At 40.8% G+C, this 255,366-nt stretch overlaps 6 protein-coding genes, 1 long non-coding RNA gene and 1 other non-coding gene across 14 annotated transcripts; 4 read left to right on the top strand and 4 right to left on the bottom strand.

Moving 5' to 3' along the window:
* Positions 1–5,104: 5,104 nt before the first annotated feature.
* Positions 5,105–31,280, bottom strand: XPOT (exportin for tRNA). Of its 2 annotated transcripts, none has more exons than XM_031589523.2 (25): positions 31,155–31,280; positions 28,085–28,221; positions 26,150–26,232; positions 25,408–25,464; positions 23,810–23,879; positions 22,406–22,624; positions 21,625–21,809; positions 21,118–21,286; positions 19,796–20,032; positions 19,438–19,476; positions 18,103–18,165; positions 16,491–16,615; positions 15,459–15,603; positions 15,184–15,303; positions 14,928–15,022; positions 14,057–14,126; positions 13,375–13,613; positions 12,637–12,922; positions 10,608–10,797; positions 9,239–9,355; positions 9,038–9,153; positions 8,467–8,514; positions 7,724–7,795; positions 6,188–6,244; positions 5,105–5,678 (listed from the first exon to the last, which is right to left on the bottom strand). In XM_031589523.2, the coding sequence occupies exons 2-25, from the start codon at positions 28,142–28,144 to the stop codon at positions 5,652–5,654; spliced, it is 2,889 nt and encodes a 962-aa protein (XP_031445383.1). In that variant the 5' UTR covers positions 28,145–28,221; positions 31,155–31,280; the 3' UTR covers positions 5,105–5,651. The 2 variants fall into 2 exon arrangements, with proteins under 2 accessions (XP_031445383.1, XP_031445382.1); XM_031589522.2 differs by lacking the exon at positions 31,155–31,280 and adding an exon at positions 30,543–31,127 and having other exon boundaries at positions 5,106–5,678.
* RPL18A (ribosomal protein L18a) lies at positions 31,261–34,070 on the top strand. The gene is made up of 5 exons (XM_031589526.2): positions 31,261–31,397; positions 31,786–31,965; positions 32,535–32,664; positions 33,506–33,615; positions 33,925–34,070. Exons 1-5 carry the CDS (start codon positions 31,380–31,382, stop codon positions 34,015–34,017), a joined length of 531 nt encoding a protein of 176 aa, XP_031445386.1. The 5' UTR covers positions 31,261–31,379; the 3' UTR covers positions 34,018–34,070.
* LOC116226758 (small nucleolar RNA SNORA68) lies at positions 33,098–33,229 on the top strand. Its single transcript, XR_004166405.1, has one exon. It is a non-coding gene; the product is annotated as a small nucleolar RNA SNORA68 (small nucleolar RNA).
* Positions 34,071–34,714: 644 nt separating the features above from the next.
* KICS2 (KICSTOR subunit 2) lies at positions 34,715–46,497 on the top strand. The gene is made up of 3 exons (XM_031589524.2): positions 34,715–35,173; positions 37,123–37,411; positions 41,118–46,497. The coding sequence occupies exons 1-3, from the start codon at positions 34,939–34,941 to the stop codon at positions 41,932–41,934; spliced, it is 1,341 nt and encodes a 446-aa protein (XP_031445384.1). The 5' UTR covers positions 34,715–34,938; the 3' UTR covers positions 41,935–46,497.
* An 8,760-nt stretch (positions 46,498–55,257) lies between these two features.
* SRGAP1 (SLIT-ROBO Rho GTPase activating protein 1) lies at positions 55,258–194,375 on the bottom strand. Of its 3 annotated transcripts, XM_090138322.1 has the most exons (23): positions 194,096–194,131; positions 132,235–132,393; positions 126,667–126,862; positions 123,952–124,114; positions 115,309–115,371; positions 107,336–107,518; positions 106,870–106,998; positions 97,642–97,863; positions 96,777–96,878; positions 94,163–94,360; positions 93,958–94,042; positions 89,537–89,564; positions 87,841–87,943; positions 84,308–84,368; positions 84,082–84,159; positions 82,490–82,624; positions 73,230–73,335; positions 69,564–69,788; positions 68,810–68,889; positions 61,465–61,645; positions 60,760–60,894; positions 60,300–60,645; positions 55,258–58,263 (listed from the first exon to the last, which is right to left on the bottom strand). In XM_090138322.1, exons 3-23 carry the CDS (start codon positions 126,807–126,809, stop codon positions 57,886–57,888), a joined length of 3,144 nt encoding a protein of 1,047 aa, XP_089994448.1. In that variant the 5' UTR covers positions 126,810–126,862; positions 132,235–132,393; positions 194,096–194,131; the 3' UTR covers positions 55,258–57,885. The 3 variants fall into 3 exon arrangements, with proteins under 3 accessions (XP_089994448.1, XP_031445387.2, XP_031445388.1); XM_031589527.2 differs by lacking the exon at positions 132,235–132,393 and having other exon boundaries at positions 194,096–194,375; XM_031589528.2 differs by lacking the exons at positions 87,841–87,943; positions 132,235–132,393 and adding an exon at positions 87,297–87,330 and having other exon boundaries at positions 194,096–194,374.
* A 474-nt stretch (positions 194,376–194,849) lies between these two features.
* LOC149919492 (uncharacterized) lies at positions 194,850–209,742 on the top strand. 3 transcript variants are annotated; one of them, XR_016465420.1, is made up of 4 exons: positions 194,850–196,018; positions 207,038–207,262; positions 207,698–207,843; positions 208,930–209,742. It is a non-coding gene; the product is annotated as an uncharacterized LOC149919492 (long non-coding RNA). The 3 variants fall into 3 exon arrangements; XR_016465433.1 differs by having other exon boundaries at positions 207,035–207,262; XR_016465428.1 differs by lacking the exon at positions 194,850–196,018 and adding an exon at positions 203,265–205,267 and having other exon boundaries at positions 207,035–207,262.
* Positions 209,743–213,361: 3,619 nt separating this feature from the next.
* On the bottom strand, positions 213,362–220,833 carry LOC149919491 (uncharacterized). 2 transcript variants are annotated; one of them, XR_016465413.1, is made up of 2 exons: positions 220,185–220,833; positions 213,362–213,595 (listed from the first exon to the last, which is right to left on the bottom strand). XR_016465413.1 is itself a non-coding variant. In XM_090138314.1 (2 exons), exons 1-2 carry the CDS (start codon positions 220,776–220,778, stop codon positions 218,422–218,424), a joined length of 693 nt encoding a protein of 230 aa, XP_089994440.1. In that variant the 5' UTR covers positions 220,779–220,833; the 3' UTR covers positions 216,529–218,421. The 2 variants fall into 2 exon arrangements, 1 of the variants encoding a protein (XP_089994440.1); XM_090138314.1 differs by lacking the exon at positions 213,362–213,595 and adding an exon at positions 216,529–218,520.
* A 1,098-nt stretch (positions 220,834–221,931) lies between these two features.
* Positions 221,932–239,767, bottom strand: RXYLT1 (ribitol xylosyltransferase 1). The gene is made up of 6 exons (XM_031589531.2): positions 239,221–239,767; positions 238,694–238,870; positions 237,160–237,262; positions 230,645–230,959; positions 228,438–228,608; positions 221,932–227,523 (listed from the first exon to the last, which is right to left on the bottom strand). The coding sequence occupies exons 1-6, from the start codon at positions 239,363–239,365 to the stop codon at positions 227,106–227,108; spliced, it is 1,329 nt and encodes a 442-aa protein (XP_031445391.1). The 5' UTR covers positions 239,366–239,767; the 3' UTR covers positions 221,932–227,105.
* Between the last annotated feature and the right edge of the window lie 15,599 nt (positions 239,768–255,366).

Below are 255,366 nucleotides of genomic sequence, written 5' to 3'. Positions count from 1 at the left end.
GCCAGTGTTCTCTCTAAACCATGTCCCTCAACGCAACGTCCATCGATTCATTGCCGCCTTTATTTTCTTGAACAACTGGCTCAAAGGAGACAGTCACCTTCTGCTTACAGGCTATGTTTCCTGTTATTACCTTAGCTTGGGCGTCATGATTCTGACTTCCGCTAGTTCTGTTGTTACAGGCACTAAGCACGTTCCAAAATACCACTTAGTGAAACTGATAAATCAAGTCAGTGAGAACTGAGAGCAGTGAAATCTCCTCAGCATCTCCTCGGCTCGTTGGGATCCTCTGGACAACCGAGCAATGAGAGAATAACAGGAGAGTGGAAACCCAACTGCTGCAGATGCAGGAAAACAACAACGAAGATTGGTTTATTTGACTTTTAAGAGTTCAGGTGAAGAGTTGCAGATTACCCCAGAGAAATCTTACAAAAAGCAAAACCGCTAACTTTACCAGTGCATCATCTGAGAACAGCAATGAGGGAAATTTCTAAGACAGTTAAATATTGTTTTTCTTGTATCATGAAAGAATTAGAGTCTGGCAGCCCCGGTCTTCCTCTCAGTGTTCCCTCAGCCAAACATGAGGAGAACTGATGGCCTTTCTGACTCAGTCATGCCTACCTACCCATTCTTCAGAAAAGAAGAGACTGCGTCTTGGAAACTGGCCACTGCTTTTTGTTTCTCATGCACTGGTTCACTTGGCCAGGTTTTCTTCAGTACATTGTTCTTCAAGGCCTGTCAGCTCCTATGACCCTGAAAACATGAGGCAGCTCCTGCATAACTTGCCCCAAACACATGAAGAATTTCATTCCCAAAACCAAGGCCCCAGAAGAGGACCAGAAGGGCTCCAAGGAAGCAACTGAAGAAGTGCAGCCCTCTTGCATGGGCTGAACTGGTAGCAGACCACACTGGGGATTCTTCTTGACAGAACCACACCAGAATTCATGCAAAAGTACCCATGCTGCTTCTATTTGACTCCCACATGACTCCCAGCTCACCAGTTACTCGGAGCCCAAAGGGCAGGTAGAGTATCAAGCACAGCTCAGGAAATGAAACCTGGAACACCTCTGGGAGCTACTGGGGAGAGTAAACAACTGTGATGGTTTCATACTGATAGCTCACTAAGCTCCATTACACTTCTCTCCCCATTCCCCTCCTGAAAAGGAGGAGAAAATGTGATGCAAAAAAGTTCATGAATTAAGATAAGGATAGGAAGATCATAATTACTCACTCACTACCTTCTGCCTCAGCCACAAGATGGATCCAAAAGGTAGGAAGAATCTGGTAAGCATGCACAATGCCCCAACAGTAGTCCCTGATCTGAATTCAAACTAAGACAGGGGAAGTTTAGTTTAGATATTAGGAGGAAGTTTTTCACTCAGAGGATGGCGACACACTGGAACAGGTTGCCCAAGGAGGTTGTGGATGCCCCATCCCTGGAGGCATTCAAGGCCAGGCTGGATGTGGCTCTGGGCAGCCTGGTCTGGTGGTTGGTGACCCTGCACATAGGTTGAAACTAGATGGTCACTGTGGTCCTTTTCAACCCACGCCATTTTATGATTCTGTGAATGAAATTGTGCTTCAAGCGTCCTCAGAGAAAAGGGCCACAGGTGCATGCTTCATCTCAGAGACATTTGTAACTGATTTTCAGTCAGAGCTAGGGCAGGCAGAGAAGTGCTAACTGCCTGCGTAGGAAGAGCGCGTGGGTAAGCCTTCCAAAATGGGTTTCCTTTGTCTGTACCAGCTAGGTGCAAAGAACTTCAGTTTTGTGGAGCCTGGATTTTAGTTTGTTACTTTCTCACAGCATTCTAGAGAAACTGGCTGCTTATGGCCTGGACAGCTAAAAAATTCAGTAGGTGAAAAACTGGCTAAATGTTGGGATCAGAACAAAAAAGAAAAACGTCTTATCTTTCCATAGGCAGGGTTGTGTCCTAGGCACCAGCATTTGACCTACTCATTGAGGAAACTTGAGAAAGTTCTAGACTCTGCTAAGGCTTTCATGACTCTCTGTACAGCAGAATTGAATACACCAGTGATGGCAATGCTTGTCAATCCTTGGCGTGACCAGATTGCTGATTGGAAAATTTTGTCTGATGTTCAGAAGGTCTGCAGCTGTTAAAGTGATGAGAGCAGGGTGCGTTCCACGCTGAGCATGAGAGGAATTCTAGACTTGTAGTCAAGCATGTATTGCTGTTCTGAAGGACTCTTGGGAAAAATACCTCTGCCATAACCTGCCTGCTGGTCACTAGGGCTCCCACGAGGGCTGGAGGTTAAGTTGTGCCCTCCACCAACGTGGATACCCAAGTAGGACCTGCTAATAATAGAGGAACTACTGAAGCTGTTCTCCTGTATCTTTTTGACCTTTTAGTTGGGAAGGCCAAGGCAAAGGTGATATTTGCTTCTGTGGGGACATCTGTTCCTGTACCTGGCTTTGGCCTGTTTGATGTGAAACTGAAAGTGGTATAATGTTTGCAGGAGTTCCATCCTCTGACATCCTGCGGAACTTGGCTGACAGAGAGCAACGTCTTGGGACTTCTTCCTGGAGAATGCTGACTGCCCATTCTGCACATGGATCCTATTTGTGTGCTCTGTGTGTGACGCGGGTTTTCGGTTTTTAAAGGGGGGCACTGGAAGAAAGAAAGCAAAGAAGCAGGACTAGTTGAAATGCCCTTTGGAAGTAGCTCTGGCTCAGGAAAGGGCAAATTAGATCCTTAGCCTTGCAGACAGAGCTTTTACTGCCTGCCTTCATCTCCCACATAGTGTTTTGTCTTGCCTCTCCTGAATACTCCTTTGAAGCTTTTGAGCTATTTTATTGTTATACTCAAATTGTTTTCTGCATTTGATTTAAATACTTAGAAGGCACGGCAACTAAATCAGAGTAAGCACATCTCATCTATTAAGCAGTCAGCTTCACCTGGAACTACCTTTCTTTGTTCTGCATCATTTAATGCATTTCCACTTTTTACATGTTTTGCAGAGAGGAAAGAAAAACAATTCCATGATGTATGACAGCTCTCATTAGCTCTGCCTTTTTTCCAACATGCCACCATAGAAGTCATTCAAATCAATTTATCAGAAGTACAAGTTGATGCTCCTAGGTGAATTTTAGTCCAAAAGTATGTTAAGTAGTCCACAAATTATAGTTTTCCTCTTGTTAAGAAGCTTCTAAGAGATTTCAGCAGTACAGAGGCTAGTGCTGACAGTCAATGACATTACTAGGTCAAAAAAAAAAAAAATAGAATTGTTCTGGAGCCTGTTACCTCCTACTTTTCTGAACTACGTGGTAAATAGTGAGTAATGAACACATTAAGCAAGAACAGAGGAAAAGAAGGTGGGAGGAAGAAGTCTTCTTACTAGAGCAATAAATGCAAGAAGCATGCCAGAGCACTCTCCTACCATGTGCCTGTGTAACATGCATCATCCGTTTGATCTACAGCAACCCACCTTGTCGCAAAAAAGGAAATATCAAATGTAATACTCATACCAAATGTAATCTCCCAAGACAGTCTGTGGGCACATACAGACACAAAAAACAAAATTGTATTTATTTTGTAAGATTAGCTATCCACCATGAATAGTCTTGTTACAGCATCAGACAAGCAAGGGTATATGGGCACATTGCCTTTCTGGGCAGCAAGCAGTTGGTGAAGCGTCTTACCTCAACTGATGAGCTACTCTGTGAGAGAAAGTGTCTCTCACCTCTCCTGGCATGGAATTCGTTGCTGTTACTTCACACCTGGAAAAGGCCTTGCAAGCCTGAAAGGCTGACTGCCTTTAATAACAACACCAGCTTGTGAATAAAATATTCTATCTCTAAAGTGTGCTTTTTATCTTAAAGACTTGCGACCGTGTTTCCTTACTTAATATATTTTACTCTGCAGTGGGAAGTACTGTTGCATACAAAAGAAGGAGTTGTTACCACAATGATGCTTATGCATCATTAGTAGTTTTAGTCTAGACAAGCCAGGTATATAGCAATCGTACATCATACATTAAAAAGCATCTTTAAAACACCACCACGCTCCACTCAAGGTTGCTGTTTGTGATCCATCTCCTCATTTGCTTTCCATTTCAATTAGATAAAGAACCTACTACCACAAAGCATAGAGAATTACAAATTTAGTTACATTGCAGCTCAAGGAAAATATTAAATCCTATGCAAATATCCTAGCTCACCCCTCACTCTGTTCCTTGAAAAATAGCTTTGAATGCTGTTACATCAAAGAATAAAAAACAGAAATGCAAAGAAACAAACAGATACATTTTGAAATATCAGCACAACTAAAATCTCTTCACAGACCACAGACACCTCTGTCACTATGAAAATAGTGCCTCCTATTTATTCTATGGAAACTAAAACAAAGAGTACACTAGCACTATTTATATATATAAAGCAAATTCTCAGCTACAAAACATTGTTCTTCAACATAGTCACCACCACTAACTATGCATTTTTGCCAGCGATGAACAAGAGCCTGGATGCCATGCTCATCAACATCAGCATGGTTGTTTGGAACATGGCTTGTCTCACATTGCTGTCCCTGCTGCTGAAACACACCATTCATTGCCTCACTGCACCCACATCCACCGTTTGGTTTCCACAAGTGTTCAACAAGTGTCAGTGAATGCCAGCCAGTGGGTGCCATTTTTTCCGTATAGATGAATTCAATGACCTATTGTTGCTTCCTATGCTCTTCCATGTCAGACATCATTGTGTCAGAGTGCCCTTCTGCTGCCATCTGTCACACAGCAACAACATGTAGTGGATGTTGGTGAGAAGGTTCAGGCTTTACTGCTGTACCACCATCTGCCTCTGGCGTCATGGGCCAACATAACAAAATAGGAGGCATTACTTTCACAGCAGTCCTCATATTTTCATAAATGCAGCTCTTTTTTTCTGCCAGCATCTTCCACATGCAAGACTAATACAACTTACTATCCAAGCATCATTAAAATTGCCCAGTTCTATTTAAATGTAATAGCTCAAATCCTAAATGCTGTCGCTTGTTAAGAACGAACCAGAATGATTCAGAGACTCAATATTTCACTGAATAAAATGATATTTTAATTAAAAAAAAGATAGAACCAGATGCTACTTTTAAATGAAATCATTTATTAAACCAATCTGTTTATAGGAGGTATATATATATATTTTATCATTAAGACAACTTTAATGAAATGACTATCTACAAAAATGACTTTGATTGTTTTATTTTCATGTCACCATACATGAACAGATGAATTCTATGTCTTATGAAAACATTTTACTCAGTATCAAAAATGTACATATTTTAATAACCATTTCTATGGTCTGAAGGGAATTTTATATTTAATTTCAAAAAATAAGTGTCATTTTATTGCCATACATGTTACAGCATAAGCTTAATTCATCTTATACATAATAGAAGTGTTGTGTAGGGATACAGGCAATTTTACATGTTGTCACATACCTTTATGTTTGAGACACAGAAGTGGGGTATTTGCATTTTTCTTTTTTTTTATGCCAAGGCTGAAAATATGTACTGATGTGAGCACAAAGCAATGTTTTTTAAGAACAAAACCAGTTTGAATGGCACAAGAGTTAGCATTTTTTATAAATTAACAACCAGAGTTCTTGATTATGGAAACAGATACATGAGATTCCAGTCCTTTCCTTAGGGTTTTGCTCTCTGGAAGAACACCTGTTAAAATATATTATTAAAAAAAGAAGGAAATATGAATTTAAGACATGGAATAGTTGAGGTGTAAGATAGTTTGTCAGAGCTCACTTTCTTCTTTAACATAATGAACCAAGAGTTTCAAGGTTGTGTCCTGTGCTATTTGATTAAATTCATACCCACCAAAATGAAGTCTTCTTACACATGGACTTTAATTACAGTACATTTGTTTTTGTTATTTCAACTAATAAGCAACACAAGCCACAAGAATACTGAGCTACTGAAGAAATGGCAGGGTGCAAAGCATATGTGCAATTCTACTGATGTAGGGCTTTTGTTGTTACTGCTCCTTCTTTCCACGCAACTGTTTGTACAACTTGGAAATTCCCTATAGCTAAAAGCTCATCTATCAGTTGAGTCTGATGTTTGAGCATTCTATATTTCAGTTTTACTTCAGGTCAGCATCTTGACTGAATTGTTGTGTGTCAATGTTCAAATGGAATTAAAGTGATTTAATGAAACAAAATCTTTACCTTTAAGTAATTCTTAAAGACTTTAGCATCAGGCTGCTGAAGTGCTTGACAGAATTCCTGTAAGAGAGAAAAACTAAATGAAGCACGAGAGAACCTAAGATACATATATAACATATACTTTGCATATACAACTATTAATCTTAGTTTGTATTTTCCTTAATGTAAAACCCAAGAAATGTTACATGTAAAAAATGTTACAGTAAAAAATAAAAAAAGGTTTAAAAAATGCACATTTTTGGGTGAGAAAAGCTGTATTTTCAAATCTAGACATCAAGTTCACTTCTAAGTGAACAGAAAGAAGCAAGACTACCTAGGAGGAGAGCAGTCAAGGAGCTTGTAAACTTTTCACTTTTCTACTAAATTTTGGTGTCTTTGAGATGAACACATGGATATTTCAGACAAACCTAAGTAGTATTACACATACACAGAGTGACTCTGGGTTACAGTACAACATTCCTGTCAATTTCAAAAAACATTATAATCTTAGACTAGAAAACAGCACTGGGACAAACAACAGATAGTATTTGACACCTATATGTATTTAATGCCACCTGAAAGTTCTACAGTTTAGGTGACGTTTGTAATCATTACAAATCTTAAAAAAGGAAGCCCAATTACTATTGCCTCCAAATTAATTGCAATTAAAATTTTAAATTGTCAGCATAGAGCTAACAATCTCTTCATGGCAATGGTTACCACGTGATTAGTAATGATAAATGTTGAGACAACAGTCAAGTGTAAAGCTTCACTTCTGAGAGCACTTTTTACATTATCAGATACTTCAAAATAAACAAAAAACCCCACCTGTTTTGATGTATATTATTTTGACAGCAGAGCTAGTGCTATGGCTTAACAATGAATATGGCCTTTATCTTCACTGTTCTTATACATTCAACATTCTTCATCTTTTACTTTTAAGTTGTTCTAAGTATTTGTAGGGGAACTGTTGATCACAGCCTGAATCTCTGATTTATCACCTGAGGCAAGCAATGAGTCAGCCATAGGAGCACAGGTGAAGGCAATTCATTTGTGTGACCAGAAGGGGTGGAGCCTGGCTCCACCTCTCCTAGACCCATTTAAGGGCTGACTGAGGAAGGATGTCTCTCTGGAGATTGCTCCTTGTGGAGTTTCTTATAAGCCTACAACACTGCTAAGTATTTTCTATTTATTCTGATTATCCTTTCCAACGTGATAATCTTACTAGCCTAACTTCTATGTATGCTTATTGATCATCCAATACTTTACAACATCTTTGTAGTTTTGATCTTACAGTATTCTAATACTCTGATACTTCTGGTAGTCTAGTTAAAAATTAATTGCACTGGATATGAAGAAGACTTACTTGGATACACTCTTTCTTGCAAGATGTTCTTAGAGTAACTTCACTCTTTGTGCTAAATTAATTCTATTCCAATATGCAATATCAGAACAACTTTTACTAAGGGACAGTAAAAACAGTTTTGTCAGTATGCATTTTTTTCCCATTTAAAATTTCTGTGTGTTAAGTTTTCCAAACGTTCATTTAGGAATTCCTACCTGAATTATCTCAGGAGCTACTTGCAAGGAAGGCAAATAATCTTGTTGAAGATACTGAATGCACTCAGGACCCTAAAAGAAGCAGCACACAATTTGCTCAAGTGTAGTTTTGTACATTTTTATGGCAAGTCATAGCCCTGTACTGTATGGTACACAAGAGTTTTAAAACAATCTATGCTTCTCTTTTTTTTTTTTTTTTTTGTTTAGATGTCTCTTCAACTCACATTTGAGAGAGAGAAATCAGCCAGCAAGTTAAAGGTTGCAGTAACATGAACATAGAAACTACTTTTTTCTATTAAAACTGAAATATGCTGTAGTGGTTTAGGCAGTAGCCAAAAATTCTTTTTTTTTCCGTAAATGTTTCTCAATCTAGTCTCTCAAAATCTGAAAAATAACCTTACTTTTTTCAAAAGGGCTTTATCATACATCATTAATTGCTCTTTCATGTTAGCTGAAATAATACATTAAAAAGTAGACCAAAGCTAATTGATCCATTAAACACAGTAATGGTAAAGTGACCAGATTTTTCTCCCTTAATTAAGAAGTCAATATTTTACAGTAAATTATCAATTAGTAGAACTACTTAATTCTCTGTTCCTAACAAAGTACTGTAGCCATCCTATTAAAATATAGAAAAGCAGAATAGTAATGAATCTTAGGAAATATCTGATTTCTAGAAACAGATAAAAACATCAGAAAGAAACCTGCAAGAGTTACTCCCTGCAAAGTATTATGAAGCTTACCCTTTTGAGATGAATTGTCTTTAATGTCACTGCACATTCTGATAAAGCCTGTAATGTAATGCAAAAAATTAAGTCGTTCAACTAGTATGCTGGTTAAGTATTTCCATCCAAAGATCCTAAAATAACTCCCAAAACAAAGGCTAGTTTATGCAATTGTTCCCTCCTTTTACCTTATCCTATGCTAAGTCAGCCTCAAATTTCCTCTCAATTCTTTGTTCCCCTCTTACCAAAGAAGCATCTGTCACAGCTAAACCCAAGACAAGCCAATACAGCTATCTGTGTGTGTTTCCTTTCACTGAATATTAGTTCATAGGCAACAAAGATCAGCATCAAATTCTCAAACCTGCAATTCTTTAGCTTGATTTTGAGCATGGGTGGCCTACAGAATATAGCACCATAACATCTAAGAACAACCTATTCAGGCACCCCGTTAAAAAACCATAAGATATTTTCTTTCTAAGATGAGACAGCCTTTAATACCAAGGGGCCATTTCACTTTTCCTTTTTTCTATTGAACCTGCCACATGACAACTGTAGGAAGAACAACAAAAAGCCCAATGGTAATACATACCAATACTGTCTGGGCATCTGCTAAGTCAAATGTTTGCTTCAAAGGTGCTAAGAAACATGCAGGGACAATGTGCTTGTAGACAAAGTCTGCAAAACCTACTGGTCCATCTTTCCCTCCTGAAAAGAGAAATAACATTGCATGTTCTACCTGTGCTTCAGAATTAGTAGCAGCTGCGAGGGAATTATGGAAAGACAAACTTACCCCAAAGCTCCACCAACTTAGAAAGAATAATAAAACAAGTCTTCTGTGCAATAGGATCTGGGTAATCCACTGCTCCTTGGATGACAGTGAACAACACACGCTCCACATTCTCTGCACCTTAAACATATTAAAGTGAACTTGTCATTCAAACCTGCAACATAAGAGTTTCTGTAGTCTTGCACTACTGTTGAAAAAGTTACTTAAACTCAGCAGCACCCAAGTAGCTCACTTCCAATACATTACAATATATTTATATCACACTTCACAAAAGCATCACAGAAGCTTGCTTATTTCTACTTGATTTCTTTAAAATTTCTTGGCCTACTACAACTACCAAGATGCCTCTTTTAAGAAACATCTTACTACTTCTTAACATCATCCTTTCCTTTTCCACAGGTAACAGCGCATTTTAGGATGCAGAGAGTAAGTCTGAGCTCTATCTTCCACCCAAGTCACCCTGAAGATTTTCAAATCCCTGGCCATAATTGTAGAATACAAGCTAAGAGAATTATTTAGTTAAAAAAAAAAAAAAATCACAAAACTAGACTTCTTACTTTTCATTCCTGTTATAAAAAGTGCTGATTTGCATTTGGGAAAGCCTGGTAAATGTAATAAGTTGCATGATGCATTTTAGCATAGTTGTTAAGGTAAGGTAAAAGTAAAAAAAAAAAAAAAGACAACAAAAAACCACAAGTCACTGATGTTTATCTTAAAAAAAAAAAAAAAAAAAAAGCAACACAGAATGAAAACTGGGAGCTGAAAATGGCCTTGCCCAGCAGTTTAAATACAGGCACCTATTTTTAAATGTTTTTCTACTTGAAAATATATGATCTCTGATTCATCAGTCAAATACAATGATGCGTGAGGCACAATCAAGAAAAAGACTACATCTATTGTATCCGGATTTTACAAACCCAAATTCTTCCTTGAACAGGTAAGTGTAGTACTGTATTTCAATCTAAGAATCACAGAATAGTTTGGTTTGCAAGGGATTTTAAAGCTTGTCCAATTCGAATGCCTGATGTGGGGAAGGCTGCCACCCACCAGCTCAGGCTGCCCAGAGCCCCATCCTACTTGGCTTTGAACACCTCCAGGCATGGGGCATCCTCAGCTTCTCTGGGCAGCTGTGCCAGTGCCTCACCACTGTCTGCGTAAAAACATTCCTCCTAATATCTAATCTAAATCTCCCTTCTTTTAGTTTAAAACCATTCCACCTTGTCCTATTGATATTAGCTCATCTAAATTTTTTTAGAACAAACTAACATTAACAGTTAATATTACATGGCAGGAATTGGGTTAATGATTTTAGCAGACAAAGCTTAAATGAGAGCAGCTATGGTGACATCCTTTGCAAAACTGAACTACTCACCTTGATTAGCTATGACTTCACTCATTCCACTGCCAGTTACTGTCTGCAGAAAAGCAAAGTAACTCCTCCGTAACATTTGTTTTTCTAAAGCAGCAGACTGATCGTTGTCTTCTGCTGGAAGAAGCAACACCTCAAAAATAGCATGAAGTAGTGGCATAAACATCTGTTGCAGAAAAGGTGAAACCTGTGTCTGTGGAGATTAGAAGAAGGTATGAGCTCAAGCAGTTATAGAAAATGAACACTTGTAACAAGCCATGAAGTTTTAATTTTCAATTCCTATCTTTCAAGATAAGCCTAATGAAGCAAGACTATTTATTTCAACATGTTGTAACAAAAACAGTACAGTGCTGTAAAAAATTAAGCTTTACACTTGAACATGATAGTTGTCACATCTTGTTCCTGTGTATTTTTTTAGGTTTTTGTCACTTGACGCTCCTTTTAACTGTTGTGAATTGCCTGTAGTGCAATTTGTGAGGACTATTGTAACAGAAGTCTTCCTCCCTCATCTCTCAAATACTTCATTTTTTTCAAAAATTCCTTTCCCCTCCCCCCCACTATATTCCAGAGGTCCATACAGCAGTTTGATACAGTCATACTACAGTTCTATTTAACTGCTCACAAAGCACATTTCTCCTTCCTAGAAGTAATTTAAATTTTGCATTCTGCAGAAAAGTTTATTTAAACCTAGTTATAGGGCTTTTTGACCTTCTCATACAGCAGTGACTACTTATATCACAAGAGTTGCTCCAAAAGTAATGCCTCCTATTTTATTACATTGGCCCACAATGCCAGAGGCTGATGTTGATGGATATGGCAGTAGAGCTTGAACCTTCCCTCCCACCAGTATCCCACTACATCTTGTTGCCATGTCATCTTGATAGCAACAGCAGGGCAGTCAAACAGAACTGTGTGTGACATGAAAGTACTTATGGAGCAAAGGTGTGTCACTGATTTCTCCACGTGGAAAAAATGGCATCCACTGAAATTAACTGACATTTGTTGAACATTTATGGAGACCAAGAAATGGATATGAGGATAGACTCATCCCAGATGTTTTTCAGTGGTGCATGGCAATAGTATAAGGGGAAATGGCCACACACTGAAGCCTAGGAAATTCTGCACAAATGCACATAAAAAACCTTCTTCACGGTGAGGGTGACAGAGCACTGAAATAGGCTGCACTGGGAGGTTGTGGATTCTCCTTGTATGTCTTCAGATAAGACCTACCTGGACATCTACTTGTGTAGTCTGGTCTAGGGAACCTGCTTTGGCAGGGAGGTTGGACTAGATGATCTCTAGAGATCCCTTCCAGCCCTACAACTCTGTGATTCTATGACAGTGAGGTGGTGAATGGTGTGTTTCAACAGTGGCGACACAACATGAAAAAGCAGCCAAATTCTGGATGGCCACGCAGATTTTGATGAGCATACAGGCTCTTTCTGGCAAAAATGCACAGCTAAGGGTGGTGACTATGTTGAAGAACAGCATTTCGTAGCTGAGAATTTGCTTTATCAAATATGCTAGTGGTGCTCTTTGTATCTGGAGTAGTTTCCATGGAATAAATAGGAGACATTACTTTCAGAGCAACCTGTCACAAATATTTGTGACTGTGCAGTATTGTTGTAACCTATTAACCACCGTTAATAGGTTAGTTATTTAATATATTTTATTGATTTCACATTCAAAATCTTTGAAATTAGGACTGGGTAACTCTTAAAGGCAGCACTTCAACAACCTTTGCTTGATTCTTATCTAGTCTCTCTTTTAAAACCTCAGTATTTTCCATCTATTTTGAATAAGATATGATGCCTCAGTATACATTTTAGTTCAACAACACTCCAACAAGATCTTGTAAATTGTAAAAACTTAATATTTTGTGCTGCAAATAACATTTCGTTTCCAAGTATTAAATTTGAAAGTTTAGAAATAACTAAATTCTGAGATTAATCAAGGAAAAACACTCTTTTCAGTACTGTGAGTCCAGCAATGTGCTCTTGTGGTTGAAGACTGTTTACTAGTAATATCATACCTTAAATTTAGCTGTTATTTGGTTTATAAGAGGAATGAATTCTTGAAGATCTTTTGCTTCACAATCTTTGAGCATGTGTTCGGAGGCAGAAGGTATGAATGGAAGAACTTCTTCCTCTAGGCAAATAATCATACGGTGAAGGAAAGTGCGAACGCCACTTCTCAGAACTTCCTTTTGTAATGGACAACTGAGAGCTGGCAAAAACGTCTGTAAGCAGTCCAGATATACCTCAGAGCAGCCACACTGTTTTACAGTTTGCTTATTGCTGAAAGCCTTGCTGGTTCGACTGTAAAAGCAATGCACCAAGTTTTATATAAGCTTGGGATAATGGAGAAGCAGTAACACTGAGAACAACATACATATAGAGCCCAGACACTTAACTAGAACATTATGTTTTGTTAAGTGGGAGCCAAACAACAGAAATAGCAATTATCCATTAAGTAGTAGTTATGCTTTGGCAACTTTTGGAGAATTAAATTCTAACGTACCACGAACAACATATGATCAGAACAACCCCAGACAATTCTTAGAGGAAGTTTGTATCATACACCATTCTCTGCATCTACATCCTTATCATTCTTTTTTTTTTTTTTTTTTTAAAGGAGCTGCAATTTTCTAGGTCAATAAATTACAGATAGATACTCAGCCTCTCCTCCCAGTAAACTCTTCAATTTAGATTCTTTAAAATAAATCCCACTTTAATCAGAAACACACATACAGACACTGCACAGTACCTACCTTGCAAACCCAACAGCATGATTGAGGCAGTCAGCCAGTGCCATCTGTCTGTCCTCATCTTGTGCCATCATCAATTTTTCTAACAATACCTTGAACTTTTCCATCAGTGGAGTCAACAAATTCCTCATTAGAGCTTGTTTTCTTTCTGCAGAGTATTCGCTGTTAACTATTAATACTCCAGCTGTTTCATAAATGAAAAGTTGATCATCGCTGCTTAACAGAGCTTGGTAACCATTCTCCTAAGATAGAAGATAACAGGCATAATTCACTAAGTGTCCTCTATCAAAGTCATCTTCTGATAAAAAAAAAGTTGAAATTATTACATTTCTTTAATCATGCATTTCTTTTATCTTTCTAATACAATTACAAATACTTTTATTCTGTTTCTGCCCAAGTAGCATTACTCAGTAGATGGTAAAATATTGTTGAAGGAACAAGTATTTTTATACAATTCAAGAAGCCTTCTTTATATCTCTCTTTAGCCTATAAACACAGAAATCCAAACAAGTAAAGTTATTAAAAGTTAGGCACAAACACAAGCAGATGATCTCACTCTTAAAAAAAAAAAAAATCAAGACAATTACTCGTGTTTAAATGTTTGTGTACTATGCTCACTATTTGGGCACATTGATGAATAAGTGCAAGATTTTTTTTATTACAAAAAACTGCTGTTAATACTCACAGGAGGAGAGAGTTCCAGTAGATCTTGTATCCTATTCAGAACATCTTCAATAAAGGGATTCATTTGCTTACTGAAGTAAAAACAAGAACAAAACACTATGTAGAAGTGGGCTGGGCTTTTTTTTTTTCTTGCTTTTGCAAAATTGCTGGCATTTTCATTAAGTTGTAAATCTTGACATTAGACTACCTGCCCAATAAAGAGCATCCCTTAAAGTATCAGAACGCTGTTGTAGACAATTCTGAGTTATGCATATGGTGATTGCAGTGGGTAAAACAGACACATGGCAGAGTGGAAAATGCACATTTACTTCTCTACTTAATTATTTTAAAAAAAATGCATAAATAGCATCACTTTTCTGAGTAAAGTATTTTCATTAACTAACATTAATTAAGAAATATGATCCTTCTGAAATCTGCACCACCTTAGAGGTTCTCCTGCCTCTACATTCAAACATGTCTGTTAAATGAGACCAACAAGACGGGTCTATTTGAAAGACTATAAGAGCCTGAGTAAACTCCATCAATATAAATTTTGTAAATACTCAGAATTTGGTTAGATACAGGGAAGTTACACTTGGGAGTCTTCAAATCCACTCGCTATCAACTGTGCTTACTGAGTAAAAGCAAGGCAGATACTTATAGAGTTGATCAGTTTTAACATCTTGTCAAAATAAGCTATGAATATGCATCCAAGTTCTTTATCCTATGGGGAATTTTCCCCTACTACCTTTGGTATTAAAGAGCAGGACAACTCTGTAAGAACACTAGTTTGTTTCACAGCAGTCCACTTAAAACCCTGCCTGTTTTAAACACGCACTGAGTTTACTGTACATATGTTTTTTGCACCATATGAACACACATCTTTTACTCACTTAAGAGACTTGACAAATCTGGAAAAAAGGTAAGCTGTTCGACTTCGTACTTTTGGACTTGAATGGCGAAGACCACGGTGATCTAAAAATGCCATCTGCAATCAGAAAGTATTTCAGTCTAGCCAAGGAGAGAAAGCTAATCATCCAACAATGTAAGACAGACTATTTCTTTAGTGATCTTCAGAAAATAAGTTCTTAAACCTAAACAACATATCTAGACCTATCTAATTGAATATGTAAATGAGATGAAACTTACTAGAACAGTTGGAATGTGCTGAGGTTCAACAGCAAAGAATTTTTCATATCTAACCACTGTTTCAAAGAATTCCAGGGTCACTGATGTATGTTGATAGGCACTAACACCAGAAGTCACTAGCTACAAAAAAGAGCATTAGCAAGTTAGCACTTTAGCCATTTATAACACCAACTACAATGCACCTGAAATGCTGGTAATTATTATAAGCCATTTGAATTGAAACGTTTCAGTCTATGTTAGCATTTTCAAACAGTTCCCAAGTAACACCTGCTTACCGTTCTCATCATGTCTTGCAAAGCTGTCGCTTTTGTAACATCACCAGAGAAGTGAGCACCATGGGATACAGGAAGAGCCTCAGCCAACATATACAACAACCTTATCGCAACTTCTACTTCCATAAATCGTGTAGTTTGCCAGTTCCTAAAAACGAGAAGATCCTGTTAGTCACTATGGATTGTGAAATAATCACAGACCTACCATGTTAGTATTTTCATGTGAGTATTCAGATGTATAGCACAAATGAGCAGAACTCAGCAAAGAAAATAAATGCTGTATTTCAGGACGCTTTTGAAGATCTTATCCAAAGATGTACCATCTCTCCATCAGAGTGACACCAATTTTCTTTCACCAATTTCAACTTGAAAGCTACAGACTTCTCCAAATGCTTATTTAGGCACAAAACTATCTACTTTGATGGTTGACAAGTCATTTAGTGTCACTTAAAAAGAGGGCACACTAAAAAGCAAGGCACAAGGAAGGCACAGACAATACTAGATTTCAGCCATCCTCCTAGTCAGGCACCTACTTTATTTACATAGTTTTCAGTATTGGTCCTGTTCTTTTTGTAAGAATTAAAAAAAAAATCTTCACTGCTGTTTCTTTTCTGTATCCAACCTGTTTTTTTTTGTATTTGTTTTTTTTTTTTTTTTTTCCTGTTAGCAATAATACATGAAATAACTTTGCACGTTTCCTGATGGTGTAAAGCAGCCATTTGGACAAGTGTGTGTTGAGAAGGCAAGTGAAAAAGATGAAGAGACACCACCAGAAGTAAAAAACACAAACAAACAAAAACTAGCTAATAATAAAGTTACAAAAAGAAAGCTGCTTCTTCCTAAGTAACTGGGTAAGATTTTTATCATGAAGCTATACAAAGTCATACTACCAAAGTTGTTACCAGCTTATTTTATCAATAGGCTTTGCTGTGCTACTTCACACTTACTGTTAGTGCGTAGCCTGATAGAAAGAAAGGCAAGAAAGCTATGGGAATTGTATTTATGTAAACAAGCTTAAAAAACCAAAAAACTTACTGAAGTGTAGTGTTAAAAACTCTGCGGACAGATGCCAACAGTAACTCTGGTGAGACCTGAGCAAGTCTATCCAGCAACAGCTTCAACTGTTTTCTGTACTCCACAAACATTGCTTCATCTTCACCCTGCAAGACACTCGCATCAGCGAAGCACATTTTTACCCTTAAATATATCCAGAACCATTTTAGACAGTTGCACCCCAAACAAAAATGTGTATATGTAAGAACAATACTTCATGCTTGGAAAATTCAGTAATACCCTTGCAACATAGCAACATACCCTTATTGTCTGGTTGCAATACATTGAGATCCACCGCGTTCAATCCAGAAACATATAAAAAAGGCCTCCCAAACTGAAAACTAACCAAAAGTACAAGTGTGGCTTCAAAAGTAGTGTCTCCTATTCTATTATGTTAGCTCAGGATGTCAAAGGCAGATTTTGATGGTATGGCAGCAGAGGTCAAATCTTCCCACCACAATCCCGCTATGTTGTCATGTGACAGATGGCAGCAGAGGGGAACTCTGACACGATGGCATCTGACATGGAAGTGCTCAGGGAGCAAAGGTGTGTTAGTGAACTCCTCCTCTATGCATAAAAAATGGCATCCAGAGGCATTCATTGATGCTTGCTGAATGTTTATGGAAACCAAAAAGTGGATGTGAGTCCAGTGAGGCAGCGGGCAGTGTGTTTCAGCAGTGCTTGATAAAGACAAGCCACTTTCTGGTCAGACAGGAAGATTTTGATGAGCATGGCATGCAGGCTTTTGTTCATTGCTGGTGAATATGCAGAGCTAATGGTGGTGACTATGTTTAAAAATAGTTTTGTAGCTGAGAATTTGCTCTATCAAATAGCATTATTGTGCTCTCTGTATCTATTGTAGCTTCCATAGAAATAAATAGGAGATTTTACTTTCAAAGTGAACTATGAACAAGACAGAAAATGCTCTTAGAAAAACATTTCTGACCCACTTCTTGAAAATAGACTCATTCCTCATGAAGATGTTGTCCCTCAGCATCTAGCTGATTTTTAAATTAATCTGACAGAAACATTTAACATGTACTACATATAGTCCAAGTTCACCTCTAAGATCACAGCTCTCTGAATAGCCCAGAGCAGAACTGCCTAACACATTCAACCATTACTGCTGGCTAGCAGAGATGCAAGGGGAAGAAAGAAATCAAAGACTTTAAGCTTATTTTTTGCAGAAGTTTGACCTCTTCCATCTAAAATATTTTGAGCAGTATTTCTTAAATGTTTCTCAAACTCTGCACAACAGCAGAAATATGCAAACTCACACTGAATAAGCCAGCTCAACAGCTATGCTTAGCTAACAGCACAGTCATATTTGTCCAGGAACAGCTCTGCACAAAAGCAGACAGTTATTCGGTTAACCAAACTGCTTGAATATCCTTTTACTATGTTGCTTTGTCCAGTGAAGACATGCACTTGGGTTTAAATAAAACAAAAGCTTTCCCCACAGGAAATATTTGTCTACAGACCTTAGCTTCCTATATTCAAATCCTTAGCCTAAGAAAGACATGAATTTTTAGAGTGTGAGAAAGTTTTATGATGTGCAATTCAAGTTGCATTTGTCTGTTTATTCATACACTACCTCATTTTCAAAATTATATTCTTCATCGTATGTCAACTTCTTCATAACAGCCAGCATGATTGCCTAAGATAAACAGAACTGTAAGTGTAGGAGCAGACAAGCAATAAGAAGCAACAGTCAAAATCCTACAGAAAAGGAAACATTATGGCAAATGTTAAAATATTTGTAAACATTTTCATCCTATTTAAATGAATTGTTATTTTCAGAAATTTTAAAGAATTAACCGTGCATACTGAAACAGATAGATTCTATCCAAACGATACACATGCAGTTTCAATTACACAGTATAAATGACTTTGAGCCCTCCATCTAGCAGCATTATTTGGCTTTATTTCCTGCTTCCAACCTGTGCAGTTCAGTTCACGCTAAAAAGGACAATGAGAGATGACTGAACTAGACAGAGGAAGCTAAACGGGCTGTGTGAGGTTATATTTCAAAGAGGTAGGTCAGCTTAGCCTTAAAATTGTATCTCTGGCAGCTCAGCACCTTCAAAAGTGGTCGTGGGTTTTGGGTTTGTTTTTTCTTTTTTCCTGGATTAGTAAGCTAAATTGGGTCAGCAAAAAAGGATGTTTCCAAACATTTTCTTTTTGCAAATTGAATGAAAGAAGAAAGGTTGGTACGACTGTTTCTCAGTCTAACAAAAACCCTCAAGATGTGTTCAGTGAAATAATTATAACAGGAAGAACAGTAGAAAAGCAAATTCAACATAATCATAGATTTCTAGATAGCAACACATTCAGATTTTAATCATCTTAAGTGTGCTGCAGCAGTAAATTGATTTGAACAGAAGATAAAAGTTTTCCAATTCCAAAGCTGGACACAAACATATTTACTTATCTTAATGCTTAGTGCATAAAATTAAACTTCAGTTTAATGCATAGCTTCAATAATACTTAGCACATAGCTGGTCATCTTAAGTGCAAATGCTACATCTGAGCAGCAGCTTAATTAATAAGTTTTACATATGAGGGTTTACTTTATGACAACCCTTCCCATATTCCTTCCAATTCTTTAGAATTAGGGAAGATTTTAATACAAATGAAAAATTTCAGGAAACATCCTCTGTCTTGGTTAAAGAACCAAGTTTGGTTTCATCAAGATGTTGTCAAGGAGCACAGCAAGACAGACTTATGGCACTGAGGTTGCTTGGGAAGACCAAGCACTTACACAGCTTTCACCTTCATATACAATTCAACATAAGTTTACTACTTAATTTTAATGGTTGTCTCTCAGACATCTTAAAGCATATAAATTATATACAATTTGTTGCAACAAAATGAAAAGTTCTGATAAAAAGTCAATAAGAATCCTTACTAAAAAAAAGTTAATACTTACCTCTACGTTAGCTTTTTGTTGGTCTGAAAGTGCAGAAAGCTATAAAAGAAATGTCAAGTGTTACTTCTTGTATAGTAACCTCTTTCCTACACTAATAGCAAAATACACGTTTGCTTTTAACAACCATATGAAGCAGGCCTCTTTTCCACTTAATGAAGGATTTAAACTTAGTTCCTACAGACTTCTAAACAAAACTCTCTGAAAAGTACACCCACAGCCCATGAAAATACTGAATGCTAATTAGTCAAAAGACTATTTTGCAAGGCAGCTTACATAAAGCATTAGCTTCATATATTCCCACAAAATCAAAGCAAATAATATATCAAAAAAATGTTAAACTGAAGTCAGGCATACTTACCTGTTTCAAGATGTGAAGGTAGTCATAACAAAAGCCAATGATATTAGATGAGATGTCATCATCCTCATGAATAAGCAGTTGCAACATTAGGGACACTTTTGCTTCAATCGCTTGCAGAGCATCTTGAGCACTCTTCATATCACCACTTTTTATCAGTTTAGTCCAACTAGCTATTAATGCTTGCCCCATCCCATTGACCAGCTTAGAAAATCTGGCCAGAAAATCCACATCATCTTCCTGTAAGAATCATAGAATCACCAAGGTTGGAAAAGACCCACAGGATCACCCAGTCCAACCATCCAGAAATGATACCCGATTAAAAATACTAGCAGAACTCAGGTCTATGTGGCATGAACTTAAGGATTATGCATTCTCCATTATGCAACAGCAGCTTGTTCCATGCTCCATCTCTTCACATTTGCATTTCACGCGACAACTTTAAAAAATGAGCAGCTGCCTCAATTCAGAAATATTGATAGCAAGCAACAAGCAGTACTGCCTGTAGAAGTGAGCGACCATTTGATATTTATGGCTTCCATTTGCAGAAGTACATTGATTAGAGTGGAGAGAGACTCCTAGACAAGTCATCTAAAACAAATGGTTAGCTCCCTGTCAGAATAATACTGAAGCAGAGGAATAACAAGTCTCTTAGAGATTGAGGTAAGATTTTTAGAGAAACAATTCCTGAGTTGATCATTACACATTTTTGGCCTTCCAGTAGGAGCATACATTTGATGGTGACTTCACAATAAAGAGATAACTGCCTTGCAATCCAAGAACTACAGCTTCATCAGGACTAGGTTCCTTTTTCTTCACAGCACATAGCAAACAGCTCTTCCTTAAGCACTGCTACTGCACAGGGAACATGTGTTTAGTTGGTTGGCCTATTTTTCCAGTTCCCAGATCAGCATTTCAAGACTTATGTTTGCTGGTAGAGGCAGACATAACAACATACATGACCTTAAGAAAACATGTCTCCTGTCTCACCTTAAAATACTCTGTCGTGGCTACATTCTTAAAATACATTGTCTACAATACCTGTTGCAGAGTAATTCCTAAAGAAGGATACAAGTGAACAAAACATAGGAATGTAAACGGTATGCAAAACACACCTTATGAAATAAATTGGGATTTAAATGAATAAAGAACATTAATAACTACCTGTTAATTTCAGTATGACAAATCTGAAAGTGTTTAACTGTGACAAAGAAGAACAGCTGATTCTCCCTACATCTGTGGACTTTACAGTTTTCTGTAATCTGCTTGTTTAAGAACTGTTTGAAACCTATGACTCATTGCTATTGTAAAATCAATTTACAAACCTGATCAATACTGAAGAGGCCAGCAGACTGTAACACTTGACATAAAGATTCAACCAATTTTGTTTTATCAATTGGGTCCATTCCCTTATTTACAATTTCAAACAAACAATCACAGGCTTCTTCCCGGAGAACTTCCACAGACATGTGACCTAGCAGCATATTTATAAACCTTCAGGAAAAAAAGAAATTTATACTTAGAAGTCCACAGTAGCATCATACAAGAGCTTTCTACTAATGAAATCATTATAGTCTGTTGTACTAACTAAATCCAGTATTTGATACATTTTAAGGAGAATACAGCAAATGGTACAGCATCTGTTTTGGTCATTATATCAGCTTGCTTGCAAATTCTATTACTCAATTAAAGCAAAAAACTCAATTATTTATATACAATTAAAGTATTCTAAGAAAAGTTTTCATGTGGTTTCATGGAAATACAGGCAGCATACTAACAGATGCTGTTGTTGCCTCCTCTCCCACCTAAATATTCCATCAAAAAACCCTTACCTTTCATTGGCTATCAGGCTCAAATCGATCCAGGATACGTAAGCTCCAACAACTTCAAGGCACTGGCATGTCAACTCCGAGTTATTATACTGATAGTTCTGTAAGATTTGGTACCACGATTCCACCAAACTTGGAATGCACTGTTCCCTCATGGTATCTTTTAATAAAGTATTCCTACGAGCCTCCTATCAACACAATGAAAACAATAAATCAATCTTGTCATTCACTAGAAGCATTTTTTCAAGCTAGTAGCATTCTTATATCCGCTACCAGAACCTACTTGTTCTACCAAGATAAACAATTCAAATCAAAAACCCAGAAAAAGCACCTTTATTTTTCTTGCAGGAAAGATTAAAAAAAATACCATAGTTTTTCCTTCTTTTTTTCTACCATGATGCCCAGACACTGCAGAAAGGCAGGCAAGGGAGAAAAAAAGTTCTCTATATAATTAAATGGATTTTTGACGTTAGGACTTCTTCAAACATGCACCAGAAGATATTACCATTGTGAAATGATTCAGTCTAACAACAAGTCAGCTAACTCAGCCCATTAGCTTTTGTTTGCTAGCTCTTCAAGCAAAAAAATGCTTAATAAGTATGAAAGCATAAAAAGCATTAAACAAATAAAGCTTTTGGATCTAAATCCCCTAATGACTCTAAGGCAGAGTTGCCATAGGAAAAATTAAAAAAAAAAAACAAAAACCCTCTCTGCAAATCTTCTACTGTAATTGGAGAATTTTTTGGAACTTTAAAACAAATATTAATGTGAAATAATGACTTGCCTCTGATGTATGAACAACATCCCGGTCTACCAGCTCAGCATCAACAGCCATCAGGATTCTGAGGTACATATCTACGCCTCGTGGATTAAGGTCAACTACTGATAGAATATCAAAAAAAAACTTGGGCCATTTTGTGAGATATTCAGTAACAAAAAGCAATGCAAAGACTTGCGCTGCTTTGTTGCGAATGAAAGTCTTCTCAGGCTGGGGATTCAGCATCTGGTAGAAACAAGATATTATATTTGCTTATTCTTAAGTAGAAAAAAATCATATATGCTCATTGATCTCTGCAGAGTAATGTGTAATACCTCCCTTCTGCCTTATTGGGTGAGACTAATAAAATGTTTTACCTTTCTAATGATTTTGAAGAAAACTTAGCTAAATTGTAACAAAGCAGGGAAAACATTCTTTCTGGGTCTTAAGTCCTGAGTCTTTCATTCAAGGCAAAAATATTAACTGTGCTATTCAAAAACTAAAATAAGATTTCTTAATTTGTGTTTTGAAGTAAGCAAAAACTTCTGGAAAAAAAAGTTGTGGTTCTCACGTAGCTAGTTTTACCTAAGTTAGATGCTAGTAAGAATGGTGAAGTTGTTCTAGATCTCAGCTCTTTAGGGAAAAATGGAAGTGTTGCTATCAATCCTTCTCTCTCCCTCCCTCCTCTTTTACATAAATTCCTCTGAAATGGGACATTGAGGAAAAATTAAAATCATCCACTTCACAACAATCTGTTCTTTTTCAAGTTGTAATATATTCTATTAGTTTTCAAATTTCTACAAACAAAGCAAGTATCTTAGTTGCCAGTACAGGATTGGAATGATAACTAGACTGTGGCAGGGAGAGGCAAAGATTTGCAGGGGTTTGCTTCGTGGTTCTACATATTGCAAACTCTTGGGTCCAACTGTTACTACAATTTTAGCTACAGTAACTACCTCTGCAAGAAAGAGTAGCTAATACACTACCATAATGTCACCAGAGGGGTTATTTAAAAAGTCTTTTCCATTCATTCCCAAATATCTGCTGGTATGCTAAATAAAATGGATTTAAGACCCAGGAGGGTCTTAAAAACAAAATTACCATTCCTAGACACTCAACAACATCAGGAATCTAGATTATATTTCACCACAGGAAAACTGTTAATCCTTCTTACTTCATACACAACTGATTAAACTACAATCATTATGTGATGTAAGAGTTTTATATTTAGTATTAATTTCAAGCACAGACTTTCTTATAACAAACATTTGAAAGGATTTCTAATAATGATTAGCATTAGAAGTTTTTCACCATCAGATAATGCACATCTTCAGGAAACCATCTTTAAACTCAAATGACAGATTAAACATTTAGCCTGCACTCAATGCATTATGTCAGCCTGCAGTGCAAAACCACTGTAAATACACTTACCTGGGCTTGCAGCCATGTTATGAGCGTTTCCCTAATTAACTGCTGCTGGACTTCAGTGAGCTCAGAGTATCTGAAACAAAGCATAAAGAGATCAAAATATGACTGCTTCTTGACAAGAGCAGCATTCAGGAAAGTAAAAACACTTTTAATAGCAACATTGCACATTAATGTCAATGAAAAATTCCTAGGAAAAGGAATTTACAAAGCTGTTTGCATGCTAAAATTCTGAAAAAAAAGAAAAAAAAGAAAAAAGACACATTAATGAATTACATTTCCAGGCACTGGAGCCTCTTCTAAGCAGCCTGAAGTTTTGTGGGAAGGCTGCCCTGCTTTAAGGACAGGATCTTAAGACCACATTAACACACATTTGACCATAAAGTATGGGGCGAAGGATGTTTGTACATTTGTATATGCTAAAATCTGATTTCTATGCTCTTTGAAGATCTCAAGGAAGTTTCACTGATCTGACCCTGCAGTGCATTTACTATCAAACATACGTCAAAACAAGAAAAACAAAACAAACAAGGAATTCTACTTTACATGGTACATACACAAGCCTTGGCAGAATTCTGTGTTATCACCAGCTCAGCTCTAATACTGCCCACACATATTCCATCTGAAGACTAGAAAAGCTGAGACAAAACTTCCTGCAATTATTACTCCAAGGTGCTATAGTCCTGGTATGACCCCTGACAACTGCTGAATGGGATTTCAACGTTCCTGTTGCTTAATAAATATGTAGAAGAAAAAAAGCAATCCCAATAAAAACAGAGAAAAAATGAGAAGCAGGAGAACAGAAAATTTACTGCTAGAAGAACATGGTCATAAAGGAGAACAGTGATGTAAAACTAAGTAAGATCTCAAACAGCTTAGCCTTGAATTTTTGGTCCAATATACAATTGTGAACCACAGCTGCAAAATATGGCTTATTCCTATCTACAGCCTGACTCAAACATTCAGTGTACTGCAACGAGTCATAACAATATCCCAGGAGGCAGACAGACACCTCTGTGTGATGTTCAAGCTCACACCAAAGAAGTCCAAAGTGTGGAACAAATACAGTTCCATGCAGTGAATCTTGCATTTTAGACTGTTTTTTCCTAAAATTACCATGCTACAGAAACACAACTCAGTGAAAATACTCATTCATTACAACATCTCTGCCATGCTTGTTGCACAAACAGGGCTTTGTCTAAGTCCAGAATGCTGTACTGAGCAAGGCTGCTATGTGCAGGACAAACTCTCCTCTGAAAATCAGTGGTAGTAGAGCAAGGCTTGAAGGAAAGTGCTAAGTTTCATCCCATACTTAGTGACCAGGTCTGTGTTGGGCCAAACAGAGCTGTAAGGACTAGCTGAGTAAAGCGCACTGCTCAAACACCAGCTGCTTCTCTTCCAGGAAAAGCAGAAGGAATAAAAGAAACCCTAGTGAAATCAGTTAAAGCTCATCAACAACACTGAGGTATCAGTTTGCAGAATAAGGGTTCTGAGAACTTTTATTCAGGAACAGTAGGAGTGACATGCCATTTTATTTGCAAGCAGAATAAAAAGGGAAAAATCAAAATAGATTTACATGGTTGGTATCAAGAAAGATTACTAACTTGAATTTAACTTGATGTTCCAGAACTTGAAAGCAAAAGAACTTGATGTGATCATCACTAGAAAAGAAGAGAAAATTCTATTAGAGGTAGCAGTATGGTACACTTCCCTGTCAAAAAAAAAAATCCTCAAATATTACAACCAGGCAGTGCCTTCGGCAAATCAAGAATTATGGCACACTAGAAAAAAAAGGCTAAGGAAAAACGGCAAATACTCAAGCAATTCATCTGATAAAAGTGAGCAATTAATACCGATATTCCCTCTTACAATATTCTTTTCTATATCTGCCAGTTTATTATACTCTGAGTTTGATACTGAGTGTAAAAAACTACAATACCTATTCTACCATGTCTTTCAAGAAAATCTACAAATTGTGTATCTTGGTAAAATGCTGTTTTTCAAATTTCACACAGTTTTGTTAATGACTGCATACTATGGGATGGAATCAGGGAAGCTTTGATAAATCATCTGCTAAAAAAAAAAAAAGTATTCACCATAAATCACTATTGTTATTTCACAGATACACACCTCTGAGTTTCCTTTCACCTTGTGCTATTCTACAATACAGCAACAACCAGATTTGAGATCTGAATACACAACTTGGTGCAAAAATAGTGCTGACTGCACAATCTTTGCATGTGGAACAATGGGATGGTTTACTCAATAGGAGAACTATCCCTGTGCTTACTGTATATAAAGTCTATATTATTAATGAAAATAAGCAACGATTCTTATTTACATTACCTGTATATACTCTGAGCTAATGCTTCTGCACAGACTTGCCAAGCATCCTGAGATACCTTCAGCTGCTCAAAGTAGGCCAGCGCCTGTAAGCATCCAATTAAGTTTCATGTGATAAAGAAGCAACACAGAAAATGCCCATGAAACAAGAACCAAAGCACACAGCAAAACATCTTGTTCACACTTAGACACACCTCTCCTTCAAAAAAAAAACATGTGGCATTCGGAAACTTCCAAGTTTTTGTTTGGCTCCCTCATTAACACAAAGCAAGTGTTCCTCCAATTCCAAACACTACAGGTGCTCGTTTCCACTTAACATTTTGTTACTTGAATATTAAAAAGGTCAGAATCACATAACTGGCAGAGTTGGAAGTGAATTCTGGTGACAGTCCAGCCCAAACTGCTTGCTCAAAGCAGGGTCAGCCATGGGAATTTGTTCAGGGCCTTGTTCACTTGGGTGTTGATTACAACTTCCAGGGGTGGAAGTTCAAGTCCAAGTTATAAATTCCCTCCACAAATTCTAAAGAGCAAGAGACGTAGACTTTTTCACTGAAAACAACTCACTTCTGTTGCACCACTTTGCTTGTATTCTACATTCCAAGCAACATTCAAACACAAATCTCTCACTGACCAGCTGACAATAATCAGTTTATGAACCCATTACAGAGGCCGCTAAGAAATGTATACTTTAGGCAGATTTTAGATACTAAAGTTGCTTTTCAGAAGAGTCTTAAAAGATCTGATAACAGCCATCTTGATATAATTGCTTTCAAATTTAGTGTGGCATGTTATACAAAACAGTAAAATAATTTTTGAAACTCAGATGAGATTGACAACATCATTTTAAACCTATAAAGACGTGTATTTCAAGAGGTTTTTCTAATTATCATGATTGTTTACATTCATCAAAATAATTATTCAGAGAGTTGAATTAAGTTCTTAAAACAAAAAATCACTGTAGCTTGCACTAACTTCCTTACAGTGAATAGTTTAATTAGCTAAGGTTTGATACTTAGTAAAGTCAAGTATTATAATGTCACTTCCTGCATGAGGAGTAAAAAATTACTCACCTTTCACCATGAAGTATTTTAGAATTATGCAGATTGCATGGTTAAAAGGTCAATAAATCCATGAGCTTCAATGTACAGTGACATTTTCTTGACAAAACATTGCATTGCAGCCATACTCATCTTTTCAAGGACAAGCACCCCCAACAAACAGATTTAACAGGCTGCTTAGCAACGCCAGGATGCATCAAATTACAGTTTTAACTTCCTTCCTTCCTTCCAGGGCTTTTTTTATGAACACCCAAAGAAGATGCTCATATTCTCATTTCTGACAGGTTTCACTGAATGTCATCTTATATGTAGTTGAATCAATTTGATAAGTAAGGATTTACTCATTAAATAGTTATAAAACTAGAAAAGCCTTCCCAAGTGAGCAACTCTTGCATCATCTCAGTCCCTGCTTACCCTGACTTTAAGTTACTCTAAGCTTTACCACCACTTAAAAACCCGTTTCATAAAAAGGCTCTCAAGACAGGTAACCCATTCAAAATAACAACAAATCAAAATAAATTTAAAAAAAAAACAGCCTGCCACCCACCCCCAAACTGCCACCCAAGAATTGAAGGGAAATCATGAGCAACTTGGCATTTCCAGTGGCTGACTTCCATCTCACAGGAACCCACTTAAAGGACTGAAAAAGGACTAGAATTGAAAGGACTGGAAAAGCCAGAGCCCAGAGAAACAAATTTTATACAAGTTAACCATAGTTCACTGGACTGGCAATGTCTCTTTCAGCTTTGATACACAATTGCAACATGGCACTTGGTACCACCACAAACCCTTTGTGCAAGAATCAAGAAAGCAATTACTAGACTTTTTCAGTGAAGCAGCGCCCCAAATTATTAGAGAAATAAGCAAGTTAATTACGTACTCTTTGTCTGAAGTCTGCATCAGCATTTGGGTTCAGCCCCAGAAGGGCTTGCTCATCCATCTCTATTGCTATACTCTCCTTTTCCTACTCCTGCTAACAGGTTTGCCCACTTCTTCTAGAGTGGAAGCTACGATCATCTGAAAATAGAAAAAGAAGTTTTATTTGCTCAACACAACAATAAAAATTAAAGGCAGGACAGGAAGAACCACAGAATTTTGTGCACAAATCTCAAACACATTGTATGCACGGCACCAAAACATGAGCATGCATGCTTCTGATACAGATCTCAGAATCCTACATCTTTTCATCCACTTTCAATAACAGAAAAATAGTATATATATGGTTCTACAGAAAGGTTTGAACTCAAATTTCGAGCACACTGAGGACATTTCAATAAGACATGAAATAAGCATAGATGAGCTTTTATGAACTTAAATGATAGACAGCAGCTTAGCAACTGCAAAAATAAGCATCTCTGCTCTGAAATACTGCTAAGATGCTTCATAAAGCCATTTGTAAAGTATTTCCTCTACAGGAACAAAAGCATTACCAGGCCTTTCTTCTAAAGCAAGCACACATTAGAGAAGTATCAGACATTAACCACAAAATAAATCATACTGAGCTGTTAACAAAGTGTTCTGTTCCTATTAATGGATGATAATTTACTAGAGATGATTTCTCTTTAGACACATCAGTGTAAAACTAACAAGGAAGCTGGACAAGTGTTTTGAAGATCAGGTGTTTCTACAGGCCATTCTGCAATACGCTGGATAAAAAAGTGGATCAAAAAAATCTTTGTTAAATGCATGGATGCTGTTAAACAGCAAGAGAGACCAAAAACACACCAGGCCATCAAAGCATGCCCACATGGTAACAGAGTTGCTCAGGCCCTAAGTAAGGCCTTGTTACATAAGCACGTAGGAGGTAGGGGGAAAAAAGCACACAAGAGGAAGAGACGAAACTCAAAGAAACTGCTGTTTCAAACTGCCTGCAGGTAGAATTTCCGATTTCTAAGCATTGCGTGCCTGGTGCATGCGCTGCCATCACCTCCCCCACTGGAAGAAAGGTGGCACAGTGACAGCCGAGGAAGCAAGCCTGAAAGGGACAGCTCAGCAATCAACGCAATCAGGCAGACATTTCTGTACAATTCATTACAGAATAATTGTAACTAAATGCAACACGATGGGCAGTTTAGTAGGGAAAATTTAAAGAAGTTCATACAAAATGAAAAAAAAAATGCAAGTTGTGGCAGTAGAGGAACCAGAAAGTCTGGAACAAAGCGATGAGTCGTGGTAAAGCAAGCTCTGCACTCTGCCTGACAACACAGAGCCACCCTGCTCGGGGTCAGAACCTCCAGGGATTAAGCTGCTCTTTCCATGTTTCCCTCTCTGCACCCCCAGCTTGTTTTCCCCATAACTGATATCCAAAGCAGTCAGACAAAAACAAACTCTGAAAAATACTGTAAGAATAAAGTGCTTTCTTCTATGGCTTTTTCCACTTGGGGCCTGGCCCACAGTTACACAAGAAAAACCATCTTAACCAGCCTATTTTTGGTTTATTTTTCCTGTTGATTATCACTAGAATCTCTGTCCCCCAAGTAGCAATGTTCGACACACTGGTGACAAGCCTCGCTATTAAAAGTACCGTGGCTCAGAGATGTGCTCCCTTCACACGTTCAATTCACAGCAGAGCCAGCCAGCTTTGCTATCCCTGCACACACGACACGAGCACGTTTAGCATTTGATCTTCCACCATATAACCTGTTCTAAGAGTTTCAGCTTGATTCGCCCACTCAGAAGGCCATCAGTTACACAAGGAACAAACGCGGTCACGGCTCGGCTGGGGGGGGAGGAGGACGCGTAACAGCATTAATGGTCAGAGGCGCGCGGTGCTCGGAGCAGGCAGGGCTGAGCCATAAGCGTGCTGAGAGCACACACTACAGGTGATGAGCATCAGAACAATCAGCGATTGAAGCGCCTCATTTACACCATTCATTCGGGGTATTTACAAGGCCGTGTCAGCAGGCAGAGCCACGTCCACGCTGAGCTTTCTCGCCAACCCTACGCGCTCCTTTCTGCTGCCTGCTCTGCTCGCCGCAAGCCTCGGGCTCTCGTAGGACCCGAAGCCTTCACGTCGGCTTAACACACATACGAGCAGCGCCGTAACGACGGCCGTTCCCACAACTTCTCCCATAGCCTAGAAAGTTCTCCGGGCGGCACGGCGCTCCCAGCCGGCCGGCAGCTGCCCGTGTCCCAGCTCTCCCCTTCCCCCCGCCGATGCCGCGGGCCCTCCGGCACAGAGGCACAGCTCCGCGGCTCCGGGGCCTCCGCCGACCGCCTCTGCAGCCCCGCGGGGCGACGGAGCGCTGCCCGCAGCCGGGTCGGCAAACCGGCGGAGGCCGCCGCCGCCACCTCAGCGGCCCCCGCCTGAGTCCCGGCTCCCGCCCGGCCGCCGTTACCTTCCCGGTCACTCCTCCATCGCGGCGCTGCCGGTTCCCGCCCCACAGCTCCGATGTCGCCACGAACATAGGGAGCGGGCCGGGCCGCGCAGGCCGCGCCGCCTCGGCTGGCGGCGGGAGGAGCAGAAGGAGGCGGCTCGGGGGAGGTGGCGCGGCCCAAGCGCGTCCGGGAAGCGAAGGGAAGGCGCCCCCGCCCCTCCGCCGCACCGCGGGACTACAGCTCCCACAATGCCCCGCGGCACCCCGGGACGGCCCTAGCGGCCCGTGCGCCCCGCTGCCCCTGGGAGCCGTAGTCCCGTCCCGCCCCGCCCCCGCTGCGGAGGGCGAGCGACGCGTCGCGGCGCGCCCGTGCGTGTCGTTCGTGGGGGCCGGGAGCGCGGTTCCGCGCCCCCTCCCTCAACGGGCGGAGGCGGCTTGCGGCGTCTGCCTCGCGAGCGCCGTTACCGCGGTTACCCCGTTCTGAGAATAACGTGAGAAAGGGCCCCGGGCCGCCACCCCCCCGCCACGTATGCGGGACCCGGCGGCACCGACGCGACAGAGACGGGGCTGCACCCCGACGGGCACCGACGCGCTGCCGAGGAGGGGCCCGCCGGCCGCCTGGACGCGCACTACCGCTCAGCGGGGCGGCGCGGCCTCCTCCTTCGGCCACGCGGACGCCGCCGCCCGGAAGCCAGGGCCGGCCGTCGCGGGCGGAGATTGACGGCCGCCTCGCCCTGCGCGCTGCGCCGCGGACCAATGGGAGGGCGGGACGGCGGCGGGCGGTGCCGCGACGGGCGGGTGACGTGAGGCGGCCGCGCGTGCGGCCTTTCCTTTCCTGCGGGCGGCGGCGGCGGCAGCATGAAGGCGTCGGGCACCGTGAGTGAGGGCCGCGGGGCGCTCCGACCGCGTCCGTGTCTCGCGGCGGGCCCGAGGCCGGCCCCGGGCGTTGGGAGCGCGGCCGTGCGGGCTCCGTGCGATCTCCGCGCTCCTGAGCGGGCCGCGCTCGGCCCCGCGCGGAGGCCAGCGGCCAACATGGCGGCGGCGCTCCGGCAAGACGCGTGAGGGGGAGCCGCCATAGGCCGGGCCGGCGGGCGGCGCTGCCGGCCTCCCGGAGCTCGGCTTCTCCTCGGCGCTGGGAGGCCCGGCTCGGTGCGGCTCCTCGCCTTCGGGGACCTCCGCCCTCCGCCTCTCGTCGAGGTGCCGGCCCCGGGGAGTCGCTCCGCAGCCGCCGCATCGCGACTCACGCCGCTGTCTTTCCCTGCAGCTGCGGGAGTACAAGGTGGTCGGGCGCTGTCTGCCCACGCCGAAATGCAGGACTCCTCCGCTCTACCGGATGCGGATCTTCGCTCCCAACCACGTTGTCGCCAAGTCCCGGTTCTGGTATTTCGTGTCTCAGCTGAAGAAGATGAAAAAGTCTTCTGGGGAGATTGTGTACTGCGGCCAGGTGGGGGATGGCAAACCCGGTAATCTGGGTGATTTCGAAGGGAATTCCTGCTGGTATATATAGGATAAAGTTACATGAAGCACTGCTACTAGGAGTGAAGTTAAGCTCAGCTTACCTTTCTATTGCTGTCAAGTTACTCAACACGTTCCTCTTCAAAATGGCAGTATACATCCAGGAAGCTTAGGAAACAACAAATGGTCAAAAAAAAACAAGATTAACTTTCTGGAGCTTTGGTGACTTAAGTCATTGCTGTATGCTACTGTTTTCAGGGTCTAGTGTTCGTTATTTGGGCTTATACCTCTTAAGAGTTATGTGGACATTCATAATTCTTGGAGAACATATGCCTACGTATCTTATTGCTTATAGGATGTCCTTTTCCATTTATTTCCATAGCAATGTAAAGCTGAATTTGAATGTTTTCACTGAAAATTATCAGCAGCTGTGTTGGTGTGGGAGAAGAGACAAAATCTTTTTTCACTAAAACTTTGCTTTCATTCAAGCTTTCAGTGCAGTTAAACTGAAATACTGATGATGTATTTAACTTCTTTTGTCCCCTTGTCTAATTCCAGGTGTATGAGAAGACTCCTCTGCGGGTAAAAAATTTTGGTATTTGGCTGCGCTACGATTCTCGTAGTGGAACTCACAACATGTACAGAGAGTACAGGGATTTGACCACTGCTGGTGCTGTCACTCAGTGCTGTAAGTTTGTGTAATTGTTTGAGGTAGAACCTCTATATAAACATAAGCTTAAATCTTAAACTGAGCATAAAGTCTGGGTAAGAATGCTGTCTTAAACCATGAGAAGCAAAATGAAACTCTAGGAAACTAAATCAGGAAGCTGCTGGAGAGGTCTGTAGGTGTGATCTCACACTCATATGTTTTCTCTAGATGAAAATATTCCCTTTTGATCAGTATGTAACACTGAGTAGCTGTGAAAACGAGCTTTGCTCTATAGGCTGAGTTTCTTAGCCTTTGAGGTGCTCTAGACTTTTATTATATATGATGTTTCAGAATGGCCTTGTTGAGGAAATATTTCAGATTAGATCATTTCTATTTCTGTTATGTAAAATATTTGAGGGGTACACCATTTGTATAGCTGATTCTGTTGATAGTTGAATTTGGAACTGTACAAAATGCACACAAAAACCCAAAGAATGTTGTTCTTTGTAATGATGTTCTTGTCGTGTGTGCAAATATTATATGGATCTTGTCGCCTTTCCAGAGCTGAGGTGCTCTTGAAAGTGAAACTTGAGGTTCTACATTAATTAACAGAAAGTATCCTATTAAGTTAATGTACTGAAAGATTGCTTAAGAGGCCTCAGAACTTAAGTTTGCCATAATGCAATGATGTCTGTATCATTTAGGAATTTTAAGAACGTTTTTACATTAATAGTACTTCAGTGTTGATTCTGAATCAGCTCACTTGTTTTAAAAAGGTAAATTCCATCTAGATTATTTCTGTAAGTGCATATCTTGAAATCAGGCAAGAGTAAGATGGCATTCTTTTGGAAACATTGAGCTATGAGTTCTCTTGTTGCAGACCGTGATATGGGAGCCCGTCATCGTGCCCGTGCTCACTCCATTCAGATAATGAAAGTTGAGCAGATTGCTGCTAGCAAGTGCCGTAGGCCAGCAGTCAAGCAGTTCCATGTAAGTAAAACTGCAGTGCCTGCTGGGCCCCAGTCTGGTAGAGGGCTGGAGGGAGGGAGCTGTTTCTGGTACAGGTTTGCTTTGCAGGCAGGAGTGTGGAGGGGGAACCAAACTTGCCCTCATAGCTTCACAGATATTTTACTTTGTGGTAAAACCCCTTTTGTTAAAGTCAAAATATAACGTGTTATATTACAACAAATGTGCCTTTCACAGACATCTTGTTCAAAAAGAATCATGTGCGTCTTTTCAGTATTGTGAAGTGTAGAGCAGTAGTGATGTAGTATCTCAACAGAAATATTTTCCTTGCAGGATTCTAAAATCAAGTTCCCTCTGCCACACAGAGTTCTGCGTCGTCAGCACAAACCACGTTTCACCACCAAGAGACCAAATACTTTCTTCTAAGTACAAAAATGTGCTGTCTACTCAGTGTAATAAAGGTCTATTTGAACCTTTCACTTCCATGTTTCTTTGTAAACTCTGTCTCAAATACCCAGGAAGCCCCTGTTCATAGCCTGTTTTCTGTATGTTATCTGCAGCCCAGTTGAAGAGTGTGGGGAGAAATACTGGCCAGAGGAAGCTGGGAACGTTGCTGTTCTGGGACAACAGCAGGAGAGCTCTGCAGCTCAATGCAGAGAGAAGTGCCTGCTAATTTCAGTAGAAGGAGGTGGGTGGGACAGAGCTCTGATGTTCCTCAGGAGCTGGAACAGGCAATGCTGTCACAGCAGCCCCCTTTCTGTGGGCTTTGTGTCACAGCTCTGCTTTATGCTGTACTCATTTTTCCAATCTGTTCAAGGAGTTCATCTGTCTAGAGGTTAAATTAGTTCTCCTTTTCAGTGGGTTGAGCAATTGAGGATCCCTAAAATGGCTGCAGAAATGTCAGGTGGGACTGGAAGCTGCAATGCCACAGGTCTGTACAAGGTGGGAGATCGTGCCGGAGTGGTGCTTTAGGATCCAAGCTACCGTTGCCCAGAAGCCCTTGTGCTCTGGGCACTTAATGGAGAAAACAATGTAGCATGAGAGCGGCCTCTGATTGAAACTACAGAGGAAACAATTCAGGACGGAGACCCCGTGCTCCGCGCACTCCTGTTCTCTTTTGGCTGGCGGGGACGGCCAGCGCCTTACGCGCAGAAGAGCGGCGCCTCCCGGCATGCCCTGCGCCCATCTGTGCTCTCGCGCCGCATGACGGGGAGGGCCGTCGTACCTCACGTGACCGCAACCCTCCCGCCCGTCTCTGCCCGCATCACGTGACAGGGACTTCCGGGGGCTGCGGCGCGAGCGGGGCTCCTCGTTCGGCTGGGAGCGGAACCCGGAAGCGGCGGCGGCATGGGGGAGTCGATCCCGCTGGGCGCGCCCGTGCCGGTGGAGCAGGCGGTGCTGGAGACTTTCTTCTCCCACCTGGGCATCTTCTCGTACGATAAGGCCAAGGACAACGTGGAGAAGGAACGTGAGGCCAACAAGAGCGCGGGGGCCAGCTGGCTGGCCCTGCTGGCGGGGCTGGCGCACCTGGCCGCCGCCGAGAAGGCCTACCACAGCATGACCTTCCTGGGCCAGAAGCTAGGTACCGCCGCCCTCGGGCCCCGACACGGTCCCAGCGGGCCTCCGCGTTGCTCCGGGTCCCGCCGTGGCGGGGAGGGGAAGCGGGCGGGCTTGCGGGAAGCGCGGGAGTGCAGCGCGTGTGTGGAACGCGAGCGCTGGGTCCGCGCCCTCCGTGCGCTCTGACGTTCGCGTTATCCCGAAGGGTGTCTTGCGGCTGGCACAGCGAGTCTTTCCGAGCCTGTGCTGGGGAATAAGCAGCCTGGCTGCGGTTCCCGAGCTGTAGCCAGCTCTGTTTCCGGGTGGGTATGCACTTGGCTGAGATTCTGGCAAAGGTGAGCTTAGTGGGGTCGCCAAGAGCTTCTTTCACTTTGTGGTTCCAGGCCCTAAAACAAGAACAGCGTGTGTGTCAGAACGTGTGTAAGTACTCAGGGCTGGAGATTGTCTCCTGAAGGTTGTCCATTCATGTAGATGCTGCAGGATCTCAGGAAACCTTGGCCACAATCTTAGCTGCTTCTCTGAAAAGAGAAAACTAACTCACACAGGACAAGCCATCATCATGTTGTCCTCTGAGCAGAGCTACTTGTTTTCTCTTTGAACTGCAGACTGGCATGGACATTGGATCAAGGGATGCAAGTCTGCTGTATAATGCAGTAAAGCAACAAGAAAGTTCTCCTATGGTGTTTATGTTGAAGTGGTGACTTTAAACTATTTTATAGGAAGAATTTTACAGAGGGAAAAAGCTTATTGTAAAGCAGACTTCTAAAAGTGTGTTTGGTTCTTACAGAAAGTGCAGAATTGATATTGTAAAGGACTTGCATAGTTCTGTTTGCATGCATACCTCAAGAACAGCAGCAATAGGTGTCTGTTCCCCTGCCATGATCCTGGGACAGCTCTTGGCTTGGAGCTGTTTTTCCATGATAACCAGTTCTATGCTTTTCTGCTACAAATTGCTAATGAAACTTTTGAACATTACGTGTGTAAAATAGATGTGGAAAGGACTATACACCACTATGAAAGTTGTAAGCAGCTTCAAAATGGAACCTGACGTCTCTTAAAAAAAACAAAGTTCTGCAGGTTCATTCTTTGTGATCCTTGCTCTGCTGCAGCTCATGAGTGCCACAGCAGCACATAAAGCCATCTGGAAATGAAAATAACGAAATAAGAGTAGTACTTTTGCACAGTCTTTTGGTAACATCAATGAGGAATATATTTTGTCTGTATCCCTGGTGGTGGTGGGGTTGGAACTAGCTGATCTTTAAGGTCCCTTCCAACCCAAACCTTTTCACAATTACTTTTTTTTTTTTTTAAATTATTTATTTTAAAATAATCATAATGTTAAGCAAGTGAAGCGTTGACTTTGTTTTTTCTCAGTTTTAGTTATGAATTAGCCTGCACTGTGGTCCTACTGAGATAAACTGTTGTTTCCCCTTTGACTTCTGGTTTGTGTTAAGGTAGGGTAGGAACTGGAAACATTTGGTTTGTCCACACAAATATCATGTTTCCCATGTAAAGGCTGCTGTGCAAGTCTGCGTGTTCTGTGTTTGAGGGGGTGTTATTAAGGGAATTCTCCATTAAAGTTTTAGAATTGTTAACAGCAGCTGAGCCTATTAAAACCTCATGTTGACTCATGACTTCCATAGATAACAGTTTATCATAGTAGCAGAGTTAACTAAACCCTTGTTGTTAAAAAGCCCATACTGTAGCTAAGACAGGTGTGAAGAATTTGAAGAAATTTTGCAGCAGTCATTGGCTGCTGAAATAAGAATTGGGGCAGGCACGACTTGCATCAAATTACACAGAGTGCTTCTGTGTGCAATTCATCCTTGCAAAATAATAGGCTGAAAGTTATTTCTTGATGAAAAACCCCTAGGAACACCTGGGGAAAAAACAAATGTGGTTTTGTTTTCCAGTATTGCTGTCTGTCTTTCCTCTCCCTGGAATTTGGTAATACCTCCATATTTATCTGAACAGGTGGTCAGTCATTCTTCAGCCGAAAGGACTCCATCCGAACCATCTACACATCTCTGCATAATGAGCTGAAGAAGGTGGTGGCGACGGGTCGCAATGCACTAGGAGGAACAGCTCCTCACTTGGAAGAGCTGCTTTCTCACCTGTCTGAACAGCTCTGTTTTTTTGTTCAGGCTCGGATGGAAATTGCTGACTTCTATGAAAAAATGTACACGCTCAGCACCCAAAAGTTCATTAACTCTGAGGAACTGGTAAACATTTTGGAATCCATCTTAAAGAAATATAGCTCAAGGTCAGTGCTTATTTTCTGACAGTAAGTACTCGGGCATGTGATCTGCAATAAATTATATTAAGGCTGAAAGCCTAAAGATGTTGCTGTCTTTTCATTGCTGAGGAGTATGGCTCCTTGCATGAATTCATGCATGAAGTGAGTGTTGGTGAGCAACGACCACCCTTGAGCTGAGAGCTCAAAGTAAGACTTCTCAAAAAAACCCAGAAAATTCTATTCATTACTTTACAGGAGCCATCTTCCCTATTTCTTAATTCATACTCAGCAGAGAGCAAAGAATAATGTTGTTTATGGGAAAAGTGCAAGAATTCCATTCTTACGTCCATTGCTGTGCTTGTAGGATAAACAAGGACTTAATTCAATATAGACTTGAGTGAAAAGGGCTCGAGGGCTAGAGCCCCTCTCCTATGAGGAAAGGTTGAGGGAACTGGGATTGTTCAGCTTGGAGAAGAGAAGGCTCCAGGGAAACCTCATTGTGGCCTTCCAGTACTTGAAAGGAGCTTATAAGCAGGAAGGGGAATGGCTGTTTACAAGGATGGATAGTGATAGGATGGGGGGGAGTGGTTTTAAACTAAGGCAGGGGAGGTTTAGCTTAGATATTAGGAGGACGTTTTTCACTTAGAGGGTGGTGACACACTGGAACATGTTGCCCAAGGAGGTTGTGGATGCCCCATCCCTGGAGGCATTCGAGGCCAGGCTGGATGTGGCTCCAGGCAGCCTGGTCTGGTGGTTGGTGACCCTGCACATAGCAGGGAGTTGAAACTAGATGGTCATTGTGGTCCTTTTCAACTCAGGCCATTCAGTGTCTCTATGAAGTTGGTTTAGGAATAGAACAGATGCTGATTTTTGTTTTAAACTTAGAATTGAGCCAACACATTCTAAAGCCATGCATTAGTTTGTAGCTGTATCTGAGTAAATTTCAGATTAATTTCACAATATTGTTAGCTTTTAGTATAGACTATTATTGTTTCTGATCCTCCTGAAAGGGTTTTATGGTCTTCTGTTATCACTTCTTTTGAGAGCTACTGGAGTTAGTAGAAGGAGCACAAAGTCCTTAGTGGTTTTGCCTTTGTGATTTCTTACATTAAGATCTCAAAGTCAGCTAAAATGTGATCTGTGCAAGTGGTGGCATTTTAAAAAGAAAAGAAATTTTGAGTAACTTGACAGCAGACAAAAATGGCTGTAAAAATGCTTTTATTTTAAAAGCCAAACAAGATAGATGTTTTAGGAAGATAGTTTTCAAGTGTAGTTGGATTCTTTTTAATCTTTGTTAGTGAAGTAGCATCTAAGAAGACATTTGGGTGAAATATTGTGAGGTTTTTTTTTAGTTAAGATTTTTTAAATGTACATTAAAAAAAATTCAGTGCTGCTGACAGTGTTTCTAAAATTCCAAACCTAAGCACTGCAGCTGACTCCCCTTGCTTTTGTTAATAATTTTAAGGAAATTGTTGCGTAACATTGTTATTTAGAAGCCTAATTTATATAATCTTACTAGTAATTTTTGGCAGTTCTTGATTTGTAAACCCTTACAGTCTCAGGGTTGTTAATCCAATGAACCGTAAAATGATGGAGACGTTCTAAGATGCTACTAAAGCAGTTTGGGTAGCTTGGTTCTCCCCAGTATTGTAGAGGATATTTCTGAAACAAAGTCCATCCTTCGTTCTTTCTTTTAGTTGTGTCCAATCTCAGAGCAGTTTCTGAGGGCTGTTATGTGTGTTTGCCATATAGCATTTCTCTGTCAGTCTGTTGACTCTCTCAAGTGAAAGGTCAGATAAACTCACCCTTATGCTGTCTGTTCCCTCTGGGAATATGTCCTCACTTATAGGTGAGGGTGTGCACTGTTTTATCAATCAATACTTGTAAGCCAAGTGGGGCATCTGTTTTCCAGCAGGTTCTGGCCTCAGTTTCTTTCCTTTACATCTGAAAATCATCAATCTCTGAACAATTGGAAGCTATTTTGTTAGTGCTTATTCCTGCCTTGTAAAGCCAGTAGAAGACATTTTCCTCTATGTTTTCTGTAAAATACAGCTGGAAAATCAGCATTTCCTGAACTTTTTGAACTTTTTTTTTTGTGGGATGAAGGAGGCACTGTATGGGAGGAGAATGTTTATGTTTTCAATTGGAGAAAGTAAAACAGCCTCAGGTCTATAAAAGCTTAATATATAATGAATAAATAATCTGTATTGATGTAATTATTCTTGTGTTAAATGCTTTCATCTAGTCAGTGTTTTGTAGCTTTGTATGCATCTGTGATTTAGAGAAAGAAATTAAGAAGTTGAAGAAAAATGTCATCTTTGTAGTCTGGAGAACAGAACCATCACCCCTGTGCTCTCATGAATGAGTGGGGGGAAATCGATTGATCTACCACATTCATCATTTAATTTTTTTTTTTATAAGTTTGAACTTACGTCTTAGAAGCAAATCCTTTCAAAAGTATGTATTGTGGCTGTCAAGAAAAAAGGGGACCCTTGAAAAATAATAAGGCTATCAGACAATTTTTACAAGCTGAAGCATTGATGTTTTGGTAGCAAGCTGAGTGAAAAGCCAAAGAAAAAGTAGTGAAGAGGAAGAGGGGGAAAAGCTTAAATTTCTTGTCCATTGTTTTGGCCTACAACAAAATGAAATGTTTTGGTTTTGAACCAAAGTGTGGGTTGCTCTTTGTTGGAGATCTCTTGAAGAGGTCACCTAAGTGCATATTATGGGAACACGTATTAAAAAGGCTTCTTCTGTCTTAGCTGAAGTTCTTTCTTTCAGAAGTTGAGTATTTACCTTCTGTAAGTGGAGCAGTTCTGCACAATTTGCATTAAAGTGTATTTATCTCCAGTGTTACAAATCTATGAGTTTGAGTGATGAGGAGAAGGAAGTAGACTGGATCTGAGTGAGGTTTTTTGTGGTGGGGTGGTTTGGCTTGTTTTTTTTTCCCCCTCTGTAAAGCTAAGATAAAATAGACAAAAGGTGGGAGAAGAGAAAGCTATAAAATGTATCAATTAAAACTCCATTTCACTGAGACTTGTCCTAATGGTACGGTCACTCTAGTGAATAAGATGTGCATTGGCACTTCTACCTTATGGATGAGATTTTCATAGCATCTGTTAAACTGAGAGCTGGTCTTGCCCTGAATTCTTAGAGAGGGAGATGTGCTGAGAGTTAGAGAATCTTTTACTGTTAAAGTATGAGATTCTACTGAATATTTTTCCTCTTCATTACTCCTGGCACACCAACATTCAAACTTGAGAATGGGTTCAACAGTAAATACAGTTAATCGTGGTTCTGCTGATTTATTTCCCATCACAGTTTTAGTGTTTTATTGTAAATAAAAAAGGAAAGAAAGAAAGCTCAAGTTGGTTTCCTCATAACTTCCCTACGTGAGCAGTGAATTTATAACATAACTTTCTTTATTTAAACTTAATATCTTAGTACTGTTTGACAACTATCAAGACATATTGCCACTGGAAGATTAATTGAAACAAAACCACTTGAATTTAAAGAGGAATGGTTCTGTAATAGCTTGTGAATCAATATAGGCTGATGTAGGTATGCTGTATATTTATTAAAACGTTTGTCCTAAGTAGGAATTCTTAAATTAACAAGATAACTTGTTGGCTTATGCTTCAGTCTGCCTTGATGTGTTGTGTTCTGTTGTGAATTGAGAAGCACTAGCTTTTGTGTATAGAATTTCTCATGTCTTGAATAATGTTGTGTTTTCTAGATTTCATCATCCAATCCTCAGTCCTCTTGAAAGCAGTTTCCAGCTGGAAGTAGATGTGCTTGCGCATCTCTTAAAGGCTCAGGCTCAGATCTCAGAGTGGAAATTCCTTCCATCCCTGGTCAACTTGCACAGCGCTCACACAAAGCTACAGACTTGGGGCCAGATATTTGAAAAACAACGAGAGACCAAGAAGCATCTGTTTGGGGGGCAGTCTCAGAAAGCTGTACAACCTCCTCACCTCTTCCTCTGGCTGGTGAAACTCAAAAACATTCTCCTTGCCAAGTTTAGCTTTTACTTTCACGAGGCCCTTAGCCGACAAACGACCGCGTCTGAAATGAAAACTCTGACTGCTAAAACAAATCCTGATTACTTTGGGAAAATCTCCAGTTTTATTCGGAAATATGATGCTGTCAATGTTTCCTTAATCTTTGACAATCGTGGGTCGGAGAGCTTTCAAGGACATGGTTATCATCATCCCCACTCTTACAGGGAAGCTCCCAAAGGAGTGGATCAGTATCCTGCAGTGGTGTCTCTGCCCAATGACAGGCCTGTTATGCACTGGCCCAACGTAATCATGATTATGACTGACAGAACCTCTGACCTGAACAGTTTGGAGAAAGTTGTTCACTTCTACGATGACAAAGTCCAAAGCACATATTTTCTGACTCGCCCTGAACCTCATTTCACCATTGTAGTTATTTTTGAGTCCAAGAAGTCAGAAAGGGATTCTCACTTTATTTCTTTTCTCAATGAAATTTCACATTCCCTTAAGAATTCCAAAGCTTTTGCAAGTTTGAAGCCTGGATCCAAAGGGTAAAATACGTAACACAAATTGTCAAGGCAGACTGCCAGCCTTGGGGTAACTGCAGCTTCCAGGATTACATAAACTCATGATTATCATCATCTAATTAAAAAGGAACCATTATTTTTAATGATATAAGTTCAATTAAAAAAAAAAAACAAAAAACAGCTAACTGACTCTTGGGGGAAAAAAATATTTTTGGCAGTATTCAGTGGGATAACTTAACTGTGGGGTGGTAAATGGCAGCAGTGAGAGCTTTTTTTTGTGTGTGTGTGTGTGTGGTTTTCAATTTGCAGTATGATTTATTTTTTTCAGTCCACAACTTAGTTGCCTGTATAACAAAGGAATATATGCACTTTATTATAGTCTGATCTATAGAGATTACTGAAAATGTGATGAGGGTGGAAAATGTGTATTTTCAGAAAACCAAAAAACTGTCTGACAGGAATTACTTCTGGGAACTGTACACTGATGGAAGGGAATATTAAAATGTGTGAATCTGCAAGAGCACGTTTTAAATAAATAAGATACATGAATCACAAAAGGAACTCGCTAATTAAAACACTTTTAAAATGGTTGAGAACTGATACTGTCTGTTAAGCAACAGTTTATTCTGAACAAGCTGTGAAGCATAAAGCTGCTTCAGAACACAGGCTCAATCTTATAAAGCTGAAATGTGTTTTGGGAGTAGACCATTCCCTGCAGTGATGTGACCCTGTGTGTATCTGGCTTCAACTGAAGCTGGAGGAGGTTGAACAGGTGGTTTAGATTGGAATGGCTGCACAGAAAAGCAGCAAAGCTCTTTCAAATTGTGCTTTTGTTCAGCTACATGTTAAAAAAGCGTGCAGGAGGAAATACCCTTTGTGAGTTATTTTACAACTTGCTGTCAGGGCCAACTTGGATATACTTCCAGATTTTTGGAAGTTTGTTGTTTTTATTCTGTTCTGTTTTAAGTGCTTTCACAAGTAAGCTAAATTGCAACTCTTGGAATTTTGATTTTCATTCCTTTGCAGTATGTTTTCCTCATTCTAAAATTTCTGTTTTGCTGCTTAGTTTTTCCAAATCCAGAGGCTAGAAGTGTGGTTTCTGATTATCCTGAAAGTGCTGTTCATGTTGAGAATCGATATTTCCCCATGTCATACACGACTTACAGGCTTATACTGTGTGTTTCTTCTGACCATTATGCAGTTTCCTTGTATGGGAATTCAGGAGGGAAGGATGTGGCTCTGACGTACAGTTTATGCTGTTGTAGTCAAGTTAGCTAACACTGTTTGAAGCAGAACAGATACCCTTGGATATTAAGTTTTACTGAGTACCTTCATCTCTTGCAAAGGGTTTTGGTAGCTTGTCTCACCTCTCCTGCAAGTACTGATTTCTTCACAGTCACGTAAGCATGCTCTCATCTCAAAGTGTGAGTTCCAGTTTTGCATTTTGTGCCACAGAGAGTCTTCCATGTTTTGCTATAATTAGATGTTGGTCTGTTGTAAATATCTGCTTCTTCCTTTTTCCTAAGACAGTCTTGCTGCAGTTTCACCCTTAAGGTTTTGAAGAGACTCCTTTTTGTCACTGGAGTTGTAAATACCCCAGCAGCAGACCACCACTTGTTTCTAGCAATATTGCATTTTGCATCTCCTGTTGTTCTTTTGCCTGAGTGAAGTTCCAAACTCTCCCAATACTGTCTTTTGCGTGCTTACCTTCTTTCAGATCGTGACTTTGTAATGATGTTGTGCTATTGACTTCCTCAGCCTGAGTAAGGGAGAGGAAGCTGTCACCTGAACCAATTCCCAGTCTTCAGCAGTGTAATAAAGTGTTGCACGAATACTGCCTCTGCAGTATTTTCCTGTGAGACAAGCTATCCACGGTAATAAGGGGAAGAAAGTAGCTTTGGGAGGAGAAAAGCATGAGTACAGTCACCTGTTTCCAATCTTTAGGTAGCAACCATCTTGGCAGAACAGGTCTTTCTGGATAGGGGATTTTGAGAGTCTTAGTTGGTTTACATTATTAACTAGAGCATGCTAATATGATGCTAAGAGTTAACATTTGAAGCTTAGAGCAGTGCAATGCTGGTTGTAATTGTGCAGCTCACTACTGATCTCATAACATATTTAGTGCTACTAAATATTTGGCTGTGTGTTATATGCATCATTTGCTACCAAAGTACTGGGAGTTTTTTTTTGGTGTGTGTAAGTCAAATTACTCAGAGCTGTAAAGAGAGCATAATCCTGCTGAGTTCTTGTGGTCCCGTGTTGAATTAAAACTAGGGATGCCTGTGTCAAGCTAAATTCATAGTCTTTGTTTTTGAGTTAGTACTCTCTGGGAATGCAAGTGGGGGAAACTTTGCCTCCCTTACTACCAACTAGCTGACTCTTAGGAATTTGTTTCATAAAATGTCAGACCCAAGCCAAGGTCTACAACATCTTTGTATGTTTACAAAACGTTTGGGAGCTGAGACTCCAGGTGAGCCCTTGACTTCTCATGGGAGAGCCAGCCTTCATCCCCTCCAAACAAAGTCCTGTGCCTTTGGAGCTGTGCAGGATGGTGCTGCAGCCTCAGCTGGACTGCAGGTGTTTGCATTAAGCATCAAGACACATATAGGATCATTCTCTTGGCTAAACAGGGATGAGAATTGAAACTTGGCCAAGAGGAGAAGATTGTCTGTTTCTTGGGTCTTTCTAACAACTGTGACGGTTGTTAAAAGACTTGCTTTCATCAGCACCAGTGGCAACTGCAGCAGGCTGGAGTTATGTCCTCTCTGGGTATTTACTAGGTCTGGTTCTTCAGAAATAGAGCAGTGCTTCTTCAAGGACTTTCTGGGTCTGTGTAATTCTCGAGGTAAAATTGTCAGAATACTCCAAGGGTGAAAGGTTTTGCAACTCCACTTTTCACCTGAAAGCTCAGTTAGACTTGTGATGGGGCATCTGAGGCTGGTTTTGCCCTCATCAATACAGCTAAGCAAACTAGGCACCCCCACTCTGGGAGATGCTAGCTCTTATCAGAGAGATGGGGTGGGAAGTTGTGAGCACTAATAGGTTTAGTCTTCTGCTTTTAATCTGATGCTCTGAATCCGTCTGCATGATTTACTAATTTGACCATTTAAGTCCTGTTGTAGGTGTGGAAATCATTTTGTAGAGCTCACCTCTGCCTGGAACTGTGCTGAAGGAAAAGTTCAGAAACAGTAGAAGTTATTTTCTTCTTCTTTTCATATGTATCTATCTAGAGAGAGCAATAGGCGATTACTTTCAACTGTCATTGAATAATAGGTGTTTGGGAAGAGCATGTCCTTTTTTATTGTTACTTATGTAGGGAATGAGTGAGATAAATGGAGTCCCCACCCCAGCTTCATAAGCAATTTGTCTACGCTGTTTTGCCTGCAAATTCAATATTCTTAGGTGTAGTGGATCAACCATTTCCATGCTGAAGTTGCAGTCTACATGCAGGATATCTTTAGCTGGAGAACTCCAAAATTTCATGCGCTGAATTTTCACAACACAACAGTTGTCTCAGGCCAACTGACCTACTGACTGCACATCACACACACACAAAAAAACAACAGTAGGTGAATTTCTAAAGCTGTGTGTTACTCTCTGTTAGATATAAAGGTAGACGGGGATAAGTCTTGGACCAAGCTAGTTGAATTTGTGGCACTATCCCCTCGTTATTTTGCTATCCTGGTAGACTGAAGTGATACCTCTGATCCTCTCATGCCTGAACTTGTGAGGATTTCTGTACCTAAATGTGATTTGGGTACCTCAGGCTCATCTCTAATTGGTGATGACTTATTGAAACGATGGCTGCTGGATTAATAAGGAATCAGTCTACGTGCTTCTGAGAGAAGCAGAATAGAATAGAACAGAATGGAACAGTAGAGTAGAACAGGACAGGACAGTTGGAGAGGACCATTGTACATCATCTAGTCCAACTGCCTGATCACTTCAGAGCTAACCAAAAGTTAAAACATATTACTGAGGGCATTATCCAATCATTTATTGAAAACTGACAGGCATGAAGCATCAATGATGATTTTGATAATGCACCTATGTCTTAGTTTTTGCACAGCAGTGCTCACTCTAAGTTAAGAACTTTCCAGCTTTCCCCATTAGCTTGCCAGCAAGGAGGCTGAGGAGATGCATGAGAGGGGACAAACCCAGGAGAGCTGATCCAGATTGGCCAAAGAGGTATCCCATGCCATATGGCATCACGATGGATCGAATTGGGGAGAGGTGACCAGAGAGAAGAACTGCTGCTCAGGAAAGTCCCTGAGAATCTGTCAGCAGGTGCTGGGCAATTGCATTGTGCACCGCTTGTTTTGTGTGTTCTTTTATCATTATTAGTTTTCCTTCCTTTTCCATCCTATTAGACTGTCTGTTTTCTCAACCTGTGGATTTTACTTTTTTTCCAATTCTTTCCCCATCCCACTGGCAGGGTGGGAAGAGTGGGTGAACAGCTGTGCAGTGCTTAGCTTCCTGTAGGGTTAACCCATAACGAGTGTCTGGCATTTATCTTTGATGAACTTCACGCTATTGCTGACTGCCCAGTGTTCTGATCTGTCTAGACCCCTCTGCAGGCATGCCATCTCTCCAACGAGTCAACAGAACCTCACAGTTTAGTACCATCAGCAAACCTGCAAAGGATGTTTTCAACTCCTGCATCCAGATCACTGACAGAAATGTTGAACACAACTGGACCAGTCCAGAAGCATGCTGTGTTAAAGGCCTTGCTGAAAACCAGAAAGGTTATGTTCACTTCCTTGCCTTCATCAACTAAGCAAGTGGCCCTATCACAGAAGATCAAACTGCTAAGCAGGACTTTCCCTCAATGAACTTAAGTTGACTATGCCTGATAGCAGCTTTGTTCTTTAAGTGCTTTTCAAAATCACCCAGGAAGATTTTCTCCATAACTTTTCCAGGGACTGATAAACAGGTCTGCAGTTTCCTTCACTCATGCCATTTTTGTAGATGGTTATGACGCTGGCTATTTTCCAGTCAGCAGGGACCTCCATAGACTTTCATGACCTTTGGTAAATTGTTGAAAGGTGTCCAGCTATAGCGGGTGCTGATTCCTTAAGTACTCTAGGGTGAATCCCATCTTGACCTACGGCACGTTGAGCTGACGTAGTCCTTTTATATATACTGATGGAAAGTCATTGCTCCTCCAGTCATAATCCCCAATTCACCCCAGTTCTGAGGCCAGGCTGCCCAAGATCTGTCAGTACTGTTAAATACTGAGGAAGAAGAAAAAAAATGTAGAAAGCATTAAATTCCTCTGTTTTGTCCTCCTCCTTTCTCATTAGGTGATCTTCCACTCCAACTATTAGTCCAATTGCGGTTGATATACTTGAAAAAGACTTTTTTGTTGTCTGACACCACGTTGGCCAGTGGCAACTCAGGCTGGGCTTTGACTTTTCTCATTTTCTCCCTGTAGATGAAAACTGAAGCTCTGTACTCTCCCTATGAAGACAGACCTTGCTTCCAGGGATCATATATTTTCTTTTTCAAACCTAGCTCCAGGCAGAGTTTCCTGTTCAGCCAACTTGGTCTTCTAGCCCATTAGCTTATCTTGTGGCATAGTGGGATTGCCTGCTCCTGAGCTTTTCAAAGGTGGTTCTTGAAAATTGACCAGCTCTCATGGGCCCCCATGCTCTCTAGAGCAGATTCCCAGAGGATGTTGACAACCAGCTCCTGGGGAAGAAAGTAGGAAAAGAAACCAACATCATTGATGGCTTTGTAGTATATCCAACTATTCAAGAAAGAGGTGAAATTTCAAGAAACAGAACTATTTCAAGTTCTTCTATGTTTATCTTCAAAGCTGCCGGCTGAAATGTCTTCAGAGAGTTGATACAATAATCATATGTTAAAAGCATAGCTTTCATGGTTCAGAGTAATTTGCTCACCCAGCGTGGAAGAACTTAGGCATCCATCTGGGAGGTTATTCTGCAACCATGTTTTATAGGGACTTATTATTTTTTTTGCATTTCATGATAGCATTTCCTTAGACGCTTATTTCATTAATCATATTTAGAAATAAACTAGACAGAACTTTTCCCAAAACTGACATTCCTTCAAGAATGTCAAGTGCAAGTGTTCTGTCCAGCTCAGGGAAGAAAACAGCTGTATGCAATTTTTGTACCATTTTTTCCATGTGTAAGAGCAATGTATTAAGTACTTCTTTACTTCGGTAAGATGGAAAAACTACCACTAGAGGGTGGTGTTAATATTAAAAGTAAGTGGTTGTGAGCTCAGTCTGTATCCAGGATAGAATTATTGTCTGTACTCTCCTACACGTTTATTATCATGTGGTAGATTTTAATGCTCTAGTCAGATTTGTTGTTTTAGTATTGTTGGCTTTCTTCCTCACTAAGTGACTTATGGAGTTCTGTTTTAGCTGTAAACAGCAATAATAAGTATCTTGTTTCATACCTTAGTTTGTATGTGAGCGCTAAAATGATTTTGTTTCTTTCATCTTCTTCATGAGGGGCTTCTCACTGAGCTGAAGAAAAAAAAAACTTAAAAAGCTTTTACAATTTTTATGTTGAAGACTATCAATTCATTTAAAATTGCATTGCATTTTAGAGATTTGTTTTCCTCATTCTTACAATTTTTTTTCTTCCTAAACATTAGAGGAACAAACTTTTTTTTGTTGTTTGTTTGTTTTGTTTTGTTTTGTTTTTGTTTTCCCCAAGGCATTGCAACATGATCTAATGACTGTTAGAGCCCATTGAGGGAGCTGGGTAATGTCCCCCTGTCAGCTTGCTCCAAACTCTAATCAAGGAATGGTCAAGACACGACTCCCCAGTGGGGCATATCTATCCAAGGCGACGTCTTTTGAAAAGTGCTCCTGGGAAGATTCATCACTAATTTTTTGGTGGGGGTTATTCTCTTTCTCTTCAGTGTGAGTAGTTGTCTGTCAAAGGCAAGCATGAGCCGGCGTTCCATACAACATTCCTGAGGAGGCTTCTTGCAACCCATTCTGATCTTCTGTACTGACTGACCTTCTCCAAAAGGGAGAGGGAGGGGCATTCAAGGAGACCTTGCTGGCAGGCAAAGGTGAACCAGTCTAGGGTTTAAGCCTGAAGTGTGTTAGAGGCTTTTGGTAGTGAAACTCGGTCAGGGCCAGGTCCATTGGAAGTGGACCCCTGCCAAGAACCTACTACGGATATCTGCTCCAACCACCAAGCTCTGCCACCACCCGTGTTCCACTTCCCACCCCCAGTCTGGGTCAAAACACATTAACAGTTGTATTTTTCCTCCTTTCTCCATGCTGGAAGATAGTTGGGTGAAAAACATTACCCAGCAGCAAATTATTGGACTTTGAAGTCATCTTAAGAGTATCTTCACTCATGCCATTTTTGTAGATGGTTATGACATTGGTCATAAGTTTCTGTTCCCCCTGCTGATGCTGTACATCACCACACATGATGACCAGAGAGCCCGTGACTGTGGCTAAACCAGCACTAGAATTACCATAATGAGGGTTTTGGTGGTGCACAGTAAACACATCTTTCAATGTGACTGCGTTGAAATTATGACTGTTCAGGGGATAGGACAGTGCCTTTGAGCTGATAATGTGGCTGCGTGCATGGGATGCAAATGCAGTGTGTACAGCCACCCCGTGGTGCACGGGTTTAATAGAGCAGATCTTCATTGACTCCGCGTGAAGATGAAAATTTTCTAGTCATGTTTAATCTTAGCCTGATAAATCACTGGGAAAACAAACACACAGCCAATTAAATGGGTTAAGTGTACAGTTGTGGCACTCCAGCAGGAAGATGGGCTTGGTTTTGGAGTGCTGCCAGCGGAGGGCAGCTCAGCCAGCGGCTGGGAAACACAGAAAGAGATGGACTTAAAGCCCAGAGGTGGGCTGGGTGGGACTGCCAGCAGCACAGAGCCGAGCACCCACTGTGGTGATGGCCGTAGTGGCTGCAGTGGTGGCTCTTCTTTAGTGGTGCTTCGGCCGCCTGCTCTAACGACTAACTAACAGTATTTGTCTGGTTACTATGGCAATGAGACAGCATGAGTTGTCATGGTGATAGAGCAGATTTTTTTTGTCATCTTTGTACTGAAGAGTGATAGATGTAATCTGAGGAGGTCTCTGGACATGACAGTTCACCTCATATCTTCTTCCTGGACAAAAATATTCACACTCACTCTGGACAGTGCATGTCCTTCCCATATGACTATTTGCGTTTTTGCATCCTGATGATACATTTTTCTTTCACGTTTGGGAAGAAAAAAACACCTCTGGTAAGCTATAAGTTGCTAAGCCTGATGTAATTATGTGCACTGCTGTCCAAGGTATGTTAATAAAATAGAATTCTGCTACTGAGGCTGTTTCCAGACACTTCTTTAATCTTGTGCCTGCTATTTATATTACTTATGTCTGTACCTGCACATGATACAGTGAGATACTAGGTGCCCATTTGAAAAAATAATTTTGAGCTGATCTCTGAAGAAAATTTGCTTCAATTTCTCCCTTTTAGTACATTACAATATTTTTGTTTTTGTCTTGGAAATGCATCTTTTTGATGCAGTCTTATTTAAATTGACTGTCTTCTCTTATTTTTTGGACTCCATGACCAATACACAATCTTTTTCTCTTACGTGTGAGCTTCACACCAGTATCTCTTGGTGTTGCTTTTTTTTTCTTCATTTTTTTTAATATAGGTCACCAGCAGGACAAGTACACTGTATGTATGACATAAATTATGTTGCTTTCAGTAGTCTTTTCCCTAGGAGAGCTAATAAAGTCCTATTTTACCCTTAGAGAAGCAGAGTGTACCAATCAATCATCCGTGTTTTTTCGGCTGAATGAGAAATGAAATTCCTGGAGTGCAGAGCATTCCCAACCAATTGGTTGTGTCAGAATAAAACTCTCAGTCACAGAATCGTAGAATCATAGAATGGCTTGGGTTGGAAGGGACCCCAAGGGTCATAAAGTTCCAGCCCTCTGCCACAGGCAGGGCCTCCAACCTCCAGATCTGGTACCAGACCAGGCTGCCCAGGGCCCCATCCAACCTGGTCTTGAACACCTCCAGGGATGGAGCATCCACAACTTCTTTGGGCAGCCTGTGCCAGCACCTCACCACTCTCCCTGTCAAGAACTTCCCCCTGACATTCAAGCTAAACCTTCCCTCCTTGAGCTTAAAACCACTCCCCCTTGTTCTATCACTGTCTGCCTTTGTAAAAAGTTGATTTCCCTCCTTTGTTTAATCCTCTTTTAAATACTGAAAGGCTCAATGAGGTCACCCCACAGCCTTCTCTTCTCCAGGCTGAACAAGCCCATCTCCCTCAGCCTGTCTATGCAGGAGAGGTGCCCCAACCCTCTGACCATCTCTGTGGCCCTCCTCTGGAATATTCACCTTGACTCGAGATTACAGCTGTTTCTAAGAAAACAAACATTCTGCTCATAATCTAAGTACCCCTAAAACCTTAACTGCTCTGAAGCATCCCTGCTAAGCCAGGCACCTCAAAACGAAGCCTGAAAATAGCATTGGGAGTGTTTCTTGACAAGGAGTACAGGGTGCTTTGTTTGAAGGCACTAGGAAGTCTAGAAGATGGAAAATTTGAAAACTAGGTGTACAACTTAATATCACTGATACTTCATAAACATCTTCAATGCTTTGTTATGTGCTTTTTAGCAGGAAGTCGTGTGTGTGCCAGTAGGCTGACACTCAGTGACAGGAAGCATAGGAAGGATATTGGCTCAGGAACGTGTTAGGATTTGGGCCTGAGCAGTGCTGGGTGGGAATCTGGGTTGTGCCTGACACTCCTAAATCTTTGTCATCACAGTGATATTTTTAGTGTCCTTTTTGCTTTAAAAACCACTGATTACTGTGTGCTTCAGCATACAACTTGTGTGAGTTCTCATTGCGGCCACATGCTGGAGGGCTTGTTGTAATTCCTCAGAACCAAGTCCAGCTTTCACAGCATTGCTTTTACATCGACAAATAGTAGTTCTGTTTTCTTTCTCTCCCTCGTCCACAGCTTTGTAATTACTTCCATAAATTGTGTCAAACTCATTGACCTAAGGAACAAAGTTTTCAGAAACTCACGGGGCCATGTGGTACCCAAGTACTCATTCAAATACAGAACTGCAGCCTCTGGGTGAGGTAAACTCTTGGCTGCAAACAGCTGGGAAGCAGCAAGGTGCTACAAGGTGCTGGCTCTGTCTGTCTAAACTTTCCCTCTGAATCTCTAGAGGTCCCTGCTAGCACCAATAGGCAAACACGGCGCAAACATGGCTTACTTCTAACTCAGGCTTCTCAGAGCCATTTGCTTTACAAGAAGCTCTGAAATAATGGGAAAATGCTGCCCCATCAAAATAAAGATCTTGCAGGTGTGACACATCTGCTTTTGCCATCACATCCTCCTGCTGTTCATTTGTTTTCATAGAAAATATTCTTTGTGTGCTTTCAAGTGCTGGTCTTAGATGGACTGCCTTGCCAACACAAGATGGGACACTCTGCAGTGCCCATCTTGTTCTTCAGGTGTAAGTTGACCATTGGATTAGATGTTCTTGAAAGTCTTTTCCAAGCTCAATATTTGTATGATTCTGAGACACCCCAGAGCTCTCTGCTAGATGTGACCAAACAAGTGTTTTGTAAAAAGCCAGAATATTTTGGAGGACAAGCCAGCACCCTGCATTTCCATACAGGTTACCTTTCTCAGACTGGATACAGGATTTCCTAGAATCATAGATTGGCTTGTGTTGGAAAAGACTTTAAAGATGACCCAGTTCCACCTCCCTGCCATGGGCAGGAACACCTTCCACCAGCTCAGGCTGTCCATGAGTTCCAACCTGGCCATGACTGCCTTCAGGAATGGGGCACCCACAATTTCTCTATGGAGCCTGTGCCAGCACCTCACCATGCTGAGCATGAAAAAATTCTTCCTAATGTTTAATCTAAACCTGCCCTCTTTCACTTTAAACCTATTATCTCTTGTCCTATCGCTACACACCCTAGTAAAAAGTAACTTCATCTTTCTTACGCTTATGTATTCATAGGCTGCAAGGAGTTTTTCTGCTCTCTCCTCTCCAGGCTGAACAACAGATTTTGGTGCTGGAGTCCCAAAAGAGAAATAAAACCCCAAAAGTGCTCTCATGCCATGAGTTCACCCTCCTCCTCTGCCCTGCACAGGGAGTGAATTCCAGCAGTTCAGGGGCTGCAGTTCAGCTGCAGAAGTAGTGGAGGAGCAGCACTAAGGTTGGTCCAGCAGCATCCATACCGATGGGGCTGCAGGTGGGAATGAGAATGGAAAAGAGTTCAGAATTAATTATGTGATTTGCCAGTCCCTGATCAGCTGTGTTTCCGTTCGTTATTTTTAACTTGTGTATAAATGGATTTTCTTCAGGATAAATGGGATTTAACCACAAAATTAGTCCGTGATGTAAGTGAAATTTAGAAGAGAGGTTTCGATGATAGATTTGAAATTAATTTTGGACATGCTCTTATAGTAGCACTGAGGAAAAAAACATCTGAAGAGTTGAGAAAATTGTGGTGAAATTCTGCTGGATGTGAGAGTACTGGTGGCAGCTGCTAGGTGCACTTTGCTGGCTGCCAGCCATGGAGTTGGTGTATGATCACAACAGGCCGCTCTGCAAACACTGTAGTCAGAACAAAAAAAAACCCAAACAGTTAAGAACCAATCTGATGTGTTGAACTGGTTGGTGAATGGCCCCACAGTTCTCAGCATTCCTTGGTCAAGGTTGTGAAGGATTTTAGATTCTACCCGTTGCACACTTGAAATGTACACTCTGTGACTGACAACAACCTCTTCAGTAATGTCCTTCCATTGCAATCAAAAAGCCATTGTTAGAAAAATGACTGCTTCAATGATCATTTTATTTCCCTGCAGGGCAGCGCCCGTCTCTGTGATTTGGCTGACCTGAAAAGTAATGCATTTAAATAAATGCATAGCACTTTTTAACGTTGTTTGGTCAGTGTTTACAGATGTCAGTGTGCACTACAGAACACGCACACGGCAGATATGAAGCGGGGCACCAGGCATGGGATGCTGCAGGGCAGGGGTCCATGTCAGCTCTGGGAGCAGCAGCTGCCTGCCTGCTGCGATCTGTGCACATGTGCTGCTGTTCTGGCACTCTAACCTGGGCAAAATGAAGGTTTCTTCAATTTCATAGAAAAAGTGACATTCTTAACATAAGAACCGTACTTTCCTGCATCAATTGCTGATTGATGCTCGGTCTGCTTTCAGTTGATCCCCACAGATCAACACCATGTGGACCAAAGAAAGGCTCATCCCTCTGAGCAGTGGGGACTTCATGGCTCTTCCACACAGGGCCACAAGGCAACAAGCTCCACACCCTACCAAGGACACCGGCAACACTGCAACAAGTTTCCAGCAGTTCCTGAGCCCCCTGGGGCTGAGCGGAGGTTAGTGCCACCAGAACGGCTGTGCCTGGAGCTCTCTGCAACTCCAAGCATTGTTTTCAGAGGTGACCAGCTAGCTGAACGTACCATCTCCACCACTGCTCATTTTCTGCCCTGCTAATTGACTTCTCTCAGATCAACAACCTCCATTGCTTTGCCAGGTGCTGTAGGGTCAGCAGATCCCTTCCTCCTCCAAACCTCTGGGCTGCGCAGTGAAGGCAAGGGCTGCTCTCACCACCAGGCCTGTGAGCAAACAGCAACGCGGCACCAAGGCTTCAGCCTCGACTTAAACAAGGGAAGGGTACTCCTCAACCCGTCATTTCCCTTTTGTTTTAAAATACGTTGAAAGCTGCCACAGAAGCCTCTCCCTGCGGCAGCTGAGTGCAGGAATTAGGTTACACTTCCTCTGGGCTATGCAGGGCCCTGAGTGAGGGACGACCAGTGCCTGCCTTTCCTGCAGCTCTGAGCTGGCTTTTGTGCGGCAGAGGACGAGAAGAAGTACTTAAAGTAGGTCACTGGGTGCCGGAACACAGAGGCTGGCACTGCAGGCTGACGGATGGGCCCACCAAGAATGTTGCTGTGGGTTTGCAGAACCTGTATGGAAAGTGGTAGTGAGGGCAGCGACACAAGTCCAAGAAGCCCACAGCCCAAGATGGCTCCCACAGCCCTGGATGGCTCCCCTCACTCACTTTGGGTTTAAGCAAGCATCCAAAATGCTTGTTTTGAAAAGGCTTTTCTCCTCCTTCAAACCACTGTAAGTTGGAGGGACTTTGGTGAGCGTATGGGGATGGTGCTCGTTAATTAGGAAGCATCCTGTCTGGGAACAAGCACTGCTTCAGGCCGGGATGGAGATCTGATGCAGGGTGGGTGTGGGTGGCGAGGGAACGCTGGTTCTTCTCTCATGGGGAAGGTAAGGATAAATGAGAAACCCACGCCAGATGATACGGAGGTTGACCCATCAAAACTACACGCACAGACAGAACTATCTTCTTTATTATAAAGATACACTATGAGGAACAAACCTGAATGTATACTGAAGCTTGTAATGGTACATGCCAAAATGTACAGTACTATACATAAAAGTGCATTGTCACAACAGATTAACAGTGCATTTCTCTTCCAGAACCGTGAAGTATCCATGTTTTTGTTTGTTCTTCGAGAATGGAAGGAATGCAATGGGAATGCAGCCATACACAAACAGGGAAGGATGCAATGGAAATGCAACAGTACAAGAGCAAGGCTAAAGCTCCTCTAAAATTTAAAGGCACTTTCACATGTACATACTACAGATGTACATTGACACAAGTAGGTAACAGTCAACAAGCAGGAAGCTACCAGTACTGCAATTCATCAAACTTGACAGTAAAGGACAATACTGACTCGATTAGGTGTGCAGGAGTTACCCTTTAGTACGTCTGTAGTTGTAGCAGTCTTTCCTGTTACATATCCACTTACTATACTTTTAATTATCTATAATTACCATCGAACTACACATTTAACTGTGTGAATGCACTAAGTGGATGCATTCACTAAATGCACTGTTTCTAATATTTTCTTTTGCTAAACAATTTCTAATATAAGCATTATGGAGTTCAGTACAGTTATTTATTTAAACATACAAAATTCCCTATGCAATTTAAAGATACAGGCATCCATCTCAATTATGCCAGGTAGGTTATTTAAAGAGTGCCAGACTACAACTGCGTGTCAATGACAGCTGGAATTCCAGTTTGTTTCACTGTTTCTAGTAAACTGAGGAACCGCTGGCACTGATCTCCTGGTCCCGAAGGCGTGTGCAGACCCCAGAGAGCAGCACTAACTGGGCTGTGGAGCCACTGCCTACGCTGTGCTCTGGGAATCCAGACTTTGCTTCTCAATGGGACAGAGGACAGCCTGCAGTGGGGTTGATGATGGGTTTGCACATAGTGGGAGTGGTGGGGGAGCCCAGATGGGTGGGCTCTCCAATGCATTTAATGGGATGCTTTTCTTTGGGGCTTTGTGTTATCTCTCTACAAAGTGTAAATCACGATAGGAGTAAGTTGCTCCTAAATTATGCCACCTCAGTAACTGACTGTATCAAAAGCTGTCACCACTCTTCGTCTCCCAGACTGAATTATGTGTAGTGAATGGGGCAACTTAAAGTTCTCCATTGGCGAGGTCTTAAATAACGCATGGGAAGAGAGATCTCAAAGCCTGTGCTACTCCCATAGCTGGACTACTATGGATTTTTTCTCCCCATCCTCTTCACTAGAACTTATTTTATGGGTTGGATGTTGGAAATCTTACTCACAGAAATCATCTGATGGCTTACTGCTGCAATGTGCTGAGCAGCCGTACATTTAGTTCACGTGGAGCAAAGCTCAACAACAGAGTGCTAAGCAAAGCTGACAATCTTCACTCACACATAGGCATAAGAAAGGTACTGATTTCTGGTAAAAAAAAACAAAAAAAAAAAACAAAAAAACAAACAAGAGAGGAAAAAGTGGTTATGGAAAACCTGAGTCAGGTTGAATCCAGGTGGTAGAACAGCTGCCTGTTCTGTGGGTGAGCCCAGACCTGTGTGGGGCAGCCCGCCTGCAGAGCGCCCTGTGGGGCTGCAGTCAGCACAGTGCTGAGAGACAACCAGCAGCGCTGGGGCTGGGGCAGCTCAAATCACATTTTTAGTCTGTCACTGAGCAATAAAGTCAATGGGATACTTTGCTGAATGACTGCGTAGCTGATCTCTTTAACTGCCTACCAGCCTGCCAAATGGACCGACAGTCACACGCTTCCCAAAGCCTGGCTCGCCCAGCTAGCAACTTTAAATGAAGTTAGCTCTTGTGAAAAATGCAGTATTGGGGAATGAAGGTCTAGGTTGGTGGCAAGAGGAGTTTCTTGATACTATCCTGGAGATGCGTTAGCTGTGGCCTGGGATGCTGCTTTTTATCAGTGAGAGCAGAGCAGTGTGATCTCCAGATCTATTCAGCACCTGTCCCAAAGTGAGACTGACAACAAGAAAGCTAAAAACTGGTGCCAATTGTGAGAGCTGTGGTGGCTTTTTTGCTTTGTGTGTGTCTTAAATAGGAACTGTGGCCTGAGATGACTTAGACATTCCACACAGACACTTAACCCTCACATGCTGTATTTCAGCTCTTCCTAACTTGCTTCAGAATTGTTTTGGTGACCCAGAAATGAGAGGTTCCACCTCTCTGATACCCCCCTCCCTGCCCCTTATTTTTGTGCAGGATCTGTTATTACATAGTTACAGTAAGACTGTGAAATACGGTACAACGTGGCAAGCTGTTTGTGATCCGTGTTGATTTTATTACAAACGGTGCAGCATCAAGTTTTCAAGTAAGTGTATGTTTGTTTTCTTTTAAAATGATGCACAATTGTCCAGTTTTTCTTTTAATTGAAACCATACAAAATACAAATGCCCATGTTAATGTAGCTACTTTCAGACAATACATTCAAAAACACTGAAAAACGAAGCCTCTCCAGTTATAAACATGAACAAATGATGTTATGGAGCCCTGACTTCTATCGTTAATCCATTTCTTTCCCTAGCATACTCCAGCCGGGCGCTGTGGGTGGCTGAGCTTCTACATTGTGCAAGATTTGTCTGCTGGACCCTGGGAAGGAGGGGAAGGCCCTATGCTAGGGTTTGTTTTTGGAAGAACAATAGGTTTTGGCCTAAGAGCGGGAGGTTTCAGCTGCACTCCCATTCTAGGGGCCACCATGGGCTTGAAAGTACTCATGGTGTCACTGGAAGAACTAGTGCTACGGCGAATCTGAGGCTCAGAGCTCCGTAAAACCACGCTATGGAGGGGGCTCAGTGACTCTGTGGAGGTGGCGGGGGTGGGGCTGTTCTTCATCTGTTCCAAGGTGTCCAGCACGACGTCCGGGGCGTGCTTGGCGGAGCTCTGCCTCTCCAGCTCCCGCAGCTCGTTCAGCGCCGTGTTCATCGTCTCCTCAATGTCCTGGGTCAGAGCACAGAGACAGCGGCACGTCATTGGAGCTGCTACTGAACACGCAGAGCAGGAGGAGCAGGGAGGGGTGCAAAATGCATGAATTAACTTGCCGGCTATCCTCTCTTTAATGAATATTAGAGTGCTGAAGCCAATTTGCACCGGATTTATTTGAAACATGTTACAATTGACAAGTCTGCAGTCTGGCTGAACGCTGCGAAATTTAACCTGCTTACGCGACATTAGTCAAAATCCATCTCAACTGTTAAAAAAATCTATTAAGCCAAAACCTGGAAATAATTTTATTAGGTGACAGTTAGGGCAATGAACATTTGCTTCATGGCATTTTTATTTAACTGAGAAGATTTCTTGCATCTTTGCAGTAATGCCAGCTCTTTAGATTTTGTCCTATTTGCTGGCTCTTAGTTGGCTGCAACCCTCAGCACTCAGGTGTTCAGGATGAGCACTGCCTACAGGGCTTACGACCACGTTTTCTAAGGAAGTCGTGCCTGCATGCCTGTCAGCTCTTCTCTCCTGTTTCTCCAAGTTAAATTTTAAGCAGAAAAACTCCAAGATATCATTGTTCCATGAGTTTATCTTAGAAACTGTTTTTTTTTCTATTAGGTTTTCCAGCACAAATATTGAAAGAAAGCACCAGCATTGATTTATTTATTCTCAGTGGTACTGAGATAGAACTGAGGTTAAATATCTAATGTTCCTTGCTTACTCACAAGAACTTTCATGTAGGTTAAGCAAAGTTCAGGTTCTTTCACAGCCAAATTATCACTAGTTTAGGTGTGAAAAATGATAGCTTGAGCCAAACAGCACTATGTGTGGCTCAAGAAAAGTAAATAAACAACTTAGAGTAAAACAAAACAGTAACAACATTTAGATTTTCTAACTCTCTAGTAGTGGTTCAGCTTTCTGACCCAACCATGACAGTCCCCCGTGTCCCTTGTTGGAAGCTGAGTTTGAAAGCAAGCATCGTCAGTACATGAAATTTTAAAACACGAGTGCCAGTGTTATTGGAAAATATTTCTGCAATCATACTGTACCCTGAGGGTGCCCCTGATAATCACATTATTCTATCTACACAAAACCTGAGTTTTGAAGACAGAAGTATTCATTTGTTCAAGAGCTCCCTGCTACCAGTTTTGCACCATCACAGAATCATAGAATGGTTTGTGCTGGAAGAGACCTTTAAGATTACATAGTTCCAACCCCCTGCTATAGGCAGGGACACCTCCCTCTAAACCAGGTTGTTCAAAGCCCCATCCAGCCTAGCCCTGAATGCTTCCGGGGGGAGGCATCCCCAGTCTTGCTGGGCTACCCGTCCCAGTCTCTCACCATCCTCACCACAAAGCATTTCTTCCCACTTTCACAATGACCAATGTGATGATCGGGTGCTCCCTGTTCCACCCTTCTTGTCATTTCACTGATAGGAATGAAACTGTTGAAGGGTTCTCATGGGGACCACATGGATTTACAACAGGGCAACTTCTTGCATTTTATGTTCTAAGGAACAACTACAAGCATCAAATAATTGCACTGTATGAACCACATATGATCTATATGAAAGCTAAATACGATTTACACTTCACAAGACTCCAGAATGTAAATCTGTGCTTTGAATGACAAAGGCAGCTACTAGCCAGTCAAAGCACTTTGCTGCGTACCATAACACTCAGAAATAATTGAACACTAATTACATGCATGTTAGATTAGGCTTGCCTTCATCAGAGCACAGAGACTTACGTAACCATTGCAATCATTTATTATCCTGGCAGAGTGTGTGGCAGAGGCAATTTCGTTATGGTATAACAGGAAATTATTTCTTTTTATTGCTTCTGCAACATCTATTCCCCTTGTGCTTCTCCACTCAGGATCTCTTAACGTGTTTTCCTTCACATGCACTGTTTAGAAAGCTAAGTAGGATATTCTCCTGCACACTCATACTAGTGTACCCTCCCCTCCCCCCCCCCATGCTATGCTGTTCACTGAGATTTGCCCCTATTGAAAGAGTGAGTGGGGAAAAAAAAGGCACAAACCTGAGCTATTGACTCTGGGTCCAGTGGCTTATGATCATTGAAACCTGTATACTGACCAGATGACGTAGATCTTCTGATTGGAGGGCTATCAATCTTCTTCAGAGAATCATGCCTACTGATGTTGGTGAGACTGCCATGCCCAGGCCTACGTCTCCTTTCAGGGCTGTCTGCATTGAGGTTGCGGTTTTGAAGGAGGGCTCTGGGACTGCAGTGAGTCGCCAGGTTGGGGGATCCCAGCTCCACGGATGAATTGGAGAGAGGGTGAGGGGGGTGTACTGGGCAGTGACCATCACTGCTTCTGCCAGGGCGCCTTAGAGGAGGTGGAGGTTCTGATCTCTTTCTTTGCCTGTATGAATGAATAAGCAGTCACAGTACGAGTTGTAGTGATCCACCACAAACACGTCAAGAATTGGTGTATTACCTGAGCTGTGAGCAGTACTACTGAAAACCTCAAACGTACCTTCCTAAATATACGTCAGAATGACGATCTGTGGGAGAATTCATGTCCTTTGATGATGACTTGTCCTCAGTTATAGGTCCACTGCTGGCCTCACTGTCTGCTTTTTGGCTCAGTGTATCAGAGAAAGTATCATCCCTGAGCAGAACACAAACAGTGAGATTAGAGGTCAGAGAATCAGGTGTGACAGAGAGCATCTTGGCACTCCCAGGTGTTAATCCCCTTTAAGGAATTCCAAGCACGTCATAATGCACTGCAGCCTCTCTGAGTCTCCAAAAATCACTTATAATCCTTCTGATTACCGAGCTCTTTCTGTTTGCATGTAACATTTCTGTAAACAACTTTGTCATCCTTGGCAATGCACACGCTTAATACTGTAAAACAAGAGCTCAGGGCTGCTCTTCTCCGCCCCTTGCTGTTCTGAGCTATCAGTAACTGCTAGAAAAAGATAGACAGATTAAAACAGGTGCAGTAGCACCTATCTCTTCATGAACTGTGAACACATCCACCAAGTTGCTTAGCCAAGCAGTGGCTTTTGATTAAGAGCTACCAATTTGAGGTAATACAGACAGAGAGATGCTGCTTAGAAGGCAAATGTTTAACTTATCTGAGCCTTCAAAGCACTGTCTCATTTGGAAATGACTTGTTAATTGCTTCAGTATGCTCTTACACCCCACCAAGAGCCCTGCTGCACGAGACACTGCTTACATATCTTGCACCACTATGTACTGGTGAGGGACAAGGCCATCGATTCCATTGTGCCTTCCTTCCCACCAGTCTTCAGATGCTCGATGATACAGGAGAAGGGAAGCTCCTTTTTTGAAAGAGAGTTCTCGTGCAGATCTTCCAATGTAGTCAAACTTGGCTATAGCTTCTATGGGCTCACACTCTGGGTAGGGAGGAAAAAAGAGTGGTTATCAGATTCCATGGAGTGCGTTTTGGCTTCATCAAACCCACTTATTGCACTTTCTTCATGCTCACTCTCACTGAGCAGAGCAGACAGAGATCAGCTGAGCTAAGGCAGACTTCAAGCAGTCATTGTAACATGTCTCTTACAAAGAAACACAACCTGTGCCCAAAGCATGAGACACTTGGGTACATAACAGCAGACTCCAATGGCACAACAGCAGAGAGGGCTCAACCTACAGAGCAAGGGCTCTTTCATGGCTGAGTATGGGATGGAGGCAAGGCAATGAGGACCTCCGAATGTAGGATGAACAAACTGAACAACTGGAGATCTAAGGAAGCAATGTGATAAGGACAATGAGAATGCCTTAAGACAATCCTGCAAAATACCATTTTAAAAATGAATACACTGTTGGTTTGAATAACTCAAAGTAGGATCTCTGAAATAACCATTTTTTTATACAACCAGAACGAAATTTAGGTGGAAATTAACATCTGGGCTAATGACTAGCATAGCAACTTTCTGTCTGGTGCAAATTAAAATTGCTGAGGCAGTAATTCCCCAAAGGGCCACATGTGTAATAAAAGCCACTGTCCCTTTATGACAACATTTTGTACATTTTAAAATTAACTTCATCCTGCAGTAAGCAAACATAATGACTGTACCTTTATCGAGGCCACAGTTTGTAGCTATTTGTTTTAATGACTTGCCCAGCCCATAAAAGGCTGCCTGGTGCCCTGCTGTTTGCGTGGCCGTGCTGTAGCAAACTGCAGAGTGCTCAGCTTGGGTCAAAGCTGTAACACCAGAAGCTTTCCTGAGGTGGCATACAGGGCCATGGGGAAATAACTTCTACAACAAAAAAGTAGTGCACACTAAAATAAATCAATTACATAAATGCAACTAAGAACTTGGTAATAACAGGGTTAATTCTTCAAAACACACCACTGCTGGATGGCTCACTGACAGGCATTCCCCAGGGGTGGTGAGAGGTTTCTTTTTTTTTTTCTGACTTGAAAAGAGAGTAAAGGGGGCATAAATGGAAACAATCTGGGAAATCTGGAAAAATTTAATGCTGGTGTATACATCAGTGATGTGTTCTAACACACACTCTTGTTTGTATTTCTAGATATTCTATCTACAGAATCTCTCTAACATGAAGTACAGATGTGACAGAGCTGGTACAGGCAAGGAAAGACACTACTACCATGGGAAGAGAAAGCAAATTAAATGTGCATTTATCCTCCATTGTGTCCTAAGAAAGCAATATTAAACTAAACTGCAATAACCTAACAGTGATAGAAGGGAACACGGTTTTTACATGTCATACGTGTCTCTTGTGCGACTCATTACACAAAGATATTACTGGACTCAGGTAGAATTCAAAAGGACAAGATTGCATGGACATGACTCTGAGCCAACAAGCAAGCTAATGGGCTATGGAAGAATGGGTCAAGAACTCAGAAGCAGAAGTGCCCAGGCTTCAGAGAGTGACTTGCTCACTAATGGGTAAAATTTGAAATGCTAAAAAAGCAACAAAACAATAACAAAAAAGAAACCCAACACGCCCCCAAAACAAAGAAACAAACAAACAAAAAAACAAACAAAAAACCCCACCAATTTTTCCAGCAAATAAGATCCCAAGTTGCCCAGACATAATTTTCTCTGACATTCTCTGAAGTGAACTGATAAAGATCACAGATACTGGACTGACTGATAAACCCTTAAGTTGACTCGTTATGGGATTTCCTGTTTCTCTGCTAATTTCAACAGATCATATAGTATCCCACACTAGAGTGTACAGCTCTAAATGTCTTTTTATTTACAATTAATGGACCGAACCAGAATTAGGTATATCTCCCTCAATGGAATTACGCTAATGCAAGCATAGCACATGATGAAAATCTGCCTTCTGTATCTCCATTGCCTGCACCTCACTACAGACTGACATATTTTCATACAATCTTTTGAGTTGGAAAAAAACCTCATTGCAACTCCCTGCAATGAACAGGGACAGCTACAGCTCCATCAGGCTGCTCAGAGCCTCCCCAGCCTGACCTTGAGCATCTCCAGGGACGGGGCATCCACCACCTCTATGGGCAACCTGTGCCAGTGCCTCAGCAGAATCATGTCAGAGGTACACGAACTGGTAATGTACTGATAACAGATGTGACTTTTGAGACGTTTGACAGATTTCAGAAACAAATCCTTCTTCTTCATGGATGAAAGGCCAGTAAATCTCACAGTTTTATTAACGGAACTAAAAATACATTCAGACAGGTTTTACTGTTTTGAAAGGGGAGTTTTCCTTGCTTGAATATTCCTGTTACATGGATAGAACTTTCCTGTAGCAAACAGCACTCAGGTTTTATTTTTTAAACAGCAATTAATGTTAGCAATTCATATAGGTCAAACTCTGATCTTTAAAACCAAAGTACCATGATAGTTACTCTTAGAAATAAATGCATGTTGAGAAGCTACGCCATTTAATACCAAGGTTACCGACTGGCAGACAATTTTTCTTTGAAATATTTTTTAAAGAAAGCAAAGGCAATGAAAGCTGAATTTGGGATCTGTATTTCAAACTCTGCGTGGCACTGAACTGCAGTGTCTAACAGTAAAATTGACAGCTTGGAGGGAAATGTAATTGCACTGCTCTGTCAATACCTGGGGGCATTTGCCTGGAGCAGCAAGGAGCATTTGGTGACATATATGATCTCACCAGCAATCATCTCCAGTGATTCAGGCAAATATAAGGCAGTGAAAAATTAGGACAAACTGAAGTACTGAGGGAGAAGCTTTAGGGACTTGATTACAGCCAGCTTTGTTCTCGCTACTTTATGATCCCGAGTTCTGTTGTGATTACTACCACCCTTCAGCACGTTATGTTGTGGTGTGCTCAGAAGTGAAGGTCAGATGGACAGTGAGCAGAGCTATCCAAACCCAGACATTCTCCAGGGGAGAGCAGAAGAGGCATAGGAAACATAAGCGCTAATTTTAACTTTGCAATCTCAGTTCCAGATGTAGTATTGGCCCCCCTGCAGTGGTGGCAGCATTAGGGTGGCACCAGGCTGCTCTCTGCACCTTGGGGCACGAGGAGCTAAGGCTGAGAGGGATGATGACTCCCTGCACTTCTCAGGAGGGCTGCTGTTGCTGTACACATCCTCAGTTACTCCGGGTACCCTGCCTGTTGGGAATACGCTGTGTCCTCACATCCTCTGGGAAGAAGCTATCTCCTATCTCCTGATCTCTTCTGCCTCTTCTGCACCCCACCACAGAAAAGCAGCTTTGCTTTTGCAAAGTCTTGCCCTCAGGACAGCAGTGCTCTGACTGGGGAGCAACAAAAGCAAAGAAATGTTGGTAGGACAGGTTTTAACAGAATGAACTACTGAAAAATAATATAAACATTACATGTTGGGGACACAGCATTAATTTAGAGCCTTCCACGTCCCTTTAATTTTTGTCTCCAGCAGAACTACCGTCTCAGTTCTTATCCTATGTTTATGAGACATCTATGAACAGCATGACATTAATTGTATGCATGTTTTCCCAGGAGAAACAACCATCTGTTTGACTTCCTCAGGAAATTCTCATTTACTTCCTTTGAAAACAAATCTAGCCTTTTCATACACCCCAACAGGAATAAAAAAAATCCAGCAGGTAAAAGAAGTATTCTAAAGACTGCTTGAGCAAAACATAAACAACATCCTTCACAGTTTGAATCTTTACTGCAGAGGCACTTTCAGGGAAATGTTCCGTTGCAAAATTACAGATAGATTTTTCAGTGTCTACGTGTGAGTACATATGTTCCAAACTTCACAAATTAGACCTCATTTCCGGATTAGGAGGAAAAGAAAGGTATGTGATTCCCTTAATAGGGATACTTTACCTATATTTATGAAAACCCAGAAACACTACAGTAAAATGCATCAGAGAATCATAGAATGGTTTGGGTTGGAAGGGACTCCAAGGATCACCTGGTTCCAACTCCCCTGCCACAGGCAGGGCCACCAACCTTCAGATCTGGTTTAGTATCATGCAGTGTAATGCCTCATGAAATGTAACGCATCACTTTCTCTTTTTCTTTTCCCTTTCCAGTGATCAACAGAAATAAACAAAGATGAGCGGCCTCAGAAGAAAAATGAGTACTTATCTGCTTAAAACTAAGCAGTTATGAAGTATTTATATACTCAATTACAAGTTGCAGCCATCTTTTCCCCAAGCCTCCAGATGTTACCTCTGTAGACATATTAAGTTTTTTTAATTTTTAAAAAGTCTGGTTGTTCAGTACATTGTAATTAAACACTCCTAGTGCTGCTGAACTAGCAGATACAGATGGATTTTTTCTACTAAGAGCAGAGAGATTCACATGCAGTTCAAGTTTATATAGCAAGCAATTCTTAAAGCAACAATAACAGAAAAGTAAATCCTTTGGCTTTTGATCATAGCCTCTGGATTATGTTTCAATAACCCTGTAATTCCTATGAAGTTAGCTCCTTGGTCTTGGGTATGTCCAGAACATTTCAGAATAAACCTAATCAGATTTTCAGCATTAATTGAAATTTACACGAATTTGCTTCTTTCACCTCCCAACAGGGTGAGTACCACATGTCTGATCAATACAACAACCTCATGCCTCCCCTTATCCACATAACAGTGGCAGTGACAAATCCAGTCTACAATCAAGGAATCAGTCATATTCAATTCCCCCAAACACTCCAGACTCTTTAGGTCCACCACAGGTTGATCAGTGGCCCTCATGAGATTTGATATGCAAACTGCACACAATTCTCACCTATTCTCACATTTGGCACAAAGAACATTTAATAAAAAGATTTGTCCAAAGAAATATATAAATAAGCACGTTGGAATAAATGTGAGATGGTAGATGCACTTAATTTAGTGCCTGTAGCCTACATTAGAAAAATGATTATAACTGAAAAACTATTATAACTGAAAGCTCCTATCCATGGAAACAAAAGAGTTAAAGGTTGCAGGCTGAGTGAGAACTGAAGGCCAACAGGGCTTTGTGTGCAACCCAGAGGCTTGCTAATCTTTGTCTTTGCAACAGTATTTTGCTAGATTAGAAATATTTTTGTGCTAACAATTATTTTGCTGTAAGCACAAATGTCTTCCTTTCAGAACTGAATGGATTAAAAAGGTGTGATGGGACAACTAATTGCTGGCCCATCTGGTGAACAAAAACCACACATACCCAGCAGCTCAATTTCTCTGTTCTGTTGACAGCTCTTTTCTTCAGGGTTTGTTTCCATCAAGGACACAGTTGTAATACAAGTAGCAACAGAACAGTAATATAAAATCGTTTTTATGACAAATGGTGGGGTAGAGCCACAATTACTGAGCCCCAGGTAACACACTACATATTTTCATAGCCTGAATAGGGACATTCTTATTCCTCTAATGTTTTCATCTTTCCTAAGCTTGGTTTTGAGGTAACCACCTCCATCTGCAGATGAAAAACTGCACTTCTCTTCCCTGCCCACTTAATACTCTGCCATTTTGGCCATGGGCCCCCACAGTTGGCCCTTACACACAGCACTGGTGCGCTGCCTGCACTTCACTACTCACTTCATTTATGCCCTAAATGAGAGGTAGATGGAATTCTTCAGCTTCTGATTGGCTTGATACCTCTAATACAAGGATGTATCCTAAAGTATGGCTATGCTATCTTGGAAAGGTAAGGTGTATTTATGAGTTTGTTCACATCATTTAACGGTGCTGTACTGTATAAGGAAGGTGTTTTTAGCGCTACATAGGTGGTCAAGATGATCACATGCACAGGATCACTCATAAAACTGCCAATATTCCCAACAGTAGGTGTAGGCATGGGCATAAACCTAGGCACAAAAATAAGAAGAGACTTCTATTCTCCTTTCAGTTTTTTTTATCCCTATGTGACGCTTACCCACTCAAGTGTGTTTCCCTTCCAAACAGGTGCATTGATAAGACTCTGCCTGCCTCTCCTCACCCCAGCAAAGGGGAACAGACAGCAATCTGTCACAGGCAGCTTGTCTGCATGACAAAGCAGACAGGCACAGCTACACTTAAACAACTGCCTGCATGTTTTGTATGCATTAAGACAAATGTAGTTAAGTTTCCTACAGGAAACTCTTACTGTTTCCCTTCTCTATGGCAGTTTTCCCAACTCCTATCTAATAACCCTTATAAATTACTTTTTTAAAAAAGAAATAATTTCCTTTCTTGCTGTAGCTCCCTTCCTCCTCTCCCTCTCCCCTCTCTACCTCTTCCTCCTTCCATGCATCCTCTAATATGATCAAGAGGTACCTTTTGTTTGCACTGGCTATAAGTGCAGGTGTGCTTGTTGCTCTCTGAGTTGCCTGCTGGACAGATCTGCAGTGAATTCATGATGCTGCTCTTCTCTACAGGAAGCAATATTTTATTTCTTCTCCTCTAAATGGCTACTTAACAATTTTGACACCTCTTTTCATCCATTACAATTGCTTGTTAACCAGGCAGAAGTTTATGAGAGGGATGGTTCAACTGAAGTATGTCACAGTCAAACAGACCTTTATTATTTATGGAATCTAGTTAAAAGGAATTAATATAACAAAGATGCATCAATTTTTTCATGGTTATCAATGATACCTGAAACTTTCATAGTGTCTATGATCAATATTGTGAATAACTTGTTCAGAAGTTTTACTTGGAGTGAATACATGTTTTTCAGTAGTTAAAAGTCTCCTAGATGGCAGCAGCTTTTACACCTATATCAAAATAGAGCATTTTGAATGACAAATAACCCTTAGATAAAACATTTGAAAACGTACTTTTGCTAAGTTCAACTTCTGCAGACAAAAGACAATCACAAAAAATGTTACATTATATCAGAAATAGTGTAACAGTATTTGCTGACTGAAATAGTTTCTCTCTTGCCCTTCCTGTGACTGCAGGGCAAACCAGAAGAGAACAAGGAAACAGCTGGCCAAACACAGATAGATCAGAGTGAAAAAGAACACAAAGACTAAAAATGCTGGCTTTGCTACAGCACACCAGGACTGAAAATCTCTTCTTTCAAATGAGACACAATTAGGAAGGGAAGAAGGCTGCCTGCATGAAACACCTGTAAAACTAATTCTTATCAAAGAAACAATAACAAAATGGGCATACCGTCTTCACTGGTATGGGGCTCTGTACTAGCATCCTGGTCCACTTCCTCTAATGTACCATGTTCACTGTATGGGCTGTCACTGGAAGGAAACAAAAGGTCAAGCAGAGAGAGAAACTAGACCAGGAAAAGGATGCTTCAGCAAGCATTCAACTCCAGTCCCTCTCCCCCGCAGTCCACTGGAGGTAACTGACATCTTCCACACATATCAGTGATATGCCACTCCCATGTAATTACTTAAAAGTATTCTTACAATGTTATAAAGTAATGTGCAGCACAAATTGCATGACATGCTATGAATATACAATTACAAAAGAAGTCTAAATACCTCTCATTCAGACAACATCTTCAGCTATTAAAAATCTCCTAATCCTTTCATTTATGAAAAGTGTGTGAGAGCAGGGGGAAGGCATCATAAAAGAAAATTTGTTAGAAGTGTTTCACCTCCCTTCTGAACTAGTGGTTCTCAGCCGGTCAGCTATGATCCTATCTGGCTGTGGACTCTGCTCAGTACACTGTGAATTCTGGTATCATTTGGCTGAGTACAGGGCTAGAATCTTCCATAAAACGTAGGGAGCCTCATCATAACTGTCTTTGCTTCACGTGTTTTACAGCTAAAACCTTCCTATATGAACCTAAATTACATTCTCATTTATCTCCATACTTCTTTGAAAGTGATTCTTTATCACAGGAGTTACCCAGACAAGCAGCCTAATGATTTTATTAAGGAGATAGAAGGATAGTGTTCTGACTTACCAGTAGTCATCTCCAGCCATGCATTTTTCATACACTGGGCCATCAAGTTCCTTAGCATCTGGAAAAATAGCCTCATGATGGATGATGATAGTTTTGATTATCTCATTCACGTGTGCCTGACAAGACACCTGATCTTGTATGTCTGGAACAGGCATCAGTGTTGGCCCAAAACAAATGGCCAGATTGTACGGGTCCATCATGTTTTCATCACTGTACTGTGAAAGGCTGTAATAAAAGAAAAATCAAGAAAAAATGACCTTTCCACTGTAACTAACCTTATTTAGGAAACTGGAGAAACTTAATTTTCTGTCCCCATGCAGAGATTTCCTGCTCTCTGACACAATTCTATGTAACACAACAAAACAAAAAAGGGAATTTCTTCAGTAGTTTACATACATTACAGAGTGAGTATGTAGCACATACATGTACATTTATGCATGTGTTCTTAAACTGTTTATAAAGTATACACCGACCTAATGGGCTAATGTAAAATGCACTGACTGCTGCTGCATCCATCTCATCCTTGTCTCATCTCTCCTCATCCTTCATCCCTGGAAGCCCAAGTGGACTGCATCCTAAGTGAGTATTACAGGCATATCATTTCTCATCTGACCTTGATGCACATCTCCCATCCACCTGCTATGTAACTCAAGCAGACTGAATTGCATTCTGGAGGTAACTAAGTTCCACGATCTTGCAAAGACTCTTCTGACATCTAGTTTTTTTTTTTACTATGTAACACTTGTGTTGTGCTCAGAAGCTCCCACAGAAGTTTCATTTTGGAAGCAACTAAATAAAAGGTTCTGATTAATCTTATTAATCAATTTTTGCTAGCTCTTCTTTCCTGTAGAAAATTAAACATGACTAGTTTTCAATATTATTTTTTTGAATGACAAGTTGCTCTTTATTCCTGCATTCAAAAGCACCAAAATTTCTAGCGGACATTCTAGCTTTTGAGTGGTTTGGTGTAGGATCAGTTGAAAGGAATTGGAAGTGCTGAGACATCCTTTACCTTAGTGCTGTTCTGTACTCTGAAGCAGCATATGCATTAGTATGTTTGGTTGTATTTAAATACAGCAGGATATTCCCTTTAGAAAGGGAATTTTACGACTGTTTGCCATCTACAAACAATACAAACCAATGAGGCAAACCTTAAAATGACTGCCTTCATAACTACTTTGTAAAATTAATCGTGGTCTCCCTGTTTATGCCACAATGTTTTCATATCTTGTGCACTGAATGAAGTAGAAACTTCTATTGATATGTAAGCTGAGGCAGACTTCATAAGCGTACAAGATGTTTGTGTAAAAAACACATAAATCATCATTGTGAAATATGGCAAGTTCTGCTGGTGACTGGTATCATTCCATACTCTTCTGGATTCATTACTGGGGCTGATACTGTTCAACATCTTCATGAACGATCCGGGCAATAGGATGGAATGCACACTCAACCAACTTGCAGGTGATGCCACACTGTGGGGAGCAGGAGATACACTGAAGTGTAGGGTTGCTATTTAGACCTTGACAAAATGGAGGGATGCATTAACATGGACTTTATCGAGTTAAAGCAAGGATGAATGAAAGATCCTACTCCTGTCTTGGAATGTACCATCACAGTCTGGAGCTAACTGCTGCACAGCAGCTCTCAGTGGAAAACACAAGAGTCTTGCTGGACATGAAGTTGGTTGTGATTCAGCAGTGTGTTCTCTGGTGATGATGATGTAGTTGCATACATAGCTGTATTAGGACATGCAAAATCAGCAGGTCAAGGGAATTCATTATTCTACTCCACTTAGCACTCATGTTGCCATACTGGGCATGAGGTACTAAGTCTAGTTTTGAGAGACTGATGAACTGGTGCAAGTCCAATGAGATGGTTAGAGAGCTTGAGCATAAGGGGTACAAAGCAACACTGGGAGAAGTGGGTTTGTTTAGCCTTAAGAAGAGAAGACTAAAAAGAAACACAGCTGCATTCTTGTACCTTCAAAATCACAAGCGTGAGAGAAACTTTTTTTGGAAGTATACATCAAAGGGATAAGAGGCAACAGGTACATGGCACAGCAAGAGACACCCCAGCTGAGAGAAGGAAGAAAATTGTTCACTGTGAGGCTGACCAAACACTGGGTCAGATTACCCAGAGAGGCTGTGCGTTCCCTGTCCTTTGAAATACCTGACTGGTTATGACCTTGGGCAACTTGATCTACCTTTAGAAGCTTTGAGCAGGAGGCCAGGCCAGGTGACCTCTAGCCATGAAATCTGATGACTTCTTGGCCATATGAACATATGCAAAAACTGGATTACAGAAAGTCAAACTATGGGAATGTTCTTTCTGTAGCTGCAACAGGAACAGTTTGGAGGCAGTAAGAGATTTCTTCTCTTTCTGAATTGCATTCCTGTGTAGGGAGCGTAGATTTAGGTAGGTAACATGACCACGTACCAAATACAACCTTGTATAACTCTGGTCAGTCTGTATGTCTATTCAGAGGAGAAGCTGCAACATAAGCATTTGAAATATTTACACCATGTCACTACTGAGTGATGAATTCATGTCTTGAATGAATAGCTGCTTTCACAAAACTTTGGATCTCTGCCCCTCTTTTAAATATTACCTGAAAGAGGTTCATGAATTACTAGAAGAAAGGAAACATGAACAGCTGTTAATACAAGCAGACACACAACCTGGCAGAAAAGAGCCTGTTTCTATAGGAACAAACAGAAAAGATTAAATGGGGAAGGTAACAAAGACAGAATGAATCAGCAGAGGGCAAATTTAGAACAAAAAGAGGAAAAAGGTAATATGAAAACAGATATAACAGGAAATAGATAATATGACAGCAGAAGGAAGAAAGAATCAGGTCAAAGTGCTCAGCAAGAAAAGTTTGCAGTGAAAATATTGGACTCAGCAAAACTAGAGAGGGCTATGAAGGACTGGAGGGAGACCAATTGCCCAAACTATCTTTATTTTTCCTTTGAGAATGAAGTAGCTTTTCTAACATAATAAAGACCTTTCTCCCTTTCTCACACAACCTTCCTTCCAGCAGCTGCCTGTGTTTTGTTAGGATTCAAACAGTTTATATCAAAGCATGCACAAATGATACATGTTCTATGTACTGCTAGACCCCATTAACAGAAAACAGAAAAACATCACATTCTGGCAGTGCCTAGCATCAAATAGGTAGTTTGCAATGCCTGCGTTGTTTGAATACACTGTTTCCTTTTTCCATCAGGAGATTAAAATCAGATTGAGGGAAAAAAATCTACTTTTAAATTATGTAAATTATTTTAAATGTAACTAAAATTTGTATTTGTTATTTTTCTCGCATTACTGCTGTAGACTGCACTCCCCATTTTGGGCATTACTTTAATCTGTCTTATTAAAACCTTGCTCACTGTAAAACAAATGCAATATTAATTTAAACAGAAACTGGTGTTTTCCTCCTATTTTTGTTGTCAATTGAAAGAGACCTGCCCTGAACCAGGTTCAGTTATCACTGAATTCAAATCAGCACTGAACTGAGAAATGCACCGGCCTGACTCCCAGGTGGGTTTTGCATTAAATGCAACTTAAACATAAACTGTACATTGAATATGAGTAAAGAATACTGATACCAGTAGAGCAAAGCAGATAAAGACACTGTTTCCCCAAGAAATATAAAGCACTTACTGATTGAGGAAGGCAAAGAGGTATCTCATCACTATAAGGACCGACCTGGGCAAAGTGAGGAGGAGTTTGCGGATGTGAAGAGCCCTCTCATAGAGATTGTCTATTCCTGTAAACAGAAGAAAGTACTTCAAATCACATTTCATATCAGTCTACTTAATTTGACTCTTTCCTACCACATGCCCGTGGACAATATCTTCCTATATTATGCTATTGGAAAAGTGAGACCTGAAAGTCTTCTTTTCTCTCATTAAAATCACACAGTTTAAAAACAGCATCTTTAAATATAGAAAATGATAAATCTGCCCAAGTCAAACCTTGGGTCATTTGCTCAGCTAGGCAGTTCATGAAACCAAAATAACAGAACATAAATAATATAAGGGAATCAAGGAGACATGTTTGCCACTAGTTTCAAAAACAGACTCATTCTTTCTATTTCAGTATACATATCAGCTATAACTTTCCAATCAGTGGGCTTGTCTAATCAGTTTTCTTAATGAACAGCTATAATTCTATTAAAGCCAAAGTAGAACAAAGGTCTTAAGTTGTTTGAAGTGTAAACAACAAACACAAGGATCCCATGTACTTTTCTAGTTGATTTTATAGCAGTTCACCACCAGCAACAGTAGAAATGTAAAATAATTGCTTTCATAAAAATGTTAACTGTAAGCAGAATTCCAAGTGTTTATTTGTGCTCTTTGGTATGACCAGTTCTACAGTAAGAATTTATTCGCAGAAGCAAAATGTGTGGTGACTTATGCTTCTTAGAAGAATAAGTGCTGTTTAATAATCAGTATTTTGCTACCAAAATCTAAGTGTAAGAAGAGAATCGGCAGTGAGACATCCACTGCATAGGATTTCCTAGTGTAGTGAGCTAAAAGGCAAAAACTGTTCCTACGTCTGCACTTATGGGAGATCCCACTGGCTCAGCACCACTGATGTGCTTGGAAACAGCAGATTCTGGGATGTGTTACTGGTTAAGAACAGGAGTCCTCCGCCCAGGCCTTGGAGATGTTTGCACATCTGAGATCTGCAGAACAATTGCGGTTCTCTCCCTTTCCAGTACACACTGTATCTTGGACATGCTAATACTATGTACCTTCACTTCTGCACCAAAGTGCCACACTGCTCTTCTGCCACTGCTCATGTACACTGCTTTTAGCCGAAGGCCTTTGCCCACCTATCTAAATGTGGTGGAAGGTGCCTGACTACTCTTTCCAACAAATGCTGCTGCTATTACTGCTAGTGGTGTCTTTAGTCTCTACATCTCCCTGCCAAACCTACCTGTGAGTCTTCTAAGGAATGAGGTTTGGGAAGGAAGGTCCTGAAGTGCTTTAGTAAGTTCCTAGAATACTGTTTCAGCAGCATGTCTGCATAGTGCTGTGGCACAGCTTCTCCCGAGCCTTCCCACCCTGCATACTGGATACGGGAAGCTACAGGGAAGCTGTAACATAGTCAGGATCTCTTTTCTGCATCAAAGGCTTTACTTGGTAAGGCTTTGTGCTGTGGTTCTGCCTCTTCCAACCAGTTCTGGAGACCTGCCCTCAACCAGGTTCAGTTATCACTGAATTCAAATCAGTACTGAACTGAGAAATGCACTGGCCTGACTCCCAGGTTGGTCCAGTCGCTCCTCCCAGCACCCTGATGGGTGCAATAGCTTTGTTAAATCTAGGAAACTAAAACCAAGATGGGGCACGGTCCTGAATGCTGGCATGCAGGTACTGCATAGAAACCTCCTGGTCTCTGTCAACTGCAACTCTTCCGAGCTCTTCCCAGACATAGCATAGAGGATGTATGGGCCAGGAACTAGTCTCTACAGTCAGCACAGACAAGGTAGAGGAGGCACAGAGAATGTGGATGTATGGTCATGTGCTGAGCTACCTCAGTTGCCCTAGTAGGGGCATTACTGGTACCAGGAGGTCTCCTTTGCAATGAAGCTGTTGAAAACTATTTGCACGAGGCTGAAATGTGAGTATTTCTAATTCCTTCCTGGTAACCCAGCCCCAGCTTCCATGAAAGCCTCTTTATTGAAAATCCAAACCACTGCCAAGTGGTAAGTTTGCACGCTTTCCACATGATTTCAAAGGTTTTGTTTGTCCTTCTGAGCACTGATTTGGTATAAACGAGATATCTAGTAGCATCATGTATTTGCATGTTGCTTTTGAGCGAGGAACCAAATTTTAGAGTTGCCCCTATGTCCAAAGTGCATGAGTGTTTGGACATGTCAAAAAGAAGGACTGAATACAGAGAGCTCCTTCTGCATCCAGGAAAAAAGAATTTGCAGCTCTGCTGCAGAGGAAAGAGGAAGCATTGCCTTATCACCTCTGGCCACATTGCTAAAGAGAATCTCAGGACCAAATGGTCATCCAGGCCACAAGCTGGCAGCTGCAAGGAACTACTGGCAGTGCCAATACCAAAGCATATTAACACCATTTTTCCAATACCGAAGCGTATATGCCACCGTGCTTTCTCTCCCACGGTGCTTCTGTTGGAGGCCTTCTTCATTACTATGATTTTAAAGAACTGTAATTATCCTTAGTACAGCACTCACTGACCTACTGCCCATTTTTTAGATAAGAAAACTGAAATACTGATACTGCACAACTTGTTCAGATACTGCAATTAGTTGCCATTAATGGAAAATGGAATCAGAGAACATGAAAACTGATTTGTTACTCTAATTATACGGTAAGACTCTAATTTCCAAAAACAGAGAATGGAATAAGCTTCTGGCAAGGACAAACATACTGAAAACTAACAAGATTTGTCTAACTACAGCAGGAAAGAGAAATCTGTGTGATCATGTGACACACGAATATCCACATCATATCAAGATTACCATTAGGTAAAAACAAAAAATACACATGGTTACTTATTTACTAGTTCCTGTGCCTCAGAGCAGAACAAAACTTCTGGAGCTCTTGACTGACTGACACACCTGTCTCCTAGACCTGTCTAAGCTATGAGGATCAAACCCAGAGCCAGGAGAACAAATCCAGCATACCAACATCACTGCAGAAATGAAACAGACTATCAGCCAGCTGCCTCTTTGTCAGCCACAGGCAAAGGAGCACTTCTCAACAGCATTAGATAGGCACAAATCCTAGCAATCCAAGACTTACATGAAAGGTGTGATATTTGACCTCCACGACAGATAAAACACTGGTGTCTGTTTTGGAGAGGTGGTGTCACCTTTGCTTATTGCAGAGTCAGTGAATACACACTTTTCTCTTTTTAAAGAAATAACACATTTTAACCATCTGGCAACTCACAATGAATTTTTTGCAAAGGCAGACATTAAAGTGAAACAGGTCAGAGTGAATAATCAGCCTCAGAAGAGAGTAAAAAGCATAAGAGAGAAGAAAACACAATTACTAACAGAAACCCCCAAATGCAAACAAAACAATAACTTAAAAACGAAGACAAGGATACATTCATCCTAAGTAACAGGAAAACGAAAGGCAAACTGAAGTTCAATTAAGCAATAATCTTGAAGTAGTGGAACATGTAAAAGGCAATAAGTATTCAAACATATAAATTCAGTGCTTTGGTGATGGAAAACAAAAACCTTTTGCAAGACAGCAATTGCTGGTGTTTCCCAAATCCTCTGGGCCATTTGGCCACATGCCTTTATCATCTCAGTTTAGTTAAAGATGCTACAAAAGCACCACTCATTTCCTGGTCATGGTCCTACATATGACCTCTCCTTCAATTGCGGTGGAACATTCAACAGAGAGAAATTCAAGCCTTGGGAACAGTCAGAGCTCAGAAAGCAAAACTGTGGATTCTGGTTTGTGCTCTTCTATCACACCCTGTTGATATACTTCCTGGGCCACTCTCAGTAGAAACAAAAGAAATGCAAACATTTTGCAAAAGGAAGATATTGATTAGGACACATGGGAGGCAAAGACTAGCGTTAGTAATGAATGAATTGTGCTAACCTAATCGCCACTGCTGTGCAAGCTAAGCATATTTCACAGGCAAGGTCACTCAAAGGGAGAAGGAGAAAGCCATCAGTGGTAACGTAAGACATCTCTCACCTTTAGGACTACTGTTTTGAAGGACAAAAAACTGCAGTAGCTCTGTGTGGGGGTCTCCCACTACTTAGAGTGGCACTATTAACAGAATGAATGCTGATGCTAATTTTACATATCCACTGAACATCAAATGGGACTGAGTTACACTTGCAGATGTAGTTTTTATGGTCAATTTGCAGCTGACAAGTAGCCTACATGAATATGCATTAGTGCTGAACTTCACAATTTGTGCGCCTTTCCACTTCAGTAGATGAGTCCAATCCAACTCAAAGGCATGTATACATTAACTCAGCTATGCCATTTACAGCTCTTTCAAATCAGCTTTCAGAAGGTATTATAGGAAAACAAACACAATGGCATCCACTGTCACTTGGTGAAGAAAACAGCTGCTGTCATTTGGTTGAATATTTTTCGGGAAAAGCTGAAAATTCATAGCATAGTTTTTTACTTTTTAAGTGATAGTCTGGAAAAGCAGTGAATAATATGCACACATAAAGACCACGTCTGGAGCTAAATGCACCTTGCTGGCTGCATAGGATCAAAATGATACAAATTAGAAGGAAAAAATTTTCACCATCCTGGCATTGTAGTGTATCAAATTTAGAACACGGGAGATGAAATCCAGAACTATAATGACCTGAGCAGAAGCTGCACTGTCTGGGCAGCCGAGATGAGCCTGCCGCCACATTGCAGTTATGTATGTAGATGTCAACTGTAATTAACATGTATAAAAATTCACTCCAGCAGAGGAACTTTAGTCCTTAAGTAGTGAATTACGGCCAGCCTTCCGCACAGCTTCAACATCCTCTGCCTATGCATAACTCCTCTTACAAATACTTTGCTTGTTTGGCCCAATCTATTTTCAGAAAAGGGCAGAAGAGAAGTACAGCACAACTCTTCACCCTTCCTCACCACTGCACTTTACCTGCTGGATTGTTTAGTGTGCTCTGAGTAATAGTAGCCACTTCTTTTGCTAAGAACGCAGAATTATGGCCCATAATGAAAAGGAATCATTATGTTCTATCCTACCTTTCTTGCTTGCTTTGGAGAAGTTAGAGTTTGGATGCAATTTTACTTAAACGATCCATAAACCCAAACAGAAAAACACCATTCTCATGAGTCTAATTAATACAAATTGCCCTAAAAGCCAGTCATTTTGCTCTGCTTTCAACGTATTTCCAAAAGGGAAAGCATTAAATCACAATGCTCTATTTCATTTGAAAATGTATGCATAGATGCAAAGGAATTCCTCAGTGGCTGTACTGAGGAAAGGTTCATTTTGCAGCTGTAACCTCAATTATGCTTGACATCCATAAGTAAGTACCTCAGATTCAAGGGTTTTTTCATGGCAACATCACATTTCCATATAGAATGTGTGACATTCTGCCCTTTTAAAATTTTACATGAACATTAACTTCATTGATTTGTTTTTCTCCCTCCCAACTCTTATAACAAATTCTGCCACTAATTAACAAAACCACATTGGCATTTGCTTCGAAAAATTATTTGAAAACAAGTTAATGTTTAATCCTTTTCTCACTGTTCATCAGAAAGCAAATACAGTAAGTAGTAAGAGCACCTACTTAAATAAAAACGTGAAAGCTTTCTGGACTTTACATACTCAATTGTGATCTAAAGTAGTCACATAAACTTCCATTCTCATGGAAGAAACAGAGTCTGGCCCTGCTCTCACCAACATGAAGGACAAGATACTTAGTATGTGATGGAACTGTTGGGTGTTCTAACCAGGGCTACAAGGGTACAGAAAAAGAAACGAATGCAACTACGACAGCTTCCAAGTCTCAAATGGGAGAAAAATCTTGCCTAGACCGTCTTCCTTATTGCAAGACATATGAAGTATCAATGCTGAAAGACAGCAATAGAAAGGGTCTTAGAGACAGACAGTTTCTAATATGATGTGCCACATAGGTTCCATTTTAGCTAAATGGTGACAGGTTAGTGTATCCTGAAATGCTTCTATTTTTTTCCAAATAAAAAGCATCTCATTCCCTGAAAGTAGTGCACCACCTAACAAGGCACACAGACTAGGTACACAGCTGTAAGAACTCTCCACCCTGGGCTTCTCTCAGATAATCAGAAGATGCAGACACACAGCTCGCTATTCCCAGTGTGTGACCCTGAGCTGGCTGTGGATACAAGGCACAAGAGCTGTTTTTTTTCTCTCATCACATTCAAGACTCCCACTGTGACAACACAAATAAAACCACCCCACGATGTTCAAAAACAAAATCCCTTTCTTTCAGCCAAATTCCAAACTTAAGACTTCTCCCTTCACTGAAGGGAGGCAATGGCGTGTTATTTCAGAGTGCCCCTAAAGATAACCCTGAGGAAACAACAAAATCAAACAACAACAAAATCTTGCTTTCGTAGATATGTCTTCCTTCAAAAGCTGCCAAGAACACTTGGCAAACATTATCATAAAGAAAATTCCTATCTTCTGCAAGAGCAATAGTACAAGTCAAATCCAGCAGAACTATTCAGTCAGTGTCCTGGTTTCAGCTGAGACAGTTTTTTGGTTTTTTTTTTCCTTTATGGTATCCAGTACAATATTGTATTTTAGCTTTGGGAGAAAAACAATGTTGATAACACAGCAACGTTTTAGTCTTTGCTGAACAGAACCAAGGACTTTTCAACTTCATGTACTTCTTGTACTACTCTGCCAGCGAGGGGGGCTGAACGGGCACAAGGAGCTGGAAAGGGACAGAACCAGGACAGCTGAGCCAAACTGGCCAAAGGGATGTTCCATACCACGCGACCTTCTGTGAAAAAAAAACTTCAAGAATTGTAGGGAGTTGGCTGGGGTCAGCCACTGCTCAGGGACTGGCTGGGTTAAACCACAACGTCACTACACCTTGTTTTGATAAGATGCCGTGGAGCTGATAATCCAGATTTAGGACAGCCTCAGAGAACAGGCTGGTCTAAGCCAGGATCAGTTGGCAATATATCTTCCCCAGTAAAGATCCCACCAATGGGAAAAGCAGTGAGTTTGTTCACAATTAACCGAAACTAAGTTCTGCTGGATGATTACTATGAGTTAAATAAAAAGGTTGTTAATTCTTGGTTGAAAACAATCCAATTCCTTAAACACACAATGGTTTGACCTCCTCCAAGGAAACCAAGGCCTAACGCTAAAGCCTCTGTATTTATATTTATATATGTTACTTTTCTCAAAATTCCTGATAACAGAAGATCACTTTAAGATAACTGAACTTGATCACTCTCAGAATTGGGTAAGAAGTTGTGAATCACCCCCAACTGCAAAGATGCCATGTACACATGCTCTGTCTACCGAACTTTTGATCTCCTTCTACATATCCTATCCTGTCTTCAGAAACATCAGTGGTGAATGGAATTTCTTAGAAGCCATCCAGGTTTCTCTTCTTATAATTAATTTAAACAACTGATTCTGGCAGATATTTTTCCATCTTCTAAATACTTCACTTCCGTAATCTTTGCAAGCTGAATAATACTTGGAATTTTAAGTTTCTATTAAAAGCTCTTCAACACAGTGGAGTGCAATTCCACTTTCTTTACTCCATATAATAATGCATATAGTATCTTCACATATAAGAACTACCATCTCTATTTTTCTTAATGTTTAGTAAAAATGATGAATTTGTAAGGAGATCCAATGGACATAATCTGAAAGCAAAAATTTTGAAAAGAAGATCTTGTGCAAATGTTTGACGATGAAAGTGATTAACCATCTGAACAGCTTATCCACTAATGTGGTACATTTTCAGTCAACTGAAGCTACTAAGCCAATACATTTTTCCAGCAGAAATGCTTTAAGTCATCCAGAAGTTATGGAAATCTGCACAGAATTAGCAGGTGAAGTTCATCCCTGTCATGCAGAAAATCACTCAGTCAAAACGATCCCACTTTAAATTTCAATTTCTATGACTTACAGACATTTTCTGGCCTGCAACACTGCAGTCAGATAAAGCTAAGCTCAGGCAGGACAAAGATTATGCTTTTTAAAGAGATGGTGGCTCTCTCAGCATCCTCCTTAGGGGGGAATCAGACTGTTAAACTGCTGAAAATTGTGCAGGTCTGTTGGACAAAAAAACAAAACACTGAACACAGACCTGATCCCAGCAATCTATATATTTCATAACCTCCAGGCTGAATTACTGCAATCCTCCCTAAGTGGGAAGGAAACTGCACATGTAGGCTTTCCTCTGGCACAGAGCAGAACAGCCCATCTGCTGGCCAGTCCAGGACACTGTGCACACATCAGTGCTGTCCTGACTACTGACTGTCTCTTGTGCCAAAATAACACAGTTCAGAGAGCCTGTCCTAATTAATATCCTCAAAGGACTAGCCCTCATTACCTGTGAAACTGTCCATTGGCTCCATTTGGCTGAAGCAAGCAATTTACAAACGAAGGGTTCAGAGAATGAAGTTCCCCACACAGTGAGGACTGCTCTGACTACTTCTAATGGACCCACAGGGAACAGTAAGCCTACTGATGGTTGGCTAGGCCTCACACCTCCTGAATATCTGCAGGGATCTGTGAACTGGAAAAGGCTTTGTGCATGCCAAAGCAAATCAGCCATCCACTGACTAATTCCTAAATTACTACAAGCTCTCAGCATCCAGCTATGAACACCAGCAGCATGCAGGCTAACATGCTCCTCTTCTTGGGTATCCCATTACAGCTTGACAACTCTGTGAGTTGGAAGGCGGACTGGGCTCTTCTGCATTCAACATTCATCTGCTTTCTCCTGTTCTTGCACTGAATGGTTTTCCAGACAGTTGGATTTGGGCTTGTAAGCTGAGCACAACAAAGGTCCAGAACCACACAATGCTGAGCAGTTTGTTACTTATTCACCAGCACCGACCCCAAGCTGCAGGGCATGAAAACCTCTGTGAAAAGTAACATATTCTGTTTGCACAGTCATGACTTCATCCCCTTCCATCTGCCTCAGTACACAGAAGAAAATAATAATGCTTATAAATTTAACTATCTCCTGTACACCAGAAGATTTTCTTCCTTCCCTATTAAACAAAGAGTTGTACTGTACATTAATCCCCCTGGAAATATGGAACAACCACAGCTGCAAGTATGACTAATAGCTGACCCAGACTGCTACAGACGGCAAACAAATTGAGAAAAAAACTGTGAAGTTAGGTCTTTTTTCATTCTGCTATTGTATATATGAAAATAAAATTATATTGAGAAATAAATAGATTTCTACTTACTGATACAAGAAATAAGATCATTAAATCTTTCCTTAGGAAAGACAGGATTTTCCAGCCCTCGGAAATAGAGCTTCAGTACTCCAGCAACTGAGTTAATGTCATGGTTACTTTGGTCATCTGCCAAAGGATTTTCACCTTAAAAAGTAAATAAAGTGAATTGAAACATGCATGCAGGAGCATTTTTTCATGAAGCATTTTAATAAACGAATGACATTTTTTCTTGTTGTTTTTAGTACGTGGGAGGTGGCAATGCAAGCATGCAAGATAATAAACACTGGTTTAGAAATCCCAGGCTACGATTAAACTGAAAATGTCAGCTTAAATAAAGCTTCCTTTACAGTACAGAACCCAGCAATCTCTTAGGTCCTGAACTTCCTTCCAGGCATTTGTGGACATGTTATTATTTACAATTAGTAAATTAAAAACGCTGTATGTGCTTAATTGAATGAGGTTTCTCAAACTATTTTTTTGAGAGTTTATGTAAAAAAATGGAATTAGATAATTCTTCGAATTGCAAATCTGTCTTAATTCTGAAAAATTAAAATGTTCAGGAATTTATGCAACCATCTGGTGAAAGCACTGCGTGGAAACTGAAACTCTAAGGCCCATGACTGAACTACGTTTAATTCTGAAAACTCTGACTTTATTTTGAAACACTGTAGAACGTATGCACCTTCCAGAATAATACTACCTAGGAGAAGCAGTGGAAAAACAGGGCATATGCAGGAGAATATGCCTCCACTTCACACAAAAAAACAGCTTATTTGTGTATTTTTTCAAGGACCATATCAAGTGTAACAAGATATGCAACTAACACCAGGGAGAAAAATATCGTGTGTATTCTTTCATGCTTCTAACCATAAGATTGACTGCTCCAAGGGCTTTCTTATTAGCACATGATCTGTAAAAGGTTCTTCTGGAAAATGAAAAAAAAAAGCAGCTTCCAAAACCCAACAAAAGAGAATATAAGACTAAAAAGAGATAAAATTGTAACTAGTGTTAACACAATTAGGGGATTGTTGGACTCTATCTCCTATGAATCCTAAGCTTGCTGCTGCAAGCCATCCATATGCAAAAATCTATTTTTACTTCCTGTTGTATTTCCCAGAATTCTTCCTCTGGGGCTGAAGATTCCTTCAGGAACAAAAACTGAAAATGGAATGACTCATTCACAGCCTGCATTTGCATTGACCCGTACGTGCCTTGATAGTGATGTCACTTTGGCACAAGGGGTAGAAAGTTAAGCACTTATATTCCAGAAGATCAAGTAACATCATTCTCAAATTGCTTTAAGTAGTCTCTTGAATCTAATTAAAAACATAATAATTCCTTTTTAAGAACCTTTAAAATACAGACTAACTATTCCTTGCTTTTTACCTTAACAAAACCAACCTCAAGCTCCTGTGACAACTGGGGGAAAATCACGTTCATGTCATCATTGCACTTCACCTTTAAGAACATGATGGTGCAAAGTTTTAGGTGCAGTACACAAAGTGCACACAAACTGCTTAAATGGTCAAGAAAGTAATTAGAATTTAAAAGACCTTTACATATCAGACATTAGAATCTTGAATAAACAAAAATGCAATTACCTCTCTCAAATGAATTTTTAATATCATTCACCTCCACCTGGGAACCAGACACTCTAAAAATTCCCTGATGCTGAAGACCTGCAGCAAAGACAGGAGACAGCGGTGAGAAATGAATCTACTTTTTAAACAGTTTTCATCCCTATTTTTAAAACAAATGGGAAACTTTATGGGAAAGATACATTCAAAGGTTCAGTAAGTCAAGTACATAACATATTTCAGTGCTTACCATATAAGTTGATAAATCTGATACAGCTTTCCACGATGAGGGGAATGACTTGTCCTGAATCCTGGTAAAAATAAGAGCAGAAAAAATATACTGCAGATTTGAAAAAGGAAAATTCCCTTCTCAGGACTGAATACAAGAAAAAGATTTCTTTTTTTCTCAATCCAGATGGACAAACAGTGCTGCCAAAAAAATACACACAAAAATATCATTCAGGGATGGAAAGGAGCAAGTGAAGAGAAAGGATTACGGTTCTTAATGAAAATTACTGAATCAGGAAAATCATAGACTTCATACTCTGCCTCTGCCATTTTATCTGGCTAACACTACAGTGACATCTAAGCTCACGCATCTGGTTTAGATTTTTGAAGCAAAATGAGCTAAAGCAGTGAATTTGACTTTTTAGAAGTTTGTTATTAACAAGAATACTTCATGATGAAGATTCTGCACTCATTTAACCTATCTCTTTTTTATCTGACGGAGAAAATCTTACACAGGTTTAATGACACAGGGCCTAATTCCTGGAGGTGCTTTCTCTTTGGCTAAAAGTTATGTCCATGAACAGTTGACAAAGCCTTTTCTGGACTTGTTGGACTATTGGAAAAGTTCTTGGAGAAGAGTCACCTAATGACTCTGCATGGGGGATTGGCTGTCTCTCTCCTGACTCACTTCTGATCTGTGTACCCTAAAATACAATGGATGATCTGCACGTTATTTCAGGCTACACAAAGTACCTGGTAATACACAGGGTGGTGAACCGAAGCCACTTTCAGCCAAGCACAGTGCCCAGCTGCCTCTTCAGCATAATCGGTGAATGGGGAAGGAAGGTCACGGCCTACATCTCACCACCTTCAGCTGGCAGAGCTCACGGATCAGAGCTATTGTTCTCAGCCATCATAGAACAGCCAGTTTATATGCACATTTTCAATTTAACAGAGATGATTTTAAAAAAAAGGAGAAGAAATGCTTGTGGTGGTAGGGGAAGAAGATGATGACTATATACCAACTTTCAATGAACTGTCTTTTTCCTTTAAACTGCTTGTTTTCCAAAAGAACTCTCACAGTCCTTTACTCGTGTGTTTTGGCACCTTAAGACATGGATGTCTTACCCAATGCACATTAATGACTACAAGTCACCAGATATCTATTAGAGTTATGAATCATATGATTAAAAATTATTTAGAAAAGTTAGTGCTTATGCTGGAAAAATTACTATTTCATAAATAATAAGTACCTTCAAAATTCTTGCCTTAAAAGCTATAATTTTTCTTTCCAAATGAACTTCAAGCACTCCGGGAATTGACTAATTCATTTGTAAGTTTAGCATAAAAGCAGTCTGTATTACAAAACCATGAATTCAAAACCTGTAACTCCAAATACACATTTCCTCTTACAAACTAGTCCTTCACATTTTCATACTAAATTACACTAAAGGGAAGTTTATGAATTGAGATCAAGCAGACAAAAAGTCAAGTGCTAGAAAAAAAGGACTGAAAAATAACACACGGAAGCAATGCAATAAGCACTTCCGGAGACAACCTAACTCCTGGTTTTCTGTATCCTACATATTGCTTTAGTGGGCCTCAACAAAGAGTGTAACAGTAATTTCACAATTTCAGTTGCGGCTTGTTTGTCTTTTAAATCAAAACCTAACAAAATTGGCTAGTCAAGAACCAATAATGTTTGGATGAGCACTTTCTATCTGAGTGGTCTCATGACTCAGTAAGAGTTGAATAAAAAGACATGGAACAAATCAATTGCTAAACGAGAAATACTGTAATCTTCACAAACATTGAGCACTCCAGTCCTCCAAAAAAGCAGAGTATTAGAAAACATGCACAACATGCACCCGTATCTCCTGTTAGTACACTGGTTCATGCAATGAATGTAAAGCCTCTGAAAAGACAACGTTTGCAGTAAGAAATTACAAACAAAAAATAACTTTCAAACTCGTTTGTGGAAAATCTGGTAGAGAACCACACATAACTCTGTAATGAAGGAATTCCTTTAAGTATCAAACCAAAAGCGTAGGGTTTTGGATCCAATGACAGGGAAAAGATATGAAGTAGCAGTCTGCGTTGGTGCAATGTCAAGAACAGTGTGACCCTCCTGCTGCCACCTGTTTGATCTGATGTGCGCAGTCAGCGAATACATGTTTGAGACTAATTATCGTATCTTATGATACCAAAAGTAACAAAAAACAATTGGGCTAACTCCCACGCTGCCAACAGTGTCATGAGGCTACGTACTTTTTGAAAGGCTGACTGTACAACTTTCTCCACTTGCAAGTAAGCTCTGTCACCCACGCTGCATGTAGCGTAACCTCTTCAGCGTGAGGGAAAATGACAGGACGGCATTTCTCCTAATTTCCTCCGTTCTTCTCTAATCCAGTGGCTTTCTGCTGTGGGAGTTTCTGTTTCTTGGCTTATTTTCTTGAGCAAGAAACAGTTCTGTGATATTAATCTTTTGCACCATGTGATGATTTCCTGAAAGTCTCTGCCACCACTCATATAACAATAACAGTTTTTCCACATAGCTGCACTGAGACTGGCTGCTAAACAGTTACAGTGCCAGCAGCACAGAATTAGTTCTGCAAAATATTCTGCTAACTGCGTTGCAGAGGAAGAAAAAAAATCATGTAACATTTTAACTCAGTTCACAGAGCTTGCAGTCAGGAATTCTTTTCACTGTGTTTATGAATGTATTGCTACAAATTTTTTTAAGCTTGCTTTCTTTTTGTTCCGTCAGCTATTGTCCAAAACCACAAACTAAGTGGGAGGGGTAGGTGCTTGTTAATGAAGAGGGAATATCCTCATCTAAGGCTGCAATCACTCCGCAGTCAAGCCATGGTTCAGTTTTACCTGCTGTACTTTAACAACATTTCTTAATGCAAACTTTTCCCTTCAGTTTAGTGAAAGAACTAATTTTGAGCCAAGGGTGAATGAAGCCCAACAGTGAGGCAGAGATGGTTCTATTTTCACCAGAACTATACCTGATGTCTTGCGTGAGAGTTCCTTCGGCCTCGGCTAGAAGCATTATTAGAAATAAAAGTATGAAAAAGAAGAAGATAGTAATTACAGCAAAGGTACAAGATCCAGAATAGTGGTGATCATAATTTCACACAATATAATAAATTCCTAAAGTCACAGGAAATCAAAAGCTGGATATGAAACCCAGGCTAATACTGTTTCTTCGCAGACTTTGCATACTGAATCTAACTAAAATGGCAAGCTAGAAACTGTGCTAAGTGTGAGTTACACCACTATATTCTATCTTCTACATGATGCTATGTTTTCTAATAAAACCAAGCTGTCAATACTATCCCTACTTGATTAACAAAATCGTAGGAAGACTAAGGTTGAGTAATGAATCCTCCTCTTTCCCTCTGACTTCAGGAAGTATTATATTGATCAAATGGGAAAGACAAGAGCCCCAGGACAGACTTACACATAATGATCTGCCTCAGCTCATGTGAGGCTGTGACCATTATAGTAAGAAGTGTTGAGATCAGCCACTCCAGTGGCTGGTGCCAGTACCTTAATGAATGACTCCAAATCACCATTAAACAACTTAGCACTATACTGTGATCGGGGTCTGGACCTCCTGTGTTTCTGGGACTTAGGGGGAAGATTTGGAGGCCTAAGGGAAGGGAATATGATTACTGTGCAAGGTAGAATTAAGTCAAACAATAAAACGAAATGTCTGTAAACTCAGCAAAACAACAGAGTATTGTGAAGGGAGAAATAAACAAAGTAATTATCAGGTACAGATTTTCCAACAAATTTAACTGTAACATGTGAAGAGCACCTCCATTAACAATGCATTGCTTATGCATAAATATTGCCAGTCTTTATCAATCCCCGCTCTGAAGTTGTATCACATACATTTACTCCAAACACTGTACAAGTGGAACAGCCATTTCTTGTTGCTGTCATCTATGACATCTACAGCACCACTGGAATTCATCCTGCCAGACACGGCAGAACAGAAGGCACTCTAAGCACCTCAAGCAGGAGAGTTGCTTCATGCTGGAGAAGCTTCACATTCAATTTCAAGCTGCTGAGCACAATCCTATGATGCTTCAAGACCAAACTGTCTGCATCTTCAACTACAGTCAGTAAGATTAAACAGCTTTAGCCTTCGACATTCAACCACCAACATCTTTGGAGAGTGCTCCAATTTGTCACTGCTTTTCAACTGGAGTCATCTATGGAAGAAAGGTGAATCCAGCTGATGGAGCTACATCGGCCACAGATCAGAGCTTTGAAATCTGTTGAGATGTCTCCAGGAATACTGGGGACCAGGCAGAAGAAATTATATAAAACCAAAAGGCAAATAGTGAGCTAGAGATTCATCCAAACTTTTTAGCATAGAGGACAAAACTTTTGTTGTTGGTGTTTTTTTTTTTAATTCAAGATAAGGGGCAGTGGCAATGCCTCCCCTGTTGGGGAAGCAAAAACTGACCACGGATGGAATAACTGAGAAGGTCAAGAAGAATGAGATCAGATAGGCTGGGCTGGAAGTTCCTACTCTCACAGGGTTGGGAAAGGTGGTGCCTGCAGCAGTGATACAGGCAAGTGGCAGCTGCAAACCCTAACAGTTGCCATTGCCCCCCACAGCCTGATAGCCCTGGGGGCTGTAACGTGCCTGTCTGTGTTTATGTCTGGAGGCAGCCTCACAGGTGTGGCATTACACAATGGAAAAAGTATGTGCTACACAAAGAAGGGAGACCTAAGATGGCCTCCCTTCTCTTCTGGGAATATATAAGAGCTCCTAAGCATCACATACATGGATACTGAGGGAATCAGGTACTCCTGTGCAGAGGTAAGTTACCAAAGATGTGGCCTATCCCCTAAATTCATGTCTGTATCAGTTTCTTCTGAGATGAGCATCCTAATCAACACTTTTTTCTAGCAACAAATATCCCCCTCCAACTCACAAATTTAATGTGTTTCCCAATACACAAATATTTTCAGTGATTTCCCTGCTTCTTCCACCCTTCACACTGGCCTAGGCAGCTCACAAGAATAGGGAAGATGAACAGGCAGTCCTTAATCCATCAGCATGTGGGAACAGAAAATGTTGCATGTTAAAACACACAGTACCTGCATAAAGTTTAGGTAACAATAACAATAATGTTATACATCAGTAGGAAATTACTCTACAATTTGTAATTTCTTTTTTGTTTTCCATTTGAAGCTTTCTAAATCCAGTTAAATAAAAATGTCTTACCTTGTTGTCATATATTCAGCCCTGTGACCTAGAAAAGTTCAATAAGAAGGAAACAATTATTTGCATGTTTTAGGTAGATTTTTAGCTTTTTGCATCTAAATTATGCTTGACAAATAGTTTTGAACCCCAACTTTCATATTAACAGCTAAACAATTATACAATTAACAGACAATGCAATTATCTACCATCTCCAGAGTTACATTTAGAATACAAACACAACCCACGTTACCAACAACTAAGAAGCCTGCCCACAGATTAAAGGATCATTTGATACTGTAAATAATTTGAAGCAAAACTCCAAACAACACATGTTGCTTATGCTCATGTACTTTTGTGGCTAAATCAGTATGGAGATAGAGCTGTGCCAATATTAGATTATACCTCCTGCTATGCTTTGTGCCTAAACCAGTTCAGTGTTGAAAATAGAGAGCTCTGTTTATCAGTGGCTTGCTGCTGAAAGCCTTTACTCTCTTTCATTTGTATACTGTAGGAAAAAAATACAGTGCTATCACCAGGACATGCAGTATGGACATAAGAACTGTGACAATTGCACAGAATAGTACAAAAGCAAATATTGCACTCCAGAAAGGTTTAACCTTTGTAGAACAACAGATCAGTAAGTTAGGCATGAGCTCCATGCAAGTGTAAGATAATGGCAAGCAAAATAATCAAACAGAAGGAAGGTCATGATAAGGTATGTTCCACCAGTCTAGTCTTCCCCAACGGAGATTGTGCCCTATTAATTTACTAGAATTCTTTGAATATATCAGTTTCATACCAGACAAAGGAGAAACACTGGAATTAATTTATTTATAAGTTTTCTAATCAATTTCTTCAGGAGAAGCTATTGAAGTAACTACACAGCCATGGATTGAAAGGTAAAATCAAATGGCTCATCAAGAAACTAGTGAAGAAAAAGGAAATGGGATTGAATTAAATGGTCTATTTTTATCATGACAGAAGTGTAACTGTCATTTACTCAAGCCTTCCCATCACGGCCACTTACAGAACACATTTACTAGTGTCTCAGAGAGACCACAGCAGCTAAGGAAGCAAAAGATCATGCAGGTAACTAAAATACTTTTGTATCAAGTCGTGACCAAACTGTGAAGTTCTTCAGAGGGGTTTAATCATGAAGAAGACATACAATGGCAAATTAAAGTCAATATTGACAAGTTCAAATAACAGATACCAGAAAAGAAAGAATTAAACACCTATGGAGCTAGTACAACTACATATAACTATACTGACTCAGAAAATCACTCTGAGCATCTCTTGGACTATAGGTCTAATATCAGTGCTCAGTTTGAGAGTGACACCAAAAAAGCTCCCTAGACTGCACAAAGAATGAAAATTGGTGATATACATAAAACAATATTGCTATGTGGCAATGTCCTGTGCAGCTCACATATTGTATGGTACAATTTTCCACTGAAAATACATTTTTCCATACCAGAAGGCTGGGGATCCACTGAAAGTGCCACAAAGAATAAGTTCTGGGGAAAAAAATCTCCAGCATTAACAGGATGTGTAAAGATTGCTGGCCATTATTTCACAGAGGTGTAAAAGAGGGATAAAAGAAGAGTACGGTAGATAACAGATGATGTGGAAAGGGTAAGCCAGGAACTACTCCTTTCCATGTCACATGACCACAGGAAATTCATCTCAATATCTCAATTATTAGTAAAACAAAAAATGTTAAAAATCCTAAGACTGGAGAATTCAAAAATATCTCTGGCATTTAACAAAGTATGACAAAAACTATGTGAGACACAGAGTCAATTTTTTTTACAATCGCTTGTTTTTTGTTTTTGATTGTTTTACAATCGCCACATTCTCTTTCTTGCCTTTTTCTTTGCTTTGTTCAACAGATAAGCCTTAAATCTGAATGAACATGGGTAAGCTTCCTATGTTTAGTACTAACATTGCTTGAATATTTCTCATTTATTCTCCCAAATTTGCAGCTGCACACTTAGCACAGAGTATTTCACCTATCTTCCTTGTGCAGATCATGAATATGCACCTAAGAAGCCCATGAAGAGCAATGGATGTAACAGCAATGTGATTGCCTGGAATAGAATCCAAATGCTGTCAGTGCTGTGGATCACATGTTAATCTGGATTTATTCTGCCTACATCTTTACACTGTACAGGTTTGAATAAAAGCTAGAAAAACTTCCAGTTCAGACCATCCGCTCCCCCTCTTCTTTTCTCCTTCTTCCCTCCTCTTCCTCTCCCTCCTATTCTCTCCTGCACTGTGTAATTTGGCACCATGTTATTTGTCAGCTGTCTTGCTGACATGGAAGTTTCCAGAAAAGGCAGTTTAAATAGAGAAGAAGAGCTCACTTCCTAAAAAAAACATTTCTATAGTAGCTACAGTAATCATGTTCTTAACTTCACAGTAATTCTACTCTTTCAATCTCTTCACTCCAGGCACATGCAGAATACAGGTCTTCCTTCCCAGGCACGTACACTGACATGTCTCAAAAAATGGGGCAATGAAGTTTTTTTACCTACAAGAACAAGGGCTTTTGCTCCAAATACCAGCTTTGAATGAGCATGTACACATGTCAGATACTATTTGTATGTGCTACAGCATGATGACAGAAAAATAACTAAGTGGAAAAACACTGTGGGCAACAAAGATAAACAATTTGGGGTTACAGCTGTTGGGTCAAAGGGAACTCTTCAAACCAAATGGTCCAAGCACGTCTGAGCGTGGCTAAACGTCCCTGAGTCTGATGGAAATTTATCACTTAAGTCATGCTGCTGAGCAATTTTCCTTTGATACAGTTCTGTCCTCTTATCTCTCCTGCATGCATTAGGCAAGGGGTTCTACCGTCTTTTATCTTTCTCCCTTCTTCATGTATTTTGCTGGGCTTCTAAATAACAAATACTCACTTCATTTTTCCAAATATGTTTTCTGTGAGCATTTGGAGGTAAATATTCCTAATTTTTGAGCAACATAGATGCATACTGTTTTGTGGGAATAAACTGCTAAACACATGCAACTAAATCCTAAGTGAAAACTTTTATGAAAAAGAATATGATTAGTTGTCTGAAAACAATTACTATCTTCTACAGTCCAGGCTTGCAAAAAAATGTTGCTTATTTTATGCTCAGTCACTCCCTGAACAGGGGCTTTATTTGAGTCACAGCCATAGAAATGCTAAAAGCTCTTTAGGAACCTTCACAACTGGATTTGTGGAGCTGGAATTTTATATTATAGGCATGACAAGATCTGATTAACAACACATTTTTGGCAGTAAAAAGAAAATAAACTGACACATCCTGTTACTCTTCAGAGAACAAGCTTCCTTTCTTGTGCCTGGACTTTGAATTATAGTCTTCAACCTTCAGGAGAGGGTTTTTATTCTTTGTGGTGTAACAGACTTCTTCTCAAGTATGTAAAGCCCTGTGTGGCTAGTCCTCAAGGCATGTGGGACAATTCTCCTTTTCCCATTTGGTCCATGAGAAAGCGCCTGCTGGGAGGGCTGTTAAGAGGTGAGTTCAAACTATGCATAGTGCCCAATTCAGTACTGTCCTAATTCAGCTCATTTGATCATGAGCATCTGCTGATTTGGTTTATATTTTAGGAGGATGTATTTTTAATAATTGTGGAGTAAGTTCAGGACAATGGATAATTCTCTGCCATCACAATGTGTAAAAATTCAAATAATTTTATGTGCAATACTGATAATTATAGGTATTTCTAAATGTATTGCTATGTCTATAGTCACAGAGCTACTCATTAAGTTTTCATTCATTTCACTTCACAATGAGAAAACATTCTGTAGAATCCTACACTACTTATGTCTACAAGAGTATCTCTACTGACAGTAGGTGAGGAGCTACAGCATAGCAGGAATGGCAGTGAGGTCCAGATTTCACCTATTGCCTTTCATAAATGCTCCACTGAGTTATAAGGCTGCAAGAAGGACATTCATGCCCACGTGTCTGACATGTTGCACTACTGAATCCATTGCAAATTATGCCTGTTGGATAATTTTGCATGCTAATTTTTCACTTTCCTCTGACTCTTAAAATAACCAAAAACTCAACTTGACACAAATCACTGAGACACAGAAACAGTGCATTTGTTACAGCTCTTAAATAACCCTGCACTGATTATATCAGCTCTCCTTTCAGACATGAGATTTTTCATTCAACAGTTCCATCTTCACACATAGTCACTTGTCTAAACATTTGTACAGAGGAAATAAATATCTGTTGAAGAAATAAAATTGATCTATTCTCTATATTCTTACCACTGCATCAAAACTATGACTGGTTAAAAATCTATGCTTAGTTGACAATTAAGCTTTAAGTTTCTTCATTTTCTCCTACATATCTCTGGCATTTCAGTGGATTCACTGTATATATAGTCTAGAAACACAATTACATATATTATACAATATTTACCTTCTCCAAGTGCCCTTTGCAGCAAGTCATGTTTTGCTTGAAGTTTTGTGATTAGATTACTACCTTCCAGATATTCTCTGAATTTCTGTAAAGGTAAAAATCAATCTATTACTATGCATGTGACATAAATTCCATGAATTTCTGCACAACGTTTACTTTAGGTGTTTGATCTGTTATCACATAAATGAGGAAGCACCCAACATACCATGAAATAGAATTGCTCAGTTTCCTGCTGGTTAGCCCTTCTTTTTGCAATGCTAGGTTTACTTAAGTATGTCTCAGAGACTGTTGACTTCACAGATTCTGTTGAACGGCTGTGCTGAAAACATTCGGACACATCATAGTCTTCGATGGTGACCATATCTTGTATTGTCTGCAAAGTAGCCTCTGTTGTTTTCTTAACCTGGTATTAAAGAGCACAACTTACCAAATGGGAAGATAAATGCATACCAGAACAGCTTATAATGGAAGTTCATTATTCATACTAATTCTCTGGCACACTCCTCTGGCACACTTTCCCAAACAAATTGTGTCATGTGAATGTGAAAAATAAGATGTTCTATAACAGATATCTACATAACAGGAGAATGACGTAATTAGATTTCACATCTAGCTCCCTGCTTTATCATAGTACAATCCACAAACATTGATGTACTCTTCTGATGACTGCATAGCATTCTCAAACATTGGTTTCCTGAAATCAGAAATGTGAAATGATTTGATTATGGTCCCTAATTTGGGACAACAAACAATAAATATGATAGGTTGTTCTGGAGGGTCAACTCTCCAGCATACGGCTAATCTGCTAGGCTGAACATGTACATTAGAGGATCTGATTGGCAGAACATGTTCTTCCATGATAAAAATCTGTGGCACTGTTATGTAGAGTGCTGTGGTGTGAAGCATAATGATGTCTGCACTGCATAAGTACAAAACACAGCTGGAAAAGAAGGCTGGAGAAAAAAAAACTTAGACCAGCCTCACAGCACTTCTTACAAATTGCAAAGAACAGTCATAGTGGAAACCAGGGGATGGATGCCATGGAACATGGGATGCAGTGTATCCACAATGAAATAAATGGCAAGATTGACAAGGATGTCATTTACCTCTCAGTTCTGCTCCACTCTCTAGCAGAGTCAAAAGAATCATGCACACTTATTGTGTAAGAAAATATCTTTGTGCCTGACAACATGATTTCTCCCTCTATGCCACTGCACTTACTGGTGAAAAAAAATATTTCCTTTTGTCTTGACTACCTTGAGACATTTGGTGAATTCTAGTTTATTTTTTAAGACTACCATACAGGTCTCATAGACCTCAATATTTTGTTCTAGGCATTCAAGACGTAACATAGAATGAGAAAAATTTGAATCTCAAAAGTTTATCAAAAAACTACACCAAAAAATTAAATAGCCCCTATGATTTAATTTAGGTACAGATATCCATTTATACTGAAGGCCTTTAACACTGCCTTAAATTGGATAAAAGTTCAATTTCTACCCACAGTGGGGCCTCTTTCTACCACTAGACCAGAGGAAAGACAACAGCACTGTTTTTTTGTACTTGATCAAAAAAGTCTTTTATTTTACTAGGTGAGCTATTCTCATGACAAGCATTCAGTATTCCTGTTTATAAATAGCTGCAGCTGAAAGCATAGCAGATTTTGACTAAGCTACCACAAATGACAGTCTAAATTCCTTTGACCTTCAGAAGTAGCAATGTGGGGACTGGACAAAGGGTGGTCACAGACAACAGACACCAAATGTGATCAGTAGCTTTCTGCCACAGAGATGCAAAAATAAAATACGTCCTACAAGTTTTCACTGAAGCACAAAATGCACTACTGTGACTGCATGGACAGGAAAAAGGTGAAGTTCACAAATATCTATAAAGCAGGCAAGGACCTAGCTATCCTTAACCAATACAAAAAAACCATTCTGTAGCACTCTGAGCAAGTGAAGTGCTCACACACATAACCTTTACATAGTTAGATATATCAGGAGTCTTGTTAGAGCTTTAGATGTATCACACAGCTACCAGCTGAACAAGAAAGACTTCTAGAAATGTAGACCTTGGTGACATTTAATGACACTTCCTAAATGGTGCTTCTCTTAACACCTCTGGAAATGCCCCCAAATTCAACACAATCAAACATTTTGTAGCAGACATGAAAAGTGGTAGCTTTGTATCTGAATGCATATTTAATCTCCAAAGAGTTGAACAACTAAAAAAGCTTAGTGCAAATTTTGTGGTTTTCCATGCCTATCACATCCACAAGGGTGGCTACAAAAGGAGGTTCTACACAGCATTCTGCCAGTGACCTTCAAAATTAAGTTCTACACTAGGATAACTGGGTCTCAGGAAGTAAAGCAGGATGACAGGCAAGTAAATGTAGGAAAAATCAGCATGTTTCAACTCTTTCCAGCTCAGTAGTTCCCTAAAGCAGTTATCAGGAAAACAGTGATATCAGTTAATTCAAAAGAGTGCTAACATTTGAATGTGTACAACCAAACATTTGGTAAAAAAGAAAAAAGAAAACAAAAGCACCATGTAGAACACAGGAGTTTCCTTAAGGAGTAGAATTATGTAGAATTATTCTCTGAAATATCAGGGTTAAGTAAATACAAGTGTTAGAAAAAAACAACTACTTATCTCTGCTGAAAGATATTACACAGTTTATGAAGTTTATTTTCATATTTTCATACAATTCTTCACATTTATGAATTGCTAAATATAAATGTGAAAGCAGAATAAAATTATGAAATTATAGAATTATAAAATGATGCCTGATGCATAGCCCATGCACACACAGACCTTACCTCCTCATTTTCAATTTTGAGAGTGGCCAATCGTGACTGCAGTTGCTGATATCTAAGCATAAGCTCTGCTTGCACAGGCTGCTGGGCAGTGACTTGACAAACCTAAGAAGCAATGAGAAAAAGCTGTGAGATGTAAGAAAGAAAAATAAAATCAGTTCTTCAGTTGCTCACCTCAACACTATGGAATTCCCACCAAAGCCACTAAAATGTAATAAAGCAGACAATAAAATGTATTCATCCAAATTTAAAGTATTTGCATGCTACAGAGTATGGAACTATATACATCTTAGGAATACAAAACATTTGTATGGCTGCCTTGTCCTGTTGATTGTCACATAGAAATGCAAACCCTGGAGCTGCCTTCCCCTAAAGATGTACATTCTGCTTTTCTACCAGCCTTGGAAACAGCAGGACAGGGTGCAGCTGGGGAGCACTGTATTCTTGAAATAATCAGATGACAAAATGAGAGAGGAACAAGGGGAAAGGGCTACAGTTCAGCGAGCACAACTTGGAGATCTGCAGTTGCCCTCAAACAGCAATCACAAGTGCCATTATAGGAAAAGCAGGTAGTGAAGACAAAGTCACTATGTACGTCAGTGTTGGGCTGAGCACAGGTTGGCCAGAAAATGTTCTGGTATGTCATAATGGATAATACTGAATATTGTAACACACAACGTTTACTTTAGAACCCTGAAGAACCCCAGAACAGTGCTGCAAGTTTTGCAAAAGCTTACTGCTGACCATTTGCTTCTGGACAGCAATAGCAGCTTTACCAAACTGTGACTTTGCAAAAGGTGATAAAATCTCTATCCTTTTCTACAGGAACAAAAATAATCTCTGAGGTGGTATTTGTCACTATACAGACCTCATCACCCATATGAGACTGGAACTCAAATTTCATTGGTGGACAAAAAGCAGTGGGGAACATTTCCATGAATCTCTGCTTGTCACTTCGAGGCTCCAAGCTGTCAACTGCATTTTCTATGATGTCAAGGCCCTCATGCCTGGAAGTTTCAAGGTTATACTCTGCAGAAAGATACGTTCTTAGGGCTCTGTTCAGACTTGCATGGTATCCAAGATCACAACACTAGTAACATAATAAAGAGAGAAGAAAACAAATTAAAAAAGCAGGAACACTATATCCAGTACTGCAATATCAGAAACACAATAAAGGGAGATAAAAGCCAGTTAAAAAGCATGAACACTGTTCCAGTATCCCAGATCACAAATTACCACTAAAATTTTCTGTCTAGGAACTTTTCTGTCTTCAAAATACTTCATGAAATACCTTGTGATTTTAATATTAGGGTTAAGACAGTAAGTATTTTGCATTCTCATCCTACTGCGAAGACTAAAGGACTGTTTTAGAAAAGAGATCAAGTGTACAAGTATGGCAATTCATCTTCTGGATTCAGATAAGCTATGATCACATTTACAGAGAAAAAGTTGGGGACTTCACAAAGAAGTAGGCTTTCCAGTAAAACTGTCAAGTCATCTATTCAAACAGATTTAATATTCTCTACCATCTAAATCAACGCTAGCACCTAACTGAACATAAACCATTCCTGCTAATAATGGCTGTGCCCAACCAAAAAGCCCCATATCTGCCTCCCACATTAGTGACCTATTTAAGGCATTTTTTGATGCAGTAACAATGATTTAACATCCCTTCCCTTGGCAGTACAGGCATATTTACCTTATACTCAGACAGAGGCAGCAATGCACATCATTACTAAATACAGAAAGTTATAATTTATGTCTTTTTTTCTAGGAGTGAGAATAACACTGGAATGAAATTGAAATCTAATTGGTAAGATGTGAAGTTCTGTTTGTTCCTGAATTTTAAGTATGCTAGGTTTGCATTATTCATGATTGGTTAATATTTTAGAGGAACAGCTCAATATATTTTTAAAACGTCACAGCAGGAGTGTATCAAGTAGCTGTTTTTCTTAACTCCCTTGCACATTACACAGTAAACAATATCTTCAGCTTCTACTCAGTGAGCTTCCAGGTAATGGCAGAAGTAATGCAAACCTTCGTGTCACCCCTACACTCAAACATCAATCTGCTAACAGTTGCATACAAAGCAATGCTAATCTGAAATCTGTCTTTAGGCTTGTCTCAGTCCAGAGTGAAACTGACCAAACATCTGTTGGTACACAGACAAAAATATCCAACATTTCCCATCTCATAGAGTGTATGCAGGAAATCACTGCTGTTTCAGGAGAGATTTGTCCCACTCAGAGGACAATGCCTCCCTGGGGCAGTCAGACAGCACATTGCCTCCACTCCCCCCTTCTTTCCCAGGTGATCCCCACAGCTTAAAATCATCCTTCCCTGCAAGATGCATTTGGATAAGGAAGCAATTTGAGTTCAGTCCACATCATTACTAAATACAGAAAGTTATAATTTATGTCTTTTTTTCTAGGAGTGAGAATAACACTGTTTATATGCAGCTCCCCTTCACAGTTCTTACAAACCCCTAGGACTCACTGAATCCTTTCCCTTTTTCTTTTACAAGAGAAACAAACCACTCACACCTTGCCTCATGTACACTCATTATGAGTGATTAAACTGCTCTGAAATCTGTCAAGGCTGCTGTACTCAATATGAATGCCAAAACTTACAGACAAACTTTTGGGCTTAGCAAGTATTCTGGGTAGTTATTGCCAATGGGACAGTGTTCTACCCAAAAACTGGCTCTTGAACTATTTACAGAAAAAAAAGATGTCATGTTCAATCAAACGCACGCAGCTTATCCTCTTTCTTTTGCACTTATATAACAGAAGAGCCACTCAGTTTTCATACTAGAGGCCATGCATATTTCAAAGACATTCATTCTATAAAATATTGTTTCTAAAAGGAAAAAAATCTCCTAGTGTTTTTCTCTTGTTCTGTGTCAACTCAGATCTCATATTTAATTCACTACCTTGGATGAAAAAGACAGACTAAAAGTGATGGTAAGAAAGTGGATGAGGGCAGCTGTTTTATTTCATGTGCATTAGTTTCAGAGAGACCTCATGGAAGATTTAACTGAGAGGAAATAAGGGCAATGCTAGCTTTAGCATGGCCAACTACCCATGTGTTATAAAACTACAGGCATCTCAAGCCTGAATTTTGGAGGATTAACAGAAAGCTCACTGATTTACAATTATAGATGTGCGGGTTTCTGATGCAGCTGTTTTACAAGTTGAAATATAAGGTTGCAGCCTTGCAGCTTTATGCAAAACCTTCTCCATTTAACCCCTAATCTGCTCAGTAACTATTGCCTGCTCATGAATGAAAGCCACAGTTATTTTTGAAAGCAATGACAGCTGTACAGGGTAACAAATACGGCTTCCCAGCCAAGATCATGGATTCTTCAAGTGAAGCAGAACAATCTTGCAGACTAAGGCATTTTCTTGCAAAACTAATGCCAATGGAGCAAACAGTAACAAAATCTAGAACCTGAACTAATGCCTTGTCACCAATGGCTCTTTGAATCAAACTTAAAATACTTGGATTTGGATTTTGACTTCAAAAAATTAAGTAAAAGTTGAATTTGTCTGAGTAGTATTATATTTTTAAAAGCAAAATGAACACTCATAAAACATCACAAGTCTTACTCTTGCCAGAAGGCAGTTCATTTTCTCTAAAATAGGGAGACAAGGATATTCTTAACCGGAGAACAGCTCTGTAACAGTATCAACTCACAGCCATTCCGAGAGGACAGCACTCTTTTAACCTGCTAGAACTAGTGGTGGCTTAGAAATAGAGAGGGCTACAATGAGAAAGAGCTTGATACATATGCTCTTCATTGAGAATAAGGATGTAAGGTACTGCTACTAAACCATTATCCCCACAGCACCGGAAAAAAAACCAACAAAACCCCAACCCTTCAGGTGCTGCAAAAAAGTATGCATGCATATGTATGCAAATATACACACATTCATGCATGAATACATGATTTTCAGGAAAAAAACACAGATTCAAAAGACTTTTAAAGCTCAAAGAAGCAACACACTGTTAATCAAAAGATCAGCACAGCAAGCTGACAGCCTGGATGGCTAGTAAGACCTGCTATCAATCTACAGCCTAGAGAGAGATTAGGTGTCTGTTGATGCACTAAGAAATGAAGATGAGAAATGAGAGAATGAAGTCACAGACTATGAATTTTATTGCATTTCAGGATTCATAAAGACTTTTGGCGAGGCAAAGTTGGGGCAGATGAGTGATGTATTTGGGATATGTGTGAAAAATTAATTTTGTAATTTGCATTTTATACTTATTTGGAATTAAATCTGAAGCAGTCTCAAGAGCATTTACTGTCTTTACTGCACCCCAGAGTATATTTAGGCTTGAACAAAACAGACGGCTGTGCTTAGCACAGAGCTGCAACCAAATATCCAAGATGATCTTCATTTCATTTCAGTAACAATAATAAAATACTAAAGCCATGGGTAGAGAAATTCATAAAAATGTCTTAACCTCTGAGTAAGTCACATTCTAATCATTTGTCTTACATAGACATCAACACTCAAATCAAAGAGATCTGACTGCACATGTCATATTTATGAGAATTTTTAATACAGACTGAGCTGCACAAACTCTAGCCTAGTTTTAAAATTGCTTCCATCGATGATTAACAAAGAATCTTTACCCAATAAAGTTTGTGACAGCGAAATATTCTCCACCTTCCTAACCACCCGAGGCAAGTAGACTGCAATTAGAGATTTGGAAATTCCACTCTAAAGAAGATCAAAACATAAACACTGTATTTATTTTAGAAGCAAATTAGTTTTGACCACTGTTTCCTTGTGCTCACCTTCAGACCAAACAAGGGCGTTGTCAGCCTGGAAAAAAGTCCCTACCCTCCTCTTATACTCAGATAAGTCTAATAAATGCAATTACATGGACATCTTTAAATAAATGAATAATAATTTCTGACATATGGACATATGTTGGCACCAACAGTCAGTTTGGTGTGTACACTATTGCTCATCAAAAATCCAGAATTTAAAAAAAATTCTATGTGTTAAATAAAGCTTATTTAATTGGGATAAAAAGCACTCTGGTGTTTTCTGCATGATTCATATAAAGAGCAAAATTAATCCTATTCCTCACTTGAACTAGAACCTGCTACATATCCAACAGAGAAGAAATATTCAACAGAAAAAACAAATTCCTCTAAAACAATTAGAACGGGACAGAAATGTACTGTGCACATCAAATCCTTCTCATTCCTCCACTTCTTTGCAAATGATGGTCACAACCCTCAGCTTACTAACTGCATTAAAACATCCAGCTAAGATTCCAGCAATATTTTTATCTTTTTTTTTTTTTTTAATCACAAGGGCTTAAGATGAACACATCATTTTAAATCAGAAGTCCTGAGTCGTTAATGAAATGAATGAGTTGAACAGTTCACATTGAGCTCAGCTGTGCAGCTGCAATTTAGGATTTTCCATATGAGCCTCACAAATCAAGCTACAGAGGAACCCCCCCCAAAAAACATAAAGAAAAAATAAATCCCACAATCCTCCCCAATCTTGCTGCAAACAGTGTATCGAATACTTCACTCAGTTTCTCCATATCTTTATCTAATTTTCATCAGATGTATTTATCAGTAAAGTTGGAAAGCATTCAATATCAGTTCTGGGCAATGCCAACAGCTCAGAGAGATCTGTATCCTTTCCACGTTAGCAGGAATTCAGACACAGAGGGTATGTAATCCCCTCCTACACAGACAAAGTTCATGGAAGCACAGAAAAGAAGAAAGGCAGATAGACAAAGTAGAAAAGGTAAAAAAATAACCACCACTGCTCTGAAAACTCAGAATTGTTCAATTACACTAATAGATTTACGGAATGAGATAGTTTGGACTGTTGCAACATATGGTGAGTGGGAAGCATGTCTCACATTCCAATGATATAACACAAAAATCTTGCCAAGACTCTTTCATTTACAGAAAGTGTTTCCTTTGTGAAGTAGTAAACATTCTGCCTAGATACCAGTGCTTTCACAGAATATTCTGATGAAATACAAATGCCTGCAAGACACTTCATTTAAACAAGATCACAATCAGATTAAGTTGGCTCAGAATGAAATTCTAGTTACACGTTTATTAGCCAAGTCTTACAAAACAGTAATGAAAAGGGCAGTGTGGGCTTACAGCCCAGAAAGCCAACTGTATCCTGGGCTGCAAAAAGCAGCGTGACCAGCAGGTGAAGGGAACTGACTGTCCTTCTCTACTCTGCTCTTGTAAGAACCCATCTAGAGTACTATGTGCAGCCCCAGGGCCTCCAGCACAAGAGAGACATGGACCTGTTAGAGCATGTCCAGAAGAAGGCCACATAAATACCCAGAGCGTTGGAGTACTTCTCCTACGAAGAAAAGCTGAGAGCCTAAACAAGAGAAGACTCCACAGAGACCTTATTACACCCTTTCAGTACTTAAAGGGGCCTAAAAGAAAGATGAGGAGAGAATTTACTTGCGTGTGTAGTGACAGGACAAGGCGTAGTGGCTTTAAATGGAAAGACAGTAAATTGAGATAAGATATAAGAAAGAAATTCTTCACTACAAGGGTGGTGAAGCACTGGAACTGGCTGCCCAGAGATGCTGTGGATGCCCCATCCCTGGAGGTGTTGAAGGCCTGCGCGGACAGGACTTTGAGCACCCTGATCTACTGAAAGATGTCTCTAACCATGGTAGGGGATTGAACTAGATGACCTTTAAAGGTATTTTACAATCCAGATCATTTTATGATTCTATGAAGAGTTTTCCTTCCTTCCAGCAACCTGGAAACAGCAATAAAGTTCACAGTTATCAGACATGCTGTAACTAGAAGCTAAAAATCCATCATCCTTTAAGCAATTATCAGGAAAATTATCCATTATGTAAGGATAACTTCTCTCTTGGGTGGCACCCTAGCAGGTATGCCATTTGCCCTTAGTTTTCTGCCTTCATTAACTATTTGTTGGCATCTTGTTAAATGTTTTCATTGCCTGGGCAGGACAGATGGGTTGAGCAAGATGTACAGATGTATGGCTGTAGATTATATGAAGACATGTGGCAAAATAAAATAGAAGAAATCAAAGGAGGCAAAACATGCGATTGTGAACAGGAAAAAAGAAAAACACTGAAAACACAAAAAAAGACACATCATCACTTCCTATAGGAAAGAAGAAAAAAAAAACAATATCACTGGGAGGGAACAAAGTTGAAAGGGAAAAGGATATATTTACAACAGAATTGGACAAGTTTTTAATGAATGTAGGTCATTCCAAAAGTAATGCCTCCTATTTGTTTCCATGGAAACTGAAACAGACACAAAGAGCACATAACACTATTTGAAACAGCAAATTCTCAACTGCAAACACTGTTTTCAACATAGCCAGCACCATTAGCTATGCATTTTTGCCATGCTAGTGCCCGCATGCTGCACTTGTAAAAGTCAGCACCAGTGGAGGTGACCCACAGTTTCACAGCTGCTATGATGGTGGTAGGAAAATATTACCCACACAGTCAGAAGGCATCAAATCCTGGCTATGTGCTTCACAGTCTTTAAACTGTCACGGAGCCTTACTGTGTTGCAAGAGAAACTTCTCTGGCCTGACTCTGGAAGCTAGAGTCAATGTCACAATGCAGTAGTCAGAACTGATGGTTTGTCTCCAGTCCAGGAAATCCAGATGGATCACTCCTTTCGTATCCCAAAAGACAGTGCATATCACTTTACCCTCTGAGGGCTGTGTCTTGAACTTTTTCTTTGATGGGGTGAGGTTGGTGGCCCTGCATGCGGCAGGGGGGTTGGAGCTTCATGATCCTTGAGGTCCCTTCCAAACCTGGCCATTCTGTGATTCTGTGAATTCACAGGCCACCACTCTACAGACTTCCATTTTGACTATGGCTCGTAGTGGTGACATCACATCCTGTTACTGGTAATGATGCAGTTCAGGAAACTGTCACCTTCAGCCTCATAGTAGTTCAACAGGTCCTGACAAACTTGCATACAGTGTTCTTTTTGTTCCTGTGTGAGCATTCTTGTGTCCCACATGGCATAATAAACTCTGTGATAATGCAATGTGGTCACCACTGTTTCCAATGTGTTGAAGCTGATATTCAGCTCCATACACAGTTCCCTCATTGCCATCTGCTGTGGATGAACTGATTGAGGCGCTCTTCATTTCACAGTGTGACAGTTGCGCATCTGGAACACGGCTAGTCTTTCACATGACTGTTGCCACTGTTGAAACACACTACCTACCACCACCTCACTGCGCTCGCATCCATTGTTTGGTCTCCATAAGTGTTCAACAAGCATTGATGAATGTCAATGGGTGTCATTTTTTCCACATGGAGAAATTCAGTGACACACCTCTGTTTCGTAAGTACATCCATGTCAGATGTCATTTTGTCAGACTGCCCCTCTGCTGCCATCTGTCACATGGCAACAAAATATTATGGAATACTGGCAGGAAGGTTCAACTTACTGCTGCCGTATCACCAACGTCTGCCTCTGACATCGTGGGCAACATACTAAAATAGGAGGCACTACTTTTGGAGCAGCCCTCACGTTACTGAAGAAAGCAAATGACGAAGAAAATTGACTCTCGGTATTTAAAAACCACAGAACTGTACATATGTACACATATTCATACACAAAAATCTAAACATATGTATAAATATTTTAAAAATATATGAAACAATAGAATCACAGAATCATTAAAGTTGGAAAGACCTCCAAGATTACCTAGTCCAACCACCCACCTACCACCAATGTTGCCCACTAAACCACATTCCTTAGTACCACATCTATGCATTTCTTGAATACATTCAAGGATGGAGACTCAATCACCTCAGGCAGCCCACTCCAGTGTCTAACAACTCTTCTGGAGAAGAATTTTTTCCTGAAATCCAACCTGAACCTCCCCTGGTACAACTTAAGGCCATTCCCTTTTGTCTTATCACTGTTATCCAGGAGAAGAGGCCAAGTCCCACCTCGCCACAACCTTCCTTCAGGTAGTTGTAGAGGGAAATAAGGTCTCCTCTGAGCCTCCTCTTCTCCAGGATAAACAATCCCAGTTCCCTCAGCGATTCCCCTTAAGACCTGTGCTCCAGTCCTCTCATAAATACAATAAAATGCATGCAACTATTTTAGTCCATTCATCTCAAGAAGGTATCTTTCCCTTTCTCTATCAAGCTTTGCTACTCCAGATACTAGAAATAAAAAATTTCTTGTCAAATGCTAAATTAATTTATATTGTATAACGAACCAGAACCTAGCTGGCTTATCATTGCACTGAATCTCCCACCAGAAATGACAGTGAGTGAATACTATTTACTCTTACAAAAAACAAATGTCATTGTTACAGGAGAAAGCACATTCAAGTATCAGTGGTAAAGCCATTGACTCATTTAACACTATGTTGCTTCCTGAGGTTGTATGTGCTGTAACCAAATTTTCTTTAAAAGTATGATTAGTTTACAAAGAGGGTGAGGCATGACAGAACGGGAGGTTCTGCCCTCTGTGTCATCTCAAGTGTCACTAATACAGGTTCTGCAAACAAAACAGATCAGCATCATCATATAACCTCATACTCCTAGGATGTTCTCACGGCCTACTGCAAATTAGTAACAAGTTCTGTAGAAAATATAGAGAACTGATTCTGCGTGTTCTTCAAAATACATGAAAAAACTAGTGTGTATTCAATTCAATGACTAAGTGAATGAATCTAAATGATTTTGAAGACACAAAAGAAGTTACTTCTTATTGAGTTGAATACCGTTATTCCCCACTTAAGAAGTTTCTCTCCTAAGAAATCTTTATACTCCAGAAATATCTCTGTAGTACAAAATGAAATATTCAGCTTTTTTTGTGTGTTATTCCTGTCATATTTGTTCTTGCCACATGGGGAAGAAACATAATGTTCTAACTTAAGAGGAAGGTTCAGCATCTTGTTGGTTCTTTATTATGTGAAATATAAAGCTAACAGGAAAATCTGAAAATTATACCATACAATATTATAAATGATGAACATACTGTAGGCAATCCATAAGATCTATTCCCTTTGAAAAAAAAAAAAAGAATATTAAAAACAAATGTGCAAATACTTACATCAATTAAATCTGAAAGGTCGTGAATATAATACTTGAAAACAGAAGCATTGGTTGCTTCAAGGGTGAGCAGGTATTCGTTACGGGCCTTAATAGATTTCAGCTTGTTTTCAGAATATTTTGCTTGACGCTAGGAAAGAGATTGTACATTAATGTCTTTGAATGACTTAATTGTTGGTATTTAGCAAAAATAGTAATGACTCAAGCACACATTCCTATTAACAAAAATGAACCTTAACTTTCAGACTATTACACGTATAAAGAATGTAATACATAGTAAGAATTGTACTGGAATAAAGTACTCCTCCCTCTGAACTGCAATTAAATTGTCTACAGCCCACTTCTAGTTCATTTTGTGTACCTTGTTTAGTTTTATTTCCCAGTTAGATTTCCCTAATGTCATGCTAAAAAACATCAGAAATGCACTGAATTTATTTCAAATGAAGCAAAATAAAAGGACTATTTACTTTTTCCTTCATTTTTTCAATCTTTTTCACAGAGCTCCGTCTTTGGTGCCTGTCTTCTAGTCGTATATGAAAAACAGGGTCTCCTGACCTCCCAATCTGTTTTTCTTCTTGTTTCTCTGCTTCCTTCAGTTTGCTTTCTGCACTGATGCTCTCTGCATGATACATGTGGTATGTTTTCATGACCTGCAAAAGACAGAATGAAAAGGGAGTTAGGAGAAAGTAAAAATGTGCATATAGAAAAATGACAGGGGTCATTAAGTAAAATGTTCCCTTACAAAGATGGAGCTTGAGTAATTTTCTTGGTCAACAGAATTGCCACTATCCACTTTAAAGTAATAAGAATATATAAAATTCTAAATGTTCACAGTGCTTCAACAGGCACAGTGAATAAACAGGAAGATGATGGAGAACTAGTCTTCATATAAGTGTATGAGACTGTCTTGTGTTCTGCCTTGCTTCTGCTGAGAAAGGCGCTGTATCTCAGAAATATTTTGGTAGGTGATTGAGCAGAAAGCTATCAAATACTGCAGTCAGTAGTTGTGTAAAATATTTTCTAGGATTTTTTTCTCATTTTTCTGTCAGGAAAGAACCAAATCCTTGTTATTATACTTCAAGATTTTTATCTTTGTAAAAAATCAGAAATGATGAGCAATAAAACTAAGTATCAGAGCCAAATCTATCTCACCTCCTCAGTACTTAGTTAATGATGGCCCAGCTGGGGACATCAAATGTTTGACACTGTGAGGGTCCATCTAGCTCTGAGGACAAGACAAGGAATCAGAAACAATAGGAAGCTTCAGCCTGAGGATACATCCCTAATCAGATGGATTGCTGTTGAAGGCCTGGAAAGAAATTGTGTTCAACCATGCAGCCAGTGGATTAGGCATGACATAGAACTGGCCAGCTCTCCAGACATGATCTGGAGAAAGAGCAGTTTGATAGATAAGCCTTGAAGACAGTCCCTCCATAGCCCCAAGTTAATAGCAGCATCCCTCCCACACACACTTGCTCTGTAGCTGAGAAAGCTTGGGCTGCTAGACTACAAATACACACAAGATACACACAAGTTAGGAACAAGGCAGGAAGGCATCCCCAGGAGGACAATGGCTTCCTCTCTTCTTCACAGGATGCTGGAGCTCTCTCTCCAGCAGATGTCACTTCTGGGATCGGGCCATGCAAACACTTGCCTCTCCTGCAAAGGATGCAGCCAGGGAGTAAAAGGGGCTGTTCCACCTTCAACAGGGTTTTGCATGGCTGCTGAAGAGACAGACTAGTTTGGGGAACTGCCTTGAAAATGAGACAAGTAACTTTTCTAACTGAGAAGTTAGGGCAGCCCATGGAGAATCCACAGACTGGCAACACAAAAGCTAGAGAGTGTTTATCAGCCTTTATCAACCTTCAAGACATTCTGCATGTGGCTTAGCGTGGATCAACACAAACCAGTTGAACTCCACATCAGATGAGTGGTGAAAAGATGCATAATTGAAGTCCTATGCAACAGGACTTTACACATACTTACACTTCTCTGCCAAAAGGGTGCACAAAGAGAAAAGCTGGTGACCAGTCTAAATGGATGGGGGACAACCATGAAGACAAAACAAGCTGGGCTGGGAAGAGGATGCAAACCTGCAGAGCTGAGATCTGCCCTGTTTTCAGGTTAACTACATACCGTGCTTGGATTCTTATATCTGCACTGTTTTCAAAGGCATTTTTAATGTTGCTGATAGTCCATCCCAAGGGACTTTAACTCATATAGACACAAGGAAATAATTACTGAAAAGGAATGCACTTCTTAAAGAAATTATGTATGAAATAAATAACAAAAGGCACAGAAAGTGATATGGCCCTATTAAAAACAATAGGAAAAGGCATTCAAGTACAATGATTTCACCCTTCTGTTTTGGTCTTTTGTTTATTTGTTTGCCAGCAAAGAGAAAACAGTAATAATATCTCTGAGTTTCCTAACAGCACATCTCAAAGCACTTGACTTCAGAACAAATCCTTGCTCTGTCACTTCTTGATAAAGGCAGCAGTGAATGCTGAAGTTTCTGAAGTGGTTTTTCTGAGTGCTACATAGCTCAGCATACTAGGCATAAGTGACTTTCTGCAGCGGCTATGGTATTTCAGCTTGCCTCATTGTTGAGTGAAGGAGCATAAATACATCACTACCAGCTCTCATCAAGAAGTTTCAGAAGCCTCTGCACTGACTCCACTAACCCTGCATCACTGAAGATCACTTCTTCCACTCACTGCCTGCTTATAGCACAGACTACCAAACCCAGTATTCCCATATACCCTGACCAAAAGCCAAGTTGTGTGAGGGAATCACAGAATCTTTAAGGTTGGAAAAGACCACTAAGATCATCTAGTCCAACCATCAACCCATCACCATCATAGCTTAGAAACTGTATGCTAAGTTACATATATATTAATCTTTCCCATAACATCACACTACTTTTTCTCTCAGAAGTATTTAAAAGATTGTTAAATTCTGTAAAAGACAGGCTAGTCTAATTCTTGAAAACAGACTTACAGTAAGAAGAGTTCTGAGATCCACGGATTCCAGAGCTGTAAATATGTAACAGATCCATAGGTCTGCTATTCAAGTGACAAATCAACTAATGAAATAAGTGATATAGCTTTTCAAATGCCCACCAAACTGTTGAACTGATGGACTATCCTGTGGGAGTATCCATCACTGAACTGACTTTTATTAGTCTCCAAAGTGCTTATTGATCAGCTATCAGGTATACACTGAAAAGAGAACAAGGTTGTAATTTTGCAGATGCTGAACTGCCATCAAGACAGACAAACTGGACTTCCTGCTGTACTCAGCAAGCATTGTTAAACATATGCTAGTCCCCTTCTAAAATCAAATGGTGAGTTCATCTCTGACTAATTTAGCAAGTCTGTTACTGCAGATGGAAAATGTAAAATAGAGATTTCTGATAGATAAGTGAGTCAGACTGCAAGTAGATAAAAAAGATGATGTTCTACAAACTATGTACCCTTTTACTTGTAGGTGACACACTGTATGCTTAGTGATATAAACTTTCATCATTTCTAAGAACTCAGAAAGAGCAGCACACAGAACTTAGAATGGAGAAAGGAACATTAGAGTCAGCACTTAGAAAATCATTTTATTTAAACTCTCAATAATTACCGGGACAAGTGAAGCAACAGGACAGCAATTAGTGCCTTACTTTCATGGGCTACAAGAGGAATGTTCCTATAGCAAGTCTGTGGCCTTAATTTTCTACATGAAAGCTTCTTTTCTAGAAAATTTCTTAACCTAAACTACTGGCTGAATGTTTCTAAGTCAAAACACACTGTGTTTATCATGAGTTGTCAAAGTAACATGCTTTATTTGTGTAATAAAATGGCACAATTAATAGCTTTTTCATAGCATTTCTCAGGAAATAAGCATTTAACAGAGCAGAAGTTCATCTCTGCTGGAATTACTGAATAGTTTCAAAATTGACTCTGGTAAGTAGTGAATTCTATTAGAAAGTGCAGTTGCAAGAAATTCATCATATCAGATTAGCTAGTGCTTTCCCCAGGAAGTAAGTAAAATCTTATGCCAATTCCACTACATCATTGGCCTCTAGCAGTTAAGCAGGCTTAATATTTAAATGTTTTCAGCATTCTTATCACTTCCAAGACAGCCTCTGATGCGGCTGCAGGAACAATCACTGATTTATTACTATCAATGCAGAATTACCAATTTCATCAGCTCTCAGATGTCTGATGTACTACAATAAATGTATCATAACTTTTTTACAAAGAATCCAGATTCCATGTTAATGAGTAAAGGAAAAAAGAAAACCTGGCAGCAATGACTCTGAAAAACTAAACAGCCAAAATTTTAATGAGTGAGATCAAACAACGGAAAATGCAAGTTGCCTTAGTCTTATTTAATATTAAATTGTTTCTTTTGGATTGTACCTTGGATATTTTCATTCTTCTGCAAGCCCTACATTTGTACTGCTGTATTTCTAAAAATGCGAGGCTGGGAAGTGTAATTTGAAAACCGAATAGGAGACATGAAGATATTACAAGACATTGTAATTTTCAAGAGAAATGGAAGAAGAATTTGGGAAGCTTTCTTTGCAGCAGTGATGATCAAGTGTAAAATGAGTGATTTATTTCCTCTTTCATTCAACACGTAACAAGATTTCTAAATCTCTCAGTTCACAAAATACACCGACCCAAACCCTTACACTCTTCTGTTTGACTATCCTTTTCTTTTTTTCTGGAATTGCTAGGAAAAAAAATTCATTCTTAGACCACCTAGAACTGGGCTCCTCTTTTCTCATTTCTGCTTGCTCAAAGGACTGGCTTGCTCCTTATGTAAAATATAGGACTAATAAGATTGGCTGAAAAAGTCATAGAGAGAGGAATAAGAGATTAATGCAGTTGCTAGGATGTTGCAGACCTGAAAATACTGATTGTCTGGCACAGTCAGAGAAAAGCCATGCATAATTAAAATTTACTTACAATTTACTGAACTTGCAAAGATACAGACAGAAGCTTAGCTATTCAATTGTTTTTAGTATAACGTTTTGAGTAATAACATTAGAACCAGAGCATAAAGTACTGAGAACTAAAAATGAAAGAGTCTTAAAACCTATTTTCACTAATAATGTGAGTAACGAAGAAAACATACAAATCTTTAATGTAACATTCAAGTAAATCTTTTCTACAGAAGAGAGATGGAAATTAGAAAGGGAAGTTTGCCTTATAAAATTCTGATTATTCCAATAAAATAAATCTACTTCACTCACAGGTTCTGAGAACACATTCTGAAACCCTGGTTCATCTCCTTCTGTATATATTTTTTCATCAATCATGTACGTGATGTATAATTTTAATTAAGATGACACAAGAAAAAACTGAATACTCCAAGGGAACAAATACGAGATCTATCACACATATCTCCTACTTTCAAAATAACTTTTAGTGATGCAAATGGGAAAAGAGGAATTACTGAAGTGTAAGCATGGAGAAAGATCTCCTAATGCAGTGCACTTCTAAAGAGTAGCTATTTAATGTTCTAAAATATCTGGGTTTTGGAGCCAGATGTCTGTTTTGCTTTGGACATCTGACTGCAGTTCTGCGCTTTCCATGCTCAGTAAGAAGCCAAATCACTCTGTAGTTTCTTGAAAGACAGAGATTGAAATTTTCACTTATCTCTGAACAAAAAGAAGTTTTTAAATTGGAAATCACTGTGCATTCTCAGTGGAAGGTAGTAAGTACTTTCAACTTCTCAGTGCTTTGTTTTTTAATTCCCTTGGAACAGTTTCTTCTTTACAAAATCTATAGCAGGACTTACTGACTTAAAGAATTTGATCACTGACGCCGATGGACAGAACTCCTTAACTACAGCAGTATTCAGATATGACCCATAAATATGTTAATAATTTTTAGGAACTTTGGAGGCATAAATGTAGTCTATAATTTCAGAGAAGGGTCATGAAATCATCTTTTATATCTGGCATCTTCTATGATAAAGGTGACTATCTTACTTGGTACAGTATTGTTGCCAGAATAAAGTTTATTATTCTGATAATTAGTAGGCTGTGCTTGAATTCAACCATTAAAAACACCATCAACAAACTGATATTTGCCCCCTCACACAGCTGCTTTAGAGGCATTTAAACTTCAGTAAGGCTCTACATTTTAACAGTTATACTTCATGAAAGCACCATTCTTTAAAAAAAAAAAAACAAACAATAACCCAGAATATATTAATACAGAGAGACTTCAATATTACTGTGCTTTTTACTAACTTGAAATTCTTCTGATTTCTTTTGAACAGAAAGATTTACGTCACAATGGTAAGACTTGCTAAGTCACAAGAAAAGCAAAAAGATGACTTCTCCCTTTGTAAATGACTGAGAAATATACTTCCCAGTTTAAAACTGTTGGTATTTGTTTAGGTAAGGTCACTATCACCTTATTCTCTAAACAGTAAACATTATAAAGAATTAAAATCCTATGTATGAGGTTTCCATTTGTCTCGGTATCTTTCTAACTTTATGTACAGAAGAATATATTACACAGATAAGCTGATGATCATCCTAATGCTGCAAACAGCGGAACAGATGCTACTCAGCACCATCCTGCCACTTTACTATGCAAGGCTTGTATCTGGCTAAATATAGGCAACTACAGCTGATCAAGTCCTTTCTAATCAGTAAAAAGCTGGACAACAGAGCTAATAGTGTAGTAAATTTCATCTGAAGCACACACTTGCACCTGATTAGATGAAGGGCTCTGATCTCCACATATTACATTTTACTGACTATAACTGGAAAACAGGTGGCAAGCTAAGATATTTGCATCCACGCTGCAGCTGTGTAAAAATTAGGTGTAGTTAATCTCATACAAAAAAATCAGTAATTCTAACGGCACATATATTCTGTATTTTATCTATTTCAAAAAAACCTACCTACATAACAAAAATCTTGAAGTCTAAGAAAGGAGCTGGTGTTCATTGAAAGACACAACATGGAAATTAGTACCTGAATAAATTTTTGCAGCTCTCAGTGGGAAGACATAGCAAGAACATGAGTGAGACTACTAAAACACAGTCCTGCAGATTTTCACTGGTAATTCAGCCAAGGATTTCAGAACATGCATCAGTGTTTCCCTATCCTGGGAGCACATCCACTAATCCAATGCCTTGTCAGGCACTGGAGTTATGAAACTGTTTAATTGGAACAAGTCTGTATCTTCAGGACTTAACTCACCACTGAGATCCTTCTTGTGCAATGACTCCTTGCTGATTCCCTACAGCTGTGTGAATTGTCTGAGGCTACCACTACTTTACAGAAGCTGATTCTAGCATGTTTAATAGACTACAAACAGGCCTGAGGAAACAAGGCTTTAACAATATCACACCCTACAAAATCACAGGTTATTTTAAGAACAAAAAGCCCTAAAGAAAACCCTCTAAAAAAAATGAAGTTTTAGGTTTATTTTAGGAATTTCCATCCCAAACCACAGTCTGAAAGAATCTAGGGCAGTGGTACAGGTCCACATTCATTTGGGTCTTTTTTTTGCCACCTAAGTTGTTCAAATGCTTGTCAACCCATCTACAAGTAGTGCACAATTTTTCCTAGGTCAGAAGAAAAGGAAATCAGAAGCACTCAAATAATGTTTGACTGATCACTGCCTCAGGAGGGCTAGTCTCTGATGTTTTCCTAAATGTCATTAAAATCCCAAATTGTTTCTTTATATAAATAACATGTTTTTGTTGTTGTTGTTTCGCTTTGGATTTTTTTTTTTTAAATCTCTCAAATATCACGGATAGGGAAGGGAGCAATCTAGAGACTTGTTATGTAAGGTACTGGAGCATAGAAGTTTCAGCTCTTTCAGGCTGAAGATAAAATACAGACATACTACTTCCCTGACAAGCAGGAATCAACAGACTTTTGTAAGAGGTGGATATTATCATTTCCTCTTCACTGTATAACTATATTAAAAAAAAAAAAATCCTTGCTTTGTTCTTTCTTAAAAAATGTTGTTGGTACCTACGCCCAAAATATTTTGGGAAATGGCTTTCATGTAGACAAGACTTCATCCTGTAGTAATGAGCTGTGTAGGTGAGTTTCAAAACTCTTCCTCAGATTTTCCACCAGTAGCAGTTTGCAGAAAAGGAAGAAGCCTTGCTCTGGTAAGCTCTGAATAGAAATGTCTCATTAATAACCAATGAAACTTATAATAAACTGGCTTAGCGTCGTCTGGGAGGAGAACGGGCTGAAAATAAAAATTAATCCTGAAAGCATTAGCATATATGTTCTAAACAAGTTAGTGGTCTTTCTGCAAGAGATAATTCAGACTTGTGTAAGCAGACAAAAATAAGCATCTCCACTGGGGGTAACTTGCTAGATAAAAGGATACTTAGCACTTACAGAAGAAGTTCAATACAGAATTTGAATAAGATAAAGTAGGTAAGATACTGTACTTACTGTGTAAAGCTCATTAAGAACTTTCATTAAGTCTTCATGAAGCTGGAATGCAATCTCTTTGCTCTGTAATTAAAAAAAAAATCATTAGAAAAAAGAATGCAAAAACTGCAACATAAACTTATCTCTTACTGTTAGTATTCATCGTTCATGCTAATGAATGTAAGGGAGCTCACAAAGACATCATTCTGACAGAGTTACAGTGCACTAAAGATTCAGGGAGAAAGGGGTAGACAGACAACATCTAGACAGAAAACTTCTGGAGGGAAACCCAGAAGTAATTTAAGAGAGAGATTCTCATGAAGCATTAGGAGACTAGGTGCCAACAGAAAATGTAAAGTTTGGGATTAATGATATAAGCCTTTTTAATGGAACGGATTGTGTACTGTTTTACAACTGCTATGCTATATACATAAACTAAACCACATGGAATGTGATACTCTAGAGGGACATCCCTCCCAGTTCTAGATCTAGAATAGTTTTTGTTTCTCAGCACATGCAATTATCTAAATATTTATGCAAGGAATAATTGTGGTTCCTCTTTGAAACAGATACTCAACTGCATAATATTTCACAGAGTAGGCTGCTGAAACAGCTTTGTTTAGCTTTCCTGGACTCTGGCTTTACTTTCATTCTGACCCAGAAAAAAGAAATGCTTGGCAGCAGTTATTAACAAAATCAAGTATGTCAAAATAAGAGTATTTAATTAGAGTCTCATTCAAATATATTCCTTTGTCAGTTGTGCACAGCAGTTCAATCAGATGCAACATTTGAAGGAATTTGTACCACAGCCTTTGGAAAATAACTACAAAACTACAGGGCTTGTTAAACAGCCTAGCTACATTTTTTTCTGCACAGTGTATAATTGTAACATACATGCTTTTTTCCACACGCCCCCTCCTCAGTGAATATATTGATGATTAGGCCAACTTCTAAAAACTCCAACTTCATAATAAATAATGACATTAACTATGAGAACTGCTTTGTATTTGGATAGAAGCCAAAGGAAAATCTTCTGGGGCAGCTAACCTCCAAAGCTGCTAGCACATACTTGACCATCACTAAAACACCTGCAGGAATAACAAGTTCTGAATGACAATTTCCAGTGCAACACCCACATATGAAAAAGAGCCACCGCACACATCCCATCCACTACGTCTTCCAGAAGGACAACCAACACACACAGTAGCTGGAACAGAACACTTATCAGATTTTGCTCCTATTTGCAGTTGGACTAGATGATCTTAGAGGTCTTTTCCAACCTTGATGATTCTACGATTCCAATCCTATTGTCATACCCAACTCTGGGCAGCATGTTGAGGAATCTGCCTAACCACTTATCGATATTCATACCAACCCTTACACACAACAAGATTTTTAACTGACAAGAAACTAGAAATACAATAATGGAATTGCAGAATCATAGAATGATTTGTGCTAGGAGAGACATTAAACCCCAACCAGTTCCAACCCCCTGCCATATGCAGGAACAACTCCCACTGGATCAGGTTGTCCAAAGCCCCATCCAAACTAGCCCTGAACACCTCCAAGGATGGGGCATCCCACAGCTTCCCTGGGCAGCCTGCATCCGTGCCTCACCACTCCTCACAGAGAAGAATTTCCTCCTAACGTCTAATCTAAATCCACCTTCTTTCAGTTTAAAACCACTGCCCCTTGTCCTATCACTATATCCCCTGATAAAGAATCCCTTCTCAGCTTTCCTGTAGGCTCTATTTAGGCACTAGAAGGCTGCAAGGACGTCTCCCCAGAGCCTTCTCTTCTGCAGGCTCAATAACCCCAACTCTTTCAGCCTATCTTCACAGGAGAAGTGGCACCAGCCCTTTGATTGTCCCCATGGCCCTACTCTTGGCTCATTCCAACAGACCCATACCCTTTTTTTGATGGGGGGTCCAGGAGCTGAACACAGTGCTTTAAGTGAGGCCTCACAAACGCAGAGAGGGACAATCACCTCCCTCAACATGCTGGCCATCCCTCTTCTGATGCAGCTTCACAGTAGACAGATATAATTGTAAGAGTGTCAATACTTTTTAGATAATTGTAGTACAGAGATTTACATCAAAATTGATGATTGTGTTTGGACCTTGAGTATTGTTCTACCTTAATCTAACTGGGGGGATTTGTGAATCCGGTCACCCCCCCACCCTTGATGGGCAGGGCACTGACAGCAACCCAGGATACAGTTGGCTTTCTGGGCTGCAAATACACATTGTTGTCTCATTTAGAAAATTAAAAAATACTTCTGAGAGATTCTTCTATTCTCAACAGCATCAGCTGTAGTAACCAAGGTCCAGTAAGATAAATGCTCTGAAACTGAGTTATGCAGGTCTGCTGTAAAACTCCGCCTATTATTAAAACTTCTAAAAGTTTGGTATTTTTCAAGATGTATGTTTTTCTATTGCAGTAACTTAAAAATTAAAAAAAAAAAAAGGCTTATTACTTAAATTTCTTTGCAAACATGAGGTTATTTCCATCAAATCTTAAGGGCAAAAATTCATATGCATAACAGTGCCTAGCCTGCATGTGGAGCATTGTAAAGGATTGGAGAAAGACTGCAGATTCACAAGCCGCTGTAGGGAAACACAGTCAAAGCTTTAACAAAAATTCTGAATCATTTTTCATTGCTTTACATTGGCACCCTGCTTTCAAAAGTCAGCAGTGCAGCTCTGACACAGCTTACACATCTCCTCAAAGATCCAAGAAGTGGAGACCACCTGTTTTTTCTTGGAAAGCTGTTCCTGTAGTGTTGAATATGAGCAGCCTATTTTTAAAATTACTTTAGGAGAAAGAAGAACAAAACCTACAAGATGATAGACATTAAGACTGTTAAATGAAACATACTCACAAGGGAAAAAAACCAGTAGGGATGAACTCCTGCTCCGAGCAATTTATCCCTTCCAACTGTTGGTGAGCCACTACCACTTCAAAGCTGATGACAGCTCAAGCCCTAAATACAGCCAGGTTGATTCTAAGTATTCTTCATGATTTAACTGGGCAGTGCAAAATCTTTTTTTTTTTTGAAAGTGAGACAGAAAAGCAGATTTTCTTTGGTGTTTTTTTTTTTTTTTCAGACTCTGTTGTTAAAAAACAACAACAAAAACCAACCAAACAGAAAACCCAGTAAAAATCAGGGAGACAAAGCAATGCCACATGATCACAAATAAGTCATCCTTCCATCAGTTCAACTGGGACTCAGCCTTCAGTACTGGTGTATATTATGTCAGTTTCTGTCTTTTTCTGATGAAAGATTATGCTGAATTGTCCAATAAAAATCAGGAAATTTGGTTAGCATTGGCAGCATAAAAAGGATTAATTTTCAAGAACCAACACATTTTACATTAACATTTATAATCAAGAAATACTGACTCAAGTGCAAGCAATATGGCTTTTAGTGTGTGATATACAGAGCGTTAGAGCATCAGATAAGAAGTGCATTTATTTTCAGTGGTTAATGGCTCTCCTATTTCTCCTTGATGCTGCCTATTCCCCACAGTAGTTCAGCATGTCTAGGAGCTTCTCCTCAGGGTAGGCAGACAGAACGTAAGATGCAACACACATTTTTCTGGAGTTAAGCTGATAGCTCTAATCAGGCCATTAAAACCTGAGGAACAATCACTGAGATGCTTCTTTATTCACTGTGTCCTAGGGAAATGTATTAGCATCTATTAACCAAAAGAACATAGACAGTAATAAAAATGTTAGAGTCCATACAAATTTCTGTTAAAAATATCTTGGCAACCAATCTGGTTCAAAGCATGAAGAGACATTTTGAAGAAATTGCCATAATGTGAAAGTTCTGGGTTTTGGTTTTGCTGTTGTTTTTAACTACCTGAATTACTGGTAGGATAGATCGTGCCTGTGCAAAAGACACAATTGAATGTACTTAAACCAGTCTTTCAGCATATGCTCAATTTTCACCCTATTAGTGGTCCTACTGATGTTCTCAAGATTAGTATTTATTGAATAACAAGTGATATGCTTAGAATTTTAGTCCACATTAATACCCTTTCTCTGGAGACTGTAAGGAATTTCTGTCCATTCTGTCCACTGGGAACCCAATCTTTACTCATCTGTTTTTTTACTGAAACTTTAGGCAGTGGAATTGTTCCTGGAACTCTATATTGTCTGTATTTAGCACACACAGTACTACTATCAGTTACATCATTTAGGGAAAATATTCTGTGACTATTCCTTTTAAATGAGTCTGCTGCTGGTCCCTGGGGGAAGTGATACACAAACCCTTGTTTAAAAGAAGCTTCTGTAAGCTGCTGTGACACTGACACAGCTATTGTGTCACAGTAACATTCTGTCCCAGATTATAGAAAGAAATAGCTTTGCTATCCTTTTAAACCTTTAAACTTTTAAGAAAGTGATGTGAAAAGTCTCTACGTACACCACAATTTTCATAACTTCCAAACAGATTTGGCAGGTAGTCATATTCCCTGCTAATAGTCAGATTATGGAACTAAAATATTTATTGTACTTGGCTTCTCCAGCATCTTTTACTGTAAACACTGGAAGATATGTTCATCTTGCCTTGTTATGGTTTCTGTCCAAAGAAAATACATTTTTATAAATTATAAATATACAAATCTGCTTAAGGATTTTGTGGCTGTGTGTTTATACAGTTGATTATTAATGCTGGGGTAACCAGAATCGCTGCATGAAATGTTCTGCATAATACTTTTCCCTTCTGCTTGACATTTTTCCTTATTGCTTTATTCTTTAATTGTCCCCATGAGGCCATCTACCCCATCTGCCTGAAGAGATGTGCAAGCATGCAAGATCTGAACTCTGCTACTTTATGTTTGCAATTTTATGTGCAACAAGAAGGCAGAAATGAACAGCAATCTGCACTGCTTTTATATGCGAGCAACTGAAAAATAGAAGAGCTTAAGTGCCTCCCTGGTAGTAAGAAACCTGACATAATATCATCAGGTAGATGCCTTAGTATCTCCGAACTAGATCCTATCTTTGTCCTCCATTTAGTAGATTTAAACAGAAACTGGTTCCTGACCTCTGTAAAACAGAATGACAAATTGCTCCCAGGAGAACAAAAATAACAAGTGTCTAAACATTAAGTGGAAAGCCATGTACAATCAACTGCAGGAAAACAATTTATTTTGGGTCCATTGGAATATGTAAGTTAGAACCTATAAGGGTCTTTCCACCAGATCAGGTCAAATGTTAAAAACGATGAGAATGAGGAGCAATAAGGTACAGATAAGGAAGAACAGAGAGTAAGCCAAGGGCAAGGCACAAAGTCCAAGGGGCAGAGACATCACCCATGACTACATTTCATGTAGAACAACAGTGGGTACTATACACATTTTTTTCATAAGGACTAGAGCAAGGAGCTGCTACACATAACAGTTATGAGCAGAAAAGGGAACAAAACAATACTGCTAGGCATGGCCAGGAAATGAAGATATTGTTTGATATTTTCATTACGTAATTTTAATGAGAAAAAGTGTTGGATGCCACATTTCTCAGTCTAAGTGCATCTTCTGTTTGCTCCTGCAACCTCTGCCTGCCAGGTGAATATGAGCATTTTGCACCAATCTTTCTCTGGTTCCTGGTGGATATCAACTAAGCAGTCCTGAGATGTGAGGTACCTTAAGTCACATAGCTCATTCCCATCAGACAGAAATTATGGTTGAAGCTGCCCATTTGAACTAAATCTAAGTGTAGACAGCTTATGTTCTTCATGAATAAAACAAGACAATTTGCTAATAGCTCCACTTCCCGTACTGGTCTTGTTTTTCTCTCTGTTCAACATGGTTCACCTCATTTCATACTTGCTTTCACTTTTACTCAGAACTGGAACTTCACCAGCATTAGAGTTTTAATCAGATCTGCACCTGGAAACTAAGGGCAAATTAATCACCTCACTAGCACTCTGTAGTAAGCACTACAGCCCGAATTGTCTACACAAGCACTCAGAGGAAAAAACAATTTCTCCAACAAGTACTAATTCCTGACAGACTAAAGTCCTAAAAATAAGTGCTCAAAATTAATACTGGAACAATCATTGCTACACTGAAGATGCATGCTTGTAAAACTCATTTACATCATGCTGAGGTGCTGTGTGTCTTCCTGCCCACCATTTCCCACTCACATCACAGAGCCTTGCTCACATCCCTTCACACATCCCTTGCGGAGCTCACCCTGCCTGTGCTCCAAAATGTCTAATAGCTTTTTGATGTAACAGTATCACTCTGTGTGTTAAATAGAAAACCTTGCTGAAAGGTAGGATAGGGCTGGTTAGGATATGGGCTCCACTAAGGTGAGCTTCAGGGTATGCATATTCGATTTCTTTTCTTTCCCCTGCAGAAGATTCATATTAGGAACAAAAATGAAAGAAAAGCTCCTTGGTCTTCTCCAAGAAGTATGCTACAATGAGAAAATCTGAAGTGTTATGTGTTCAACACATCTGGAGAGAAGGAAAGCAAAAGCAAGATTTCTAGCGCCCGAGACCCTCAACTATGGGCTAACCTAGTAACGCACATATAGCAAAATAGATATTTCTGAGCAACATAAGCAACTGAAAAGCCATTCATTCCAAATTCATTACTGAAAAATTTCTACTGTTTCAATCAAGTCTGATACATCTCCACACAGATTGTACTGGAACATTTCCACATCGCTTTTCCATCATCTTTTCAACTTCCACAATGATCTCCCTTATTAGTAAACTTACTGGTTTGTGAACTACAGCTTTACATAGACCCAAGTTAACAAACCACTAGAAAGAACTAGAAATTTTGATCCTATTACTGATACAGGTTTTAATGCACACCAATAAAATTGAGTCATGTTTTTAGATCTTTTCCATCAACTACAACCTATGCATTCTCTAAATCATTCCTCCCACTCTATTGTTATCTGTCTAGATTACAGTAGGGTATTGTGAAGAGTATCCTGTTTTGAATGTATTAACCTATTACCTGTTAACCTGTCTCAACTCCTTGAATGGGTAGATAATAGCAGGACAAGGGGAAATGGTTTTAAGTTGCAGGAGGGAAGATTTAGGTCGGATGTCAGGGGGAAGTTCTTTACAGAGAGAGTGGTGAGGTGCTGGCACAGGCTGCCCAGAGAGGTTGTGGATGCCCCGTCCCTGGAGGTGTTCAAGGCCAGGTTGGATGGGGACCTGGGCAGCCTGATCTAGTATTAAATGTGGAGGTTGGTGGTCCTGACTGTGGCGGGTGGGGTTGGAGCTTTATGATCCTGGAGGTCTCTTCCAACCCAAGCCATTCTATTATTCTATGATGATTACTCCCTGCTAGACATACTATTGTTTAGTCACATACTTTATATTCTGTAAAATTCTTGGAACTCTTTCTTGTACTAAATATGACTTTGCCTACAAACATCACAACTGTGACTGCTGGATATGCATTTATATTGTATTTTTATTTCAGAACCTAGTAACAATGAAGACTGCAAATAAATTATATAGATCTCAAGCTAAGACACCTTAAAGAGAAATATACATGTAGGTCACTCCAAAAGTAATGTCTCTTGTTTATTTCCATGGAAACTACAACAGATACAAAGAACACTATACTACTTGATAAAGCAAATTTTCAGCTGCAAAACTCTGTTTTTTGACAGTCACCACCATTAGGTGTGCATTTTCACCGGTGATGAACAAGAGTCTGCACATTTGTAAAAATCTGTACCAGAGGAGGTGATCCACTGTGGCTGATGCCACTGCTGAAATGCACCACCCTGTGTTCATATCCACTGTTTGGTCTCCAGAAACATTCAGCAAGCTTTGGTGAATGTCAACAGGTGCCATTTTTTCCACATGAAGGAAATGTGGAAAACCCTTTGCTTTGTGTACACTTCCATGTCAGATGCCATTTTGCCAGACTGCCCTTCTACTACCATCTGTCGCATGGCAACAACATGTAATGGGATATTGGTGGGAAGGTTCAACCTCCACTGCTGTACCACAACCATCTGCCTCTTATGCCACAGGCCAACTTAGTAAAATAAGAGACACTACTTTTGGAGCAGCCCTCATACATTATATGGCTATGAAAAACATGCAATGGATATGTACAATGACAAACATACAGATATAATGCTTAATGTCCTAATAGAAGTAGTTATGTTATCAGAAGTGCGTTTTCATACCTCACTTTGGGAAAGAAAGGAAAGTCCTTCAGGAGAGTCACTGTATATGCTAGAATATTTATGCCAAGGCAGAGCTGCAAGGCACACCCTGAATTTGGCTTGAATCACAGTTTCTCTGATGACAGAGTTACAATGAAATACCATTTTTACAAATAATTCATTAATTCAGCATGGCTATTTTGGAAGTCCTAAGTGAAAACTATTTCCTTTCTGCATGGAGAGACAAATGTATTTTTGAAAGAACAGGCTTTTTTCCTTGCCTCTTAGATATTTGCAATTTAGTTCTTAAGGTCAGCAGCATATACAGCAGGTTTCCAAGCACTTCAGCACTAAGGACTTGCTCCATGAGAACTGTCATGAAGAATTTATGCGTGCTACAACACATTTTATGCTACATGTGCTGAACCTTCTCTTCAGATGCTACTGATTAAGACACATTTGCCTTCCACATGCATCTGAGGGTCCCCACTGCAGAAGAGGCTTTACCTTCTTGAACATCCTGGTGGAATCTTCGCTTATCTGCATGAAGCGCATGATGACGTTGTTTAGGTAGATATCGCTCAACGTTGCATGGTCTTTGCTTTCTCTTCTCACTTGGTTCAGGAGTAAATACCAGCAATTCACTGGTGATAAGAGGTTCTGATCTTTCCTAAGGAGGAGAGATACATATGTGTTATGTACAGAAATCGAAAAGTTACTTAAGTATCACAATCACCCCCCTGGCATTTATACTCATAACTTGTTATGTAAAAATGACTACTTCTGAAAACTCAGCCTATCCATTCTTGGAGTAACTCAGATCAGGCAAGCTTCAGATGATTCTTTTAAGACAAATTTCACAAATCCCATAAGGCATGGATACAAAAATACCAAAAAAGTGCAAAAATTTAGAACACTGCAAGACAGCCAACAGTCTAAAAATCCTGTCACAAAGCTTCAATTGCTTACAGACTGTGTGCACGTAAATATGCAAAATTAATAAAGATTGCTGCTGAGAATAACAGTGATTATTTTTTTTTACATTAGAAATAAATAAGGACTGCAGGTGCATTCCAAATCCTTCATGAGAAAAGTTGTAGCTATTTCACAGTAACGGATTTGTATAACTGTTATAAAATCACAATGAAATTTCACAAGCATATATACATATATATTCTGTGATCAGCATTCATAAATCCACAGCATTCATGAACACACTGCTACTGCCAAAGACAGTTCAACTACAGGGCCAAGAGAAGTACAGATATTTTCCCCAATGATCCAGTTCTGAACTTCCTTTACAGAATTTTGTTCTATAGGCCCAAGTGATTAATGTTGCAGATAGTGAAATCACAAACAGCTTCTCATTTCTTTAACACAAATAGTGTAATTCAACAACTGTTTCACAGACAACAAAAACCTATTTGTAAAATTTGCCTTATCATTTTACTTAAGCTTTAAGTTTGTCTTCATCTATGAGGCCTAGAAGATCACTGCTTTTTCTTTTTTCTTGCATAGGGATTCTCATATAGTAATAAAGGATCAGGCACATGGAGATAACATAGTCAGGGGAGGCAATGAATTGAGGGAGAAACTCCTTCAGCTCTTGGTAAATTATTCTAATAATTAACTACTGCCACAGTTAACAATGCGTCTTTAATTCCTCATCTGCTTGTCCAGCTTTAGCTTTTACCTCCAGAATGAAAGCAACAATGAATGACTAACAGACAAAAGCCTTTTCTTAATCATTCAGTGAGCACTGATTAGCTGTGAATCAGAAGCATGTTCAGGAAACTTCTCCATTTTGTCTGTACATCTTAACACAGGTACTCATAGCAATAAGATTCAGGGTCTTCTCACTTAGCTCAGCCAGCTAAGCATCCCTGAAGGGCCTCACTGACATTACTTGGTCTGCACTGTTTCTCCGTGTCCCAAAGGTAATCCCACAGGATCCCAACTTCCCACAGGAAAGTACTTTCACCTTCCTGCCTGTTCTGGGAGGGAATGGTGAGAACAGCAAGGAGACCACCAGCTTAAGCCACTTTTGCTACAATCAGTTCTCAAAATAACCAGACAGCTGCACAGCGGAGATGAAGACAGGACTACAGTCATGATACCCACGCACAGTGGCTATTCTGGATTTAGACATGTTTAAGAATGAGAAAAGATGTTTGTATGCACAAAGCAGAAGGATCTTGACACAAGCTATGTAACAGTCTGGGCTGTTTCACAGAACTACTGAGTCATTTAACAGAATTTTTAGAAATATATAGCACTGTTCTTCGAATTCTGTGCGCTGTATTTCGATTAATCTTTTCTGTGTTCAATGTGTTTGGAGATTGTTGTCCCCAAACAAAAATGTCTGTGTCTACAGCACAGTACTAGCTGGATAGTGGAGAAAAATCCAAACACAAAATTTTGGGTTATATCCCTAAGCAAAAGAGAGCCAGGCAGATGCATTCATTAATCAGCTCAACTCAGGAAAATAACCAGATGATACCATGCTAGCAAATAATGCATTGGAAACACTTTCTAAAACACGCTGTAAACACTTTTTGACAAATACTACCTAACCACTTCCTTTTTGTCCCAAGTTACTATGCCATCAAAGGGATATATTAAATTGCAAGCAAGACATAACATTCACATCCTGGTCCAGGAGTAAGATTGGCAAAGAGGTATGAGAAGTTCACATGCAACAGCAAATCAAAATAGCTTTCTCTCTCAATGTCTTTTTGCCAATATTTGTGGCCATTTTTTTGTTGTTGTTGTTGCTGTTGTTGCTTTTATAATATTGACTGACCTATTTAGACTCTTTTAAAATCTGTCAATCACACTGCAACAGATCAGCATACAATTTTCAAGCACTTCTGGGGCTCTGCTTCTCTTCCGGATACCAACTGCATTTCGAATGGTTTAAATTCAGTGTGGTAGGTGAGAAATATTTCTTCAATATACCTTTTAAAAAATTGAAAAATGTTCTATGAAATTTACATGAATAACTGCAATGGTCCAAATCAACACAACAGTATTCTGGTGACCAGTTACCTTCAGCTGAAATGAGAACTGCTATGCTGCCAAGCAGGGATGAGAATTTTTAATATGCCTTTGGACCTGGCTCCTGCCTAACAGTACTCAAAACCAGCAGAAGCAAGGAGTGGAGTAGCTCTCCAATTACCCTCCAGAGGCTGACACAGAGGTGGGGAGGAAAAAAAATCTTACTTGTACTGCTGATGGTCTTTTGTACTTCTTGTTTTTGCCATGAACCTCTCTGCCAATTTTTCCAGGTTTCGGGAATACTCCATCTCTATTTCCGACTTCTTCCGGAAGAAGTCCTGCAGATCCTGAAGAAGCTGCACTCTCATTTCAGTCTGCTGCTCCAGGCATTTCTGCTGCTCTATGAGTTGAGCTCGGATCTCTAATAAAAGAAGCACATGCCACTCAAGTCAGTGAAAGTAAATGAGAACTGAGCGTTATGAATCAAAATTACAAACACTCCGGACAACTTCAGCCTCTGCAGATACACCAGCTGGACCTGAATTTCAGGTCTTGAGGTGGGATGCAGCCAAGATAACTCTCATTTCTGCCATGACACATGTATCATCAGGCCACAGTGTCCTCCCACCCGCTGTCAGTCTGCTGGGCTGCTATGAGCAGATCTGCCTCCCATTTCCTCTCCCAGCCTCTGGCATTAACAAGACATCTGGCTCGGAGCTATCTGCTTGTGGGGGGGGGTGATGTTCAACTGTTTGAGCAGCAGCTCCTTCTGCTATCCCCAAAAATGTCAGGCTAAGCGTGCACCCTTTGGGCTGCAATCAGCTTACTGCCAGGTGGACCATGCCAGCTCATATCACCATGCACACCATGGAAATAACTGCAATAAATTCTGGAGGCATTATCCACCATAACTGTGCACAGATGAGCTTCCACAGCTGCCCATCTACACCAGAGGGAGAACTGGTGTATTATTCACCAATATGCTATAGTGAGCTTAGAGCAAGAAGTGCAGTTGTATTTAGAAACAGCTATCTGAAAATGTGTAAAAAGTTTCAGGCACTGTGGTATATTTATTAATATAAAACAAAATTAGTCCATTTAGAAGAGAATGTATGCTTATAGAGAGCATCTGGAGTAACAGGGAAAAGCCTCTGTACTGTTTGCCATATGTACGGTTACTACGTGTCTTTATTTAGGTCTTTTTTTTTTTTTTTTTAACACTTCTATTTCTTCAGTGCTAAGCTGATAATCACATTCTGGAAAATCGCAGTCTAAAAATATCCCTCTACCTCTTTTGAAAGGCTGGTTCATTAGAGTTTTAGAATTTGCCCATATACACTGGAATCCAACACTGTGGAGTAAACACTTTGCAGCCATTATTTATATACATACAGTTTAGCATTATATATTGATAATAATGCATCAGAAGAGATGTTCATGAAGTTGTGGATGTTTATTTCATCACACAATCACTGAGGTTGGAAAAGACCATAAAGATTATCAAACCCAACCATCACCTAACACTACCAAACCAAATCTCTTAGTGCTACATCTCCAAACCACATCTCTTAGTGCTACATCTGCACATCTCTTGAATACCTCCAGGGATGGTGACTCTACCACTTCCCTGGGCAGCTTTTTCCAAAGCATAAGCACTCTCTTCACATAGAAATTCTTCCTAACATCCAGCTGAAATCTGCCCTGACTCAATCTGAAGCTGTTTCCTCACGTGCTTAAGCTGCCTCCTCATGTTCTACTGATTTAATCCACGCTGTGGGTGAAAAGACATCAGAAATCTTAGATGCCTCATTGGACTGAAGTAGAAAAAAATTTCTGAAAACCACCACTAACATCACAGGGAACTGCAAACCAGTAAGCAACAATAAAACTGCAAAAGCTTATCTGAGGCAACTAGGAACTAATGTATCTTCACTCATCTTAAAGCAGGTCTAACAGCAGAGATCCAGTCTGCTGGGATTCAAATGTGTATACCGAAATAAGGTAGGATGAGCACAGAAAGCTGTTAAGTCAACATACTTACTCGAGGAGACAGATACTGCAGTGTTTTCCTCCAAACCTCCTTTGAGCTACCATCTGCTGTGTTAATCATTAATGAGACCATCCATTTTTATACTCTGGTAGGTGAACCAAAGAATTCATGTTTTGGTTTTCATTTCATTTAAAATCAGCTCATCAGAAAAGGACCATGCCTCCAGCAAGGCTGAGCCACTGTAATACAACACCCTATCAATGACATTCATGCATGCAGAGGAGAAAAGCACACTGAAGCTGGAAGGTTATTAACAGAAATGATTTTTAAAAAAGCTTATTTTCTTGAATGTCCACTACTTTGTGGACATTATCATCACAGATAATTCCTTCTTAAAGGAAATTGGTTGTACAGATTCACTGATCAGAAGCATGAGTTTTGACTCAGTCCAAATCCACGTACATTACCCCTGTACTCTGGTCATCTCCCATTCCCATCGGAGATTTTCCACTAGTGACTTTAAAACCAGAACTCTGTATGGAGCAGCTACCTTCTCATTATTTTGTAGGTCAGTGGATCTTGCTGTTATAATTCTTCCTTTTTAGGCAAGCTTTTACCATAGCAACAAGAAGAAGAAAGAATGTAGGAAAAGGAATACACGAACAGAGATGCAAGAAACAATGAACATGGGATGACAGATTCAATGTAAGAAAACTACATGACAGTGGCTTCCTTCAAGCTTGTATGCTCAAAGTCAAAACTGAAGCATGACCATTGTATGTTGACGGGGGCTGGTGGGCTCCAAGCTCTATGCAAGGCAGTAAGCTAGTGATGGGGGACAGCAGCTTCATGAAGGATGTCTCACAATTCCTGGCTGGTTGGATCTCAGCAAGGAAGAAGACTGTCAGTCCCATAGCTATGCCTCTCATCTGCAACAAGGAGAGAAAGGGGAGATGCATGTTCTGTTTGAGCCAGAAGACCACGATCTGTTCAGAAGAGACTGTGGTACAACAATTCTCCTCCTAGCCCTTCGTGTCCTTCTGCTCCTGCTCCTTTGAATTCTACTTTTAGTAATAATGTGTGTGATGCCACGCTGCTAGGCTGGGGAGATGGCAATGAATAAGAAATCAGATCAGCAAATGTTGTGATTTTCACTTTCTGATAAGAGACAACCGTGGATTAAAAAAAAAAAAAAAAAGGAAAGAAAACCTAACAAACACTGGCACAACAGCCAGCCAGCCTGATGGCTGCGCATCAAAAAATCCCAAGTAACTGGACAATTACTACTAAGGAGCACAGCCTGTCCATCTCCTCCTGTTATGGAAAAATTCACCAAGGCAATGCTATTGCCCTTAACAAACCCGCATGTGTGACTTTCCTAGAGCTGCAAAGTGCTGCGTGGAATACTATTGCACTATATTCAAAGAAATCACCATCCAATACACTGAGATGTTGCCAAGTAAAAACCAGTAAGCCCAACCTCTATAGAGGCACAGGCAGGTGCAGCAGGCAACAGAAGACTGCCTGTCCTTGCTCAGTATTGCAGGCACATTTAAATTAAAAGTCGAACTGACACCAGCTGTAAGGCACAATGACATTGGCCTGCTCTGCTCTGTGGGGTGGCTGATGTAAAATGACTGTCAGGGCGTTCTGTGCCAGGAACGCACACGTTCAAACTGTGGACAAATTAACACCTTCGCATTCTCTGCACAGCAATTTTCAGTCGTAATCACTGCTTTTCTGGCCAACCAAAGGGAATCCCACCCATTTACAATGCAGCTTCAACAGACTGAACTCACATCAAGTGGAAAAAACCCACTTGACTTGAACACATGACCAAAACCAGGAAGTGGTTAATGCAACTGTAATTAAATCAATAACCTCTGTGTAAACTTTTGTTCTAAAGATTTTCATATTAAAACTCATTTCAAATTTATGCTCAACTCGATAGTGTTTCCTAGAATTAAAGCTTTAAGAAAAAAATTGATTGTGTTTGTCGTAGCCTTTAAGATACTGCTTTAACCTTTAGCATATTTTCTTCTGACAAGACATTAAAGCGTTGCACTACAGAGAACAAAAGCAGACAAGATTAGAGCTGTTATGAGAGGTGTAAGGAGTAGATGAAACTGAACTACTGACAACTTCCAAATGATAATCAGAAATACACTCATCAAAGTTGCCTCTTCTACACAGTGCAGCATTATAATGACTTACACAGCACCACAGTAAGATGCAGCCAGTGACCCATCTGAAGGCACCCGCAGTGAAATACATGATGATGAGACACATGGTGACCATGCTGGCCACACACCAGCAGGGAACACAACTCATCACTTTTATCTCCATGAACACCCTACCACCATGCTCCATCAAGCATCCTGGAAAGCTGTGGATATCCCTCTCCTGACCTCAGAAGGCAAGAAGCTGTACATCTCATAGATACACAGCATTTTCTGACTGTAAAATTTGACACGAATTCTAAATCAAAACAGTGTTATTTTAGCACTTCCTATGAAGACTACCCAATTGCCTCACAACCCACTAGAACACCCATGTTCCTCACAGGTGGTGCTCACTGCCCACAGCATCAAGCAGGCTCCAGCCACACCACTCTCAGAGACCTTCCAGAGCACTGCAAACCCTCACTACCAAACTCTCAACCCAAACGACTCTAATGAACCCTTCACAGCACTGTTATATGGCTGCTTTTCACTCAAATACCCTATAAGTTGCTACAGCCTGCCATCCTCAACTCCCTTCTAACTCTATCTAGGTGGAAATAACTTCAGTGCTTGTGGAACAACACAAGCATGGTTTTTGCTGTTTGCTCAAAACCCTGTAAAATGCTGCATGAACTGGACCCTGGTTTGCTCCTTGGGTCTGCAAGCCTCTCATCTGCTGCCTTGGCACACTGAAGTTGTGATTACAACACACAGATACATCCATCCAGCAGTATCACTGGATAACGATGCAAAGAGCCCATCCTGCTAATGGTGATAAAAGCAAGAAGCTTATCAAAATTATTGAAGAGTACAAATATGTTCTCACAAGGCATGTTTGTGTGCAGGTCTGCAGCCACTTGGTAACTTCAAAGAAAGCTGTATCTCCTACCCACCTTTTTCAAATATCCCCCTCACAAAAAAACACATTTTACATTAGCTTGAAAACACTCAGTGTCTCATCAGAAGGCTCGAGGTACTTTTTGATAGCGTTTTAGACTTTCTATTTCCACTCCACTACAACTCTTCTATTTTTTTACACCACTGAGTTACTGACACACATATTTCTCATTCTTATGTTTATGCGATCCAGACTGTATTTCATAGGAAAAGATTCAGAGCTTAAATTCAGTCTAGGTATTATCTAATGACTGGCATGTTTTTGTAATTAAGGAGATACCGATGCCTTATTCATTTAGTAGTTCCTCCTTACAGACACAATCTTACATGATTCTCACTATGCCTCCGTTACTTCATAAAAGACTGGCTCATGTCTAAGTTTTTTGGTTGAAGCTGGGACACTACATAGAATTACAGAATGGCTTGGGTTGGAAGGGACCTCAAGGATCAGAAAGGTCCAACCCCCTGCCACAGGCGGGGCTGCCAGCCACTACAGGTAGTGGATCAGACTGCCCAGGGCCCCACCGAACCTGACTTTGAGCACCTTTAAATAGGGCATCCGCAATCTCTCTGGGCTGTCTGTGCCGGCACCTCACGACTCTCTCTGTGAAAAACTCCAACATCTAATTTAAATCCCCCCTCTTTCAGTTTAAAACCATTCCCCCTTGTCTTATCACTAGCTACCTGTTGATTTCCTTCCTCAAGGGATCAACCTTCCCAATTCATCATCATCTTCTGTCTTTGTGAGGATCTGCCTTTGGCTTCTCTATTGAGATGAGCAGAGCTTTGGTTTAGCTGAACACAGCTGGCCAACAGCTGCATCAGTGCACACATTCCTTATCCCTGTGAAAGCACAGATAACTTGGTTTACAGAGCCAGTTTTTCCCATGTTTAGATATTCTCAGAAAGTACTTAGCTCCAGCTGGTCAGGTACAGTGTCAGCAGAGAAGGAGCAGCAGCAACCACCAAAAGGCCCAGGGAAGCTCCCACACACACAGTTAGGATTAAGTCACCCCTACGATCAGCCTGAGATGTTATCCTGCCTCTCAGCAGATAAGAAGATAAAGATTGTAAGAGGTATGAGCCCTATGGTGCCTCTTCTGGCCCAGCTGCTGATACTTCTCCAGAAGATAAGACGCCTAAAGGTACTAGTGTCGGACAAGCTTTTATTTCTCAGAGCCATAACTAGAAATCTGTCAAAGTGTTTCTATGATAAATCATGGGAGAAGCAGTGTGGTTGGCAGGGAGTCTGGCTCATGCTCTGTTCCAGCTCCATTTTCTAGGACCACAAGCGCTTCCAAAGCCAGGAAATCCCAACTGTCTGACAGCTGAGAGGTGCTGGAGTCAGGCTCTCTCAGGTTGCTGCAGAAATGCCTTCAAATAGATCATAAGTCTATTCCACAATGTTAACTTTCTCCAACAGATGAGTGATAATCACTTCCCTGTCTTCTACATGCATATAAGAAATGTGGCTGCATAGATGGTGACAACCTGGAGCTTCTGAAGGCAGAATTTTTGGGGATTTTCTTCCACTCCCTAGCTGATTTCACTTAGGACATTCAGCATATGGCTTATGCGCTTAAAATGAAACCACTCCAACGCAAACCCCAATTATAAATTTGTTGTTTGGCTGTGTGTCATTTCCCAGAAAAATCCATTTCAGGTTTTTTGTTTGCTTGAGGATTTTGGGGATGTGGCTGAGGCTGCTTCCTAGCACACGTTTCCAGGCTGTAGGAGCCTGTGGATATGGAATGGGAGTGAGAACCATGACTGGCATCTGGAGGGCTGCACAAAGGGTTAGGGATCTGAAGACCCTGTTGATATCTGTACAACTAATTTATTTGAGCACCTCAGCTCAAAGATCAGCCGTTGATTGGTCATTAGCAGAAATGCTGCCATAGAAAACATTTCCACCATGCAGACAATGCTTACAGCTCTGTTTGGCTATCACAGTAGAAACAAAGAGCAGAGAATTAACAGATTCTCTCCTTGCTGTAACTGAAAACTTCAAACAATGTGTTCAAGCAAATACTGCCCTAGTCCTGCTTACTGCAGCCACAGATGGAGCAGCATCATGCTCTCAGCCAGTAACTGGGGAATCCCAGTGGATGGGGTTCAAAAGGGATGGCTACACTCAGGCACCTTCCACCTTCCAGCTACCTTCAGACACATCTCTGGAAGAGCCACAAAAACCTCTAGACATAGCTGAAGAAGATTTTCATTGTGTTGTTCTTGGAATAATGCCCTCCTGCTATTCACAGCCACAGCTGTTGGTCACTTGGCTGCCTGCAGTCCAAGCCTGAATGGAGGGCAGCTCGCCAGCTCATAACTTGGCTGGGTGCTTCTGCCATGGTGCTGCTGCCAAGCGGCCGTGGGTTTGGGCAGGCAGGTTGCCTGCACCACCTCCCAAGTGCTGCTGCTTCTGCATTGTCTGCTTCCGAGCATCATGGCAAGGCATCGGCCATGCTTCCTACCTACACCTGAGGACAGCATAGGTCAACTTCCTCATCCTTGTTTTGCCAGTTGGGACTAAGGAAAAATCCTGTGACTCCACTCAGAGGAGAGAGGATTTCCTTTTGCTCAACAGTAAAAGGCCAGCTCATCCCAGAACACTGCCAATCAGAAAAAAAACCAAAGCACAGGACACCACCTGTGCCTGGAAGATCTGCAGTAGGGACCTGCAGCAGCCTCCCTCAGGCTGCACGGTGACGCAGGCAGTGGGTGCCCTCCACCTCCAGACAAATCCATCAGCTCTGCAAACAATGGGCACACTAAAGGAGAGGGAAGAACCCACATCAAACAACCACAAAACACATTTCAGAAGAACTGAACGAACCAGACACTGCCCCAACCAGGGCATTCATGACAAAGGCCTAGAACCTCACAAAGGAAAGAAAAAAAAGTGAGTGAGGGATAGAAAAGGAGTCTGTGGGCATCTCTGTCTGCCAAGGGTATCATGCAGTAGGTGTCCAAAAGCCCATTTAGGGCATCTAAACTGTCAAGGTCTGTGTGACAACTCATTTTGATGCTTCCATAGGGTTTCCACTGTTCAGGTTTTTTAATGCTTGTTACAGATATTATCAGCCTTTTCCTGCAGATCTAAACTCTGGGCACAGAAGAATATTAAAAAAAACTCAGTAAGCCCAAATCTTTCTTTTCTTACCAATGAGGTATCTGTCAGCAGAACAGAAAAATCATTCATGACTCTCCTTTGAGTAATTCTTTGCAGCAACGTCTGGAATGCTGGGTTGACAAGAGCACTCTACAAGAGAAAAAAAACCCACAACCATACCCCTTCCTGGCCACAGATTTCTATAGGTCTACTATTTAATTTAGTTATTATAGGCTGCTGCGATTGCTCTGATCACAGCAGATGAAATGAATCCTTCTTTCTGCTTATTTCTTCCGTACAGAAAACTCTCTCCTTACAGAACACAGAGTGTTTTTTATCTATTCAAACAGAATTCATTCATCATACACATTATGCTATTTTCTTGTTACACGCTTCTTCTGTGTTTAGATTGTAAATTAGACTGTAAATTCTACATTTTAACTAGCACCTGGAGAAATGTTATTCCAGCTTTACCACTTCATAAAGCAGACAAAAGAACCTCTCTATTCCTAGACCTTTAAAAGCAGTTCTAGCATTGACTGATGGTGAAATTTATGTCTCCCAGAAAATTAATGTCAGCAAAAGATTGAGACTTTTAAAAGAAATTTTGATCTCCCTGAAATCAGTACAGATTTGCCACTAACTTTACACATGCTGAGTTACTACCTAACTCTCCGCTTGAACTCAAGGCCGAAGCTCAGGCTCACCTAACACGCATACTGCTGTCAAAGGAGGCAGTATATTTTTCCCCTCTTACATCCTGGCTACACAAACCTTCCAGGTCATCATGCCTCAGTACTGCCTCTGCAGACAGAACAAATAAGCCATAGGGAGAAATGAAAGATTTTCTCAGCTGTTCTCCAAAGGTATTGTCAGACCAAGGACAAGGAAGGAAGGTGCAGCTCAAACTACTTAAGTCATTGCCACTACAGGTCAGCTCTTTCAAAACAATACCAAAAGCGGGTAGCTACAGCAAAGTTTAGTTTCCAGCAGAAGTTTACATTGAAGAATGAATTCCAAGTTCCCCGCCAGGCTTGGCAGGAGCAGACTGGAATTTTTTGGAAAGTCTGATCTGAATTTTGCAGAAATTAACCAAACCGATTCCTACATTAAACCTGTCAGAGACAACAGGAAACTCTATCCATAGCCCCTGACAATTCATAACAATCACCAGAACATCATCTTGGCACATCAGCATCAATTCAACGGGACTGGGACTTGGAGATAAAACTCATCCTTACAGATGAATGAGTCTGCTTCAGGGACTGGCAGAAAACACTTCTGAACAAAAATACCATTCTGTACAGGCTGGGTGATCTTACTGCTCTTAAATCAGTGTGTGCGGTTCACAGACTACAAGGCAATATTTTCTGGATGGCAATCAATTCCCCTGCTCTTTACAGACAAACTGCTGGCGGCTTTTACCTTTCTGTATGCGTACCATGTATCTCTATGCATGTATTTCAGCTCACCTGGATCTTTCAAAAAAAGACCTCCTTACTTTTGTGGATTCTCAGCTTATCAAATCACTCTCTGACTATTTTAATGAAGAACGCATAATATTTACTTTTTTAAAACTACTGTAAGAATTTCTCCTTGATTGTGTTTTGCCACTTATTTTTAAAGCCAAAACGATCTTGAGAACATAATTAAGAAGTTTCATAATGCACATGATCCTGTTTATAAAGCTAACTACCTGCATAACGAAACAACAAATATAACAACCTATTATTGATCCTCTGACAAGGTAAAATGAGCTCAGGAGTGAAAAGAAGTCAATAAGCTAATCTTAACAAGCAATTTCCAAACTAGTCTCATTTCACTTAAATTTCTAGGCTTGGCATCCCACCTCTGCAGGTGTTTCGAGGCTTACAGCCCTATCATTGACCAAACGGCCATGGAGGCTCTTGGCACTGTGCTGGGGGCTGCTGCCATCTGAAGGGCACTTCTGAGGTAAGCGATACACTGGTCAGGCAAGAGCCACAAATGGCAAGAAAGGAAGAAAAAAAGGAGCAGCAGCTGGTAGTCTTAAAATTGATGGTACAACATGCAAATTTTACATACCTTGGGATCACCATCATCAACTTGTCACTAAAATGCAGGCAAGCACTTCTGTTAAACAGTCTCATTCTTGCCCTGGAAGACTTCTGTATCATCTTTTCTTTCCCACATGAGGAAACTGTAAGGCAGACAGAAGACACTGCGGTCTCTCTTTTTTTTTTTTTTAATTTGCACTTTAGAGACAGCACTGTGAGCAGGCAGGAGCTGACAAAGCGCTGGGGAACCCTTGCATCCTGTCTGACGCTGCTTTATTATCTCAACTTGACAGATTTAGGTCCTCTTTTTCCCTTTTTCCACCCCTCTCCAGAGCTCAGAAGTCATTTTATTGCTTCAGTTCACTAATTCTCTAATTAGATTTAGATGGGAAAAAAATATGTAAAACTGATTAAAGTCATAATTACAATGACTTTTCACAATAATATCCAATTGCAGAAGAAAAAATGAGATTTGTAGTGAAAGCAAGTTCTCAGTTACCCTGGAAATAACTCAAGACAACTCTGCTTCAACACGCAGTGCATGTATGCTCTTGCTGTGGAGTCTACACCATAAACACAAAAGATACTCAGTACTTGCAGTAGCATCTCCTTTAGAAGGTTCTCCTAAAGTTTTCAGGATGCAGGCAAATAATGAAGAGAAAAAGATCCTGTATTGGACTGTCAAGAGCAGAACGGTAATGAAAACCTGTATGACCTTTATCAGGTAGGTGGTGAAAGCTCTGTCTTGGCTCCTGCACAGCTGCAGACAGGCCTGCATCGCCACAGCACCGCGCCATCCGTCACCGACAGCTCCTGCAGTGGCACCAGGCTTGGAGCTGACATGTCCTTCACCCACAGGGAGAACAGAAACCTCCCCACTGCACGGACCATCATTTTGTTCTGTTAAACTCTACAGCAATTGAACCCCTCCTTCTTAATATCTCAGGTGGACAGCTGACAAGAAAAACGTCCGATGGCACTTTGTATAAATTAAATGTTGAGAGATGTGTCATTTTTGAACAACAAAAAAAAATTATCCTGAGCCTCTGGCAGGTGACATAGCTCTTAAAATGAGTGTCACGCTGGTAGCAGAGAGGCAGGAATTCCTGAGCAGCAAACGACCAGGAAAGCCATGAAACCCAACATTGCTATCTGCAAATCCATCAGCGCGCTGTGCACGGCCTCTCCTGTACTTTGATTACTATCACCGTGATAAGGCTTAGGAATTAATAACTACAGAAAATGCCCTCTCTGCATCCTCTGGAAGTGATTTCTCATGCGTGGCACATCTTTGAGAGGTCAGTAAAACATTTTTAGTATGACATATGCCCCACTGCATGCTGCAAATCAGACCACACGTTTGACCCAGCCATGACTTTCAGTGACAGCTTTTTAAGTCCCAAGGTGAAGTCACCACCCAGTTAAGGACAAGAGGAAAATTGCAACTCGTATTCCATGTGTAAGGTTGCTACCTACATTCCTTTTCAGTTCAACCTGTCTAACACATAGCAAAATACTTTCACCACTGCTCCTTCATCTTTTACACATTAAACTCCTAAGAATTGTAAATTTAACACACCGAGCACTTTTTACCTAAAACAGTAATTTTGTGCCTTTTTGCTGTGACATGTCCATGATGCTCCCTTTCTTCACCGAGACAGCTATGCTGCTGTGATGCCTTCAGTACTAATTTTAAAACATTCTGCCCAAATCCAATGCTAATAATATGCCCGAGTACATCCTCCTCACTGCATGAGGCCTTATCTACTCCAGTGAACCAAATGGGACAGAGACCCAGCCATGAGCAGCATGCCAGAGCTGCAGAGCCTGCTGTCACTGCTGCACTGGCCCCTGCCCATAAGCCCCCTCCTTGCAGACGCGGCGTGGGCAGAGCTCAGTAGCAATATGGCCCAGGGACCATCCACAACACCCTGCATGGGTGAGGGGTCTTCATGGCACTTGGGGCCTGGAGCTCCAACCTCACCATGCAACACTGTAAGGGGCTGGCATCTACCACCCAAGAAATCTTGGAGCTAAACCATATCCTCAAGATTCATACCCCTTCTAGGAATATATCTGTACAAATGCAAGCCCTGCTGGGTGGAACGTCCTTCAGGCAGGCAGACGGATCTTGATCTGCATCCTTTTGTAATGGTCTGAGTGTCTGAGAGAGACAGTTCCCAGTCTGCAATGACTGGCCCTCTGAGCATGACTATATTACCTGAAAATACATCCCAGTGCCTTGGCTCACTTTCACATAACAATACTGAATTTGAATGAACGGATGATACAAGAAACAGGACAACAACACATTCTGGGAATTAATAGAAAGTTTCATATGCCAAACATTGAGTAGAAAATGTTAAAATTTTTACAATTTAAACAAAATAATAATCCCTATCATAATAGAAGAAAAACTTGTTTTTGGAATCTGACAAAACCATTAAATGATAATTGCAGTGTTGGTTCAGTGTAACTATTAAACAAACAGTAGTAGCAGTCAAGTATTTTTTTGTGTCACTGAACTAATAAGATGATATAAATTCTACCAAGCTTCAAGTACATTGTGTATGTACTGCTCTGATCTGGTAAAAGACATAATTTCTAAGTGAGAAAATAAAATGTCTACCTCAAAGGAATGTTTTCTGACAAGTCTGAACTCAATTCTCAGATCCCCAACTTCCACTCACTACCAGCAGTGAGAAAAAACAAATCCTTTAGTGTCACAAAGCAGATTCTTTGTTCTCTCTTTCTGCTATGGGAAAGTATAAATTGGATTGTGGACCACATTTAATTAAATTTAGCTTGAGTTGTTATAGTTGGAGGAGAAGAAAGCCCCCCCGAGGTTCATGCTAATGGGGATAGAAAAAATACATCTACTGCTGAGACTGTAGGTAACTGCTGCACACACACTCAACACTAAGATGAGGAATAATATCTGCTAGTAAGGGATCTCTGGGCTAGAATCATTTGCATATTACCAGATCCTCTGGAAACAATTTTTAATCTGTTAGAAATTTAAAAAATAACTTTTCTTTTTTTAAAATGAGATTAAGTATTAGAACCAGTAAAATAAAAAGTCGATGATTGCAGAACTCAGTATCTGCATTGTCTTTCTGCAAGCTCTCTAATCTACATCTGCTGTGAAAATTGTCTCTTTCCAAGAGACATATGGATGGTTATGGCTTCCAGTGGGGCTCTGATCACTGCCCTACGGAAGCAAAGGCTCTGAGAACAGCTGTAGGAAACAGATGTGCCACTTTGGGCACTTTCAGTGAAAGACCATGGGAGGAATCCTTCATGTGCTACTTAGTGCAGGATCCCCTCATAAAAAGACCATTAAAAACCAATGATTGCCTCTATATTTAGCCTATCACAACTCAGAAGCAGATATTCTGATAGTAAAGTACTTGCTGGAGCAAATAAAGGAGAAGAGTTGCTGCAATAGGCAGAGCAGGAGCAGTATCTACCAAGTCCTTCCCCTGGAAAACCGAAACTCAATCCAAGCCACTGAATTTTCATACATACCAAGTGCCAGCTATAAGGAGCATGTCAATGGTCATAGCAATAGTACAGTTTGATAATTCACAGAAAGCAGTGAGACAAATGAAGAAATCAAAGATGTGATACCTACACTGAAGAAAAACTTGTTCTGTAAAAGCCTATCCTCCAGACCTGGTTCAAAAAAATAGGGGAAACTTTCTTAAGAATAAATGCAGTAAACTCAGATACCAACTGGGTCAAAAAGCAAAAGCTCTCAAAAGGACAAACCAGGTATGCCAGCAAGAAATGAGAGAAGCAAAGGACCCTTCACAGCTGGCTACACCCTCCTCAGGTCAGCCATCAGTAACCCAGCTTCGACTTCCAGCTTACTGAATGCCCCATAGTGCTGAGCACAGTGCCAAGCCTGGATGTGACTGCAGACAGTAACACAACACCCATTAAATACTTGTGGTGAAGCCACGGCGGTCATTAGTAGACACACCATTTATAGGCAGCACCATCTGTTTATGCACACAGGCACTAGCACTATTCAAAAACTGTATGGTCCTAATCTTTCACAGTGGCATTTCTAAATACGATGATACAACAAAGATCCTAACATCTTAAGGTCAAATGCAAGCAGCAAATTCTAAACCATAAAACTGTAGAAAAAGTAATATCACCACAAATTTTTAGGATACATTTTTTCACAGATATGTTTTTCACACTGATTCTCAGGTTATGAGTAATGAGACTGGTAGATGCAATGAAGGGCTTTGAATATAATTTGCCTTTATCTACTGTGAAGGAACAGAGTGCTAATAGGAGAAAATTATCTTTTTTTTTTTTTTTTCCACAATGAAAAGCAATGACAGAAAAAGCTCCGATGGTATTTGAGTTCTGCAAGTCAAGCCTTTCTGATGTGCTAAACAGCTCTGTCCTTGTCTGTAAAACACAATTTCATTCCTGATTAGCATTGTTTTCGACCCATCAAAAAAGAGATGAGCCTGGTATGTGAAGAAAGGCTGCTCAGACAACTTGACGGGACTTCAACATCCAGACACTGCTGTGGATGGGCCCAGCAACCCTCACCAAGAAGATCCTGCAAATCTAGCTAAAATTTACTGAGAAGTTGCCATTACTTTCTTCTTTTCCCCCTATGGCTGGATTTAGAAAATTGCTGCAAGGCCTGATATGGTGTGAGAGGTGATGGCGAGTGGCACCAGCCAGACTGCTCAGCCCAATCTTCTCCACAGAACCAGCACTGTTCTTTCCAGAACAAGTCCTAACGATGCAAGTGCATGGCACTGCTTGACAAACTTGGCCCTTCTCAGCCTCTCCAGCTGAAGCTCTTTCCTTCTGTATAAATCATGGAACACAAATTATTACAAGGCCTAAAACTGAGCTGCCTTTTGCCAAACAAGCATTGCAGTTACTGTGCTGGAAAGTCGGACATTGTCACTGGTCCAACTGGTCTTAGAAAGTGAGTGCTTTAGCATCTTTCAAATCTGTACTCAAAACTATAACAAGACTGGTGCCCAAATATACGTGGTTTTTGAACCCCTTCGAAATTCCATTCATAAAAATTCATTTTATGACTTGCTCCCTTTTCAACTTCTTTACACACTAGAGATAAGCAAATTTCAGATCACAAAAGCCAGTAGCTTAAGCAGAAAGAGGTGGCTGTAAGCCAGCTTGCTAGGAAAAAGTTTTCCATCAAACCTACAAGCACTTCACACTCCAGCCAAACAAGCTGCTGAGCTCCTCAGAGTGGGTGGAAAAGCCACCCAGAGTTACTGTAGTCTGAGCAACACGAGGAAATGACTGGAGGCAAATCTCCTGTCCTCTGAGAGAGAAGCACATCTGCAACAGTTTAATCTTCTGAATAATTGTTTCTTGCATCATCCTTAAGGCTAGATATAAAACGGATTTTGATAGAAATGTATCAGATTTCATTTTTATTGTCGGTCACTTACAGTTTTGTGAAATGGTTCCTTCATCCAAAAAAAACCTCCTAACTGTCCTGCAGTGAGGAGTGCTGCTCAGCTCAGCCCACTCTCATCCCAGGACTTTGTTGGGACCACAAGTGGGACAGTCATGTCCAGCCAAGCCCCCTCACACTGCCTGGAGGCTGACACCCCCCAGCAGGTTCTGTGGGCAGGCTCATGCTCTGACCAGCACAGGCATCATCTGAGGTGTGCAGGCACATAAGAAAGATGCATTCAGAGCCTATCACTGCCCAAGTGGCAGCAAGGACAGGGTGTATAGAGGTCGTTTTAAAAAAAAAACGACCACAAAACTCAATAAATCAGAATAGCCCTCAAGCATTTTAATTCAAGAAACCCAAGTCAGTTCTACGAACTTAATGATTTTAATTAAAACTTCCCTCCTCCACAAAGTTTTGCTCTTTTAATTTATTAAAAGCGTCTAATTAAGATGTAAACAAAAGTTCAAACATTCTCACTCCCTGCAGAAGGGAAACATTGTGGATTTTTTTCCCTAAAATATCATTAAGCAGTGTGATTTAGGAAGAATTTTTAGAATTTAAATCTTCCAATAAAAAGAACAAAACAACTGCTGCCAAAGAAAATTCAAGGGAAGACATAAAAGCTTTGGGCACCATCACCACACCATCAGTGCAGGAGAAGCAGCAGCCCAGCAGAGGCTGTACCTGGTGGAGAAATGCCTGGCAAATGCGTCTGCTTGGGGGCAAAAGGAAGCCTTTTCATTATCTTTCCACACATGCACTATGGAGACACGTAAAGCACTGATTTGCAGGATGCTCATCTCTATTTACCAATATGTTTTACTCAGCACACATATGCTCCCTCTGTATTCCCATATGTTTGAGGGGTTTTAAAAATAAATTTGGAGGAATGGAGTCATTTGCTTTACTGTAGGCAGCTTCTATGAGGGGCATTTGGAAAAGCATAGCAGGACAGAGAATTCTAACTGATGGATTCATGAGAAGATATTTAATCTTGCAATACAAAAACTCTTTGTTAAAAACACAGAATAAGGTTCTGAAAGATTAAGGGCATTCTTTATTAATGCCTACAGACATTAACATCTCAATATGGTGTACTACTTGAGTAAAAAATACAGTAAAAGGCAGGTCACCTCAAGAAGCTGTACCCTTCTTGCACACAAAGGCAGAATGCTGCACCCCCTTCAGCATGAGACTGTTAAGATCTAGCCAAGGAAGCCATTTCCAGCTCACAACAGCAGCTATGCTGATCAAATGCATTCACACCCAGCTATGCTTACTCTTGTCTGTTACGTACCGGAGACCTTTCCATCAGCCACGTACACAGAAATCTCAAACCATCATTTGACAAACGCTGCAAAACAGGAACAGTGAGGTTTTCGTGCTGCATTTAGAGTCCACGCCTGAACACGCAGGCTAGACAGAAGCTGGTGGCATGATGGGGAAAACAGGGTATGGACACAACACCTGGGAAACAGAGGTTCTATACTTTTTTGAAGAACTTTTTGTACTCACAAATTTTGAAGATAAAGTTGTTGGGTGTGCACTAGCACACAGAGTTGCAGCAGCTGCAGGGATGCCGTGCCTGGCACTGCAGCACCTTGGAGGGGGGTGAAAAGAGCAGCAGCACATCGGGGCAGCAGCATAAGAATAAAAATATACTTCAGATGCGTGGTCACGTGTTAAGAAAAAAAAGGGGCAAGAAAAGCTCTTTATGCCCTGCATGACGTGCCGTCATCTGATCACAGGCTTCATTATTTCCTGCAGTTACTGGCAAAGGCGCTGTCTTGTCTGTCAATTCTGCACCAGACACCCCAGTGAAGTACTTGCAAGGATACAGTTCCCAAAAAACGACGCTGATGCCTTGGCAAGAGCAATGGCACTACTGCTGAGGGCTTGCTGCCTTCCAGCCTAAATCCTCCAGCACAGGGTCGATTTTTATTACTGTCAGCCACAAAGTACAACAGATATTGTCAAGCACTTGAGTAAAAATGCACGTGCAAAGCATTAACAAGAAGGATGATATAGCTTTCTCCCTGATAAACGGCTCTGCTGCCTAAAGCCTGCAGCACACACAACCACATATTTCACCTTGTTTCCTGTGGAAGAATTTCCTTTTAGTTTTGCAGACCAAACCATCATTTAACACGTCCATCCCACTAATGGATGTTCAGTGGTATGCAGCAACAATCCATAGGAAACCATGTCTCAAGTGAAGGCACCTATGTTAGCTAAGACACACCATGGTATCTATTAGTTATATTAGTATATATTGGTATATATTAGGTTCAGGAACCTAATTCCTCGTTCAGTTGACTATGAGTGGAGTCTTCCTGCATGGTGGGTATGATGCCCAAAGGCTGCTCTGCCACCAGCCCTGTCAGGGCTACCCATGTTGGGGGCTGGACACCTGCTCTGGGAACAGATCCACCAGGGCACCAAGGGCACAGGAACACAAAGCAACTGAATCGCAGAGGAAGCCAGAGAGGAAGTGGTATTTCATGTAATTGCTTCTTCATGTGTGTGCTAAGCCCGAGGCATGGAGGTGTCAGGATGTTACTCAATCGTGAGGAAACGGAAGTATCTTATTCTGTAGGTTATTTTTATTTTTATTTTATTGTTACTTGTTTTTATTGGTTATTTTTATTATGGAGGAAGAAAAGACATCCATAACAGGAGCTCGCTCTCCAAAACCATCTGTCCCAGACACAGCACACCAAACTATGACACTGTTCAGGACTCTCCCTTCTGCAACATGCTGGATACCACACCAGCCGTGGATGAAAGGGACGGATTTGCCAAGCAGGAGCTTGGCCAAGTCACCAGCTGGCTAATACAGATATGCTAGATAGCGGACATGTGCTGACTTTTTTGAAGGAGCAGAAACATGCCTTCTTGCCTTGTGCACAGCAAGCTGACTCCTTCACCACTGGGATGTCTTCTGTAAGTACAACAGCACTTTCCTTCTTGCCACCTCTCTTTCCAACTCTATGCTTTCTGGATTAGGAAGATAGGATGCAACATATTTGATGGCACAAGGTGGTTGCTGACATGAGAGCTTCATGGAGAAGATACTGGGTACATATTATGGACCAGGAGCACTTACTAGGGACATCCAAGTCCAAATGTTGGAATGCTAAAACAAAAGAAGCTATGAGCTCCTACAACATACTAGTCAGGAAAGAGTGTAGTTATGGAAATTAAATAAGAAGCAAAAACAAATACCTCCTTGTTCAAAGAGACTTAAAAGTCTGAAGAAAATACATGAGGGAGGAAATGCTATGGCAAAAAGCCATTCACAAGAACAGAACAAGGATCTGTCTCAGGAGGAAGGAACTGTATTATAAATGCCACATCAAGTGCAACAGATAAGTTCCACAAACAAACATTTGAAGGAATTCTACAAGGAACTTAATCTTGTGTTAATTATTTCCAGGTGTAAGATGATAGCTAGAAAACCACAATAATGACCAGCCCTTAACTATGGCAGAAAAAGAAGCTCTAACTAGGAGATAAATTTTCCCAGAATGGCCTATGCAGAGTTCAGCAGGCCCCTCCAGCTTTCCTTTATCATTTATAATCCTAAAGGCATGCCACCAACTCAGCTAATCTCTAAGCTATTGGTAGGAATGACACAGGCTGGGATCTGTCATTTCAACCCTATGATTTTTTTTTTTCCTGACACATTAAAAACATTACACTCAAATCACAAATAAAAATCAATTTGGAGAATCAATCTTACAGGAAAAAGGAGAAAAACTAAGTGCAAGATGCACAGGTCTCCGAAACACAGAATGGCTTGCATTGGAAAAGACATTAAAAATCATCCAGCTCCAATTCCCTGCCACGGGCAAGGTTACCATCCACTAGAACAGGCTGTCCAGGTTCCCATCCAGCCTGGCCTTGGACACCTCCAGGGATAAAAAACACATTTCCCTCCAGCCCCCTGAGCTAAACACATCCCTCAAGGAGTTACCACTGCCACTCTTGGGTGTCTGCCATGCCTCTGCCCAGCTGCTAGCACTTGAAGCCATGTACATCAGGGACTTCATCTCCAAGCAGCCCAGTCCCATACAGATGAGTGCCACAGGCTGTTGCAATACTCTTCCCACCTCCTCCTATCCCCATGTCCCATCCTATCTATGCTTCAAGGACACAGATGTCTTTCTCTCCAAAAAGCTCGTTTTCTGACCCTTATGCTTCCTCCTTTCCCTTCATTTCTTCCTACTTGACTATTCAGGCTACAGGGGGCAGAGAGACAGTAGGAGAAGGCTTAAATATCTTATATTTGCCTGTCTTCGAGCTGTCAGGGAGCAAAAAGAAGGGGCTGTAGGGGCTCTCTTCTGCTGCCATCACATGCTGAGGAGGGGAGAGTGTTTTCACCACTCTACATCCACTGCAATAGGAAAGACTGAGATCAGGCTATCCTCATTCCCTCTCCTAACCTCGAAGTTGAGCACAGGGGACCAAAACGCTACAGTGACTGTTGTACATCTCATTCTCAGACCTGCAATCCATTCTCCTTTCTCAGCTTCTCTCCCCACCACAGCTCTATTCTAGTCATGAGCTTCCAGATGACAGACGCTTGTCTGCTACAACTCACAGAGGCAGCCCTTATTAGAACAATACACAATTAAAACAGCATTGAGTTTCTTTACTGCCTTTACCAGTCATTGCATAAAGTGAGATAGTTATCACCAGACCTGTGCGATAGCTGAAAGCTAAGACAAGAGCAGAAGAAGGTGTCTGAGGTTCCACAGCAGGACACAAAAGCACAGCTCTGGGGAAACAGCTGAGCAGCAGGGAAGGGGTGACAGCAGGTTCCTGACACCCAGATCACCATCAGCTGTAGGTTGGCCCCTCTATAGATGCACACCCACGGACACAAGTGAGTCACTGATGGTAAAGGAAACCCAGGAGAGTAACAGTTCTGGTACAGAGTGTATGCGATGCATTTACCCCCATACTAGCACTTCTGAAATAGCTCATTTGAGAGTTCTGTTGTGGGTCTGCATACTAATAACTTCCTCCTGCTTCCTAAGGAAAACATTTTGTTCTAGGTGTCAAGAAGCCCTTTTTGAGCATTCAAATACACAGACATCTGTAGCTAGGATGAAGAGAGGAAACTGTGCAATGCTGCCTTCAGCCTGCGAAACTAACATCTGCGTGGTCACAAGGAGTTAATTGTCCAAGCGTAAAGCAGGAGAGCACAACAGCTGTCCCCATCTACTCCCAGCAGTTGCAGGGAGAAGAGGAAGTAAATGCTAGCTCTGAGAAGACTGTAAGGGGGTCCAGTACAGAAGGTGAAATGCTTAAAAACAAGTAAAAGGGAATGACACAGCTAGGATGTAGTCTTATAAAACATCTGAAGTATGAAAAGCTGCCATACATTTTCTGGCAATATTTCGACCAATCTACAGTTTATGGAAGGATTTTACTCCCCTCTGAATGCTCCAAAATGAAGCTTTATCTAATCTGTATAATCTTAACTGCAAGTCTAGGATTCTAATTGAAAGAATTTAAAGAGTGCTTTTGAAGAGTAAAAAGTTGCTTTATAACTTTTCACTTCCTATCTGAAAAACACTATCGCATCCTGAAAGTAGTGTACTTGTGCATTACTAAGATAAAAAGCAGCAGTTAAACCTGATTTTGATTTACAAATAAAATTTACTACCCAACTATCCTGCAACTTTTCAGTTTGCTTGAAGAAACTCAGCATAATGACTGCCTTTTGCAGTGTGATGGAAATACTGTGGAAAATCCCTAAGCTAGATTTCAAATCCTCAGACTTGGAAGAAAATGAGCCTCGTGAATCTCAAACTAAGAAGAACCTCTAAAATATAGGGCAATGCTCTCCGTGCATCCAAAACAGGAAAAATATATTTGCTTCAAAAGCAAAAGGATTTTTCCTCTGGTTACAAGTTTGCTGGTGACTTGCGTGTCAGCACAAGTTGGCAGTAGAGCAGCAGAGTTAGTGCTTGGGTCACTGTACCTCTTAATAAAAGTGCCTTTGGACAAATAAGCTTCCTGTCTGCCATTCTCAAGCACACTGCATCTTTACATCCTAAAAACTTATCTGCACGTTTCAAGTTAGCAAACTATCTAATAATATGTATCACCACATAAACACAGCCCCATTTTAGAAGCCGTTATTTTTCAGGAGATCCCCAGCTGGAGGCTACTCACAGCTCAGCCGGGGTGTCTGCACAACAGACAGAAGCCAAGAAGGTTGGAAAGACCTTGAACTACATCTCCTCCTCGAAAATCTTGACCTCACAAAACAAAACACAGGCGCAGGCTGACTCAGTTGGAGCTTTTAAAAAGATATGATCAAAATGCCGTGCTCTGATTTTAAGCCTTACAAATTTTATGGCAAATTCTGAGCAACTGTGTAAGGACCTTGTTCAATACATTGCAAAGTAGAATTGCCTGACCTTCCTGCAGTGTGGTTAATCCTTTCTACAGATGTTGGCATGACAGACACGAGTAAAAAACATTCAGGATTCTGGACTCCTCTGCAATAGAAATAGGATCAGGCTTAAATCTCAATTTTTAGAGGCATGAAGCTGAAAAAATTCAATATCTTTTGGTGTTACATCATCTACAGCTGTGTATGTGACATCCAAATCTATCAAGCTTGTATATCATTATGGGCATACTTGCCTCAACCTGTAGCTATGCAGAGCAAGGCAGTGCTGCTCTAAATTTTGAAAATCTCAAAAGGAGAAATGCCATATTGGTTCCAAATTCTCTTAAGGGAAGGTGTCCTGGATTTCCAGAAAGAGAATTAATCAGATAAATACCTATCACCACATACAGCTTAGACAAAAGGACAAAGAGATTTACCTATACATTTCCTCTACCAAAACTAATATTATTGTTCATCATTTGACTGAGACACTTCCTGCCTTTTTCCCTTATCCCTCCATGGAAAAGGTAGAAGCTATCCCATATTTTTATTTTATATATAAATATCGTGAAGAGTCTGCAAATTCTCTATGTTGAAGGCTATTATATGGTGACAAATGTCTTCAGGAAAGGGAAATCCAGAAAATATATCAACTGTGTTCAGAAGCACAGTAGTTTTACAGGCTTTCAGCGTGTACAAACTAGATACTTAAACATTCCCTAGATAACATACCGTATGTATGTAACACATTGTGTGATGAACATGGTAGTGGCAGAAGTGAAACTGCTAACGTGAAACAGGGATTCTGATTTAGCTAATTACCAGCAGGTAGCCCTTCCCAGAAGGCTGGCTAGGAGAAACATATCTAATGAAGAGGCTGGAGAACACCCACTTAGCTATCAGTCAGCTGGGAAGAGTTAACAGTCAACCCTAACAAAAAAGGGGAGATAACAGACTGTAAAGTGCTTTACAGATACATTTGAGAGTGGAAAGCTATCCTTAAGCTCCAGTAGGGCTCCTCACATATGGCGGGCTTGGCTATAAATCTTAAAATGTAAAAAAGTTAATTCTGACCATGACATTTTTTTCTTTGGTATTAGAATACTTAATTCACGCTGATGAAGTTCCGGAAGCTTTTCTCTTCTGTAACACGAGTTTGAAGCATTTAAAGCATGTCATGTCCCAATTTCTTTAACCACAACAGAAATTTTGGAGCAGCATGGCCAACCAGTGCTGACTGGTACAGTTCTGCACGCCCAGTGACCCACACACAATAATATGGTTACAAGGAAATGCTGCGGGTTAGGCACCAGCGGAACACACAGCTTTTAGATATTTTTCCGGGAAGTAAACACAATGGGAGGCATCTGACAGCACTGAGAAACAGAGCCAGGATATTAATAAAAACCTTTGGGCCTTTCACCCCAGAAGAGTCCAAACTCCACTTATCAGCATTTTGCTAATGGCGAGCCTGATGAAGGGTGAGCTGATCTCAATGATGGAACAGCGCGATCAACCCGTGCTTAAAAACATAAAACTTACTTTTCAGACCAAGAAAAGCAGGAAGCAATAAAAGTTGAAAGCTGGCCCATCTGGAGTGTGATATTTGCTGGAGTATAACTTACATTTTACAATAATACAGTTACAAAAATTGAAACCTATTTTTATGCCACTACGCTTGCAGAGAGACCAACTCCTTTGGCAGCTCAAGACTGAGCACAGGGAAGGACCAGCCTTTCAATGAACCAAAGCTGCAGCCAAAACTAAAACCCTGCATTTCCTAGCAACCGCTAAGTATTCGTATGCGTTGCTAATATATGGCACCTGGAAGTAACAATCACAGTCTCAATCTAAAGTAAAATTGTATTTTTTCTAGTCAAGTGAAAATAATGTACAGTTACTGCTACGATAACAGGTCTAATCGTTTCCTTAGGCTGTCTCCATTCTCCGTATGTTGGCTATGCATAATTCATAGGTTGTGCCATATGCTGTCTGAAAGAAGTGTCCCTGTAAGTGTTCATGGTTCTGCTCAAAGGCATGTCTTCATAAATTACACCGTGATATATTTGACATTTTAAAAAAACAAACAGGGAAAACAATTCAGTGAAACATAATCTGCCTGAAGTTTGCCACTTAGCCATTTGTTGAATGTTCGGGTGATTAACTCACTGGAGTACATTGGGTTTTCAGTTCGCACAGGCTGCTGCTGGCGTGAATTTCAAAGGCAAGAAACAATTCAGCTGGCTCTCAAAATAAGGACTCAATCCAGCTCCTTACACACAAGGACAGACTCTGCTGGCTTCCCAGAGCCTGAGCACACCGATGAGGATCATTCACTGAGCATAGGACAGCAGGATCAGGCTTTACAGCGAAAGCAGCCCTGAGGCAAGCAAACATCCCCCCAAAAAACTCCAGTTTCCTGTTTCCTGACAGACCTCTCAGCCCTGATGCCTTTTGTTCTGTGCTTCCCAGCTGGCCGCCCGACAGCATCTCTAACAACTTCTAGGCAAGCAAGGTTAAAAAGATAAGCAGCTGCAAAGCAAAGACGAGAGCAGTGGTCAAAATAACAGGATGACGAACAGCAGGCCCTCCCCAGAGAGCGGCATTGTTCAGAGAGGGGAAGCGAACGGGAAAAAGTAGAGACAAGGACAGAGGAAAGGAAAAAATAAGAACGGAAGTGATGAAACCTGTTTGCTTCTGTCTCCTGCCTTCAGAGGCTTCTGATAGCTAATGAGAGATGTGCTAATTAGCACAGCCTTCAGCTGGAAAAACCATGATACCTCTCGCCTACAAAAGAGCTCCGCATATTTTACAGACTGAGACCTTGCAGACTGCTGACCCTCTGACCAATTTGGCCCAAAACCTGCCTGGGGGCTCAGAAAGTACCAGAGAGGAGAGCAGTGATGATGGGCAGGAGCTTGCAGCAATGGTTCCTTAAGAAAACAGGTTACAAGTCTGAAAGGTAGAGAAAAACAAACAAGCTCGTCTTGCTCCGACAGAAAGCAAATTGTCTTCTGAGGCCTTTTAGAGGGAAGTGGAAGCTGGATGGAAAAGAGAGGTAAACAAGAATGGAAACAAACGTGTCTATTTATGAACTCACAATTTTAAGACAGCTTCTCAAAATACCAACTGTGTTAGTAAGGTCCCAATGTGTAGAGGAAGTCAGAAAAGCAAGCATGAAATTAAAGTCTGAAGTGATGCACATTTTCTAAATCACAATTTCTTTCTCATGCTCATAGTAGCAGTATCACCAAACCTCCAGGCAGTTACCACACCAAGTTTCACATATAAAAACTTCTTACACTGTCACAACCCCATGAAGGCACACATTTCCAGCAAGAGTAATGCAAGCAATTTCATATGAACCTGCAGGACAACCAACACTTACAGCTGAACACAAGCTCACACCTGTGACTGGGATAAGGCTGAGACTCAGCAGCCTCCTCCAGTACATGATGGTTGCTTTCATCGTAACAGTTAATCCAACCTGCTCCTGCCTTTATTCTGAGAAAGCAGATAGATTCTACCATGGTGACCTGAAGCTAGTATGGGACTTGTGTTACACAGTACCACGCTCCAGTCTGGTATCTCACTGATTAAATTACACACAAGGAGAAATGAGTTGTCTTGGTGCAAATCAGCAAGAGATTTTTGTAGAGCATGTTAACCAAGAAGCTTGATTTCACTAGAAGCACCTAGAAGGCTTCTACTATTTTGTTACTGGACAAAGGTTTTTTGCCTACTTCTGTCAACTGAAAAAACTGATAGCTCACCTGAATTATCAGTGCCCCTCTAAAGAACGTCTCTGATGGGAAAACTTGAGGTGTTCACTGATACTGACAGCATGCTGACAATATTTTTCTTTTAAATGAGATTTCTGAGTATCTCTTAATAATCTAACTCTTGCTACATCAGAGGAGTGTTATTTCAAAGCAGGTTTTGAGTGTAAAGAATTTGATGGGATATTTCTGTTCAAGGTTAAGATTCTTCAGTTTCAAGTGTATATTTAAATGAGTATTTCCACAGCACAAAAAAAGTTTGCTGTCATCTTCATTTTTCTGAACTTGTGCATGGCGTAATAATTGAGGTAGAGAAAATTAGTCTATTCCTTAAGCTTCCAGAAAACCCAGCTAAGAAGGAACCCCGCTGTGCTAAATCATGTGTAAATACAGAGTAACAGATAATATTCTCCCACAGTTTACCATCAGGAGGATGAAAAAGAAAGCACCATCCCTGCTTTGCACTGTGGAAGCAGACCTAAAGGAAATGAAGAGACTTTTTCAAACCAAGCAGGAAAGCTGAGAAAGCAATCCAGACCTGCAGAAATCAGAGACACTGGACTTAGCCATAACATGATGTCTTCCTCCAGAAGAACCTAACTGAGGCTACCCTCTAATAATGCTCATTAAGTATGATCTTCTTTATCCTTTTCATGCCTCTATGTTTATCTGTTAATCTACCTTTTTTTTTTTTTTTTTTTTGGGTCACTCTACCTCACTCAATATTTGTCCTTCTGGAGTCACCAGTAGTTCACTCAAAGTTACCATTAATATATAATACATTTCATTAGGATTTTGCCATGCTTTGTTCCAGCTGCGAGTGCTCAATCTTCTGTTCTGAGTGGCTTATTTTAGCGGTTACTGATGTCCTCTTCACTGGACCTGATGGAAGCAGTCTACCCATAGAGGTACGTAGGGCATTAGAAAATGCACAGAGATCACTACTGTCTTTTTTGAAGATAAAAGTACCACCTATTTCGCGAAGTTAAAGCACACTGTGTTATTTGACTGTTCCATCACGCTTATCAGCAATGCTATGATAGAATGATATTCTGCCTCTGGAGTAATACATCAATCTATCAGCCACAACTCAGAAGATGGACAGTGTATGCTGTGACAGAAACAGTAATACACAATATAACAGTAAATATAATAAAAGCTGCTATGAAAAAAAAATATATTCATAACACTGCAAGCATAAGCAAGTTGTTGACACTCCATTGCGTACCACTGTCTAACAGACCAGTTATTGTATGTCTTAATGACGAAACTCAACAGGGCTGTGTGAGGAGCAAACATGGAAGTAACAGAGTGAGTACCCAGGTAAGAATGTGAAAGTATACACCTTAAATACAATGGGGCAAGCTGTTTAGCATCAAAAAACTTATTTCCTTTCTCTCCAGTTAGGTGCAGATCTCACTTTGCAGGAGCCAGCATGACCAGACCACTGATTTTCCAGACAGACTAACAGCATCTTTGCTGCAAAGGCAGGATGAGCTGCCATGGGCTCCCAAAAGTCAGCACAAGGCAGCTGGAGGGGAGAGCTTGAGAGAAGGACCTCAGCTCATTCGATGCTAGATAAACATTCTATAAACACTAAATGCATTTAAACCATTCTGTTTTTTAAAGCTAATGCTTATTTTTGCATGGATTTTGTTCCAAATCCAGCGAGTCACTTCAAAAAGTACAAAATTACACAGTCTAGGGAATAAATTAGTCCTGGTGAGTAAACCACAATCTATATTTGGAGGACTGAAACTCAGGGCACCGCCTAAGAGTGGGAGAGCTGCAAGCTACCTCACAGAGACAGGACTGCTCAAGGCCTGTGGTTGGGACAGTGCGCAACTGGAGGTCCCAGCAATGCCCAGACACCTGGTCACCACGGCACAGGCTATGGCAAGGCTTTCAGGGATGCTCATTTTGTGGCAGTCACCACATCCTAAAGTATCATCCAAGGCAAGTAAAATCAGCACAAACCTGAAGTCTGTAATAAACGTGTGTACACGTGAACTGACTATAAGCTCAGTGTAGGCTCACGTGAAGAAAAGCACCTGAAGCACAGTCTGTAAGTTCCAACAAAAGCAATCTTTCAAATTCATTACCATCCCTGATGTCATCAGAATTTGGAGCACAGAAACTGTCTATATAATAAATTAATTTAAAATGTTTACACATGACTCAGTAAGGTGATAATGCCAGTCCACTCCTTTTTAAACTGTTTTCCCTACTAAGAAAGAAGACAGTAAAGAAACAAATGCTTAAAAGGTGAAGTTAACAAACCAACCCCATTTCTTCTATCTTAAAACTCTCTGAATCCTATAACCCTGGCAAACTGATGGCCTACAAGCATATCAGTGGAATGAAAGATTTATTTTCCTATGTTCTATGAGAAAGTTTTTGTCTCCGAGAACATAATTTCACTGCCACGATTAGAAAAATAAAAATGTCTCTTAAGTCACAGGCATTTCCTTCTATTCTGTGCAAACAACATATTCTTATGCAATTCTGCATACTTTTTATGAGCATTTTGTTATGAAGCTAAAATATGAAATGGTACAGGATGTATTCCCCAGCATATGAAATGGTATTTATTTGCTTAGAATGGGTAGAGATACCATTAAATAAAGACATACTATACCTATTTATGGACACTGCATAAAAAGATATTTCCTACTCTTTTGTTTTGTAGCTCTACTATGAATACCCAAGCCAAGCCAAACCAAACAAACAATCTCCTCCATACAAACTCCAAAGCTCTACAAATCATTCATGTTAAGAGTTTGAAAACACAGTGTTTTTTTTTAATATAAGTAAAAAATTAAGTTCAAATAATTTTCTTCTTTTGTGCAGCATGAAAGTTCAGTATTAAAATAACTTTTATTTCCAGATCCAAATCAATTCCTTCTCCAAAAACTTTCCAATCTTATATTGAGCTTGATTTAATGTGAAAAGTTTCAGTGTAACAGCAGACATGTTCTAACCTGAAACTAAGATTAACACACAGGCAGGTAGGTTTGCCATGCAACCCAACGAGCATAGTGCTAGTAGCACCTTAGAACCAATTAATTATGAGTTTTAAGGAAAACTTAAAACATTAGAGATAGCTCACCAAGTCAGAATGAAGACAAACCCTGTAAACAATGACATCTCTGAACTATCTTGAATTTTCTTTATACTAACAAATATTAAAGGTATATCAGTATAACCATGCAGTGCAGTGGAAAATGCTGTAAAGACCCATCCTTTAGTATTCTCCTTACACACTGATGGTCATTGTTCTTGAACAGGTACTTCTCTCTAGTGTTACACCTAATCCTGACACTGGCCAAATGATACACCTAATCCAGGTCACTTTTTAGGGCCTTCTTTTGTTGTTTTACTCTCATGACAAAGGCTATTCCAAGCAAAGCAAATCTACTCCACCCCTTCAGGAGCGCAGTGTGGGAAGTTACCTGTTCCTGCTTAGGCCTTCCTCTGTGCATCACGTGCCAGCTCTTCAGAGCATAGAAGGGGTACTGGAAAGGCAGTGACAGGCATCAGTCAGGATTCAAGCAGCACAGCCTACAACCTCACAACTTGTCTGCTAACAGCCAGATGCAATCAGAGAATCATAGAATGGCTTGGGTTGGAAGAGACTTGAAAGATCATCTGGGCCCCACTGAGCCTGGCCCTGAGCACCTCCAGGGATGGGCCATCCACAGCTTCTCTGGGCAGCCTGTGCCAGTGCCTCACTGCTCTCACCACTCTCACAAGGAAGAATTTTATCCTAATATCCCAATTCTTTCAGTGTAAAACCACTATCCCTTGTCCTATCACTACACACTCTAGTAAATAAAGTCTCTCCTTGTCATTTTTACAATCCTCCTTTAGGTACTGGAAGGCCACAATGATGTTCCTCTGCAGCCTTTTCTTTTCCAGGCTGAACTAGACTAGCTCTCCCTCCTCTGGACCTGCTCCAACAACTCCACACATCTTCCTTGTGGCCTGGGCCCCAGGCTGTGACACAGTCCTCCAGATGGGGCCTCACGAGGGCAGTCAGATGGGGTCCATACTCTCCCTTTCCCTTCTGGCCACCCCTCTTCTGACGCAACACAGGTTGGCCCTTCAGGATGCAAGCACACACTGCCAGTTCACATTGAGCTTCTCATCAACCAACACCCGCAAGTCCTTCTCCTCAGGGCTGCTCTCAACGAATAGGTCACCTTGAAGACACTTAAAAATAGCAGTCACTATAGTAGCATCTGATTTATTGCAGAATTTAAAGAGCTCCCTGCCCCAGAACAAACCCCAACAATCTCTGCCTGCCTGTATTACACAGAGCTCACCAGCACCAGACCAGTGAAGCCAGCTACAACACACCACTGTGCCTTTCCCCAGTGGCTGGTTCCGTCAATACCAGCCCGACCTACTCATCAAGGCCACAGCCCCAAGAGCACTCTTTGCAAATGTTACATAAGAAAGAGCTGCTGGCTGTGCCGTTGCCTTTTTGTTTAGCCACGCAAATTAGAAAGTGTGGTCATGCATAAGGTAATCAATAGTAGAAAACAGCTATCCCTACTTCTTATCCCACATGGCCTATTTATTGCTCTCCATTTAAAAAGCAACAATAAAAAGGCCACAAACCAGATGTCAGATAACTGGAGAACAGCGACCGGTGTGAGAGGAAGCCAGATTGTGACTGCCGTCATATTTCCAATAACCCAAAAATAAAATTGGCAAAAGTTACGGATGCATCTCAAGCCAATAACATACATTAAGACCTATTGTAACGCTTGCTTGTATATTGCTGAGCACAGCAAAATAAACTTGGAAGAAAGCAGACAACCAGGAGATATGAAGAAGCAGATGCAAAGTCACTCTATTTCAAGAAAGCACTGTAAGAAAATAAAAACTACGAGAAAATCTCTATACCTACTACGTTATATCCACTGTTTAAGTGTTTCTAGGAGAAACAGGATATTTGCATCCAGCTGTCAGACTTTGCAAACAATGGAAAAATTACCCCAGAATTTGCCAACCAGACATTCTGAATTTCCAGCATCCCTTTCACTTAATATTAGTAGGAGTATTGCAAAATACTTCCTCCCAGTTTACAAGCTAAGAATAAAACAACCACAACAACACATCCTCTGGCATAACATCAAGTTTTGCATCTAACAAGACGTAAATGTCGGGGGTTGGAACTACATGATCCTTGAGGTCCCCTCCAACCCAGGTCATTCTGTGATTCTGTGATTCTGTAAATGTTACCTAAAAATTTCATGTTAAGTTGCAAACAACAAAAAAAAGTCAGCACCTGCATAAGGTGACCTTTTTTACATTAAAAAAAACTAAGAAGCTGCAAAGTGTTAGACTGTGGATTGATGCCTATGATGCAGCATGTGTCCATCACAAACATTTCTCACAGCCATCTAGTATCCAGACAGCACATTCTGAGGTTTGATATCAATATAATACCAGCTTCATTCTAGCCTTGCATAATACTGTGTCTAACTTTTTTGCGCAATAAAGAATTAATTTATTCTGAATTAATTCCTTCTTCCTTGCTCTCCATACAGTCCTTCAAAGCTGCACAGTGTACTTCAGCCACTTTAGCCATTAAAAAGTTGAAATGCAGGGGGAATGTAAGGTCCAAAAACCTGTTAATCGAGATGGAATGTCCCTTCGTGCTCTCATCTGACCTTGGGATTTTTCAGGATTTCACTGGTCTCCCTGGTGATAGTTGCTATGAGCACTTTCAGTGCGTGTCATGAGAAACACTGAAAAAGACATTTTCAGTGCCCTCACAGAGTCCTTCTAATCAGAGCTGTATTAACTTTTATCAGTGTTGTAACCTTCATAAAACAAGCTGCAAAATTCTTATAACTCATTTTAATGCACTTGGGAATCCAAGTCTGAGCAATGGACAAGGGCTTGTCTTTGCCAGCCACATGGACCTTCCAAGACAAAAAGACTTATCCAAAACTTGCCTTCCAAGGAATGACCTTAAGAAGCAGCTGGTGCTTCAACTGACTCCAGGTGAAGGTCTTGTTAAAAAGCTCAACAGGTGTGATGTCAACTACATTAAAGTTATCGGGTTATCTATGTTCATCAAGTTCTAAAATCAGGCCCTAAGAACTGTTTTACACACCTGAACAAATTGAGTTTCACTGCATAAGAGGTAACAAACACTAAGCCTTCATATTTGATTCTCTTCCCTTTCTACTAATTTGAAAATACTAATACTTGGTTTTAAATCTTATAAACCTCCTAGCCAAAATGCTTCTTAATAAATCTTAGCAGGTACAATCATCTCATTTAAGGTGTGTTCCATATCATCAGTGCAGTAGCTGCTTGGGTCAAAGTACTGTAGAATGTCTGCTTATGCATGGCATGTTTTGAGCAGTTAAAACCATCAGAATGGATGTCAGAGCCAAATGCCACAGTAAAATGTAGCAACTCCTCCTGTCTTTTTCTTTTGTTCTGTTTTCTGGCTATTCCAAGGGAAATTCAAATTTAACATCTGAAAGAGCAAAAAGTAAAATCAGCTTTTAACTTTGTACTAATTTTATGCTTCTCAGTCTGGTAGGAAAGAAAAATTAATTATTAAAACAAGGAAGCAATTGCAACCAAATCAAACTGGGGTCCTTGCTGGCTTTTCTTTTTCTGAGAGAGTCCTATTAGGAGCTTAAGTGATTTAACTAAACGAAGTGAAACAATCAGCTACTCCTGAAGACGAGTAAACACAGAGCTCTGAAAATGTGGAAGAACCAACTTATGGAGATCTTTAGATACCCAATGAGAAAATAGTACAGAATCCACCATAATTTATTAGGATGAAATGAGGAAAAAACATTGAGTTTTAACTTTTACATCTTGATCATATCATACAACATCAGAAATTGCCACGACTTCAAATATAACAAAAATGAACTTTCAGAAGGCTTGGGAAACACAGTTGAGGCCACCATTTTCAGAAGACACTCAAATACAATTCCTCCGGCAGCAGCAAAAATGCATCCAGATGTACTAAATATGTTAAACATCTGCTCAAAGGCTTTCTGACAAAATTCAGTCAAAACCAAATTTTATATCAAAAGGCAAAGCTCAGAATTTTCCTACAAGATTTCTTTACACATGATTTTCATATTTTATTGGAAGAAAGCCTGAAAGAACAAAACACTTCAAGTTGAATGTATCTGGATTCAAAATGGAATGCTCAGGGAGATGTAATGCAAGTGTTCTTTCTATGGTTTTCATTACTATTTAATAGACAAGTTCAGCTGAACTACACTCCCTTAAAAAGAAAGGGAAAAACTCCTATAATTAGAAAATTCAGCTGATAGATGAGTTCTGAGGCAAAAGACATTTGTATTACAATTCCCACATGAAAATAAAACAGCAACTTGATTTTTTTCCCACTTTTAATGACTGTCTAAAATACAAAGGGAGATATCAGTGCTGTGCTCAACCCAGTGAGAAGGAATACAGAAGACAGATGACACTGTTCCCAGAGGTGTACTGTGACAAAATGAGAAGTAGCAGAAACAAACGGCAATACGGGAAGTTCTGAGAAGCTGTAAGGAAAAACTCTTCTCTGTGATGGTGGTCAAACCCAAGAATAGGTTGCCCGGGAAGACTGTAACTATCTTTATTTGATGTGCATTAGGCTAGATTAAAAGCTCTGCGAAACATTTTTAATATGACAAGGTCAACAGTCACTCAATCGTGCTGCTATACCCATGATATCACTCCCAAGCTAGAGACCACCTTTCATGCAGAACACTTTCAGGAAAGGCTCATCATTGGTCTAATCCCTTCCTAATCCTATACATACTTTGTCCTCACTACCTTAAGGAAAAACATGCTCCAGCGCTTTACCACTTCAGTCACTCCCAGTCATCTTCTCCATATTATTTTGCTGACTTACAGCTGCATACAAGTTCCCCTTTCCTTCTCCAGTGATTTATTTCCAGACTATCTGGAATCATTTTTGCACCCAAGTGGCTGCATGCTTCTAATAATCTTCTATACTCCTTTAGTTATACTTCTTTATTTCTGAGATAAAGTGACTGCAACGCCTGCAGCGTTCAAGATGTTCTGCATCATGGATTTACACAGCAGGCTCTTTGATATGTACCATACTATTAACTTTGAACACTTACAGACACCACATTAAACCACAACCATGTTTTAATGGTTTGATCCATAGCTTAATCCATAGTTTATTATGTATTTTACCCTTTGAGCTGCTCCTTTTAATATGCCTTTGATTGTTTCCTCATTTTTATCTACTTCCTTTCTGAAACGTTATAGTGGGAAGTGTTTTTTTTGGAGGCTTTTTCATTTTTAATGAGAAAATTGAATTCAAATACATTACATTGACTATCACAACTCCTCAGTGGATAAACTGTGAACAAAGACTCAGGACAAAATCAGATTTTCTCTTGTGGGTTCTCCAAGAAAGTCATTTCTATTTGACCACTACTTCTACATCATATATTTTGTGACTTCTTTGTGTTGCAAAAGCAAATAGAGTCTCCAGTCATCACTGTTCTCTACCTGGCAGCAATCATCATCTATTTTTGTATTCTACATCATTAAAATTACTGTGTGAAACTGACAGTGTATTTACAGAATAGCAGAACCACAGGGGTTGAAAGGGACCTCTAAAGATCACTGAGTTCAATGCCATGCTGAAGCAGGTTCCCTACGGTAGGCTGCATGAGTTTTGAATATCTCCAGAGAAGACGACTCCATAACCTCTCTGGGCAGCCTGTTTCAGTGTTCTGTCATCCTCACAGTAAGTAAGGTCTTACTGGTGTTCACACAGAACTTACCATGTTGCAGATGTACCCACTGCCCCTTATCCTGCTTCTGGCTACCACCAAAAAGCCTGGCCCCGTCCTCTTAACACCGACCCATTAAGTATTTTTATGTGTTGGTGAGATTCCCTCTAAATTTTCTTCTCCCAGGATCATTTCTATGCATACACAGAATTTCTGTCAGTAAGGACATAGTCACTTGTTGATACATTTGGTTTATAAATGCAATACAGTTTCACTTTCCTCAAAGAACAAAGCTGTTCTCCTAATAGCATAACCTACTTCTTATTTTGCAATACAGACTAATATTTCACACTGAAATATCCTAATTAATTAGAAGTATCCTAACTACTGTTCACATACACACCAATATATCTGTATTAGCTAGCATTTGAAGTTCGTATAGAAACACAGATTTGGTCTTGCTTTGATCATCTATTTTTATGTGCTCTGTTTAAAGGAGATAGTTGAAAGTTACTTGTCATTACTGTATATCCAAATCAGGGTCTCTTTCACTTCTATCTAGTCTTTTAATATGATGCCGTCTATCATACAATGGTAGTGCCTTGGCATTTTGTTGGCAGAAGTCTCTTGGGACAGAAGGAACTCCACGGAGATCCATGATGACTAACTGTGGTCTGCAGCCCACTCTCTGCCTAATCCAAAAGAGAAGGTGAAAAATGCATGCTGTGGACTCTGGAAACTATTTTGGTAAACTGAACATTCCTAATTCAGAGGGTTTCTAGAAGAAAGTTTAGCATCAATTTTTAATAAGCGAACTACTGGAAGATAAAATTCTCACTGAATGCATATGGTAACTTTACTTTCTTTTGGGAGCCTATATGTACCTTGTGACTCCAGCTTGCCAAAGAAGTTTTGGCATCTGACAGGCATCAACTCCCTGAAGAGGCACAGGGAACACTACTCGTTTTGTCATGGCTGAGGAATAACGTAACCCATCTAACCAGACTGCCAAATCTAGAAGCATCTGTGACCAGATGTACCTGCTGCTTGTTATTTATCAAAGCACATGGGGGAGAAGGATCCTACACTTTTTCCAAGGCAGAATTTGCTGGCGATCTAATGGCAAAATTGGAAATTGGCAAAAGGAAATGAACACGGTCCACTTAAACCAAAAGTAGTGACTGTAGAGGTAGATCAGTTCTTTTTTGTTCTTGCTATTGTCGAGAACAGCAATAAAGACTCAGCAGACATGCAAAGAAAATGCAAGTATTAACCCAGTGATGTACTAAAACCCTTACCAAGTGCTTCCAAAACAAAAATTCCTTGTTTGTTAGTATAGTTTTTCCTATTCTGGATGTGTTCAACCCAGAGATGACAGTGCATGCAGAAAAAGATTCCCTTTTCCTCAACTCATCTATTATCTCTAAAAAAAAATTAAATAAATAAACTCAGTTTTAATTCTGGCACCATGTCTTTATTAATCCCTGTAAGCTAGTTCAGGGATATTCTCTTATCTTAGCAGACCAGTTGATGTCTGTTGATGAATCTATTTGTTTACGGGCAGCATGAAACAATCATTGCTGCTACAAAGTGAAAGCAATGATTTTATATTTTCCAACTAAAAAGGCTCAAAATTAAATTTAAAATATTTACTGCCTTCTTCCCACTGTGTCTATATTATTGATAAACAATTATATCCCTTGCAAATAATTGTGCTATCTCAGAGAAGAGCGATTAACTGCTTAGCAGCAAATGGAAAAGTCACTGACAGATTGCTTCATGGGCTCTCACCGAAATTTGTTTTCCAACAGGTGAGGGAAAAATAAAAATACAAAGAAAGGTAAGTTGGAATTGCTACCACTATCTCTCCTTCAGTGTCTTTGCAGCAGGCGTTAAACGTTACTGCTCTGTAACATTCTGATATCCCAAGGACATCCCATCTTCCCCTTCACAACCTACAGGCACGCAGCCTTCAGAACACACTCACGCCAAGGGCATTGAGAAGGGGCTGATACAGCAAAGTCAGAATATGGCTCTGAAGTGCAGTATACTTTTTTAAACTGTTTTTCACTCTTACCACAAACTTAGCAAGCCATATGCATTTAAAATGCTATTTTCATCCTACATGCGTCAGTATGCATGCATTTAAATTAGGTATCAAAAGGAAGCATGGTCAGTGTCTCTGAGCAATCAAAATGCCACACAGGAAGGCCATCACGTTAATATATAATCCACCGTTTCATTCATAACCCACAGATGCAAAGCTGTTCTTCACCACTCATTCATTCAGCAGCACTGAAAGAAAGACCCACAAGCAGAGTAATGAGTAGTGATGTTTTACACAAATTTAGTGCATGTGGTAGGAAATATATTGCAGAAATTGCCTCTAAGCCAACAGGGCACACACATGCTTGTACGCTCTGCAGTTTTGGAGAACTTCTTTTATCTTCTCTTGTACCTTATCTGATTGTTAGTAACAGCAAATTGTACTTCCTTAAAGACATGCACAGAGCATAATTACTACATTATCTTAGTACATAGCTGTAAAACTTCACTGAAGTCAAATTATCATACAGATAAGAGCATGCCAAGTGGTGTCTCCTGTTGCTTGTAGAATTGTGCAGGAATTGTCAAGCAGAAGACCACAAGCTATAAATTTAAAAGAGGGCTACGTGACCTCTTAGTACAGCTAAGCTTCTGTTCAATGTGAATGTTCGAAAGATGTACTATAAATGCTATAGGCATTTTCCTACAGACCAAGCAAAACCTGTTACTAGAACTCATCTGTGTTATAATAGGTAAATCAAAACATATTTAGAGTGAGATACGCAGCACACTGCAGACCTGTATATACTGGAATTTAGTTTTGGTTGTGCTGTGTAAATCCATAAATATTATTCAGAAGAGGAAATTATTTTAATGAATATTAATGTGAGACATCAGGGGCCCAAAGAAACAGAGAGCTTGGAAATCATGCCAAAACTAGTGAGACCCTTGGAAGATTTGAGAAAACTTTATTTCTCTCGCTTAAATACTTGTAGGATGTACCATGAATTGCCAAACAGTTCCTGTTGGACCAATAGTGCCCACAGTCTTACTGACATCGAGCAGTCTATGCTACTACCACCACACAGAGTGTAATGTGCAATAAGATAGCAAAATCATGGGACAGCAGTGCTTCCTTTCAGGTAAAAAGATGAAACGCTACCTCAATTTTCAAACACACTGCAGGATATACTATATTTTCAAGTTGTTACCACTTTAAAAACCTGCGACACATTGAGTTCTAAGTAATGTGTGTATTTGTTAAAGCTATGCTACTTACTGCCTGATACAACTCAAAATGTTTTATAATGAATTCAAGATTAAAATATAAATAAATCAATCAAAATCCATCTTAAATTATCAAATTCCAGTAATAGGCAAAATTTTGACTGAAACATTTATTCAAGAAGGAACTGAGGAAAGAGAGAAAACAAACCTATGTATTGTTCAAAAGTGTCTTTAAATTCTTCTTTACTTAATAGATCACCCAACTGAGTGCAAATGTTCTGATGTACAAGTTCTATTTGCTTCTGCAAACAGTTTACATACCCATCTGTGTGTAGTGGCTCCAGGGTACTGTTCAGCTCTTTCATGATGAATATACAACTGAAATATATGTAAAGTGGCACAGGAGGAAGTCCTCATGTAAAGCACACACAAGAATTCCTTAATAGGTTGTCCCTTATGATTTTGCTTTGAGATTAAAACATTTAACTGATTAAATCAGTGAGACGTACAAGATCCAAGCCTGCCCTCAGCAACTTACAACTGGAAATCCTGACTTAAGTACAAACTGAATTGCAGACATAATGCAGGAACAGCTGATGTGCTAGGCTGGCATGCATAACATGAAAACATGTCAAGTGGGATTGTGTGAAAAAGCAGGTGGACCCTATCCATACAGGCTTTTAGAATATATTATTTATTATATATATGATATTTAATATATATTATTATTAGCTTCCCTGACACTGAAGGACTGCAGGACCAGGCTATGAATACTTTGGAAAAAAATGAAGTATAGAGATTCTACCAAGCAGAAGGACTTCAGGTGTGCCATGAGATGACTTATTTCTCTTTGAGAAAAAACTCTTAAAACAGACATCTCAGAATTACTAGAGAAGTGAAAACAGTCCAGGCGTAACAAAATTTTTACTTCTCAGACCAAAACCAATTTCACCAGCCAAATGAAATCCAGATGGCATGGAAGTAATAAAGATCACATCATTTGAGGAGAAGTGAAAAATACACATGAACAAATCTCTCTTCATGTGAATGCCATGTCTGGGAAGAAGACCTGTGCAGAGTTTGTGCAGCTGACCAAAGACAGTAAGCACACTCTTGCCCGTGTTCCAGGATGACGTCCTACAACAGTTTGAACTAAGAAAGAATAAAAATATATTGATTTAGAAGCACTGAGTCCAAGTCAAGTAGTACCAGGTGGGCTGTGGAATTTTAAGGCCATCTTGACCACCATGACAGTACAGTCAGGAGTCCATTTTGTCAGCATAGTCTAGGGCAAAAATAAAGCTGCATGTTCCCAGTACATAACATAGCTCATGCAGAACATCTGCCATCAGACTGGGGGAAAAAAGGCTGGAGAGCAGCCTTGTGGAAAGTGATCTATGGGTCCTAGTTGATTGCGAAACGAATATGAATAATCAGTGTGCACTGGCAGCCTGCTTTCTTCTCTCTGTGACAGCAACAGGACTCAAGGGAACAGCATGGAGCTGTGTCAGGGGAGGTCTGGTGGGGGTTAGGGAAAGGGTCTGCACCTCTCAGGGGAGGGCGGTGGGCATGGAACAGGCTGCACAGGGCAGTGGGCACACCCTGAGTGACAGAGTTCAGGGAGCATTTGGACAACGCTCTCAGACACAGGGTTTGATTTTTGATGCTATTGTGTGGAGTCAGAAGTTGAACTTGATAGTCCCTGTATGTCCCTTCCAACTCAGTCCATCCTATCCTAAATGGTAGGACTTGAGGAAAAGGCACATACTGTTAGCCTGTGCTCCGAAGATTTACTGCAAACAGGGTGATTATCTTTTAAATAAGAAGAAAAATACGTGCACTTTATCCTATTAAAATCAGCTGCATAACCCCAAACTGCACAACTGTTATGGCAGGAAGCTCTGGTCTTACTAGTCAAACCCTGGGAAACATTACCAGGAAGACAATGTTACAAATCAACAGAAGAGGGGGGAAAAAAGAGAAGTTTACTTAGCCAATATATTAAAAAATGAAGTTTAATTTAATGAAAAGTAAGTATTTTAAATCCTCTACAGTTTCAGCAGAGTCTGAGTCAAAACTCAAGAGTTCTGTGTCTTTCACGCAGTTCATCAATTGTTTAATTCATTCTGATTAGAGAAAAAAGTGTAATACCAAAAACAGTCTTAGTGAAGACTAATGCAATGTTTGCATTATTTTTCTTTAATACTGAAATGAGGTAGAATTTTTAGTTACTGTAACGTATTTATCCTCAGCCTTTGCGAGTTCTTCCCTGTATAACTATTCTCTTATGAGGGTTTAAAAATGTCATGAGGGGCACGTAGGCTTTATTATACAAAAGGGAAACAATTTTGTCTTGCAGTCCCCTTAGCATCACAATATATCCATTAGTAATTGCTGATTTAAGCTTTTAACAGGGACTACAGCGATATCAATTCATGACGCTGACCTCTGTTTTTCTGAATGAATTAAGAGGAAGAGAAAAACGTGGCTTCAACTAAGCTCCCATTCCAGCACAGGAAATCCTGTGTGGTTAGATACAGTATGTGTCGTGCTCAGAGGTTTCATTCTGCTCCCCTTTAAAAGCCAACATTAGCAGCATGTCACAGGAAATTCTTCCTTATTTTCAGTAGTTGATAGGACAAGGCTTCTTTGGAAACAAGGTCAGCATGAATAGAGCATTGCTTTCTTATCGCTGCTAAGCAGCTGTGTTGAGGATGCAAGACACAACACTGCACCCTGTCCCTGAATCCCTCTTTTCATAAACTTTAAGCATATTCAGCTCCAGCAGTTAGAAGTTCCTTTGTGCATTTTTGCTCTGAGAGCTTTACAACACACGCTTTCCAAAAATATTTATTTAAAAATGCACTGAGTTACCTTTAAGGTTAATCTCCACCGAAACAAAAAAATAAAAATCAACCTTAAGCTAGTTTGAAAACGGCCGGCCAGCACCACACAGCAAGGTGGAGAAAAAAAAAATGAGGTCCTGCTGGAGTCGAGGCGATGAAAGACAAACTTACAAGCACAGAGGTTTGGCCATCACTTCAGGAAGGAGGGGCCCAATTCCAGCCCTACTGCAAAGTATCACTTTCGAGGTATTAGTAGAAGTCTCATGCTCTTAGCTATGCCTCAGTTTTATGTAAAGGTCCGACTGTAATTAGTCTTGAACTTCAAATGCAATTTATAAAGGAACTGTACACTTGCAGAGTAAAAATAAACTCCAGTTCTTCTTCATACAGAACATTAACCTCAGAAACTGTGAAACTGATTTTCTGCATTCTCTGTACTAGCATGCAAAGCACCCAAATGACAACGACAGTCCAACCTGGTGAGGATACTCTCAAGTACTCAGATGAATAAGGTGTTGCTAATTTTCTTCAGAATGCCTTAAAAAGGTTTGCATTTATAATAACCACAGTACCTGAAATACTTCCATTTCTTTTTCCGATATTTCTGAAAGGGAGTGAAGCAAGGAGAAGTAAGCTTTAAAAGCAGAAGCAGTTTGTTACTCGCAACTATCTAACTGGTGACACATACCAAACACCCCCAAAACACAGGAAGGCCTTTAAAACTAAAATGTTTAACATCCCTCCCTCCACTGCCACCAGACACAGGCAGCAGGCAAGGCTCAGCAACACTGCAGAAAGACAAACAGCAGTTCACTGCTCTTGGCAGGGAAAGATGCAGAGGCAGCATGCTTGGTCTCGCAATGCAGACTATCTGATTAAGAATTTAGGTGGAAGAGCTCTGAGGTGAGGATCTGCCAGCATTCCTCAGGCAAGAGGATAGCAACAGCTATCTTTGAGACACAGGATTCAAAGCGAGTGAACATAAAAGAATGGAAACATCACAGAGCAGTGAAAAATGGTCTTGGTAGTTAAAATAAATAGTAGGCTGAGACACACAGCACCCTGACTGCACTGCATTTCAATTCTGTGAGCTGAGCAATTCTGCAAACATTTTCCAGAAGAGGTACAACAGCAAATATAAGCCCATTGTCAACAGGTTTGTCTTCCCAGTTTTCTGGCTGCATATCCTCTTAGTAGCTTTTCACAAAGTCCCAGGAGCCCTCAGAAAGCTCTCATCTAGTGACAGCCCCAAGCTGATGAATTCCAGGATCCTCCATTCCTCATGCCAAGTTGGAATGCCAGAGCATCCCTCAGGCTCCTAGATAATATAGAAATGGTCTGGGCAAACATAATTAACTTGGGCAGAATCTCTCCTTTTCTTTCAAAGAAAAGCCATAATGCAGGATAGGTTGCTAGAAATAAGCGTGTTGAAGGAAATTATGATGGCCATGATCAGCATACAGAGAGGCTGTCAGATGTTTAAAATCAGTCATAGGCCATGGTATCTCTCTAAAGACTAGGGATGCTTTCAGCTACTATCCCATATCGTTTTGCTTTAGGTAAATATTCAGAAATCATTTTACAACCAACAAAAAGTTTATCCGTGTATTCAATTGCAAACTCAGTTTTAAAAGCACATTCCAAAAATGAAATTGCATAGTTAGTAACACTTAAATAAGTAACATTTTAAAGCACTAAAATAGTAAGGATGTACATATAGAATCACATTAGACATCTAAGTAGCTAAGCATTCTTATGAAACTGGGGCAATGAAAATGAGGTTCATTCTGCAGCATAAACAGCAACAAATTGACTTCGCCCTAATATGGAGAAAGTAGCTTTTCAGCTCATGTCCGTCCTTGCAAAGTAGGAAGGTTTCTCTTCAGGCATCTAAATCTTCATCCAGTTTGTTTTTTCAGAAGGCTGCTGTTACCTTAAGCCTCAATATAATTTATGAAATAAGCACATTTTTATTAAATGCTTTATTTCCTGTGGAAATCTATTTGGATAGACTTCTTTATTTGTAATGTAAAGCTGAAAAACAGAAGGAAACAACAACACAAGCTACACTCAACCCCTTAAATCTTTTAACAGCATTTTGAGTTTGTTGTTACATCTGACTGTAGCCATATCCGAAACCAGACAGGAAGTACCACCACTAGTCTAAATGTCCTACAGGTCTAAGTGTACCAGGAACTACTCCCTCAGCAGAGCTTACCATACTCCAGAATCAGCCCCTTCAGTTATCCTTAGAAATTAGAGTTGTGCAAAGCAAGTCACAAAACAGCACCTTCCAATGAAACTCAGTAAGCACTTATGGTTACTCATGGACACATGTATAAGATCTTTCCCTCATTCCAATGCATTTGGCAGGGAGAGACCTCAACTCCTTCCCACCTGTGAGGCTGAACTCTAATGTTCCATGAGTGACTATGAAAAAACCAAAGCAATTCTCTTTCAGCTTTACCTAGACTAGAAGTTAAACACGACCAGGGCCTGAACAGTTCACTGATGGCCTAATTTCCAGTCCCAGGATGCTGAAATGAGTCAGAACAGTCCATCTATACACGTGTCTGACAGGTTTGAGTGCTGCAGATAAGTGATGAGACCCACAGCAGAACTGCCTGCAACAACAGCTGCTGAAGCAGCTATGGCTATTCCCAATACTTACAAAAGCTGATTCCACTTCTCAGTGCGGCAGCAAGGTCTCAATTCAAGTCACTTGAGCATCAGTCCCAGCTCCCTGCTTTCAGGCCTCACAGATCTGCAGTCCACAGCCTACAGAGGCCAATTATTTCTGTGCTGGGTTTTAAATTTGTGAAATATGTATTGCTTGGCTCAAGAACATTTATTGCTTAGTCTAGCAGCACCTGTTAGAAAAGAAACAATAGGGAAAAGCTTCTGCCTGAGTCATATACAGCATAAAGTACATTGACATCATGCTAAATGCTGACCAGCTATGAGAAAGGAAACTACCAGTCTAGAAGCTGCCCTCACCCCACCCCTGATCAGGACGCAGCTTCCAGGAAGTCACTACTGACAAATTTAAATGATTTACATTGTTTGCCTAGGGATCATTTGCATGCAGTACACTGTAAGAAAGGAGAAAAATAACACTCATTAGAGCACAGCCCTAACAAGACAGCAGAAAGCCTTGACAAATGAAGCAAGGGGACACTGACTGAAGTCATTAAGAACGACTGGTTGCTTAGGTGACCCTGCTTCAGGTCAGTGTCAAATTCCTTTTGGTTCTTTCAGAATCATGAAAATCATCAATATTCATCTCTCTCCTGGCAAGAAGTCTCATTCTTTAGATTCCCCTGTTAACTGAATAATCCAAGCAGAAGAAAGTTGGAAGTTTCTTTCTGGAACAGCCAGACCCACCCCTATGCAAACAATTTTCATCTTATGGGAAAAATATTTCTCCTTTGCCGTTCCATCTTTGGCACAGGAGTATTTAATTCTAGTAACTGCAAGCCAAAGTACATCGCCAGGTTCAATACCTCTCACATACAGAAATATACCCTTTGTAACTTAAACCTGCCTGGCTGAGACATTTCATGTAGCAGCAGACTGCAGGGCCAGATGAGAGGACAAAACGAACAAACAAACATTCATGTACTCAGAGAGCTATGAAATTCCTGGGGCAACAGGCCATTCAGAAGTCATAGAGGGCCTCCGGGGGCTGAAAAATTCCACTACAGCACATGAGTCTAACCAATGGACAGCTTCTGGTAGGATAAAAAGGACAACAACAACAACAAAAAACAACACCAAATCAACAAACAAAAAGCCCAGCCTACTCTCACATCCTAATATTGAAGTACAAATTCTAAACATTTGGGGGTGAATCACTGAGCTAGTCTCCACAGAGGCCTGATATTTCCTGTCCAGGAACAAGCATCCATTTCACCACAGTGGTCACTTGAATTTTAAGGGTTCCCTTGCCAGCGGTAAGCTGATCTGTCACAGGCCACAAAGGATCCTATACAAGAGAAATCGGCTTTATTGCTTTTCATTGTTCTTTCAGGCAAGAACTATTTTAATCTTACCAGAACCTTCACAGGCTGCCAACAAACACAGACTGTTTGTATGGAGACTTTCAGCTCATCATACCAGAAAAAGAGGAAAATGGTAGTTAATGCTTTGAAGAAGCAGTTCTGTTTAAGGACAAAACAAAATGCACATTCACATCATCAGTAAGAATGGCTTGGAAGATTTACTGGGAACACCGCAAATGTTTAAGCATGAAGAGCAAGGCCTGTGGTACCTGGTCAGTCACATTAGATAACCCAGAGAGACAACTAGCTGAACTCCTTCAATTTGTGAAAAGAAACCTTAACATTTGAGGATTAAACATAGAAACTGAGCAATTAATGCCCCTGATGTTTTTAACAGTGTACAGTCAAAGAGATTTTCCTCTAATGGAATTATAGAACAGAAGCATGCCTTGTTTAGCACGTTAACAAGCTTGCATTTACTGATGTCAGTGTTAGGCCTCCCAGTACTGCCATCATCCACATAATCAATGAAAATAGTTTGCAAATGCCACTCTGGTATTAGTCAGACAGCGTTATTCACCCAAGGAAAGATCTCTAAGTTTAGGAATAAGAGTAGCATTTTTTAGCATGGAAACTGGTTTGTCAACAGCTATTCTTCTCCTGCACAAAACCTTCAATAATGCCAGCTTGGAGCAACAGTAGACTCATTTATTGGCGGGAAAAAAAGGCATCCCTTTGTACCACCAGTTTTGTGCCCTTTCAATAGCAGCTCCGGTGGCAGACTGGTGTGGACAATTGCAGTGACCATCTGTGACCATGAGATAGTTGGATAGCTGCAGGACTAACTTAGGTTCAACATCACCACATCTTACCCCACTGAGTCTTTCATACTGCTTTGAAAAACTTAATAAAAATGGATACATTCAGAGCTGAATAAAAAGAGGTCTCAGCAGGCTTGACCCTAGATCTAAACAATGGAACTGTAATGCCGGCACCATTGTAACAACATGACAGATGTAGGTCGTGCTAGCTTTCATCTGTAGCTGTGACTGATAGCTTGATATTTGCTGACAAGACGTATAAAGTTTCCAATTTCATTTGGTTTGTAGGCATGAATTTCTAGGGCTCAATTAACATGGAAGATGCACAGATTATTATTTTTTAGATTTTCTTTTTGCTCCCAGAGAAAATTCTTGCAAAGATAATAGTCAGTGCATGTCATTGGGACGCTCTTGTCTTAAATCCACCTTGCAGAACTTATTTCAGAATTATTCAGTACAAGATCAGTTTAAAAAGCTTACAGAGGAATATCATTAATATCAAAAGAGGTTCATTAACAAAATTTTTTTCAATAACTATGTACAAGTACTTACGTGACTGCTTCAATATTTAATCTAAGTTGAATTATACTTAGTTAATTAGCTCTATATATCCATCCATTCTAAGCACACGTTCTCTGTTGGTACATCAGCATCGCATATTCTGTTCCGTTTGGATCAAGGAGAGAAACTGATTTTAAATTGGAAAGCTAGGGAAAACCAAACCAACCAAATCTAGACAGATGACTTGAAGAACAGTCACTGGGAGTTTTACAAGCAACATTAATCCTTCTCAGGTCTTCCAGAAAGATCCAACAGCAGCACAGCCAGCTTGTGTTTAAGCTGCCCTGGTTTGACAAAATGCTTCCAGAAGAGCAACAAACACTCACCAATACATGCCAGCCACCAGTTCTAAGACTGTACCCCTGGTGTTTGGATGGGTGAGCAGGGGAAAAATTGGCAGACCATGAATCAGTGGATACAAAAGGACATCAGCAGAGCTTCCTCGGTCTTCCATGTTCTCCAGTAGGGAGAGTAAGTGGTGCCACTTTGTACAAAAACATCTCCCAGGTTGAAGGCAAGCTTCAAGACAGATAGTAAAAGACTTGGGCAGCTTTAAGCAGTTAAGATCGTGGAAATATATTTGCACTTCCTAAGAAGGAAAAAAAAAACCACCAACAAACAAAAAGGTTCTTAAAAATGCTTCTTCACTGTGTGGATGACTGAAAAATGGAACAGGTTGCCCAGACAGGTTTAAAAACTTCCTCCTTCGGAACCTGAATCTCAACTTAATTCAAGCTGGTGGCAAGAGCATTGGGAGGCAAAACCATCTCCGGCCAACCTAGCAAGGAGTGCTTTGAATCTGAAGCAACAGGAGAATCTTCAAGCAGAAAAAGGAAGATGATCCAGGAAACTACAGCTCATCCAATTTCACTTTGATCTCAGGGAAGGAGAAGCAGCAAATAATTCTGAAAGTTACTTCTAAACATAGTAAAGAAAAGAAGATAATTACAAACAGTCAGTATGTATTCATGGAAAAAAAAAAAAAAGAAAATCAGGCCTGACCAATCTGACAGTCTTCTAAAATGAGATGACTGGCTTGGCAGATGAAAGAACAGTGAACATTACCTTGACTTCAGTAATGCTTTCAGTACTGCCTCCTACAATATCCTCATGGAAAAACTGATAAAAGTCTGAGTTAGATGAACAGACAGAGAAGTGAAGTGAACTGAAAACCGGTTGAATTATTGATCTCAAAGGCTTGTGATCACCAGGATGAAGTCCTGCTGGAGGCCAGTCATGCAACCCAAGGAGTAATTTTGTAGCCAGTACTGTTTAATATCTTAGTAGCCTGGATATTTAATCAGAATGTTCCCTCAGCAAGTCTGCAGATGAACAAAATTGGGAAGAACATTTGATACGCCATGATTGTACTGTTATTCTGAGGGACTTTGAAAGGCTGGAGAAATGGATAGGAACTTCATAAAGTACTATGAAGACAAATGCAAAATCCTACACCAGGGAAGGAATAACCCCAGGCACCAGTACACATATGAGCCAGAATGAAGCTTAGAGAAAAAACATCTTGGGGATTCTGGTGAACACTAAGCTGACCAAAAGCCCACAACATACCCTTATGGAAAAAAAGCCAACAGCCTCTCAGCCTGCACGAGGAATTAATGCAATGCTAGCAGATAGCACAGGTTGATCCTTCATCTCTACCAAGCAATGGTAAACCACATCTGGAGCGCTGCATCCAGTTCTGGGCTCCCCAGTACAACCAGCATACTAGAGCAAGAGTCTCCAGCAAAGGGGACACAACGAAAATTAGAGCACATGAACATCTGACATAACAGGGAGGCTGACAGAGATGGGATGTTCATCCTGTGAAAGAGAAGGCTCAAAGGTATCCGAATGATGTCTATAAAACATCTGATGGAGACTGGGGAAGAGCAGCACAGATCACTGAACCAGACTCTACTCATTAATGCCCAGGGAAAGGACAAGAGGCAATGGCCACCAACTGATATTCAGAAGAAAAAGAAAAAAAAAAGAAAAAAGAGACACTCTAGACTTACCCTCTCAAATTACTAGCATCAACCTCACAGAGGTTACCTTACTCAGCTTCCTTTTGACAAACAAGTCATGGTCAAGCCAGGCAACAGCAAGAACAATTTAGCTGCACATTCTATGAATGCAACAAAATGTCCCTGCCTCTTTTTAGAGGTAAAGGCTCCCATGTGCCAGCTGAGGTCGTTCCAAGGGGAAGAAGGACAACAGCCTTATTCTGCTAATGAATTACTTGTATAAGATCCAGCAAAAGGAAAGCAAGATGTGGGTCAGAGCATTCAATTTTTAAAAGTTCTCAGTTTATTGTTATATATCTTTTGCATCTCCACAAGCAAGATGCACTGCGTTCTGCACTTTAAACAGAATTTTCTGTTTTTCCATAAAACTGGAATGCTAATATTTTTAAAATAACACAGAATAAAGTTTTGACCAATGAAGTTCACATCAGTTACTTAATACAAAAGGCTATGCCTTTCCTCTGCAGAAACCCAGCCAAAAGTCCACTGAAATCAGTGCCAGCTTTCTCCTGAATTTACTGTGCTTTTATTAAGTCCTTCACAGAAACACTATGGATTTTGCTCTGGAAAGTGCTGTCTAGATATAAATGAGCAGGAGGCTGTACAATACTAAAGAGATGGGTAATTAGGAAAATGGAGCATTTTAACCTATGTCGGAGAGTTCTTTTGCCCAAATACGGAGCAGAATCAACAGAAAACTATCCCAGAAAACAGCTGTCTTTTGTCACTGCTGGATTTGGCACCCAAACTGCAGAGGGCATAGCACAGAAGGCCAAAGCTTCATCACAGCCATCTTTTTAAGGTGCTCTTTTAAAAAATTCTTTTAAGAGAGGGAATTAATGTGTTGTCTAATTGCATGCAATAAGCCAATAAATAAGACATAAAAGCAAAAGAAAAACTGTTTCAAATCTGTCATGCAGGCTTTTTCTCACCAGTGACTGAAACGAAGACTACAGTTTGTATTTTTGCAAAGGGTCATTTCAGTGACAAGTTAAGAATCCTTTGAACCTACTGAATATTATTCCTTCAGTCCCAGTCTTAAAATTTATTGCACACTCACAATTTGCTGAGACTGTGTGAACAGTCTTCAAGATCTCTGCAACAAAGAGCAATGTGCACCCCTGAAAAGGCCAGAAAAGATTTACTATCATACTTCAATGTTTAAAAAAAAAACAAACAATTGCATTGTATTTTAACCATATAAACTATTCACAAAGATGAATAAGGAGGAATGCAATTACAATGCATGTACCAATGTAAAAAAAAAAAAAAAAAGCATAAACAGACCACTATTAATTTTACATTGCAATATAGGTATTTCATGTATGAAAAACTGAAGTAAGCAAGAAAAACTCCAAACCTAATCACTGAAAAAGCTGAAAAATATTTTCCTAAAATATCTTTTCTTACTCAGGAATGTGGAGAAGGAGAATCCTATTTTAAGAGTTTCCAGAGTAAAAATTACTGGTTTATTGTAAACTTGGCACTTAACTTTGTAAACAGATGTGCTTCTTCCAAATTTCCTCCACCCTATCCATTGTTTTATTTATTTATCTTATTAAATGCAAATTTCACTTACACAAAGCAAAAAATGCCATTGAAACTCCTATCCAAATCAAGGTTTCTTTGTTCTATTGTGAACCTTACTTTACTGCACAATACCATTACCCAGAACAATACACATTTAAAACCTCTAATGCCCACAAGGGAGAGAGCCCATTTGGAGCTTCGAAGTGGATAAAGCAAACTGGCCTGGGGACAAAATATTGTTTAAAAATGTGTTAATCTACACTTTCCTCTTGAATCTAAATGCTCTCCACACACCCTGCACTCATTTATCTTTACTTTTCCAATGTTTTGTATACTTACATTTGCATGCAGCTGCTCATGAGGTTGTGGCAAGGGTAGAAGTAGAAACCAGAAGAAATATTTATTCAGAAATAGGTGTAGTGCAAAAGTACACAACACAACTGGTACTAGTACCCACAACGCTGTTGTAAACAGAAGGATCCTCCACCAACAGCTTTATTTCTCAGAGACAAGAGGACAAGACACGTAAGACAGCAGCTTTCTAGACAGGCTATAGCACATAGAATTGACATCAGCATGGCAAGATAAAAATGACCAGAAACACCAACTCAATCACAATAAAATCACAAGCTCCTTTTCCAGCTCAGCCTTCCAGGAGCCTATGGCTAACCAAGCTATTTTTCCTGCAGAATGACAAAGAAGCTCAGAATCAGTGACATCTGTAAATTCCATAGGCTCTGGAGCCATTAACTGCAAGTGTCAGGTCTCCACACACCTGCTTGTTAGAAATGTGCAGATATCTACAGAACTAGTGGTGCTCCACAGGGAAATACCTTGCAGCTCCTTGTGCATCTCCTGACCAAACATATTACCTTCCCACACATTCCAAGCATGGTTGGAACACAAACAAGTGTGCAAGTAGTAACAAGATGGCACAAGCAAGCGGAGTCCAGCCGTACAACACCATCTGGTCACTGCAAAGAGTTGTATTGGGCTGTGATGAAGAGGGGCAAAAGGCAGAAAGGAAGATTTTGCTCACTGAAAAAAAGTAATAATCATTAGAAGAACAACTTGGCTCACAGCTTGCCCCAGATCCTACCCAAACCAGCTCTCTAGATAGAGGCAATTCTCATAAACTCTTTCTGGTCTATGGTTCTTGGTAAGCTGAAGTAAACAGGGCCTGACTCTTTACCAGATGTTGGCTTGGCCATGACTGCCATTCCCAGTTATGACCGAAAAATGAAACTCACAATGGCGTTGTGGTTTAACCCAGTAGGCAGTGTCTGTTCAAGGTTACAGAGCATCTTGCCTATAGATTCAGGGACCTGTGTTAAAAATAAAAAAAATTATCACTTCCCAGTTAGTGATCTTTGTTTTACACAATATTCAGCAACACCATCCCATCACCAAAGTGCTTTCCCTGTGAAAATATTTAGGGAAATAGCATGCAACATCTGTACAATTCAGCAACCTTCTTTCAAATATGAGCACAAAGCTTTTAAATATTTACATCTCTATTGTTCATGATGCAAATATCATTCAGCTCATTCACTGTTCTACAGAACCTTTATTCCATCAATATTGCAATTTCACAGCTAAACATATTAATACGGTCATAAATATTCAGATTATGTAATAAAGGCAGTGGAAGCAGCCAATAAAATGCTGTTAACGTTCATTTATAGCAGCTGGGAAGGCCTTGCCAAATGTTGTTTTACATAACAGGTCGTGATGCTGTGGCTACACTAAGCCTTCTGATCACTCTTCCTTTATCTGCTATGATTTTGAACACAATATGAAGCAGCACAGAGTATCCAAAGGATTTAGAAGTCCTTTCAAGCACACCAACATTTCAAAGGTTTAAAAGATTAAATATCAAAAAGTACCTTGTAGTTACCACACTTGTGCTTTTGCATTTTAGAGCATGGGACCAAAAGCAATGTTCACATCACTTTTCTGCATTAGCTCAACAATTCATTGCCTGCAATAAGTTTTAAAAGTGACCTTATTACACCATACTTTGATTGAGCTGGATGTACAAAAAGGAGAACAACATTCTGCAAATTTAAGAAATCCCCACTGCAGTTTTCAGAAGGCATCCTGAATACTATTGAAACATTCTGTAGCATGTGTATAATCTTTGCAGCAGCCTAAATTAATTCTGTCTTGTGAGCCATATCTTCAACAGTTGACAGTTCTTGCTTTGCTTCAGTGTACTTATTCACTGTTATGCTTCCTTTGTTGTAGTCCACTGTTACTCCCACGAAACCAGGATTCCCAAAGCACGGACAGAGCCCACCAGCTCTCACGCAAGCACCAGGCTGGCACGTGGGCACGGGACTAGGTCAGAAGATTTGGCTGTGTGAAGTGATGACTCACAGTTTGATTAATTCATTTTGCATATTTCCATGCCAAAATTAAGCCCAATCCTGTAGACATTTATGGAGGTTAAGAGCCCTGGTGAGGTCAACAAATTCATGCACGTAAAGTAAACAAGGCTGTGCATAACAGGACACACAGAGCAGCTACTATACTGCTTAGAAAAGCAATACTGCTTCATTCACTCCTCTAGCCCTGCGTTTGTTAGCAACTATTCACAGCACTGAATGAACTGCAAAGCCTAATGCTTTAACTGACTGAAATCCTACAGCAGCAGGCCTCAAGCTTATCCCGTAACCAAGGCTCATTACAGAGAGTTGAGATGTCTATACATATCTACACTCTCCATCAGTTGGGGCAAGCTCCAGCAGTGCCCAAGCCACCAGCTAGAAAACCCCAAACTGAAATAAACAGGGCCTGACTCTTTGCCAGATGTTGGCCATTACTGCCATTTCCAACTATGATTGGAAAATAAAACTCACAAAGGTGTTGTGGTTTATCCCAGTACGTAGCTAAGCACCATGAATTTGTTCACTCACATGGCCCCCACCAGCGGGATGGGGGAAGAGAGTCGGAAAAACAAAATACAACTCACAAGTTGAAATAAAAACCATTACTAAGATAATAGTAATGATAATGATATACACACACACACAAATACACAGAGGAAACAAGTGATGGACAAACAATTGTGTATCACCCACTGACTGATGCCCAGATATTCCCTGATCAGTGGTTGCTACCCCAGCTGACTCCTCACCATTTTCAAGCTTTTTTACACAGTGTCACAGGGTACAGAATATCCTTCTAACCAGTTTGGGTCAGCTGTCCTGGTTCTGCTCCCAGCTACTTGTGCTCCCTGCTGTCCTCTCAATGGCAGGACACCACGAGATGCTGAGAAACTGAAAGGTCCTTGGCTCTTTGCAGCACTGCTCAGCAACTAAAACATCAGCATGTCAGCAACACCGTTTTTCTCCTAAAGCCAAAACATAGCATCATACCAGATGAAGGTAATATCCATTATGAAGGAAAAATCAATTCTGTCCCAGCTGAAACCAGGACAAAAGGAAAACTAGTTTCATCAATACTCATTCAGCTTTGTTAAGTCTGCATCAAAATCCAAGACTACCTTCAGCCACCTTCTAAACTCCTGCAGACTCAGTGACTCTCATCAGTGCATTCTGTCAAAGATCCCTCTTCACTTCAAATTAAATGCACTTGACCAAGTTAAAGAATAGTTTTGTCCCAGTCTTGGGAAGGAAAGACTCAGTGTTTTTTCCACTGTCATGTCTATTTGCACAAGAATACAAAAGGTACTTTTACCCAAAATCTCAGACTCTTGAGATGAAGTTCAAAAGAATAATTCCAGTGTTATAAACACACTGCAATATGAATAATGACCTTTATGGCCCCAGTAAGTTATCTGAATCCCCAGTACACTATAAAAGGTGCAAGTTGTAACATAAAAAAAAAATCTCTCCTTCAAAGCATCTCACAGATAGGCATATACACAGGGCAAAGGCTCCCCAAAAGAAGTTAATCTCATGGTCTCACATGCTACCGATATCTTACTGAGGAAAAGGTAATTTCAGAGATGATATCTAAAAAAAAAAAAAAACACAAAAAACCCCAGCATTTGGGGTTAAATTTGTTTTCAAATCCCCTAACACAAGCAATGCTAAGAAAGAAAAAAAGCCACATAGTGTAAGAAGGGCATTTGCTTCAAGTCTAATGTTACAACTCAAAGATCAACACATTACATGAAGTCCAGGAACTGAACTTCCCAGTAGGTCTTCACATATATTTATCTTCTATTCACAGTATTTTTAATATGCTTCTAAGCAAAATTCTTATCCAGTAGGAACCATTACTGATTCAGGATGCATTACCTCCTCATTTAATACAACATTCAATTACAACTGGAGGAAAAAAAAAAAAAAAGAAGTAATCAAATGAATAAGTCTATAAATTAATTGGAAACTTGGTGGCACGCAGGACAGAACTAAATACAAATCATTCTTTCCAACACAATATATGCCAGTGCACAAATTCAGAAACACACCCAAAAGGTCTTAAACTCCCTTTCAAAATTAAGTAAGGAAGAATGTGGACATTTCCCATCTCCTTGACTGATTCTGAGCTACAATGCTTTGCACACAGCTGTTCAAACAACCTGGCTTCATCACAGAGAGCTGAACTAGTACAAGAATGGGCATTTTAATATACCCATGTAAAGCCCAACATCTTTTGGTGCTCTGGCTACCTGAGGTGCTGCCTGCTGTCCAACAAAACAGCTCTGCAATGGAAATAATCTGATCAACCATCATGATCAATAAAGAGGTGTTCAGTTTTCTTCTTCTTAGAGCTATTTAACTGCATTTCTTACAAGTGTATTAGTGGCTCTACAACCATTCAGCTTATCAATAACCCCAACATACTCATTGTTGTTTGATTAACAACTGCAGATTTGCCTCAGCAATATCTGCAAACCCACTTCCCTTTTTTCCTCCTTAAACATTAGTAGAGATAACTTTCTAACCCCCCCCCCATCCCCCCCCAAAAAAAAAGCCAACAAAAAATCACCAAGAAAAAAAAGCACTACTCTTCACAGATATAAAATAAGTCAGGAATACTTATGTGATAAGTTCTGGTGGCTGCAGGAAAGCTGACTGCAAATCTGCAGCTCAAACAACCAGAAAGTAGAATCACCATGTGATGGATCATCAAATATGCTGCATTAATTGAGTACTGCAGAAAGAATAACCTGAGCAAAGGTTCATGCAAACAAACATTCATTCATGCACTTTTTCAGCAACTCTGAATAAACACTTGTTCATAGAGGTAATCTTTCAGAGATTGCCTTACACAGCTGTAATTTATTAAAATAAAAATCCATGCAAAGGAAAGGGTTGGACTTTTTTTTTTATACTGTATGATCAAGTGCAATAGAAGAACAAGGTATTCTCTGAATTCCCCTTCCAGATAAATGAGTATTCTCTCTTCAGAAAGGCAATGAACATCTTTTTTTTTATAGCTGTTTCCCCTTTCACCTTTTTCATTCGTTAAAAAATTAGAAGAGAAATGCACACTTGCTGGAACACACAGTGAAACCCATCTCTTCAGTGAGTGCTTTAACCACCAGGCAATGGATTCATGTTCACCCTGTAAATAATTAAATATTCATTAAGTCTGGGGAAAAGCAGAACAGCTTCACCAAACAAGAAAAGAGGGGGAGATTTGTCCCTAAATACTCCATTACCTCATTCTTGGAGCAGTCACTTGCAATATGGGAGATCTGGGACTCAGGGCTCGACACTGACTAAGATAATAGCAGTGAGATATGAAGACAGATTCCTTATGTGAATGCCCTGATCACCAGAAAGGATGCACTGATCAGGCTCCTAACATCACAGTATCGTATGGATTTCCACATGGCCCAGCAAAAGAAACTTTAACACTTCAGGTCATCGCTGGTGGCAACTCGGATTACGTCAGGATGGGGCCAGCATTATCTCTTCCCTCTGCCAGCTGGAGGCAAAGCAGCTTCAAATCTATAAATAAAAGGAACCTACCCTAGAGAGGCGCTGTGCCTCACATTATAACAGTGTGCAGAACAAACATGTAGGCCTGTATACACAGTCACATAAACATACCCACAAACACCTCTGCAGTGAGACAGCAGCTAAAAGGGAAACTAACCTTGGCATCTGAACAGCAAACACCAATCTAAAATTATTTTATGGATTTAATTCCACAGGATACTTTCCATCCTATGCCTCTTGAAGCCCATATGGAAGAGTGTGAAAACTGCTGTGGTCGCCTGGAAGTCTGCTCCCTCCAACCTGAGCCAAGACTTCCCTGGTTACACAGCGGCCATCCTGCAGCAGTCAGGAAGCAGCACAGAGCTCCACAGAGCTGCTGGCCAGCTGCCTGCCTGCATCTCCTTGACCTGTCCCACTGCCTTCCCTTCTTCTCAGTAATCTGCTGCATTGCCAGCCAGGGTGGGACGGGTTGGAAGAATTACCCTTCAGTTCTGCTGCCTGTCCAGAAAGGTTTCCCAGGGATGCTCTGAGATAGAAGCAAAAGCCAACAGGCAGATGTTACGTGTGTTAGCTACTTGTTCTTTGCTGGCCAGTTACCCACATTCTTTCACTAGCCTTGAAGTGTTCCACGCCTCACTGCAGCGCACTGCGATATGCATAAATTGGGCCAGATTTTTTAAAAACATTTTTTAGTCTCATAACTACAACATAGTACAGTTTTCTGTAACTGTGTACAACCAGGCAGAGCTACCCAAAATTCAGTATTCAGTTCCCTGTGTTCCGCTCCGTTCGCAGGTAGAAGAAGCACTGCAGCTTGACACAAATACAGACTTCCTCCTTATCTCCAGTTCTGTCATTAACTTTTTCATATTTTTCTTCGCTTACAGTACTAGAGACATCTCTGCAAACGCATGCTTTGTGCCTCCCTAAGATGCCTTTATTCAGAATGATTAACATGATAATGCCTTGGCAGAAGACACCTGAAGCAGTGAGGAGACTCAAAGGGGGGGCTGGAGTAAAACCAGTAAACCCCCCAACTCTAAGATCTCCTGACCTCCCAGGTCCAAAAGAAACCTGAAAAGGTAACATTCTCATAGTCACATTTTATCAGTTCTGAGGAGACCTCAAGCAATCCTCCAGTATTTAAAGACCTGCAATAAATCTAGAGAGGGACTTTTTGTTAGAGAATAAAGTGATAGGACAAGGGGTAATGGCTTTAAAATGAGAGAGCTGGTTTAGATCAGATAAAAGGAAGAAATTCTTTACTCAGAGGATGCTGAGGCACCAGCAGAGGCTGCCCAGAGAAGCTATGGAAGCCCCATCCCTGCAAGAGATCAAGGCCAGGTTGGGCAGGGCTTTGGGCAACCTGGCAAAGCAGGAGGTATCTCTCCCTGTCCATGGCAGAGGGCTGGAACTGGGTGAGCTTTAAGGTTTCTTCCAACCCAAACCATTCTGTGACGCACGGGTTTTGGTTTTAACAGCAGTTTGTTGATAGACAATTGACCATTTGGATTTCACTTAAATGACCACTCAGGAACTTCAGTCAGGTATATGGAACAGGGTAGTTCAAGGTACTCTTGGCTGTTTCTCAGTTAAGCCATCTATCAAGTCTGCGTGGGGATTCCATCCTCCTCCAGGTAAGGTTAAAGAAAGCAACAGTAGCATTCTACAAGCAGCACAATGTCTGACCCATACCTCAACATCATGGCACCAGAAGTGGCTGGCAATTAAAGGATTACAGCAGAGTCACTGTAATCCGATGAGCCGAGCTGCTGATGCGCACGGACTGCTCTCAGCAGGCTGCCTGGGGAAGAACGGAGGCAGGGCCGCACAGACTGCGCACAGCAGGCTGAACCAAGGCAGGGCTGCATGGACTGCTCATAGCAGCCTGCCAGGGGAAGAACTGAGGCAGGGTGTGTGGTGGCTGAAAGCTCCCCAAAGCAGCTCTGGGGGAGCAGCCCTGAGCAGGTGGCTCGCCATCCACACCGGGCTCCCCATAGATTCACACAGTGCATCTGCTCACATTCCATGTTTCACTGTGGCTTTGAGGAGAGAGCATCTGAGATCAATACTTTTGTTCTATTTTCTGTCACGCTATTACAAATGTCACTAATTTTATGCACTGTTCTTTGGAAATTGGGAAGGCACCAATATACAACAGCAGCCTTAAGAAGGCACATAATACATACAATCCTATTACATTGGTTCTTAACCTCAAGTAGTCTGTTGGGAAGCAATGCCATTATAGGTTAGGAAAAAAAAATAAACTTCTTAAACATGCCACTACCTCCTTGCAACACAGAGCAAACAAGCTAGCTTTCTGTGACATAGCTGGGTCTTCATGGAACTGGTGCCATTTATGCCAAGAACACAGACACCAATTTGCCACATGCACAAAACACCTATTAACAGGAGTTTATTCATTTTCATTTCTACTAACCAACAGATCAGGGATTTGCAAGAGAAAAAGCATGCCGTGCCATCAAAACACAAACAGCAATGCTACAATCTCAGTATGTCAAGAACCCTGTGTTAAGGTACAAACTTTTTTCTCTTTAGCATACATTTCAAATGTCTCCATAAATACTGTCAAAGGATGAAGAGTTATTTTCTGCCTGTCAACTTAATCATACATGTTTTGGTATAGAGGTTTGTACTGCAGTCCATCTAGGAAGCAAGAACAACAATGACTGGGTGCACCACAAAGCTAGTTAAAGTTAACAATGGAAGTCTAAAGGTGTTTGGAATCTGGAAGAAAACAATTATATGTCTTCTTTTTCCATAATAATGATAATAATAAATAGAATATAATAGTGATAACTGAAGTCCTTTCATTTACTCTACTATTTTCCAAACAGTAATTTAATTGCTGAGTTAGTTTCGGTTCAGACGCCTGCTTATCTTAGTACTGAATGAACACCTTTTTTTTTTTTCCTTTTAAATCTTGTCTCTGACCTAGCACTTAAGATTGTTTATCCTCTCTACACTTAAAAAGAAGCAGAGGGGAAAAGCTGAGAGCAGCAAGGCTTGAAAGAAGACAGGTTGTTGAAAGAACAGAGCCATACAAGAGGTATCACTGAATGTTATTAGACTTCTGTTGTACTCTGTAAACATGAGCAGACTCTTCTGCTTTTCAGGAAGCAGATACTTTGAAACTGGCACGCAAGAGACTGATCTTTTACCATATGAAAGTATAGACAGTGGAAAGTGAAAGGGGATCAGCACATCTCCTTATTTAGTTTAACACATGGATAGAGCAAAGCAAAAAGCATGCGCTAATCTACTTGCAGTGAGTCCAAGCAGCACCTTGAAGACTTCTGACAGGACACAGCACCAGTGAACTGCTGGTAGATCCTACACATGGAGCAACTCAGATGAGTAAGCCCTGAGTCAGTTAAGCAGTCTGGACAGTCCGTTTACATGAATGTGCAGGAGTCATTTTTGCTTCCCACAGCAGCCAATTATGTGAAGGGTTGCAGTCATTACTTCCTGGAAGTCATCGTTCAGTAAGTCAGCTGTACTTGCTTCTTATTTTCAGTATGGTTAACAAGAAATGGTACACCATAAATGTAGCATTCCTCTATAACTTTTGCAATATTTATTATACAATTTTGTATTTTTGTATAATTTTTGTAATTTATTTCTATTTTACAATCTAAAAAAGCCCTTTATTTTGCACCAGAATAAGGTGGCTCAGGAGACTCCATTTGAAATTCAAACAGGTTTTATCACTCAATAAGTAACATAGCAAAGTTAACAGGGGTAGTTTAATTGATGAATGCATGATTGTACTTCAAAGCAAGTTTTACTGGAACTTTTCCTAAAAAAAAAAAAGACAGGCAAAAAAGAATTTTGTTCCCTTTTCAGCACTCTGATTTAAAAGCAACCTTCAGTCCCATCTAACCATGAATACTACGATCAAGGGAAACACAGATCCATACACCTGAACAGAGTCCTCATTACAATCAGGTCAGCTGCACTGTCCTGCACTGTACAGAGTTAGAAACTAATGACACAGGTCATCCAGAACCCATTTCACAGACATGACTATTACAGTCAGGTCACAAAGCACACACTTCCTCCAAAGCACCTTCTGAGAGATTTTTTTGCTTTGCTAATGCTTATTTTTCCTTGAGATTTGTCTGACACAGGAGGCTGGGTCCTTTTCCAGCCCAAATGTTTCAAGTGAAAGACCACAAAGGGCACTTCCTTTTCCTACCTGCAATACCTGCGTCAGGAGCACGTACCTAGAGCTGGGATGATTTGATTATGCCATCCATGAACTAAATCAAGTGTTTTTTTGTTTTTTTTTTTTTCCCTTCGATAGAAGACAAACTCTTACTTACAATGTCTGTTCTCACTGACAAGCAGAGAGCAACATTAAGCCAAGGCCAAGTCTATACACAAAACAGAGCATTAGATTAGCATTAGACCAGGATCAACACTGCACCTGTGAAATTTGCAGTCAGGAGGATTCAGAAGCTGTCCCTAAAGCATTCACATTTATTACTTTGTTTTTAAAGAGTAGCATTCCAGGAGTAAATTCTCAGGATTTCACAGTATCTGATTTTTAAAGCACTGTTGGAGTAAGTTCTTGCTGGTTCAACTGTTCACCCTGCAATCACCATTCTTGTTCTGGGCTCACACTAACTGTGATAAGTGCATGAAATGCTTCCTGATGTGTTAGAGGCTTTTCTACTGAGGGCTGTTCTACTTGTTTAGGCATTCATTTCTAGAATCTTAATCAACCCCTACTAGTGCTTTAGTTTTCTACCAGATGTTTACAATAAAAAACACTAATCAATTAACTTTGCATTTAACCAGGAAAGGGTGTTGTTCATTAAAATCTGCAGAAGAAAACAATACTGCAAATGAACAGGAGCACAAAACCCATTTTCCATCTATTTGAAATCTATTGGAAATTGAATATGGAAAGAAGAAAAAATCATAGATAGCTTTCTGGTAAACTTCTTAGTTTATGCAAATTAGTTTCTAAGGCAGAACAAAAGTAGGATCAAGTTGTGACCACAGCAGTGCTAGGATGCTGCTAATGGGGACATGATTTGCTCAGGGACATGATTTAGTAGAGTGTTGTTAGGGTAGTTTGGTTAGGTTGTGTTGGACTTGATGATCTTTAAGGTCTTTTCCAACCTGAGCAATTCTATGATTTGGTTGGGGTTATCCGCACAATATTCTCACGCTTTCTGCAAAAAGATGGCACTGCAACCTCAAGATTTATTGGACACCTAATTCTTCTAATAAGGTAAAAATCAAGGCTTTCAGTGGGTTGTATGATGTGAGATTGAATACTGCACCCTGAAATTCATACAGCGTACGCTTGGGAAAAAGTCACATGAACAGAGAGAGGAGAGGGAAGGGAGTACTGAAGAGATTTTCCTTTTTTGGTTACTGAACTGTAGGCAACAGCAAACAGCTCTGGGGTACGAGCATTTCACTCTGGACAAGATGAATCACTGCACAGAGCATAGGTAAAACGTAACAGATCACCTTTAGCCTGCCTGGTGGCCACAACTGAATTGTGACATACTTGCATGTCTACCAGAAGGTAATTTCCACAGGCAGCAGAACACAGCGGATTCCTGAGGAAGTGGTATCTCAGGATTACTGTTTCCATTACAACAGATCAAAGAGAATTGTTTGTCTTGGAGTACTCCCACAGGAGCAAACCATCATACAAACTGCTACAACAGCCTACAGTTGTTTAAATCCTGGAAACAAAGGAAAAAGAGCTGTGATAACCAACTCCTCTTGTTTTGGTCTCCAACACAGCCTTAGTAATGTAAAAAACACACAACAACCAGCTTTCCTGTACAGACAGCTCTGCCTCTTGCCCAGAACACAGCCCCATGCTCCCAACAGTCTCCCTCACTGCTACACCCTGCACAGCCTTGCCTATTCCCACTAACACAAAGAAGTAGTTCTGTCATCCTTTGTGCCTCCAACCACTGCCTCTGGTATTGGCATTTCTCCTCCTCCTGACGCACACGCAGCCCCACCACCTCTCACCCTTCAGGGTACCTGAGAGACAGACAATAGGACAGCAAAGGATGTGAAGGAATGCCGGGCCATGGGCCACTTGCAGCTCATGGACTGCATAGCAAGGAGCCAGGCCTGGTGGGCTTCCTTAGAGACTCACAGCAGGTCCCAGAAAAGTCTCAGAAAGGTCATCAGCTCAGTAGCTGGCAGAGCAGGAGGAGCAAGTGACAGGGAAAATGCTGCCACAAGAATGAAATCTCCAAAAAGCAGAGGGGGCAGCACATGGGGAGCAAAGAGAGCAATACTAATTGCCTGTGAATGAATGCAACACCAAACACAACTCCAAAGCCATTTTTACCCTGTGAAAGCCAAGCAGTAAGAGCAGATTAGACTTTAATAAGGATTAATACAAGCTAAGGTAGTACTAATTTCCACTACAAAGATCAGAAAGGTCACATGTGGAGTAATGAACCAGCAAGATGTCACAGCAGCTTGAAGAAGACCTGAAAAGTACCACCACAGGAGCACCTACTGGAGACCCATCCAGATCCATCTATGCTCTTCCTGATGTCCAGCCCTGTCCAAAGCAGAGATCAGACATGACACACCATGGTCAGTGATTTCCAATAGGCTGTATAATGATTAGAAGGGGACTTCTGGAGCCTCAGCAGCACTGACCTGCTTCCTTCCAATGCTACCATCCATCACTCTGACTGACAGGGAAAACAGTTTTAATAACAGGCAAAAGCCAGCCCAAGAGAAGTTTGAAGCAGAGAATAAGATGAAATCTGGACCCCACTGCATCTTACCACAGCCATTTCAAAGCTATAAGTTTAATTTTATTATCAACCGGTACTTCAGTTCATAAAAAAGTGACCAATAAAAGATAATGGCAGGAAATTAAATGAACCTTAGCATGATTTAGAGCCTTATTCTGCAATAGTGCAACTGCACAGAAAGTAGATTTGGAAAGGAAAAAAGCCCTAAAGAAGTAATCATAAATACATCCAAACTGCAGCAGATGCAAAGACAAGTTAAACCTTTCTTAGAGAGAATAATGGAAAAAGAAGTGCAGGTACAGACAAATCTAACACATTAAGTATACATTACGATCAACATTTTTCCAGAAAGAAATACTGGTCAGAAAACCCACTCATTGCTTGTCCTTTCATGTGTGCTATAGCAATTAGGATTTCATTCACCTTTAAATTCGATTGAAATACTAAATGTAGTTTCACTGCAGGACTGGGGAACAGCAGCAGCAGTGCGTAGTCAAACCAGGAAAAAAAAAAGATCTATCTTCATAATTATTGGTCATGTTTTCAAAAAAGGTACCAAAAAATGAGCTTGTTCCTTAAATACTAGAAAGACTAAGAGATCTAAACATCTGAAATTATTCCTTCATGACCTTTGGGAAGGAGGCTCTATACAGGGTTACCCATCACACAATTTGCTGCACAGTACTGAATTAAAACAAGTTCCTTGGATTGTATTCCAAAACATCTATGAGAAAGCCAAAAGTATCAAATATGAAGTCTGTTCATATTATGACTGAACTTCTTAAACCTGCAGATACCTCTTCCAAATGCATATCCAGCTACAGTCACTGATGTTTACCCAGAGAACTCAAGATTACATCCTGTAGAGGATAAGAGACCAGTAGAAAGTAGTGGGGGAAAAAAATAAATCTAAGGACCTACCCTCCCTTTTCTCTCTCTAAAATACATATAACTTCAATTCATAAGCAACATGGAAACTAATACCCATTCCAAACAAGACACCAGTTATTGGGGCCAAGTTCCTTGACCAGAAAAATTTCTACTGATCAAATGATATTTGACAAGCCTAAACTTTGGAAACTGGAACTTTGAAGTAAAAATCAGGAATCATCTCCAGCATTATCTATACCTTTTTTTTTTTTCCCCATCACATTTTTCAAAGTAGTGATTAGACAACTTTACTAAAACCTCAACACAACTTCAGTTTTACAACTCAGCCTTCCTCCAAAAGATTTCTGATGCTGTTTTAGTTCTAGATTGCTTTAATCCAGAACAAACTGAAAATCCCTTTCAAAAGCCTTTATTTCTGTTTTCCTTAGAAATGAACTGGCTATTTAATACAGAGTTGCAACAAATTAGTTTTGGTGGAAAATAGGTGTTTTGTTCAGGAGAAATCTATATGCACGTCAATCCTAGGGAAGCGTTCTTTTTCACTACATTGCTTTAGGATTTGCCTTCTAAAAGGAGCATGTTTCTATTCAGTCACTTCCAACTGTAAAAGGAAGGTTGAACAAAGGAAGTGTCTCAGTAGCTGTTCTCTTAGTCCTTTTCAGTTGAAGATATGGTTGGGTAGGAAGGACAAAAGATTAACTCTAATTGTCTTCAGCAGTTCAATCAAAACAATCACCTACTAGACAGGCCCAAACTGCACACGCTTACCTATTAGAAGCATGTTTCTCTTGTGGCCAGTTCTAAGTCTTAAAAAAGTAAACATTCCAATTTAGCATTTGAATCACCTGTAGGCTACTGAGGAGCACCCCCCGATCCTCTACTACTACTATGTATTTCTTCTCTGGAGGAATACATTTCTGTAGTGAGTCAGGTATTCAAGATCTCACTAGCTCACTACCCTCCATTCCTGAGATACTCACAAAGACCTCAGAAGATGCTCTTGTATTTGTTCACTGCCATGGATTGCTCATTAAGTTTACTAACAGACAGTATTTGACATTAGCCATACCAGGTTAGGCCACAGAATACAAAAGATAGGATAATATAGTATAACAAGGCTAACACAGTCAATTGAGTCAAGAATAGCTTCGAATTAAGATATGCTGTGTTTAAATCTATGCTCTGTATCAGAAGGGTAATGCTCCAAACTATACCACCAGTCTTCTGCTTATTTAAACAGGACTCTTTCCTTCCTAGCTCCAGACCTACCACCGCTCCCTATCTCCATTCAGCTTCATGGCTGGAAAGAAATATGCCTCCAACGACTTCAGAAGCCCTATAAAATTACCACTTTCCTTAGAAAAAATCACATGCAATTGACAGTCTGAATGATCAGAGATATTTTAAGAAGCTATTTTACTCAGTAATCCAATACAGCCTGCACATTGCCCAAGCCACTTTAGAAATAATTTAAGTCATTCCTCCAAACTGTCAAAATATTCTTGAATAAAGAAGCTCTTGATGCTTCTTCTAAAGCTTTTGCTTAAAAAGTGGAACACTGCTGAGAAGTAGGTGCTTCAACAAGATTATGAAGCAACAAGGTCAAATTGAAAGAGAAGCAACTCAAGACAGCTCACTTTCACATAGTAAGGAGTTTCAGAACCAAGCAGCACTTCCCATCTGCCTCTGTGTCTTTACAGATTAAGATACCCACATTGTCATAATTACCCTTATATCCTCCAAAACAATGGCTACAGGTATCTATCTATACAGACCTAGCTTTAGCATTGTGACATCCTAAAGAAATATCCCTCTGCCTCCTACACAACGTGCAAGGAAGGGAACACTATTCCTTTATTTCTAGAGTTGGTCTAATTCTTGACAGAAGTTAGACTTAAAAACAAGAATGTTGAAAAAAGAAAAAGAAAAAAGCGCAGTAAGATATTCAGCCCACAAGTCAGAAGCATCTTGTCTACACATGCTTGACACACAGATATACAGTTCCTGTGCAACCTCCATTAAAGCAACAGCCAACCTACTGGTACTGCTATAGGAGTACCCAAGGAGGCCAGTTTTCACCACCCACGGATTAGGCAGAACAGTTAACATCTGTTACTCCTTCCCATTTGAGGAGTTAGGAGCAAATAAGCTAGGTGAAGAATGGCACTGTTAACTCCTTATTTCCAAATCCAGAACTACATGCATGCTCCACTACCCATGTACAAAAAGAGGCCCATTTTCCTTCAGTATCAATACTCAGACACCTCAGAACAAGATTTACAAGTGCACACATAGGGGATATGGTTTCTGAACCACACCAACAGTGGTGCACTGTGTCCTAAGCCGTGTGCAAACTGGTAAAGTGTTAAGGGATGTGCTGGTGCTATGCTCCCTCACATGCACTTGTCTAAAGGACATCCAGTGGCCAGTTAGCCACCAAATCGCCACGTCTCTAAGGCAACCAGATGTGTCAGCAGGAAGCAAACCACTAGCCAAGGTGAATCCCAGAAACCACAAGCAGCAAAAGCCTTCTGGCCACACCCTTTCTCCTATCCTCATGCATGAAAGCCTGGCAGCATGCAGGGACCTGGGTTTCCTGCATTTACAGTCTCTTCAGGTTACCTAGCTGGCTAATCAGGACTGATTCTTTAGCCCCTGGCTTCCCAATATCAAAAAGATTCTCAAGGTATCATGCAAAGGCATCACAACTTTGATGTGTTATCACTGTGCTAACATCAAGCAGGATTATCCCTTAATACAAAGAGTTCTTCAGACATGAAAGAGCATTGTAGCGATACCGCTTGAAGACAGAGCAGTTCTGGCTACAATTTCCAGCCCAGCACATCTTACCAAACAGCTGCTCACCAACAACCTAAGTGGGATGGTCAGGACAGACTGTACAGACCCCCACCGAGGAGCAAAGAAAGTCAGGGTTCCTACCTAGCCATGTTTACAAATGCCACTTCCCTTTGCAGTTACAATGGGGGACTATGACACCGAAGGAGGGAATGGTTATCAGAGGTGCTTGCTGCCTGAGTCTTTGTTGTTCATGAAATGAGCCGGTGCACTTCGCTGAAGGGCAGAGTGTTTTTTTTATTTTTAAGAAAAGAATGGCTTACAGAGCAACTAGCTATAATAATAAACATTGTGAGCCCGTGACAATCGTGTTAGAAGGAGCAGCCTGCACACTCTGCAGAGGGGTTCGGATCATGAGCATTTTTCCTGCTCAGTGAGGAGGACAAGCCCGATCCATCTCCAGAGGCTCATCTGCCTCAGCCCTTCCCAGCAGGCACCCAAGCCGTGCCTCGCCAGCCAGCTCAGAAACCCCTCGCTGCCCACTGCCTGGCATCTCTCCTGTTTATTTTAAGCCTAAGTCTAACCCCGGACCCAAGAAGCCTTTCATAGCTGACAGGTATTCACACATACACACACACACAAAAGTTAAGCTTGGAAAGAAGAATGAAAAAACTACCACTTTCAGGTAAAACAACAAAACCGCAGGAATCATTTGATCCCGCAAGATCGGTCCTTCGAGATAAGGGGAGAAAAATGACGGTGGGGTTACAGCAAACCCACAGACCTCCGAGCAGCGGAGGGGCCGGGCTGCTCCCGCCCAACGAAGGCCCGCAGCCCCGGGCGCTGCGTGGGGCGCGCTCCGTCCCCGCACCTCGCGCACCGGGAGCAGTTGTGGCGGGGCTCAGCCCGGGTACAGGGAGCGCACCCTCATCGCTGTATAACCGGAGCCCGGGTGGAACGCAGCCTTTTGGGTGCCGCGTCTCAGGTTCACACCCATCCCCGAAGTACGAATTTATTGCCGTTCGTGCCTTATGTAAGCCACCCGCCGACAGTACCGGGAAGAAAAGCCCCGAGGAGCTGCCACCCGCCACTTTCTCGTTCCCCGCTCCACGGAGGGCTCCGCAGCGGGGAAACGCCGCGCACAGAAAAGCAGAGCCGGGGCTCAGCCGGCACTACTCCGGCACGACGCCTGGACGCGGCGCAGCCCGGCGGTGCGCGGCTGAAACACTTCCTGGGATGGCTGGAAAGGCTCATTCAATACCCGGCGATCCTTCTTTCGGAGCCACCCGGCGCAGAACCACAATCCCCAGGGCTGGGTGGGGGCAGCCTGGGGAAGGGGCACGGCTCACCATTGTCTCTCGCCTCGATATCGCCGCCGGAGGCGTTCTGCGTTCCCCCCGACGGTACCGGCGGAAGGGGCTCCGCCGCCGAGCCCCCGCCGCGCCGCCGCCCCACGAAGTTCGGGCAACAGGCACCGGGCCGGGCCAACCTCCGCAGGCCGAGCCCCGAGGCCGGGAGCCGCGCCGCTTACCTTTCACTTGACTTTCATACTCCGCTATAATCTCTTTGTCCTTTTTGAATCTGCTCGGGGTTGACATTATCCACTCGCTTCTTCCGCTTCTCCCTCTTCTCCTCTGCTTTGATTATTATTAATTATTAATCGTTATTATTTTCCGGACGGGCTCGCCAGCTGCCCCGGCTCGACTCGAGCCCGAGCGAGCGCGGCGGAGGGCGCTGCCCCGCGGGAGCGCCGCCGGCGGAGCGGCGGCGAGGCGGGAGGCGGCGCTCAGACCAAGCCCGGCGCGGGCACCATCGCCTCCGGCAGCGCCGCCGGCAGCAGCAAGGCGCTCCGCGGCCCGGGGCCGCCGCAGGGCGGGGCGGCGGCGGAGGGGCTGCCGGGGGGCACCGCTTCCACTAGGCGAGGGCGGGGGCCCGGCGGCTGCGCCCCACCATTGTTACGCTCCTCGCGCACCCGGGAAAAAGGAAGGGAAGTAGAGCGCGGGCGGAGGGAGGGAGGGAGCGGGGAGGAGAGCTGGCTGGCGGCCGCGCTCGGCCCGTACGCCAGAGGCACTGCTTACTGCCGCCGCGCTCGCTTGGGTGGGGACTCGGGCCGGCGCTCGCCCCGCCGCCGCTATCCCCGCGCAGCGGCGCCCAGCGCACGGCCCAGCCCCGGCGCGGGGCGGCGCCCAGCCGCGCCCCGGAGAGGTGTCTCCGAGAATAAACTTCTCCCCGCCTCCCCCCCCCGCCGCTCTCTCCTCCCTTCCCGCCTCCTCGGTCGCTCGCTCTGCTCCCCGTGGCGCCCGCTCAGCCTCCCCCCTGCCGGCGGCTGGGCCCGCAGGCCCCGCCGTGCCCCGCTGCCCCGAGGCGGGAGGCCCGGCGGGCGGAGAGAGGGAGGGAAGGGGCCGCCCCCCGCCCTGGCGAGCAGATGGCGGCCGCGTGCCGCCTGGGGAGCGGCGTGCGAGGGGGCCGCGAGGTGACGGAGGGGCCTCGAGCCGCAGGGGAAAGTTAAAGCTTCTCAGTGCCGCCTCCGCAGAGCTGCGCGGGGCGGGAGGGATCGGGAGGAGAGGCGACCGCCGGGGACCCCGCGTTCCCCCTGCGGGCAGCGCACGGCTTCGCCGCCGCTTTTCTGTGCGGGCCGCGGCTGCCCCGTGCCCGCGCACAGCGATGGGGCGTGGCGGTATTGTGGAAAGGCTGCGGCTCCGTCCGAGGGCTCTCACCGCCCGTCCTGGCGGTTCTCGTGGGGAGGAAACAAAGCGGGGTGGGAGGCCGCCCGAAATCTTTCTCCCTTGAAGTGCTGTGCGTGGTACACGGCGACCGAGGCCCTGCTGGGAGAATGATGCCAGTGAGCGGTGGTGTACGGCTCTGCCTGCAAACCTCGTGAGCCGAGCGCTGCAGTGAGCAGGAGTCCGTCCAGAAGGGCAGAAAGAGTTGCGGGTGGGGGTGCACGTCCTTGCTCTGGGGTGACTCCAGCAGCGTGGGGTCAGCCTCCATCTCTGCCTGCGGAGCTGGCACCGGGCTCAGCCCTGTGGGGTTGCGGAGGATGAGGAGTTGCCAGTGCTGCAGGCTGAGATGATGGCGTGTGTGCCAGGAGCTGAGCACAGCAGTTAGCAGAGCCAGTAGCCATGCTGTTTATAGGTCCCATACTCCAAGCTTGGTGTCACCCACTGAAGGAGTCGAACGTGACTCAGGTTGTAAAACCCTTTTCCCTGCCCCCTGGCTGCCCTGAAATTCAGCCTTTGGCTGAGAAGAGTTGCAGGGAAAGGAAAAAGCAAAGGACGGTGGACATTGCTACCATTTGATGGGCAAGGAGTGTAGCTGTCATTCTTGGAGTCAAAGTGAAATGTGAAATTCCAGGGCTACGAATGCAGACTTCGGGCTGCATGGAGATCAGCCTTGAGGAGTTTAAAAGCAGGCAGTGGAGTTACGGAGACATGGAGTGCCCTGCTGACTTCAGGTATGTCCAGAAGCATTTAGGCAAAGTTTTTAAAGGTGGCTCTTGTGTGGTGGTAGTACACACTGAAATAAAATACCTGTAGATCCTGGATCTGTAGATGTCATGGATAGGCAGACCTGACGTGACCAGGCCCGACCCTTCAGGACAAACTGGAGTGAGCAGTGGGATCATCTGCTCTGGAAGGGCGTAAGTGAGCTACACAATAATTTGGCTTGATCTGAGCTCTAGAGCTATGTGGATCTGGCCTTCAGAGGGAAGTGGCACACTTACTGCGTTAATGCTGACATTCTTACCTGTGTTTGTATTTAAATCTTAATAAAACATTGCCTAAGCATTGCAGCTAATCACTTCCAAACCTCTGCCATGTCTTCAATGTGCTACTAGTAAGTGTTCACTTACTACCCTTTGCAACTCATCTTTCAGATCATTAAGCACCATTCTGTCCCCTGCTACTGGATTGAGGGCAGCAGGATTCTTGTTCTCCTTACTATTTTCATGTGTTCTATATAATTGTATTATGTCTCTTGCTCTTGCCCTGCCAGTACAGCCTCTCCTCAGTGCTGATCCTGATCCAAATCACCTGAAACAGGAAAAATATAATCTGAAAGCTAATTTAACTCCAAGCTGTATGGTTAAATTACATCCTTTGAATAAGATGTCCTGACAGAAGAGCAGTTGTCTTCGTAATCTCTCCTAACTCTGATTTCCATCTCACCTTTTGATGCTTACATCTTTCTTTCTGGCTGTTCTGGTCCATCTGTTAGCTTGGGGACTGGCTGATCTGCAAGACAGTGGGCCACTTTCCTGTGGGACACAGGATACTAACAGAAGATTAGCTGTGCACCTCGCCTAGTTGTGCAGAGTGCAGTATTTCTGCAGCTGGTGAGGGTGGAGAGTTTGGTCAAGCTCCCTCATGCCCCAAGTGAGGCTTTGCAGGTTACTGTCTCAGGTCAGGCCAGTCCCCATCTCTCTGGTCTGGGAGCTGGGTGTGCAAACCGTGCCCAAAATGTGGCACGGATTAAGAACGTGAAGTTACTTGCTTTCTCCTCTATGGAGGCTGAAGGATGAAGACCTCTCTTGCCACCAAGCCTAGCATGGGAAATACTGCCCAGATTTTTCTGACTGGAACAGTGCAGGGAACTGGATTTCCATGTCTATACCATGCTTTTCCTTCTGTGCTAGATGCTGCAGTCAGAGGATGTGCCTATCTGTGGAGCAGCAGGTAGAGAATTCCTGTTTCTCTGCAATTGCCTGGGAAGGTTCAGACACCATGGTTTGCCTCTGGAGACTGCTCTCTCTTGTTGGTGCATTCGGCCTGCTCAGCTCAGGGCTGCCTGTCTATGGCCGGATCACTAGGCAGGATCCCTATGGCTAGAGATGGACTTGTGTTCCCAGCTGGCTTGAGCTTGGCTGACTCAGAGCATGGCTGCGCGTACTCTGGATCCCTGAGTTAGGGTTGGCCTCCAGGACAACCAGGATTGAGCTGGTTGAGAAATCTGATTTCCACCCTCCCACACCCCCTGCTCTTCTTTAGGGATTGCCAAAGGATTGTGCATTATTACATGGTTGTAATCTTCTTTGAAGATGTTCGTGGCAGCTCAAGTCTCTGGACTCAATTCCGCACTGATTTACACAGCCTGCAATCCCATGGCAAGGAGGGTGATTGCACAGGAATAGACCCTGCCTGGCTCTGCAACACCACATTTGAGGTGACTTATAGGACAGAGGAGATTATTACAGAAATTCACGTCTTTTTTCCCCGAAAGGGTTTCTGCAGACTTCCCATCAATTTCAAGAACAGCAAGTACTAGCGGTGTGGAACAGTCCTGTTGTACGTGTGTCCGTAGATGGTGCTTCAAAATGCTTAGTTATCCATGATGTAATTCTGTGAACTCTAAATTAGTGCATGTAGAGCATATTCAGGTCTTGTCAGGGGGGACACTACAGACATTTAAATGTATTAGAATAAAGCTGACTGGGAGCACATATTTTGTTGGAAGAGTCAGAGTTGTATAAAAGATGCACTGCAGTTGGTACTGCAGCTGTACAATACGGGAGCAGAGTTTGTGAACCATACCTCAATGTACAGTTAGATAATCGACTCCATCAGGGAACTGGAAATCCTGAATTATGTATGATAAAGCAGAGATGTGTTTATACAGAGAGCAGTTCCTGCAATACTTGATGCACTCAGTGCAAAAAAAAAGGAATAACATGAGCAAGCTGGATTCAGCTTGCTTGAGGACTTTGTTATTGCATTTCATTTACACAGCCTGATGAACTGTGAGGTATTTCATTTCTTGTGCTGCTAATAAAAATAGACCGTATGTAACTGATGGCTGGAATATCACCGAGCTCTGTGAGCACATAATGAAATGCAGCCTTAAACAACAAAAACCCACGCTAATTTTCTTTAGGCTGAAAAGAAGACAGAAATAATTCATCATGCAGTCAATCAGTCATTTAACTGTTGGGCAGTAAGTCTCTAAATGAAAGACCAAGCATTAACTGAAACAATGAAACGTTTGATTGTTATTGGAAAAAACAATAAGAAGCTGCATTCAATGAGCTTGTTCAAATGTTTGTCACTGATAAGACGCACATTTCTATAGAATCAAATCTATTTGCTCAGGAATGAGATTATTTTAGTAAATATAGTTGCTTATCTAAGGTATAAAACCACTGAAGCTTTTTTCTCCATCCCAATCAGTGCAGCACTTAATGCTGCTCTGTGCTCGTAAACTCCTGAGACGTGGAGACAAAATCTGGGATAATGGGGTTTGTCACTGGCTGTAGAAGAGCTGGGAATTCACCCTGTCTGACCTGAAAGTGAGTGGCTTTAAAGCATTCAGCTGGATCTCTACAGCTGTGAAATGAGGCTCTGCGTGCTGTCTGAACTTCAGTGGTTCAGGAAAGGCATTTCCCTCACCTAAGCTATGTGAGGCTAAGCTGTCACTAACCTTCCATTTCCAGGAACAGTACTCTGACCACTGGCATAGGAGCATTGCTTGTGAGTTCCTGTGCACATCATCTCTTCTGGAAGAGAAGGCCTAGGGGTTTAATGTGTACCTCCTTGGATTACTGTTTTTGTCTGTTGACAAATTGCTGGGTTTCTTTCAGGCACAATGATCCATGTGCCCATTTTGTTAGCTTTACACACCTAAATTTAGGCAACTAAAAGCACATGCCTATTCTAAACATGTCATTTAACTTCCTTCAGAAGTCAGCCAGGAGATGTGGGTATGTCCTTGGTGGTGATTACTGCACTTCACTTATTTTAGATACTTATTTTAGGATGGATTTTGTTCCATTTTTCCTTACTGTCCCAAACAGGAATCATACCAGACAGGAGGGACATCCTCTTTTGGAAATGTAACATGCTGAATGTTAACAACAGTCTTGCTCCCAATTAAAATGCACAGATAAGCATCTGCAGATTGTTTGTTCATTTACTATTTGTAGTCATGTTGGAAAGGAATCCTCTTGGCCTGCTGTTTGAAGGAGAGTTCAGGAAAAATACAATTAGGTAACTTTCTATATATGTGTTGTATACAGCCAAACTGGCTGTGTTCAAATGCATGTGACAGCTTTGTCAGCACAGAATACATAGATCGTCTGAATCCAGTGGGGAATTGTTGATATCACAGAAAAAATCTTCCAGGTAAAGTCACTGGCTTGAAATGAAAGAGAGCTCTCTGTCTGAATAAGGTAAGGTAAGATTCCAGCCCCGGAGGATTGGTAGTACTTGGTATGTGAAAAATCATTTTATTTCTTGTAAAACAAAAAGAAAAGTACCAAAGCCAAACCTCCTGATACTAGTTTAGTTGCTGCTTTGTTTAAGAAATTCATGAGACTTAAAGCAATAATTGGTATGTCAATATTTAGTCCTCTGGCTTTAGCATCATGAAATGCAGTTGAATGTTTCCTTGTTAATTTCTTCATTTTGAGTGGTGCTAAATAGGACTAATGACATAACTGATAAATGGAAAGCTATGAGTCTAATTTGTGCCTTTTACTGTTATTGGGAACATTATCCTTTTCCCCGTGGTGTTGCTATTCACTTCCCAACTAGCAATTACAAAGAGGAATGAATTTGGGGTAGTAACTTTCTCACTTAATGAGAAGAGACTGAGGCATCTTTGCTGGTTTGAAGGAGAAGGCACAATTACATTCCCAGTACTGCATTATCCGTGGGGCTACTTTCAGCCTGTTGGTGGCCTTTGAAGCCCCCATATGCCAGTTCTCAGAATAATGATCTGAATGTCCAATCTGTAAGCATCGCACACCTAAATGTAGGCAGCTGCACGTGCCTTACACCTGCCAGCTTACAAACACCAGCATTATTCTGGATCTTTGTCTTACTTCTTAAATGTAACAGCTGTATTGTGCAGAATAGTGTTAGGAACTTTTATGGTTTAGCTTTTCTTTCCAAGCCTGGTGGGAGAACACCGGTGTGTTTGAGAGAGCTCTTCCAAGTGAGCCTGAGGGGCCAATTCAAGTCTCTGATGAGCAGATAATTGCAACTCTGATAATTAGCTTTTGGTTTTAAATTTTCCGTTTGCATTGTTTATGTTTGTTCAATCAGTTCTCAGCTAAAAATGAAGTACTTCTGCCACTTCATTACTCCTGACCTTCTCATGCTAATGACTCTGAGTGGAGAACATTAGAAGTTGGAGTAAATTTAAAAGAAGAGACTGTGCTGGAAGGAACAGCAGAGAATTGAGAACACTGTACTTTTAAAAATTAGTCCTATATACTTCATCATGCTGTTGCTGACTTTAATGAGAATGCTTACACGAATAAGGCTGCTGGATTGCACCCCCAGCATTTAATAGGGGTATGTAACTCCTAGTCTTGCTATCTTTATATGGCCTAAATAGGCCAGCTAGGTCTTTTAGAATCTCAGCTTTTGGGGCTGCTTCTGTCTGTGCCAGTAGCTTAAAGGTTGTGAACAGCCCTTATTTGTCTCAAAAGGGCATTAATTTTGAAATCCAGCAATGACACTTCAAATGTCAGCCCTGTTCATTTTGGCAAAAACATCCGTCTAGCGTGCATATTTATTAGTGTGGGCCAGAAGGGTGGGAACAGCTGCAGCCTATCAGGCTAAAAAAGTGCATTGCTATTAATGGTCTACCCAGGATGCTGCTGTTGCCCTGATTCAGCCCCTTGGCCCACCCTCTGGCTGTGCCCTTCTCCAAGAGCAAGGCATATGTGAAGAGAAATAAGAGCGGAAAAAGAAAGGTCATTTCTGTAATATTTTCTCTAATTATGAGTAGTAGCAGTGTGCTCAATTTATTTTTTCCCCCAGGTACATTCTGGTAGCTTTTCTGTTGCAAAAACATGAATCAGGATCATGGAAGGGGTGGGAGGGGGGTGTCATATGGCCAGATCTCCAGGCAAGTGGAGGTAGGAAGGGATACAGGCCCTGACATGCAGTTGAGACCTGGTATTTCTACATTTTGCACCCAGCTGTTAGTGTGAGCTGGGTGGTGGCAGCTGGAAAGGCTTCAGGCTGCGGAATGAACTGAATTGAGACCTCCTACTTCTTGGACAGCTGTTCACTGAATTAAAAGGCAACGGGATGTCATTCTCCTAACACTGGGTTTTAAAAGACACGGGTAATCCAATAACTCTTCTTTCAAACACCTTGTACTTATGTGATCCTTGAAAGGGAAGGTGGTCCTTGCTGCAGTCTTCCCCTCAGAATATGGAACACCTACCCTGGGCTAGGAGGGAACTTCAGACATTTCTCTGTCCTTAGATTTTCTTATTGCTGGCTGTAAGAGGCTCTCTTCGTATAACATGCAAAGTTTGGCGTGAATTTAGAGTTATTATGTTTTCCTAAGGCCATGCCTGCTTCCCTGCAGCAGAGGCATGGATGCACCAGGGCCTGGGCATGCAGGAATGCTGTGGGTATGCACATCCCTTATTGGACCTGATATCATTTCATATCCTCAGGTTGCAGCTGACCCTCTCTGCATGTTTGGGTCACCAGTTCTCATCAGCTGGAGACACACAGAGGTTTGAAGGTAAAATATGATGACCTCAGCTTCACAACTGTGGCTTCAGAGTAAAGCTTTCAAGTTTTCATCCAGTTGCCCAGGAAGACATCCTCTATTAAAGATAATTGGCAGGGAATTCAGGGAGTTTGAGTTATTTTGTCTTTTTTGTGAGGGGTGCATTTCTTTGCACATTTCTTAGTTTTAGTTTCTTTTCATTATTTGTGTTCAGTAGCACAGTGTCACAATAACGGGGGCACAAATATTACAAAATGCACATTTTTTTCAAAGTGAATAATATATAAATATATTACATACACATATGCAACAGAATATTTATATATTACTATTTCTGTCATGTTTCTCACATGTGCACCTATAACCAAAAGCCTTATGTTGACAATAACTGCTTCAAAAATTATTTTTACTAAAGACAACCCCTGTTTAACATAATCCCCAGTTTTCAGAAGTGTAGAAGGCAAAGATGTATAGAATACACTTCCTGAGGGCCTCCAGTGCAGTTTCCAGTCTAGAATTTTAAAGTATTTCAGATGTCAGAGCTCCCTCAAGTGGAAAGATGAGGAAAGCAAACTGATGCGAGGTGGAGGTTTTCGACAGACCAACCAAAGCTTCTAAAACTCAGAAAGAAAATATTTATATCAGACATTTGTTCACGTTGAGTTGGGCAGCATGGATTATACAGCCACGATGAAAATTTGTTATATTAACGTCCTATCAATGTCATTCTCTGAGATCGAATAGCTGCAGCAAATATAACACAAAATACAAGCTGTTTAACTGTATGTGAACAGGTGCAGGTTTGCTGTCATCACACAGATGAGCAATCACTGTATACCTACAGGAGCTGCTGCCTCCTTTTACAGGCTTTCAGGTGTGACAGTGAATGAAGACATGTCCACATGGGTAACAAGGTCTAATCCAGGCTAAGTAACACATTCACAATTATTCAGCATAATTATTCAGCACAGTTATTCATGAGGTTTCCAGTATTTCTAATTCTGGTTGTAATTCTTTCAGTGACTTTCATATCCCAGAAATCTTTGTTGTTTCTGGGGAAATGATAAATTCTGACATGCATTTTGGAAATATCTTAAATTATTTTTCCTCAACTGTCACGTGTATTAATAATTATTGACTGACAAATTATTATTACACTGATAAATTCATATGAGAACAAAATTAATTAATGGAATTTAATGTTCCTTTCTAACCAACTTCTGCTTGAGAATATTAAGTAGTGATTCAAGTTGTAGATTTAAAAATGTGCTGGCAGCAGATGAATAGTGCTGGTAAACCAAGAAGAGTCAGCATGATGGCTGTAGTTTGATGGCGGCTCAGCCTATGAGAATCTGCATCAGAGGCAATGGTATCAGATACAACAGCAGCACAACATAAATCATGTGCATTCTTATACACATATCTTATATTCTCAAGGTACGTAGGATGTTGCCTGGCAACTGTGTTTGTCCTTGCTCTGCAAAGTAAGTGATTTTAATTATTTCTCTGATACTGCATGATCATGGAGTTTAAAAAACCGGCTCTGCATGATCACTTTTAAAATGGTATTAATTAAAAAATGAAGTTCCTTTCCCCAGTCATCCATGTGCCTTGTCTTAATCAAGCATCTTGTGCTTCTGATGTTCCTAAGCATACATTACAGTATTGCAGTTCAATTATAATTATACAGGAGCAGTTTTCTTTCCCTCGAGTTTTCAGGATTCATAGGATTTATAAAACATTTTTCATGGAACAAAAGGATGCTTTTTGTGTCTGTCAGTTTGTTCATTCATCTCTGTGCCCACAGAGACAAGAAATTGAGGCATTTTGTTCTCCTGTTTCTTGGACCTCCACTCTGCATAAGGGAAGCTACAAATACTCAGGCTGTCTTGTCGCATGTCAGTCATTTACAACATGTTTCATCTGGATTCAGTAAGCTAAATACACTCTAAAAATTAGATCCAGTATATACTGTGTTGCCAACTTTCTGCTAAGAATAGGACATGTTAGTAAAACACTTTTTAAAATCATAGACCTGATGCACACTCCAGTCTATAGTCTTCAGTATGCTGGCCTCTGTGGAGAACACACTCAGAGAAGGAATTGCAAATCTCATGAATCTTTACAGGCCCAGCTTCAGCAGGAAAGGGTGACACTGCATTGTCACCAATTCCCTGTACCATGCTGGCAGGACACCCAGCAGTGTGGGAGCCACCCTGCTGTTCCAGCTCACCTTGATGGGGTGAATTAGAAGTAGCTCTCCTATTTTGGGAGTGAATTCTTTAACCAGAAGGTGGGTGATAGAAAAACTGTTGTGATCTCACTACATATCTGTTTTGTGGACTTCTGCCTGTTTGAGCATCTTAAACTCTTGGACTGGACGTCTTAAGAAACTTAGGTATTAACTTCTTTTCTCTCTGGATCCTGACTGATTTTAGGCAAAAGATTATGCTGAGTTGCTCAAAGAACTCCCAGATAGATGTGGTATTTCAGCTATATCAAATATTTTCAAGTTGCATGGGCAAGTTTCTAGTGAGGTTGGGAGCCTCCAACATTACCAGCCACCTGGTGCAGTTTTCCTTGAGTTGAAACCGTGGAGATAGGCATTCAGTGTAGTTCTACCCTATTTCTATATTTTATCAAAAACCTAGTTGTTGTGGGGTAGGTAGAGGGAAAGGGTAGGTGTGGGCCCAAGTCCAGCCATTGTGCTCTTTTGGTGTCTTTACAGCTAATTGCCCATTAGAGAAGCCTCAGGAAATAACTGAGTGCTATGTTGCTCCTTTTAAGAAAATAGCTCTGGAAGATGATCTAAGAGAGGATAGCATTAGTAGTATCCCTTCACATCATACTCAGCTCTCTACAGCTTTTTTTTTTTTTTTCCTGCATGATTACATGAGAACAAAAGCCAGATTCTCTGGGGCACAATTCCTTAATACTCAGAATGAACATTAAATTTTTGTCACACATTTTTTCCTACTGTGTTTGGATTGGATTTTGTTAAACTTACCATGCATATATGTTATTAAAGATACAGTGATGGGAACTTTATTAAAAAGCACAGTTATTGTGTCTGTCCCTTCTCCCTTCCCCCAAACCTTCTTACCTATCTTGAAAGTACCTACAGGGACAAATAAAGAAAAAATTCTAAAACCATGGCAGTAGGACATGACTCAGCAGTTGGAAAAATTCGGTCTTTGGAGTAGAGTGAAGAGCCAGATCCTTCAGCCTTGTGGTTAGTTCCTAAGCAGCTGCAGCCTGGGTGGGGGGGAGGAGGGGGAGGGGAGGCCTGGCAGCTGATGCCTTCCATCTGAACAGTCAGGGCAAAGCAAGACAGAACAACTTGGCACAAGTTTTTGTTGTTGTTGTTGTTGTTGGATTTCTTGCTTTGGTGCAAAATTGTGTTAAAATTGTATCTGTTGTCATAAAAACAGTCGTGAAGGATTGATTCAGGGTTTTCAGTGAAGAGTGCACTTCAGAGAATGCCTTTTAGGAACATATTGGCCCAGCTTAAGATTTTAGTCCCAGTAGATCAAACACTGCAATGCCAAATGCAGTCGTAGCTATTTACTTGTCTTTTACAGAGTGTGTGGAGAAGCAGCAGACCAGAAAACCCTATGTGCTGTCCAAAAGCTGCCTCGTGCAGGCCACAAGACTTGGGTGGAGGGGGATAAGCTTGGGATCCCTCTTCAGCTTTCTGGCATGGAATTGGATATCCTGGCTGTATGGGGCAGATAGCTCCTGATGCCTACACTTAACTCTTTTAGAGAACAGATCATAGCTGAACCTTTTCCACTGTGTAGAATCCTGCTGGTATAGAGAGCTCTACCAGAAGGCATACCTGCCGTAGCCAGAGGGATTCACCCCTGTATCTCACTACCCAAGAAAGTGTCCAGCCCGCTAGACTGAAGGCAGTGCTGGCTGGTGAAGCAATCTCTGCTCTGCTCACTGAACTGTGTGGCTGGGCAGAGAAGTTGATAAGATTCACTGAAAGACAGACAGACAAGATCATGAGAGGAAGAAGATGAGTGCAAGTCTTATTCGTAGTAGTAGGAAGTGAGATTCCATCTGCCCTATGTAGATTAGAGGATAATGTGGAAATGAAATGAAGAGATTCTTTGATTAAAAAGTATAAAGGATGGCTTGTTTAACACTGAAAGAATGCAGCCTGCTTTATACCTGTAACCTTTTTGCAGTAGCTAAAGGGAAAACTGAAGTTACAGACAAGCTCTTCATTATTTTACAAAAGCAGAAGTGCAGACTCTCATTAGCTAATCCTGACTGCACTGCTTAGTTCCTGAAAATAGGTCATGGAGAGAATCTGCACTAATTAGAAAAAGTTGGTAAAGACAATCATTGCCAGTTAAAAATGAGTGCCAGGTTCATTCTACTTGCATAGCTGATCTGGAGGTGATGTAATGAATAGTTTTTGTACCCAAACTGCACATGCTGATCAGTATGACTCAGCCCTGGGAGCTGCAGGGAGCAAGTCAGATCAGGTTCACTCTGCAGAGCTGCAGCTTTGGCTGACTCCTCAAGAGCACCAGCAGCTGTACCTCCTCGAAACGCCCCACAGCATATTGACATTTATCCATGCGATCAAACTTTTTCATCTCATATCCAATTTTCTCTTTAATGGATTTAAGCTGCTACTTCCTTTGGCTAAACCCAACAGAGGACTCGAGTGCCCGTGAGTCAGATGATGTAATGGCCCTTAGGGATTTGGCATGCAAAACAGAGTCTCAGAGCTTGCGTCAGGCATCTCCCAAGTTCATACAATGTCAGGTATGAGGCTATGCAGCCCCTGGGGAGAAAGAATAATATCAGAATGGAAAGCTACAAAACTGATATGTATGCAGGCCAATGTGGCCAACAGTGTAGGAATTAGCAGGAGATAGGAAGGGTGGGTGAGCTGCTACCACGAGAATTTTGGCAGGAATGTCACTTGGTTTGGGATGCAAGATGAAATCCCCTCTTATTCCTACATCCTTTGTTCCCAAAGCAGGTCATGGCTGATCACTGAGTTTTATTAATGGTAAAATCACAAGGAGTAATGGAAGCTGAACGCATCGCTCGTTGTCAACCCTGGCTGAGCTCCCAGCAGTGGCTGGGTCCTGCCTGGAAGGTGGCTCTTTGGTGCCAAGAGGATCAGCTTTTCACAGGCACTTCTGTGTTCAGCTTCTCCTGCCAACTCACAGAGTGACAGCTGAGATGTCATTCTGGGGCCCAGGTAACATAAACTAAGCCCTGTCATGCTTAAGTTTGAGTTCATTGTATAACTTGGTAGATATTAAACCTTTTCTTTCCTTTTCTTCTCTTTCTGGCTAAGCAGTCTCTGTTTAATTATAATGCCAGAGCGGCTGTGTGGCTGCTCCAATGTGTCTGATCCTCTGCATGTCTGAAAGTGGGAACTGAGGGGACTGCTAGAATGAGCAGACAAGTGTGTACAGAGCAAGATAGGTGTCTGGCCAAACTCTCAGTGATGTTTATATTACACTATAGAGACAGGCATCTGTTGTCTGCTTGCGTCCTCTTGTAAGAACAGCACTGTGCCCAGGCTGTTGTTTACGGCAAGACTTTTTCCCAATTTACATTACTTTGCTATTGAAACACAAGAGTGATTCTTCTGACATTTGCGTTAAGTATTTTGTCTACCTTCTTCTAGAAAAACGCCCAGGATAAATCACCACTCAAAGCAGGCAATAATGTGGAAGGAAATTTTGAATTATCTCCAATTACATATTCCAGAGCTTCTGAAGTCATTTGGCACCTTTTTGCTGGCTTGAGGAAGAAATAAATCTCTGTATCTTTGTGAGTATCTAGATAATGTGAGAAGCTGCATTTCTTTTATTAAGTTCCAGCATTATTTCATTACATGAATCATTCCAGTATGCAAACCTGTCATGAAAATTTACAAGCCTAGGCACACAGTCCTACTTGTCCTCTGTTTTCTATAATGAAAAGAACTAATGGTACCTTACTCACACATCAAAAAATTTGTTTGCCTTGGGCTAGCAGAATTTCAAACTTAAACAGTTTGTCTTCCATTAGCTCTTCAAAAAAGATAAAGATAATGAAAAAGCCCTCTGTCACTTTTCTTTTTAGGAGTTCTTAGTTTCTGATTAGTCAGTCTACAGACACTCTGAAAGAGTGACTAAAACTTGCTCTGAAGTGGGAAGAAAGGGAAGGTATTCTGACTTGATGTCCCTTTCTAGAAAGGAATTCAATAAATCCATATGCAGTGTTTAGAAAGCATTTTACCTGAAGTATTTCTCTCACTGCCAGAAACCTCATTTTTATTAACTGTTGTTAGTAAGGCAACTAAAATTTTTATGTGATTGTGGAATTATTATTCTGGAAATGAATATTTGAAAGTTCATACATTGCGCAGCTCAAGCTGTAGGTGTTTGTTTTGGGTAACTTTGCCAAGGGAAAATGAAGAAAATGTTTTTTACAGAAAGCAGACTCAGAGGTGAGGAGAAAATTGCATTCTGATGAAAACAGTCCTCTGCTTGTCAATATTCTGTATTCTCTTTGCTGGGAAAAACAGATTTTTATCCCTCACCTCTGTTGTCAGTAGCTTGTTCAGTAATATATATCAAACCAGATAGTAAATGGTAACCATAACGTCCCAGCTGAACTTTACTATCAGACCAGAACATGGGGACTGCAGCACTCATGTGAGGTGATTCTGTTGCATCAGGGCTCTGGTTTCACCTAGCTTCATAGTTACCTGATACCTCATCTCATTCTCCTTTCCTGTGCCCTGCCACAACAATACAATTTTCATGTTGCTCTTTGAAGTTCAGATATTTTCAAAGTCTGACTCTTATGCATGAGCCAAAGAGTATCTTCATCACACTAAGCTGTTTTCCATTTTAAATTTTGTCTTTCAAGATGGATTCCTGGTTGTTGAGTAGAGAGCAGATGAGAAGTGAGACACAAGATGATATCTGTCTAGCACTACACTTCCTTGTTGCTGTATGGAGGTAAAACTGTGTAGGTCCCTTGGCATCCTGAAGGAATAGGCATAAGAAAGCTTTTGTAGCTCTGTTCTCTCTCTCCTCTTTCCTCCTGACACCAGCCAGCTGAGAAGCAGAGCCTTTGTGTGGGATTTCCAGCACTGCTGGCAGTGGCACTCTACTCCATAGACACGGAGTCCTGCTTCCCTCAGACCTTCCTTTGACGCTGTGCCCCAAACAAATTCCCCATCGCTGAGCCAGAGTGGATCTCGCTATGCCCCTGGATTTCTGCCTACCAAACTTGTCTTTTGGACTTGCTGTATTTGCAGACCCCAGTAGCAGTCATGGTAATCCTGTGACCGTGAGCCAGGGACAGGGTTCCTCTGTGTCTGGGAGGAATGGAGGGCTGAGTTCCAAACTGGATTCCAGCTGGGATATCAGGAGTCTTCTGAGGAGGATAAGAAGGGGGAATGATGATGATGGGGTTAGGCACGTCCGGGTCAAAATACCTCTCTGCATGCTTTTTAGAAAGCAATAAAAGCAGCTTAGATGATTAAAACTGAAGTCTCTTATCACTGAAAGTAGTAAGAAAAAGTTAAAATTACCAGAACCTATAATTCTGTGGGGTTTTTTTATCCCTCAAAAGGAAGAAACTAGAAATGACTTTGGGAAGAAAGCGAAGAATAAGTAGATAGTTATAATGTTCCAGATCACAACAGAACCCAGAGAAGTAAAGCATATTAAGTGAGGCAAGGTCACATTTTAAAAATCCATTTTGCATAATACATGTCAAGAAAAGAAATGTGATTCAGCATAGCTGCTGACTTTAATGAAGAAGACAACACATATGCTTTAAATGAGGAACTCCTCAAGGTATAATTAGAAAGAGGCAGCTTTACCCATACTTCTATGACAATGTTAAGGATTATTGCATATCATATTTAGTCCACTGTACCCTGTAATTTTCTCAAAATGAAGAGTTATTTAAAGCTGTCTGATGATAAAATGATGAAGTAGAGGAGGAATACATTTTGAATTAAAATTTGGAGAAAGAGAACAGCCACGGACTGTATCTGAGTGGGTGATATTCTAAAATTTATGTACACAAACACAACAAAGTCTCCAATACCTTTCTACAAAAATCCACTGAAAGTCTCCATGCACAAATATTAACCTTTTGAAATGAGTGTTTAATATTTTCTTTGCTTCTCTGTGGTCCTTGGGGAACTTGTAATGAAGGAGCATGGAGAGGAGAAAGGTGACTTTATTCTCTGCTGCTGCAAGACCTTCATAAACAGCTTCAAAGCAATACGAAAAGGCTTTGTGCTAAGCTATTGATAAGTTTAGTTCCACTGTGTTCAAAAGGATCCTTCTGCAAGTTAAGCTTTTGCTCACAGAAGGGGCAAAAGTCTCATTTTATGTGTGTATCATTAATTATTGCAAATGCATGAATAAGCTCATTTTTCTTAACTCGTACTGTGAGGACAAATAAGATAATTTTCCTCACACTATCAGGTAAGAAAAAGAGACTGCTGTGTCTTAGCTAAAAGTTCATAAGGATATTAGCGTGGATTTCCCAGCTGAGCACACAGTGATATCCTTTATCCCAGCATCTTTTCATATTTTAGTAACTTCCCCCTGTAGTGGACTGAGAGAAGATTAAAAAAAACCCTTTGAGTTGAGTCTCATGAGTCAGATGAAGAACAGTTTCTCTTTGTCCCAAGAGCAGGTTACACTTTTCTCCTGCCCACTGTGTATTTTCCATTCCAGTAGGTGACTGCACCTCCGTGGGCACACATCTGATGTTCTTACTCTCCAGATCTGTTTATTCCAGGTCTGGAAATTCTATTCTTCTGACCATTCCTGGACCGAACTGTGTCTGGCCCACCACACATCTCTCTTGCTAGGTGTCACAAAGGACTGTGGTGGGAGGAGGGGAGGGGCCATGTTAGGGGTACATGAGCTTTCCAGCTGCTTGCACTGGGAGTTGCATCTATCATAGCAGCAGCCACCATTCTTGTTTCCCAGGTACAGGAATGGTGAGCAGAGCAGCGTCTGTGTTGCTTTACTTGTCCAGCTTGTTTGGTGCACAGAAGCTGAAGTGGTTCTGCCATGTACAAACCTTCAGAATCTGCTGCATCCATACTGTTGGGAATGTTGAACGTGTGTGAACCAGTCCCATCCTCTTCTGGGCTATATGAGTTTTATGAGGGTAAAAGCAGTTGGTTTTTTTTCAGAACAGGGCACGAGAGTGAGGCATAACACAGTATGAAGAATAAGGAAGCTCTGGTTGACTACATGCTGGTGCTAACATGACAATGCAGATGTACCCAGAGCATCCTCGAATGTCTGGCTAAAGTCACAGACCTGTGGATGCAGCAGCACAGGCTTTCTTTATATGATCTGTGGCCTTTTGTTCAGTCTACAGGATGTCAGGGTACACACAGCCCACTGTATTTGCTGAGAGACAATAGCACAAAGCAGGCAACTGAAGCAAACTCCACGTTTGAGGAATAGTTCAGAGTAAGCTTTCAACAGCTTAAGTATCTGCTGTACTTACATGGTCCATTCATGAAGAGCTTATAGACAGGCCTGTATCAAAGTTGCTGTATGCTTGCAGGTGAAAATTAGCAGTCTCCACATGTGCAGACTAACCTGTACTTCAACTTAAAAACAGCATGTCTTGTGTCTGCATATAGCAGATTATAGCCAGCTTTCTGGAAGTTGAGCTTCTGGCAAGATAATTGAAGCACTGCTCCTAATGAACATCCTGCACTGTACTGTTGGGGTGTGAATGCAAGTGCTGAGCAGGAGCATCTCCTGACCATGCAGTATCCTTGTAAAAGCCAGGGTTGGAAGCCAGGATTTGTTAAACAGGAGAGTCCACCTCTTCTTCTTCTCGTAAATGACCCAGACTCCCTACCTTGTTTTCAGGGCAGTGTTTTACAGAGCTCTGCTAATGCAGCCTACATCTATTGCCACCTGCTGTCCTCTGGTTTCTGTTCTCTAAAGGGGAACATGAGCATGTACGGGTTATCCTCTTCCAAATCTTATTTCTGTGGATGGATTTGTAATTTTTCTGACAATAAACAGCAACTCAGTATTAATTTTCACTAAACAAGAATGTTGAGGAAGAACAGGGAAGATCAGAGAGGCTTGCTGCCCTTCTAAATCTCTCAGAGCAGTGTGCTGAACAGTGGCCTCACCTTGTGCATCATCCTGTAGTATAAACACAGTCTAACAGGCATAAAAGGAATAGGAAGGAAGGAGATCTTTTATGTAGTCTTCTGAACCAATTGTTTGAAGCAGTTAAGAAAGGCAGCTCAGCATTCAAGCTGTGGGTGATTTTTTCCTTTCTTCTTGGCAGGGCTTGTTTTGATCACCTACCCTTAGCAAAGAGCTGCATACGTTAATTAGGAACAAAATGTCATCTCACTAGAACAAAATGTCATCTCACTAGAAAACCACCTGCCATGTGGAAAGTTGTGCCGTGAAACAACGTCTACAGTGAGAATGCAAATTTAGCTGTCTTGAAAATAGAAACAGAGGGAGAGCTGGTGCAGTCAGATCATTTCAGCATGTCAGCCTAGGCATGGTGTAGCAGTGCCACCATGTTCACTGTGTCCACCATCCCAGCCTTTCTCATCCTTCTGAACACTGCTGGACTCCTGCTGACTTGAACCCTGCGCTCATGAAATGAGGTATGAAAACATCTCTGAAGTGTAAGCCCCTTCTGCAAACACGGCTCAGGCTGGAGCTTTGCCTTGCACGGCTGTGCTGCGGGTATGGGCCTGCCAGCCCTGTGCTGCGGGGAGCCAGGGGCACGGCCTGGGCTGCTGCCATCCGTGGGCCTGAACTGCAGGCAAATGCACCGAGGTGTGTCACGGTGAGATGACATGTTATATCCTGTCATGAGGAGCATTAAGCTCTGAAGAAGACTCGAGATGAAGAATATTTCTAAGATGAAGAAATTTAACAGATTAGTCAGTTCAAGTCAGGCTCATCAGCTGAGGCCCATCGCCACCAATGACAGAAGACGGTTTAAAATAAAAACACAAATAAAAGCATTGTTAAATATACTGTCACTAGGATTCAAGAAAAGCTTCTGAGCATTGTTCCTATCAGAAAAGATGAAATCCTTTTTCTTCCACTTCAGTGTGAATTTACTCTTCCTCCCACAAATGTCCTTTCAGAAGCCCTGCTGAGCACGAACCAATTCTGAATGCACTTCAGTCCTATCTTGAATCTCCCTTCCTTTATTCTTTTATCAACATACTCCTGGTTATTTCAAAGTAGCTTAACTCTGGTGTTTTGTAGAAATCTTTGCTTTCCTTCTTTTTCCTGTGACAGGATTAAAATAAGAATGCCTAAGGACATACAGTTGATGAGAAATCTAGGATAGGGTATTTTTGGAAGAGTCAAGGCACTATTTCCTATGGCAAATAGACTGAGGGATACACCAAGCAGTATAATTGTTTGTTTTGTTTTGTTTTGTTTTGTTTTAAGAAAGGTTCAAAAGTTACATGCCAATGAAATGAAGACCAGTTGGCATTTTGATTAACTCATCTGGTTGGCTGATAGATGCAGGATCCATGTTTTGCCTGCAAAATAAAAGCAATCACTCTGCTAACCTTTCAAGTTCCTTTTGATATTTCATGTGCAACAGTGAATCTCACATACTACTGATTTCATGATGTTGTATAAAATCTGGGAATCTCAGTGCCAAACCAGAATGAAAATTAGTTCATCTTTCACAATGCTGAACCTACAAGATACTAATCTCTTTTTTTTTTCAAGGGGAAAAATGTAATTTCCAACATTTTATTTTAGTGCAATTAGTATTATTATTGACATAACCATCATTATTAATAATAATTACCATTATTATTCACTGTGGTAACAGAATACATAGTTTGTAAATATACTTAGGAGGAGTGGCTGAGGGAACTGGAATTATTCAGTCTGGAGAGCTGGAGGCTCAGGGGAGACATATAGCTCTCTGCAGCTGCCTAAAGGGAGGTTGTGGTGAGGCAGGAGTCGGCCTCTTCTCCTGCATAACAATGATAGGATGAAAGGAAATTGCCTCAAGTTGCACCAGGGGAGGTTCAGATTGGATTTTAGGAAAAATTTCTTCTCTGAAAGAGTGGTCAGGCACTGGAAAGGAGGCTCAGGGGGTGGTGGGTCACCATCCCTGAAGGTGTTTAAGAAACATGTAGATGTTGTACTAAGGGACATGGTTTAGTGGGGAAATATTGGTGGTGGGTGAATGGTTGGGCTTAAAGGTCTTTTTCAACCTTAATGATTCTATGATTTAGTTGCAGCCTGCAGGCCTGACATTCTGTCTTGACCAGAAGCAGGAAAGTGAAGCTGGTAGAAGAAAACAAAAATCAAATGACAAAGAGCACTGGTTCTAGAACCACTCAACACCATGCCAGCTCCTCTGCTGTTTTCATGAATATCCTGACTTCTGGTCTCTGGAGCATATGTGTTGGTGGAGTGTTGGCTGTCTGGACAGTAATTCCCTTTTTCAAACTTAGTTATGTGAAAACAGTTCTCATATTCACCATTACATTCTACCTTATCTAGATGCTAGGAAATACTGCTGATCTCTGTCTAAGTAATATAAAGCATATATAGGAATATGTAAACGGAGTGCCTCCTACTGAAGACAAAATTTTATAAAAGACATTACAACACATTTATTTTTAAAGTTTAGCTTACAGTTTTTACACTGAGAATACCAAGAGCTTGGGCATCTGGCATCAGCAGTAAATTATGCCGCTAGCCTATATTAATGCTTGTACTTATTAAGGCTAGAAAAAGCCACTATCATCTCCTAGGTTGGTCTCCTGTATTATGCAGAGGATAAGATTTCAGGAGCTAATGGCTGCTTTGGGTCAGAATATTTTCTTTCAGAACAAAGTCCAATCTTGATTTAGGTATTTCTGGTACTAAACCATATTCCTCCCCACCCTCAAACAATACCAAAAACAAAAGTGAAAACCTTGTCTGAGTTGTGTCTGTGGGTAATTACCAAATCTGCAGCAGTGGCTGAGATTCTGCTCTGTGGCAAGCACTGAAACATGATCAGCATAATGTAACCAATGATGGCTTCTTTTGTCATACAGTTCATTCTTCTCTCCTTCAATATATTCAATATATTTTTTTTCCAGGACTAGAAAGCCCCAATATTGGATGCAGTATTATGCTAGTTAGTGCAGCATCATCTGTAATAATAGTTTCAAGAGCATTCCATTCTGGCTTTATGAGTCTCATTCTTAAATCACTCATATTGAGATTCCTTACAGTAATGCTATTCTTTTTTTTTCCCCCAGCATATTACAGACAGCTGTTTATGTGCTGGTTGTTGTGCTTACTAAAGTGATATGATACTCTGTGGCAGATATCAACTTTGTGAGTCTCTGTACAGAGCACTCATTCAGATGTAACCATGGCAATCTATTTTCAAGCTATTAGTGACTCAGAAAGCTGGTGATATGTTTGACACAGAGACCTACCCTATTTTCCTTCTTGCTGTCTCTGTATTTCTTAAGCAGGCCTTAAGCTGTGGCTTTAATAGCCTCACTGACAGAATCACCAAGCAAGGCAGAATTTATGTTCTTAAAGGAACCTTGTAGCTTCTCCTGCTGATCACACAGCACAGACAATCAGTTCCTTTCTTTCCTTCATATTCCTTGATATATGGACCAGAGCTGGGAATTGCTAACAGGATTGGTCAAGATAGAGTAAGTGACAGACCTCATGAGCTCACGTGGTAAGCTCTACTGCCAGTGCTCAGCTTCAGTCTTGTTTAGTTTAATCTAACTCCTTAATTGTCAGATACAAAGATTAATCTTGAGCATTACTGAGCCGCCCAGTAGGTCTGCTCCATTTAGTCTCATCGGGTTACCCCACTGTATATACAAGTTGTTATCTGTGAGAGCTTTCAGCAATAAGCAGCTTGAATTAATTGTGTAAATAGGCATTAGATAAATAAGGATTGCATCAAAATATGTACTGAAAGAGGATTTCCGTAGAAAGGGAAAAAAAAAAAGCACTCTTTGGCAGAAAAAAAAAAAGTGCTTTATGAAAACTGGCTTGCTACACTCCCACTCCATTCTTTTAACTAATCATTGTGGAAATACCCTATTTGCAGATTTTGGTGAAAGAAGAAACCCAAACCATCTGCACTTCGTTATTCCTAATTGCTATCAGCCTGTAACTGCTGAAAAATATGTCTTCTTTCTTTTCAAACCAGTTGGAAAAACCTGTAAACCAATACCCTAGTAGTTGGAGGGATTCCCCCCAGAAAAGGATAGTACAGCACTGTGAGCACTTTCACCAAAACAAAACAAAAAAACCCACCAAAAAACATATATATATATATCAAATTATCATTATAAATCCTATTCATAAAACAGTTCTGAAAATACCCTTCATGTACTAGTGTGGTTCAGCAGCAGGCCCCTTACCTGAACTAAGAACTAATAGGGCCAGCTTTCATTTGCCTTCTTTAGAACTATGAAGGCAGAGAACAGCTCTCCCAACATTTTGCAGAGTGCCCTTAATACTGTGGGCTGTGCCTTGTTAGCTTCTCAGGAGTTAAATATCAGTAAATGCAACTATCAGAGGGAAATTACTGGACTAAACTTGAGTAAGTGGTTCCAGCCACCTGCTGCTTTGAGGAAGGCATTGTGCTCACCAATAAGGAAGGTGCAAATTCAGTCCTTTTCTAAGTGTCTGCATGATCTTACTGGAGTATAATGGTATGGCAGCTCAAAGCAGTCCAGGGAAAATCTAAAAGACAAAACATGCTTTGTGCATGTCCATTACCACTGTTGTCTACAGACAAGTTACTGTCAGTGTAAGATAGCAGATGTGGGAGAGTGAATAAATCTATTACCAGTGTGGAGATAGAGGATATGTTGCTAGATAGAAGCTCATGCTTCACTGAGTGACCTGAGGAGTTGCAGAGAGCTGAGTAAATGAAAGTTTGAGAAATAACTGTAACTATGCAGATCAGTAGTTCCAAACTGCCAGATACTACATGCAGTGCTCTTCTACAGTGCTGCAGTTCGTTATTTGGCGATTAAGTGGCTGAAACACTGTGAACAAACTCTGTGGGAGATTTACACTTCCCACACTGAAGTGAGGTCTATGAAAGCGATGTACATTCATTCTAAGACTCTGAATCAAACTTGTTTCCTTCAGTGTCACTATCCCTGTGAATACTGAAAGGTTTCATGCTGGGATGATTTAAAATGGAGGTGAGCCAACCCCACACTGACACCTCCAGCATTTATTCGTCTGGGAGCTAGAACACACAGGTTCAAGTTCTCACAAGTGGAGAAGGCAACCAAGCCCAATTCTTATATGTGCTAGGGAAGTGCTCTCCCCCTCATGGCATGAAACAACAGGCGCAGTCCACTCCTGCTTACACACTGCTCTTTGAACAGTACAGTTTGCCTTTTCTTCTTGAAGGGTCCAGCCTAAGAGGTGTGCATCAGGCATGCTGCAGACATGCAATGGGCCCCGGGGGAAAAACACCGCAGAACACATAGTCTGAGAAGAGGTGTTTGGCTGGAGATAATCATAGAATCATAGAATCACAAGGTTGGAAATGACCTATAACATCATCCAGTCCAACTGTCTTCACTGCTACCACAAGCTACTAAACCAGATCTCGCAGCTCCTCGTCCAGACGCCTCTTGAACACTGCCAGAGATGGCGACTCCACCACCTCCCTTGGCAGGCCATTCCAGTGCCTGACCACTCTCTGAGAGAAAAAGTTCTTCCTTAAGTCTAACCTAAACCTCTTCTGATACAACTTGCGGCCATCTCCTTGAAGCTTGAAGTCATTCATCCCTGACCTGACCAGGGATTCTATCAGAGCTGGAGGAGCAGAGCGGGAGGGGTTTCCTCTGATGGAATGTGGGTGCTCTGGAACATATAGCAAGCTTTTGGCTGAGGGAGCATACACTGCTGGGAATGGGGAAGAGGCTGACCTCCATCTCACCACACAGAACGCTTTGATGGTGGAGAAAACAGTACTAAAATGTTAATCACATCAAAAACATTATCTAAACCCCTCTATATTTCATGTTTGTAAATGCTTTATTGAAAATCAACAGCAAAGTGGTCTTTTTTTTCCACCACAAATACTGGCAGCAGTGGGAACTGCATGTGGGGAGTGAGTGTGGCCGCTGAGGGCCAAAGGAAAGAATCATGTGCCTTTGTGGTGTTTCTCAGCTCACCAGGTGGCAGAGCATCACAGGCTGCATCAAAGTAGTTCAAAGGATTGATCCTTTCAACAGCCAGTGTAAGCTGTGTTCAACTGCCCAAAGTCTTACACTGGATGTGAAAATCCGCTGGTGAATTTGGTCCCAGGTAGTTCATGTTGTGAGGAGTGGAAGTCAGACCTCAAAAGTCACGAGCCAGTGTCAAAGGCGGTGTCAAACACCATAAACTGTGCAGGTATGTGTAGCTGGATGTGAAGTTTCACTCGGAACAAAGAGCATTTCCTGCTCTAAAATGGAAAGCAAAGAGACATTTGAAGTACACCTCTCTCCTCTGCTCCTGGAAGCGCAATCCTTTTCACTCAACCTTTAATACAGTGACAGTCAAAAATCTTGAACAAAAGGGTATAAAGGTTTAAGACACAGGCACTCAGGTGAGGTAATATCCTACAGAGAGGTATTTGGACAGCACACTGTGTGACAGAGAGCTTTGCTGAGGCAGAAATTCAGTAAAAGTCTAATTATGTCTATGCTGGGATTGGGTGCCTGCTAGAGAACCTCCACAGAGACAAGAAAATGTTATTTCTACTAAATAGAAGGCAGTTTGCTATAATCTTAAAATAACAGCAGGAAAATAGGGTCATCTGGGTAAAATCAGTTCAGCTTGTTTTATAGGGCACAGAGAAAGAAAAGAGACGTACATGAAGAAACAATCAGTGTCTGATTAGACAGTGGAAGGAAAGAAAATTGGTACAACTTGGTGTAATTTGCAAATTCCTGTGTGTACATTTCCCAGCTGGTTTGCTGTCTTCAGTTGTAGCATGAGTCAGGCTGCTTGAGTTTTATGGTAAAACAACCATGATGCACATGATGCACAATCATCAGCAAAGCAAGTCTATCACAATTGATAAATTGCTATTAAATGAATAAAGTGAGCCCTCCAGCAACAGGGATATACAGTTAAAGGCTGCATACCAGAGAGGACATGTCACTGGCTGTCTTAAATCTCTGCTGGCACTTGAAAGAAGAGCAAAGCACTATTTAAAACCCTACAGAAATTAATCAGTACATCCCCACTTCTCTTAGGGGAAACACAGCTGCCCTTGATTCTCTCTCTCCCCCACAGGATTAAAAAAGTGAATCTGTGAGCAGAAGACCACTGGAGTGTGGGAAAATTGAGAGGAAATTACAAAAGGCACCTTTTGTAACAAATGTATGCTTTCACACTTCTTGCTGAATAGAAGTTTCTAGAGATACGATCCTGTCTTGAGTATGGGACATACTCTTATAAATAACAGTATTGCTTCTCCTGTAAAACCCCTCCATCAAACCAAGGTCCTTACATGGCTGCTACATTCCACCATTGCTATCAATTCACACTTTCACACTGCAGACTTCAGTGTTTGGATAATTTAACTGATCCCAGCACAGTGTGGCTTAGAAGAAATGCCATTTGACAGAAAGTGGAGAGAAAGAGAGAACAAAAATAAATGAGAGGAGAAAAATGATCTCTTTTGTTGCTAAAGTCCCACCCAGGTTGACTGAACTCTTTGGGATTTTTGAGTTTCTTGGAGCAGGGATGGTTGATTCTTTTTCTACAGCATAGAAATCTTTTTGTATCTCATACAAAATTTCAAGATTTATATCTTATTCCCAGCTTTCCACCACAACAGAGGATACCTGCATCACATCATCACATCATCACAGAATCGTATCATATAATAGCTTATGTTGGAGGGGACCTTAAAGCCCACCCAATTCCAGCCCCTTCTGTGGCAGGATTGCCACCCACCAAACAGTCTATCCAGGTCCCCATCCAGCCTGTGCCAGTGTCTTACCACCCTCTAAGTAAAGAATTTCCACCTAACATCTAACATAAATCTCTCTTCTTTTAGTTTAAAGCCATTTTCATTTGTCCTGTCACTATTAGACCATGTAAAAAAAGTCGGTCCACCTCCTGCTTGTAAGCTCCCTTCAAGTACTGGAAGGCTGCAGTGTCATCTCCCCAGAGCCTTCTCTTCTCCAAGGCCGTTTTGCTCAACTTTTCTTCATAGGAGAGGTGCTTCAGCCCTCTGATCATGTACGTGGCCCTCTTCTGTACCCACTCCAACAGCTCTACATTCTTATGCTGGGGACCCTGAACCTGGATGCAGAACTTGAGTTGTGATCTCATAAGGGCAGTGCAGATGGGGACAATCCCCTCCCTGGTGCTGCTGGCCACCCCTCTTTTGATGCAGCCCAGGACACAGCTGGCCTTCCAGGCTGTAAGTGCACACTGCTGACTCATGTCCAGCTCTTTGTTCATCAGGACCCCCAAGTTCTTCTCAGCAGAGCTGCTCTCAAGGAGTTCTTCTTCCAGTCTGTTTTCATATCTGGGATTGCCTTGACCCAAGTCCAACATCTTGCACTTGGCTTTGTTAAAATTCTCATGTGCCCACTTTTCAAGCCTGTCCAGGTCCCTTTGGATGGCATCCCTTCTTTCCATTGTGTCAACTGCACCACTCAGCTTGGTGTCATCACAAACTTGCTGAGGGTGCACTTGATCCATCCTCTACATCATTGATAAAGATGCTGAAGAGCACTGGTCCCAGGATGGACTTCTGGAGGACACCACTCATGACTGGCCTCCACCTGGACACTCAGCCGTTGACAATAACCCCTTGGCTATGACCATCCAAACAATTCTTTATCCACCAAATAGTCTACCCTTCAAATCCATCTCTCCAATTTAGAGATAAGGATGTGGTGCAGGACCATGTCAAGGGCCTTGCGCCAGTCCAAGTAGATGACATCAGTTGCTGTGAACAGCATCCCTGTTCTGCCCAGCCCAGCCCCAAGGCTTGAACCTGGGCTCCTCACCTCTAAGAGTATTTTGTGCCTTAGCACTGCAGCAGCCTAACTGCTGATGAGGGTTGTCAGGTGCCATGATCACACAAATACTTAAATGTTCTAAATGGAACTCGGTATGTCAGGATGATGGTTGGACTTGATGGTCTTGAAGGTCTTTTCCAACCTAGATGATTCTTAGATTCTAAATAAGCAGCCATGGAGGAAAACGTTTTAGTGTCTCCCAGCGAAAATATCAGTTGAGATGGATCTCCTGTCAATCATGGCCAGGAACAGTGCGTCCAAGTGTGGAGCCCCCTGTACAAAAAAGACAGGGAGCTGTTGGAGAGGGTCCAGAGGAGGGCCATGAAGATGATCAGGGGACTGGAGCACCTCCCCTATGAAGACAGGCTGAGGGAGCTGGGCTTGTTCAGCCTGGAGAAAAGAAGGCTGCGGGGTGACCTCATTGCAGCATTTCAATACCTAAAGGGAGCCTACAGAGGGGAGGGGAATCAACTCTTTGAAAGGGTAGATAACTGCAGGACAAGGGGAAATGGTTTTAAGTTGAGGGAGGGGAGATTTAGGTTGGATGTCAGGGGGAAATTCTTTTCAGAGAGAGTGGTGAGGTGCTGGAACAGGCTGCCCAGAGAGGTTGTGGATGTCCTGTCCCTGGAGCTGTTCAAGGCCAGGTTGGATGGGGCCCTGGGCAGCCTGGTCTAGTATTAAATGGGGAGGTTGGTGGCCCTGCATGTGGCAGGGGGGTTGGAGATTCATGATCCTTGAGGTCCCTTTTAACCCTGGCCATTCCTTGATTCTGTGATTCTGTAACAGCTGTTATTTTTCACATTAAAAAAAAAAAAAAAAAAAAAAGCAAAGAACTGCTACAGAAAGGAGGAAAAAGATTTCACTTACGCACAAACTTTGCATTTTGGGCCCTGAACAAAACTCCTTAGATATAGCAAACTTCAAAATACAACACTTAACAGTTTTATACTGTTTCAATAACTTCCTTTGGAAGAATTGGGCTAATTTCAGCCACTCAAAGACTCGTTTTCCTTTGTATGTGGCCATCTGTACAACTTAACTTTTTTGTATGGGCTGTGTCCTCATCTGGATCTTAGTGAATGACTCGTTTCTCTTTGAAGCATTTATTTTGCATCTCATATTTTGAAAACACGCATTTCATGGAAGCTGTGTAATACTTCTGTTTGTTTTCAGAATGCAGTCCAAGCTAAAAATAACATATTCCTGAAAATTAAAAAAATATGAAGATCATAGGAATGTCAGCTAAAAAATTATGTAATTATGGATTGTCAGATTGAACTGTATAAAATATCACACAGGAGCCATTTTAAACTTATTCTTCTGCCATTAGGCTGGTAAAGGGCTGGCTGAAAGAATCTTTGCCCAACCACTTTGTTGATGTGTCGTTCCAGTGCTCAGATGCATTTTCTTTTGCAGTTTGAATGAAATGCATCAGAAATGCATGTAGGCTCATTCACCTATTGCTGATGAGCATTTCTTTCAGCCCTTGGATTGCACCTCTACTGCCTTTTCAGCTTTTAAGTTCTTTAGAACTAGAGTCACATGGAGAGATTTTTAACATTCAAGTGTGTTCTTCTGATCTGTAGGAAAGATGTGGAAAGTATTTATATTGGCAAGATAAAAGTACAGGACCTTTTACTGGTTTTTATTGTTTGAGAGGCCCTGAAGAAATCTCAAAATTTTACCCACTCAAAGAATTTAAGTGTCAAAGATAATCAGTAGTATAACCTCTTGCAAGCTGTTTCCTTACCAGGATTAGCAGTCATGATTTATGGGCTGGTGATTAACAAGAAATCTACGCAATTCTCTGTGACTGCTTAAGCTTCTGGATGGAGAAGAAAGAACAAGAGTGTGGAACTACTGTTGCTTTTGCTGCACAGCATGGCTTTTATAGCATCACTTTTGGACTGATCCCAGGATGGCTCATTGCACAAACAAACAATTTAACTCTGTGGACTCAGAAAGTAAAACCAACACAAAGTCCTGGGATCCAGTGTCAACTGTGTGTCATCCCTTCAGGCACATTTTCATCAGATCAGCTTTATTTCTCTGGCTGATTCATCAAATCCTTTGTGTAGGATTCACATTATTACATAAACATTGGATTCCTACTTAGCTATTGGAAAATGGCAGTCCCAACATGCTTTATGGTAGCAGTTTTCCTGGAAACAAGTTCTGCAGTGCACAGTTGGATTTGGATTTGAAGTAGATTAGTTTCTCCCATCACAAACATGCCAAAATCAGTATAATCTTCTTCTGTTGTCTTTCATTTCCCATCGCAGTAGGAAGAATGCCTGGAAATATTTTAGGATTCTGTAGAATGGAAGCTGCTGCCACAGCTGCTGAATTTGCTCAGCTCCGGAGGTTCTTACTAACTTGGGAAGTTTGCCAGGAAGTAACAGGATTTTATTTCTGTGTATTGGTAAGGCTAAGAGAAAATGTGGTGATAGCAGCACATTCATGCTCAGTAACTCCTATGGCGAAGCCTTCTACAAAACTTTTAGTTGCACCACTCATATAATTTTCAGTCATTGAAAGACAGTATCTAAAAATACAGAAATACCTAAATATTGAAACATATGCAACTTTAATGTCCAATAATGGTAAATAATCAGGAGCCTGACTCTTTGCAAGCCACTGCCTTATCTGCAGCATTAGCAGCAGCTACAAGGACTGGTAACATTTCTCTGGAAACACATTGCTCTGGAGCTGACCTTTTAAACAGCTTACAGTGTACATTCACAGCTATTCCTAATGGGTTCAGAATTATGTAAGAGAGATAGAAGTACAGTAAATCGTGAGAAGCTAGCTGTTTCCTCTTATAGCAAGGCAATCCAGCTTAATTTGTAGTCTTCTTCAGTAGGGAATGTCTCTGATAATGAAACTGCTAGAGCTACTAGTATTTAGCACACAAATCAACACATATGCAAATTACTGCCAACTTGGTCATCTATACAGTATGTGATGTTACAGTCAGCATCCTTAAGAAAGGCTCGAGAGTGCTCCACACTCACTTTCTGATAGCAGTGGGACATTTGGTTGTGCTCTGCAAAGCCTTACTTCACCATCACAATCTCAAACCAGAGGGCTAATTCCTAAAACAGAACATGCATCTCTCTCACAAATTTGGCAGCGTAAGAAGTCTCTCTTGGCGTGACCAGAGTTTGCTCTCTTTGCTTCATTAACATTAGAAATAAAATGAAAAAACTTCTAGCCTTAATTTCTTTTGAAAAGAAGAAGGTGAATTTGAATCACAGAATGGGTTGGGTTGGAAGGGTCCTCAAAGATCATCAAGTTCCAACCTCCCTGCCACAGGCAGGGTTGCCAGCCACTAGACCAAGTAGTAAATCAGGTTGCCCAGGGCCCTATCCAACCTGGCTTTAAACTCATCAGACAGGACATCCACAACCTCTCTGGGCAGCCTGTGCTAGTACTTCACCTCTTTCTGTAAAAAATTTCCCTGACAGCTAATCTAAATCTCCATTCCTTTACTTTAAAACAATTCCCTCTTGTCCAATCACCATCTATCCTTGTAAAAAAAAAAAAAAAAAAAAAAAAAGATAATTTCCCTCACATTTATAAATTCCCTTTGAATACTGGAAGGCCGCTATGAGATCCCTGCAGCCTTCTCTTTTCCAGGCTGAACAAGCCCAGGTCCTTCACTCTGTCTTCATAGCAGAGGTGCTCCAGCCCTCTGATGATGTTCGTGGCCCTCCTCTGGACCCTCTCCAACAGCTCCACATCTTTCCCGAGTTGGGGGCCCCAGACCTGGACGCTGTACTCCAGATTGTGCCTCACGAATGCAGAGTAGAGGGGAACACTTACTTTCCTGTCCCTGCTGGCCACCCCTCTTCTCATGGAATTCAGAATACCATTGGCTTCCCAGCTGCAAGCACACACTGCTGGCTCATGTTCAGTTTTTCATCAGCCAGAACCCCTAAGTCCTTCTCAGCAAGGCTGCTCTCAAGCAACTTCTTCACGACTTGGCTAAACATAGATGAAATAAAAATTACTCCTCTTTTAGCTTCAAGAACATGTGAGTGAGATGCAAAATTCAACTCTGATGCACCTATTGCCCTCCTCTAAGGTGTAACTGCCACGAGTTCAAAAGTAAGCTTGCACATTTACTTAGAAACACATGAACAACACTACAGGTGATTGCGTACCGAACTGTTCTTCAAACCTCAACTTGCACACCACTAACATTTCCTAGGAGTTACCAACCTTAGATATGAATCTAGCCTGACTCTCTCTCTCTAAACTGTTTTTTGTAGTCTATTTAAGTTGTCCATCAGTGCCTAGGGAACTGTTGATTACAGTCTGAAAAATGCTGCTCTGGACCATTACTCCCCAGTACTATGGCTTGTGGAGAAAGGTTCTAGTAGAGGGAAACTACAGCAATGACACTTCACTACTGCAGTGAGCACCATTCTCTGGCCTTCTTACTGCTGCATACTACTGTGCAGATGGCTACCTTAGATCCTCAGGATGGAAATGTACTGGAAATTTCATTCTGCTCTTCCTCTCAGCAGGGTTCATCAACTCTGTGATAGCTGTATTTATTTCCAATCTCAGCTGAAAGGAGTACATTTGCATTGTACCGCAATTGCACAGTGCTTCAGATAGAATAGGAGGGTGACAGTCACAGGAAAACTATTTTAGACATACAGCTCAGATCATCTGGATTACTTGTGTTCTGAGAACATCTGTTTCTCTACTGACTGCACTTGGAATGCAAGCTCCCCAAAATCCAGGTGCTCTGAAACATGCATAATTGCACATCTAGAACAGCCACTGTATCACCCACTGTCAGTGAAGCCAATGATTTTATATGGTTTTCTTTTTTAAACAGAAAGCATGCATGAAAACCTGAAAAGAAGCACAGAAATGCTCTCATATGACACACTCCAGAACTAAATAGTATCATTACACTAATGAATATGATTCACCAGTACAGGCTTTTGAACTGCTACATGAGAGCGAACTGATATGGCATACCAACACTCAAAGACACAAAACTACACCACCCTACATCTGTCAGTGCTGTGATGCAGAAAAACAGCGTAGCCAAACACACAGAAGATAACAGCAAATACTCATTTCTCATGCACAAGAACAATAACAGATCCCTTTCGCTACATTTAATGAAGTCTGTTTGTTGTATACGTAGTGTCATAAACATGCAGTACTTGTATTCCTGCCACTGTCTGGAGCTGACAAGTTCCAGCAGATTTTTAGTAATCAGATAAATGACATGCAGGTTCATGTTTAAGGCCAAACGTTCAGGATATGCAGCTGTAACTGCAGGGAACGAATGCTCTATCAGCAGAGCTTCAGAAAGGTGGGTCCTAAAACTAAAGAGAAATGAAAGGTATTTTGGTATCTGAAATTAAACGGGAAATAGATTGCAATGAAAGAGTTCTCTACTTTCACCTGGAAATACATGTCTTTATTCCACAGTGTTTAATCAGCTTTATGACCACTTCCATGGAAATGAAACACATCAATCAGGTAAACAGTCCACACTGTCCGAGTCAGTACTTACCAGGAGATACATTACTGACTGCTAAACCTGGCAATTTTGCTATAGCCATACTTTTTTTTTTTTTTTAGGTCTCATAATACATCATTCTGAACAATACAGCTTTCCCTTTCTTTTCTTCAGAAACAACTGCTGTTCTCATGCTGGATTTTAGCAAGCTCACATGCTCAAAGATGTTTTCCTTAAAAAAATTGACCACGTCACACATCAACACGGAACTTACAAAACAGTCATAAAATTGTTGTTATCCTTACAGACTACCATCCCTCTAAATCAACATCCTCTCTGAAAATTGTCACAGATGGAAGGACAAACATAGCTCTTGGCTAGCTAGCCCAAATCTGCTGACTTCAAACAGAATGCACCCAACTTTTGGGAATTTTTTTTTTTTGTATAAAAGCTTCCTCAGAAGGTTAATGAAATTAAACTTTCAATCTATTCTAGATTTTCAACAGGGAACATTTATCCTTTATCACTGGGCAGAAATGAATTTTCCAAAGTATTAATGAATTTCTGTCTCATCCATGCTTTGAAGTTTTGATACCATTCTATAAGTATTTTTCTTCTTTGAATTTTTTCTTGTAAGCTCATTTTTTTTTCTTTCTCTAAAACAGCAGGAAGCTCTTTCCAGTTTTTAATAAAGATAAACGGAGCCCCCATGGTTTTTAATAATTGTAATGGAGCACTGTGGTACATTGATGAATTTCTGCAATCACCAAGTGTCATTACATCTTCTATAACAGGCACAGATCCATATGAACAAGCTTCATAAATTCTGTAACATTCTGTATTTATTCCCACTGGGCACAATGTCAGATCACTCTGCAGCAAGGCATCTTGATAGTTTTTGAAACTTTCATTTGTTTCCTGAGGCTGCCACCTAGGAACGTAAAGAGGTTGAAAATTAACAACTTTCCCACATGCATTACAATGAAAAGCAGAGATATGCTTTAATATCAATTGCTCAGAGAACTGAAAATGTGGATGTAAAAAAAAGCTTTTACTTTTAATCTTAAATATACTTAAACTTTATTGAAAATACCACTGTTAAAACCAGATTACAACACTTTTTAGATACGGTCCTTTTAGTAACATACAGAAGTATAAGGGGCTAATTGAAACTCCCTTTTAAATCTTTTGCACAACTCAGATGATGCATATGTCTATTTATTCCACATCTGAGTTCAGAAAGAGACAGGGAAACACTTGATGGACTTCCTACTGATTTTTTTTTGCCTGAAATCCTACAAATTAGTGAGGGCTTACTCATTACATCCCTCTGCTCTAGAACGTACAGCAATCTGGTAACCCTGTTAGTATGCTGGAGTGTCTCAGGATGCCTGTGAGATAAGAGTTATGCCACAGATACTGTTCACCTCCTGAGTCTCTTCATCAGAGTAGCAGAGGTCTTGCTAAGCACTGCTCTGCCTACTATCAATCATTTTACTGTTGTTCAGATTAAACCCACCCCTGTATTGAAGACAATAAAAAACTGCTGCCTTTTTCTTCTGGAAAGATTAAGACACACAAGATTTAAGACAAGTATTTCTTCTTTCATTATAATCAAATGTATATAAGAAAAAAAAATAAGATGCCTTTACATGCAGGATACATACAAGATATTTCTAGGTATTTAAAATGCTATTAAGCCTTACACAAAGAATTCTAGCAATGTTCTCTTTAGTCATGACTTTTACCTTTATTTGTTCTGTTTTTTAACATTCAAGAAAGGACTGGTAGTAATAAAGCAGGCAAAAATTCAGGGTATTTTCAAGAAGCGAATCAGTGTCTTACTGTTCTCTGGCTGCAATCCAGCAAAGCTTATCAAGCCCATCCTGCTTCAGAATTTCCATCAGGGTTTCTCTAGAAGAGTTCTTGTAAACTGTTCCTAAAAAATTACAGAGATACGACCTTGGATCATGTAGCATTGACCAGCTGGGCTCTACAACCGGAAAATTTCTGTAGCTGTAAAGAGAACGTACACATGAATGTACACATTAGATAATGATATGCTTTATGCTGAAAGAAAATACATTTTGCACCATTTCATGTTTACTGTAGCATATTCTAAGATTAAAACCACTTTTCTTTTTTAAACCAATCAACATCTGTAGCTATAAGCAAGCCAGTACAAGTTTTCCCTAAAAGTTGGTCTTTATTCCCTTTGTCCTGACGACTCCCTTCTGGAATGTCTCCACAGACCTCTGTCCTGTTTTGACATCACAGGAACTATGCATGCATGCTACAAATAACCTTTAGAAACACACATTTCCAAAAGCAGCTGTTCTCCATTTTACTTCGCAATGATTTAATTCTCATTAATATTCATTAATACATCGATTGCTCCAGAAGTAATGTCTCCTATTACTCCAATGGAAACTATAAGCAACAATGAGCTTAATAATACTTTGATAGAACAAATTCTCAGCCAGAAAACAGTATTTTTCAACATAGGCATCATTATTAGCTGTGCATTTTCACCAGCGATGAACAAAAGCCTGCCTGCCATCACATAAGTATCTGCATGGTCATCCATAAAGTGGTTTGTCTTTCATGTCAGTGAAGCTGCCTCAGCATGCTCACATCCTGGTTGGTCTCCAGAAACATTCAATAAGCATCAATGAGTATCAGTGGGTGCTATTATTTCCATATGAAGAAATTCAAGGCCACACCTTTGTTCTATATGCACTGCCATGTCAGAGTGCCCCTCTGCTGCCATCTGTCACACAGCAGCAACATGGAACAGGATTCTGGTGGGAAGGTTCAGCCTCTACTGCTGTACCACCAACATTCACCTCTGACATCATGGGCCAACATAATAAAATAGGAGACATAACTTTCAGAGCAGCCTTCATAATTTGGAATATCTACGCTCGCTTTCCTCAACTTCCCAGATTTGGATGAAGCAGCCCTTTCCAAGTTCTTCTCCAACCTGATGAACATTAATTCATCTACTCTCACAGAACCATTTTTTTCCCCATGCCAAATATTTTTACAGCATTCTATTTATCTTTCTTTTCCTTCTTCCCTTGGAAAATCTGGCCCATTTACATGCCTTTAACAACAAGTTTTCTAACTGGCTGCAAAACTCCATCCTGACACCTGATCTCTCTTTCTACATTCAGCTTCACAGCACACATTACTACTCTGTTGTTTCTTTCTGTTTTGTCACCTTAATCTTGACATCTCAAAACTCAACTTCTTTTTGCTCATGAACTCCCGATATCATCAATTCTCTGACACTATCTAGAAACCAATACTTCAGTGGCACCATGTATAAAGCTACATATAATCTGCAGACTGGCTCAATACAGGATGCTAAATTCAAGTGCAAACAAGCTATGAAAATAATCCTGAATTCCTCTGTTCTTGTATTATCACGATACATAGCTAAAATGCTATGAACTTTGTTAATAAGGATTAAAGTAGAAAAAAATACACTTAACTGAATCAAACACCTACTTCACATAAACAGCCTGAGCACTATGTAGAACAAAAAGGTTCTGTGAGTAAGCAGTTAAGCCAGCTTATTCTAATGTGATGCTGGAATGTACTAATTTCAAATGAGAGGCGTATAATTTATTTTTGAGAGCCACAATAGGGGTTAAAAAAAAGTATCACCAATAGTACCCCATTCCTGTCCTAAACAGACCATAGTTGGAACCTAATTACATTAATACCTTTTAAATCCTTGTGTACATATTACATCAGCAGTTATGGTAAATTTCAAGAGAAAACCTACTGAAGAAAAATAAACAAACAGAAAACTCCACTAGACACAAACTGATTTTTTTAGAAGCTAAACCCTACTCTTCTTTTTCTATGTTATGATTTTAATTGATAAATGTAATTTTGAAAGATTCCAACGCATCATGTAGAAAATCATTAATAGGACCATGTTCTACTGTACTCATTTTGGATATCAGCAGTAATATCCCAATTCTATTTCCAGTCCTCATATAGAACAATTACGTTTCAAATGTAATGTCTATAGCACTTACGTAGCTACTCCTAAAGGCCACTGGAAAATATCTTCTTCATTTACCAGTGCATAGTCGTACGTTACAAAGAGCAGATTTACAAATCCTCCATGTCTTTTCAGGTATGGCTGAATCCATTCGTTGTTGCACTGCTCATTTCCAAGCAGCACAACTGCTACATGCTGTATCTTGTGAGTCTGAAGCAACGTTTGTGCATAATGCAACCACTGAGTGGCGTAAGCGATCTTTGCTTTTTCTCTTCCATTCAGAACTAGCACAACATTCTCGGCTTCAACTGAGAAGTAGCCAGGAACTACAGATGGACCAGTGATGAAGCTGTGAAAACCAAAATACAAACAGTAAATACCCTTAAGGCAAATTACTGACCTTGATCTTCTAAGCATCCTCACTGCACGCCAGAGGGTTTTTTCTTCAGTATAGTAAATGCAGCATACCTATGTGAGTGCAACCATCTTGTTAACATCTATAGCTATAACACAGGAATATAACCACTTTCAGCTTTATTTAGGGGGAAAAAAAAAAAAAAGATTTAGACTTAAATGGAAATAAAGTATTTTGCCAATAAACCAGAAGTGCTGTCATGTTTGAACAAAATGTAGGCAAATCAACTTAAAAAAAACAACCAAACACACACACACACACTTTGATGATCACTAAAAGTCAATCTTTTTATTAATTCCAGTAATAAACAATGAATAATGCATTAGAACAAGGAGAGAAAAACTTGTAAAAGCTTACTAAAACAGACGTCTTAATAAGGGACAGCTGGCTGGTCTGGTGTTTTTCTCTGAAATTTTGGTTATGTTAAAGTAAGTCCAATAAGCAGACTGCATCATCTGATACTGAGTAGAATCTATAAGCAAGAGATAGGTATCTGAAGATAAACTCATGCTGTTTGTGTGACCCTGGTCAAACCACAGGCTTTGCTCCAGGTCAGGTCACGCAAACGTTTTAGGTATGAAATTGTATTTTTAGATCTATCACAATATATTGAATTTTGGAGTTGCAGCCATGTAGCAAAATCATTACATCACCAATCATTAACAAGCATGGGAAGTGCAAGTACATAAGCAGCCCATTATGAACTGCTACGAAGCAAACCAGTGTTTGCCAGCTCCTGCTCTTCCATCACCTGCTTTGTTAACAGTGTTGACTGAGCTCAAAGGATTAGTGATTACACAGCATGGGAAGGAGTGGAGATGAAAAAAGGCTAGGTGTTTGGGTTTTTTCCCTCAGAAATTAATTTAGTATTAGTGTTCTAGCTTGAAAAACAATACTGCATTGCTACAGTTTTTTTAACTACAATTTAATTTAGAATAAACATCAATTTTAATGAACTGAGAATAAGCATGTGGTAGTCCCAACATTTTGTGAGTTGTAACAGTTTCAATACAAGTGTGTTTAGTGAGAAGAAAATTCACAGCAAAGCTGTACAGACTGCTTCATTGAAGATACCTGAAACAGGCTGACCTTTGGTAAGTATATTCTAAATCTGAATTAAGCTGCCTTGCTGCTGGTTCAGTGCCTTATTTTGGAGCCAAGAAGAATCATGATTTGGAATTAAGACTGTTTAATGTAAATCAGGCCAAGACAAAATCCAAAGTTAAACATACAGTGAGAAAAGACTTCATAGGGCACAAGAACAGTGACAACCTCATCAATGAGATTTAGAAGAGAACACCCTGATCAGAATGCCTAATACAGAAAATAGGATATGCGGATGATAACTTTGTGAAAAGAGACCTGGGGGAAAAGAGTTTTATCTATGGACAGTGTTGTGAGGCTACCAGTTGTACAGGAGTAACGTCATGTACAGCTGGGGAGGCAAGGATGGAAAGAAACATGAATTTTAGCAGCATGACATTGTGCTGGAGGGAGAAGACCAAGAAAACACCATACTTCAGTAATAAAAACATAGTACTAAGGTTGTGCTATTAATTACCAGTCAGAATACAACAGTGGATAGGAAACATAAAGGAAGTTACAGAAGCTGCAAATTCACTATTCACATAGATTATATCAATACCTCATCAGACTGATATGTGGAGTTTGCATTTTTGGACTCAATAAACAACTCACTTCCAGTGAAGTCTTTGTTTTTCCTTACTAGTCTGAAAACTTCTACACAAAGACTGTATTTTAGACTTGGTTTTCCAGACGTAGTTGCAAAGGTAACAGCCCCTCTGTAGCAGCAATATAATTAGGTTAAACATTTTAAAAGAGGAAAAGATACCAAATAAGTCCATGATTGGTGAAGGCTTTTTAAATATGTAAAGAACAAAAAAGGTGAAAAAATCTATAATAAAGGCAAGTGCAGAACTAGTGGGACCACTTAATGGCAACGGTTTGAAAAACATACTCAGAGGTAACAAAGCCACAGCAGAGAACATTTCCACATCTACCTCATTCTCTGAAGAGGAAATGCAAATCAAAACACATTAAGCATGATATCAAGTGAAGAAATTGGAGCTGGATGGCTTTCACTTGCGAGTTCTGAAGGAACTCAAACATGAAAATTGCAGAACTGCTGGCAAAGGTCTGTGTAGCTGTCCTTATGAAAAGAGATATTGCGCCTGATGAAAAGCTCATCTGCCAGCATCAGTCCTTTTTACAAAAACTTGAGGGGACTCTCAGAGCGACAGAGCAGGCAGCACGACTTCCCTCTCTGGAAGAATCTACAATGAAGAGCAACATCACCAGATCTGATAAGGTCACACAGATGGATAAACTCTGCTGCAAACATGGCTCCCACAGAGAAATGCTGTCTCACTGATGTGACCTTGATGTAACCTGATGTGAGCCGCTCTTGACCATCTGTCAGCGCTCCTGGTTAACTGGAGAGGTCCCAGAGGATTGGAGGCTTGCTGATGTGACTCCCATCTTCAAGAAGGGCCGTAAGGAGGATCTGGGGAACTACAGGCCTGTCAGCCTGACCTCGGTACCAGGGAAAGTAATGGAGCAAATCATTTTGGGTGAGATCACACAGCACGTGCGTGGTGTCCAGGGGATCAGGCCCAGCCAGCATGGGTTCATGAAAGGCAGGTTGTGCTTGACCAACCTCATCTCCTTCTATGACTGAGTGACCAGACTGGTAGATGAGGGAAAGGCTGTTGATGTAGTCTACCTAGACTTCAGCAAAGCCTTTGACACGGTCTCTCACAGGCTTCTTCTGGGGAAACTGGCCGCCCGTGGCCTGGACAGGTACACACTCCTTTGGGTAAGAAACTGGCTAGAGGGCCGTGCTCAACGGGTGGTGGTTAATGGAGTGAAGTCCAGCTGGCAACCTGTTTCAAGTGGTGTCCCCCAGGGGTCGGTACTGGGGCCCATCTTGTTTATTATCTTTACTGATGACCTAGACGAGGGGATTGAGTGTACCCTCAGTAAGTTTGCAGATGACACCAAGCTGGGAGGTGGTGTTGATCTGCCTGAGGGTAGAGAGGCCCTTCAGAAGGACTTAGTTAAGCTGGATCGCTGGGCTGAGGTGAATGGAATGAGGTTCAACAAGGCCAAGTGCTGGGTCCTGCATTTTGGACACAACAACCCCATGCAGCGCTATAGGCTTGGGGGTGAGTGGCTGGATGACTGTGAAGAGGAAAGGGACCTGGGGGTGTTGGTTGACGCTCGGCTGAACACGAGCCAACAGTGTGCCCAGGTGGCCAAAAGGGCCAGTGCCATCCTGGCCTGCATTAGAAATAGTGTGGCCAGCAGGAGCAGAGAGGTGATCATCCCACTGTACTCAGCACTGGTGAGGCCGCACCTTGAGTACTGTGTTCAGTTTTGGGCCCCTCACTACAAAAAGGACATTGAGGCTCTGGAGCGTGTCCAGAGAAGGTGAGGGATCTGGAGCACAAGTCTTATGAGGAGCGGCTGAGGGAACTGGGATTGTTTAGTTTGGAGAAGAGGAGGCTCAGGGGAGACGTCATCGCACTCTACAACTTCCTGAAGGGAGGTTGTGGTGAAGAGGGGTTTGGCCTCTTCTCCCAGGCAACGAACAGGACCCGGGGAAATGGCTGCAAGTTGTACCAGAAGAGGTTTAGGTTAGACTTAAGGAAGAACTTTTTCTCTCAGAGAGTGGTCAGGCACTGGAATGGCCTGCCAAGGGAGGTGGTGGAGTCGCCATCTCTGGCAGTGTTCAAGAGGCGTGTGGACGAGGAGCTGTGAGATATGGTTTAGTAGCTTGTGGTAGCAGTGGCAGTGTGAAGATGGTTGGACTAGATGATGTTATAGGTCGTTTCCAGCCTTGTGATTCTATGATTCTATGACCTGCACCTATGAGAGTGTTAGTAAGAATTCAGATAAAAGGGATCCCGTAGTAACAGTGTATCTGGCTTTTCAAAAAACTTCACCAAAAGCTATTAAGAAAACTACATTGCCACAAATGATCCTTTGTGAAATGATCTGTCAGGAAAAGAAATCTTTGCTTGTTATTTTGTTGAATATGCTTTCATTCCGTTATCTGCAATGAATCAAGAAAGATGTCTACAGTTTGCACAAAGAGGGCAGAAGAACAGACAGAAGAAAACTGTAGAACAGGGATTATCAGGAACTGAGACTGTGGGAAAGCATCTCTGAATGTTAAAATAGACAGTGAGACTCTCGATGAAACAGAAATTTAGGAATGCTTGTATGATTGGAAGTTTGATGTTCCCTTCTGTACAACATCCTTCTGAAAGACAAAAAGATGTGAACTGCTTCTGGCCAATAAAGCTTATACACTCTGTTCTGCTACTTACTCTAGAAGTGCCAACATGTAATTTAGCAGCTCCTTTTCCTACTGTTTTTAAGGAAATGTTCCTGAATTTCAGGTAGAATTCAATACTTCTAGCATCCTTTAAGCAAACTCTTGACTAAAAATTCAAAGCCATTAAAATCTGCACCAAAAATGAATATTCTCCATCATAAAGATACGTATTGGGTGTAGTTATGCAAGTGTGTTCGAGTGATAATCTGGCATTTCTGTCTTCAGATTTGAGACTCTTTAAAAATGTTCAGGTGAACATCTAGCTCCCTCATCCAGTAATTAAATGGAAATAATTTACCTCAGACAAGCAATAAGTCAATAATTCCAGAAAATATTTTCACCAGTGAGCAGCCAAGATCATACACTAATTCTTCCTCACAAAAAGCTACAAAATAACATTTCCAATTTGACTAAGTAGAATGTCACCTACCTCATTTCAGAATCCCAATTTTCACCAGAAGTCCTTACCAGTTTGCTAAATTTTAACTTCTACTGAATTAAACTTTTCATAGGATCTAATGCTCAAGTTGAGGACTCTACTATTCCCAACTCCTCTAAACATAATAAGAAGACATTAAAATGCTAATATAGAAGTCTTTCTTTGAAAGATGAATGCAACCAGAGGAACCACGTGAAGTTATTATTCATCTGAAACAGGTAGACCAGAGAGAAAATATGCTTAATCATCCAATCAATGGACTTGGTTACATGCAGCAAATTATTCCACATAGACAAGAAAAGCAATGTCTTATAAAATACTCTCACGTCCATAGAAAGAAGACTGGGTGTGTGGCACTGGCACAGCTGCCCAGAGGAGCTGTGGTGCACCATCCCTGAAGGTGTTCAAGGCCAGGTGGGGTGGGGCGCTGGGCAGCCTGAGCTGGTGGGTGGCAGCCCTGCTCATTGCAGGGCATTGGAAGTCAGAGATCTTTAAGGTCCTTTCCAACCCAAGCCAGCCTAGGATTCTATGATTCTTTTACTGCACCTTTACTGAAAGCCTTCAAAAATGGTATTAAAAGCGAATGATGTAAAACTTTAAGGTGCTAAATAATACAAAATATGCTTGACTATAGTCTTAAACTGTGCATGGTCACGGATCAAAATTCATTCTCAAAACAAGCAGTGCTTCAAGTGTCAAATTCCTTTATAAATAAATTTTCGCTTTGCTTATCAAGCGGTTAACCAAAATGCTGAGTCTGGCAGGTTGTTTTTGTTATAAATAAAAAGAAATTATGGTTTTGGTACAATCCTGTTAAGGAATGAGCAGGTGAAGTCCATTTTCCCGAAATACAACAGAAACCACATGGCATAAGACATTTTCTTGCCTCACATCTCTTTCAGTCAACTGTCAGACTCAAGCCCCAGTTTTAACACATTTCTCAGGGCTGGTTCCCTTGACTGGTGAGCTGTCTTTGCTGCCATCTTTCTCAGCACTGTGAGTCTTTTCATACTTCACAAACCAGTTGATGGAATTGCCCCACAGCTTTTGAATTTTTTTATGGTGACATGTTTGGGCTAGAATTTGCTGTTTTTATCAAGTATGTTTTTCCAAATGTAACTGTTTCTTGTGATGGTATTAGAAGAGATATTGTGTGTGTATTCCTCAGTTATTCATACACCACAAAATTAAAGTACTTCCAACTTGTATTAAAATAATTCCAACTTTGATAGACAAAATTATGTACCACTGCATCTTACCATCCTCTTTAACAATGTCTGCATTGGAATGCAAAAATCAGTGAGCTGGAGGCTTGTTAATTTAGGCAGCTAGTACCTGAAATGTGTTTTTCCTGCTTTTTGGCTTCCTTCTCTCCACTGTGCAGTCACATCAGCTGGCTCAAGATGCCCTCCAAAAATATGCTGCCATAGGTAAAGACCTACATAAAAGATGAAGATATGATGCAAATTTGAATGCATATCTCTACATTACCAGCAAGAAAAAAAGAAGGAAAAAAAAAAGTAGTTTTAGAAAATGAAAAAGAGTTAAGTAAGTACTTAGAAAAAAAAAATCAAAATTTCTATGGACACTGCACCCCCAAATTCTGTAAGACTTGCAATTAGTTAAGAAACTTTTTCACACATCAGGACATTTGAAAAGATTCTTCTGCTGACAAAACATTACTAAATGAAGATATACCACACTAGCACTTCTGTTAGCATCTCTTTCTGGCACTCCTAACACTTAAAAACACTTAAAAAACACATATTAATCAGTATTCCAAGCACAAGCATATTTCTTTTAAGCTTTTGTGAAATACCCAAATTTTATGACAGAATGTATCATCATATAATACACTGTTTGTTCTATGCTAAGTAAAATTTTTAACTAAAGCTGGAAATTCCTCATTTCTAAAGGAACTTTAAAAATAACAGAGGACCACAAAAATGATCCAAGGGATGGAACACATACTACAGGGACAGGCTGAGAGAGCTGGGGCTCTTCAGCCTGTATAAGAGAAGGCTCCAAGGTGACCTGATAGTGGACTTTCAGTATCTAAAGAGGAACTACAGGAAAGAAGGGGACAGACTCTTCAGCAGGGACTGTGGTAACGGGACAATGGGAAATGGTTTCAAACTTAAACAGGGGAGTTTTAGGTTGGATATAAGGAAAAAGTATTTTACAGTGAGGGTGGTGACCCCTGGAATGGCTTGTCCAGGGAGATGGTGGATGCCTGGTCCCTAGAGACATTCAAGGTCAGGCTGGGTGGGGCTCTGAGCAACCTGATCTAGCTGTGGTGTTCATTGCAGGGAAGTTGGCCTAGATTACCTTCAAAGGTCCTTTCCAATTCTGAGGACTCTATGATTCTATAAGGACAATGAAATGTCTTCAACAGTAGCCAAAGTCCAATTACAGAAAAGCAACTCAATGTCTTCTACAACAGAACAATTTCCCAATTCATCAATGGTAGCAGCAGTACGCAAAATGCTCTATTTCTCACTGCACAATGCTTTAGTTCATAAAGTGTAAACACGACAAAAATCCTGCTTTAATCAAACAAGACGCCTATCTTCTACTGCCCTATAAGTTATGTGGGATTCACAATGTGATTCTGCTTCTTGGCCATTCGTGCAACTCTTCTTTGACAGATGTGAAAAGCAGCCCTGAAAAGAGCTGATAAAAGTAACTACTTTTATATTGGTATTAATGTAACACTGAATAACTACCACTTCCTTAATGCTTCTCACTTACACACATTTCAATCATACGTATAATATTTGTACGCATATAACATTCATTTACTGAAAAGCAGGGGAAAGTGTTCTACCAGAGAAGTTGTGATTAATAAGTTCTCATTATATCTGCTTACCAATCGCTGCTTTTCCCCAGATCTGTACTCTGAGACTGGTTTGTTCTAGCTGAGACCTCGCATTTTGTACCAGCTTAAGAATATTTTCGTATCTCTGCTGAGCCGCAACCTGTTCGCTTCTCTCATCAGCTTCCCACGGGTTCCACTCTTCATTTCCCAAAGGGACATGATCGATACCTAGGATACCCAAACACAACTTACACAAACCCCCCTCCTTAGACGTTCACGCAGCGTACACGCGCTGCGGTCGGTACGGAGCCCCAGGCACGACTCCAGCCCGCATCTCATCGCGCCCCGCCCCGGCCATAAGGGCGGCGGGAAGATGGCGGCCGCCAGCGCGGGCGGGCAGCGGCGGGGCGCGGGCACGGGGGGCTCCTCGGCCCCGCTCTCCCCTCAGGGGCCGCCCCCGCGTCCCTGCCCGTCATCCCGCAACGGGGACGCTGCGGGGCGGGCGCTGCCGCTCGCTCACGCCGAGGCCTCCCCGGCGCGGGCCGCCGTTCCCCGGCGCGGTCTGCCGCCGCTCTCACCTCGCGGGCCGCGGCGGTCCCTGTGCGGCGGGCGGGAGGCGGGCGGGCGGCGGGGTCGGAGGAAGACGGTGTAGGCCGCGTACAGGGAGAAGAGTCCGTAAGCGACGAGCAGGGCGGAGCAGAGCCGCTTGCGAGCGCCCCGCATGCCGCCCGGCGGGGAGAGCGCCGTGAGGCGGCGGCGGGAGGGGCTGCAGCCGCGGCCCGGCGCTGCGTGCGTCCCCGCGTGCCGGGGTTAGGGACAGCGCTGGGCGCCACAGAGGGCAGCCCTGAGGGTTTTAGCTCACAGGAAGCTGTAGGCTGGCTCAGTTGAATCGTTTTACATAGGGAATTGAGCCATCAGTCTTTACTAAAGCTAGATGTTACAATTCCTGGGAAGCAACCAGCAGCCTGTTTTCTAATGCCACGGCCCTAACGGTAGTCGAAGCCCAGTGACCTTCACCCACCCTGAGCACAGGGAGGGTTTGCAGCAGTACAGATCGTAACACAACCCCACAACCTGTTCTGGCTTTTTTTTCTTGATTCTTTTTCAAAAACAAACAAACAAACAAAAAACTCCAACAAACATTTTACCCTTTCAAGCACTAAAATTTGCTCTCACACTGACCAAAAATTTTTAGAAGGCGCCCCTGCTTGCCCCAAATCAAACGGTACCTGGTGCCTTAGCAGGCTTTGGGAGATGCCAAATGTCAGATCTAACTTAGTGATCTGCATACATTCCTGGAACTGGAAACATATCCTGGTGGCCAACAGTGATAGCAGCGATTCCTTTATTCTGGGTAACCTTTCTGGTGGTCTACATTAGCTTGACTTACCGTTTTTTCCAGCCCAGTTCCTAATCCTGAATGTAGCTGTGGTTTTTATCCCAGCCAATTCAAACCTTCCTAATACACTTATCAATGCTAACAGAACTCTGTTGCAGAAGTGAAGTTCCTTTTGGCATCATGGCCATTTTATCTTGGCTATGGTGATTTATAGTTTAATGGGAAAAGTGTGCCAGATAAAAGCTTTCAGAATGATGACTGGGTTTTATTCTTGTTTTTTTAGCTTATTGCTGTGTGAATGCACAGTGAAGTGCTATTGTCTCAAACTTTGAGAAGAACAGAGGCATGATATCTATAGAGATTGATATCATACCATTTTAAGCTCTAACTGTAGCCTGTTTTCTAGACTGTATCGGTAACTAGGTTCACATGCTGAGCTACAAAACAATATAGGAAATCGATGTGCAAAGAGTTTACTATTGAATTTAAAACAATGCAGTAATATAAACTGTAAAAAGTAGTTAGAAAATTCTCTCTTCTTCCCACACAGGTTCAGCTAACTTCCTATAAAAGGGAGAGGCTTTAAAAAAAGTCAAGAAGGACTAAATCTAAGAAACAAGTGTGACTTGAAAACATATTTAATATTAAGAGTGCATGAAGAGAGGGATAGAATTAACAGAATGTCTAATAAGTAAGGATCTTAGAGTAGGAGCTTTGTCTAGGGACTATACAGTGGTAAGACTAACAGGAAGGTAAAACTGGAAGAAGTCACCTTAATCATGGGGATTCCTTGAAATCATGGGAAACCATGCAGCAAATGCCAAAGTCAGGGAATGCCTGTACTTTCTACACAGTGGCTGTGGCAGCCTACAAAGGCCTACTAACTTCCTAGTACTCTATAACAAACTAGATATGTTGTTGAAGACCTAAAGCCCACCAAACGCTGAGAAGAGAGGAGGAGAGCACCACTAACATCCTAGATCTTTGTACAAACCAAATATTTGAATCTACTAGATGATGCTAAGAAGTAGACTCACCTCTTCTACACAGCAGGACATAAGGCCCAATAGCATCCAATGAGACATGGAAAAATCCTAAACCAATACAAAAAAACTAAATTGCGTTTTCAGAAGAAGTGTAAAGTACATTCAACAAATGCCTTTTCTGTTCAGGAATTCATTTCAACAAGTGAAAGTTAGCCTGGAGCTTTAAAATTATTATTATGAATGTGGCTGGAAGTCAAAACATTCAGGTACAGCAGCTGTAGAAGCAAGCTTTTTGTTTCTGTGAAAAATATATATTTTTTTTCTGTACAGACTGTGATAAAAGATTCTTTCTGCTATTTGCTTTTTACTGCTCATTACTCCTACAATAAATTATTCTTCTTTACACCCTCCATCCTTGATATCATTGAGAAGTTGTAGAAAATTGTGTTGGTCAATATGTAATGTAGGCAGAGCTGAGCAAAGTTCTGGGCACAGCTGGGAATGAAAGAAGGGGTCTAACTGACCTCATCAGAACAGGGAATCAGAATGGCTTGGGTTGGAAGGGACCCCAAGGATCAAAAAGTTCCATCTCCCCTGCCACAGGCAGGGCCACCAGCCTCCAGATCTGGTACCAGACCAGGCTGCCCAGAGCCCCATCCAACCTGGTCTTGAACACCTCCAGGGACAGAGCATCCGCAAGCTCTCTGGGCAGCCTGTGCCAGCACCTCACCACTCTCTCTGTGAAGAACTTCCCCCTGACATCCAAACTAAACCTTCCCTCTTTGAGCTTGAAACCATTCTCCCTTGTTCTGTCACTATCTACCCAAGTAATATGAAATGAGTAATATGGAATGAAGACATTTGTTGTCAGTAGCTTTCTACAAAGCTTTTCTGAGTATAATTACTGCAGTATTTGTCCTGTTTTCATCAGTTAAGAAACCTGTAGGGTGTCCTAGTGCCATCTGCAGAATGTAGGAGGCAGATACTATTGCAAATTGTTTTCTGCAAAGGCCCAAATCTGCTAAGCTGCTTTGTACAAGTCTGAAAAGAAGGGAAAAGTCTGCAGGAGGCAATTAAAGAAACATAGGTGGAAAGAGGCCTTCATTCTAGCTGCAAATCACAGCACCTGTTCTGAGGCTTTTCACAGATTCTCCTCTGGATAGAACTCTTGTGGAGAGAGAATTGAGAGGCCCTGTTGCTCATTAATGGAAACAGCGCTGTCTGTGCATCGTGTGAGAACACCCTAATATCATCCTTCAGGCAGAAGCAAACTGAGGCCTTTTTTACCTGGCTGAACTGTTCCCTTGATGGAGTGATTTCATCTGGCAGAGAGGTGATGATAAGTAACTGCCGACAGTGGTGAGGAATTAATGGCAGTGACTTTATTTTTTTTATTACATCCAGGTCAATAGGAGGGAGTCCATCTGTGGCCTCGAAGCCTTTTAGTTAAAATGAGAACAGCTCCCTCTTGAGAAACCAATGTGCTGCAGGTATGTCAAAAGAGGTTCTTTATTCTTTTAATTCTAATAGAAAGCCAAACCTAACTGTCAATCTACGTTTCTCTCAGGTACAAAACACAAATATCTGGAGATGTTTTTAGGTATTATTTGGTTTGTCCTCCTGCATTTCACGCACTATGTTGGAATGTCTCCAGGCTGTTGTCTGTATGGAATGTCAAAGTACAAATCTGTCTGAAGCACTGTGTTTCTACCAGTAACATAAAGAAAGAGCTGATGGCTACTGCTTCCAAGTCTGTGTCATGTCTTACATATTTTCAATGGCTACATCAGGACCAGGGTAGACCTTTCCAACAATACTGATGGGTCTGGCAATGAAAGCCTGCTTTCAAGTATGGTCTCCCTTGTTCTGCACTGCCACAGTTTTGTTAATGCATAACAGAAACAAGCAGTAAAGTCAGTTCCCTTCTCCTTTAAGATTTATTTGATGTTTGCAATGAGCTTTATACCCCATTTGCTGTCACAATAAGCTAAATAAACTCTTCCAAAAAACATGGTTTGTACAGTCTTTTGCTATTTTAAGTACAAATCTAAGACATAAATATTTTTTTTAATAAAATATTTATAAAAGTATCACTAATACATTTTCCATTTGCATAAATCTCTACATTTTTTCAGTAGTATAAATTACTGCTTTGTGGATAGAAGGGATTATAAACCCCTCAATCTTGTTTTAATAACATCAAGAAACATATCACGTCCATCTAACAAATTTCTAGTGAAATAATTTATTCTTGTAGGAAGAAGTGTAGAAGATCACCGGAATTTTGATCACATTTTAAAATAAGACCGTATGGGCATATCAAACTGTAGAGTCATGCTGATTTTTTCCACCACATGATCTATATAGGAATGAAGGGATCATATAAAGTCTTCAGTGTTAATTGAGGTAGTTGTGGTGCCATTTAAAATTCACTTGAAACTGCAGTTTCTTTGAAAATGATTTTTGGAGGGCAAGCATTGTAATCTCTCATGAAGGAATTCTAGTGCTTTGCTTAGTGCTTCCCTCTGGCACACTAACAGTTATGCTTTTGGCATTTGATTTGAATATATCCTGTGGTATTCATGTATGTGCCTCAATTACGTGTTAGTTACATGGGTGATAGGGGCAAGAAGACAGAGTGCTTGGCAAAGGGTGGCAGTGTGTTTGCTGTCTGAACTCCTCAGCTGAACTGCAGTTTATTCAGGAGAAAAGAGGTGTATGTGCAGGCTGTTGTAGCCCAAAGAATTAGAGGATGGGTGTCACAGATCTGTAGTAAGCTTCTTTCAATTTGGGTTTGGAAACTTCAGTTAGCTCTAACTGGAGGAAAAATCTGTGAAATGGATGGTTTTGTGAAACTGCATTCATGTCTTGCCTGTACCTTGGTTTGTGGATTTGGGGGATCTAATCTTTCTTTGTCCAGTGACTTCAGTACTGAAGAATTTAGCTTAAGGTTTTTGTTTGTTTGTTTTTGTTTTTAATTGTTTTTTATAAATATTTGAAGCAATGAATTGCTTACAAGCTGGAGGAGAGCTCAAACGTTAAGCAATGGAGTCAGGATTCTGGTCTTCAGGAGAGCAGGCTTCTTTTCTGAAAGATAAAAAAGCCAGCTGGATGATCGGGCCCAGAAAGCAGTAGTGAATGGGATTAAATCTAGCTGGTGACAAGTCACTGGTAGTGCTCCTCAGGGGGTGGTATTGGGGCTGGCCCTGTTTAACATCTTTATTGACAATCTAGACAAGGGGAGTCAGTGCACCTTCAGTAAGTATGCAGATGACATCAAGTTGGGAGGAAGTGTCCATCTGCTTAAAGGATAGGAAGGTCCTACAGAGGGATCTGGACTGGCAAGATTGATGGGCTGAGGTCAACTGTATGAATTTTAACAAGATCAAGTGCCGAGTCCTGCACTCGGGTCACAAAAACACCACACACTGTGACAGACTTAAAGCAGAGTGGTTGGGAAGCTGCATGGAGAAAAAGGATCTGGGGATGTTAGTTGTCAACCAGCTGTATGTGAGTCAGCCATGTTCAGTTTTGAGTCCCTCACTACTACACTCTGAGCCCCTGGAGCATGTCTAAGGAAAGGCAACTAAACTGTTGAAGCACCTAGAGCACAAGTCTTATAAGTAATGGCTAAGGGAACTGGGATTGTTTGGTCTGGAGAAGAGGAGGTCCAGGGGAGACCTTATCACACTTCATGGTTATCTGAAAGGAAATTGTAGCAAGTTGGCCTCTGTTCACAGGTAACTGCTAGGATGAGAGGCCTAAGATGTGTCAGGGGAGGTTTAAGTTGGATATTAGGAAAATTATTCTCAGAAAGGGCAGTGAGGCATTGGAACAAGCTGACCAGGGAGGGGGTAGAACTACCATCACTGAAGGTTTTCAAGAAATGTATAGATAGATGTTGCACTGCAGGACATGGTTTAGTGGTATGGTGGTGATGGGTTGATGGTTGGACTAAATGATCTTAGTGGTCTTTCCAACCCTAATGATTCTGTGATTCTATGTTGCTTAAAAGAATCACCAGGGAAACTGCTCTAATATGAAGAGATGTCTTACTATTTAATTTTTAAGTAAAATATACTGAAGACTTAGAAACAAACAGTCCTATTGTGCTGAAGGACTTGAAAGCAGTAATTTAGAGACTATTCAGAAAAGCTGAGTGTATTCACATCCATGAGACTGCTTGGGTGCAGCATCACCCAAGATGCTGCAAAAGCTGGTTAATATGATTGAGAGATCAGTATTTACCATCCGGGCAAGTAGATGGATAATATCAATGATTCTGTGCCTAACTTGTATTTGGTAATGACCAAAAATAATTTGGGGATCCATACCGAGGCATATACTGTTCAATATCTTCATTAAAGGCCTGAATGATGAGATAGTGAATTTGCAGCTGCTGCTAATCAGGGGAGGAATGTGGGTGGCACACCAAGCTTCCTGTCTAGAGAGATCTTGAGAAAACTCAGAATTGGAACAACAGAAATGCTGTGAACTTTATCAAAGATAAGTGCAAAGTTCCACACTTGGGGTGTGGATTTTTTTGACACTGATAAGGCATGGATGTGATACTGTGCCTGGGTTTGAGACCCTCGGTTCAAGAAGGATGCTCAGAAACTGGATAAAGTCCAGTTGAGGTTTACTAATGGTCAATATGAACTCACAAAGAATGAGGAGAGGTAAGGGACCTGGGATTGCTTAGTTTGGCTATAAGGAGACTAAAGAGAAGTCTCAATTGGGCAAAACCCTGACTGATCTTGTCTTGGCAATAGTCCTGCTGTAACCTGGAGACAAGGTTGAGAGCTCTAGGGGTGCTTTCCTACCAACATTTCTGTTAGTCTTACCTGTGCTCTCATTATTGTGAGGTGAAGCATGTAAATAATTGGAATGCCCAAGATTCAGTATTCTTTATAGTGTACTGCATTCAGTAGAGGACACATTTGGAGGAGGGCTCTGAGAGAGCTCTGAATGTCATGATTGAAGACTTAAATACGTCTTAAACTTCAGATAGTATCCCTTAGTCACTGTAGTAGCTGGTTTCTTTTTCTGCAATGACATGTACAACAACAAGGAGTGCTATCATGCTGCTGTGGTTTGAGGTGTGAGGTACCTAGGTCACTCCAAAAGTAATGCCTCCTATTTGTTTCCATGGAAACAATTGAAAATACAAAGAGCACAGTAACACTATCGGATAAAGCAAATTTTCAGCTACAAAACACTGTTTTTCAACAGTCATCATCATAACTATGCATTTTCACCAGCGACTGACAAGAGCCTGCATGCCACACTCATTAAAATCTGCACCACGCAGGTAACCTACTGCTTCACAGCTGCTATAACAACATTGTTTCTAGGAGAATGTTGGCCACGCAGTCCATCTTCCATCAGCCTGATGAAACAGAAGGCAGAAGGTTTCAAACCCAGTTTATATGATGGACATGGTGGGACAGTCAACAGTGTGCTCCACAGTTTTCAAACTGGTATGGTGCCTGGATTATCATGCTGCAAGAGGAAAGTTGTCTTCTTCTCTGGCCTGACTCTGGAAGTTCAAGCCTTCAGCTTACCCAGCTAGTGCAATTACTGAAATAAGCCCCTTCTACTTTTTGGGTGAAAGCAGTTGTAATCTTATTTTTAAAATGTTTTATTAATGATGATATATTTATTAATAAGTGAATTCTATGACAGGTAGAAAGGAATCTTTATACGGAGGATAGTCCCAAAGAAAATAATACAACAATCAGTTAGAAATGTAACAGAAGACGACCAAACCATAAAATCAGAATATGGAAGTTACAGACATGGAAGACTTCCATAGATGAATGAACAAGGGTTGGTAAGGAAACACATAAAAGGATTGATCTAGATACTGTAATTCAAAACGATAAAACTTCACCTAATACAGTTTGTCAAAAGGCTCACTAAATATGTTGCCTGTGACCACAGATCTCCTGCTGTTCCCTTTTCTGCCAGCACTGGTTCATGCTCTCTCTCCTTTGAAGGGACAAAGGCTCATGCTCCTCTTTAAACTCTAGGAGGCTGTTCTTCTCACTTGTGAATCTCTCTTTAGTCCCTGACATCTTTCTCAGAATGCTGATTTCAATCTGGGAAGAAAATAAGAACCACATTCCTTTTCAGCCCATAGCCCTTTTTGTAGAGCAGCAAGAACTGTGCTTTCCTGTTTGTCATGTCTTTGAATGGTTCCATACAATTGCTGCTTATCAACTTTCATCCCCACTTTCATTTTTTGCTGCTTATCATGGCACTAATTACTGTTTCACACTGTCTATTCAATCCCTCTTTCATGCTTTTTGAGCAGTCAAGATGTTACACATGGATGATCTTTTGCTCAAATATTTTATTAGTCAAGAAATGTACATTTGACTTAAAACTGTTCATGAACCTGAGTCAATGCCTGCCTACCAGTTCTTGAACAGTTTTTTTAAAAGGTAAAATACTGTGAATGTTTTGATATGTTTTAAATGAAAAGTTTGATTTTATCATTTCAAAATAACATGCAAATAAAGTAAATTACCATTGGGAATGAGATTACTTCATTCTAGGCTCAATAAGAAAATCATTTTGAAGAGAAGCTATAGAAGGTTGTTGGTTTTTTTTTTTTTTTTTTTTTTTTTTTTTTTTTCATAATAAAGCAGAGGAGAATGTTTGAGATAAACCAAAGCAAAACCTTCCTCTCCCAAGCTGAGAAGCAGCCGTTTTCAAGAGAGGAAAGATTGATTTTGGAAACACTAATACATCATGTGATTGTGAGCATTGCTCTCAGTTATTTATTCTAGAATTACCTAAGGAATTGCAGCTGTGTCCTTCTTTATGCATGCAGCTTAAATCAAATCCTTTGTGTCTATTTTATCTTCCTTTTTTTAAATTATTTTTTATTTTTTACTTTTTCCTGCTAGATATGAAAACAGTGGAAGCCCTAGGCATTCTGAACAAATCCCAGAAGGGAGTTAAAAGAGCTAAAAAAAACAGCTAACTGTGAAGGCTGTCACAAACAATGATTTTATATGAGGGCTGCTCCAAAAGTAATGCCTCCTATTTTATTACATTGGCCCACAACATCAAAGGCAGATGGTGGTGTTGTGGCAGAAGAGGCCGAACCTTCCCACCACTATCCTGATACATGTTGCTGCCATGCAACAGATGGCAACAAAGGGGCAGTCTGACACTATGCTGTCTGACATGGAAGTGTGCCCAAAGCTAAAGTGCATTATTGAATTCTTCCACGTGGAAAAGCTTATGTGCATTGACATTCATCAATGCATGTTGAACGTTTCTGGAGAAAAAACAGTGGATGTGAGCACAGTGAGGCAGTGGGTGGTGCATTTCAGCAGTGGCAACAGTGGAGCACTTACTCTGGTGCAGATTTTGACAAGTGCAGCACACAGGTTCTTTTTCATCACTGTTGAAAATGCATAATTAATGAGGGGTGACTATGTTGAAAAATATGTTTTGTAGCTCAGAATTTGCTCTATGAAACAGTGTTATTATGCTCTTCAAAGCAGTTGTCGCTTCCTTGGAAATAAGCAGGAGGCATTGCTTTTGAAGCAACATACATAAATGCCACTTTATTTTTGAACATTTAGTTTTTTCCTCCTCAACTCTTTCATACCTCTGAAAGGTTTTAATTACATGATGAACTCTTTCAGAGTCCTTGGAGAGACAGCAAAAGGAAGACTATTAATGCTAGTATTTAGCTTCAGAACAACTACTTTCCTGAAACTTTGAATATTAATCTGTAATGAAATCTATTTACTACAATTTTCAGAGATTCATGTGATACTCTCACTATCCATTCATTTGACTTGTCATTAGCTGTCACTCTAAATAGTCTTGGCCTCAAGGAATCTGTGTGCTGAGCTGAGAAATAGCATGAACAGTACTTTCAAAAGTCTGCTTTTGGCAAGATGATTTATTGTTTGTTAGGATGGAATTTCAAGATATGCTATCTCTGCTTATCATCCTTTCAGATGCACTCTGTCCAAAGGGGACAAATCAAAGCAATTCCAATGTTTATATTCTGAATGGCATCTATTTGTGTAATCTCGCAGTTCTCTAATGATTAAGTTATGGGGGGAAGTTAAGCTATTTAGATCAGAACAGAATGTTTCTCTTTTAACGTGGCAGATGAAAAAAAGAGCTTTTGAAAGGGTATTAAAAGTCAGTGAAACAGAAGAACCAATTAGTGAATGCAACTGGAGTGAGGCTTTTCCTGTCCATCAGGTGGGGCATGCTCCAGCAGAAGGCTGGATCTATCCTCTTGTTGAAACTGCTTTGGTAACCTATCACAATGAAGGCACTGATTTTTTTTTTTTTTTTTTTTAAATACTATGTATTTTGTATCACGAAGAGGTAATGGCATACCTAGCAGTTTAAGGAGAAATTTTCACTATATGAGGTCCCCAGGAAAGCAAGTGACATTCAAACACAGAATTCAGAAGAGCAAAAAACCCATAACATAGTCAGTATCTTTATACCCAGTTGTTCTGCTCACAAAGAAGCAAAATTGCTTCCAACATGTTCTTGGGGATACCAAGCAAAGAACTCACAGTTAGGCCAATAGTCATATAGAGGAAAAAAAAAAATAATAAAATTCACCCAGCCAGTTAGGGGCTCTCTAGATACATTCCTTTCCAAGGAGCAACCTTTCTGTGGCTGGCCTTTATATGAGCCCAAGATGGCTCTACCCTGGGCCTACCTCTTCTGGTTACCTACAGAGCACAGGTGCAAACAATGTGCCTGTGCTCCCTGGGCCAGCCACATCCCTTCAGCAGGTGCTCAATCACCAGTTCAATCTGTGACCTAGCAGTTCCCCTACACCGTGACTGCAAGTCTAATCTACTAGGACCCCAAGGTCAGGGATTAATTAGCAATTAAGCATTGCTGCAAGAATTGACTTTTACTTAGAATATCCTAGAAAGTAGTATCTGGTACGTTTTGCTTTGTTTCTCTTTTTATTTTGCATGATAGCTGAAAGTCATTTGGTGCATATTGATTTACAGCGTAGTCCATAATCAGAAGTTTCAGCCTGAATATGACAGAAAAGTGAAAGCACAGGTTCAGCTGACAGTGTCCTTCAGTCACTGCTGTGATTGTTTTAAATGCTTTTTCCCTTATTTTCCAGTTAAGTTGAGAAAAACTTCTGTTTTCAGGACAGCAATTCTTCACAAAAACTTGTGCAACTAATAAAATAATGTTCTGAACGTTTCCATTATGATTAACACTATTTATCTTAGTCTTGAATAAGACACAGGTTTCTGAGAACTCTATTGAGAATTATTAGTAAATATAGTATAGAATGAATGCTATTTATACTTGTTCCAACTATAAAATGAGTAGAGAAGGCTTTATTTTTAATTTTAGTTTTATATAAAGTAATTGAATAAATATAGCACATGTGAAACCTTTGGTAATGGTGAATACAACTTAGCAAGGTTCTTGGATATCAGATGCTCTTCTGCACTATTCTGTGAAAGAGAAATCCACAAGTTAATAAGAGAGAAATTTTTCCTTTGGGTTTCACCATGTTTCAGTTCAGTCCTTTGAGTGGCTGTAATGTGAACTGGGACTGAAATGTCATAGCTTCAGCTCTGCTGTGTTTTACTTATTGTCTGTATGATGAAGTTTCATAGCATTGGTTTGTTTGCTCTATGTGTTGCAATATGCCTCATTTAAGATAGAGAAGACTTCATCTGAATAACTGCACAGCAATATGGCAGCTGAATTTCAGCGCCAATGAGTGCAGTTAATGTTTTTGATTTGAAAAAGATGGAATTTCTGTAAGGCTGCATAGTGATTATCTGAATAATTTGTTATGATTCAAGGAAAAAAGATTTGGAGTTACCATGGCTAGTACTCAAAAAAAAACCCAAAAAAAACAAAAAACAAAACAAAAAAACCCCAATCAATGTAATGATCTGAAAAGGTCAGAAAGGCCTCACATCAGATTTTTAGGGAAGAGACAGAAAACAAAACAAGACCATCATTGTGCCACTGAATAAATAAATTATACATTCATAGGAATAGCCTGTGCAGTTCAATCATTAATGATAAAAAATCTGGCACTAAGAGTCTACCATGATTCTTCTCTGGGCATCTGCTCACCTTTATATTCGCACCATTTTCAGATGCTTGTTTAGAGACACTCACCTGGCACAACAGCAGGTACTGCTAATACGACCAGCAGAATCAACATGCATTTGGAGTGCTACATGAACCTCCATCATTTTACAAAAGAAAAACGGATGGAAGCAGAATGGAAATTGGCTACCTTTGCTGCAGGAGCCTGGCTATCTTATTTCAGACCAGCGGGTCATTTGGTCTGGTTACTGCCATATAACTTCAGAAGGAGATTACTAGTCTATACATCTCATTGACTTTAATTTTGTAGTTCTCATAAGTACTCAAATTAGGGTGCTTTAATGGAAATAAACATTTTTATTCTTTTTTTTTCATTCTTTCACTCAGTTGTTCATTCAACCTCTATGTAGAAAGCAAAGATCTCTTGATAGTAAATTGAGAGATGTATTCAAACAGTCATTAAATGGCAACTGAAATACAAGTTTCTAGAAATATTCAATATGTAAGGAGTCAAATGGCATCTTAATTAGATAGAAAAGGTCACAGAAGTGTTTCTGGAGTGGAGTATCTAACCTTATACTCCATGGCACAGACATGCAGTACTGTCAGGAAAGTAACCTGAAGAACTGCCCACAGAATGACCAATAGTTTGCACTACTTACACATAGTAGCACATCCCTACACATGTCTGCACCATGGCCCTCTTCTCTGGGTCACTGTTGACCTGGGCTGCAGTACTGGCAACAGATATCTTGGATTTTAGCATGTTTATCCTTAAGCCTTTTCTTTGTTTTTATTGTAAAGAAAAAGCATAGATGCATCCTTAGTCACATGCTCCCTGCTTCTCTATTAAATCTTTTTTTTTTTTTTTAACTTTTAGAAGACTTTAAATGCCTTTAAATTGACAACATCTGGTAATGTTTCCATTATTCACCTTCTCTGCTTTCTCTTGGAAGTTAATATTTTTTTTGGAAGAGTGTGCATTATTATAATATTCCAATATTCAGGGGATATGAGAGGATTCTTATATATGGTGGAAAGATGAAATTACTATGGTGGGGAAAAGTGAAGTGGGTGCATGCAAACTGTGTGTGGTACCACACTGTGCACAGAAGGAAGGGAAGCAGTCTCAGAGGCATAGTGCAGATGGTAGGTCTTTGGGACCAAGGCTGCTGCAATATTTGTTTATGATTCTGTTTTACACCTTATGTTGGATTTTGTCCTGTTGCAAAGACATTTTTTTCATTCTTAACTGGTAGCTTGTGTAGGCTTTGATTTATCTTGATTTATGCATGTGTTTTATCCAATATGTTAATTTTCTGTGTTGTGTGGTCTGCCACCCATTAATTACTAGGAAATGAAATACTACATCTTAGCAAAAGATTTCATCATAAAACACAAAATAATTCATCAAACTAAATTATATGGGTCCCCAAGAGTCAAAACTTAGAAATCCTGAGATTTATAGCTATATTGATAGAAAGCAAAGATAAAACCTTTTGTCAATAGGGACCCATAAAATTAGGCAGGGCAGAGTATACTCCCTGCACTTTAGGGAAAGTCTCTTCCTCCCAGGCACCACGACTCTGTTGAAATATTATGCTATGAACAAAACAGCTAAGTTAAGAGAACGTATCTGGTGGGTCAGGCTATGGTGACAGAGCTGCCTGGTGTCCCCAGCCATGTCACAGTGCTGCCAATCAGTCTGGCAGCCACATCCACAGGGCTGTGATGGCAGGAGGAATGAATTTGAATGTGTAAACTGATCAGAAATGCAAAGTATTTTGAGAGATCAGGTACAAGCCTTTCAAACTGCATCCAGTCTACAAAAACTTCCAAACTTTATCTTGTTTTCATGCTCCTTCCCTAATTTGCCAATAATCCCATCCCTGCAGGCATTCAAGGCCAGGCTGGATGTGGCTCTGGGCTGCCTGGTCTGGTGGTTGGTGATCCTGCACATAGCAGGGAGGTTGAAACTAGATGATCACTGTGGTCCTTTTCAACCCAGGCCATTCTATGATTCTATGATTCTACGATCTCCAACTGGCCTGTAGTACAGATTAACGTCAGTGCAGCACATTGACAATATGGTAAAAGAAATGCCATGAAGGAAAAAAAAAAAAAAGGAATATTTTTATAATTGTATGAGGTTTTAAACAACGTACAGTAAATAAGACTTGGGTCTCCCACTCTGCAATGAAATGAAATGACAAAATCATAGGTCCTAAGTCCAGAGATGAGAGTTTACTCTGACCTCCAGTGCAGCACATGCTGATTCTTCCCTGAATTATTTTTTAACTAGAGCACCTCTTTTAAAAAGATCTCAGGATCTCAGTTTAAATATTTTCAATTTGGACAAGCAATCATTATTTTTGTGAAATTATTGAAGTGGTTCATTTTCATAATACTAATGTATATGCTTTCTATTTCTGAATGTCTCTACTTTCAACTTGTAAACACTTCATCTTGTTATGTTTTGTGCTTTTCAGGCTGAAGAGCCCACAGTTATCGAATTTCTATTTCCCCTAAAATCGATTAGAAACTGTGATCAAGGCACACTTTAGCCTTTTTATGAGGGTAAACAGACTGAACTTCACTTTTCCACTAAGACATGCTTTCCTATCCTTTTTAATCTTTCTCCTGGTTCATCTCTGAACCAAGAGATCCAATTTATTCTTCCTTGAGCTGTGGACTAGGACAGCACTCAGCATCTTATTCAAAAACTTAGCAAGTTACATAACCTTTCTAACCCTTTTCAACATTATTTTACTCATTTGTCCCAGGACCGAATTTTTATTTTGTTGTTTTTTTCCTTTATTTCCTGCACAAGGAATTTGACTCCATCTGACTGACATGATGGCCCAATAATTTCAGTTACTGTTCCCAAGATAGAATCTCCTTATATGCATAATTCCTACTTTTTTTTTTTTTTTAATTACAATTATCCTTATTGATTCACATGTCATTTACTTGCAGCTTCTTATAAATTCATTTGTTTCAGTGCACCCTCTTTGCGTATTCCTGTTAACTTTAATCTGTAAGGCTTCTCTGATTTCTTCCAGATCATTAATCAAAATAGAAAGGCCAAAAACTGACCTGAATGTGGCCTTTATGAGCACATGCCCTTAATGAGGCCTCACTGTTTACACGGTTCTTTTCAGACCTGTCAACACCTTTTTAAAATTCATTTTCTGTGTACCACATTGCTTTTGTTTTAATTACCAGAGTGTTGGATAGGGCCAAGTATAAAAGATTCTGACTATTCTATATAATCCCTGTTCCCTCTCTCAGTCATTGAACAAGTGCCTGTTAATTGTCCACGGGGTGAAGGATGCATCTCTTGGGAAAAAAAGGAAAGGGTGCTTTAATTAAAGGTTATATCACCATGCATATGTGTAAGACGGGCAAGTTAAAGATGCTCAAGCTGTCACGATCCTTACATATCTAAATTTTTGGGTGCTGGATAATATAAGGAAATTCTTTATGTCTGTGTGCATGTGAGTACATATGTTGCTGTAGTCAAAAACCATGGGGAGTCATCTCAGTAGCTCAAAATATTTACAGCTGAGCTAGCCATGAAGCTGCAACTTTACCTGTTTGATGAAAATAAGCATTTCTGGAATATTGCTCATTCATTTGAATGTAAATGTATAAAGTAGACTGCATATATTGCATTCCCTAAAGGCATATTTCTTTCTACTTGCTAGAGAGAGTCTGCACCACAATCTCATGTTGTGAGACAGCCAAGGTAAGATGAGATGAATCCCAAAGAAAGCTCATGGACTTCCATTCTTATTTTTGGTTTTCCATTTTGATAAGTCTAAGGTAGTTACAGGCCAGTCAGCCTCACCTCTGTCCCTGGAAAGGTGATGGAACAGATTGTGCTGGATGCCATCTCCAGACAACTGGAAGAAAAGGAGGTTATCAGGAGTAGTCAGCACGGGTTCACCAGGGGGAGGTCGTGCTTGACCAACCTGGTAGCCTTCTATGATGTTGTCACTGGCTGGGTGGATGGGGGGAGAGCAGTGGATGTAGTCTACCTTGATTTCAGCAAGGCATTTGACACTGTCTCCCACAACATCCTTATAACGAAGCTGAGGAAGTGCGGGATAGATGAGTGGACAGTGAGGTGGGTTGAGAACTGGCTGACTGGCAGAGCACAGAGGGTTGTCATTGGCGGTGCAGAGTCTGGTTGGAGACCTATAACCAGCGGTGTTCCCCAGGGGTCGGTGCTGGGTCCGGTCCTGTTCAACATCTTCATCAATGACCTTGATGAGGGGGTAGTGGCCACCCTCAGCAAGTTT

This window comes from Phasianus colchicus, chromosome 1, assembly GCF_987193195.1.
Source record: "Phasianus colchicus chromosome 1, bPhaCol1.hap1.1, whole genome shotgun sequence".
Taxonomy (NCBI): Eukaryota; Metazoa; Chordata; class Aves; order Galliformes; family Phasianidae; genus Phasianus; species Phasianus colchicus.
This window is presented reverse-complemented; position numbering and strand designations above follow the sequence as displayed.

Bases quoted from the DNA above. Each gene is read 5' to 3' on its own strand.
- LOC149919491 (XM_090138314.1), bottom strand. From the start codon at position 220,778: ATGGATCAAGTGCACCCTCAGCAAGTTTGTGATGACACCAAGCTGAGT. The intron at 218,521-220,184 runs GTGGACCGACTT...TTTCCATTTTAG, and splicing joins AGGGAGCTTACAAGCAGGAG to AGCAGGAAATGCTCTTTGTT.
- SRGAP1 (XM_031589527.2), bottom strand. From the start codon at position 194,162: ATGTCAACCCCGAGCAGATTCAAAAAGGACAAAGAGATTATAGCGGAG. The intron at 89,565-93,957 runs GTAAATATTGTA...GAACTTTTCTAG, and splicing joins GCAAAGGGCACTTGGAGAAG to GTCACAGGGCTGAATATATG. The intron at 61,646-68,809 runs GTATGCCCATTT...CTCCCTACCCAG, and splicing joins GCCCCATACCAGTGAAGACG to AGTGTGAGCCCATAGAAGCT.
- RXYLT1 (XM_031589531.2), bottom strand. From the start codon at position 239,365: ATGCGGGGCGCTCGCAAGCGGCTCTGCTCCGCCCTGCTCGTCGCTTAC. The intron at 238,871-239,220 runs GTGAGAGCGGCG...TGGGTATCCTAG, and splicing joins GGACCGCCGCGGCCCGCGAG to GTATCGATCATGTCCCTTTG. The intron at 228,609-230,644 runs GTAAGTGCTATA...TTCTCTTTACAG, and splicing joins TGGCCTTTAGGAGTAGCTAC to CTACAGAAATTTTCCGGTTG.
- RPL18A (XM_031589526.2), top strand. The intron at 31,966-32,534 runs GTGGGGGATGGC...GTCTAATTCCAG, and splicing joins AGATTGTGTACTGCGGCCAG to GTGTATGAGAAGACTCCTCT. The intron at 33,616-33,924 runs GTAAGTAAAACT...TTTTCCTTGCAG, and splicing joins CAGCAGTCAAGCAGTTCCAT to GATTCTAAAATCAAGTTCCC.
- KICS2 (XM_031589524.2), top strand. From the start codon at position 34,939: ATGGGGGAGTCGATCCCGCTGGGCGCGCCCGTGCCGGTGGAGCAGGCG. The intron at 35,174-37,122 runs GTACCGCCGCCC...TTATCTGAACAG, and splicing joins CTTCCTGGGCCAGAAGCTAG to GTGGTCAGTCATTCTTCAGC. The intron at 37,412-41,117 runs GTCAGTGCTTAT...TGTGTTTTCTAG, and splicing joins TTAAAGAAATATAGCTCAAG to ATTTCATCATCCAATCCTCA.
- XPOT (XM_031589523.2), bottom strand. From the start codon at position 28,144: ATGGATGAGCAAGCCCTTCTGGGGCTGAACCCAAATGCTGATGCAGAC. The intron at 19,477-19,795 runs GTAAGTATGCCT...TTTCTTTTATAG, and splicing joins ACCTTCACATCTTGAAACAG to CTTTCTGCACTTTCAGACCA. The intron at 7,796-8,466 runs GTAAGCTTCATA...TGCTTCTTTTAG, and splicing joins AGACAATTCATCTCAAAAGG to GGTCCTGAGTGCATTCAGTA.